Genomic DNA, 228,764 nt, shown 5'->3' on the forward strand with positions numbered 1-228,764 from the left:
AGAAACGTGAATTTTTTTTTTTTTTTCTGGTTGTCCATGAAGTTCTTTTAGCTTCTTTTTTTCAAATTCAATCTAAAAAGACTCCCTTTCCTTCACACAGTATAGTTTTTAAATTGTCAAGCATTATTTTCTCCCTTTGACATATCGTTGTTTTTGTTACTTTCTCTTCTCTAAATATGTTCAGTGAACTTTCTTACTATTTAATTCATTGCGTTCTAAATTGCTTTGTAACTAGTCTCTGGATAAGAAAAATGATTGAATACCACTTTTTTGTACTATAAAATTAAAAATGACTCACTTTAAAAGTATAATTGATATATCTTGTAATGTAAATATCACTGAAAGTACTGCCTTACTTGCATCATATGAAGAAATCAAATACCATACCTAAAACAAGTTATCACGTTACAATGGCACCTGCTAAGGGGTTGCATGTATTAGGCCTCAAATAAACTGTCAGTACTTGAAGGTTATTTGTTTGAAGGAGTAAAAATGGGGATGCGTATGGATCTCAGTGACTTTGACAAATGTCAGATTGTCATGGCTAGACGATTGGGTCAGAGCATCTCTAAAACATCAGGTGTTCCCAGTATGCAGAGGTTAGTACCTATTTAACATGGTCCATATAAGGACAAGTGGTGAACTGGTGTCAGGATCATGGGCACCAAGGCTCACTAATGTGTATGGGGTGCAGAGGCTACCTGTCTACTCTGATTCCATAGAAGAGGTACTGTTGCACAAATTGCTGAAAAATGTAATGCTGGCCATCAGAGAAAGATGTCAGATCACAGAATGGATATTAGCTTATTGTTTATAAGACTGTGTAGCCACAGACCAGGCAGCTTTCCCATGCTGAGCCCTGTCCACTGCCAAAAGTGCATAATGAGACGTGAGTCAAGTCAGAGGAGGCAGTGTGACGCTATGGACAATGTTCTCCTGGGAAACCTTGGGTCTTGGCATTCATTATTATTGCAGACCACATATACCCCATTCACAGCAATGGTATTCCATGATGGCAGTGGCTTTTTTTAGCAGGATAATGTGTCTTATCACACTGCAAAAATTGTTCCGTAATGGTCTCAAACAGTTCAAGGTATTGACTTGGCCTTGATTTCAATCTGATCCAGCATCTGTGGGTTGTGCTGAAAAAGCAAGTCCGATCCATGGATGACCCACCTCGCAACTTACAGGACTTAAAGGATCTGCTGCTAACGTCTTAGTACCAAATACCACAGAGGTTTGTCTTGTGGAGACCATGCCTCAACAAGTCACAGTTGTTTGGCAACACAATATTAGGCAGGTGGTTTAATGTTGTGGCTGATCAGTGTATATTGTATACTGTATGTAAATACTAAAGTCAAATAAAATAAGCATACTGCTGCCAACTATACTACCATATAATGGAATAATAACATGAATCAAATCAATTCTTCTTATTATTAAATAGTAATGGGTTTCAGACAAGCAAGGCAAATAATGTTTGACTACAACAATGCTTAGGCTTATTTTTAATGTTCCGGTAGTTTTCTAATCACTAGAGCTGCAGGCTGGCCATGCAACATCTACATGCTTACAAAGACCAAAAATAATAAAGTCATCCTAAAGGAATATCTCAAGATAAAGCACAACATTAAATGCTTTAATGTAAAATCATCATTACTCATTTAATCATTAATCATTTTTCTAAACCCAATAATACTTATACAGTGGATTCACAATGTATTCAGACACCTTCACTTTCTGCACACTTTATTATCTTGTAGATTTTATTTCAAATAGACTCAGTTTCCATTTTAGACCATAAATCAACACTTAATAACCAATAATGACAAAGTTTTCAGAAAGGTTTGCAAATTTATTAAAAATCAAAAACTGAATATCTCATTTATATAAGTATTCTGGCCCTTTGCAATGGCACTACAGGTTGTGGTCAGCGTTATCCTGTTTGCTTTAGTTATCTTTGAGATGTGTCTAGAACTTGATTGGAGTCCAGCCCTTGCAAATGTAATTGATTGGACATAATTTAGAAAGGCAGATACCTGCATATATAAAGTCCCACAATCAGCACTGCATATCAGTACAAAAATTCACCCACAAAGTCCAAGGAACTCACTGAAGACCTCCGTGATCAAATTCTGGTGAAACACAGATCAGGGTGAGGGTATAAAACTATGCCTAAAGCTTTGAGTGTTCCCAGAAGCCATATGGCCTTGATAGCTGTGAAATGGAAGCAGTCTGGAACAACCAAGACCCTTCCTAGTGTTGGCCATTCAGCCAAACTGAATAACAACAACAATTTCTTGCACAGCCCCAAATCACACAAGGAATGCCTCAATGGGCTTTAAGAAGACAAGAAAAAAAAAAATCACAAAAAAAATTTGTAGGGAAAAAAAATTGATAAAATCTTAGGGAGGGCAATTCAGAGACAGAGAACCTTTCCTATGTAGGTTGGGCAATGTGTGTCAAAAATTGGATAAATACAACACACAAAACAGAATGCAAGTAATACTCTTCACAGAGCTAGCTGGCCAATCAATGACTACCACCTCAGAAATGCAATATCATTGTAAAAAATACTTTGTTTTTGCACAGCGCTCCTCACCAAGTGCAAGCCTTGAAGGGCCTTGGTCAGGGAGGTGACCAAATACCCAGTCATCACTCTAACAGAGCTTCAGAAGTCCAATACTGAGATGGGAGCATCTGACGGTACATCTCAGCAGAACTCCATTAATCAGGTTCTGTAGTACAGTGGCTAGATGGAATCCATTACTGATTAAAAGGCATATGACAGCTCACTTGGAGTTTGTCAAATGGGATCATAAGAAAAGATTCTCTAGTAAGACAAAAATTCAAAACTTTAAGCAGAACTCCAAACATGATGCTCATCACTTGCCTAACACCATCCCTACAGTGAAGTTATGGAGATGCTTCTCAGTGGCAGGGACAGGGAGACTGGTCAGAATTGAGGGATGGATGAATGCCACCAAATATAGAGAGGCCCTTAAAGAAAACCTTCTTCGGAGTATATACAACCTCAGACCAAGATGACAGTTCTCCTTTCAACACGACAATGACCTGAAGCATACAGCCAAGACAACTCTGGGGTGGCTTTGAGACAAGTCACAGACAGTCTTTCAATGGCTTGGTCTAAACCCAGACATAAACCCCATAGAACATCTGTGAAGAGACCTAAAGTGTACAGAAACTTCCCTTCCAGTCTAATGCAGCATGAGAGGATCTGATAGGAAGAAAGGGATAAACTGTCCGAATACAGGTATGCGTCTGGTTTCTGGTATTCTGGAATCAGAATAAATGCAAGTTAAAGAAATATAATTTTCTACTATTAAATAAGGTTTGTAGTCTTGTTCAAAAAAGCTTCTACCTTCAACTCCAGAAAAGTGAAAATATCAGAATACCCCACCATTTCTAATATAAGCTAGGTTTCTATCTGGAGTGCTTATAGGAGACATTACTGCTCTCATTGGTTGGTAATTACTAATTCAGAGTATTGTAAATTATGATACTCACCCTCAAATTATATAGTATATGGCAAATAAGGGAGTTGCAAATGAAGATGTGTAAGAAAGATGTGTGTCAATACTGGGACCTTGTGAAACTCAACATAAAAGATGTGGGTATGAGACCTTTTTACTTCTGTGAGCATGAACTGGGGGGCCAGCAACTGAGAAATGCAGGATGACATGTTGCCTATAATGTGCAATAAAACTCCACTAAAAATGTATGGAATATGAACAAAAAAATTCACAACAATTCTGTTTTGTTTGTGTATTTGAAGTACAAATCCTAATGCTATTAATTTTAGAAAGTAATTTCTGAGCACCAGATATTGAAAGCATACTGAGAAACTGGAGCTGGAAAATGTGCAATGGACAATCAAAACTGGACAGTACAGTGCAGTAAAAAGACAGAGCAGGTTTTCACTGTCTTTAGATTCAGGTGAAGAAGAGCTAGACTTTCTGAAATATGATGCTTGCTCTCTGGTCAAAACAAATGATATTTCAGAGAGAAGCAAGACGTGTTTCCTGAAAGCATTAAGCAAGTAAAAATAAGAAATTGTGTTAAACTTGTGCGTGAAGACATTCATCCGTATAATTTTAGGTTGGTAATGGCTTTGTGCAGCTTGCTCAATACGTTATTGACAAGGCTACAAAATAGAGCAGATTTATTTTAATTGGGGCTACAAAATAGAGCAGATTTATTTTCATTAAAACCAAAATCATATGTTAACAGATTATAAATTATTTTGATTATTTGTTTATTTGGATGAGGGAAGAATGGATTGGTTCTTCAGAAACAGTTTGGTGAACAAGAGCAGTTGGGGTATCTGTGGGAATGGGATAAAAGACAGTCTCTCACCAAGCTCTGTCTAATGTGCGTATAATATACATAAACCCTGCAGCTGTACTGGCACTCCATGTCTCTCCAAAACTTTATCTGCATGATAACTAATACCATATGGCATCCACTGTGCAACCTTTACAATAAAGTATTGGTGCAGGAGCCAAAATACTTAAAACAAGTTTAAAGTAAATCAACATTTACAATTGGTAAATCAATATGTTTCTAGTAGTGTTAGCAACTAAAGAATCGAAAGACTTCGTATTTGGAGTTGTACTCTCAAAACATGAGTTTGTACGACTCCACAAAAAATATCTTTATGATTCTGACTGCACAGCCTTGTATTTAACACTGTGTAGTGTAAGAGAAATGGAGAAAAGCACTGAAGGAAAAATTAAGAACGAGTCTTAAAACTGACTCAATACATTACATTTCCAGTGAGTCACATATTATTTTAAGAATACTTGCTCTTATTCCATTTTCTGACTAAACACTGTACACGTTCTGTTAAAGATTAAACTTGTCCTATTTCATGTCTGAATCGTAAGTCAAATCTTTCCTTTGTTTTTTTGTTTTTTATACATAAGGTAATATGTGCTATTCAAGGGGTTTTCAAAGTTTTAAAGGGACAGAGGATGATTTGTGTTTTCTCTTTTCAAAATATGCAGTTCTTCTGAAAGATTTTTCTTCTCACCCTATTGAGGTGGGACAGATAATAGTGTGAGACAATAACTCAGTTACACCAGACCAAGGTTGGTTACAGAAAAACATTAGAACAATTTTAACCAGACAAGGCTATTCAGCTCAACAAAGTTCTAGTCAACTACTTTCTCTAAAATTACATCAGGTTTTGAAGGTCCACAAAGTCCTATTATCAACCATGCTACTTGATAACTTATTTCACGTGTCTTTGTGTAACAAAAAAAAAAATTCTAATGTTTGTTTGAAAATTTACCCTTAACAAGTTACCATCTGACTGCTGAAGTTCCTGCTTTAAAGTAATGTCAGGGTTCCACCGTACTGATGTTTTTCATAATTTTAAAAACTTCAGTCATGTTGTCTCTTAATTTCAGTTTGCTTCAGCTGAAAAGATTCAACGTTTCCAACCTCTTCTCATACTTCTCAGTCCTGGAATCAGCCTAGTCGCTCTCCTCTGGACTTTCTCTAGCACTGCTATGTCTTTTTTAGGAATATAGAAATAAAGGTGTACACAGTACTCTAGTTAAGGTCTCACTAGTGTGTTATCTAGCTTAAGTATAACCTCCTTTGAGTTCTACTTCATACGTTACGATATATAACTTAATCATTACCTTCCTAACCAATTCTGTACAATGATTAATGAGTTGCCACATTTTGTCAGCAGCATAGCATAACATTTCTAACACTACCATACCTTAAAAGTTGTTTGTGCCTTCAAAAAACAATCACCTTTAGTTGGTCTCTCAGAACACCTTTGTCAGAATGCACAGTCATCAGCTTTCTGCAATCCATAGTGTCACAGCTTGCCGGCCTTCATTTTTCCACCTTAGTACCTGGAGTGTGAAGGCTTTAGCAGGGTCTGGCTTGGTTTAACAGTTACAGCTACATGTCCTGTATTAAGCTGCCAAGACTCATAATTATTGTTGTATTAATTATTTATTTTGTTTGTGTCTTATTTACTGTGAATTAGCATTTTTCTGTGTGTTTTTAAGCTAACAGCTGCTGGCTCATATCATATTTCTGATAATTGTTTTTTTCATTGCTACCCATGTTGTTGTTTTACTTGCAGGAGTTAACTACTGTCATAGGTTTGCATTTCCAATCTTCTATAGGTCTAGTTTGGTAAAATACACTCTTATGGGTTTTTCTATTGATTGCGGCCAGGGTGCCTTTTTCTTTGATAACAGGGACCTACTAATGTTCAACAGCACCACTTCCCTCTTTTACGTCTTGTTAAGAGGCTTCTTATGCTCATCTCCAGAATGACATGGCTGCTCATCGTGTTATGATTGCTCTTAGCTGGGGTATAGGATAATGACAAACCTGTATGTCCCTACCTGAAATTGCGTTGCTTTTAAATTTTGAAATTTCATTGTGGATAAAGATGACAAAATCATAGTACTTACGTTTCCTGAAACATTCACAGTTTATTTAAGCATTAGGTCTTACTGAAAGATATTTAAGGGGCCATCCTGATTCAATATATTAAACGTATAATTTTGTTCCTCCTCCTCTCCAAATTATTTGATACACTCTTTATGAAAATACATCAGACAGCCTCAGATTTAAGTTGCATTATTTGATGTGTGAAGTAACAAATTACAACAATTTTTGAGAATAGGTATCTGACCAGTTTTCCTTGTGTTGGTAAAAAGGACTATTCATTTTCTGTCTTATTGTTTTTGAGAAGTAACAGTAAATAACACTTTATGGGCAACATTACTAGAAATACATAAGTCCAGGCTTTGGTGCATCACATACAAGCTACTGAGTCATGGGGGAAATAATTGCTTCTGCATTTTGTTTTCATTTTTAAAGAATGAATAATGACAAACTATATAAATCCACTTATGGTTTGGTTGTCATCTGAGATTACATTCATCTAATTTTAAGACTTGTAAAGGGAAGACTGTTGTTAGCCATGCCCTGATATATAAAACTATGAAGCTGAAAGAGGATCTACTTACATTTAATCATTACAATATAATAATACTGTGAAGGAGTACAAGGGTAACAAGATGTTATAAAATGTCAAGGGAATATCCAGAATGACAGGGTAAGGTCTTGCAGCAAACATCTATAAAACATGGTAAGCTGCACTGGTAAAAGATAAGGACCTTTATTTGTCATTGAAAGAAGTCAGAGATAGTAAACCCTACCATGCGTGATGCCTGAAACTGAAGCAGTCAGGAAAACAGAGAGAGAGAGATGTCATGGAAAAATGACGGGCGGCCACAAGACCTCCTCGTTTGGGAAAATTGTTGAGGCCAGGGAGGACTTGAAGTAGGCAAGCATACTCCTACTCAGCCATTATAGGACTACACACAGTTACTCACTTAGAGGAGTGATACTGTAATACTCCTTTAAGAGCATGAAAAGTCTCGGAGCTGTTTTAAAAAAATATGGGACCCACAATCCGAGCACACCAGACTCCGACTTTCTGATCGTGAAGAGGTTGCTCATGAATCGCATGCGGATTGACTACTGACCAATATCTGCTATTCTGCGAGTTCACATATCCTGCCAGATGGAACCAGGCTTCGTCACTCATGAAATACAGCAGCGGATCCATCAACCAGGCCCGTCGCGACAAGGCAGGCAAACCAAGCAATTGCTTGGGGCCCCGAGCTGGCCTGGGGCACCAAGACAACGACTGGTTAAGAATAAAATGCAGCGACAAACTGTGTGAGCGCCCCATTGATAGTGAATGCAGTAAAGTGCAATGACACTGTTATCGGGATCCCCCTCAAGGGGGCCCCCCTCGCTGACAGCAGCTAGCCAACCACGCGATCTCTGCTGCCGGCAAAATACAAAACTTCCTCGGCAGTGAATTTAAACTGTATGGCTATGCTGTGGTTCCTTTGCGTGCGTGCGTGCGGGGGGCCTCCATGTCCATTTTGCTTGCTGCCCCCAAATACCTTCAAACGGCCCTGCCATCAACCCAGTCGCAATTGTTTCAAATAGCCACGTGCAGTAATGCACACGTACACGCCACTTTCTCACCAACTGCTGTATTGCACGCTTTGCTGGGACACCAGCGGCAGGAAACTTTGTTGCAAAAATGTCCCGCGTTTCCTTAATGGCATCCGTGAGAACGTACGCCTCCACTATTGCGATTCTTTGTGGAATGTAATGCATGTCGCTCAGCTCGTACTCGCACGTTTGCACTACGTCTACACAGCTTTCGTGATGAGGGTAGTCAATCGGCGCGCCACTCTGGCAGGAAGGCGGGATACTTTTTCGTGGACCACCCTGTATAATACTCATTACGTTACCCATTACCACTATGGAGACACTTGTGAAGTCCTTCCTATGCGTTTTCTTGCCCATTCAGGTCTGCTAATGTCACCTCTGTGTGACATCAAACCACAACCCAGAATCTTTTCAAGTGTACAGTATGAGCTACCACCCTCCATCAGAACTACTGACTTCCTCAATGTGTTTAAGAAGATCCTCTTGTTCTGTGAAATTTTGCCTAATTTATAATGACTTTGATTGGATCTAGTAGTGAAATTCAATTGCATTTTGTTCTGAGCTCTTCCCTTGTGATCAATTGTTCTGTAACTCTTGCTCCTAAAAAGGCTCCCAGACTGGTGTTTACTTGATTATGTTGACCTCTTTTGTAAGTCACTTGTGTGTATACTAGTGTCTGCTAAGCAAATAGATGGGAACATAAATATAATATACTGCTCAACCTTGCACACGGGCTTATGTAGATTCCTCCAACTGCTGAGGTTTATCTTCAGTTTGACTCTCTATAACTTCTTCCACTCACCTGGGGGTCTTGTCACACAGGATCTTGTCCAAATTGGTACTGCACTAGAAGGCTCAGGGCAGGCTGTACTTGCTAGGGAGACTCAAGTCTTTTGATGTGTACAGCAAGCAGCTGAAAATGTTCTACCAGCCCATAACAGCGAGTTCCATGCTGCAGTTTTCTGGGGAAGCAACCTGACCTCAAAAGAGGCACAATGCCTGAACACACATATCAGGAATGCCTGCTCCATCACAGGGTTAACCCTGGATGCATTGGAAACTGTTATGATAAAGAGAATTTATGTTTCTGCTGCTGTATGCATCTGAATTCCCCCATGGGATTAATAAAGTTTATCTATCTATCTATCTATCTATCTATCTATCTATCTATCTATCTATCTATCTATCTATCTATCTATCTATCTACAGTGGTGTGAAAAACTATTTGCCTTCCTGATTTCTTATTCTTTTGCATGTTTGTCACACAAAATGTTTCTGATCATCAAACACATTTAACACATTGTAGGTTTGGATTTTTTTCTCCCTAAATAATAAAAACCATCATTTAAAAACTGCATTTTGTGTTCACTTGTGTTATATTTGACTAATGGTTAAATGTGTTTAATGATCAGAAACATTTTGTGTGACAAACATGCAAAAGAATAAGAAATCAGGAAGGGGGCAAATAGTTTTCACACCACTCTATCTATCTATCTATCTATCTATCTATCTATCTATCTATCTATCTATCTATCTATCTATCTATCTATCTATCTATCTATCTATCTATCTATCTATCTATCTATCTATCTATCTATCTATCTATCTATCTATCTATCTATCTATCTATCTATCTATCTATCTATCTATCTATCTATCTATCTATCTATCTAATCTAACTCAGTGTTGGGCTGCAAAACATTCCAGTTTAAATCCTCTAATAAGTTTTTCTGATCTGTACAATGATGTCATGCTTTGAAAAGGACAACATTACTCTAGAGCAGTGTTTCTCAACCCATGGGGGGTCTGTCACAAGTCACTGTTGATACAAGATCATCAATGTTAGTTTAAAACAAAAGTTCAGCATCTTGATTTCTCATGACTTGACCAAACTCCCACATACTTCTATTGGGACATTCCTTAAGTACTAAACATGTTTAAATGTGACGGGAAAATGTTGCCTAGGGTCATCACTAAAAAAAAATAAAATAAAAAAGATTAAAAGGCAGGCGGCATGGTGGCGCAGTGGTAGCGCTGCTGCCTCGCAGTTAGGAGATCCGGGTTCACTTCCCAGGTCCTCCCTGCGTGGAGTTTGCATGTTCTCCCCGTGTCTGTGTGGGTTTCCTCTGGGCACTCCGGTTTCCTCCCACAATCCAAAGACATGCAGGTTAGGTGGATTGGCGATTCTAAATTGGCCCTAGTGTGTGCTTGGTGTGTTTGTGTGTGTCCTGTGGTGGGTTGGCACCCTGCCCAGGATTGGTTCCTGCCTTGTGCCCTGTGTTGGCTGGGATTGGCTCCAGCAGACCCCCGTGACCCTGTGTTCGGATTCAGTGGGTTAGAAAATGGATGGATGGATTAAAAGGCTGAGAACCACTGCTCCATGTAGATCATTCCCAACTGGTCTGCAAGACCTGGCCACTGCTTTAAATTATTTCCAATCTGTACTTTATGGCTTTCCTTTCTTTTATCCTGTTCAAATTTACTCAATGCGGTACAGTTTCCTCTCATTATCAAATTCATTACAGTACTTACACTTTATCTAGTATTAATATATTAATGGTTTCCACCACATCTTCCACAATTATTTAATTTTTCACAATGCACCTACAATAATGACAGACCTTTACTTTAAATATTGAATCTTAAAACAACTAACTAATGCAAAGAACATGCCAGCTTTAAGTTGTAAATGCCTAGCAGCATCCTGTTTGGTAATATTACTAAATATTTCATTTTTCTTGTCAAAGTCGCTTTCCCTTTTCAAACATTTCCCATTTATTCTACATATAGCTCACTCGTCTTTGGATATACATATTGATAGACGCATAATTTGAGTACCTATTATAATTGAATGTATGCCTACTGCTAGAATTCCTTCCGTTTCTCGCGTAACCGTTGATAGCTCGACTTTCGCTTACGCAGGTCTTCGACAACACTCGGCAATCGTTTAACACGGTCTGAGTTTCCCGGCAGCCTTTGAATTCTAATCTGTGCGCGAGCGACGGCAACGAAACACTGACGGTTTACTAGTTCCCGTTAACGTCGTGTATCATTCAACTTCGGTCAGGTTTTTTATTTATTTTTTTGGTAGAATCTTCACCTTGCACATATAGGACAATGTCCACGGCTTTGGAGAGTTACATCAACCGTATCCTTTAATGGCTTTCGACATATTAAATAAAGGGAGATATAAAAGGAGAGCTAGGCATAAGCAGGCCTTGCCAGGAACGTACGCTTTCTGAATAAAGTCAGGGTGCGAGAATTAAAGCGCGTCATGTAGTAGTAGTGGTACTGTCGCGTGTATAGAGTACGTCGACATTTTTATTTGCATGTTGGTTGAATTTACCCATTAAGTTAAAAGTGTGCTGCTAAGATCAGGAGCTGCGGTAATAGCTATCTGTCTTGTCTATCAATGATGTAGTGCCTCTATCTATCTGATTTCCTAAATCCCATTTTACACGTGTAATTATTTTAAGTCATGTAATTCAGTATATTAGACCCTTTGGCATAACAAATACTAAAGTAAGTGATCCTTAATTATTTTCTTCGAGGCACTGTAGCAATTATCACGTCTGATGGCAGGATGATCGTGGTAAGTGTTTTGAACCTTTTTTAAATATATTCTATTCGGGGAGATGACCGGTAGAGAAATGACATTAGCTGTTTAGATTTAGTTGTAACCTCGATTGTAAAGTTGCCTTTCAGATGTACTGTATTCGTATATGCAAGTTAGTAGAATTATGTCTCTCCCATTGCCATCTGTTCAGCAATCTAATTGATTTGGTGTGTCGAGTGGGTTTTGTACAACTTGAACTGTGTGAAAAGGCGTTACATAATATATATCATATTATTAATCAGTGATAACTGGTCAAAACAATTCCTTGAATGCAAGATGTCTAAAAGTACATCTTGGAAAGCAGAACAGTTTGTTACACCGTTTTAACTAGTCTGGGATAAGAAAAAAACGACAACATTAAATGATCCTCTTTTATTATTACAGCAGTAGCTGTTTTACTTCGGTTCATTATTGCAGAAGTCAGTTCAGTTTTATTGTCCCAAGAAGAAATACTGATTTCTCAGCAGTGAGCCCACATTATAACAGAGTATAGCCATCAAACATAAACATACAGTATACCTGTACAAATATAACATTGAACAGGATACTTATAGTAAAAATGCTAACTGTTCATTTCACAATGTAAGCCTGTGAATGTTTATTAAAATTGAGCTTATTTAGAAGATTAATAGCAGTTCAAATGAAAGAGTATTTGGACAGGTTGCTTTTTTTTTTTTTTGAACCTGTGACCTTTATAGCAACTACTGGAATTGAGAATGTGGTAGAGGAGTCCTGTCGGACAAAATACACTCCGCTTTCTGTCATGCTTGCTTGTTGAACAGGCCTGCAAGATTGGACTGTCAAGACCTTGTTATTTTGTTTTTTTTTTTCCTTGTTGCTGTCTTTAAAATTTCCAAAGCCAGCCAGTAGAACGTAAGTAAAGACAGACTTGATACATGATTTATAGAAAAATGACGTAATGGAAGGACTCGCACTAAAAGACTGTGCTTCCTTAAACTGTATTTTCATTAAAAGTCTGTTTCGAGTCTGTGATTGTTAGATATTAATAACTGTCAACAATATCCATTGTCTGGACTTTGGTGATTGTTCCATGTGGGTATATGGTGATTCTTCTAAAACTGATAATTAGTTCCTAAATTTTGAAAATTTTAATTATAGAAAAGACCCCTGACACAAGTTAACAAAATTGTTTATCGCTGCTGTTTTGTTTTTTTTTTTCCTTTTTTCATTCATTGGGCATACAATAACGGAGTCATCAGCACATTTTAAGATTAACTGGTTTTCAAATTTACTGTGACAATCATTAGTGTAGAGGATGTACAAAAGAGGTGAAAGAACACAGCCTGGAGGGGAACCTGTGGATGATGACATTATGTCGGTCAAATAGCTGTTCATCAAATCCTGTCCATTAAAAAGTCAATTAGCCACCCTGCCAAACAGAATTAAAGCTTAAAATCTCTCTGCAAGAAGGTGGAGCTGGGTGGAGGTACTTTTCAGGTATAGTTTTACAACATGTAGCAGCTTGCTAGTCCTTTTGGTTTTATCTCTGCTATTCACTATGTGATGATGACCATTTTGTTTTCTTACCTATTTTTGAACCTGAAAGTAACATTCTCTTTTATTATATGCAGGGAACCCTAAAAGGCTTCGATCAGACAATTAATCTAATTCTAGATGAGAGCCATGAGCGGGTATTTAGCTCTACCCAAGGAGTTGAACAAGTGGTGTTGGGATTATATATAGTCAGAGGTGATAATGTGTAAGTACAGCTTACTAACTTGTTTAAATAGTTATCTTTTTGTGCACAGTAGCATAAAAATGAAATCCAAAGTAATTTTGTTTAAAATTAAAAAGGTTAAAAATACTAACACTAACAGGATGTAAGTTTATTAATTTTTGTTTTAGTATAATCAAGGCAAAACACAGAAATGCAATATCTTCATGCAGTATATTCATACCTTATTAGAGACTTTATGCTATTTTAGGTAAATGTTACTTTACCTTTTAACTTGTATTTCCTATGACACTTTTTGACCCAGTGGTTTGTGTGTGTGTGAATGTATATACTGTATATATGTTTTTGTATATATACTGTATATATATATATATATATAATATATATAATATATGTGTGTGTGTGAATTTTATTTTATATTCTATCAGCATATAAATATAGTGTATTTATATATTCTGTAAATGTAGTCTGTTTAGGATGGCTGACAATGTTACAAAATACACACTAAAAACAAGAAGTATAATTTAAACTTATTTTTATTAACTTTTTAGGGCAGTGATTGGGGAAATCGATGAGGAAACGGATTCTGCATTGGATCTGGGAAATATTCGTGCTGAGCCTCTCAATTCTGTAGTACACTGACAATCCTCATTAATCTGTAAATAAGGACTCCAGTGGCCAGTTTGTTCATACTGTTTTTTGTTTTGATAGCGTTGGTATTGGTGTGCAGCTTCTGAGGACCTATATTTTTCTGGATTGCAATTTTAATAGGATCTTCAAGTTTTCTGCTTTGATAATTATGAAGATATATGGGAATGAACTATGTAAAAGTCAAGTCTTTTTGCATGTAATTAATTTCTGTTACAACCATAAATCCATAGATGAATTATTCCAATTCCTGAACCCTCTCAATCCATTTCAGCGTTAGTGGGGGCCAGTTGTTTCTGGTGAACTGGATGCAACATAGGAGCCTGCACTATACCAGGAACTAGGCCCCTGCAGAGTTTTCTGATGGAAAAGGGGAGAAAAAGCACAAACTGAATACAGTGCCCGAGTGGGCTTGAATTAAAACCCAGGGCTGGTTAAACTGCAAATGCTACCCACTCTGCCACTCCTGTTCAGCAATTTTGTATTGCTCATTGCAGATTTTGCAAGATTTTAAACCAAGTGCACCATGCCTGTTACTTCTTACCCGAAATCCTTAAGTTTAGTCCTGGAGGTTCACAGAAGCGGAATCTTTTCGTTCCAACCCAGTTGTATAATTAGAAGTTAATCCAAAAGATTTGTGATTTGGAACAGATCAAGTCTTTGTCTTCTTTTATTCTCCTGTTTCTTTCTAAATACAGTGGAACCTCGGGTCACCAACGTCTCGAACCACGTACAAATCGGGTTACGACCAGAAAGTTCGCCAAACTTTTCCATCTCTTCACAACCACACACTCGGGTGACGAACAAACCAGTTTTCGTATGCACCATTGATTTCCGCACGTGGTTGTTTGGGGTGGGGGTGCATTGGGTTGGAGGAGGAGAGAGAAAGAGATAGAGGTTAAAGAATGCACCGGGCTTGTTGTTAGAGACTGCAAGGTTAGTAAGTTTTCTCAGTGTTATTCAGTGTTTTTACATTTAATTTACTATTACACTGTGCATTCTATGATATAATTAAGTATTTTTGTGCTTAACAATCTTTAAAAAATATATATATATTTACATACAGCTCGTATGGTCCGGAACAGATTAATTGTATTTACATACAATACTATGGGGGAAATTACTTGGGGTCACAACCAAATCGGGTTGTGACCAGAGTTTTGGAATGAATTACGGTTGTGACCTGAGGTTCCACTGTATTTTATTAAAACAGACAATTCATGGTGAACCTACACAGTCGTAAATAGGGCGAAATGAAATTTTGAGCTGCTGATTTTATTTTCTCCTCTCTAATTGGAAAGTGGCTAAAAACAGTGAGTGATGCCGTTTTAAAATACAATTTGGGTGAAATCCTAACAAGAAAACACACAAAATGTTATTTGAGCAATAACTACTACTCCTTTTCTTGGTTTTCATCAAGTTGTCTTTTGATTTGATCCTTAATCCTAATTATTCTTAGACTAATTTGCTTTGTATGTTGCAAAGTTGCCTTGGATACATTAATTTGCTTAATAAATAAGTAATAATAGTAACTGATTCCTCAGCAAAAAATGGCTTCTGGTCATGCAGATGGGTTGGGATTGAACAAAAACATGCAGTCACTGCAGCCCTCCAGTACTAAACTGTTCCTGAGCCTCAAGGTCCACGTAGGAAAGGGTCTGAAGTGCTTGCCAGATAGAAGTTCAAATAGACTGTGGCATGGGGGAGTGGAATCCATGCAGATGCTGGTGGCTTTCCTGAGGCAGCGTGTGCTATATATGCCCCACAGTGCTGGAAGTTGTATCTTCTGCAATCACGCCACAACCTGTGCAGCTGTAAAACCGCACACAAATACAATAAGCAGGTTAAATTACATGGTATTTGGATTAGTTTGGCCATTTCCTGCACCATTGTATTGTTTCAGAATGATTACAATGAAGTGTATTAAATTTGTAAATGATATGCAATTAATTTGTCATGGATGTGAATCTAAAAAACAGAAAAAGAGACTACAGAATGGCACTGCTTTGACACTAGGTGCTGCCAGTTTGCAACACAGCAGAAAATTGCATACATATGGTGCGAGGCTGCCGTGAAAATGTGTGGTTTTATCCCACATTTAATTTGTGTACATCTTGAAGTAAGCGTGGAAATGGGCATACACAACATTTTTGTGTGTACACAACGTTTATACATGAGGCCTCAAGTGTTGCGATTAATGGAATGTGTCACTTAAGAATACTGTTAAGTGCCTGGCAGTATATAAACTCGGCAAAAAAAAGAAATGTCCCTTTTTCAGGACGTTAAATGCTTTGTTGTGTATTTGATCTTCTATGTGCCTATGTGTGTGAATCACTACTTGCTTCTTAAACCGGCTCTCTTCCTCCAACTGGACACAGAATCCATTACATTCGTGATATTACAGCTCTCTGAATAACTAAAATACTGAGATGTATACGTGATATCATTTTCATGATGATAGGAGTTAAAGCACGTTATTAAACCTGTGTTTCACTTCGATGAAATAATTTATTGCAGCAGTACTCAGGGGCGGCTCTAGGCTTGTGGTGGCACTGGGCAGAGGAAGAATCGGTGGCTCCTTCATCTGCTAATGTCAGTAAGGTAGCTTATGCACGGTGGATGGCCACGTCCGTTGCAGACACTGCATGGCCGCCTCGTGCTCATGACACAAGCATTTAACTTTTGCCGAAATTTGTCGCTGCATTTTTAGCTGTGTTGTTATTTTCTCTTTCTGTGTTATATTCAATATATACTCCGCAAAAAAAGAAACATCCCTTTTTCAGGACTGTGTATTTCAACAATAATGTTTTAAAAATCCAAATAACTTTACAGATCTTCATTGTAAAGGGTTTAAACAATGTTTTCCATGCATGTTCAATTAACCATAATCAATTAATTAACATGCACCTGTGGAATGGTCGTTAAGACCTTAACAGCTTACAGAAAGTAGGCATTTAAGGTCACAGTTCTAAAAACACAGGACACTAAAGAGACTTGTCTACCAACTGTGAAAAACACCCAAAGAAAGATGCCCAGGGTCCCTGCTCATCTGCGTGAACGTGCATTAGGCATGCTGCAGGGAGGCATGAGGACTGCTGATGTGGCTAGGGCAATAAATTGCCATGTCCGCACTGAGAGACGCCTAAGACAGCGCTACAGGGAGACAGGAAGGACAGCTGATCATCCTCGCAGTGGAAGACCACGTGTAACAACACCTGCACAGGATCGGTACATCCGAATATCACACCTGCGTGACAGGTACAGGATGGCCACAACAACTGCCCGAGTCACACCAGGAACACACAATCCCTCCATCAGTGCTCAGACTGTCCACATTAGGCGGAGAGAGGCTGGACTGAGGGCTTGTAGGCCTGTTGTAAGGCAGGGCCTTACCAGACATCACCAGCAACAACGCCGCCTATGGGCACAAACCCACCTTCGCTGGACCAGACAAGAGTGGCAAAAAGTGCTCTTCACTGATGAGTCACGGTTTTGTCTCACCTGGGGTGATGGACGGATTCGTGTTTATCGTTGAAGGAATTGAGCACGTCTGGGACCTGTTGGATCGCAGGGTGAGGGCTAGGGCCATTCCCCCCAGAAATGTCCAGGAACTTGCAGGTGCCTTGGTGGAAGAGTGGGGTAACATCTCACAGCAAGAACTGACAAATCTGGTCCAGTCCATGAGGAGGAGATGCACTGCAGTACTTCAAGCAGCTGGTGGCCACACCAGATACTGACTGGTACTTTTGATTTTGAGCCTCCTTTCATTCAGGGACACATTATGAAACATTTTTAGTTTATGTCTTATGGTGTTGACTCTTTTAGTGTTCATACAAATATTTATACATTAAGTTTACTGAAAGTAAAAACAGTTGAAAGTCAGAGGATGTTTCTTTTTTTGCTGAGTATATTTGGGGTTTTCTAGCAATTAAATGTTTATTGTACTTTAGGGGATAGGAACCATTCAGTTGCACAACCTTTCCCTTTGTAATGTTTTTCCTTAAATATGAAAAGTCTAAATATTCTCAATAACAGAAATGTGTCATTCTTACCCTGTGATAGAGATCCATAGGGGACTAGACCCTAGTAAAGGGTCAAACATAATATCACATATTCATAATCACTGACCTTGAAATTGTGTAAAATGACACCCCACATACATATATTTGAAATTTGTCCATTTTAACTTTCTAGAAGAGGCTCTTGGAGAACTAGGAGCACAGGTAAAGAATCAAACAGCAACCATGAAATATCATAAAAGGACACTTAATATGCCTATATTACTGATCCCTATTTTTCTTTTGAAGTTTTATGAAAAGGAGTAACTTTGGCCCCACACATCTCATTAAGAGGTGAACCCCTGGGATTAGTTGATATGGCATGCACAACTTCTGTTAATTTTTTCTGAAGACACCTATTGTTTCCAGTTTATCATAACAATATTTCCTGCACAAATAAAATGATCAATAAATTGGCTAGAAATGAGGAGCTTTCAGGTGCAGAGGACCAAATATAGGAGAGAACCCCATAAATGTCAATGCCCTGCATAATAAGACACCAAGACAAGGTGGATAGTATATCATATGTTGGGGTTTTTTGTACCAGTGAATCAGGAGGCACTGGACAAAAACACCTAAAAAGCATTCAGAAGTCATATTTTGAAAAACTGAAGCCATCATGTGGAAGTGGAGACTGCAATTCACAAAACTTAGTGTGACTTTATGATATACACACTAAATAGTGTCATTGTCGACTCGTATCTTAGTAGTAAAATGTGATATCTAATTGTTATATATTTTAAATATGTTATATTTTACTAATGAAAGAGAGTAGACAACATGGACACGATTTAATTGAATGAAAACACTCTTGTGTATGTAAAATTGCCATTATTGCTTTTGATTGAGCTGTAGTGGGTTTATTGCAATATACACAAACAACTTTGAAATATGGTGGGCCAATTGACTAATATACATTGTGCACTGGTCTTCCTAAAGTATTAAACATGTTGCTTATTAAGGTATATGATGAAAACTCCAATATACAAAGCTCAGAAAAATTAAAGGAACACTTTTTTTATTGGGCCTGGCATGAAATCAATTAAACCTGTCTGATAATTTTCTGGTTGGTTAAGCAGCTGAGGTCATTGGTAATCACTTTCAGCTGTATTGGTGTTCATGGACTTAACGACAGGTGCACTAAAGTGGCAACAATTAGAAAACCCTCAAAACATGACTGGTTTTACATGTGGAGGTCATTTCAAGTTTCTCCCTCTTGATCTTTTGTGGCTGGTTTTCCACTCGTGCTAGTTTTGGCTTGAGTAATTATCTCTACTGGCAGTATGAGGCGATTCCTTAACCCTACAGAAGTTGCACAGGTTGTCCAACTTCTCCAGGATGGCACATCCACACGTGCTGCAGCAAAAAGGTTTAATGTGTCTCCCAGCACAATCTCCAGAACATGGAGGAGATTTCAGGAGACTGGCTGTTATTCTCGGAGAGCTGGACAGGGCCGTAGAAGGTCCTCAACCCATCAGCAGGACCGATACCTGCTCCTTTGTGCAAGGCGGAACAGGCTGAGCAATGCTCGTGCCCTACAGAATGACCTCCAGAGGGCCACTGGTGTGAATGTCTCTACCCAAACAATCAGGAACAGACTTCATGAAGATGGCCTGAGGGCCCGACGTCCTGTAGTGGGCCCTGTGCTCACTGAATTGGCAATTCCGCCACTGGCGCCCTGTACTTTTTACAGACGAGAGCAGGTTCACCCTGAGCAGCTGTGATAGACGTGAAAGAGTCTGGAGAAGACAAGGAGAACGATATGCTGCCTGCAACGTCGTTCAACAGGACAGGTTTGGTGGTGGGTCAGTGATGGTCTGGGGAGGCATATCCATGGAGGGACGCACAGACATCTACTGCGTAGGAAATGGTGCTCTGACTGCCATAAGGTATTGAGATGAAATCCTTGGACCCATTGTCAGACCCTACGCTGGTGCAGTAGGTCCTGGTTTCCTCCTAATGCACGACAATGCCCGGCCTCATGTGGCAAGAGTATGCAGGCAGTACCTGGAGGATGAAGGAATTGAAACAATTGAATGGCCTTCACGATCCCCTGACTTAAACCCAATAGAACATCTGTGGGACATTATGTTTTGGTCCATTAGGCACTGTCAGGTTGCTCCTCAGACTGTACAACAGCTCAGGGATGCCCTCATACAGATCTGGGAGGAAATGCCACAAGACACCATCCGTCGTCTCATTAGGAGCATGCCCCGACGTTGTCAAGCATGCATACAAGCTCGTGGGGGCCACACAAGATACTGAAAAGCATTTTGAGTAGCAGAAATTAAGTTTTTGAAAAAATGGACTAGCCTGCCACATCTTCATTTCACTCTGATTTTAGGGTGTCTACACAATTGAGCCCTCTGTAGGCAGAAAACTTTTATTGCCATTAAAAGACTTGGCATGCCTTTTGTTCTTAAGACATTGCCCTGTCGTTATTTGTATAGATATCTGTTGTGATGTAGGATTTTGCATATAGCTTGATAAATGTTTTGTATGTCTTTATTTATAATTTAGGCAAACCAAGTGGTGAGAGGTATTCATGTTTGCCTTCCCCCATCCCCCTTTTTACGACTGTCTCTTTGTAATTTTATGACAGGATTTGGGGGGATGTGTCTTAAACCAGTTTGATCTCCCACACAAAGCCAGGTTAGTGTAATATATGGTCTTGGGGTTGGGCAGGAGATAAGATGTTCTATTTCACCCATTGGTCTGAGGTATGGCTGTTTGGAATTGGCTTGTCTCAAAGGCCTTCAAGTACCATGATGTCCTATTGGTTCTAGGAATTGGAGAGAACATCTATAAATGTACTTGCTCAACCACATTCTCTCTCTCTGACCCACATATGAAGAAGCATCTCTCTTGCTAACCTGTGATGATGAAGACAACACAATGAAGAGCACAGCTCAGCAGCCATATTGAACAGACATGTGGCTGAAAGCTGAGCACCAATGATGCCTTAACTAGAGACATTTGAAGTAACTGCAAGTCTGTGTGCCACCTGAATTACACATCACCATTTTATCAGGTTGTATGGTTGCCAATATTCAAATGTACTTTACATTTTGTTATTATTTATGAATATTATCAGTAATACATTATTTTATGTGTAACTTAACTCCTGCTTGTCTTTTTACTACATCTAATTGCCTGAGGTTATAGATATAGAAGGGAAGGTGGGGATAAGTTATATAAAATATCTTCTATACAGTGGTAAGTCTGTGAGATTAGGCATTCTAAGGCTGCATATTAATAATACAATAGGGGAAAGTAGAGCAATACATATATTACTCTACCAAGATAAAACAATATCCAACTTCATATTGAGATCTGATGTATCTAATGTGTTTCTTTAAAGTGTTCCTTTAATTTTTGTGAGCAGTGTAGTTAACTTTCGCAGCCATGAACATGGAAAACTGAAGTCATCAATACCGTTTCTAATCAAGATTTAAAAGATTTTTCTTATGAATATACAAACCTAAATTAGCAGATGCTATCCAGGTGGCACGTTGGCATAGTGGTTAATGCTGCTGCTTCACAGCCCCAGTTCATCATCATCTGTCTGGATGGGTTTTCATTCCCAAAGCCATGCATACAGGACTGACTGACACCTCTCCAATGGCCCTATGATGGAATGGCACATCATCTACAGTTGTCCAGTACTGCCTTATTTTGTAATTTTTTACGGACACATTCTGTGTTGTGTATTCTGACTATCTGTGAAGTACTCCAAGGCTAACTGCCCCCAATGGTGCTACACATAAATAAACTGGAAATGCGCACACCTCTCCTTAGTTTCTCTTGATCACTATACACTAATAAGAACAGACAAAGCACTGAAAATTGTATTTCATTTTGTAATGGCATACAAATTTTAATTTTTCTTGGCAAAATATTCAATACAAAATGAATACTGTTGTTGGAGGCAGAAGAAACCAAGTAATACTAGTGAGTACCTCAGGAATGAGTTACAAATGACAAAGTAGACAAGATGTAAAAATGGATACAGTACTACATTACAACTGAACACAGCAGCATACATATCAAATATAGAATTACATAGGTAATGTACATAAAATATGAATACATATCAATACATTGATATAGCCTTAATTTAAAAATAGTTTTTTTGATTTTGATAGTATTACAACAAATAGCCAGCATTTCCCTGCCACATGTGAGCTGTACAAGATTTGGACACATATTTGTGATTGTTCTTCACTATTTAGTTACCTCAAAACATTACTCGACTTTTCTTTGGAGGCTTTTCATGAAGGTCATCACTGATGCTATGAAACAAAGCTTGTCTCACTGACGTAAACATTTAACACACCTTTGTACAATACCTGATTTCAGCAAATAGCTGTATTAGTGCTCACAATCCCATGGTTCATCAGATACATTAGATCTTTAGTGAAGTTATAACTATTAGTTTTAACAGTTATTTGATTGGTAAGGATGGGATTTTTGTAGTACCAGTATATACATTTGATAAATAAAAGGATTAAACACATTCAAAAAAATTCAGACCATGTAAGGAAAATATTAAAAAGAAACCGTTTTTATAGCCATGGACATTTACAAAATGCCCTTTTATCAAACCAAAAGTTAAAATTTTCTGGTTATCGTTAAACCACAACATGTATAATAAAACTTCCAACCTTTCAACAGGTCAATTTGGTATTTTTCCTTTGTAAAACCTGCTTTTCAGTTAAAACAAGATAAAATAAATACAAAAACATGATGTAATGAATAAAACTATTTGAAAGTCACATATTCAAGTTTTTTCTGTGACATGTTGGCGAGAAGCCACGGAGAAGTGTTAGACCTGATAAAATGTTGCACGATGAGCACATGTTATGTTCTACTAAAATGATTAAATTAATGGGGAAAATGACATTCATTACTATTAAGTTGATCTGACATTACATTGATATTAGCACAGTGTTCTGTGCAAACATTTGTGGTCTTTATATCATATAATTTTTCTTTAAAACCTCCAAGTATTGCTGTGTTGCTCGAGTTACTGGGTCCTTTTCAAAATGGCTACTTTTTGATCCAGCAGCTGATCCAACAGGAGACATTCGCATTGAACCGCCATTCAGCTCGGCCGTGGCTGGTAATGGACAGAAGAGAAGAAAAATGGTCACAAATCAAAAATACAAAAGCCAGTCATAAGTGTTGTTGCTCTCCTTTGGTTATTTTAGCAATAGTACGGTCAACTTAAATATTAAATGAGTGATTTAGATGGGTGGGGTTGATTTGTTTTGAACCAAAACTTGACTTATTTGTATGGAACGTTAGTTATTAAAATCAATAAAATAAATTGATTTATAACTAACAATAACATATTACCCAGTATGGAAATGTGTTAGTAAATGTTCAAAAGGTAATTATAATGCAAAACCTTTGCATACCTTGCTCTAATTCCTTAGTAATGCTTTTCTCTAGTTCACTCTGCATCTGAACAAAAACAAAACAAAACCAAAAAATTTATATATATATATGAGCAGAAACACCGGCATGAACTAAATGTCTTCAAGTACTTAAGAGTTCAAAGCAGCAAACATTTCACAATAAACAACACAAATTCATTCAATTTGAATTTAACCATTTAAAACAAAGCTATTTCCTTCTTGAAAGAAAAATCTAATATGTACTTGGTTATACTGAACGCGGCTGTACATGTCTGTGTTTGAAAGAATGAACACATACTTCCTGTTAATAAAAATATGCCATTATTTTTGTTTCCCTGAAATCATTGTAAAACCTTATGTTACCTAGTACTGTTTGTAATAAACAGTTTAAAATATATTCAAATATCTAGTCTGCATTTCTGCTAAACATTCAATATAAGGATGGAGTAAACGTAATAAACAAGATAGAGTGAATTGGTTCTTATTGTCAGCTAATATCCCAATTACCTCATCAATAAATTTAGGTACGTTTATATAGGACCCTTTATATGAAGATGTTTTTTCCACTCTGCACTGTTACCCACTTTCCTTTACGGTCCATCATGATTCACTATCTTCACTATCTTACTGAGAAACTTCTACTCACTCAACTTTAAAATTTCCACCAGGTGCCGATAAAGCCCTGGGCTGAATCCCAGAACACTGCAGTGCGTGGTTAGCATTGTTGCCTCAACGTTTCCTATAGTTTTGGATCCAACTGTGAGCCATGCTGCTGTCTGTCAGGTTTGCTCAGTCTCCTTATGCTCAAGCATGTCTAATTGACAGTCAACTCTAAATGGTCTCAGTGCCCTGTGATGGAATAGTGTTAAATTAATGGGGGATACCTGCCTCCAGATTGATGCTGCAGGAGTGGGAAAATGAATAAACATGTTAGTTTCAAAAGCAGTTGTCTTTTTTCAGGACTAAAGGGGTTTAATTCCCTTAGGCTGGTTAGAGTAGGACACACTCTTCAGTTCTGGATGCATTTACTTGCTCGGTTCTCTGCAGCTTCTGGAGCTGCTATGCAGGATAACGAGAGCCTCACACAACACCCAAGATATGGCCTCCATACTACATAATATGAAATCAATTAACAATATGCACCTCTCTTATATTTGAAAGTTTGACTGCCTGATGCTAGTAATCTTTTTAAATGATTTGCAACTACAAATTCCAACACTCATGGACATGAGAGAATCAAATGAAAAGGCATTAACAGAAATAATGTAAAATGTAAATGACATTTGAAGGACAAAAACATTTCAGCATCATTTTAACGTTGAGGACAGGTTAGGAAAAGAAAGACTCAACTACCAACAATATTGTTAAGCAATACAGAAATTATAGATCTAAACAATCATTAAGTGAACAATGAAGAAGGTAGAACCCTTGATTATATGGCCGATAGAATTTCAAAATTATCTTACAAAATAACATAGTTTTAATTTTCACTTCAAGTTTTTTTTAAGTCTATTTTAACTTTGATTCATCAAATTGTCCAGGCATCCACCACCATCATCCAACCCTGAATTCAGCGATGGGGTGAGCCGGAGTCCATTCTGACATCAGCAGATACAAGGTAAGGACCAGTACTGGATGAGGTGTACAGTAAGTGAGTAGACCCACACATGCACTCATTTATAGGATGAATGACAGGTTAACAATACCTGCATATCTGTGGGGTACAACGATGCATGAAGACAGTCCAGAGATTCAAAGATAGCTGCTACTAAGACCAATATGATTTTACCAAAAGGTTAATGACATCAGTTTCAACTGAAAGAAAGGCAAGACTTTTAAAGAGACAAATGTCATTTTGATAGGGCTCTTACATTTCACTCATTCACATCCACATTTTACATTCTCTTATGCCTATTTCATTTAAGTCCATGGGTTAATTGATACGTTTCTGGATGGCCCTGCATTCAGGTACATTCATTCTAAATTACACAACCATCTGATATACAAATGCTGAAATATCAAGATGCTAATTTACTTTGCTGTTTATACAACATCTGTTATATTTAAAGCTTATATATTTTTCGATGTAGGACGGAAGCTGCATTCTATCCTGGCATCATTAGGTGCAAGGCAGGAAACAGCCCTAGATAGTATTCTGGTCATTTGGGAAAAGTCACACACATACACACCCACAATCTTTCCTACAGGGTCAATGCATAGTCAACAATCATATATTGTGCGAAAGAACAGAAAGTAATCATCTGGAAATGTGCAAATGCTAAAAAAAAAGAATGCAGGCTGAGAAAGAGAACTGAACTGGGGTGCAGCTGCTGAGAGGCAATGTACAGCTTTATATGGTAATACCATCTTAATGATTTTTTAATGGATTGCATTATGAATAACCAAAAAGGAGGGCATTTTGAATAAACATTCACTGATCCTTAATTTTCAAATCAATGTCATGAGGAAGCTAAAGCCAATTACACTGGTTATAAAAGCTGTAAAATGGCGCCATCTTCTGAGGAAAAAAAAAAAAAAGTACCATGCTGCATGGACAACTAGTGAAATGGCTCTCTTTAAACATGAGCTTTGAATGTCAGAAAGTGGACAAAGAAAACTGATCAGATTTAATAAGCAAAAATGTACTTTTCTAACATTCTGAGACTGAGAAACAAGTGCAAATTGTGGCCAGATTTCCAAGTAGAAAGATGGCACAAATCTAGAACTTAAAACAACATAAAAACGAGATTTGGAAATGTGGAACTTGCAGTTTAAAAGCAGCAGATTTGCCCTTTTTTGTTGGCAATGTTTGTATCAACCCTACACAAGCAAATCTGGCTTTTCCACAAAGAAGTTGATCAAGAGCAGCCGGTATAAGCCACTCATCTAATGCAGTGTCTGAATGTTGTCCTGACATCGCGCACTCCCACATTCAGCAAGTTGGCATTGCTTAGTATCTAGACTGCTACTTAGGTAGATATAATGTTTAAACATTTTAACATTCATTCAAAGTGTGACTTAATGCATGTTAAACTATTCATAATCTCACCTGTATAAATCTGTCCTCGTGTTTTTTTTTCCCAAGTGTATCAGAGCTTTGAAACTAAAGGTGAGCAGGAGACATCCTTGCAAACAGATACAGAACTACTTTATTTTTGTGTTTTGGGTCTGTGCTAACATTTGTCAGAGAAGGACTACAACATTCTACATTAAAGTGAATCCTTCTGACCTTTTTCTCATCAACCACTTTTCATTTTAAGTGTTTAACTGCTACAGTCAGTGCTGTTATGCCATATCCAATTAAAGTGGCTATGGCCCGTAATACAGTATGAAAAGTAAATAGCTCAAAATTGGCTGGCTTTGCCAAAAAGGAAAAGCTTCTGAAAGCAAACACCAAATAGCAGACGATGACAACATTTAAAATATGATTATACATTATTTTATGTGACCCTGCTCCATAGGGTTAGGTTAGACAGACTTTATTATCCCATAGTGAAATTGTTTGAAGCAGGATAATATAAAAACATAAGACACTATTACAAAGAAAATAATGTGTTACCATCTGGAAAAGCACACCAAATTTCTACAAATAAGAATAATTACCTTTAATATTAAACAACAATAAAAATTCAGAATTCTGCCTGAGCCCTACAACTAATAGAATTCAAATTACGTATGCAAGTAGCTCTGGGAATAAAAGAGTTCTTAAATCTGTTGCTCTTTACTCTTGGGAACCTAAATTTGCAGCCTGATAACAACAACTGAAATTTAGGAAAAGATGATGGCTATTACCTAAAAAACTGGATTGGCCGTCTTTGGAATAGAGATAGGCGATACAGGTCTACGGCAAACCAACAACTTTACCCCTAATTTTACCAATGTTTTTAAGTTAAATTACATTCTTAATGTTGAGGTGTTCCAAACCAACAAATAAAAGCAAAGGTAGCAATCCATCTGACTAAAAGTATAAGTGTCTGTGTGACAGTGTATCTGCCCTGTTGCTATCTATGTCTCTGTCATTCCAAAAGATGACATATCACATACATTTTTAGCAATATAATGCATTGCACTTGTCATTCCAATAGATGGTGCATCTCAAACATTAACACTGCTTCTGCGAATTCTATACCAAATGGAATATAACAGAAATGTATGTATTGCATGGTGCCCTGTAAATGTTACAGTGTTGATTAGTTAGATTTCAACCAGTGTCTGATGGATAGCACAACTTGTAGATTCAATAAAAGACTTTAGTGTTGGTATGGTTTTGTCCACTTTTTGAACTGTTTTTTCAAAGAACACTTTAATTCTTAAAAATTTGTTCTGTGTTGAGATCAAAGTTTAGCCAGTTATCAACAATTGTCTGTAGATATTGATAGTGCTCCATCACCTCCATATGTGATGCACGGATTGGCCACAGCTGGTATCACCTCCTTGATATTGACGGTCCTATACTGAGATGAACTAGTGCAATAACGTTTCAAACAAGCAAAGTTTGGTACAAAAGGGCATAGTCCTTCTATTCACAAAACAGTGTCCAAACAATAAATAAAGTGTGGGATGTCCTTCTTTCTAATAATCCAATAAAAACAATGTTTATGTGGGGGTTAAAATCTATTAATAAATAATGCAACAGACAAGCTAAAATCAAGTTTTAAAACTAAGTCAGCATCAGTTCTTTCTAAAAATTCGAGTTCCAGTGCATACATCCATGTACATGTCTCCTCTGTTCATCACTATGGTCTGCTCAGCATCAGCAGAAACACACTGGCAAGCATGGTCAACTCACAATGGCTCATGTCTGCACCACCATCCTTCAGAGTTCATGAACACACCACAAGCCCTGCTCCACTATCCCACTACCATCCCTCAGCATCTGTGAGATCATCTCCGGAGTGATCAACCGCTCCTGCTCCTCTGCAATGTTCAACAAGAGTGACTGTACCTCCAGAATGCTGCTGTTCTTCACAGGACTTCTTCCTTGACTTTTATGCCTCCTCTACACTACACTGCAATGGCTCAGCTTTGCTCCTCACAATCTTCTTCACATCCTCTTGATTTCATCTCCATTCTCCCCTTGATCCTTTTCTCTCACTCTTTCTTTTGCTAGCAAACCCCTTTTATCCTCAGTGAGTACAAATGCATCAAAAGACCTACGGAGCCTCGATGAGGGACAGCTGCATTAACTGCTCTGCATGCACATTAAACGCAATTCCTTCATCAAGAATCACTGAGGCCACAAACCTACACTCACGAGGTCTAAGAGGACTCACTGTTTTTGAAAACTTGCACAGCCATGGGCCCTTAAGGGCTGGTTTATACTTCAAGCTCAGAATGCATACACGCACTATAATGGCTGCCTCGCACTCCTAGCGTTCATTTGATGCATCCTCCGAGCATGTCCTCAGAAATTAACGTGATGCATGCGCAAGCAAAAAAATCAGGGGGCGCAGTGTGTTCAAGTTGGAAGATGACGCCACTGTCTCTATTTACTATTAACATGTGACAACAAGCCGCTTTGAAGATTCTACAGGATATATGCATGCTTCGATATTTGATAAATGGTTTGATTCGATGACATACAAATGTATTTGTGATGCTTTTCTTTATCTATTTCTTGCACAGGCAATACAAGTGTTGCATATTCCCATCATAATAACTTAATCTTTTTTTTGGCACTTTTGCAACAGCATCAGAATGTATTTGAGCCACAGAGAAAAAAAAATCAGGAGCACAGTGAAGTAAAAAAAAAAGGTCTATTTCGTGATTAAAATGGAACATTTGACTTTAATCTCATAGTTTATTTTGTCATTAAAGTAGAAGGTCATAAACGTCATCTTAAGACTGACTCAGCTGTTAATCGTTATGTGCTTCTGTGGCTTCCTCCTGTGTGGACAACAGCGGAAGGCAGTGATTGCCACACAGAACACATTACATTTATGATATTCCAACTCTCTGCATATTTAGAATCCTTAGATTTATACTTGATACCACCTTCATGATGAAATGTGTTAAAGCATGTCTGTTACATTTTACAGATAAATTGTTAACTTCATTTAAATAATTAATACTGTTAATAATTACACATGTGGGGGTGGCACGGTGGCGAAGCGGTAATGCTGCTCCCTTGCATTTAAGGAGACACGTTCCTGGTGTTCCCTGTCTGGAGTTTACATGTTTTCCTGGTAGGTTTCCACATTTTACCGCCCAATTTCTAATCTTCCATTTATGACTAAGATATTAGAAAATGTTATCGCTGCTCAACTTAATGATTACTTAAATTTACATAACCTGCTTGAGCCTTTTCAATCTGGATTCAGAGCCCTACATAGCACTGAAACTGCTTTACTTAAGATAGCCAATGACTTACTGATAACCGCAGATTCTGGGATGGCCGCTGTTCTAGTTCTTCTTGACTTGAGTGCAGCGTTTGATACAGTTAACCATGACATTTTACTGTCCCAACTCTCAGCTATTGGTATCTCTGGTCCCGCTCTTTCTTGGTTCACATCATACCTCAGTGATCGCCAGTATTACGTCTTCATTAGGGAATCCCAATCTTCCACTACCTCATTCACACAGGGTATCCCTCAAGGGTCAGCTCTCAGTCCAATATTCTTTAACATCTATATGCTCCCATTAGGGGAGATTATCCGTCGGTATGGTCTGAGCTTCCACTGCTATGTTGATGACACACAACTTTATGTAAGCGTGGATGGAACTGGATCATCATCTGCATTCAGGAAATCAATCATTGGATGACAGATAATTTTTTTACAACTCAATCCTGATAAAACAGAAATCTTATTAGTTGGCACCAAATCTGTCCTGTCTAACCTTCGTGGGCTAAAAATTGACATTGATGGGATCCTGGTTCAACCCTCAGCATCAGTCTGTAATTTGGGTGTCCTCTTTGATCAGCTTCTTACTTTTCAATCTCACATCAGCTCAATAGTACAGACAGCCTTTTTTCATCTTCACAACATTGCTCATCTGCATTCTTTCCTCAGTGTGAAGGATACCGAGACACTCATTCACACTTTCATCACTACCCGTCTGGACTATTGCAATGCTTTGTTTTATGGCCTCCAGACTAAATATATCAACAGATTACAATATGTTCAGAATTCTGCTGCTCGTTTACTTACACACACTAAAAAATCTGCTCACATCACTCCTGTCCTCTATGAGTTACATTGGTTACCGGTTTCTTCAAGAATCAAATATAAAATTATCCTTTTCACTTTTAAGGCCCTTAATGGTTTAGCCCCTCATTATCTGTCTGAGCTGCTGCTTCCTTACACTCCTGCCCGTGCATTACGTTCATCGGACGCTAAGTTACTCACTGTACCTAAATACAGGTTAATAACTATGGGTGGCAGAGCTTCCAGAGTGATAGCCCCTAAAACTTGGAATTCTCTCCCTCTCAGCCTTCGCATGGAACAGTCTATTATTAATTTCAAACATCTGTTAAAATCTCATGTCTTAAATAAGTACTATTCTTCATGTATGTAATTTCTACTGTCTTCTATTGAATTGTAAAGTGTCCTTGAGTGTATGAAAGGTGCTACATAAATAAAAATTATTATTATTAGTGTGCTCCGGTTCCCTTCCAAAGGCATGCCGGATTGGGGATTTGATAATGCCAAAATGACGCTAGTGTATGTATGTGCTTGTATTCACCTTGTAATGAGCTAATGCCCTGTGCAGGGATTGTTTCTGCCTTGCGTCCCTGGATTGATGGATGTAATCATTGTGTAATCAAGGTGTCCTGGGAATTTAATTGATGTTTCTGTCAATTCACAACACAACAAAGCCGAATGTTGTTTTCTCACCGTGATGTTATCTCTGCCACCTGGTGGAATCCTCCATATTTACATAAAACATGTGTGCAAGTATAAACAGTACACTGCTAGCATAACAGTACAGTCCACAGGCGCATGCATTGTATGAAGTATAAACCTGGCCTAACATGCTCCATCGCACCACTGTCTCCCCTTTAATTATTGTTGTGAGAGTGGGAGGAGGGGAGCGCTTCAAATCTACAGCCATCTCCTTTGTCTTAGAGATATTTAGCTGTAAAAAGGAATAATCACACCAGTGAACCAGCTCATCAATAATGGGCATTTGGTAGTCCTCCTTAACTTGTAAGAGACTCAGAATGATAAGTCAGCTGTAAAATTTAAGACATGTTTGTCCTTGTGAACTCCTGCAGTCATTCTGGCACAACATAAACAGAAGTAGAGACAGACAACAGCCTTGAGATGTTTCAGTGGATGAGTTAAGACTATAAGGGAAACAGCCAGTAACACAAAATCAAAAGTGCTATTGTGGCATCCTCCACACCCCCTTAATTAACTTCTCAAAGGGTTTCATGATTTGACAAGTCACTTCATGTTTCTCAGTAGGTACTGTAGTTTTTGCTATTGGAATAACATTCGCCTGTTGCCAGATTCCAGACCCCTGCTCTAAATCCAGAGACATCTCAAATATGGAATGAAATATTGGAGAGAGTTGCTCTACTCAGCAGTGAATTAGGCATCCAATGTCTGAGCCAGGCTTTCTTTTATTACTAGTTTGCTGAAGGACTCCCCTTAGTCCGAGTCTGATCTTTTGATAAAAAGATTCAGAAACAAAATCTTGTGTCACAAACCTTAAACAGAATTTACTTCTGAGCAAACCGATAGTCAGTTCAAACAACCCTGCCAGTTCAACATGATTACTGATTTTTGTATGATTGATAGCCATTATCTTCATGCCATTTCACACTGAATCTAAACGGTATGTAGTCGATTCTCATTCCTTTTCTTATACTGTACTTAATTGTTGCCCACTTGATTTCATTTTTCACTTCCTTGTGTAGTTCTTTCATGTTCAGTTAATGTTTCATGTTACATGGTCTGTATGTTCTGCTTAGCAGTTATTTTAAATCTCTGGTAATCCATGTCTTGTTTTTAGGATATATTTCGATTGATTTAAGGGGGATTATGGAGTCCTTGAAGAATTGTATATAACTGTTTAAAGTGTTGTCATATCATCAGTGTCAGCACAGAATTCTTTAAACAACTTATGAACTTGAGTATGCCTATTAGAGGCACTTTACTGATATTTAGCAATATACACTTTAATTTTCAAAAGGTTTAAATGACCTTTTCTTATGCTGTGTTGAATTAAAAATAAATATATGGGTATAATGATTTTGTCAGCAAAACTGATAAGGTATGCATTGTTTGGCTCAGTATTTTCTGAAGTTTGGCTTTGGCAAAGAATTTTTATTTTGGTACACCACTGGTGTTGGGCTTAACATGTGTCAGTAATGACAAATGTGTTCTTAGGTTTTTCAAGGGAGGAAGAAGTTTCAAGGTAAAGTATTTCTACTCATGAATCAAGACACTGGAGACTGTACACATGACAATAATGTCCACATAAATAAAACATCTTATTACTATTTATGCAGTATTTAAAAATAAGGAATTACTGATACCATACACTGAGGCAAAGATGCACAGTAAACAGTATTAGATTTAACATATTATTTTTAAATACCTTGCCTGGTAATTGTTCTAGGTCTGCAAGCATTTTCAACAGGGTATTCCAATTTTTCTACCACATTCACAAAGTAGTAGCAATTCTAAATGGGCCAAATGTGACCAGTATGAGGGTGGGTCCTACAATGGGCCAGGGGTTTTTCCTGAATATGCCCAGTGCTGATAGGATAGACTCCAGTCCCCTTTGACCCTGGATTAATTTAAGAAGGTTTAAAAATGTAACTTCATGTTATGATAAAGTTCTGCAAATGATAGGGTGTGTTCTTGTAGCATCCTCAATATCCAGAATGCTGCCAGGCAAAGGGCAATACAATGAAAGCTTTAAGAGTGAACTAACCTCTTCTTTTCTCACCAGTCAGGTACTTGCCAGAGCCTCACCTCTCAACTCTGCATTTGAAAAATATCTAGGAAGGAGAGGCCTATTAATCTTAATCCGAAAGTTCTAGGGCATTCTTCATTGAGCGCTCCCCAGGGTCATGCACTCCAGACAGTGCTAGTGTGGTATGTACTCCATATTATGAATCAGGGGTCTAAACATACTATGTACTATGGGTTGTAGTATGACCTTCATAATATGCATCAGGGGTCTAAACATACTGCATAGGACTACCCTACTAGCACCTATGTATTTTGGGTTATCCTCTAACCTCTCTGCAATCTGAAATAACCCCACCCAGCACTCTCTCAGCACCGTCTGTTGGAGTTCACCTTTTTGAACTGGTGTAATAACCTACCTACAATTGTAGATCTCTGTCTATTTTATAGGATTATTCTCAGTCTTATCCACATTTTATACAGTGCCCTGCTTCCAGTATTTCACCTAAGCACTCCATGCCGGGCTTACAGTGGTAAAATTTGAAATGTGTGGAGAAACAGGCAAACCTTTTCATTAATTTATAACATGTATATTATGATGAAAAAACACAGGAAAAATCAAGGCATTAGTGTTAACTGACCACACACCTTGTTAGATGTCTGGCTGAAGAGAAGAGAGTTGAGAAACAGACTTTTGAGCTAGAAGCTGAAGGAGCAAGACACAGAAGTAGTTAAATGCAGTAAGTCTGAAAAGCAGAATCACAAATTCATGTTTAATAGACACAAAAGGTGGTCACAGCTTGAAAGGTATGAAGGAAAGAGAGGAAGTATTGATACAACTATAAACTAAGCTAGTTCATACATAGACAACTTTAGCAACCTACTTTTTCACTACATAAAGAGAAAAGTGTTTACTGAAAAGAGGCTTTGCATTATTTATATGCATAATGTTGAAATTACTTTCTTTGTAAAGTTATGAAAAACAAAATTAATAATACTTTTCAACAATCCTTTACCTTAACATATATGTTCAAAAAAGTTCCCAGAATATTATGTTCAGTAAAATATTACTCCCAGTCATGCATTAAAAAGTGTATTAAATAATTTCAGGCAATGCTGCGATGAAAGCTACACATCCTCTTTTGACAGTTCCAGCTGAAACAAATATTCTGGGATCTTTCTGATGGTATGAGTTAATCAATATCTGTCCCTTTGTACTTCATCCATCAACAATTAAACAAAACACAAAAAATCTACATGTGAACAAACAGTATTTTTTGTAAATATTCTCAACATGTATCCTGGCCATTAGTAACAAATCTGAACTACCTCTTTGAAATTTTATAATTTAAAATAAAATATATGTTTCGTGCATGTGCTTTATGGTAGGTAGGGCTCAGTGCTTCAACATTTGACCTCATTATTTACAAATTGATCCATCTTACCAGTTTGGGATGAACCTTATATCATTTGCAGTTCCTAAAACATAAACTGCTGACAAGGTTTACTGAACATAAGCATGGCATAAGGCCCTGCTTTCTCTTTGCATAATGTTTTTGTCATTGTCCTGTAAAATATCCTGCAGCTGACTGTATCATCACTTTCTCCTTCCTTTCCCTTGCTGACACTTCAAAACTTCAACAGTCCAAGTGTCGCTCTTTAACTGGTGCCTCTTCTAGCAACAGGCACTTTTGGCACTGGTAGAAAGCTTGTCCAACTCTGGATCAAAATGGGTAGCAATGCAATTCTTCTCAATCAGAATAGCCAAGTCAGCAATCAAAAGAGAGCATCTAGGGTACAACAACACATTGCACTTTATTATGGAAAAACTAGACATGTAGCCAGTGATACTCAGGTACATGGCATACCTGGAAAAAATTTCAATACTCAGAAATTAAATGGAGGAAGGATTTGGCACTAAAACCTGGTACGAGGTACTAGGTCTCTCAGAAGAAAAAAAGGCATGAATGATTGAAGCATTTGCTATATTCAGTCATTTCTATTTGACACAAATTATTTTTTTTTGCAGTTTACAGTAGTTTATGAACACAAAAAAATGTGCCAAATCTCTTTGTAGTTCATTGAGTTATATTGAATACAATTATGCTTACAGAAACAAAAATCTAAGAAGGTCCAAATATTCCAGTGCCTAAAAGAAATTATCACAGGGGTTGCGAGATTCACTGTACATTATAATAACCTTACTATTTATAACTGCACTAGTGACAAAAACATTACACAGATTATGATTTTCTCATTTCCAAAGAATACGTGCAGAAGAACTAAAAATACTTCTCATGCTTTATCAGGTTCTCTAACATCTGTTTTCAGATGTTGCATCAGGACAATTTTGCTGCAACAACAAGAAGTTAATTTTAAAGAGCATTATTTTTGATGCAAAGATCAGTGATCCATAGAATGGCCATGAGAAATGGAGTATCTCTTCACTAGGATCAAGAAAATAATAGATATAAGTATTGGATTTCAAGAAAAGGGTTTCAACAAAGTTTAGTCTATATAATTACAGTGTTAAACTGTTTGCTAGGTTTTACACTCAGAGGAAATCTTTAATAAAAGTTTATGCACTTCAGATTTACAATATCTGTATTTGAACCAGGGCTAATGTGGGTGTTACTAAGGAATGATAACACAGGCATGCTTAACCATGGTTGGTAAAATACACATATGGTAATTTATTTACTGTGCAAACATTTGACATATAGTGCAACAAGAGGGGTGTGTTCTGTGGCAAAAAGTAGCATCTCTAGCCATAGACATGAAGCACAATAAAGAGGATCATTTGCTAAATTCATTGGTTATACAAAAAAGGTCTGCTCAATATGCCAATCACAATTGAATTTCACTGCACAACCAATTTTAAATTCATATACTCCAAATGAAATTAAAACCACACAGAACAAAGTGTTGAACTTAAGGCATGGACTATAAAAAGGGCACCAAAGCACAGTTAGCTCTATAAAATAGGTACAACAACAGATAAAACTAGGAGAAGCACAAATAATAAATATAATGGAATATAATCTGAAAATTCAGACAACAGCTGCAAGAAAAAAACAAAAACAAAAACACTGATTTCATTATGCTTTCTAACACAGGTAAGGTTCAGCTCCAAGTTGCAAAATATATGACTATTCACTTGTACAAAATGATACAAATAGCAGAGTACCAAGAAAATGTTTGTGTGTCACATGTACTACTATTATTGGTTCTCTGACTGCCAGGAGAGGCAATGAATGTGAAGTTAATCCAAGCTTCCAGAACCATCAAATCGATAAAACTGTTTTTTTCATAAATATAGGGGCAATTTGAGATTCCAACAGCCATCCAGAAGTATATATTATTAATAAAATTCTTGCCAAAACATATCAGAAAAAAGCACCACGGTGACATGTGTGCAGCCAAAAAGAATCTGCCTATAAAATCACTACTACTTTATATGATGTAAAAAGATATGACCTATTTATTGCTTAAAATGATCTATCTACTTCTTCATTATCAACATAATAATTCTGAAATAGTTAAAATCTGCGGAAAGTATAGGAATTAGGTATACTTTATCATGTTTGATACATTATGTAGGGTATACTCTTTAACACATTATTTATAACAGCATAGGTTTTACGTCACTAACCTTAGCAATGTAGGCCTCCACCTTGCTGTTCTGTGATAAACCTTCTCCGACTGGGTTCAGAAAACTTCCTCCAAGGCCCAGACTTCGATTCAAAGGAGATGAGGTTCCACCAAAGTTACCCATACTTCCCTGCAACTGGTTCATATCAAGAGTAGGGCTTGCAGACAGGCTTCCATTAAGAAAGTTACTTGCAATTAAGGACTTGCTTCGTTGCCGTTCATTAAGTAACTTAGTGTTGGCTTCCGCCAGCCTTTCATTAGATCTGAAACACAAATACTGTAAATCATATATAGGAAAAATGCATGAAACATTTGGTAAGTTAATACAAATTTGACATTAAAAAACTGCTTTATCAGCAGTCAAGGCCTTAAAGAATAAAACTGTAAATTCAAAATAATGCCAAATTAGAGTTGTAGATGTTATTTCAGCTGGTGACTTTACTAAGCCCAACAGTTATGGATGATATGTGATGAACAGGAAAGATTATCAAGGCAGAAGAAGGTCTGTTCTCTAGATAGAGAGATTAAAATGGAGCATTATTTACCGATCAAGTTTAGCTGCCAAAGACTTTCGCAACTTGAGCTCTTCAGTATATAGTTCTTTATACCGTTCCAGTTCTGTCTGTGTTGAGTCCCGTTGATTCATATTCTCTTGATGTGTATTCTTTATTCGACTTAGTTCACTCTCAAGATCTTTTATTCGTTGTTCTAGCTGATTTCTTAAAGTTGCTTCATTAGTGGATTTAATTTGTTCCAATGCCTCTTGAGAGGCAGCTTGAGTCTTTAAAAAAAAAAAAAAACAAAAAGAGAAACTCCATACATCAATATAAAAAAATACAGTGTTCAGTACTTTTTGGAGTATGAGCAAAGGAAGAAATATTGATTATATTGCTCAATTACATTTATTAGGTTAATGGTAATTTTGTTCATATAGTATCTTAAAAAATCCATACCTTTACCTGTTTTAGACATATAAAAGCTGGATAAAATTAACAAGCGCTGAGGAGTATACTGTGGATTAGCAGAAGACCCAAAACTGTGTTCAAGCATACCTGAAAGTAAATGCATTAACTATGCAGTTAACAAAGATGACTGGGTCAACTGATGGAAATAAACACCAGGATCAATAGGAATCTGTTAGAGTGGCCACAGACAATAATGTATATGACGGGATTTAAAGAAAGTTCTGAGCCTGAGCTAGAAAAGGGTATTTTAACGGTGTACATTCTGATGTGGCCAAAGTTTAGCTCCTGTGCACTAATGTAAATTACATGTGTCTAAATTTGTGTTTTATAGTCTGGGTATGAATAGCAAACAACTACTAAAGGGAAGGACAGTAGTATATGTTTGCCAAACTGACACAGAAAAAAGATAACGTGGCTTCCAGCCTGTAATAGAGCATTGCTTTTATGTAAACATTTAAAAATGAATGATTGTGCACAAAATAGAAAATCTAATCAAACTATAAAATATATAACAAGGGTTTTTAAATATAACTGTTATAGACTATAAACATGGAGCATTTGAAAAGAGCCAAGATTAAATAAACACAATAATGTACAGTATATATTAAATTATACAATATACTAGTACTAACACTCAAACCACCAGTCATTGAAGAAAGGTGGTTCATACACCACTTGCAAAACACAGCACTCCAGGGACCCCATGAATAATACCTTGCGTAGAATCCACACTAAATATGGAGTACAGAGAAAACTAGAAATGTGCAATCACACACACAAAAAAAGCAAAAATCAGAGTAGGGAAAGTTCTATGCACTTTCCCTTTATAAATCCCAAACAATGTGAATTTTAATGCACAAGCATGATCCTACCCCAACTCTTCCCAGAATTACACCTATTTTTGCAATATTGAATATGCAATTCAACATAAATATCTTGTTCCGTTGAGTGTTTTGTTAAAAGATAATGACAAAAGCATGTGTAAAAAAAGAAGAATTTCAGTGAATGCGAAATGGGGGTCTGCTCAATGAAGTGGAAGCAAGAAAAGACAAAGCAGTGGTATAAGCAACAAAAGGAAATTGAAGGAGTGGTACAGCATGGCGGAGGAACCCAAAAGTTCAAGTTCAGAAAGTCACACAGTGCCCGAAATAAAAAAAAAAAAACAAAAAGTTGCCAAAGTTGATAAGAAAAGGCAAGTCGCAGCCTACCAATGAAATGTCAACACCACTGGAGGAGGTAACAAGATTCCATGGTTCACACCATTTGAGCAGTGAGCTGCTGCAATTATTGGGAAGACACCGATAACTGGCATTTTACCGCTGTCTGACCCTGAGAGTGGAAGTCATTACTGTATAACGTCACTCTAGTTCAGTCAGTGGTCTGGAGAACAGGGAGAGAAGCCACTACTGCATCATACAGATAACTTACATAAAGGGGGAATGTTAAATATCTTATCTTACTGAGAAGCCAGCCATCACACACAACAACATTTTCAAGTTTGTTTCCATCACTACTATTTCTCAGAATGAATGAATCATGAGTTGAGCCAGGTAATCTCACCACAACACTGAGGATGATTGAGAAACACCCCATCAGCCAGCCAGTTCATGGTGAAAAGCTCCTGTGACTAAAAAGCTGAAGGTGGACAAAACTTGCAAAGAAATAGGTAGAAAATAATTCCTCAAAGTCTGCATTTATAAAAATGGCCCCAGTTCAGCACACAGCTCTTAAATCTAAATCGACTCAGAAGCTAGTCATTATCATGGGACAAGAAATCAGTGTTATCTACACTACACCAGCCATGGCAGTTGGAATAGTTTGGCCACACTCAAATTCCTTCGGTATGTAAACAATATGCAATTAATTTCAGCATATTTTATAAAGCCCACATCATGAATGTGATTCTAAAAAAGGAAAACGGGTGCCATCCATTTACAAAACCGAGTAGTAACTTGCGTGCAAACACATGGTCTGAGGCTGCACTGAAAATGTGCATAGCGTTACATTAAGTTTAGGTTTATACAACTGGATGTTAGCAAGGAAAAAAGTGCAAGCAACACTGTTGTGCATATGTACTGTTTATACATGATACCCGTGGACATTCTGCTTAAGTTGCCACCACCTTTGTTGCGCCAATCAGTCAGCCTGTGCAATGACCTATATTGCCATTTGAAGCTGTCAAGGCTCTTTTCCTGACAGAAATGTCTTCTCACATCAGCCATATTGGGTGGCTGCACTGCCACCTGCTGTACAAATGACCCAAAGCCCAATAACATGGCAGATGAAGTCTGCACCTCCAGTTCTTTGGTCAATTATGACTTTCTGTTGTGCTCAGAGTATATGAATTGCATTTGCAAACAAAATTATCAATTGGCCTGTTCAAAGCCCATTGCAGTTAACTTCCCACCAAGAATGGCTCATGCCCACACTGTTGTTCTTTACTTGTCAGCCAGGGCATGCGGCCATTTCACAGATTTTTGCAAGAAGGACCCAATGCCCAATTACACCTCCAATTCTTGGGTTGCGTTATGTGCATTATATCATAAGCTTGATTAATACAAGGTCAAGATTCAACACTGAGTAGTTTGTGAGTTTTTGCATGACAATGTTTGCATTTTATATATATAAAAACTTGCTATAAGCATCAGGATTTCAAAGAAGTAAATTCGAGACTGTTAGAACCCAGATTCTAAGGCAACAGCTGCACTGTAGAAAAGAAGAATGAGTAACAATACCTGAAGGAACAGATTGACCTCTTCAAGTTTCTGGCGGATATCCTGTCTTGCTCTTTCTTCCACCTCCCTTTTATAGTGTTCCATTTGGCTCTGATCTGTCATATTCATTTCCAGATGATGCCGAAGGCTTAACACTTCTTCCTCAAGCTGTCTTTTGTTTTTCTCAAGCTTTTCGTGGCTTTTGTGTAGTGCTTTCATTGAAGAGAACTGCTCTTGTAGGTCACGGTTAGTTGATTCCAGTTTTCTACACTTCAGTGATTCATTTTCTAGTTGCTGGCTAAGTTCATCTATCTACAAAGAGAAAAATTATCTTAAACGGTTGCTCCATTGCCAGTCAAGTATATTGTCACAATAATTATATATATATATACGTGTGTAAATCATCGGCGCGTACGAACCAGAAGGGAAACTGGCTTGTTCGTCACCCGATTGTGTGGTCGTGAACAGATGCAAACGTTTGCCGAACTTTTTGGTCGTACCCCGATTTGTACGTGGTTCCGAGACATTTGTGACCCGAGGTTCCACTGTGTGTGTGTGTGTGTGTGTGTGTGTGTGTGTGTGTGTGTGTATATATATATATATATATATATATATATATATATATATATATATATATATATATAGTGGAAAAATAAAAATCAGTTATTGATCAAATCTGGTGTGCGTGACAAGGGCCACGAAAAGTCTGTCTTGCGACAAGTGCAGCTTCTGTTTTCTGTAACAAACAAGAAGTTACAAGTGCCCAACTGATGACCTTTAAAATTGTGTAACTACTGATCCAAACAAAATTATTGTAAAGATGTAATGTCTTGAAATTCTTGTGCAACTAAAGTCATAAGGTCAAATTTTGCTTAGCATTATAAAAGATTTAGGACACCGACTTCTCGTGCAGATGAAGGGCAGGTGTCCTAGGACTGTGCTTCTCTGTCATTCTTACCTTTGCCTGGTGTGTATTAATAAAATATTTTTACTAATTTTAATTATATCTCTCTGTCTTCAGTCACGAAAGCGACAATAGAAAAAGCGTCCACAATATATATATATATATATATATATATATATATATATATATATATATATAAACTGCTGAAAAAAATTAAAGGAACACTTTGAAAACACATCAGATCTCAATGGGAAAAATAAATCCTCCTGGATATCTATACTGATATAGACTGGGTAATGTGTTAGGAAAGAAAGGATGCCACATCGTTTGATGGAAATGAAAATGATCAACCTACAGAGCCCTGAATTCAAAGACGCCCCAAAAATCAGAGTGAAAAAATTATGTGGCAGGCTAGTCCATTTTGCCCAAAATTTAATTGCAGCAACTCAAAATTATGCAGCACTTTGTATGGCCCCTGTGTTCTTGTATACATGCCTGACAACATCGGTGCATGCTTCTAATGAGATGACAGATGGTGTTGTGGGGGATCTCCTCCCAGATCTGGACCAGGGCATCACTGAGCTCCTGGACAGTCTAAGGTGCAACCTGGTGGCATTGGATGGACCAAAACATAATGTCCCAGAGGTGTTCTATTGGATTTAGGTCAGGAAAGTGTGGTGGCCAGTCAATGGTATCAATTCCTTCATCCTCCAGGAACTGCCTGCATACTCTCACCACATGAGGCCAGGAATTGTCGTGCACCAGGAGCCACTGTACCAGCATAGGGTCTGACAATGGGTCTAAGGATTTCATCCTGATACCTAATGGCAGCCAAGGTGCCTTTGTCAAGCCTGTAGCAGTCTGTGTGACCCTCCATGGATATGCCTCCCCAGACAATCATTAACCCACCACCAAACTGCTCATGCTGAATGATGTTACAGGCAGCATAATGTTCTCCATGGCTTCTCCAGACCCTTTCACTTCTCACGCGCTCAGGGTGAACCTGCTCTCATCTGTAAAAAAGCACAGGGCACCAGTGGTGCATCTGCCAATTCTGGTATTCTATGGCGAATGCATGCTGCTGGGCAGTGAGCTCAGGGCCCATTAGAGGACATGTGGCCCTTGGGTCACCCTCATGAAGTCTTTCTGGTTGTTTGGTCAGAGACATTCACACCAGTGGCCTGCTGGAGATCATTTTGTAGGGCTCTGGCAGTGCTCATCCTATTCCTCCATGCCCAAAGGAGCAGATACTGGTCCTGCTGATGGGTTATGGACCTTCTATGGCCCTCTCCAGCTCTCCTAGAGTAACTGCTTGTCTCCTAGAATCTCCTCCATGCCCTTGAGACTGTGCAGGGAGACACAGCAAACCTTCTGGCAATGACACGTTATTGATGTGCCATCCTGGAGAAGTTGGACTACCTGTGCAACCTCTGTAGGGTCCAGGTATCGCCTCATGCTACCAGTAGTGACACTGACTGTAGCCAAATGCAAAACTAGTGAAGAAACAGTGAGAAAGATGAGGAGGAAAAATGTCAGTGGCCTCCACCTGTTAAACCATTCCTGTTTTGGGGGTCATCTCATTGTTGCCCCTCTAGTGCATCTGTTGTTAATTTCATTAACACCACAGTAGCTGAAACTGATTAACAACCCCCTCTGCTACTTAACTGACCAGATTAATATCCCATAAGTTTCATTGACTTTTATGCTATACTCTGATTAAAAAGTGTTCCTTTAATTCTTTTGAGCAGTGTATATATATATATATATATATATATATATATATATATATATATATATATATATATATATATATATATATATATATACACACACACATACATATACATACACACAGTAATCCCTCGCTATATCGCGCTTCGACTTTCGCGGCTTCATTCTATCGCTGATTTTAAATGTAAGCACATCTAAATATATATCACGGATGTTTCGCTGGTTCACGGATTTCTGCGGACAATGGGTCTTTTAATTTATGCTACACGCTTCCTCAGTTTGTTTGCCCAGTTGATTTCATACAAGGGAAGCTATTGGCGGATGGCTTAGAAGCTACCCAATCAGAGCATGTATTACATATTAACTAAAACTCCTCAATGATATACGATGTGCTTCCCGCGCGGTGCTTGAGATTGTTTGCTTCTCTCTATCTTTCTCACTCTCTCTGCCTGACGGTGGGGGTGTGAGCAGAGGGGCTGTTTGCACAGAGGACACGGATGCTCCTCTACAAAATGCAGCTTTATCGGTGCTTTTGTATACTTAAAAGCACGTACTGATTTTTGATTGTTTGCTTTTCTTAGTGAGCACTCTCTCTGACATTCTCTGCTCCTGATGGCGCTCCTTTGAAGATAAGATATGTTTGCATTCTTTTAATTGTGAGAAAGAACTGTCATCTCTGTCTTGTAATGGAGCACAGTTTAAATGTTTGACTAAAGGGTGTTATTTCATGTCTAGAGGGCTCTAATAATGTTAACAGGGTGGGAGAGTTTATAAGGGCTTAAAATATATAAAAATAACCATACAAACATATGGTTTCTACTTGGATTTTCACCTATGGCGGGGGTCTGGAGCAACCGCGATGACGAGGAGGATTACTATATATATATATATATATATATATATATATATATATATATATATATATATATATATATATGTGAGCTGGAGGGCTGATCGCACCCCAAATAGAGACAGACGCCCTGGGAAAACCACAAACCCTGAAACACTGACTACACATTGCTCCTTATCCTTGCACTATAGCGCGTAATACAAGCCTCAGCGGTACTCCGACTTATAAGCCTTGCAGCGCCTGTCAGTTTGGAATTGATTGTTTGCTTTTATCTCTCTCTGCTCCTAGCGGAACTGTTATATCTGACTTGTCATGGAGCACGTTTAAGCTCATGTGTTTGCGGTGTCTGAATAAAAATCCTTCTTTTTCTACGACCTTCTGTGTCTCTGTGCAAATCTGTGACCCAAGCGTGACAAGTGGTACCAGGAGTGGTTGCACAGATGGATGCCGCCGAAGACTTATTTCAGAAGTCTAAAACATTGCACTTAAAGACTGGAAACTAAACATGGATGACCCAATCCGTGCGCAAATTCAAGATTTGATACATAAAGTGCACTGTTGGTTTGAAGGAGGCGTGATGGAAACAGTTGTCGTGAATATATTACTGGCGGCATACCTGAAGTTCTTGAGATGAATTTCTACGCCATGATATTAAATCATTAACGATTATGTCCAGGCGATTAGAGGGTTCACAGTCCACTTGGAGAAAGAGCGGTGGATTTCGTGCTGCCGCAACCTGTGAGCGAGCGTCCAGGACATTTCTTGCCGATCGACAAGCTGCAGGACCTGAAAATCTAATGGGGTCAGGTAGGACCCGGAAATCCAGTCGTAGATGGGGCGCCTGTTTCTGGGGAGACAGCGGCAACAGCGGTCGACAGACCGTGGACACTACAGAGCGCGTCGGCGTGGGCGTCGCAGAGGATATTTCGAAGCGGAGCCGACCGTAGATGTTTCCGATGTGATCAGCTCGGCCATTTGGCAAGAGATGTCGCTTGTCTCCAGCTCATTCAATGGAGATTGGACTGGCGAGATTTGTTGCTCAACTATTACATATCCGGATGGAAAAGATGGCTTGTTGATCCGGTGAAATTGGGGACAGAGAAATCTCAGCATTGTTAGATTCGGAAGTGACCTTTGTATTGTGAGGCGAAACTGTCTTAATGAACAATGCCTTAGAGACTGTGAGACTGTAAAAATACGCTGTGTACATGGTGATGTTAAAGATTATCAGACTTTACTTCTTCCTTTAACTTATAGGGCGCCACTTTAAGGTTTGGTCTGCCGTTTGGACTCGTGCCCTTGGCCATTACTCATAGGGCGGAGAAATGCCCTTTTTCGAAACTGATTAATAAATGTAAGGGACCAGTAGTCCAGTCCACTAATGAACTTGTGGGGGAGAAGAAGAAGAAATCCAAGACGAAGAACTGGTAGCGGCGGGGAAAATCTAGAGCCCAACTTAGATATTGAACCCGATCTCTCCAGCGAGACGGAGGAGGTCACCCCGACAATCTTCCAGAATGGGCTGCTCCTTCTACATCTTCCCAGATTGCAAACGCCTCCAACACAAACCGAGTGTTAACGAACAATCAGATTTTGTGCGTTTGCAGCATACTGATAGCTCATTAGAATATGCATTTAAACAGGCTCGCCCTGCTAATGACTCTTATTACCAAGGCGTAATTCGGGGTGTGAAAAACCCACACTTTATAGAAAAGGACGGTTGCCTTTTCAGAGTGATCTCAGATCATTTGGAGGGAATTTATTGAACAACTGGTGGTACCTGAAGCACATAGGGAAACTGTTTTGCATCTGGCACATTCACACATCTTGGGGGGGCACCTCGGTGCCGACAAAACTAGAGACCGGTTATCAAAACGATTTTATTGGCTTAATATGGGAAAAGATGTTGAGCGATTTTGTACTTCATGTCCAGACTGCCAGATCGTCTCTGCTTATAAGCCTCCTCGGGCTCCCCTTTGTCCTATGCCCATATTGGAAGTTCCCTTTCAGCGTGTGGGATTAGATATTGTGGGACCATTACCTAAGACTAAGGATGGGTACCAATATTTGCTGGTGTTGGTTGATTATGCGACACGATATCCAGAAATGATTCGCTGAAAAGGCCAACTCTTGGCTGTAGCCAAAGCACTATGTGAAACTTTTACTCGTATTGGTATCCCTAGAGAAATCTTAACTGATCAGGGCACACCTTTCACTTCTCGCGTGATGAAACAATTGTGTGACAGCTTTGCTATTAAGAAATTGAGTACTACTGTTTACCATCCTCAAGCGAATGGTTTAACCGGCGATTTAACAAAACATTGAAACAGATGATCAGGCGAGTTGCTCATAATGATCCCACAACATGGAACACTGTCCTACCTTTGTTTTGTACGGTGCGAGAATCACCACAGGCGTCCACTGGCTTGAGTCCCTTGAGTTGTTATTCGGCAGGCGGCGCGAGGCATCCTGGATGTGGTGCGTGAGGAATGGATAGGAAGCGAGAGAGCAGCTAAGGTCCAAGCTTTGCAGATCGACTAATTTCGTTGCAAGACAGAATTTCTATGCTTTCCTCTATTGCTGTGGAACACCAACAACGAGAACAGGAAACTCAGAAGCGTCTTTACGATAGGCAGCAAGCTCCGCGAGTTCAAACCTGGCGATCGTGTTTTGGTACTGGTTCCCTCGGATCCACACAAATTCTTAGCTAAATGGCAGGGCCCGCCATTATTGAGGAGCGTATGAGTCCGTAAATTACAAGGTTAGAATACCGGCGGCGCAAACCATTCCAGATTTTACACATTAACCTCTTGAAGGAATGGCACGACCGACAAGAGGTTAACACTTCCTTGGCTGCTGTTTCTCAGACCGATGTTACCATTGGTAACGATCTTACTGACACGCAAAAGACAGAACTGTTATCTTTGATAGAACGGAACACTGATGTCTTTTCAGATTTACCAGGCAAGACTAACATTACAAAACATAAAATTACCACTGAACCTGATGTTCGCGTACAGATGCGGCCGTTCGGATACGGAAGCGCGAAATATTGTCTTGAAGAGGTAAAAATGCTGACACTGGGTGTAATTCGTGAAAGTAAAAGTGACTGGTGCAGCCCAGTCGTATTAGTCCCAAAGCAAGGCGGTTCGGTTCGGTTCTGTATCGATTTCAGGCGCTTGAATAAGGTCTCTAAATTCGATGCTTATCCCATGCCCGTGTCGATGAACTGTTGGAAAAACTGGGTCAGGCGAGCTATATCTCCACGCTAGATCTCACGAAGGCTATTGGCAGGTGCCTTTAGAGGCTAGCAGTTGTGAGAAAACGGCATTTGCGACTCCTGGCGGACTCTATGAATTTACAAGACTCCGTTTGGTCTTCACGGGGCACCTCTAACTTTTCAGCGTATGATGGATCAGATCCTACGTCCTCACTCTGAATATGCTGGGGCATACCTTGGCGATGTCGTGATTTTTAGCAATGATTGGAAAACACACTTAGAGCGGCTTCAAGCCGTTCTTGAAAGCTTGAGACAGGCTGGCCTTACTGCTAACCCTAAGAAATGTAAACTAGGCATGTCCGAGACTCATTACTTAGGCTATTCTATGGGCAAGGGTTTACTTAGGCCACAATTAAGGAAAATAGAAGAAATGCTTGTTTACCGAGACCTGAGACACAGAAACAAGTAGCGCTTTCTGGGACTCGCTGGTTACTACAGAAAATTCATTCCAAATTTTGCACATAGAGCTGCTCCTCTTACAGAACTTACTAGAGGCAGAAAAAACCGACCTATCTTGTGGACAGAAAATTGCGAACGTTCTTTCAACGATTTAAAAAGCATTGTCTTCTTACCCGGTTCTAAGGAACCCGGATTTCACAAAAGATTTTATCTTGCAAACAGACGCAAGTGCATTTGGTGTGGGCAGTCCTGTCACAAATTTTGATGGAGAAGAACATCCAATCACATATTTGAGTAGGAAATTACTTCCTAGGGAACGCAATTATTCTACAATTGAGAAAGAATGCTTAGGTGGGCTGTGGAAGCGCTTACTATTACTTGTGGGGACGAAACTTCACTTTGGTAACTGATCATGCTCCACTTCAGTGGTTGTACCGACAGAAAGATACAAACTCTCGTCTAATGAGATGGTTTCTGGGTTTACAACCTTACAGTTTCACAGTAAAGCACCGACCAGGTTCTGAACACGTCAACGCAGGCGTGTTATCACGATTAAATGAACCTAGTACAGAGAGTCGCTTGATTCACAGGAATGTGAATAAAGCTGAGGGGGAGGGTGTGAGCTGGAGGGCTGATCGCACCCCAAATAGAGACAGACGCCCCTGGGAAAACCACAAACCCTGAAACACTGACTACACATTGCTCCTTATCCTTGCACTATAACGCGTAATACAAGCCTCGCGGTACTCCGCCGACTTATAAGCCTTGCAGCGCCTGTCAGTTTGGAATTGATTGTTTGCTTTTATCTCTCTCTGCTCCTAGCGGAACTGTTATATCTGACTTGTCATGGAGCACGTTTAAGCTCATGTGTTTGCGGTGTCTGAATAAAAATCCTTCTTTTTTTCTACGACCTTCTGTGTCTCTGTGCAAATCTGTGACCCAAGCGTGACAAGATATATATTATGTATATATTATATATATGTTTATATTATATATATAATATATATATAAAATAAAATTGCAGACTTCATATGTATAGAGATAAAGTAATACAATATTTCATAAACGAAAGGGACTGTATAATACTATGGTTAGAAGATAAACAGACCCCATCACAACAGAAATTTTGCACTACATTATTGTTACACTATATCCTTAAATTATAAACTGAAATAACTATTACATATCTTTGACACATTCATTCACCTTTACTTTGTATTGGCACAAAATTTAGTACAATTTGACAAATAAATGCATTTTACATTATGAAACTGTATGTTTTATGATTTTTATCTTGCACCCCTTAGCTAGAAGAAATGAGCTACTCACCTTGTGTTTGCAGTAACATTTTTATTATTTCAGTTGACAACTCCCAAGAAACCATTAAAATTTGACATTTGCTCATTACTCAAAAATTGACTTTTTCATTTAGCCAATACATTATTCAAACCTTACTTTTAGTCTCACCAAACAATATCTAAGCATGTGTAGATGACAAATAGCTTGGCACTACAGAACTTGTTGACTTGATGTCATAAAATAACAAAAATTCATCAAATTTCAAATGAAGTGCTTAATATAAAATATCTAACAAGTTTCCATTTTTCTGCTAAGCAGTCTATTAAATGCAAGTACATATAAAAATATTTACAAGAAAATATAATTACTTTAGACTTCATCCTACCAACTGTAGATTCTGCCTCATGATGTCTAAAATTTAACTCTCCTCTGATACTGCTGATCTGAGAGGCAAATTCACCATTCTCCTGTTCTTTTAACTTTTTTTTAGCTGTTTTGGCAAGTGTTCTCATCCTTGAAATAAAAGAGAAATGTATTAAAATGTGTAAAAACAAAACAAAATTTATAATGATAGACAGAAATGTATGTATGTGCTTACATAAATAAAGGATGAAATAAATTGCATATTAAAAGTATACACTATATTGCATATTTAACTGTGTTCCATTTTCAAATACAAAAGTGTAAGATATTAAACATGATATAAAGCCATCATTTGTATGTTATACAATGTGTAATGTTATAGGAGAAAACCTGTTTAGCTCCTTTTGGAGTTCACTATTTCTCTTCATCTCCTGATCAAGTCTTGTCTCTACAGATCGCTTCATCTCTGATATCTTTTTAATTCTTTTCTTTTCTGTCTCTATCTGAATAAAAAAAAAGAATATAAAGAGTAAGATAAATAATTACTTTAATCATTGTAAATGTGGGAAAAAATGATTTAAACATGCACACACATACTTGGGTTAAGGCGAATAACTAAGTTATTATAGAAACCTGTTTTTTTTTAATAATCTGCATTTATATGTGCAAGTAATCGCCTGGAGTTCTCCTATGGTAAAAACTCCGACATCATTAAACTGCACCAAAAAAAGTTAAAGTCATCATCGGGCACCATGCATTCAAAAATAAGCATAACTCCGGTGGTAATTTTCTTGTGTTTTACAAATATGTTTAGTCAAACTGAAGCTTTACTTATAGGTTTCTGTTACCAGATTGCATGCAGCAAACTCTGTTTTGCTTGGCTGTGTGATTGAGCCCTTCAAAGGATGCAGCACATGTACGTCTAGCCTTACACCCAGTAATGCTGGAATAATAACCCAGGTATTTTTTTTACCTCAGTAAGATAAGTATTGCATTAGGTTACTCATTACTTTAAAAAGGTATGTTACTTTTACAAAAGGCATGTTACTTTCAAAGCGTTACTCTACTGCTCTCAAAATTGTGTTGCTCAGCTCAGTACTGTACTTTCAGCACATCAACATAAATTTAGCAATAACTGAAATATTGAGACAGATTATTTCAGCCAGGAGAAGGAATAATGTGATCACCCGAACATTTGCCTCTGGAAATTTATTTTGAGGATGTTTCTATCCGAGACTGCTGAAAGCTTATGCAATGTAAATAAACGCACAGACTGATAGTGTGCAACAGGCATGTGCAGACTACAAAATCCTTAACAGTAACCTGGTTATGGGTTTACATAGCCACACAATTAGATTATTGGAGAAGAAATCTACCTCAATTAATCAGGCCAATATCACAATTTTTCTAATTGGGAACAAGAGTTTAAATGCCATTTTAGAAATCAGTTTTCTATGAATAATTGGGTTACTGAAGTGCATGTAAACTTGCTAAATGACAGATCTATTTACCATAAAATAAAACATTAAAGTCTGTGTATCCAGTCCTTCTGAGCAATATAATTGGTTAGTTTGGCTGTGGGGATGCGACAAAAGAAGAAGTGCGAGTACGAGAAAAAGAAGAGAAATGGCATGAGTAGCATGTGGACAGTCATCTTCAAAGACAGCAAATATCAAAGTGGACAGGATGCGAGAAAGAAGCCTCAAAAATGATGACTGAGTCTGAGGAGCAGGCTTTATGGGAACATGCTTGAGAGAGGGAGCACCATTGAAGAAAAGTTCACGCACAGGCAAATACTGAGAAGAGTAGCTAAAACTGCACATTGGACAAGAGACAGAAAATATTTTTAATTATTCTATTACCTGTTTTCAACAGGTAGAGTGGCTAGATTATTAATAATCATCTAGCACTTTTTTTAAGGTGGACATTTATGAATTATTTGCCCATCTAAAATATCTGTCAAAAACCTAATCCTACATTATGCAGTATGCTTTTATAGTCTGTTTGTCAAGAGTACATATTTTTAGTTCCTTTTTATTACACTGGATGACCATTTGTTTATTGAAATCTAGGGAAAGATTAGACCTGTGCTCATATATCTGATCATTATGCATCTTAAAGCAGTTGGGGTTGCTGTATAAAATTCATTTCATGATCACGGCTAACTGGAAAACATTTAGGGCAGGCTAGGTCAAGTTTTATTCTTTTCACCTATTGATACTCAGTTCTACATAAGCAGATTAAGAAATGAGCATATTATTAAATGAAATAATGTAATTATTTATTATGAAATAATAAAATAAAATTAATTTTAAAAAGCTATTTTAAATCCTTCTCTGATGGAGTGCTGCAGCTTAAAAATGTGGGTATAAATTGTCAACAATGATTAAATGATAACACTGCCAAGACATTTAAGGCATTGACTGTGTGGTATAACCATATTTCTTTTTTTTTTTTTCTTCAAATGCACACACTTTGAAAAATGCATCAGCAAGCATATTAGATAGATAGATAGATACTTTATTAATCCCAATATTATTACCTGCCCCACCAGTTCACTCTTTTCTCTTTCCAGCTGAGTAAGCCGAATGCCCAGTTTGGACCTGGATTTAAGTTCTTCCTCCCACAACAAATGGGAGTCTTGTGCATTATGTGATAACATATTTTGTTTTTGAACCTGTAAAAAGAGTGGGAACAAGTTAAATGCCATTCATTTTGGCAACACACGGAGTTACCTCTCACTACTATTGGAACAGCAAAAATAAAAAATATAAATTAATTGAAGTCACTTTCATATTATAAATGCATCTACACATAAATAAAACTCATTAAAATGTTTCTTTGAACAACAAAAACCATAACTTTAAAAGAGGAAAATGCACACAGAAATGTAAAAGCAGTACATACAGTATATTTATATGATACATATTAGAGTGAAGAGAACAAAGCAGTGCTAGAATGTCCAAAAAAGGGCAGATATTAAAATAAGATATGTAAAAATGATAAATATGAAGATAATGATAACAATTTGTACTGATGTAGAACCTTACCAAATGCATTAGAACATTTTTAAAGTCAAAATGTTTTAAAAATAGCAGTTGTAAAATGTTTCTGCATAGTCCTGTCCTGCAATTTGACTCATCGTAAAAAGCATAATAGACTTGGTGATTTAACATTAATTTCATCAAACAGAAAACAATTCCACAACCCAACTACAGTGGAACCTCGGTTCACGAACATCTTGGAACACGTACAAATCGGTTTACGACCAAAAAGTTTGCTAAACTTTTGTATCTGTTCATGATCACACACTCGGTATACGAACAAGCCAGTTTCCCTTTCGGTTTGTGCGCACCGATGATTTCCGCATGTGTCCAGTCTCTCCCTGTGCAGCGAGCTAGTGAGAAGGAGACACACACACACACACACACACACACACACACACACACACACACACACACACACACACACACACACACACACACACACACACACACACACACACAGGCGCGCGAGAGACACACAGGCGCGCAAGAGACACACAGGCGCGCAAGAGACACACAGGCGCGCAAGAGACACACAGGCGCGCAAGAGACACACACACACAGGCACGCATGTGCATTGTTGCAATGTTACTTTTCTTGGTTGTTTATTAAATTACAGATTTTTCAAATGTTCATTTTTTTCCCCTGTGCTTAAAACTCATTAAAAAAAAAGTGTTTTTAGCTAGCGGTTCGTAGTGCTATAGCACAAACTCTTACAGTGTTAGTTTTCTCTGTTGTTCAAGGTTCTCTCAGTGTTATTCAATGTTTTTACCTTTAGTTTACTATTACGCTGTGCATTCTATGGTATAATTAACTATATTTGTGCTTAAAAAAATGTATATTTATATACAGTTCTTACGGTCTGGAATGGAGTAATTGTATATACATACAATCCTATGGGGGAAATTACTTCGGTTCACGACCAAATCAGGTTACGACCAGAGTTTTGAAACGAATTATGGTCGTGAACCGAGGTTCCAATGTATATGGTTGCTGGTGGACTAAATAAAATCTCACTAGCCCTTCACACTATCATCACCCTTCAATGACTATATTAATGGTGACATTTTTGCATCTGCAGTAACAATGAATAGTAAGTGTCTTCTAGGTTAGTGGGTATGTATGGTAACAGCAAACAAGCTGGTTGTTTTTTTCCCCTGAGTTTCCTTTGCCAAGGCAAGAAAGCAGACTGACATACCATCATACAGCAAAAACATCCATCATAATATAACTTCATGTACATTGGTATTGATTAATATATTCTTACAGTGGGTTGGTGGTATACTGAAATAAACTCTAACACCTATGCCACTTCTGTTTTTCAGCAATAACTAAAATAAACATTTAATTATAAGTGGCCAAAATATATGAAAGAAAAATAATACTCAAATTCGATTTCATCATTTGCTATTCAGCTTCCCTCTAAGGGTTTGTAGATTTTATCTAGCCATTGCCATTTTTTACAGGACAGAATAATTTAAAGATAGGAACAAACCTCTCGATTCAGTTGCTCTTCTAAACTGATTTTGCTTCCCTGCAAGTTTGTCACTACTTCTTCTAAACGATTTCTTACCTAATGAGAAATCAAATTAAATGTTAGTAAATTCAGACAAAAGCACAGTTTCACAAAACATAACATGAAAAAGCTAAGTACCACAGGACGTCAAAATAAAAATACCCATAAAAATAAAGAATTAAAATAAAAAGCATTCCATTTTTGTTCAATTTTATAAAAAGGATAATATTAATTATTATATGTACAGTATAAATATAGATAAGACCATGCTTCATGCATAGCTTTTATGAATATATTAAGAAATAAGGTCAATTCAGAATCTAGTAGCCACTTTGATAAACATTATAAATATATTGATTAATGTGCTGATTTTAAGGGCACATCTGTTCAGGCTTAAAAGGCTTTAATGAATTCACTGCACAGTTTGTCCCTAATCTGTTTCAGGCCAAATAATATTCTTTAAATGTTCCACTGGAAAAAAGAAAAAAGAAAAAAAAAAATCACGGTATGTGAACAACTTAACATGTCCTCAGTTATGCGACACATTTTCCAGGATGCTCTCCACTTTTTTTGCTCCTTCAATCTGCTCATAAAAATTCACATTGATGCTTGACATATTTCATAATACATTAAAAAAGCAACTATAATTTTCAGTCTGTAATGTCTGAGGGGAAATGCACAAATCTCTTAAAGCAAAAATCACTTTCATGTCACTTTGTTGCATATACAATATTAAATGTATACAACTATAACTAGGAACTAAACCAAATTTTCAGAATAAAAATAATATGGTCTAAAAACATATAGGAATTATTTTACCTTTCAGGTTCCTCTTTAGCATACAAAGCCAACCCCTTTTACTGCTTAAATGTATGCTTACTAAACAATATGTATATAATGTCAATCACTCAATGACAAGACAATATACAAGTTTGCCAATATGTGCCTGCTTGTGGAAGAATGTCTACTATAATAATGTGCCAGAAAAATTAAACAAGCTAATGTCAATTTAATAATTTGCCAAGGATAGTCTCCTGATTTTAGAAGTTCTTTTTGCTGCAAGCATCATACTGACTTTATAAGATTTAAAATGTGTCTGAGATTAAGGGAATTTACTACTGAAATATTTAGGGTGCAGATTTACACAGGTCAGTCAACATAAACAATCAATGTGAATTTTGGCTAAGCATTTAAACAGCCCAGAAGTCTTCAGGAAGGAAAAAACGGGACATAAGACACATAATGGCCTTAACAGTGGTCAATTTATATTATGACTTCTCATGCTGGTAAATTATACGCCACCTATCAAAAGTATTTTTCCAATATTATCCCAAGAAAACACCAAAAAGGGAAAGAAAACCCCACACCAAAAATAGAAAAGAAAAAAAATATATAGCTCAACTCATAGAAGTTAAAATCTCAGTATAAATACAAACCCTTATTTCAGGTTGGGCATCTGATATCTGGGAAAAGATTAAATTCTTCTGTAATAAATACTGTAAGTTAATAATATTCAATTATAAGTATATGAAATGAGTAAACCTGTCATTCAACTACTTTACCACCTTAATTTTCACATGTCACAGTGGGTGGATGAACAAAGGTAGCAGGCTCTCTTGTGTTAAAGAATAAGCTAGGTAATTTTCCCAAAGTCAAAATTATTTTTAAAGAATATGACATACATTTATTTGCCACAGGAAATTGTAGTCTTAAGTGAAGATTTTTTTATAAATAAAAACAGAAGAGTAGCTCTTATGTAGGGCAAAATGTAGTCCGTACTTCTGAGCTGGAATCTTGTACTGTGTCATTGTTTGTGTGGAAGTTGCACGCATGTGGTTTCCATCCATGTTACCAAAAATATAGAGTTTAAGTGAACTGGTGACGCAAAAACCTATGGTAAATGGGAGTATGAAGCTTTATAATCCACTGGTGAGGCCTCATCTGGAATACTATGTGCAGTTTTGGTCTCCAGGCTACAAAAAGGATGGAGCAGCACTAGAAAAAGTCCAGAGAAGAGCAACTAGGTGGATTCCAGGGCTACATGGAATGAATTATGAGAAGGTTTAAAAGAGCTGAGCTTTTTCAGTATAAGCAAAAGAAGATTAACGGGAGACATGACTGAAGTGTTTAAAATTATGAAGGGAATTAGTACAGTGGATCAAGACTGTTATTTTAAAATGAGTTCATGAAGAACACAGAGACACATTTGGAAACATGTTAAGGGTAAATTTAGCACAAAAATTGGGAAGTTTTACTTTATGAAGAGTTACCAAGCAGTGTAGACAGTAGGCCTTTAGGGGCTTTCAAAACTAGACTTGATGTTTTTTTAGAATTAAGTAGATAGGACTGGAGAGCTTTGCTGGGCTGAATGGCCCGTTCTTGTCTAGATTGTTCTAATGCATTCTGATGAAGAGTTTTACTGTATGCGTTCAAATCTTTCTCAAAACAGCAACAAGAAATGCAACATTTACTAAACAAGCCACATGAAGCCACAACTCAGTAAGGTGGAAGGTGGCCATTGAGGGAGACAGGAAATGAGGAGAAGACTAAATCCAGATTTCCTTCAAAATAACTGATCTCACAATTTTATCTCTATTTATTATAATAAAAAAAAATCCTGCGATGAGACAAGACTTTTTTGGAAGATTTTTTCAAGTCCCACAAGCCAAGACCTTGGCCATCAGATTTTTTTCCAGTCGTGCCCTCCTCTCAACCATTTTCAAAGCCAAACAGAATTAAATCTTATTACGCAACGAATAACTAACACAATATGAAACATAATTTATTTTCAAATTATTACATTTTACTCTTTTTTAATATGGTTAATTACTTTCTGTAATGTAAAATAGTTCTATTATGCATATGTAACAATTTTAATGAAAATAAAAATCTTTTTAAATTGTACAGCAGCATCCCCATACGCAAGCGACAGGTTTTCTGAAAAACGACTTGGCTTTGGTGTTTTAGATTTGTTTAGTCTCAAGACTATGACAGATACTTGAGAACATTCTTTAAGGGAAAATAGACATATTTGGTAAGTTTTAAAGCTTCTGTTTTCAGGATTGAACTGTAGATCCCATTTTAAACCACAGGAATAGGTTTAATCTTTTCTAAAATTAAATTACAAAAAAGCTTCTCCTATAAACACAATTTTCTATGGAAAATTCATGTATACCTTAATTGCAACAAAAATAAATTCAATTTGAAAAATACCAAACCTATGCTTTAAACAATAGGAGTTCTCCTACTCTCACTTCAAAAGCCATCTGAGTATCCTTTGTACATATTAATGCATTTTATTAAGCGAAATTGCAATTTTGTTAATCTGGAATGCAAAATAGCCACTTATTAAAAGGATAAGACTAAGCTGAGAATTTAATGATATCTGTAGTTTGAAGCTATGGAACGATTCAGAAAGAACTGGAACAGCACTTGCTTGGTTAGCCATGAAAAGAAAAACTTGTTCAAACTCCTCTCTATAACCTTGTGCTCCAGTCATTAATAACTATTGCCAATTTACTGGCAATCTAATGGAGCATATTTCTGTTAAGATATGTACCATTGGAAACATTAAAAAAAGCTTGGAGGCAGAGTTGTTGTGCACTGGTAGAGCACTGAATAATAATCATACCATATATTCCATTCTACTATAACATATAAAGTATTTAATTCATTGAAGTCTTAGGTATCTGGACCTTTACACATACCTGTTTAAACAATGAGCTTGCATCCTCTGAACAATTATGCCTCAAATATTAACTTGCATTTTCCATATGGAAGAAATGTTGTCAAATTCCCTAAACTTCCAAAGATATCTGTGCCTAATATATATATATATATATATATCTACCTAGTAATGATGACAATAATGGTATTATATCCACACCCTGTGAATTAATTTCAAGCTCTACACCCTTACAAAATCTTGGACAGACATGAGAAAGGGACCTCTCAATGAATTTCTCAGGTAGGAAACCAAATTAAATCTCACAAGATACATTCTTCCTGAATCTGTGCAAGGCATGGTGTAATCTACCTTAAGAGAAGAAAAGCTGTCTGTGTGCCATCCAGTTGCTATGTCTGTGTCACGCCAACAGAAAAAAGAAAATTACAATCCAAAAGAACATTAACATTAATGTATAATAACATTACCATCAGTGGTTTCCATTTCAACATTTTTTTTAATTTTGTCAGCATTACGCTTTATACTGTTCACTGTTGTTCTTCCTACTCCATAAATTGAATCAATACTTGCAGCGCTTTTGCAGTTTTGTAAATATTTAATAATATAATTGTTTTGTTACAATTCCAACACCATACGCATATGTTTAATTGGCCATAACAATATACTGTAGTTTAATTATAACAAAAGAGAAAAGCTACAAAACGCTATTAAAGCTGAAGGTATGTAACTGACACTGCGATTTCAAAATACAGCATGACGTGGTGCTGGGGAAAAACTAGCTTAGGGAGAGCTATTCCAATGTGCATAGCTCATAGTGTATTGTGCGGCAGCAGTAACAGGTAGACACTGGCATGCACAACTTTTTTTTTTTTTGCCCTGACAGTTAATAGAGTGACAGGTTTTACTGTATCTCAATATCATCTTATATCTGGAATAATGCAATGATTATATTCTTCATTAAAATGTATTTTTACTAATTGCAATGTGAAAAAAATGTTCATACAATAGATTAAATAGTCATATTCATAAGAAATATTTATATATAAAAAAAAAAAAGACCTGAAAGACTTTCTGCTATGACATGGAGGAATTTCGGCAATATAGAACTTTCAAAGAGATGGGGAACAGTATTAAAAACAGTAAGTGAAAATTAAGATAAACAAAAAGAAAAAAGTTTATATTTTTCTGAAGTGTTCTCCTATGAAGAATGGGAGTATCTTCCAAAAAATACAGGGAACAATGAACCACTAAATGATTTGGACATTACGTTGAAACAAGAACTACTTGAGTTAAAAAATACTGCATTCAAAATGAAATGCAGAGATTTGTTAACATTTACTTAACAGTGCTCATGGAACATCGTGATTACATTATTCCTTCATACATACTTTTCCGAAATTATTGCATTCTGGGAAAATTCCTAAAGACAAGAAACTAGCAAATGGTAATCAGTAACATGAGGAATGCCATCAGGTCAGTCCTAATAACGTTAGGCCAGTTATGTTTGCAACATATAGTAGGAAAATTAATGAAAAGGAGTTATTAGAAAGAAATTTCAGCAACACACATCAATGGTTGATATATTGGCTAAAAGACTTTGCATCGGGAGACTGTGTTTCAGAAAAGAACAAATGCATTTTATAACAGTGGTGCATACTGTACATTATTATTTATTTTAGTTTTTAAAACTCTTTTGGTAAGTTAACTTATGAGTAGCAAGTGATCCAAATGGAAGAAGTAGGAGTGTGTTGATGAATGCAAAATTAACTTAAAACAAAGGAAGTGATATGTTATGGTGCAAGAATTTTATATTGAATTATGCAATAAGTGCTGAGGCTGCTTTCCATCTATATTCATATAAATGATTTGGTTATTATTACCAAGTTGGTAAAGTTTGCAGGTGACTCTTAACTTGGGGGATTAATGTATACTTTACAGTCTGTAAAACCTTTACAAAATGGTCCTTAAAAGTAAGATTTTTGGAAAATATATTTTAAATTACATATATTGCAAATAAATGTATTGTTTTACATAAAGAAAGTAATGATACATACAGTACATAATGGAGGGTCTAAAAATTGAAAGTACATTATATTTAGAGCACTTGTCAGTCTTCACGTGCAGAAGTGATTAAAAAATAAGGATGCTTTATTACATAAACCTTACTTCCAAAGAAGACTCGGGTCTTTTGATATAAGCAGCAAGCTGCTGTAAATTTTCTATTATTCTGTAGCAGCCAGTGCATTGTTAACTGCTGTGATCTCCTGAGGAAGCACCTTGAGCGCAAAAGATACAAAATGCCTGAATAAACTTATTAAATAAGAAAGCCTGGTTCACCACAGGATTAACCCTAGCCACACTGAAATCTGTTTGTAAAGGAGGATACTGGCAAGACATGAAAAATTTACTTCTGTCTCTTTGTTTTTATGTTTCTGCTACTTCATGCATCTAAAACTTCCCCTTGGGGTTAACTATTGTTTATCTAAACTAACCTAATATACACATTAAAGGAAATTGTGCTTAAACACCCTTGTGATACCTCATCTGAAATACTGTGCTTCAGTTTTGGCCTCCATATAACAAAACACACATATCTGCTTGTCAAAAAGTCTACAGAAGATGTATTATACTAATTCCAGGGCTACAGGGAAACATAGCACAAATGAAGATTAAAACGTGACATGACAGTGTTTTAAATAATGTTTATTAGCTTAGCTACTTAAGGTATTTGACTAGAACAGATCACTTAGCCCAGCATAACTTATCAGCATGTCCTTTAAGAACATATTTTCGTAGGTTCTTTTGAAACATTTATAACCAATTTTAGAAAAGAATTTCTAATCTAACACATGCAATAAGGGATGCACAAGTTATTTTATCATGACATTTCAATGGTATCTCCTGTGATGACAAAAAAAAAGCTTTTGTATTACAACATTTGTCTAGATTCTCTGCATTGAGTACTAGCAGTGGTGGCAGTTTGGGGTTTGTGTAGCAGACCAGGAGTTGATGGAATGCATGCTTATGATCCCTCACAACCTGATGTACAGGCATGGATTTTATGGATTTACTGAACTATTTGCATTGTTTTATATACTTTTGCACATTCTACACACTATTAATTGTCACTGTTTTAATAAACTGTCATTGTTTTGAATGTAAAGTCTTGTTTTTCTGCTCACATGCCCGAGTCCATCCTTGGTTCATGACTATTAATGTCTGGGAAATGACAGTAATGCCCAAGGCTCCATTGATATCAACATTTAAATAAAGGCTGATGAGCTTCCTCTTTACTTTTGTGTCTTTGAACTGTCTTTTATGCATTGATGTTAACTGATTATCATGCATTATCTTTTATAGTTCAGGTCGGTCAAAACTCCATCCTTGCTTTTTATTGTACTTTTTAGTTTATCATTTTCGTGTTTTTTTCTGCAATATTAAAATGCCAAATTAATGATAGGTACGAGGGAAGTGTTATACAGTGTTGAGGTCTGCGGTAGGAGTGACGGGTGCATTTGACATGGAGGTGGGATACAAAAGGAATCAGCTCTGTACCCTTTCTTATTTGCAATGGTGATGGACAGGTTGACAAACGAGATTAGACGGGAGTCCCCATGGACTATGATGTTTGCTGATGACATAGTGATCTTTAGTGAGAGTAGGGAGCAGGTTGAGGAGACACTGGAGAGGTGGAGATAAGCTCTAGAGGAGAGGAATCAAGATCAGTAGGAATCAAGACAGAATATATGTGTGAGAATGAGAGGGAGGTCAGTGTAATGGTGAAGATGCAGGGAGTAGAGTTGGTGAAGGTGGATGAGTTTAAATACTTGGGATCAACAGTACAGAGTAATAAGGGCTTGTGTAAGAGAGGTGAAAAATAGAGAGCAGGCAGGGTGGAATGGGTGGAAAAGAGTGTCAGGAGTAATTTGTGACTGACGGGTATCAGCAAGACAGAAAGGGAAGGTCTATAGGACGGTTGTGAGACCAGGTATGTCATATGGGCTGGAGATGTTGGCATTGACCAGAAAGCAAGAGACAGAGCTGTAGGTGGCAGAGTTAAAAATGCTAAGATTTGCATTGGGTATAATGAGGATGGACAGGATTAGAAGTGATACATCAGAGGGTCAACTCAGGTTGGATGGTTGGGAGACAAAGTCTAAGAGGCGAGATTGCTTTGATTTGGACACGTGCAGAGGAGATAAGCTGTGTATATTGGGGGGATGTTAAGGATAGAGCTGCTAAGCAAAAGGATAAGATGAAGGCCAAAGAGAAGGTTGATGAATGTGGTGAGAGAGGACATGCAGGTGATGGGTGTAACAGAGCAAGATGCAGAGGACAGCAAGATATGGAAAAAGAGGATCCACTGTGGCAACCCCGACATGGAAAAAGCCAGAAGAAGATTAAATATCAAATGAAGGTGCAAACTAAAAAAAGGAAACTTTTTTTTTTATGGACTCAATGTAAAATTCATCTCAATACCCCAACCTGTTCAATATAGTTTAAATTTTTTTTACTCCAACATACTAAAAAGACAAAATGCTACGTTTTTCTTTTTAATTTTGTTTCAACAAAGTAACATAGTATACAATCCAGCAACTTATACAAAATCAATCTAGGAAAAAATGAGAATTGAGAAGAAGAAAAAAAAAAACCAGAATACAAAAAAAACAAACAAAAAAACATCCAATAAAACAAGAATTCTGCTCCTACCCAAGAGAAAAAGAAAGTGGTTAGAACCAAGAGGAGAGAAAAATGCTTAATTTAACGTTTTGTCACATTTTAAATAAGTTTTTAAACACCAGCCACTTACCAGCGCAAATCTGCAATAATATATTTAGCTGAACTAATTTTGTATCTCCAAAAAAAAAAAACAAAAACACAACAAAACAAACAAACAAAAAAAACACTGAACTTTGATGTAGAAGACTTTTGCCATGGCATATGCAGGTGATCAAGACAAAATTTACTTTAAATGCGTTTCAAGTGGTGTTGAAGGAAAGCTTAAGTTTATTAAATGTTTTTTTTTTACATTAGTAATTGCTTAATAAAGAACAAATAATAAATCAGTGATTCTTTGGCTTGTTAGTATCTCTCATTTGTGCTAAGAGACCCATGGAAGTGACTGCAACCATTTACTGGAGGTTTAAAATGAGATGACACAATGCTCGAGCACATATACGGAACACGCATTTTCATGAAAAAATGTCACAACTTTGTTCCGTTTGTAAGGTCTATCCCCAAATAAAATACAGTATATGTTGTAGTTAAAAATGACAACTTTCACTGTTATCTCTACAAAATATAACGGGAAACTAATTTATAGACACATAAGTTTGTCAATCAATTACTAAATAACATCACTTTCAACATATGAAAACTGGACAAAACAAACATTTTAAGAAGTTGAATAATGAATGTATTTATAAATTAATTTTCATCCTTGTATTACTCAATAAGTAAAAACACAAATACTTTACTACTCATATCAAAAACCAGAACCATAAAGCATAAGGATTTTAAGGTCTTCTGCATTACGTTTTAATTTTTAATCAATAGGCTAAAACAGTATGGCATTTTATTGAAGAAAATTTAAAGGTTTGTTTTAATTACTATTAAAGATTAAGTTGATATGTTACTAAACAGGTTTGAGAACTTTTGCACTGAATAAACAAAATGATAGCTGCCAAAATTATTTAATTACTTAAATATGTTTGTGTGTTTAATCTATTAATCTAACTTCTTGAGATGCAGCATAATCTAGGTGGAGAAAAAAAAAACTATAGAAATGTTAAAAAAACAAACACACACAAAAAAGATTCAAAATAAATCATCCTTACTGATATGGACTCTTGCAATTCTGTTTTAAGTGCATCTAGTTTTGTATTCTGTTGTTTGGTTGCTGCTTCCAGTCTGGCATTTTCAATTTCAAGTCTAAAATCACCAACAAAACAAATGTCAGGTTTTTATAATTAAAATTTCAACATTTAGTTCAACTACTACAATGGTTTTAAATCTTTTTTCTTTATATATTTACATTAGTGTTTCATAATATATACTCTTTGGGTAATTAAAATAGAAACATGTTTCAAAAAAGACCTCTGAGTGTGTTCTTCCAACTGCTTCAATGTCTTTGATGTTCCAGATGAGGATGAGATCATCTCCTGCAGTTTCTGAGATGATGCAATGACTTCTCTTTCTTTGTCCTCAAGTGCATTCTTCAAGTCATGACTTCTGCGCTCTGAATGAACATACTGATCTTCCATTTCCTGTAACTGAACCCAAAAAGAGACCGATGTAATAAAACAATTCCATTAAAAATTATAATTGATAAAAATTAATAAACGTCAAAAGCCAAATTACTAAATGTCACAAAATATCCACCCCAATAGCTAGACAATAAATAAAGGGCACATGTACATAATAAACTTTATTAACAGCAGGAACTAACTTTAAATAAAGAATTTACAGTAGTTTGAACAAAATCCTGCAGTGCAACACTCTTAATACAAGTGTTGTTGATAGAAAATGCGTAAAGATTCAAAATTCTTAAAAAACAAGAAAGAAAAGTAATGTTTTCAAGAAGATATAATGAGGCTTGACTTTTGGCATTATCTAATGAAACTGAAAATTTAATTTTGAGGAAGGTATAAAATATTACAACCCAAATTTCATTCTAAGTGAAGACAGTGTCAATATTCAAATGTCACAGTTTTATCTAAAGCCATAATAGCTTCCTGAGAGGATGTATTGAAAATGATCTTGAACTATGTCTAAGGATTCATAATACTCATAACATTCATGAGGCCACTTCAGTTTGGGAACATTATTGGTATATTATTTCACAGGCAGAAAGGTTTCTTAAAATTAATAAATATTACTATTGTGAAACACAATTACTAGACAAACAACTATGACCATAACTACATTATATTCTACAAACACTATAGTTATTCCATTACTTTAACTTAAAAACAAAAACACAAATGAAAAGAGGACGAGCATCATGGATTATCAAGAAATATTGTGATAGTAAAACACCTACAAGTATTCTAAAGAATGGTGGCATATTCAGAAGAAAAATATTTACAAATACAGTGCCCTTCACTATTATTGGCACCCCTTATAAAAATTTGTAAGAAGGGTTAGAAAAAAAATCAGTTTACTGAAAAACTGTCATCTTGCACTGAAAAAATGAGAAACATCTGACTTTTAATTGAAACAAGTTTATTCAAAGAAAAACAAAGCCTGCATCAATGTAACTGAAACATGTTTCCCAATTAAATTGGACACTGTTAAGTTGATTGCAGTGTATAGGAACTTTCCAGCTGAAACAATGACTTCCTGATTGACTGGGATATAAATGTGAAGAGACACTGAACCAAATTTCCTTAGCCAACCATCATCATGGCAAAGAAAAGTGAACACTAAATCTAAATGACGAAGAAGTGTGTTGCCCTTCATAACTCAGGGAATGGTTATAAAAAAAATAGCTACTTGCCTGAAAATGTCCGTTTCTAAAGTTAGGGCAATAATAAAAAAAAAAAATGATCATCAACAGGAACTGTGACAAACTTGCATGGAAGAGGACCCAAGTTTATTTTACCCCCTATGTACAGTGAGAAGGATGGTAAGAGAAGCAATAATATCTCAAAGAATCACTGTTAGGGAATTGCAAGAAAAAGTAAAATCCTGGGGCTATCAAGTCTCCAAAACCACCATCAGACGGCATCTCCATGCCAACAGATAATTTGGAAGGTATGCCAGAAAGAAGCCTTTTCTGTCAGTTATCCTCAAATGTAAGCACCCAGAGTTTGTAAAATGTTACTGCAACTTTGACTGGAACCATGTTCTATGGTCTGATGAAACAAAAATGCAACTTTATAGCAATAAACATGCAAAGTGTGTTTGGTGCAAAAACAAGGATGGCTATAATGAAATGAACCTTGTCCCAACTGCGAAATATGCTGGAGGTTCTGTGATATTGTAGGGCTGTTTTTCCTTCAAAGGCCCTGGAAACATTGTCAGGGTACATGGCATCATAGATTCCATCAGATTTTAAATCAAAGCCTAGCTACCTCCGACTGGAAATTAAAACTGTGTTGTCATTGGATCTTCCAGCAGGATAATGATGCAAAATACATGTCCAAATCAACCCTGCAATGGTTAATTGACCACAAAATCAAAGTTCTGCCATAGCTATCTCTGTCCCTTGACCTGAACCCTTTTGAAAACCTGTAGAGAGAGCTGAAGAGGAGCGTACACAGGAGAGGGCCTAGGACCCTGGATGATCTGGAGAAATTATGTAAAGAAGAATGGTCCCAGATGCTATGCTTTGTATTCTCTAATCTTATAAAAGGTTATAAGAGAAGACTCTGTGCTGTTATATTGGCAAAGGGAGGTTGTACAAAGTATTAAATGCAGGATGCTAACAATTGTGGCATATGTGTTTTTGTTAAAAATATTTATTTCTTGAAGAGGGCTTTGTTTTTATTTGATGAACTTGTTCCAATTAAAAGTCAGATGTTTCTCATTTTTTTAGTGCAAGATGATGGTTCTTCAGCAAACAGTGATTTTTTTCTAACACTTCTTAATAATTTTTACAATGGGTGCTAATAATAGTGGACAGCACTGTTTGTTTTGTTAAACAAGAATATTTTTCCAGCATTTAATATGCTGCTTTAAGATATATAAATGTATTTTATTAAAAAAACAAAACAACTGCATAATATAATAAGCTGCTATTGAGGATCCTGGTAAAGAGTCATGTTCTATATCCACTATTCTCTGGCAGGACTACCATCTTATCAAAATGAAGTATAATGTTTCCCCAGTGCAGAGCTTTGTACAAGCTAATTACAAAATCTACTTTATGTGTTAGAGAAAACTTGGATTGGAACATTACAAACAGAAATTAATTATTTACAGCAATTTCTTTTCATCAGAAAAACATTACTCTTATAAACTGGAATTTTCACATGCAATAAAAACATTTTGTTCTCTTTAAACGTTACTTTGTTTATGAATGAATGTACATGAATAAAGCAAGTGCTATATTTTTTAATAATACTACTTTCTATAAATACTAAAATGTCATCAAAATGAAAAATATTATACTTTATTGTATACTATTTATAGTCAAGTGAGTTATGATCAAATTTAATTGAATGGCAGACCTGAATTAAAAATGACTATCTTTAATTAAGGTATGTTTCATTAAGGTTACATTTGTAAATGAGCAGAGATCAGTCTATGCTATATTAACACAAACATTTCTATGTACAGTATATGTTCAGAGAAGTATACCTAAAATACAATTAATAGTTGCCTAATGTGGCCAGAAAGAAAAATTAAAAACAGATAAATTCTTTTACATTGAACATAATACATGGAGTGTACTTAAAATGGGAGGCTTAATGTAGAGGAGGGAGAGAGACAGAAAAAATGCAAATGGAAGTGAAATAGCTAAAAAAAAGTGTAGCAAAAACCTACTATTTGAGAACCTTCCACTTCCATCTCCATTTTTGTCTTTTATACATTCAGCTAGTATGAATTCGATTCAAAGCAAAAACAACCTGTTTACTACGTTATCATAAAAACCTAATGTTAAGTTGCTTATTACAGTTTGTATATTTTCTTTTGATAAATTATCATTGTAAACTGGGAAAATTCCTTATTGCTAAACATACCTTTCCTTTTAGTCTTTCGATATCTTTTTGCAGTCGTATTTTTTCTTCCTCTAAGTCACTGCGATACCGGATATTGACCTCAAGTGATGCCTCAGACATAGAAAGCTTTTTCAAGGCATCAGCGAGTTCCTGCTGAAGTTGTCTTAATGTAGTCTGGCCAAGAACAAAATGATAAAAAAAAACAGTCACTGCATTATTATCACTTTACTTTAGTGCTTTTTTTTAAATATACATTTTTTTCTTCTACTTCAGATTATGATGCTACTTTTTTTCAATCACCAGGGACCTCATATATAAACGGTGCGTACGCACAGAAATGTTGCATAAGAACTTTTCCACGTTCAAATCGCGATGTATAAAACCTACACTTGGCATAAAGCCACGCACTTTTCCATGGTACCTCATACCTTGTCGTACGCAAGTTCTCCGCTCGGTTTTGCAGACTGGCGGCACCCAGCGTCAAAGCAAAGCTACTGTTCCTGTGTGGTTACTCTTTTATTTTCCTGGCGCAGCTTTATAAATACACCGAAATTAACCGCATATTGTTTATTAGTGTAATGCATCTGATTGTAATTAACTTGTAACAATATAATGGTCCAGGGAATAGCCATAGTATTCCAAATACCATAACTGCTTTAGCGTTGTTACTCTCACTGCAGCTCCTTTTTCCTCTTCTTCTTCTTCTTTTAGCTGCTCCCGTTAGGAGTTGGCACAGTGAATCATCTTTTTCCATATTACTCTCACTGCACCACTTGGAGTATTTATATAACTATATCTGAGTGTGAATCACAGCAGAAGCTGATCGGAAAGAGAATTATCGGTATACAGCATCAAGCACACGCTACCTTAGCCATGGCAAAACATTTCAAAGCCTTTCCTGTACGGACCTCGCGGTTCAGAAACAGTTTCATCCCAAGATCTATAAACGCACTCAATCAATTGCTCCTTGTAGAACTGTTTGTACTTCTACAATATACAAGTACAATTACCTCACTGTAAACTTGAACTACAGTTATAATATTGCATAACCTGAGCCACTTTATAAAGTGCGTATCTACATATGACGACAATTATCATTTTTAAGATGAAATCCAGCAAAATATGTTTATTATATTATACAGGTAAAACTTTAACTTCATTTAAATAATCTATATTCTTCACTGGGACTGGCGTGAAGGATAGAATAATTAAACATGTACTACGAAGATAGTTCAATGTTCCTTAACTGTTTAGAAGAATCGGCGCTCTTAGCCAATTCTTAGAGATGGCTTAACATCTATTACAGAGCTGATTGTGGGGCGATCGGTTACTTGGAGAAAGAAAGGACTGCGGGGTGGCCACGCCAATATATATTGTATATAAAACAAAGAGAAAATAATGGCACAGCTAAAAACGCAGCAGCAAATTTCGACAAAAGTTAAACGCTTGTGTCATGAGTACGAGGTGGCTATGCAGTGTCTGCAACGGACGTGGCCATCCACCATGCATAAGATACCATATTGACATTGGCGGGCGAAGAAGCCACCAATTCTTTCTCTGCCCAGGACTGTCATGAGCCTAGAGCCGCCCATGAGTACTGCTGAAATAAATAATTTCATCGAAGGTCACGCACAATCACTGCGCCGTGAAACCCATGTTTAATAACGTGCTTTAACTCCTATCATCATGAAAATAATATCACGTATACGTCTGAGTATTTTAGTTATTCAGAGAGCTGTAATATCACAAATTTAATGGATTCTGTGTCCAGTCGGAGGCAGAGAGCCGGTTTAAGAAGCAAGTAGTGATTTACACATGTAGAGCACATAGAAGATCACATACAAAACAGAGCATTTAACGAGCTACTTTAATTACGATGTGATTTGAGAAACTGGTTAATTAAACGATTTGAAGATGACGTTTATGATGTTCTACTTTAATGACAAAATAAACTACATGATTAAAGTGGAAATTTCGAGATTGAAGTTGACATTTCGTGCTTTTTTTGCCCCACTGTGTACCTTTTTTTCTCTGTACCCTAATAAGGTTTTATATGACACTCAGACGGTGGGCTACGACTCGCCTTTTCACGGTGACTTTGATATCTGAGCTTTCAAGTTTCTCCAACACGCTATGTCACTTGATCAACTTCCTTTTGTTGATTATATCACGGTTTAATTAAACAAATAGTATGTTTTTCCTTTGCCTCCACTTGGTGTTCGCTGAAATTCTTATATTTTCCCCTGTTCTTTTCCCATTGTCTTTTCACAGAAGGCTGAGCTTAGGGGAGATTTATATTGATTTGCATATTCAAAGAGGCATAATTCTGGGAGAAGTTGGGGCGGGACATAAGGGACGTGCACGAGCGTTACTTTTCACGCTGACTGGGATTTATGTAGCGGAAGAACGTGGAAGTTGGAGTATGCACAGGTTCCTGCATCTGGATTTTTCTGTGCGTAAGCACATTTTGGCTTTTGTGCTTACGTCATGTTATAGTGTGAATTCTACGCATGGCGTAATGCATGAGGCCCCAGGTAATGTAAAATATATGAAAGAAAAAAATCATATAACCATGCATTTATTTTCAAGTGGGTATGATATTCTAAATTTTAAAGTTTAAATTTCTGACTAGATGTTTCATAGTTCAAGAATTACTGTATATGCATGTATCATGGAGAATGCTGGCTGTTCCAGGAAAAAAAGCCTGTATCAAGCCAAGTAAATTATTTTTTTCAGCACAAATTATGATTCTATATCTTTTCATTTTATTTATACTTTCTTTAATACTTATTTCTTTAATACTGGTTCTACTGTATTTCCTTTATCATGACTTAAATCATGATATTTTATGTGATATTTTAAATAAAATAAGAAAAAGTTGGCATAAAGCTCATATTAAAATTATATCTGGCTCCAATAGTGTATTTAATCCTGAATTCAGACTAATGCATAGCCAATAGTAGTCAGAATTGTTCATAATATACATTATGTGCCTTATTGAACTCCCAGTACTGACTTCTTTGTTTTTCATTACGCTCTTGAACTGATATTTTTTTTTTGCATATGTTCTGACATCAGAAAAAAACTGACATAAATTCAGTGTAGTAAAAGACATGTAATATAAAATTGAAAAGCAATGGTGTTGTCAACTCCCAACTCAATGTAATTTATACATTGCATAGTACACCATGCCCAATAAAGAATGTGCAAATTTAGCATTGCACTGTTGATAGTGAAATTGGTATTCAGTGCTAACTTGTAATATTTGTGGGTAAGTATTTTAAAGCACTTTATAAATACAAAATTATTTCTGTAGGCACTTCTTCAACCTCAGATGTTTTGGTTAATTTGTTAAATAGACTATCTTAATACCATTTAGCATAATGAAATAAACTTCAGCCTTCAATTTGTTGAACAGGATATAGTTTCCTCTGACTGCAGAGTTTTATATTTTAGTGAAAGACTGGTTTTAGGTTGCTAAGTGTATATGTACATATTGGATGAACTAAGCAAGCTTTAATTGCCTGAGTTTGATCCTTTCATACTATATAGATAGAAGTTTGTATATTCTCATTGTATTTGTGTGCATTTTCTCTGGGTGCAATGGCTTCCTTTCTCAATGAGAGAGAGAGAGAGAGAGAGAGAGTGTGTGTGCATGCATCCAGATACTGATCCTGCCTTGTGCCCGAAGACTGCTGGGATAGTCTACATCTGCCCAGCAACACTGGTCAGGATAAGTAGGTTAGGAAAATGGATGGATGAAGGATATACACACACATTTTCAAATACATACATATATACAGGCAGTCCCTGGGTTACGTACGAGAGAGGGACTGTAGGTTTGTATTTAAGTTGAATTTGTATGCAAATCGGAACAGGTACATTATTTTAATAAATCCATTGTTGACCAACTATAACCAAGTGCTCTGCCAATGAATGATGGAGTTTCACCTCTCTCGGACCTTTTTATTAATTCTACTTTATTTTAAATGGTGATGTTTTTTCTTTTCTTTACTGTATCGCCAGCACTTGCATCAGATTTATGTTTCAGAGACATTCTTGAAGGGTGATGACAAAAGGTTAAGATGAGCTATTCAGCACAGCACTGTACACGCTATCACAGCAGGAAGGCACCCATCGTCAACACGTCTGATGTACTGACAAGAGACAACTTCCTGCTATATTCGTAACAGTACAAGCAGGCTTGCTATTGAGAATGAATGGTGGTGGCGAGGGGTAGTTCAGCACCCGCCCATCACACAATCACCTCCACTACAGTATGCTGCCTGCAGTGTCTGCCCACCGAGAACAAACACGGTGCGGCCAATGGCAGGTAGTGAATCGCCCACCACCACCCCCATTCAACAGGCAGCCACTCGAGGCACACTACAATACTACTCTCCGCCACCCCGTTCACCATCAATGGCCTCCGTTCGGCCACAACTGGGTCACTGCTTGCAGCATTACCAGCCACCCACCGAGAACGAACGGGGCAGCCGTGTGTGGTGAGTAGGCAGTGAAACGCCCTACTCCGCTCCATCCAGGCTACGTCCAGTCAGGAGCAGTAGCTGCGGCGGAGTGGTGGGCGGGCAGCGAACTGCCCCATCAAGCCTCCATCCTGCACATGAGTGATAGCTGTGGACCCGGTGACTATGAACCACGAGTCACCGCTTGCCGCTGGGAGCCACCCAAGGGACACTCAACTGTGCGAGCAGCAAAATCGTCCCCCTCTAGCCTCCGTCTAGCCACTGCTTGCAGTATCCCCAGGCCGAAGATGACTGAGCGGCAGTTACTGAGGTGCATGCGTCGCAGCTGTGGCCCTGTTCATAAGTCGTAGGTCGGATGTCCGTCGGATGCACACACAGTATATAAATAATTAATAAGGCTACATTTTACCGAGATTCCTTATTTCAAACTTTTTAAACACAATATCTGAATTACTGTATTAATGGTACAAGTGTATCTTTATTGAAACTGTGTGTTATTGTTTGTTATGTTATCTTAATAAATAAAAAAAAAATTAAGTTATGACTTATGAAACTAGAACATACAAGCCAGTACTGTTGTGGATGGAAAAAAAATTACCCTTAAGAATGAGTTTCCTTGAATTTCAGCTTGTGACCATAACACTGAAGAATTAGTTTAACGAGTATAGTTTGAAATGAACAACCAACCCTTACCTCTCTCTCAACCTTTTCACTTTCATGCCTTTGAATTTTTTCATTTAATTCATTGTTTTTAGTTACAACTTCTTTATTCCTTTCTTCAATCATATGGACTCTGTCTTCAGTGTCTGCACGTAGTTTAGTCAGAATGTCATTGAAGCGGTCCTGAACATCATTCACTACCCTCTCTTTGATAAGTCCCTTGTTCTGAGCTTCGTCAAGCTGCTGTCGCAGTAGCATGTTTTCACTTTGTGCTTGAGCTAGCCTTTCTTGCATAGACTCCTGCCGAACCAATGATTTGCTTAATTGTTCCTTCTCAATTTGTAACAGGTTTTCAGTTTCTTTTAGACGAGACTGAACTTGTTCCTTTTCCCGCTGAGTACTCTCAAAGAGTAGGGTTTTTTCTGTGAGGGAGAGGGTAGCACGATGACACTCATTTTCTAAACAGTTTGCTTTTAGTTCTGCCTTGCCCAGTTGCTGAGATAAACTATTAATTGACTCCCGTAGCTTGGTCATTTCACTGTTGCTCTTTTCCTGAAGGCGGACTATTTCATCTTTTTCTTGTTGAAGGGCCCGCTCAACATTTGCCTTCCCCGAGTAGTTGCGCTCCAGCTCCTGAATTGCTGAAGCAAGTCTACTATGCAGAGACTCCACCTCAAGCTCTAGTTTGTCCTTTGCTTGTTTCTCATGCTCTAGTTTTGTGGTTAATAAAGTATTTTCAGTTTTAAGTGTACTAATCTGGCCAGTATACTGAAAAACCGTGTGTGCTAGGGCTTCCTCGTTTAATTTCAAATCTTGTTTCAGGTCTTCTACTTTCTCTTTCAGAGCTTCATTTTCATCAAGATATTTGGTTTCTCCAGCCTGGTTGTGAGTTTTCTCTTTTTCCAATTCTAACTTCAATATAGCTATTTCCTCCTGAAGCCTACTTGTCTGTTGAGTCAAATCCTTCTCCTTGTCACTTACTTCAGATAGGTGAGAAAAAACCTGTATAGAAAAAGGAAAATTTAAGGGTATTAGATTTTTATAAATCACATCTCATTTACATTATATGTGCAACCCATGTTTAAAAACTGCATTACCTCAGTACTCTTGGTTAAAGTGACTTTATTTTCTTGCTCAATTTCTTTTTGTCTTCGGAGGTGATTATTAAGTATTCCCTCTTGCATAGAACGAGTGCTGCGTTCCTGGGATAATAAACGTTGAGCTTCGTCTCGCTCATCTTCAAGCTACCAAAAAGAGGGCAGATCTTTAAATTATTTATGTCATTCACATTTGGGCTTTAAACATAGCTGCTGGAAGGCACACATTACATATTTTCATTCCAAAATATTATTAATTAGAAAACAGTTAATATAATGTGAAATTTAATTAGATTACTCCCTATGGTATGAGTTTTGATTAAAAAAAAAATTAATTGAAAAAAATTTCAAAACTGCAAAAAAAGATAATGTATATTAACAACACAATTTTCTTATTTTTTTATTTGATTGTTAACGAGAAGTCAAGAATTATTTGATTGTTAAAATTCAGAGCCTTTAAATTTCTTATTATTTTAAGAAGTTACTGGATAATGTGGCACCATCTCAAGCTACAGGAGCTCAACATTAAGAAAATCTAGAAAATAATAAAGATATAATTATGAAATACCGATCTACTTCTGTTCCTTAAACAATTCTCACTCAGAGTCTTACTTTTTACCATTCAAAGGATATTTAATTTAGGAGATAGAAAGCCACAGTGTATCACAATCTACTCAACATTAGTGCAATATCCTATTGTCACTGCACTGTCCTGTGGATGACACTCATCCACATACTGTACCAGCATGCTGCCACCACTGCACTAAAAAGTTTTTCTTTCTTAGAAATCAGGTTTATACTATGTTTACATTAGGTTTGCTCAAAATGGCCAATCTTCAACTCATTTGGCCACAAGACTGTTTCCAAAAATTAACCTTGTTCTCATTCATACCTTTTTACAAACACCTAACTGGCAATAAGACGATTCTTTCTGAGAAACAGATACTCTCTTGAAACTCTCCAATATACAAACTAATGTATATGCAAAGCTCAGTCACTGAACTCTGCAAACTTATGATTGTCAGTTTTGACTTCTACTTGCCTTCTTTAAAAAATCTCCTTTTTGCTTAGATGCAGATTTTTTTTGTCTGTAAGTGCATTAAATTACAATAGTTTCATAGCTTTTGAGCATAATGGGTATAACATTACAATGATATATAAACATTTTCATGCAAACACTTGTTACTAATATAATTTTTATGGTCCTCGAGTTAAAACGTTTTACATGGGTACTGAGAATTCACAATATTTAAACAAATTATGACTGGATAACCTCTAGTATTATGCACCTTCTATTGTATATTTCCTATGAGAGAAAGAATGTTGTGGTCTAATGAACTTTGTTCATGTCAAATAATAAATTGTTTACTTTATGAGTGTCTGTAAACAGCTATCAGACAATGAAACTTTGGGATTTAGGAGTTTGGGCTCATGCACAACAGTACAAAGCATATCATAAATAACAATCCTAAGAGAGGATAAACACACTAGAATCATGTATTCAGCATAAAATAACAAAAACACAAAAATAAAAAATTCCTTCAATCACTTTTTCCACTTAAATATTGTCCAATTTTAAGTTACTAATTATAAAATAATTTACCTCAAATTAATTTTGTTAAAACTAAATCATAGGCAATTTAACATTATACTATGAAATGTAATATGTGCATAGGCATTTCAGTATTGCCACTTGCTTTTGGAGTTAAGTAATACTTTGATGCTGAAACTTTCCTGACATCATTCAACTTGATGGTAAATCGGGAATTGATGTTTCAATACCTCTTTTTTTTTGTTGAGTAAAGCTTTCATTTCCATTTCCATATTCCTTAGGGTAAGCTCAAGCTGCTGTTTTCCCTCTACTTCTTTACAGTATTGCTCTTCTTTTTTTTTCACCTGTTCTCTGCTTTTTTCATAGAGCATTTGGGCATTTTTGTGCTTCTCTTGCTCCTGTTTCAGAACAAACCTAAAAGAAATTAAGGTGCTTTAGACAGCATTTAATAACTGACTATATACATATATAAATACATATTATATATACACATACTATATATATATATATATATATATATATATATATATATATATATATATATATATATATATATATATATATATATATATACATATATATATATATATATATATAAATACATATTATATATATATATATATAAAAATACAAATATATATCTACACACACACACACATATACATATATATATACTGCTCAAAAGAATTAAAGGAACACTTTTTAATCAGAGTATAGCATAAAGTCAATGAAACTTATGGGATATTAATCTGGTCAGTTAAGTAGCAGAGGGGGTTGTTAATCAGTTTCAGCTACTGTGGTGTTAATGAAATTAACAACAGATGCACTAGAGGGCAACAATGAGATGACTCCCAAAACAGGAATGGTTTAACAGGTGGAGGCCACTGACATTTTTCCCTCCTCATCTTTTGACTGTTTCTTCACTAGTTTTGCATTTGGCTACAGTCAGTGTCACTACTGGTAGCACGAGGTGATACCTGAACCCTACAGAGGTTTCACAGGTAGTCCAACTTCTCCAGGATGGCACATCAATACGTGTCATTGCCAGAAGGTTTGCTGTGTCTCCCTGCACAGTCTCAAGGGCATGGAGGAGATTCTAGGAGACAAGCAGTTACTCTAGGAGAGCTGTAGAGGGCCATAGAAGGTCCATAACCCATCAGCAGGACCAGTATCTGCTCCTTTGGGCAAGGAGGAACAGGATGAGCACTGCCAGAGACCTACAAAATGACCTCCAGCAGGCCACTGGTGTGAATGTCTCTGACCAAACAATCAGAAACAGACTTCATGAGGGTTGCCTGAGGGCCCAAATGTCTACTGTGCCCTGTGCTCACTGCACAGCACCGGGGAGCTCAATTGGTATTTGCCATAGAATACCAGAATTGGCAGGTCCACCACAGGCGTCCTGTGCTTTGCACAGATGAGAGCAGGTTAACCCTGAGTACAGTAATCCCTCGCTATATCGCTTCGACTTTCGCGGCTTCACTCTATCGCGGATTTTAAATGTAAGCACATCTAAATATATATCACGGATTTTACGCTGGTTCGCCGCTTTCTGCGGACAATGGGTCTTTTAATTTAGGTTACATGCTTCCTCAGTTTGATTGCCCAGTTGATTTCATACAAGGGACGCTATTGGCGGATGGCTTAGAAGCTACCCAATCAGAGCATGTATTACATATTAACTAAAACTCCTCAATGCTAAAAGATATGCTTCCCGCGTGGCGCTTGTTTTGTTTGCTTCTCTCTGTCTCTCTCACTCTCTCTGCCTGACGGAGGGGGTGTGAGCAGAGGGGGCTGTTTACACAGTGGCTGGTTGCCTAGAAGATAGGACGCTCCTCTACAAAATGCCGCTTTATCGCCGGTGCTTCTGTATACTTAAAAGTACGTATTGATTTTTTGATTGTTTGCTTTTCTTAGCGAGTGCTCTCTCTGACATTATCTGCTCTTCACGGTGCTCCTTTGAAGATAAGATATGTCTGCATTCTTTTAATTGTGAGAAAGATCTGCCATCTCTGTCTTGTAATGAAGCACAGTTTAAACGTTTGACTAAAGGGTGTTATTTCATGTCTAGAGGGCTCTGATAATGTTAACAGTGTGGGAGAGTTTATAAGGGCTTAAAATATATAAAAATAACCATACAAACATATGGTTTCTACTTCGCGGAAATTCATTTATCGCGGCAGAGTCTGGAACGGATTAACCGCGATAAACGAGGGTTGACTGTATATGTAAAAGACGTGAAAGGGTCAGGAGAAGCCGTGGAGAATAGTATGCTGCCTGTAACATCATTTAGCATGACTGGTTTGGTGGTGGGTCAGTTATGATCTTGGAGGCATATCCATGGAGCGACTCACAGACCTCTACAGGCTAGACAACGGCATCTTGACTGCCATTAGGTATCAGGATGAAATCCTTGGACCCATTGTCAGACCCTACGCTGGTGCAGTAGGTCCTGGTTTCCTCCTAATGCACGACAATGCCCGGCCTCATGTGGCAAGAGTATTCAGGCAGTACCTGGAGGATGAAGGAATTGAAACAATTGAATGGCCTTCACGATCCCCTGACTTAAACCCAATAGAACATCTGTGGGACATTATGTTTCGGTCCATTAGGCACCGCCAGGTTGCTCCTCAGACTGTACAACAGCTCAGGGATGCCCTCATAAAGATCTGGGAGAAAATGCCACAAGACACCATCCCTCGTCTCATTAGGAGCATGCCCCGACGTTGTCAAGCATGCATACAAGCTCGTGGGGGCCACACAAGATACTGAAAAGCATTTTGAGTAGCAGAAATTAAGTTTTTGAAAAAATGGACTAGCCTGCCACATCTTCATTTCACTCTGATCTTAGGGTGTCTACACAATTGAGCCCTCTGTAGGCAGAAAACTTTTATTTTTTATTTTTTTTATTTTTTTTTAGTTTCTTTAAAGTGTTCCTTTAATTTTTGTGAGCAGTGTATATATAGTGCATCCGGAAAGTATTCACAGCGCATCAGTTTTTCCACATTTTCTTCTGTTACAGCCTTATTCCAAAATGGATTAAATTCATTTTTTTCCTCAGAATTCTACACACAACACCCCAAAATGACAACGTGAAAAAAGTTTACTTGAGATTTTTGCAAATTTATCAAAAATAAAAAAATTGAGAAAGCACATGTACATAAGTATTCACAGCCTTTGCCATGAAGCTCAAAATTGAGCTCAGGTGCATCATGTTTCCCCTGATCATCCTTGAGATGTTTCTGCAGCTTAATTGGAGTTTACCTGTGGTAAATTCAGTTGATTGGACATGATTTGGAAAGGCACACACCTGTCTATATAAGGTCCCACAGCTGACAGTTCATGTCAGAGCACAAACCAAGCATGAAGTCAAAGGAACTGTCTGTAGACCTCTGAGACAGGATTGTCTCGAGGCACAAATCTGGGGAAGGTTACAGAAAAATTTCTGCTGCTTTGAAGGTCCCAATGAGCACAGTGGCCTCCATCATCCATAAGTGGAAGAAGTTCGAAACCACCAGGACTCTTCCTAGAGCTGGCCGGCCATCTAAACTGAGCGATCGGAGGAGAAGGGCCTCAGTCAGGGAGGTGACCAAGAACCCGATGGTCACTCTGTCAGAGCTCCAGAGGTCCTCTGTAGAGAGAGGAGAACCTTCCAGAAGGACAACCATCTCTGCAGCAATCCACCAATCAGGCCTGTATGGTAGAGTGGCCAGATGGAAGCCACTCCTTAGTAAAAGGCAAATGGCAGCCCGCCTGGAGTTTGCCAAAAGGCACCCGAAGGACTCGAAGACCACGAGAAACAAAATTCTCTGGTCTGATGAGACAAAGATTGAACTGTTTGGTGTGAATGTCAGGCATCACATTTGGAGCAAACCAGGCACTGCTCATCACCAGGCCAATACCATCCCTACAGTGAAGCATGGTGGTGGCAGTATCATGCTGTGGGGATGTTTTTCAGTGGCAGGAACTGGGAGACTAGTCAGGATAAAGGGAAAGATGACTGCAGCAATGTACAGAGACATCCTGGATGAAAACCTGCTCCAGAGCGTTCTTGACCTCAGACTGGGGTGACGGTTCATCTTTCAGCAGGACAACGACCCTAGGCACACAGCCAAGATATTAAAGGAGTGGCTTCAGGACAACTCTGTGAATGTCCTGATGATGATTTCTCAGTTTTTTTATTTTTAATAAATTTGCAAAATCCTCAAGTAAACTTTAATCACATGGTCATAATAGGGTGTTGTATGTAGAATTCTGAGGAAAAAAAATTAATTTAATCCATTTTGGAATAAGGCTGTAACATAACAAAATGTGGAAAAAGTGATGCACTGTGAATACTTTCCGGGTGCACTGTGTATATCTATCTATCTATCTATCTATCTATCTATATATATATATATATATATATATATATATATATATATATATATATATATATATATCTATCTATCTATATATATATCTATCTAAAAATGACTTTAGGTTAGACATTTGACAAACACAACTGTGATGATTAACGAATACTACAGTGGTCTACTAGGAAAACTGCAACAAGTTATCATAATTTATTGAAATACGTGACAGTAGCCACAATAACCATACTGTTGCATAATGCTTAAGAGTAATCAAGTTGTATGACTCACTGTTTTGGAAGACTACACAAAAAATTTTAACACGGTGGAAGAATAAATAACTACAACAATTTGACAAAATGCTCAAACTAAAATTTGAGAACAATTTTAACCCTAGGATATTTCATATTAAAAAGTAACTCATTGGTCTTACTTTAAATTATTTTGATCAGTCTCCCATTCAACTTTTTTATGTTCAAGCATTGATTTAATGTCCCTTGTCTCCTCCAATGATCTTTGGAGTATTTTATTTTCATTTTCAAGTTGCTTAACTTTGTCAGACTGTAAAGCATACCGCCCTTTTTCTCGTTCTATGGTACGTTCATACTCATGGAACATATTTTGAATCTTCACCAGAGCGACATGATCTAGAAACAGAAGAAGCAGGTAAATTATCTTAAGAAAAAAGACATACAATTCAACTGTATCTGAAAAATTATACATGGGGTTCTCGGGTTACGACATCTAGACATACGACTTTTCAAGTTTACAACGCTCACTCCCATAAAAACTTAAAAAAATTGTGACGTGAGTGTTTCTGCTTACACCGTTAGCGTCATACTTACAGACTACGTGGGCGAACTAGTTTGGTTGCGCACAGCAGAAGAATATGCAGTAATGCGGCGTATGAGTGAGGGACTTGGCGAACTAGTTTGGTTGCGTGTAGCGGAAGTACGCAACGTTTGAGTGAGGGAGTTGGCAAACTAGTTTGGTTGTGCGTGGCACAAGTATTCTGCTCCGAGGTTAGGGATCTGCACTGGCAATCGGAAGGTTGCCAGTTCGAATCCCATAAAATGCCAAAAGCGATTCTGCTTTGTTGGGCCCTTGAGCAAGGCCCTTAACCTGCAATTGCTGAGCATTTTAAGAAGTGAGAAAAGGGCTATATAAATGCAAAGAATTATTATTATTATATTATTGTTTGTATTGCCTTGTTTGACGACTTTTTGGCCCTTAACATGGCAGCTAAATGAAAATCTGAGTCTTCAGATGGTAGTGCTGAAGATGAAAGCTATCATGATGGAAGTGAAATTAAACATTGTAAAGAGATCAGAAGGAATAAAAGGTAAGGGATTTTGTTTTTACACTCATTTTTTATGTTACTACAGTATAGTGTACAGTATAATAAATTTATGTCCTTTTCCTTTTCTGTGGCTTAGTTGTGTTTTTATGTTCTATATTATGATTTTGCAAATGTGTTAGGATAGGTACTGTAAGTGACTTAGGCTAGGGTGTGTTTCGACTTACACCAAAATTCGCGTTACTTCACTGCTGTAGGAACGGAATTGTGTCATAACCGGAGGACCCCCTGTATTTAACATTTAATGGCAATCATGTTATTAAGTTCTGAATTTCTACATTTTGTTATCATTAATGTATGAAATAAAGATTACTCCTGCAAACAGAATATTCTGTTTCTGCTGTTTGTAAGGTTCAGCACAGAACAAACAAAATTGTCTGAAGAACATTTAAAAATGTTGATAATCCAATTCAGAGCCATTACGGACAAAGCCTATCCCACGGAGTGCAAGAACAAAGCCTCAGTTCACTGTATGGAAGATACCTACTGTATATGCAAACTCTCACACACAAATATACACATTCTCTTTCAATCAGTTATGCAGAGCCAATTTAGTCTAACAATTACTCTGAGCTGTGTTACAGAAATGGATAATGTATGTAGGCTGCACAGGCCCAGATTCAAACCTATACGTAGAAGAAAACTTTCTGTATTAAGGAGAAGCAATTTATTCTACATACTCAGCATACTGTGTGTTTTACACTAATCAACGCATTATTTTACTACACATCAACTTTAGAAATGTTTCAAAACCAACTGTTCATTTATTTATTTTTTTTTAAACAAAAATGTTTACATGCCATAATATACCTATAGAGCTGCTATCAAGCTGCTTAATCATCAAAGATGCATTTTTACATCCAGAGACAGGCATCTCTAGCTCTTCAGTAGCAGTATCAGAGGACTGGGTGAAGTCATCAAAATCATTTTCAACTTCTGTTGTTTTAGTATTCTATAAATAATAATACAGAACCAAGGTTTGTAAATGTTAAAAGCAATTTACGAATGGACATATGTACATTATGTGGTAGAGGAAAAAAGGCAAACCTATAAATTACCTTATTTTTCCTGCTAATTCGTGGGATTGGCCTGAAAATAGCAGAACAAACATATTTATTATGTTATATATTATTGTAAGCTAAAACAAATATACTGTATTACATATATCTGAATCATACAAAATGTGTGATATTTTTAATTGAAATAACCAGTAATGACTTGACAGTTTCACATAGTGTTGTAGACACTATATGTATGTAGACAGAAAATATATTTATTTTCCCCATGAGATAAAAAAAAGTCTGGATATGTAAAAATCACATTTAAAAATTCCTATGACCAACTTATCAGAACGAAGAATATTTCATTATTAAAAACTTGACTTATGAATATAAGTGGAGAAGAGTCAGACAGCATATAAAGATGTGTGGCAAAAAGTAAAAAGAGTGTTGATGTACTAAACTCAGGATATTTGGTATACCATGCATGTTAAGTCATTAAAATGATTACCAATCCATTTGAATATGTGATATGTGTCCTGTATATCCCACTAAACATACAGGAAACACATATCTTAATTTATGATAAGATATTCACAGACTAGAGTATTATGAAAATACAGTCCTACATTGTGAAGACAAAATGCATGCCTATACAAAAAAACACTTTAGCAAATTTCTATTTAACTTGTCTTCTGAAAGTTGCTCAAACAAAGCAAAATTGTAAATGAGATGAAAAAAATCCCAATTAGACTAAATAACTTCAAAACATCAAGCTAGGAATTTTCAAGGCTCAGAAAGACTTACATTCACACTTGAGACAACAGAGAAAAAGTGATTGCAGATTAGTACAGAGCTGACTGTACTTCCTTAGAAGACTGGTATCCTTCAACATCTGCAATAAGATGCTGCAGATGTTCTATCAGACGGTTGTGGCGAGTGCCCTCTTCTACGCGGTGGTGTGCTGGGGAGGCAGCATAAAGAAGGACACCTCACGCCTGGACAAACTGGTGAGGAAGGCAGGATCTATTGTAGGCATGGAGCTGAACAGTTTGACATCCGTGGCAGAGCGACGGGCACTGAAGCAGGCTCCTGTCAATCATGGAGAATCCACTGCATCCACTGAACAGTATCATCTCCAGACAGAGGAGCAGCTTCAGCAACTGCTGTCACTGTCCTGCTCCACTGACAGACTGAGGAGATTGTTCCTCCCCCACACTCTTTAATTCCACCCCTTTGGGGGGATAAACATTAACATTATGCAAAGTCTGTCTGTTTTACCTGCATTCTTTAATTTAATATATATTTTTTTTTTTATCAGTATGCTGCTGCTGGAGTATGTGAATTTCCCCTTAGGATTAGTAAAGTATCTGTCTATCTAGAATTTTTATAAATTACTGGTAACCATTATTCTATAGCAACCTTGTGTATTTCATATGCTAAACGAAATCCAGTATAAGCTGAACAACATAGAGTATAGATATATTCATCCATTTTAAGAATTATTTAAATTAATTGTGTCAACACATTTAAAGGACAAAAGACGCTGACGGACAGGTGTGAAGCAATTTAAGGTGGGACAGATATACAAGTTTTTTCGCAAGCTCTGGTAATTCTAGTGTTAACAGATTAGCATGATCACGATATAAACAGCCAGAAATGAGATCACACATTTAAAAATTTGTGATTAATATTATTTCACAAGTCCAGAAGATGTAGAATCTCACAAATTGCAATATCATGAGGATGATAAGTCCTGCTTTTCATATTTTTGCAAGTTCTAGAAATTTGAAAAAGTCTTTATGTGGGTAGAGTTATATGGGAATTATAGGACTGAGAAGAAGCCTGCTATACATCTCATAGCAACTGTGTGAATATAAGAACAATCCAGATCACCCAAAGAAAACAAACAAAAATAAGGAAAACATGACATCACTGGGAGTATTTAGTCATAGGCACTTTGAGCATGGAAAAGGTGGTATATAAATAAAATGCATTACTCTTACTATAAATCTGTGAATACTCCAATGAATACTCCAATGAGGAGTTGGTAATTATGCAAAATGATTAAATCCCACCTATTGAACTGCATTTTACTTTTATAAATTTTTACTGCCAACATCCACTACAAGCTCTTATTAAAGGCAGCGAAAGCTGAAATCGAACAGAGTACCCACTAACAAAAATTAATTTACATATACCTTCCTCCATCTTCTGACACTTCACTTAATGTGCTATCATCAAAAACAGATAGTGGCTCTCCATTAATAGGGTTAGTCTGTTGGGACTTGTGGGTCAATTTGCCAGCTTTATTTAGCTCATTCCTGGGCAGTTCTGGATGATCAATATCTTCCTCATCTGAGGCCAGGTTAATGCTAAAAAAAAAAAATGAAAAATTTTTATTAGAGCCAAAATATATATATAAATATTTACAGTAGTAAAAAAAATTATTGATTACTTTGTAATAAATAAAAGCATTTAAATTTATTTTATATCAGTCACTTTAATATAACTAATCCCAACATTCTCAATTTATCACAGATAACACCTCTTTTTAGTCAACCAATTTAAAAGGAAGAATGCCTTTAGTAAAATGAGGACTAAACATTCCTGTAGTATGAACCAAGAAGGGAATTTCACTTTCAGAATAGTTCTTCTGTACAACTGATGAAACACATCAGCCCAAAGAACATCTGGTCTATTGAGTGGTTGCTGAAGAAATAACTAGATGTAAAATGCATACAAAGCTATATGACAGAAAATACTTGGTCTTCTTTACCAATAACCCTATTTATTTAGAGCCCTTTGTTTTCTGAATCTGTGGTATCAATATATTTGCTTATTTGTTTTGTCTTTTTTAGTTAGTATATACAGCTCTGTAGTTTAACCAAAACAGTGTAATTAATGAAAATGCAGACAATACAATAGGAATATATTTATTGATAGGGTACATTTATTAATTCATTGATTTATTTAATTAGTTTTTTGTTTTGGAGTGACGTCATTCATTTATGCTTCAAGCTATAAATTAGTAACGTAATAATTCTTAAAATGTGATGCTTTTAGGCTAGTTGCTTTTGCAAAAACATTTTTGTGAAATTGCAATATTTTTCACTTCCTTATACACATGGAACAATCTCCAAGGATGAAGTTATTGGTGGACAACTGCTCATATCTAGATATCCATCCATTATCCAAACCGCTATATCCTAACTACAGGGTCACGGGGGTCTGCTGGAGCCAATCCCAGCCAACACAGGGCGCAAGGCAGGAGACAAACCCCAGGTAGGGCGCCAACCCACTGCAGCATATCTAGATATCAAGATGTAATAATTATTAGGTGTACACAACACCACTTATGATGATTAATGTGATTTAGATTGGGAAGACAGTGGAAACATCTTTGTGTAATCTGCACGTCTACACTGAATTAATTGTGAAAACAGTTGCATGGTAGCAAGAAGTTTGCAAAAGAAACCTGTAGTCAGTAATGGCCCACCAGTGAATGTATGATTACTCATTAGCATACTCATAATGTTTATTTCAAGGCAAAATGAATATTCAAAAACCCACTTAATCCAAATCCAATTCCAATTCATGATGGCCACAGCTAATTAAAGGCAAAATAATGTTTCTGAGAATACAATGGAAACTGTAGCATCCAGAATGAAACCCAAAGAGACAAATCCAGAATATATACTGACTCTAGGCAGAGAGGGCACAGAACACAAACACAGAATGCTGGATCTGTGAGGCAACAGTGCTGAATATATTGTGCTACTGGTTTGCCCACTTAAATTGTAAATACATTTAAAAAAAATCAATAGTTGATGCCTTACAAATGTTTTTTTTTTCTTTCTGTTTTTAATACCTATTGAAGTTGTGAGTGATTGGCAGATAGAAAAGTTGGTTTTGCTCTTCTGATTCTCAAATCAATTAAAGTACGAAACAAATACATTTGTCAATTAACAACATAGCAGATCATTGAAGGAGTTACAACATTTTACCTTTTTGGACATAAGAAAACCTGAAACTGATTTCCATGGTTTTAGTAGGACAAGGAAAAAAGTAACACTGAAAGATTATACTTGGGAATAGGTGATGGTTTAGGATAGTTTAGGATAAAAACAACTTAAATGCAGTTTTTTAGGGGTAGGGAAAGAAATTGGATCTCTGGGTTCAATATCTGGTGGCAGACATAATGTTATAATAATTCCGAAAATGTCTTTTGTTGCCCAGAAAATTAATTCTTTGCATAATCCACCAGATGATATTGTTTCGTCTACCGATATCTGAAAGCTTCCCTGCATGTACAGCCTGCTTTCAGACAGAAGAGATCATTTCACTAGGACCTGACTTCCTCATTGTAAAACCCCATTTTGTTTTAGAGCCATTTCATTTTAGATTTGCTCAAACTCACTGCTCTTTAGAAAAGGTGTCAAGTTTACCTTGGCTTTTTCTAGAAATGGTCTCACATTCGACTCGTATTTTCAGGTCATGAAGCAGCATCATATAGTGTGGCTCCCACAAAATGCTTTACTGCTGGCAACAGGTTCTTCTATTCCACCAGCAAATAAATGTATTTAGAATACTTTTTCAGCTTGAATGGTTATTTCAATTAACACTTTCATGTGTGTCTAACATTCTTGTTTTAAATAGAACCACTTGAGGAATTAACCAGCAACAGACTCTCTTGTCTAAAGCCATTTGTTAACCGTGGGATCCTTTATAATATGTGTGGTATGTTTTAATGACAAAGGTTTATGATCATAGGCAACTGATACAACTATTCTTCAGCTACACAATCAGATAACCAAAGGTAAGTTTTAATGCATTTCTATCAAGCATGATTCAATCTTACCGAGAATAAACCCAGTGACAGAGACAAGGAGCCATTTGAGGTGATTTGGGGCATTTGATTATGATTCCTCCTGGATGCCTCCCTCAGAGAGGTTTTAGGCATGTCCAACCAGGAGGCAGCCCAGGGGCAGACATAGGACATGCTGGAGAGATTATGCCATCTGAACTAGGAACACCTTGGTATCCCTCTGAAGAGTTAATGGAGGTAACGGGGAAAAGCAATGTCTATGCATCTTTTCTTAGACTGCTGCCCCCTCAACCCAGACCAGATGAGCAGTAGAAAATGGCTGGATTGACAGACAGACACATAGTGTGGTCTCAAATAATTTTCTGGGGTATGTCTTGAATTGAGCATTCTAAATAAAATCTAAAATTTTAAGAGGATTGGATCAGTTTGTTTTCTTCATCATTTTAAACAGTACACCATGCCTCCAAATAGTTGCCGAGTTTTGCTTATGTTATAATACAAATACTATTAGCACTACTGTAACCCTGCAACCAATAAAATAATTGAAAAAGTTAGCTATCATGTCTTATAAAGAAATTTTCACAGACTTACCCTTTAGGAATATGGCCATTGAGAGTCTTTGATTCACAATAGTCTTTAATAATGTTACATTTCTGTTCACCAGATAGTTTATTATTCTGTTTCCTTTCCACCTGAAACATGAATATGAAGTATTTACATAGTGATCCATAATATATATTTATGATGTCAACAAATAAAAACTGAAAAGGTGTTGCCAAAATACCAGTTATGGATATTGCAAATTAGCAAAAGGAAATTATTCTAAGCGAAGTACATTTTACTGTTCTAGCAATAATGGCAAAAATCAATAAAGTAACAATGGTGTCTGATTATAGGCAGAGGGGGAGTGTTATTAGAAGTCATAGTGTCTACAAGGAATAGCTTAAAACACAACTGAAAGATTAAGTATAAACGGAAGAAGAGGATAACTGTTAGAACTTAAGGATTTATTACTTGACAGAGTAGTGTTACTTGTTTCAAGATGCAATAGGTGCAATCATATAAAAAGTTCCAATATTAACTAAATTAGTTTTGGAAGGTAGAGTGAAATTACCTTATACAATTGCCTCTCTTGACACCAGTTTTAAAGAAACCTTAAAATATATGACAGGCACTTGAAAACATGCTCTCAACAATTATCACAACTGCTTTAAACCAGGAGTCCAAAAACCACGGCACTAGACTGTCACATTACCAGCCCTTTAACACTAGAATTACCAGAGCCTACGAAAAAACTCGTAATTCCGTCCCACCTTAAACTGCTTCTTAAATCCCTTCACACCTCTCTGTCAGCGCCCTTTGTCTTCTAAATGTGCTGATGAAGAGAAGCTTGGAGCAGCCGGCTATTCCATCCCCCCACCAATTTAGAACGTGCACAAACTTCTCCCAGCTCATGCCTTGATTGAGTATCTGGGAGTGAAGTGGAGTTTTAGAGTGGAAATAATAGATCGTTATTTGGAACACACGCATTTCATGTCTGTTCCGTTTCTACAGTAATCTGTGTCAACATTGTTAAAACAGAAACGTTTTTTATATTCTAGTAGTAGATGACAAAATGTAGACATAAACTATATAATGTATGAAGCCTGAAGTCCAAATAGCAAAGAAACATTTTCACAAGAATAACACAATTGCGCCTTTATTCAAAAATATTACTGCAGAAACAAAAAGCCGCCTTAACATGCGACATTGACACCAGTTTATTGTAACTGCCTCCGTGGTTCAATAGACTCAGCCCCCGCTTGGGAATCAAGGGGTCACGAGTTCGATCCTGCGCCCCTCCGTTTTGAGAAGTAAACTGCTCTTATTCTTACTGTTTTAGAATAAAAGCATACATTTGATTTCAGTCTGTAACAGCTGGAGCAATTTATGATCCTTGTAAAGGTTTTTTATTCACTTTTCATTCTCTCAGTCGCGTTCAGAATCAATCCATACAACCCCATCTGACACGGCTGTTTTCACTAAAGACGCGCTATAGCTCTGCAGTGTACCACGATGCATACTAACGCCACCCCCCGGGTTCTGACACACAAACGCTGGCGAAGCTGCCTTCTTCGTATCTCATCGTCACTTGCTTTTCTTTTTATTCAGTTTTATTGAGTGTTCCTGCCAGTCCCCGCATGTTGCTGTATGCTGTTTCTTTTGTACTCCAGGACATGCAGAGGAAAGAATGGTAAAGACCAGTAACTTCGGCGCTATATGCAATCATCAGACACTCCCCATCTGCCCGTGTCGTTCAAACACAGGAACATATATTGGTGTAAAAGTATAACAAAAGTGCACTTTTTCCATCGCCTTTTCCTGTAAGAAGCAATGTCTCTCTATGCTATGGTTTCTATTACATAGCTGCAGAGCTATAGCGCGTCTTTAGTGAAAACAGCCGTGTCAGATGGGGTTGTATGGATTGATTCTGAACGCGACTGAGAGAATGAAAAGTGAAGAAAAAAAAGCTAACCTTTACAAGGATCATAAATTGCACCGGCTGTCACAGACTGAAATCAAATGTATGCTTTTATTCTAAAACAGTAAGAATAAGAGCAGTTTACTTCTCAAAACGGAGGGGTGCAGGATCGAACTCGTGACCCCTTGATTCCCAAGCGGGGGCTGAGTCTATTGAACCACGGAGGCAGTTACAATAAACTGGTGTCAATGTCGCATGTTAAGGCGGCTTTTGTTTCTGCAGTAATATTTTGAATAAAAGCACAATTGTGTTATTCTTGTGAAAATGTTTCTTTGCTATTTGGACTTCAGGCTTCATACATTATATAGTTTATGCCTACATTTTGTCATCTACTACTAGAATATAAAAAACATTTCTGTTTTAACAATGTTGACACAGATTACTGTAGAAACTGAACAGACATGAAATGCGTGTGTTCCAAATAACGATCTATTATTTCCACTCTAAAACTCCACTTCACTCCCAGATACTCAATCAAGGCATGAGCTGAGAGAAGTTTGTGCACGTTCTAAATTGGTGGGGGGATGCTTCTCTTTATCAGCACATTTAGAAGACAAAGGGCGCTGGCGGAGAGGTGTGAAGGGATTTAAGAAGCAGTTTAAGGTGGGACGGAATTACGAGTTTTTTCGTAGGCTCTGGTAATTCTAGTGTTAAACAATAACTGCAATGTGTGTCACCTGGCCTACTCAACGTTAAATTCCCAAACATAGGCCTACATAAACCAAAGCAAATGTAATTTGGGCATCTGGAGCCACCACAGAAACATTAAAAATATACCCAGATAACCTCCCACAACTGTTACACCTTAACTCACTAAGTGAATCCTGAACTAGCCACATTAAATAATGTCAAAGAAAAGAAAAACTGATTCTGAGTGTAGGATATTCAACCAATAGTGGACCAATGACTATATTTTTGCTCAGTGCAAGGACAAAGCTGTTTGTCTTACATGTCAAGAGTTTATAGCTGTCTTCAAACAATACAACTTGAATCAGCACTATGGATTTTGACAAAAAAAAAAAATATGATTGTCTGACAGGGCACGTGAGATCAGAAAGAATATCAAAATTAAAAAATGGATTGATGATTCAGCAGAATGCATTTTTAAAACAAAAACAGATAAATACTCTGTTGGTTTTAAGTAACCAAGTTAATAGCTACCAGTGGTATACAGTACGATTCACACATGGACAGTTTATAAAGGAATGTCTGGTTTCTGTTGCTAAGAAGATCTGTTTAGAGAAGGCAAACTTATTCATTGTGATGTGTTTTTTCCGCATAAACAATTACATGTAAGGTTGAAGAAATGGGTGATAATTTGCTTATGCATTTGCAAAGGAAATCTAAGACATGCTATTTTTTGGTGGCACTTGATGAAAGCAATGATTTTCGTGATACAGCACAAACTTTGATATGTATCTGGGGAAGAATTTGCAGCACAGCAGAGCATCTGTGACAACACAATGGAAGAGGATATCTATGAAAACTCTTGATAATTTGGAGCTCAACTGGTTGAATTTAAGAAGTGTGACAACTGATGATGCCCAAGCATGGGGGTTCTGTGAAAAGAGTGGTTGCATGCATCAACGAAGAGATGGACGAATGCAGTCACTTACATCTGATTGCAATAATACACTTTTTGATCCACCAGTAAGCATTGTGTTCCAAAGTAGCTGCAGGGCATAGTGATCAAGAATGGAAATGGCACCTTGCTTTTATTAACATATACTGTAACAGAGCTTCTAAATCTGGGGTGCCCAACGCGTCGATCGCGATCGACCGGTAGATTGCAAAGGTAGTGCAGGTAGATCGTGTTGCATTGCAAAAAATTTTTTTTATAAACGTTAGTCTATCATAGATCCTCCCTATGGCATTTGCCACTTGATTGACATACAGGGCAGCCACTCTGAGATCTCTTTTCTTCTAAGACACTGGTCATCCCGCACGCACGATCAAACGCACGAACTACTGCAAAACTCCGGCTGTGATCTAGTTAGCCTTCCAATTTACATTAACTAAAAAAGGGATTTAAAAAAAAATTGTTTGGGGAGGGTATGGGCTGGATGTGGAATTGAAATAGGATTTTTTTTCTCACAATGTCACAATCAAAGTGCGTTTGTCTGATCTGTCAATCTATCATTGCTATTCCAAAAAAGAAAAATGTGGAAAGTCACTTTCAAACTGTTCATAAAAACTATGAAACCGACTTCCTTCCGAAAAGCGATCTGTGAAAGAAAAGGAGAGAGAACTAAAATCGCAGTTAAATCGGACTGCCGTCATTTTTCACTCGGCTGAATTCAAAAGCTCCTTGACTGCATTATTCGGCTCTACTTATTTATGCGAGTCATCCTTTTCCCACATGAAGATTGTTAAATCTAAATACTGTAGTGACCATAAATGTATTGAATTGTTATTGTGCCATAAAGGTTATTCAGTTATGCAAGGTATAACAACATATATTTTATGTATAAAGTATATACTCAGTATATTATATATACATACTGCTTATATATATATATATATATATATATATATATATATATATATATATATATATATATACTGCTCAAAAGAATTAAAGGAACACTTTTAATCAGAGTATAGCATAAAGTCAATGAAACTTATGGGATATTAATCTGGTCAGTTAAGTAGCAGAGGGGGTTGTTAATCAGTTTCAGCTGCTGTGGTGTTAATGAAATTAACAACAGATGCACTAGAGGAGCAACAATGAGATGACCCCCAAAACAGGAATGGTTTAACAGGTGGAGGCCTCTGACATTTTTCCCTCCTCATCTTTTCTGACTGTTTCTTCGCTAGTTTTGCATTTGGCTACAGTCAGTGTCACTACTGGTAGCATGAGGCGATACCTGGACCCTACAGAGGATGCACAGGTAGTCCAACTTCTCCAGGATGGCACATCAATACGTGTCATTGCCAGAAGGTTTGCTGTGTCTCCCTGCACAGTCTCAAGGGCATGGAGGAGATTCTAGGAGACAAGCAGTTACTCTAGGAGAGCTGGAGAGGGCCATAGAAGGTCCATAACCCATCAGCAGGACCAGTATCTGCTCCTTTGGGCAAGGAGGAACAGGATGAGCACTGCAAGAGCCCTACAAAATGACCTCCAGCAGGCCACTGGTGTGAATGTCTCTGACCAAACAACCAGAAAGACTTCATGAGGGTGACCCAAGGGCCCCATGTCCTCTAATGGGCCCTGAGCTCACTGCCCAGCAGCATGCAGCTCGATTGGCGTTTGCCATAGAATACCAGAATTGGCAGATGCACCACTGGTGCCCTGTGCTTTTTACAGATAAGAGCAGGTTCACCCTGAGCACGTGACAGAAGTGAAAGGGTCTGGAGAAGCCATGGAGAACATTATGCTGCCTGTAACATCATTCAGCATGAGCAGTTTGGTGGTGGGTTAATGATTGTCTGGGGAGGCATATCCATGGAGGGTCACACAGACCGCTACAGGCTTGACAAAGGCACCTTGGCTGCCATTAGGTATCAGGATGAAATCCTTGGACCCATTGTCAGACCCTATGCTGGTACAGTGGCTCCTGGTGCATGACAATTCCTGGCCTCATGTGGTGAGAGTATGCAGGCAGTTCCTGGAGGATGAAGGAATTGATACCATTGACTGGCCACCACACTTTCCTGACCTAAATCCAATAGAACACCTCTGGGACATTATGTTTTGGTCCATCCAATGCCACCAGGTTGCACCTCAGACTGTCCAGGAGCTCAGTGATGCCCTGGTCCAGATCTGGGAGGAGATCCCCCACAACGCCATCTGTCATCTCATTAGAAGCATGCACCGATGTTGTCAGGCATGTATACAAGAACACAGAGGCCATACAAAGTGCAGTGTACAATTTTGAGTTGCTGCAATTAAATTTTGGCAAAATGGACTAGCCTGCCACATCATTTTTTCACTCTGATTTTTGGGGCGTCTTTGAATTCAGGGCTCTGTAGGTTGATCATTTTCATTTCCATCAAACGATGTGGCATCCTTTCGTTCCTAACACATTACCCAGTCTATATCAGTATAGATATCCAGGAGGATTTCTTTTTCCCATTGAGATATGATGTGTTTATATATACACACACACACACACACACACACACACACACACATACATTTTTAATGTAGGTAGATCATTTTGACCTGGTCATTTTAAAGTAGCTTGCAAGCCGAAAAAGTGTGGGCACCCCTGTTCTAAATGGTTTAAACATGCAGTTTCAAGGGAAGGGGAAACTCATCAATGACATACACTCATATGTACGGGCATTTGAAGTAAAACTCAGCCTTCCATGTTAAACAAATAAAAAAACCAGTTGCATTCATTTTCATTTACCAGAATAGCAGAACTATGACAGTCTGAACGATGCATTCAAGTCTAGAAGCATAATTCATTTCTGTTCTTCTCTCCCATCTGGGGCCTTAATCTTAAAAAAAACATGCACTGAAAATGACAACAATTTTTGGAAGCACCTACATTTGTGAAAAAGCTTTTTCCAGATTAAAACGCATCAAATCTCCAAACAGATCCTGACTCACTGATGCACAACTGCATCACCTACTACAAATGGCAGTGACAAACATTGAAACTAACATAGACTTCCTTTTAAGCTAAAAACATACTCATAGCTCACAATTATTTAGTTAATTACTATGATTAAGTACTGTTGAGGATACCGGCTATACTGCAATTTCTTTATATTTCAAAGAACTTGTTAAACTTCATGAAAAACAAATTCTCTCGAATGTACCTAGATTTATGGCATTATAATCATATATTTTGTATTTCACCCCGACTCGCGTTTCCTCATGGTGTGAAAGAAAGTAAGTCGGCCTCTTGATTCAAGATTTAGGACCTAATTTAAAATAATTTGCTGCCGATATCAAGATGAATACTTTTTCTCTTATCAATACAAGAACAGGAAAAAAAGCAAATGAACAAGTGGGGGAAAAAAATCACATTAAAATGTGTTTTGTTTTTTGGGAGTGAAAAGGGTTAATAATATTTACATACTATTCTAAAACTGATACTAATAAAAATAAAAGATTTACTCAACAGTAGAACCATTACAATATTTAAGAAACCATAAATATTTATTGATTGTAGTCTAACAACATCATACTTATTATTGCTACCACAAAGAAAAGACCTGAAGAAACATGAAGTAAATATATTTGTGAAATGCTTAACTGAGCAATTCACCATTAAGAAATTATATCCACATTTTAGCTTATTAGTGTCACTGCATTTAAAAAAATGGCAGCTCTGAATATCAGCTTAAATGCTGCAAAACTGGGAATGGAAACAAAAATATTAATTGACTATATATTTAATAAAGTACCAAAACTTCCAGAATAAAATATGAAAAAATGCCTGAAATTAAGTTCAGGCAATATCTAAATTATCAAATATAAAATTATCTAATCTAAAATATCAAATATCTAAGCGCCTTGATCATGGGAAAGGTGGTATATAAATAAAATGTATTATTATTATTACTTTTATTAAATTAAGAATTTATATTTAATGCAGGATTCTAAATATTTTCTGGGTACTCTGTGAGATGGCTTGGAATAGTAAGCATTACACACAATACTCACCCAAGTTAAGTCTAGTACAAGTCAAAATATTGTACACTGAACAAGTTAAAATATTATATATGCATGCAAGGGTACAAGCCAAAAAGAAGAAAAAGTATACTCCAAAAACAAAACAATTCATTAAGATACAGATGCAAACCACACAACACGTTGACATATCTCAAATGCTGCTGAAAGATAGGCTCCAATGACAGCAAACCCCAACACAATAAATTGAAAAAACATTGACAAATGTACACATCAACATATACCGTACATGTACGCTAAAAACAAACAGACATACAAACATATATATTAACTAAAACTTGGGCTGTTTTGTTACTATTTCATTTCTAATATAATTAAAATACAAATTTCTCATGTCTACAGTTTTGGATTAATCAAAATGCTTTACAGTGATCCCCCGCTATATCGCGGGTCAGCTATTGTGCCCCCGCTATATCGCAGATTTATTATTATTATTATTATTACTACTAGAGAGCACCGACCCCTGCTCACTTCTCTCACCCACCCCCAGGTTTGGTTTACCGGATAAACAATTTAAAGGGATTGTTATTTTCATGGGAATTGTTATATATGCATTATTTTCATGTTTACTTTAAAACTTTTGTAAAAACAATATTTGTTCTTTATATTCTGCCCCGGGCATGGTTAAATCTCTTTCTCGCGGGACGTATAACTCTGCTCACGTTGTGAAGGGGGGGCCTGAACGCACGTTAAAGAGATGCGATTGGTTTGGCTGCTGTCTTGCTGTTGCTGCTGGCTAGCTGCGTGTTCTGCTTGTCGCAATTTGCGTCAATCATTTAAAAGCCTGTACAACAGCTGTCCTTTTGCCATTTCACATTCTGAAGTGGTGGGAGGGTTGAGGGCTGAATGCACACTAAGGAGAAGTGCTTGGATCATCTGCTGGCAAGCTGCATGTTCTACTAGTCATTATTTTAAGAGCTGGGAGCACCTGAAGTGCATCTGCCAAAAGCATTCCAACAACTGTTAGGTTAGAGGTCTGTGAACTTGTTTTAAATTGTTTGTAAATAGGACGTGACATGCAAAAGTCACTGTCTCACGGGTTTTGCTTCCTAAGGTTGTAATGTCTAGTCTCTTGTGTCTTCAAAGTGTGTCTCCGAGATGATCTGGTCTCGAACTCTTCGCTCAAACCCCTGGGAGGTGCGCTACGCGCTTGCCACTTCGCATCTCTCCCGCTTGCGTTGTGAAGGGGGGGGTTGGGGGGAAGGTTGCTGAATGCACGCTAAGGAGAAGTGGACAGATCAGCTACTGGCTTTGTGCTGCTTCTGCCAAGGTGCATCTTCTGCTTGTTGCTCTGCGTGTTGATCATTTAAAAGCCTGTACAACAGCTGTCCTTCCATCTCACTGCCTTGTCTCGCATGACGTTAAAATGTCTCCCGCAGGATGTCAAATTGTCTTTCGGGACGATTACGTCTCATCTTCCTGCCAAGATTTTTTTTTATACTTGAGAGATGTTACTCATTTCCTTGCCCGACATCCACATATCATGTGTGTTTACAAAGTGTGTTTAAATATGTTTACATGTGTGTAAAGTGTGTGGGAGGGGTATTTTAAGGCTTAAACTATAAAGAAAATGTTTACTTACATGGTTTTTCTATAGCGAAGATTTTCACTTATCGCTGATGGGTCTGGAACGTAACTTCCGCGATAGGTGGGGATCACTGTATGCAGCATTAAAAGAATTTTCAGAGTGATACTCTGTATTCGCACACCACTAATAGAGCCTATTCCTATGAGCTATTCTTACTTGATCGTAAAGCCCCAAGTTATCATTAAAACAGACATCCTTCTGTAGAATGAAAACAGCAGCTTTTCCTTTTCAGAAGGCCTTCTCCCATTCTAGTCTAAAGGAGAGCACATATTTGTCATATGCACAGTCTGAATTAAGCCAACCAGTATATACATTGTATTGCATGTGTTGTTCTGAATATGGCACACCATGAAAGAAATTTGGAGGAAAAAATGAGTTCTCTTGTGATTAGTCAAACAAAGTAAAACTCAGTTGTTATGTAATGACTATCAGTCTCTTCTATCATAAACTGTATTGCGATTTGACAGGCACGATAGCAGCTGATGAGGAAGGACAGCAGAGGGGTAAAAAAACTGAGCAATCATAAATGCACTATGAAGAAGTCTGTCTGCAAGAGGTGACTGGAACATTAATTTAGGGCTGCAATGTTCATGTGTTCTGCACATGAACGATAAGCACTTAATTCTTTCTGGCTGCTTTCTTCATTGTAGTGTGCAATTTATACCTGTGCCACAATGGTGGTTTGGGCTGCACAGGGTGTAACACACAATTTCTGCTATTGATCATTTAACATGGAACTTTATTTGGTACCGTGACGGAAACATTATTCAAAATATACAGTAATGCTTGCTTAACGTTAGTACCATGCTTATCAAAAGGTTTAATATAGAGTGTTGAACATGGAAGAATGGCGAGTCTAGGAGACTGATTCAGGATTACACAGAGAAGGAAATTGTGCAGTGGAATAATTTCTCATGCAGTTTCTGTTTCCTTATCTAGAACAGAGGAGTAGCACTTGCAAGAGAATGGTCATCACTTCTGCTCCTCCTCTGCCTTTACCCCTTCTAGTTAAGAATAAGAAGCTTGGTATATAGGGGGTCTCATGGCTGGATCCCCAATTCTTTAATATTTCTTTTTTCCTTTACCAACTGTGTATAGCGAAAATAAAAACAGCATGGTAATATTCTCATTGCTTGCATAATGAACCATGTAATATATTTCCTGAAACATTCGTTATGAGAATGAAAAAGGAAAAAAATAATGTAGTAAAGAGAAAGGAAATCCCAATTAGGATGAGTTAACTATGCCTTTCAAGGCTGAGCCAACAGACTCTGGATACATATGGTGATCTACTGTTAATAAAAAGGTGATGTTTACAGGTACATAAAACGGGAGATTACAAATAGAAAACAAATTCAGGGCACCTATATTTAAAGATTCTACAGAAAAATTGTGAAAGTAGAAAATGGAACACAGGGAAAATAATAACACAAAGAAACACATTTGAAAATTATAGGAGAATATTACAAGAAACAGGCAACAATAATCAAGTTGGAAAAAATTGCCTAAGTAGCCTTTAATTAAAGTAAATAAACAGACTTTTCCTTTCATAAGCAAATGAGTTATGTCAAATGCTGTAAACTATGAATACAACTAAGGAAATTGTCTACCTCTTTCTGCAGTTGAACTTTGTCTTTCTTCAAAGTTAGGAATACAACCTTCAGCATCCCTACCTCATTCTTAAATTTCTCCATAGATTCCTTAAGCTGCTCATCTGAGGGGTACTTAGAAGATGTAACATGTATAGGTTGTGAAATTGTGGTAACAACTTTCTTATCTTCATCTAATGGGTAAGGATTTTTTATTGCACCATCCACACAGTCCATATGTTCGCTATCCATTTCCTTGCTACTATTGTTTTTTGCATTATCTGTACATCCACTTTTCTTGTTGGTCAATTTCTCTTCCAGATCTTCAGATGAATTTGAATCCAAATCTGTATCATAGCCTGCAATCTCATTTTGAACTGAAGTTGGCTGTATTTCACTCTTAAATGTTGTGAAATTAGGCATTTGAGTCTTTTTAGAATTGTCAGATACTTCACCAAAATTCTGCAAAATGTAAAACTTTGTTTCTTCTATGTTACTGCAGCTATTATCCAGCTTAGAGGGAGATGGACCCATATTTGTGTTCTCTAAACTGGGTTTACTCAGTTCTAGAATATACTGCATTTTTGAGGTATCTGTCAACAATAGAATATTTTCAACATTTACTTTAGACTCAGTTTTCAAACTATGAACATGACGGTTATCATCATCCACTGATATTGTTGGAGATAAACAAATTGACACCTCAGGCTGTTTCAAGGCAATCTCGCCAAATTTTTCCTTAAGTTCAGCAGTCACATTCCTGTACTGAGATTTCACCTCTCTCTTTTCCTTTTCAACCCAGATTTTTTCATATCTCTCTTCCCAAAAAATATCCAAATCATTTTCATTCGGTAAATCTCGGTTATTTGTAACTTGGATGTAACTTCCTCCTTCTTCATCTTCCTCCTCATTTGGAGTCAGATGTTCTGCCCTTAGAAACCCCCTGACAGGTGAGATTTTTAAGGCTATCTTGTCAGTTTGCAAGAAATCATTTTCCTTTGGCAGCATAAGCAGATACATAAAGAGAGATTATTAAAGCATTTATTGTAAACTAAAGAGCTAATAATGTCATTAGACAGCTGTATTACTCACTCTCTCTCAAAGAATTAATCACACCCTTGGGTTAACACTGAATCACAGTTGATTTAAATTTGGCTTTTTTGACAGTGATCAACAGATCTCTGCAAAGTGGTCTAAATTAACTACAAATAAAAACACAAAATAACTGACTGCGCAAGTATTCACTCTTTCAAATAAGCATTTAGCAGATGTACCTTTGGCAGCCATTCCAAGCTTGAGTCTGTGTGAACAGGTCTCTTTGCACATTTGAACACTGCAACGTGTCCCCATTCTTATTTGCAAACCTGCTCAAGTTCTGTTGAATTGCATGAGGACCATGAGGGTAAAGCATTTTTCCAAGTCTAGTAATATAATTTCAATTGGATTGAGATCTGGACTCTGACTCGACTGCTGCTCAACATTATCATTGTTGTTTGTACGCCATTACAGAGTGGCTCTGCCTTTATGCTCAATGTCGTTGATTTGTTTTCTAAAATTTTTTTTCAGACTGCACCAGGTTTTCCTCCAGGAATGTCCTGTATTTTGCTATATTAATTACACCCTCTACTTTCATAAGCCTTCCAGGCTTGCTGCAGAGAAGCATCCCACCACCATGGTGCTACCACCTCCATGCTTCATTGTGGGGATGGGGTGTTTTTGATCATTTGTAGGGTTCTAGTTAAAACAAACCATGGTACACAGACAGATGGCTAAAAAAGCTCAAGTTTGATCTCATCAGACCACAGAACCTTATTCCAGCTGACTCCAGAATCTTCCATGTGCCTTCTGGAAAATACTAGCCGAGACGTCATAGGTTTGTTTTAACTTTGCCACTTTCCCATAAAGCTGTAACTAGAGAAGCATCCAGATAACAGTTGTTCTAATACAGTCTCTCCAATCTCTTTCACTGTAGCTTGTAACAGGCCCTTAAAATCTCTCCACTATTGCTTGTAACTAATTCAGGGTTATCATATTTTACACCTCTTGGAGACCTTCGCCACTAGTCTTCTTCTTTAACAGTTACTCAGGTTTTGTTGATGGCCTGCTGTAGACAGATTTACAGCCGTGGGATTCTCTTACCAACTCTTAGTGAAGAGAAAAGCCAAGCAAAATGACGCCTTTTATTGGCTAACTAAAAAGATTACAATATGCAAGCTGTCGAGGCAACTCAGGCCCCTTCTTCAGGCAAGATCTTGCCTAAGTTGCTTTCTTGCCTGAAGAAGGGGCCTGAGTTGCCTCGAAAGCTTGCATACTGTAATCTTTTTAGTTAGCCAATAAAAGGTGTCATTTTGCATGGCTTTTCTCTACATTCATAATGACTAACATGGTACAACACCCTAGTACTACAACTCTTAGTGATTAATTCAAATGTTCTCCAAGGGATATTCAGTGACTTAGACATTCTCATGTCTCCATCCCCTGACTTGTGCTTTTTTCAGAGTTTCTTGGAGTATTTTAGTCTTCACTGTGAAGATTAAGCCCCAATACTAGTTCACCACAAGCTGAACCTTCCAGATACAGGAACAGTTATAGTACAGTCAATTGAAACCCCTTGACTATATACATATGATCTCCATTTAATTAATCATATGACATTTAAAACCAACAGACTGTACCTGTGATGTTTTGGGTGTCTGAAGGAAAACAGTTATTTTATTATTATTTTGTGTTTTAGGACTTAGTTATTCATTTAAATCACTTTTCAGAGATCCATTTTCACAGTAAAATTAAAGGGTCTCTTTTAATCAGTATACAATATATTGATACACACGATCACATGCACCCCCACACACTGATTACATGTGTATATATATATACATACATACATACATACATACATACATACATACATACATACACTGGTGTGAAAAACTATTTGCCCCCTTCCTGATTTGTTATTCTTTTGCATGTTTGTCACACAAAATGTTTCTGATCATCAAACACATTTAACCATTAGTCAAATATAACACAAGTAAACACAAAATGCAGTTTTTAAATGATGGCTTTTATTATTTAGGGAGAAAAAAAATCCAAACCTACATGGCCCTGTGTGAAAAAGTAATTGCCCCCTTGTTAAAAAATAACCTAACTGTGGTGTATCACACCTGAGTTCAATTTCCGTAGCTACCCCCAGGCCTGATTACTGCCACACCTGTTTCAATCAAGAAATCACTTAAATAGGAGCTGCCTGACACAGAGAAGTAGACCAAAAGCACCTCAAAAGCTAGACATCATGCCAAGATCCAAAGAAATTCAGGAACAAATGAGAACAGAAGTAATTGAGATCTATCAGTCTGGTAAAGGTTATAAAGCCATTTCTAAAGCTTTGGGACTCCAGCGAACCACAGTGAGAGCCATTATCCACAAACGGCAAAAACATGGAACAGTGGTGAACCTTCCCAGGAGTGGCCGGCCGACCAAAATTACCCCAAGAGCGCAGAGACGACTCATCCGAGTGGTCACAAAAGACCCCAGGACAACGTCTAAAGAACTGCAGGCCTCACTTGCCTCAATTAAGGTCAGTGTTCACGACTCCACCATAAGAAAGAGACTGGGCAAAACGGCCTGCATGGCAGATTTCCAAGACGCAAACCACTGTTAAGCAAAAGAACATTAGGGCTTGTCTCAATTTTGCTAAGAAACATCTCAATGATTGCCAAGACTTTTGGGAAAATACCTTGTGGACTGATGAGACAAAAGTTGAACTTTTGGAAGGTAAATGTCCCGTTACATCTGGCGTAAAAGGAACACAGCATTTCAGAAAAGAACATCATACCAACAGTAAAATATGGTGGTGGTAGTGTGATGGTCTGGGGTTGTTTTGCTGCTTCAGGACCTGGAAGGCTTGCTGTGATAGATGGAACCATGAATTCTACTGTCTACCAAAAAACCTGAAGGAGAATGTCCGCCATCTGTTCGTCAACTCAAGCTGAAGCGATCTTGGGTGCTGCAACAGGACAATGACCCAAAACACACCAGCAAATACACCTCTGAATGGCTGAAGAAAAACAAAATGAAGACTTTGGAGTGGCCTAGTCAAAGTCCTGACCTGAATCCAATTGAGATGCTATGGCATGACCTTAAAAAGGCGGTTCATGGTAGAAAACCCTCAAATAAAGCTAGATTACAACAATTCTGCAAAGATGAGTGGGCCAAAATTCCTCCAGAGCGCTGTAAAAGACTCATTGCAAGTTATCGCAAAGCGCTTGATTGCAGTTATTGCTGCTAAGGGTGGCCCAACCAGTTATTGGGTTCAAGGGGCAATTACATTTTCACACAGGGCCATGTAGGTTTGGATTTTTTTTCTCCCTAAATAATAAAACCATCATTTAAAAACTGTATTTTGTGTTTACTTGTGTTATATTTGACTAATGGTTAAATGTGTTTGATGATCAGAAACATTTTGTGTGACAAACATGCAAAAGAATAAGAAATCAGGAAGGGGGCAAATAGTTTTTCACACCACTGTATATGTATATATATATATATATATATATATATATATATATATATATATATATATATATATATACACACACATATACAATACACACACAACTGTAGAGTTATTACAGTTCTAATAATTATATTTTTATATTTGTTTTTTTTCCAAAACTAACATTTACAAGAGTAAACATTTTGATTTAGTCATTTATATTTTAATTTCAAGAAAAACTGTGAATAATAAAGGAACTACTATCACTTTCATATATTGTACACCTGATCAAAGTGAATATACACTTGTACTTTTAACATTCACAAGTTGAAGTTTTAAAATGTGATATTGTTAAATTATAAAGTAAATAGATTTTCATTTAAAAGCTACCTGCTTCTCTTCCAGTTCAAGATGATCACTGCTACGGTTATCTTTTACACCATGGTGATTTTCACTGTTGTTTTCTGAAAGTAAAACAGTTATTCAAAATGCCTAAAAAGATTGTGAATAAAATGAAATAACTGCACATGAAATGTTACTCTTTAGAGTGCAAACATAAGACAGTTTAAAAAATAAAATGGACAAAAATAATTTAAATGTTAGTATGCAATATATAATTATGCTCTACTATTGGGCTTACACGTTACTGTAATACTTAAAACTTTTAATACCTTTCAGTCCACAAGATAAAGAAAATTGTACAAAGGGACAATTTAACAGATGTGTTCCTTTGGACATATAATACATAATAATGATGACTTAAGTTGCTGGATTAACTGCAAGGCAACATTTAATTGATAAACATTTTTGATAATTTTTCACTTATTTAATATTCTCAAAAAATATTTTTTTGCATTGACTTAAGACTTTCTTAAAGCAGGTAGTGATCTATGGCACAATATTGCATCAAACCTTAAGGAGCATGTGAGATATAATAGTGTTTTCATTAACTTTGTTGTTCTTAGAATTCAGGTATATTTCTTATTTTGTTATAATGACTTGAACTTATTTTCATATCATTTTTTGAGTGAACTCCTGATTTTTTAAAGCCTATATTGTACTAATATTGAAACTTTTTCTGTAGACTTTCTGATACTCAAGATTAATAAAAAAATGCAAAGTAGCATAAGTAGCAAATGTAGTATACAATATAAAAATAGACACAAGTAAATTTGAAAAATAAAGAGCAAATTAAAAGAATCTATTAAATCTCTAATGAAAAACAATAACTTTCATATACAGTACCTATCAACCCTTGAACATGTTTGTGTGTGTTTTCATACACAGGGGGTATGTAAAGCATCTAGTGTAGTAGTATGTTAGATGTTTGTAGTAGATTTTTGGCTATAGCTACTGCCATTGGCTAGCCCCAGTTGAGGATGGTGAAACGAGGAGCAGAGTACATTAGTTTCCTTATACTAGCTACATATGGCAACAAACAACATCATCAGGTATTTCAAACAAATAAAATATCTCTGTAAAACACTACTGTGCTCTAAATGTTAAATAAGCTTGGATGATGTTTACCATGAATACTTCCCTAGAAAGTAAACATGTTGAAAATAATAACTTATGCCATGTTCTATATTGGCACCAAAGAATGAAATACAAATTAAAATAAAACACAAATGACATAATTAAAATACAAATAAGGAAAATGCAAAATGAGGCATGAATATACACAGCTAAAATACGGTTATTTACCCTTTTCCACAAGTGATTCTTCATTTTCACCTACACTCTGAGTTTTAACATTGTGCATTGTTGATACAGCAGAAAATGAGATGATAGTTTTCACATCTTGACCAGGAGAATGAATTGGGACTTCATTTAGATTTTTGCTTGTTGTACTAACAGAATCCCAATCCGATGCATCTGAAATACAGAAATGAGAATTCATACAGGATAATTTGGGCTCTTACTTCATGTATTTTAAAAGCTAAAAGCTAGAATATTAAATACAGCAGAGTTGCAAAGTATGGAAATTTAGGGTACACACTCCATAGTTCATTCTTAGATGGATGTATCTTCTGAGAGAGGAATGAAAAAAGTGGAAATGATTTCCCCATAGACTGCTAGTTTGTCTGAAGCCAGGTTTCCACTGAATGCAATAAGCACAGTGCTCTTCATGCTATATTTCATGAAGAGGAAATAATAATACTCAGAAGCTTCCAATGTTAATGGAAATTTTATAATTTGTTCATTTAATGAAAACAAAGAAAAGGAACAATATATATGGATTTCCTACAATGTGCATTTATTGGGGACACAGATGAGACGAAAAATAAAATACGTATCAAAGTATCAATTTTTGCTTAACTTGATACATGGAATGTAACCCATAGCATACTTTGAGAACCAACTGTGAGGAAATTAAATGCAATAAAGCAAAAATCAGATTAACATTCTACATACTTAAAGTGTATCACATATAAGACTTTTATAAGGAAAAAAGAAATAAAGAACATCAAGAAAATCAACCATCTAATATGGTAAATGAATCAAACAAAAAATATCCCACCACAGCAAAGCTAGTTCAGGTTACTGACCTTGCGCACACTTGATTTGGTCTTAAAAATAAAAACAAAATATTTATGAGTATAAAAAATACAGCTTTTTTTTGTTGGACTAAAATATCTTAAATTATATTTTTGTGCTTTAAAGATAATTAAACATTTTATTAGATTAGACAAAATAAACTTTATTAATCCCAAGGGGAAATTAACCACATCTACCATATTTATACTAAAATAGCACAACTGTAATTACCTAATTTCATTCTTTTGCTTACTTTTTCTTAATTTGAACTTTTACTTAATCTGGAAAGCTAATTTAAAGCAATCAATATTTTAATTACATTTATTTATAGTCTTATTATATCATACATGGAAATAAGTAAAATTAGTTTACCAGGAAAAAGCAAAATCAGGGTACTCTTTACAAAAGGGGAAATACCTTCAATATCATCTGCATCATTTAACCCAAGTTCTTCAAAGACATCTGAAAAATTTAGAATTTAATATCAGATCAAACACATGGAGTAAGTGTAAGGCTAAATTAATGGATATGAAAGTTGAAGCATTTAAAAAAAAAAAAAAAGTTACTTTAAAAAGTTACTTTTTTTTTTTTAAAAGAGTTAAGTACCACATTTTTGACTATTCAATATTTTATTTACAATGAGTCATATTCAAAAATAACAGCAACAATAGAATGCAATTAAATGTGTTTGCATGAATTTCATGTAGTCTTCTATTTAAAAGAACTTTACGAACGTAGTGCAAATAGGCTTGAGGTGTCTCAAAAGTTTTCATAAACAGTAGATTTCAATTCTAGACATCTACTTATGTCCTACTGTTAGCTGTTATGGAGCACTGGTTTGAATTCATATTTCTTAAAAGTAACATTTTTGAAAGACGTATCCCTAATGGAGAGTTAAAAATCTTTGTTGAAATCTCAAGATAAAATTGTTGTCAGCTTCAAATCATTTTGGAGAACAAGTCTGGAGCTTTGTTGAGAACTTATAATATCTGAAAAATGATGAGCTGATAATTGTTCAATCCAGGATTACAGAGTGAGGTTTACATAATTTCTTTCATTTTACATTTATTTCTAAACTAGTGACCTTTTGCATTTAGAAAAATAAAAAAAAAAACTCTAATACCACAAAAATTAACCAGGTACAAGGCTTGCACAACTCTCCTGGCATTTGACCAATTTGTACTGGGGACATGTTTTGCTGCCGGAAGTGGCTGTCTGATGAGTAAAAATGGAAAAATATAAAATATAAAATATATACTACTTGAATTGTCCTCTGTCATTATAAACTTGAAAAATTAAACTATAAAAATGCAACAGTCTTATAGTATGCATGCATAAATTTCTGTGCATAGCAGGTACAGCTGTGTAATGTCATGCAGGCCTTACAAAACATCATGGGGCGCTGGGGAAAATGTTTGTCTAAGCCAACCTCAAGATGAATTTCTAGGAAAACATTCTGCAAACAAGGTCAACGGAAAATATAGCATATTTGATGCAAATAAAAGATTTTACTCATCAACACTAGTAAGCAGCTATCAACAGTATGAATTCTAAACAACATAAAACATGAAAAATGACAGTTTCATATCCTGAGAGTTATTAATTTCAATGAAAATATATTGTTGACAGTATCATTAATAAATGGTTCATAGACTGTTAATACAGAGTTTACTATATCTAAACTAAAGGGTGACCAGATTTTGTTAGTGAAATTTACCTCAGATGCACCATTTTTACCTAAAATTTATAGAGATGATTTTACCTTTTATCATAAAACCTATATAACAATCTTAGGACATGAACCTGAAGTGAATTTCAAATAAACCTAATTTGTAGATGGCTGCAGAAATTTTCTATCAATTGTGATGAAGTAATCTTTTTAGGAGACTGTTTGATTACAACTCGATAATTAATTTAAAATATGTCAGCAAGATTAGAACCAGGACTTAAACCAAGAACAAATGCCTCCTACTCTTAAACTGCTGCACTGGCTTCAGGTTATGTTTACAGCATAAATTAGAACCCTGCAAAGTTGCGGGTCACAGTTCGCGGCCTCAGTTATTAGCAGATTTTTCCTTAGAACCTAAGTAATAATTGTTAGCGGAAACCGCAAATATCCTCCGTAATTTTTATGGCTTTTTTCATGGCAATACTGTACTGTAGACAGAACAGGAAGCAACTGTAGTGAAAACCACGCCTTAGGATGGTGAAAGCAGCCAATAGAATTTGAAACTGCAACTCCCAGCAGTCCCTGCAGTGGCTCTGAATGGTCTTCTGCTGAGGGTGCTGGGGCTGTTGAGGTCAAAGGATGTCAGCGTGGCTTTTATAAAGGGGGCCGGTAACCAAAAGCAAGCAAAAAAATTTTTGTACTTTGTGTTTCAAGTTCCTGTCTGCCTTCTTTTGGGTTACCTGTACTTATTCATTTTGTCCTGGATCATTTCATGCGTCTGGATTGTCTGCAGTCTGCCTGTGTACATGAGGACTGTAAATGGACTCATGGCTATCCTAGATTAGATTAGATTAGATTAGATTGATAGATTGATGGATACTTTATTCATTCCAAGGGGAAATTCACAAAAGGAGCTCTCCTGAACCCGTCCATTCATCTTCATCATTACAGGAACTATCGGTAGGACTATCTGTACATTCCCATTCAACGTGCAGATCTCTGGACTATCTATTTTCATCATTACATTTCATCCATTGCCGTTTTTCATGAACTTTTTCATGATTTACTGTGTGTGTTTTGTTTGTGCTTTGATGTATTTAATATGTAATCACCGTAAGGGGAACAGGGGTGGTATTGTTGTTTTCTTATTTCATTTGTTTTCATTACATTCTTTATTTGCTGTTTGATTACCGGTTTGCTTTGTTATTGTCTCTGTTTGTGAGTGCGTGCGGTTCGGGTCAAGGCTGGATGCATCCCTGTAATCTCCACTATAAAAATAAATAAATCACCGTGAATCTTAGCGGCAGCCCCTTGTGAGCAGGGGTGCTGAATGCACTCCTCAAAGACACAGACGTGCCTCAAAAACCCCCTCTTAAAAAACTCTGATACATTACCTTCACATTGCTCCCTTACTTGCTGGGCTTACTTGTAGCTGCTCTGCTGCATGATATGCTTGTCCCACAAAATGGAAGCGACACTACAGTTGGTGTGATAATTGTGAAGTGTTAGCTTACTTAAAAGCCTGAACAGCACCGGTCTGTGAAGAGACAGCAAGAAAAGACACTTACTGGGGTTTAAGTGAGTAACAAGTCCACAAGTCATGCAATAATAGGACTAGTCACAATAGCTATAGTTTAAAAGGAAAGGTTTGTTCATTACTGCAGCAAATTTATATTCCAAGGGGTGGAAACTGAACAAACCAGTTAGGAATGCCAAAAATAAGGGGATTAATTTTGGGCTCATAAAGTATACATTCTGGGTATTAATTAATTAAGTGGGATAATTAATAATATTAAGGAAAATGTATACTAAGAAAATTGGTGAACTTTTTAGGAAAGCAGGTGCAGCTGATACATTTGCAAGACATATGGGCTGTTTAGGTATAGTCTAATTGGGAAAATGGAAGCCCTGCTGAGATTGTCGGCTGTGGTACAGGCACAGGACCAGTGGGCCAATTCTGAACTGAGGTGTTTAGCACAATGAGTATGCATATGGTGAGCAAACAACTCTAGGGGTGGCCTACGGGGAATGATGAGAGTTGCAAGCTTTGATGCAAATGTTGGTTTGTGAACAGTTTATGCAGTGGCACATGGCTGTCACTTGGGCAGAAGTGGTTGTACTGGCACCTGTGGCATGTTACCTTTCAAATTTTGATGTTAATTGTACATGCATATGCCAGGGGTCTAATTAGCAGTTAGACAGAGAACAAGTACAGATTAAAAATTCACACAATAGACTAAATTGTAGTGGGCTAGTTTAGTGGAAGGTGTGGACTTGTCTCATTTTGAACCACCAGATCTGATGACATATGAGACTGCAGCAAGCTGGAGCAGATACAAGTCATCGGAGCGCTTCCAAGTTCTTCAGATTGTCTTTGAAATAAAGAAGATATGTAATGGACAAATGGTCACGGACAACTTTTAACACTGGCTGATTTCTTTGTTTCTCTCTCTTCCCCTAGACATTCTCTACTCCTGTTTGGGGTCGTGTACCCCTATGATGTTTGTCTATTCTTTAATCGATAACTAACTGCATACTGAGCTCCTTTTACTTCTGAAAGAGACACATTTGTTTGAAGTTTTGAATAAAGTTCCTGTCTCTACAATCTCTTGTGTTTCTGTGCAACTCTGTGACCCAAGCAGGACACCCTGCAGTACTGCAGCCTCACTGCCCCTGGGATTGAGCCTCTGCACTAGACTAGCCTGCAAGCATCAGTGCTTACCTCTGTGTGCTTGCATGCAGCCAGTTCAAGCGTAGTTGGCTCAGTGATTTACTGAGTTTCATCCATGGCATCAGTTGCACTTTGTACATATTGTTCCAGTAGTTTTTTAAATAGTTTTTGCAGTTCATTAGCAGTGTGTAAAATGATCAGTGTTGCAGTAATTGTGATGCTCTTTGCATGAAAAAAATGTGTTCCATTAAAATTTCACTTTTTCTTTGTGAATTGTGACGCTTACTTAAAGTGCAGCAAAAAAGTATTTGGCGTCCAGGGATGCATTAACCACCAAGTATGTGGCAGTTTAAGGGTTCAAGCCCCAAGATGCCACCGAAACGAGCTGCACCATCTAAGGCTTCTGGCAATGAAAACGCGATTGCATGAATTACAGTACATATAGCGGTAACATCGGTATTTTACATTCTAGCTCTGCAGGAGACATAGCAGTACAATACACAAGTTTACATTTACATTCTTTACTGTTAGGTAATGTATTAAGCCGAGTTTGAAATGAAAGTGTTTTGGGGGAATATTTAGGGTTTAAACTATGAAATTAGGCATTTTTTAACCACATCCAAAATTCGCAGGTGCTCTAGGAACGTAACTCCTGGGAATTTTGGGGATGTACTGTATTTTCAAGTCTGACTTTTGAATTTAAAATCATAAATTAATTAACACCCTCTATGCTAGAGAAAACATTAATGGGTAAAATCAACATTATATTAGTTAACTTTCACCTTTCAAAAAACAATATGCAGTAGGCGTCCAGTATCATAACATACCTTCATTTTTCTCCTGAGTAGTTATAGTTTTCTTTGTATCTGGTTTAGTTAGAGGTGGTATTACAAGACCTCCTTTTGATCTTCTTGGGCTGTTGAAATCAGACTGCAAAGAGGATATAGAAACAGAAATTATTAAGGATGAATTAATTCCAAACAGTAACTATTGAACATAAATTTAAACAAATCTGACCTCCGAGTCCCATGGAGAATCATTATCATCTTCTGCTTCCAGCCTTGAACCTGACAATAAATCTGAAAAAAATAATTGTATATTAGTTATATGTTTTGTCAAACAAGTTTTTGCAAGGATTTACATAGGTACACAGAGAAATCAACACATTTTTGTTAAATTTCAGGGTGAAATCTGTATACAGTAGAATGTCTCGCCTAATCTCATAGAGTTCATTTAAAGTGTGCAAGTCTTCTTTACCCATTTTTATTTGTACTATATTGCTAATTTTCCTTTGCATGTTTGCAACAAGTTAAAATCTAAAAGATAAATTTAAGTCAGACCATATTTATGCAAGAAAAATTGTGCAAAAAACAAACTAACTATAAATTTTTTTGGTTTTACAGCAAGCCGTCAGCACACAACGATAGCTAACGTTAAAGTAGTCTTTGGAAGTTTCTTAAGAGGGTGCTACCTCTTTAGCACAGCAGGTATGAACATTGCAGACAATGTTAGTGTGTGTGAGAAACCAGAGCTGGTAAAATGATGTAGGTTGCGGTTTTCCAAACATCTTCTAGGAGTACCTCTGTATTATGGACTATTTTGGGACTGCAGGACAATATTAAAAGCAAGCTGTAATCTACCTTATTTACAAGTATGGGCAAATAAGGACACACACACACAAGCAAAAGTATTTTTTATTTTCCATTCAAACAAATCGATGAGCAAAAGTGTGCTGCAGCCTCAATAAATAATCCATGATAAAAACTGCTTATATGGAAGTTAAAATCACCATAAATAAATAATTTAAAAAACAGTTTAAAATCACGTTAAGGAATTCATGTCCTCATGTCCCCAGCATCATCCCTCACATCTGTATGGACCCCCACAAGCTTTGCTCACGTCTCCCACCACCGTCGTCAGCATCCGCAGGACTCCCGTAGTGGGTGGCCACTCCTGCTCCTTTGCATTGTTCAGCAGGAGTGATCCTACCTCCAGAGCACAAAGGCTCTATACAGGGCTTCTTCTTCTCCAACAACCATGCCTCCCCTAAAGTATACCAGCTCTCGCACAATACTGACTTTTCTCTTCTCCACTCCAATTTCAACATCACTTATTCTCTTCACTCTTTATGAATCGTTATTGAAATCTTTTGAACCCTCATTACTTGCCTCAAGCACCTTTTAAACTCTTGTTAATGGAGGAGCCTCAATTATGACCCATGTCATTTTTTTCCTTTTTTCACCAAGAAGACTATTTAATATCATACCCTAGGTTTATTGTATCTGGACAGTACTATCATAAGATATCTCAATTTTAATCCTCACCACACCACTGCTGGGGGTTTGTTATGTTTTCACCGTGCCCAAACTCTTGCCATGTTAGAGGAATGGAGCTCTGTAAAGTGTGGTCTAGCCTCACTTAAGGAGGCAAAATTGAGGTTTTGAGCTTGGGTGAAAAAAATTGAGCAAGTTGCTTCTTATTAATCTTTTTCACCCCCACAAGTGCCAACATAATAATGGACTCCTTAGCCATCATAATTGGTAATAATATGAAATCAGGTTTAAAGATAATTAATGAAACAACACGCTAATTTTACTTAAAATACAAAATGTCCTCAAAAGTTCAGAAGCAGTGTCTGTCACCAAACAGTGAACTTTGTAAGCAGGAATGTCAAAGATCTCAATCACAATCTAAAGAGAAAAAAAGTATTATTTCTCGCAACAGGCATAAATTTTAAGATAGTGTTTTTACAGGAGACTCACTTAATAAGTTAGGACCAGTTCTGATTGGAACGAACTTTGATTATATAGCTGGAGTGCAAAATTTGGCCAAAGAAACTAGAGGTTTGGGAATCTTAATAAAACATTTGTAGCATCAAATGGAGTATCTGATTCTGAAGGGTGATATGTCATGGTGATGGCTAACTTATTCAAATATAAAGTAATTTTGATAAATATCTCTGCACCTAATGTGTATGATGGACATTTTATCCAAAATGTGTTTGTACATATTCCCAATATGAACCCTCAGCTTAACACTCTGACTTCAACTAGGTCTTCAAGTACAGTGGTAATGTGTTTGTACATATTCCCAATATGAACCCTCAGCTTAACACTCTGACTTCAACTAGGTCAAGTACAGTGGAGATAACATCTAATACCACAAAAATAATCACACAGTTCGTAATGGATGTTAACCTATCAGACCCATGGAGATTCTTAAATTCAAACTCGAGAATATTCCCACTTCCCACTATAGTTATCCAATGATTGATTATTTCTTTATCAATAATTTACTGCCCACTATCAAATCTTGCAAGTGCAACAACAATGTTATCTCAGATCACACCTCTGATCTTGAAAATTAAATCACTATGCCCTACACACTCATTTAGTAGGTGACGTCTTAACCCCCTATTGTTAACAAATGTGAGCTGTATGGAATTCACCTTAAACAAATTGATTATTTTTACAGACAAACACATCCTCAGATGCCTCTGCAGGAATACTCTGGGAAACTCTGTCAGTTTTTTTAAGAGAATATATTATTTCATATCTTTACCATAAAAATAAACTGGAGACCAAGAAGACATCAGAGTTAATTATCGATATTACAAGAATAGATCAAGAATACACCAGTCTCCAAATGAGGCACTTTATAAAAAAAATAAATACAAGTTCTGCAATCAGAACTCAACCTCGTGGCAACTAAAGAAACAGAAAAACTAATTTTTAAATCAAGACACCATTACTATGAACACAGAGAGAAAGCCACAAACGGAGACAAAATCATTGACCTTAAAAAAATAATGCACACATTTATAGACTACTATAAGTCCTTATATTCTACTGATTTTAAAGTAGACAAAACACAACCTAATGCATTTATGGATGCATTACAGATACCACAACTAGATACCCTCAGTGCAGAGGAACTGGATAAACCTCTGCCACTATCAGAATAACTGGATGCTATAAACTCACTTCAGAGTATGAAAGCAGCAGGCCCTGATGGCTACCCTGACAAATTTTATTAAAAAAAAATTCTCAATTAAGCTAGCTGCCCTTTTATTAGCAACATTTACAGAAACTGAAGACAATAAAATTCTACCTTGAACTTTTCGTCAAGCTGTTATTACCGTCTTTCCTCAGCAAAAAAAGGACTTCTTACAATGTGCATCACACAGGCCAATCTCACTTTAGAATAACAATGTAAAGGTACTTTCCAAAGTCCTAGCTAGAAGTATTGAGAAAATGCTTCCTTCGGTAATATCACAAGACCAAGCTGAATCTTCGATGCCTGTTATACACTAGAATTACCAAAGCCTACGAAAAAACTGGAAAATAAGGCCCACCTTTAATCCCTTCGCACCTCTCCATCACAATCTTTTGTCTTGTAAATTTGTCAACCAACACAAGCAGCAAGCAGCCTGCTATACCAACCCATTCCAACCCACCCCACTGCTACAGAAAGGGCAAAAATTTCTCCCAACTTGAGCTGGAGTTTTAGAGGAGAAATAATAGATCGTTGTTTGGAACACATACATTTCATGTGTGTCCCGTGTGTACAGCAACCTATGTAAACACGTCTTTTTTTACCCGGTGTTGTGTTGATATCATGTACCAGAAGGCGTGAGCTTATTCAGTGCAAGCAAGAGCATGCGGGTGGCCAGTTGCTTGTGCTACAACAAGCTTCACCTGGCAGAGATCAACACACATATACTGTACAAGGCATGCACGAGTCCACTCATAAAATAAGAACGTTCTTGGTTCACCTTGCAGAGGAACTTCGTCATCACTTCTTACAAGAGAAGGAAAAGGTGATGGATAAAGCAAAAGAGGATGCAACATCAACAAGCCTCTGTTCCAAGACCACCTGCTTCCCCCAGGAAAGCAAATTCAGTCAGTGTCAAGCGCCCCTTCAGTGTAATATTAACCACAGCATAGAGAGAAGTGTGTAAATGGTCGTAAATGTAGGAAGGACGGTCTTTGGGTATGTGGAAACTGTTAACATTTGAATTTAAAGATTGTATATAGCGTGGAACTGACCCCTCTGTATTGTTCTTTCCTCTACATGTCCTGGAGTACAAAAGAAACACCACCATGCACCAAAATGTGGAGATTGGGCAAGATCGGAAAAAAAAAAAAACACGGTCACTGATTACAACCGCAAGAAGGTATGCGAATGAATAAGAATAACATGAATAATGTTGCATCTGTGCCACAATGGTTTTCGAAATGTACTATACAGGTCATAAAATGAGCTATTTCAAATATCATATATAACAATACTAGCAAAATACCCACGCTTCGCAGCAGAGAAGTAGTGTGTTAAAGAAGTTATGAAAAAGAAAAGGAAACATTTTAAAAATAACATAACCTGATTGTCAATGTAATTGTTTTGTCACTGTTATGAGTGTTGCTGTCATCAAGGATTTGATTATCATTATTTCTTTCAATCAGGTTCGCATTTGGAGGATGTGTTGTTATGAAGTTACATTCCATGTTTGTCAACCATTGTAAAGATAACAGGTTTCATTCATTGAAGTGTTCACTACGCAAATCGCTACTCGTGAATGTAAGATGTTTAACAGGCATTCCCGGTATTAACTTGTGCTAAACGTACCATGGTGTGACGTAAGGGGAGCTGACTGTAATCAGTAGTGCTCCGTCTGAATCAACCCACCCCATAAAAACGAATTTATGGTTATAAAAACCATCTTAATATGCAGAAATACAGTATAACGAGCCGCTGCATCGCAGATAGATAACTCCTGTAGCCACAATAAATGCCTTTATTGAATAGTCAAACCTACTAAACCTTCTACTGCAGCTACAGCCGCGAAACACATAAAAAACATCAATAACAACTCATAAACTTGCAATATTATTTAGGAAAATCTCAACATTTTACTCACCAAAAATTTGGATTATTTGTAAACAAAATCCATCCTCCTCTCTTTCCTCAAAAACAGTTCAATTACTCTGTCGTACGGATTATCCGTGCGCTTCAGTTCAATCAAAAAGTCCCTTTCTATCGCCATCGAAGCTAATGCTGAAAGTCTAACCTGCCCTGTCGTATTTCTGGCAAAAGTTTTAATTCGCTTTAGGGCTGAAAATGTCAGCTCGACAGAAGCAGTGTACATGGGAATGGTCACCACCAAATATACCAATGTGAACAGCTGCCCCATGCTCTCATTCAGATTTTTCTGATGAAGGAAGTCAAGGAGATCAGTGGGAGATTTTCCTGCAAAATCACAAAATCATCCATGGCATCATTACAGTCAGTTCTGTTTTTAGCCGAGACAGATCAAAAACCGCTCCGTGGCTCTTGTGTTAAACTGGAAAAGACTCCATGCGGAAAATTTTTCTTGTATTCCCGAAACTTCTGGGGGTCGAGGTGCATGACAAACATCAGGTTTTCGTGGTCTTGAAATCTGGTCTGTGTCTGGCAAATAATATTGTCCACAATCCTGCGATGGAGTTGGCCGTAGTGCGCACGAGGATCTTGCGCTCGGAGCGCCTGCGGTGCATTCAGTGGCCTCGTAGATTTCCTCATATCGGCTTCTATCCAATCAATGGGTCTGAATACGGGGACGTTGCCGAACGCCTGCTAGCGGGCCCTACTGACACCAACTCAAAATCTGATTGGTTGAAGCAACAGGTTAATTGACATTTATTCTGTGTTAGTGTGCCTGCACAATGGATTGTGAAGGCCTCTCTGCCTGGCAACAAATGATGGCTGAAATGTGATTGGTTAAATACTTTAATACGAAAATACATGTCTGGAAACAGCACAACCATCGGAAAAGCTATGAAAGGAAGCGGACAGACTATTTGGAATTATTTAATAAGTATTCATGGACAAAATATAATTACCATCAGTTTGTGATTCAGATATTTTTTTAGGCCAGCAGAGAAGGCATGACTTCGCCAGGTCTTTAGCATCAAGGCTTTATACCGTGCTTAGCTCAGACCCGGCACTTAAAATTTTCTCTCACACTTTCGCTGAGGGAGGGTTTCCGCAGTGGCTGCACTTATGAATATGCCAAGCACAGTCCTTCACCCGCGAAAATGTACCTTATGTGGGCAGGCACTCAATTACGTGGGAGGCGTGATGATGCGAGACGCAACTCCGCCTCACACAGCGACCGAGCAGCAGGCTATTACAGTATATGGACGAAAGCAGGTTCCAGTTATGACCGTTACGCGTAGAATTTCGAAATGAAACCTGCCCAACTTTTGTAAGTAAGCTATAAGGAATGAGCCTGCTAAATTTCAGCCTTCTACCTACACGTGAATTTGGAGAATTAGTGATGAGTGAGTCAGTCAGTGAGGGCTTTGCCTTTTATTAGTATAGATTTCTGTTTTTTGTCAGTGCAGCTTTGACATCATGGACCATAAGGTGCATACTAATTCAGCGTGAGCAGGAACACTCAATAAAACTGAATACAAAAAAAAAAAAAAATCAAGTGATGGTGAGATACGAAGAAGGCAGATTCACCAGCGTTTGTGTGTCAGCTTTTATCCCTCCAGAGGGCTGTTCCACGAAGCGAGCTTATAAAATCGAGGATTATTTGTAATAGCCTCGCTTGAGTTAGTCTAACAGTTCACTTCAGGCTCATTGAGTTCCACAAACAAAATTCAGGTGTATTTAATCTCCGCTAATTCAAGCCAAGCTTGATAAGCGAGGCTCGTGGCGGCCCACGCGATATAAAAGGCAGCCTTGTTAATCGATGCTGGATAAGTAAGAATGGAAACTAAGGAAAGAGCTGCGTTTTTTTCGCAGGCGGAGCAAGAATTATTATTACAAGCCTATGAGGACTACAAAGCTATAATAACTAGAAAGGGGAACACGAGCTGTATTATCAAAGCTCGTGTGGCTGCATGGCAGAAAATAGCTGACAAGTTAAATGCGTAAGAACATGATTTTAGTAACTTTTGTGTTAAGGATGTCAAACTATTTAACAACTAAATGAGAACAGTTTCAAGCCTTCAAAATGTATAGTCATTAAAATTTCCTTTTACATATGCATTTTGTTACCAGTTGTAAGGTACTTTAAGGTTATTTTAACACATTGATAAATAGGACAGCATGTTAATTATATGGGTTCATCTTGGATAAAAAGTGATATATAATTGTAATTATTAATATAATTATTAATAATGCTTGGTCTCAGGAGCAACATGAGTGGAACGAAAAGGTCCTGGCAGCAAGTGAAGAATGCGTCATTATTGGCATACGCTCCTGCTGCAGTATTGCCACATTATGCAAAACTGCACAGGCTACAACAATGTCACACGCTCTGTCTGGTGTAACTCTGAGATATCGCAGGCAGTTAAACCTGGATTTTAACTGTCCAAATGTCATTTCAATGCGTGCCCTTGTCTTACAATGGGCATGGTTGAAATGTCTTTCTGCTTGTGTTGCAGGATCTGTATATGGTGTGAGAAGAAACGGTAGACATGGGTATCCTCTGTCACCAAGCAGCACACCAGGAAAAATTCCTATAATGGAAAGTAGACACATTAGACTGTAGTATAATAAACTATAGTATATTTGTGAATTTTAGTTGACTTGCCTTGTCTGAGGCTTTGAGCCAGTGAAGACTCGCGAAAAATTCTGGCATTATGTACTGATCCTGGCCATTTTGCCACAATGTTTGAAATTAGATGTTCAGCAGTGCATACCATCTGAAACATTTTAGGAAATGGTAATGACATACATTGCTAATGTTGGACGACTACACTTTCACCTCTTGTATATAAATGTGAGATATTATCAGTACTTACCTGTACATTAATACTGTGATATGATTTGCGGTTTATGTAATCAGGCTCTGTTGGACCTGCTGGAGCCTTTATCCTCACGTGTGTACAGTCAATGGCTCCAATGACGTTAGGAAAGCCTGACAAATTAAATTCAGTTACTTATCAGGTAATGATTTATGTGCTGTAAATGAGTAGATGTTTAAAGATTAAGCACCATTAATTCCAAAGAAAGTTTCCTTAATGGCAAGAATTCCTCGGTGGCCAGGAAAGGTAATGAATATATTTAAAAAGGACTTTAATGCAACGCAAACCTTCCTGATTTCACGGCACACTGTAGCTTTGCTTAAATGTTCAGCCTCCCCCACACTGTACAGAAATGAACCACTGGCAAAATAACGCAGCGATACACAAAGACTGTGCAACCGTAAGGGCTTTAGAGCGACGTGTGTTTTTAGAAATGTAAGGTTCCAATAACTGACACAAATATGCAATACTGTGTCTACTAAATCTATAGCGCTCGTATAAATAATCATCTGCACAATGCAACGGATCTATCCTGGGTCGAAGTAATTGTGGAACCTGTTGCCTTAAAGCTCTACAAATGAGCCTCGCTCCCTCATCAACTGGATTATGAATAAATGGGCACGCCATGGTTATTCATGTAAAAGCCTTCAATGCACTCCTTGTCATTTTATGCTTTCTAAGTAATTAGAATCGCCTGCATGTAATCTGTAATAATTTTATATTGGAAGGTCGATGTGTGCGAAAGAGGGAGAGAACAGCATCAGAATAATCCCAGCCCCGCAGAATGTCGTGCTGTGACATCACATGGCTTGTCCAATCATATTCATCAAGCTAAGCTAAGCTTCACAACTAACCTGCCACGGAGCAGGCTTGTCCAAGAGCATATGTTGGCATAGTAATTAAGCGGAACTTCAGGTTAGCCTCGTTCGTGGAACCGAATTTGGAGAAATTAAACCGGGATTATCGAAATAAGCCTGGATTTTGAGGTTAGCGCGTTCGTGGAACAGCCCCCAGATCAGAGAATTTCCAGTTACATTGTCTCAAAACACCACTCACATCTACAGTTATTCCCAGTTTCAAATAAAAACTAACAGCGTCAGATCTGGGGTGGTGGTGGTATTGTATCATGATCATGACTACAAGTACTATAAATTTACTGTTACAGACACAAATCAAACGTATGTTTTTATTGTATAATATTAACAATAAGAGCAGCTCACTACCCAAAACTGTAAATTTGGGAGGCAATCAGAATCAAACCAGGGACCTCTTGATTACAAGTCCGCAATTCTTACCACTACATCAGCTGTCGCATTACACTTGCACCTTTTGTGAAAGTGTTTATTTGATATCTGGCCATCAGCCTTCATACATTATACAGTTCATGTATACATTTCATCATTTATTACTAAAACATGAAAAACTTTTCTGTTTTAACGATGTGTTTACAAAGATTGTTATAGACACAGAACACACATGAAATTATTTCCCCAGTAAAATTCCAGCACTTCACTCCCAGATAATCAAGGCTTGACCTGGAAGAAATCTTGCCCGTTCTGCAGCGGTGGGGGGGATGGTATAGCAGGCTGCTTGCACTTATTGACACAATTACAAGACAAAAGACACTGACGGAGAGGTGCAAAGGGATTTAAGATGGGCCGGATTTACGACTTTTTTCGTAGGCTCTGGTAATTCTAGTGAGAAATCATAAATCACAAGAACAGAACTCTGTGATAAAGAGACAATGGAAAAGGAGCTTGACATTTACCTGCTGGCAACAGATGCAGACAGTGAAATGGACCCCATGCAGCGGTGGAAAACCTATGGGAGAAACTTTCTACCATTTAAACCGCCTGGCAAAGCGCTATTTGCACATCAATGCAACCAGCACCCCCTCTGAGTGGGTTTTTAGCACGGGGGACAATACTGAATATTGTGAACTACTAGAGGGCAGCTTTAAAACATGAGCCAGTGGAGAGACTTGTCTTTTTTGCCCAAAATTTGTAGTAGGTGTAAAAGACTCAACAAGAGACAACATAAAGGTTTGGGGTTTCCGGCCCCGTATATTGCAGAAAAATCCACACTGCAAATCAGGTCAAAAGATATAAACAAAACAGTTCATATGCGCGACCCCATTAGAGGCGTCAGCGGCCATTTTATAAGGGAGGAGCCGGAAGTGGAGGAATGCTGGGAAGGAACCGTGAGGGAGGATGGGACTGATGACGTCAGGAAAGATGGCGGAGGAATGGTGGAAGTAAACGTACTGCGGGAAGGCTTATGATGGCGGAGCGTCTTTTTCCTGGAAGAAATCAAAGGAGAAAGGTTAGTACCCCGCCCCGCCACTCCCGTAACGCGTCTTCAAGCGGTTTAAGGTCCGTCCGCGGTCTCCTAATCGCGCATGCCTGACACGACCCCCCCCCTTAGCCCAAGACCGTCAGGTCGGGCGGACCTAACCGAGAGGTCGTGGAGGCGAGAGAGGGCATCGGCATTGGCCTGAAGGTTGCCACGACGATAAGTGACTGTGAACTTATAGGGTTGCAGGTCCAGAAACCACCTGGTGACCCGTGGATTCGACTCTTTGTGCAGGGACATCCACTGAAGCGCAGAGTGATCAGTCACTAGAGTGAACTCGTGACCCAACAGGTAGTACCGGAGATGAGTCACCACCCACTTAATGGCCAAGGCTTCTCTCTCCACTGCCGCATACCTGGTCTCTCGGTCCAGCAGTTTCTGGCTTAAGTACATCACGGGGTGTTCGACACCATCGACGCTTTGGCTCAACACGGCGCCCAGGCCTGTGTCCGAAGCGTCGGTCTGGAGGATAAAAGGAAGCCCAAAATCAGGGGTCCTTAATACAGGTGCCGACGTTAGGGCCTTTTTTAGGTCACTGAATGCATGTTCCGCCCTTGTCGCTCCATACCACGCATAGGAGCGCCTTCTTTGTTAAATTGGTCAAGGGTGCTGCCCTTTCGGAGAAACGGGGTACGAACCGGCGGTAGTACCCGCCAACCCCAAGAAAGCCTGCACCTGTCTCTTGGTATTTGGACAGGGCCATTCCAGGATGTCTTTGACTTTGGAACACTGGGGTCTCACCTGTCCTTGTCCCACAAGGTAGCCTAAATATTTGGCCTCCTTTAAGCCAAAAAAAACATTTACGGGGGTTAATGCGGAGGCCGGCTTTAGCGAGTGTTGCAAGGACAGCAGAGGCCTGCAATAGATGCTCCTCCCGGTGCCGGAATAGATGACGATGTCATCCAGGTAAGCGCACTATAGGACTGGTGGGCTTCAGCACTCTATCCACCAGACGTTGAAATGTCGCTGGGGCCCCGTGCAGCCCAAATGGGAGGACCTTGTATTGCCAATGTCCACTAGGGGTGCTAAAGGTCGTTTTTTTCTTTTGCAGATGCTGTTAAGGGAATTTGCCAATACGGCTTTCCTCAACAATGTCCATATCCCACATCCGTTGCACCTCCAGTTCCACTTCTGCGCGCTTTGCCTCCGGGAGTCTATAGGGCCTCCCGGACGACTACTCCAGGGTCCGTGACTATATCGCGCGCGAATCAGCGAGGTCCGCCCGGTGGCTCGCTCACTACTCGGTGACGGCCTGGATTGCCTGGGTTAACTCCTGCCACTGAAAGGGTGTCAGCTCGTCACCGAGGTTAAGGGCAGACATGCTAGCGAATAGGGAGAGGGATCTACGAGTGTCGGGAGACTCCTCCATGTCCTTCCAAGGTTTTAACAAATTGACATGATAGATCCTCTCGCTCAGCCGACGATTAGGTTGTTTAACTAAATAGTCGACAAGCCCCTTTCTTTCCTTAACCTCATATGGCCCCTGCCAGTGAGCTAGCAACTTGGAATGGGAGGTAGGAACGAGCACCATCACTCGATCCCGGGCGGAACTCTCGGAGGACGGAGTTGCGGTTGTAACACCTGGCCTGTGCTGCCTGCGCACGCAGTCACGTGGTCGCTTAGGAGTGGCCTGATTTTAGCTAGTCTGTCGCGCAGTTGCCACATATCCCAATATATTGGAGGAGGGAAGGGCCTCAGCCTCCCAGCCCTCTTTTAGTATGTAAAAAAGTCCTCGAGGTTGTCGCCTGTACAATAATTCAAAAGGGGAGAAGCCCGTAGAGGCCTGGGGCACTTCCCGGTAAGCAAAAAGCACAAGCGGTAGGAGCTGGTCCCAATTCCTGCCATCGGCGTTGACTACCTTGTGGAGCATCTGTTTAAGCTGCCTGATTAAACCGCTCCACCAGCCCGCCTGTTTGAGGGTGGTAGACAGACGTCTTCAGGTGCTTTATTCGCAGTAATCTGGCAACCTCCCTGAACGTATCTGAGGTGAAGGGTGTACCCTGGTCCGTGAGGACTTCTTTGGGGATACCCACTCTAGAAAACAGGTTGACTAATTCCCGTGCGATATTTTGTGTGTTAGCGGAGCGCAGGGGAACCGACTCTGGGTATCGGAAGCGTAATCCACCATGACCAATATGTACTTATGGCCACGGTTTGAGGGTTACAGGGGGCCTACTAAGTCCACCCCTATTCTATCAAAAGGGATGTCTATCAGGGGTATTGGGACGAGAGGAGCGGTCCCTCCTAGGAATCTGGCGAATCTGACATTCGACAGGATTGACAGAAGCGCCGGACCTCCTTGTTGATCCCGGGCCAGTAAAAGCGGAGTTTGATCATCTCCAAAGTTTTTTCAGCCCCGAGGTGGGCCCCTAGGAGGTGAGCGTGAGCTAGTTCACATACCTCCCGCCGGAAGGTACGCGGCACTGGCAACAATTTCCACACCTCGCCCTCGTGGGTTGCCACCCGATACAGCAGATCATTCTCCAGAACAAAGAAGGGCTCGTGGCATGGAACCGTCCAGCTTGTGAGCTGCCTGGAAGAACAATCACATTCTGGGCAAACCGCAGGGAATCGTCATTCCACTGCTCCCTTTTAAATGAGGCAGGCATGGACCGAAACTGATGGTCCAAGTTGCTCAGGGGGTCTTGTGAGCGAGTTAGCGGAAGCGTTCCCTGGCTCGTCCCTTCTCCGGCGGATACTTCTGGGTCAGGGTCTGTCGCCGAGGAAGCGTCTCCTGATGTGCCTGCGCCAGTACGGCCTGCCCCAGAGCACGGCGTGGAGACCGCGGGAAGGGCGCCTCGTCCCCTCATAGCCAGACCCAGTGAGGCCCCGGGAGCAGTGTGTGTCTTACCGCAGTTTGTGTGTGACCAGTCTTGTCCCAAAATCACTGGATAGGGGGGTTCGGGCAACACCGCGACCACCAAATTAGACAATTGCCCCTTCCAGGTGATGTAACAGCAAGCGGAACGGTATGACTTGGTCTCCTCATGCACACAAGTGACTTGCAAATGTTGCTTAAGCCACTGTCGCGGTAATACATAACGGCGAGCGACAATGGTAATGTTGCTGCCGGAGTCAAACAGAGCCACCACCGAGTGCCCATTCAATAACACCACTCCCGTGTTTGGACTTGCCAGCGGGTGCGACGGAGTACAGTACCTTTCCGTGGTGGCCCAGGTGCAGTCCATCAGCTCCGAGGTGGTGTTGAGGGACAGGTCGGTAGGTGGCGGTCTCACCGCACTTGTAACAGCGGGAGGCCCGCCTTTTTGGTCTTTGTGGCGCTTCCAGAGCGCCGAGAGGGCTCGGGGGGGCCGCCCGTCCCTGTCAGTTCCCACGAGCTTGCCATTCCAACCCCCTGGCTCGGAAGACCACGAGCTGACGCTCCAGGACTTCCAGGAGTCCTGGCATGTCCTTGTAAGGATGGCGCCAGACCTGCTGGGCGAGGGAGCTAGGCAAAGCGTTTACGAGGCCCTCACAGGCCACCTGCTCTACTACCTTCCAGGCTTGGGGACCCTCGGGCCGTAGCCAGCGTCCCATTTTACCCCAGAAGTCAAAGGCCTGGGCTCGGGCCGGTTTTTCTGGGTCAAACTGCCAGCTCTGCCATTCTTTCACCTGCTCGCCCGGCGTAATGCCATAGCGTGCCAGGTTCTCCTGTTTTAGGAGGTCATAACTCGCGGCCTCCTCCTCGGGGAGTTTGTAGTAAGTGCGCTGTGCGGGTCCCTTCAGGTAGGGCGCCAGAATGGACGCCCACTCGGACCGCTGCCACTCGTTCCGGGTGGCCATCTGTTCAAATATGCCGAGTGCGACTCGACGTCGCCAGCCTCTGTCATAGGCACCAGAGGCGGAGGCGTTGGACGAGGCGGATCGGGTCTTACCCTCCGGCTTCTGCCAACCTGGCCTTCGCTTCCTCCAACTCATAGGGACATAGGGAAACTAAAAACATTCTTCAAAAAAAGAGGGAGAGAACAGCATCAGAATAATCCCAGCCCGCAGAATGTCGTGCTGTGACATCACATGGCTTGTCCAATCATATTCATCAAGCTAAGCTAAGCTTCACAACTAACCTGCCACGGAGCAGGCTTGTCCAAGAGCATATGTTGGCATAGTAATTAAGCGGAACTTCAGGTTAGCCTCGTTCGTGGAACCGAATTTGGAGAAATTAAACCGGGATTATCGAAATAAGACTGGATTTTGAGGTTAGCGCGCTTCGTGGAACAGCCCCCAGATCAGAGAATTTCCAGTTACATTGTCTCAAAACACCACTCACATCTACAGTTATTCCCAGTTTCAAATAAAAACTAACAACGTCAGATCTGGGGTGGTGGTGGTGTTGTATCATGATCATGACTACAAGTACTATAAATTTACTGTTACAGACACAAATCAAACGCATGTTTTTATTGTATAATATTAACAATAAGAGCAGCTCACTACCCAAAACTGTAAATTTGGGAGGCAATCAGAATCAAACCAGGGACCTCTTGATTACAAGTCCGCAATTCTTACCACTACATCAGCTGTCGCATTACACTTGCACCTTTTGTGAAAGTGTTTATTTGATATCTGGCCATCAGCCTTCATACATTATACAGTTCATGTATACATTTCATCATTTATTACTAAAACATGAAAAACTTTTCTGTTTTAACGATGTGTTTACAAAGATTGTTATAGACACAGAACACACATGAAATTATTTCCCCAGTAAAATTCCAGCACTTCACTCCCAGATAATCAAGGCTTGACCTGGAAGAAATCTTGCCCGTTCTGCAGCGGTGGGGGGGATGGTATAGCAGGCTGCTTGCACTTATTGACACAATTACAAGACAAAAGACACTGACGGAGAGGTGCAAAGGGATTTAAGATGGGCCGGATTTACGACTTTTTTCGTAGGCTCTGGTAATTCTAGTGAGAAATCATAAATCACAAGAACAGAACTCTGTGATAAAGAGACAATGGAAAAGGAGCTTGACATTTACCTGCTGGCAACAGATGCAGACAGTGAAATGGACCCCATGCAGCGGTGGAAAACCTATGGGAGAAACTTTCTACGATTAAACCGCCTGGCAAAGCGCTATTTGCACATCAATGCAACCAGCACCCCCTCTGAGTGGGTTTTTAGCACGGGGGACAATACTGAATATTGTGAACTACTAGAGGGCAGCTTTAAAACATGAGCCAGTGGAGAGACTTGTCTTTTTTGCCCAAAATTTGTAGTAGGTGTAAAAGACTCAACAAGAGACAACATAAAGGTTTGGGGTTTCCGGCCCCGTATATTGCAGAAAAATCCACACTGCAAATCAGGTCAAAAGATATAAACAAAACAGTTCATATGCGCGACCCCATTAGAGGCGTCAGCGGCCATTTTATAAGGGAGGAGCCGGAAGTGGAGGAATGCTGGGAAGGAACCGTGAGGGAGGATGGGACTGATGACGTCAGGAATGATGGCGGAGGAATGGTGGAAGTAAACGTACTGCGGGAAGGCTTATGATGGCGGAGCGTCTTTTTTCCTGGAAGAAATCAAAGGAGAAAGGTTAGTACCCCGCCACTCCTGCCGGGCGTAACGCCTTTCAAGCGGTTTAAGGTCCGTCCCATGTCTCCTAATCGCAAGATGCCTGACACGCACCCCCTTAGCCCAAGACCGCCAGGTCGGGCGGACCTAACCGAGAGGTCGTGGAGGCGAGAGAGGGCATCGGCATTGGCCTGAAGGTTGCCACGACGATAAGTGACTGTGAACTTATAGGGTTGCAGGTCCAGAAACCACCTGGTGACCCGTGGATTCGACTCTTTGTGCAGGGACATCCACTGAAGCGCAGAGTGATCAGTCACTAGAGTGAACTCGTGACCCAACAGGTAGTACCGGAGATGAGTCACCACCCACTTAATGGCCAAGGCTTCTCTCTCCACTGCCGCATACCTGGTCTCTCGGTCCAGCAGTTTCTGGCTTAAGTACATCACGGGGTGTTCGACACCATCGACGCTTTGGCTCAACACGGCGCCCAGGCCTGTGTCCGAAGCGTCGGTCTGGAGGATAAAAGGAAGCCCAAAATCAGGGGTCCTTAATACAGGTGCCGACGTTAGGGCCTTTTTAGGTCACTGAATGCATGTTCCGCCTTGTCGTTCCATACCACGCATAGGGGAGCGCCTTCTTTGTTAAATTGGTCAAGGGTGCTGCCCTTTCGAAGAAACGGGGTACGAACCGGCGGTAGTACCCTGCCAACCCAAGAAAGCCTGCACCTGTCTCTTGGTATTTGGACAGGGCCATTCCAGGATGTCTTTGACTTTGGAACACTGGGGTCTCACCTGTCCTTGTCCCACAAGGTAGCCTAAATATTTGGCCTCCTTTAAGCCAAAAAAAACATTTACGGGGGTTAATGCGGAGGCCGGCTTTAGCGAGTGTTGCAAGGACAGCAGAGGCCTGCAATAGATGCTCCTCCCGGGTGCCGGAATAGATGACGATGTCATCCAGGTAGGCGGCACTATAGGACTGGTGGGGCTTCAGCACTCTATCCACCAGACGTTGAAATGTCGCTGGGGCCCGTGCAGCCCAAATGGGAGGACCTTGTATTGCCAATGTCCACTAGGGGTGCTAAAGGTCGTTTTTTTCTTTTGCAGATGCTGTTAAGGGAATTTGCCAATACGGCTTTCCTCAACAATGTCCATATCCCACATCCGTTGCACCTCCAGTTCCACTTCTGCGCGTTTTGCCTCCGGGAGTCTATAGGGCCTCTCCCGGACGACTACTCCAGGGTCCGTGACTATATCGTGCGCAATCAGCGAGGTCCGGCCCGGTGGCTCGCTCACTACTTCGGTGACGGCCTGGATTGCCTGGGTTAACTCCTGCCACTGAAAGGGTGTCAGCTCGTCACCGAGGTTAAGGGCAGACATGCTAGCGAATAGGGAGAGGGATCTACGAGTGTCGGGAGACTCCTCCATGTCCTTCCAAGGTTTTAACAAATTGACATGATAGATCCTCTCGCTCAGCCGACGATTAGGTTGTTTAACTAAATAGTCGACAAGCCCCTTTCTTTCCTTAACCTCATATGGCCCCTGCCAGTGAGCTAGCAACTTGGAATGGGAGGTAGGAACGAGCACCATCACTCGATCCCCCGGGCGGAACTCTCGGAGGACGGAGTTGCGGTTGTAACACCTGGCCTGTGCTGCCTGCGCACGAGTCACGTGGTCGTTTAGGAGTGGCCTGATTTTAGCTAGTCTGTCGCGCAGTTGCGCCACATATCCCAATATATTGGAGGAGGGAAGGGCCTCAGCCTCCCAGCCCTCTTTTAGTATGTAAAAAAGTCCTCGAGGTTGTCGCCCGTACAATAATTCAAAAGGGGAGAAGCCCGTAGAGGCCTGGGGCACTTCCCGGTAAGCAAAAAGCACAAGCGGTAGGAGCTGGTCCCAATTCCTGCCATCGGCGTTGACTACCTTGTGGAGCATCTGTTTAAGCGTCTGATTAAACCGCTCCACCAGCCCGTCTGTTTGAGGGTGGTAGACAGACGTCTTCAGGTGCTTTATTCGCAGTAATCTGGCAACCTCCCTGAACGTATCTGAGGTGAAGGGTGTACCCTGGTCCGTGAGGACTTCTTTGGGGATACCCACTCTAGAAAACAGGTTGACTAATTCCCGTGCGATATTTTTTGTGTTAGCGGAGCGCAGGGGAACCGACTCTGGGTATCGGAAGCGTAATCCACCATGACCAATATGTACTTATGGCCACGGTTTGAGGGTTACAGGGGGCCTACTAAGTCCACCCCTATTCTATCAAAAGGGATGTCTATCAGGGGTATTGGGACGAGAGGAGCGCGGTCCCTCCTAGGAATCTGGCGAATCTGACATTCCGGACAGGATTGACAGAAGCGCCGGACCTCCTTGTTGATCCCGGGCCAGTAAAAGCGGAGTTTGATCATCTCCAAAGTTTTTTCAGCCCTGAGGTGGGCCCCTAGGAGGTGAGCGTGAGCTAGTTCACATACCTCCCGCCGGAAGGTACGCGGCACTGGCAACAATTTCCACACCTCGCCCTCGTGGGTTGCCACCCGATACAGCAGATCATTCTCCAGAACAAAGAAGGGCTCGCGTGGCATGGAACCGTCAGCTTGTGAGCTGCCTGGAAGAACAATCACATTCTGGGCAAACCGCAGGGAATCGTCATTCCACTGCTCCCTTTTAAATGAGGCAGGCATGGACCGAAACTGATGGTCCAAGTTGCTCAGGGGGTCTTGTGAGCGAGTTAGCGGAAGCGTTCCCTGGCTCGTCCCTTCTCCGGCGGATACTTCCGGGTCAGGGTCCGTCGCCGAGGAAGCGTCTCCTGATGTGCCTGCGCCAGTACGGCCTGCCCCAGAGCATGGCGTGGAGACGCGGGAAGGGCGCTCGTCCCCTCATAGCCAGACCCAGTGAGGCCCCGGGAGCAGTGTGTGTCTTACCGCAGTTTGTGTGTGACCAGTCTTGTCCCAAAATCACTGGATAGGGGGGTTCGGGCAACACCGCGACCACCAAATTAGACAATTGCCCCTTCCAGGTGATGTAACAGCGAGCGGAACGGTATGACTTGGTCTCCTCATGCACACAAGTGACTTGCAAATGTTGCTTAAGCCACTGTCGCGGTAATACATAACGGCGAGCGACAATGGTAATGTTGCTGCCGGAGTCAAACAGAGCCACCACCGAGTGCCCATTCAATAACACCACTCCCGTGTTTGGACTTGCCAGCGGGTGCGACGGAGTACAGTACCTTTCCGTGGTGGCCCAGGTGCAGTCCATCGGCTCCGAGGTGGTGTTGAGGGACAGGTCGGCAGTAGGTGGCCGGTCTCACCGCACTTGTAACAGCGCGGGGAGGCCGGCCTTTTTTTGGGTCTTTGTGGCGCTTCCGCAGCGCGTCGAGAGGGCTCGGGGGGGCCGCCCGTCCCTGTCAGTTCCCACGAGCTTGCCATTCCAACCCCCTGGCTCGGAAGACCACGAGCTGACGCTCCAGGACTTCCAGGAGTCCTGGCATGTCCTTGTAAGGATGGCGCCAGACCTGCTGGGCGAGGGAGCTAGGCAAAGCGTTTACGAGGCCCTCACAGGCCACCTGCTCTACTACCTTCCAGGCTTGGGGACCCTCGGGCCGTAGCCAGCGTCCCATTTTACCCCAGAAGTCAAAGGCCTGGGCTCGGGCCGGTTTTTCTGGGTCAAACTGCCAGCTCCGCCATTCTTTCACCTGCTCGCCCGGCGTAATGCCATAGCGTGCCAGGTTCTCCTGTTTTAGGAGGTCATAACTCGCGGCCTCCTCCTCGGGGAGTTTGTAGTAAGTGCGCTGTGCGGGTCCCTTCAGGTAGGGCGCCAGAATGGACGCCCACTCGGACCGCTGCCACTCGTTCCGGGTGGCCATCTGTTCAAATATGCCGAGGTACGACTCAACGTCGTCAGCCTCTGTCATAGGCACCAGAGGCGGAGGCATTGGACGAGGCGGATCGGGTCTTACCCTCCGGCTTCTGCCAACCTGGCCTTCGTTTCCTCCAACTCATAGGGACATAGGGAAACTAAAAAACATTCTTCAAAACATTAACAGCACTGTGAGACAGTACTGAACTAACAGGGATTTCTTGTGCCTTTTTTTTTTTTGCCTTGGAGCATAAGCTGACAAGAATTGAGTAAATATGTCAGTTTTATTTATGTTCTCCTTTGTTTACATTAAGATTTTAGTTTATTATATATACCTATTTCATTTATTTGAAACACAAATTGTATAATGTTCTGCATTCCAATGTTCATGTTCAACTTCTGACAAAAAATAAGTAAACTCATATTAACCTCATGATATCTTCACAACTCACTTAGGAGTAAAAAGAAACATTTAAGCTTCACAAAAATTGTGATTTGATTTGTACTGTGCTATATATTGATATCGACCAATATGAAAAAAAATTATTTTGTTAAGATTTTTTTTCCATATTGCCCAGCCCTATCGAGGGGAAACTACAAGTAAATATAAAGATTTTTTAACAAAATATTGCTATCAGCATGGAAAAAACAAAATCTGAACACGATATGCACAAGATGGTCTACTCTCACATTAGCATGGACAATCAATACTTTCAAGATGAACATCCTTCCTAAGCTGCTTCTTCTATTTCTGAGCATCCCAGTGTAAATTAAAAATTGTTCTTTAAAACATTAGACTCAATTATAACCTCATTTATTTGAAAAATCAAGACATTCGTGCATTCAAAAGGTGACTCTACAAAGACCTAAAGCAGAAGATGGCATGGCACTACCTAACTTTCAATTTTATTACTGGGCAGAAAATATAAAAGCTAAAGACCTGGACATTGACACAAATTGATGAATATACAAAAGCCTGGTCTGCAATAGAAATAAAATCTTGCTGTACTTCTTAACATGTCCTGCTTTGTGCTCCAGTAAATACAAATTATAATCAGTATACCAATAATCTAATTGTGCAATGTGCATCAATCATTCAGAATATGTAACATATGAAAGAAGTACTTCAAGGCAGAGAAGTTTTATCTGTTGCACTTCTGCATGATAATCACCTTTTTCCACACTCTCAAATATACAAGTCAGGTCAGGTTAGGGAGCAGGCACTTGTACAGTGTTTTGCCGCACCCACCACATGACAAAACAGCTTGGGATCCTTTTTGGCAACCCCTTAAGCAAACACACAGTCCAGTCCCACCCTCCAGAAATTACCCTCTATGTGCCACAGCCAGGTATTACATGGGTGTCCCCTTGGCCTGGTCCAGCCACTCGGGTCCTCAGCAATGAGGATTCTGCAAGCCAGATCACCCTAGGGGAATCGTGCCACCTAGCCATAGAGCCGTAACTGATGGTCCCTCACAATATGCCTCATTCAGGACTCCATACGCAACCACTCATTCAATACAAAGTCAAACCAGTGGTACCCACAGTACCAAAGGAGTCCAGTCTCCATCTCAGGTCACCAGACAGCTTCCATGTCTTGCAACCATATAGAAAGTCAGGAAGCAACAGGACACTAAAGACTTGGACCTTCGTCCTTATGCATAGATATCAGGAGTGCCTCACTCCACACCCCCTTTCCAGCGACCTCATGACCCCCTTGCTCTCCCAATCCACATACTGACTTTATAGAAGGAGTCACCAGAGACATGAATGTCACTGCCGAGGTAAGTAACCCTCTCGACATGGTCGACACTCTATCCGCAGACGACACACTGCTGATGGCTGTGCACAAGAGGTCATTAAAAGCCTGGATTTTGTTTTTTATCCAGGATACTCACAAGCCCAGACACTAAGACTCCTTGCTCAGTCTCTCGAGAGTCCCGATCAGAGCCTCCATTAACTCCACAAACGTCACAGAATCATTGGCAAAGTCAAGATCAGTGAATCTTTCTTCGGCAACAGATGCCCCAGGGCTAATGGACCACACAACCTTGCCCAACACCCACTCCATGCAAGCATTGAACAATGTAGGAGGAAGAACACGCCTCCAACAAATCCCAGAATCAACTGGGAAAAATGCAGAGGTTCTGCCTCCACTCTGCACTGCACTCACAGTACCAGTGTACAGGCCATGATATTCAAACCCACCTGGGTTTGGTTGTCCTCTCATCCTTCTTCACACTCACACAGTCGTCCCTCAGATCCCTGAAGAGGATGCCACCTGGATCACTCCCACTCCACTGCAAAATCAGTGGGGACTATCCGTCCCAAGAGTGCTGATCCTTTGCTCCATTGCGGGACCAGTGCTGCCTTACTTTCCTCTCCCTCTAGCCAGCTGGCTTGTTCTCTCTCTTCACCCCCAATGCCGCACTCTCTCTCTACATGTCTTGCTCTACATACCTCTATTAGTTGTTCTCTCTATTCCTGTGCTGGTCTGAACTTATGAGGCCCCGTGCGCACTTCTTCTCAATCATGCACCGCAGGAAGCCATGACATGCCTATGGAGACTGACATGGCCAACGGATTATTTAATAAAATAGCCATTCTTTCAGAGCCGCGGACCTGCTATACCACAGGGGTCGAATTCTATTTTGTTAAGCTCAACTTTATTGTATGTAATATTATCTTTTTCGTGTATAAGGAAGAGAAAAAAAAAAGAAGAAAGAAAAAGAATAAAGCCGGGCTGATTGCATTAATGAATTCTCATTAACAATGCCAGGGCCACGCAGTTTCACATCTGCAAGCACTTATTCCCATTGTACCCAAGCACATTGGTTTTATTTAAAAACTCGCATTGCCGCGTAAATCTTAATATGCACTACCACATGCATGTTGTGAGTGATTTAATTAATAGATACAGAGAACCTGGGGTGGGAAGACAGTCCAACTTTTTAACCCACAAGTTTAGTACATTGAGGAAAGAGTTCCCCAACAGAGGACCTAATGGTTGGAAGTGCTGCATTGTGTGGGGAATGCAAGACCTTTTGTCCCACTGAGTTAGCAGGCTGAGGAGAGATGTTCCCAACAGAGGACCTCAGTGTTGCAGTGTTAGTTCGTAAGCGCCATTAAACAAGGTGTAGCAGCCTCCATGTGTCTAGGTAATTCTCAGGGGTCCAAGGTGTGTCAGCCTTTAGGAATAGTTTATACCACGGGATACTGTGAAGGTGTTTCAGCCTTTACGTGTCTGTGTTATTCTTGGGAACTAAAGCATATCAGCCTTAAAGTTTAGTTTATATTCAGGAACACCCATGTGTTGTTCATGTTAAACTAGAGAGTCCCTTTGTGGGAGTATTGAAGAGTGATTGGTTGTGTAGGTATCACCTATCAATTGATAAGGTCTGTGTTTGTGTCTTTTGGTATATATTTTAAACTTAGGGTGCTAAAGTAGGTCAATCCATAATGGACTTGGTTAACTTTCACTAACGCCCTGATAATACACCCTGTAACTCCAGGACTGTCTGCTAGTTTTCCTCAAACCAATTACTCAGGGGCGAGTTCCTGCTTTGAATTAAAATTCTCTCTCTCTCTGTAATGTATCAGTTTGTTGTTTCACCTTTTTTTCTTACAATCATTCCTTTTCTTTTTCAAGTAATTTATTAAGACATGCATGTTTTATATGCCTGCCATTAACTCTATATAACAATAACTCTATATTAACAATATTTCCTAGTCTAATGCCCTTGTGAACAATTTCAACATTGTTGAAAGTTTATATATTGTGTACATCTCTATACTGTGCAGCACACTATGGAATATGATAGTTTGGCAATTTATTAATAAATTATTAGAGTATGAAATAATAAATCTAATAATAGAAAGAAGATGATATATGAAGTACTATTAACTATGAGATTAAACTGAATCTTTAAAACTGTGGCAAATACTACAAATAACCTTCCTAAATTGGATTATATTAAATTGCTTTAAATATGTTATGTTCTGTGTAAACTGTGAAAAATAAACAAGGATCTCCTTGGTCAGATGCATAACTAAAAATTATGTAGAAAATACAAACCCAACTTTAACAAAAATAAAATGTTTACCCTTTTTCTGTTTTTCTACCATTTCCTTTGATACTGGTGGACTTCGAACATCAGATACTTCTTTGGATGACATCTAAAAAGAGAGGAAAGTAAATTTTCCTAAGTTTATAATATCTGATGATATTCTATAATAATTACTTATAGGAAAAACATTTTAAGTTACCTGATTTGTTTCTCGCAGCTTTTCGCTTCTATCTGTATATTAAAGTAATAAACAAAAAAGTAAAAACAGAGAACCAAGAAGCAATCACGTTTTCAGTTAGCCAATAAAAGGTGTCATTTTGCTTGGCTTTTCGATAGAATATATATAAATTAAATATTTAAAAAATCTCAGGGCAATATGGTTAAAGTTATCTGTTCAAGCTTATCAATTAACAATTATCCATGCATCTTCCAACCAGCTTAATTTAACATTGCAGGGACTATGCATCAACTAGACTAGAATCAACACTTTCAAGAACAGGAAAGAGTGTTATGATGGATTACTACTTCATAAAAGAAAAAAATACAGTATTCCAATACTCCTGAACATAATAAATATTGTTTAATGGTATACAGTATATGCAGAATGAAATTGTTCATTTACTGGTGAACACAAACTGTAACTTTAAAAAAAAAATTTTTTTTCCAGTTCTTAAATAAATTGCTATTACTGCATTAATAAATATATTCATGGCCAAATCACTGCCCAAAGAAAAAGACTATGATTGGCAAAATTAAATTCAAGATTAGTAAATGGACAAGGTCCTTAAATTTTAAACATGAATATTTAATTATATTTAGCATTATTCCAAAAATAAAAAAAGTCCAGTAAAAACAATGTACTTTTCCAAATGATATACTGTACTTTGTTTATATTATTATTTAGTTTGCTTGATTATGTGTAATTATCATTACCTTCATTTGACTCCTCAGCAATCATGCTCATCACTGCTTGTGACTTAGCTACAGTTGGGATTTTTCTTGGACTATCTGAAGCAGACTAATCAAACAAAACCAGAAATTTTTTAAATTTAGCTTAATAAATAATCCAATGAAAACAATGGATAAAAAATTATTTTAAAACTCACTTCAGAGTCCCATGGAGAATCATCGTCATCATCATCTTCATGTTCTGGTACTTCCAGACCCAATTCAGACAAAAAATCTGTTTCACAAAGTGCAATTATCATTGGATAAAAGTTTTCACATCCATGTAAGAGGGTATATGTAATTTATTTTTAATTTAGTTCTCTAGCTATAAAGGACTATCTTAAAATTGTGTACAAAGAAAACTACAGGCACCTGGTTGAGGAAGCAGAGAACTTACTTGGCTTTGTTTTTATTAATCAATATAACATAAATGAAATGATGTTGAAATTGATCAGACTGCCACAATTCATTTTATTTCACAGTCCTCCTGTATGCAACCTATTTTTAACAATCAATGATTAGTACAGTGGAACATCGGTTCACGAACGTCTCTGAACACGTATAAATCGGGTTATGACCTACATTACTCAGGAAGAGAAGGCTATGCCCGGCCATAAACCAATGAAGGAGAGGTTAACTGTTTTGCTGTGTGCTAACACTAGTGGCGACGTAAAAATCAAGCCGCTACTCGTTTACCAATCTGAAAACCCTCGTGCTTTCAAGAAGCACAATGTAACAAAGCCAGACTGCCCGTGATGTGGAGGGCAAACACGAAGGGTTGGGTCACAAGGACCTTGTTTTCAGAATGGCTGCACAAGGCTTTTGCTCCCGCCGTGAAGCGATATCTTGAAGGGAATAATCTGCCTGAAAAATGCCTTCTTCTGATGTACAATGCACCGGCACACCCTCCAAATTTGGTTGACGATATGGTTGAGGAGTACGACTTTATTAAGGTTGTGTTTCTTCCCCCCAACACGACTCCTCTTCTGCAGCCCATGGACCAGAAGGTTATTTCAAATTTTAAGAAACTGTACACCAAAGGATTATTCGCCAGGTATTTCAATGTGACCAAGGAGACGTCTTTGACCCTGAAAGAGTTCTGGAAGAACCATTTTAATATCGTTCATTGAATCAACCTCATTGATAAAGCCTGGGAAGACGTCACATACCGGACCTTGAACTCGGCCTGGAAAAAACTTTGGCCTGAATGCGTTCCTGAAAAAGATTTAGAAAGCTTTGAGCCTCCTGTTGTGGATAAGATTGTGTCCATGGGCAAGAGCACGGGTTTTGAAGTGGACAATGAGGACATCAAGGAGCTGGTCCTGGATCACAAGGAGGAGCTGACGACGGAGGAACACGCTGAACTCCAGAAGGAGCAGCATAGGTTGCTCACGGAGGAGCAGTCCACAGGGGAAGAAGAGGAAAGGGCGGTTATAAAAAGTGATGGGATAAAAGCCACCATGGAAAAATGGAACAAGTGCCAGGTATTTTTCGAGAAGAACCACCCTGACAAAGCGGTTACGAACAGAGTGATAAACATGATGAACGACAATGCTGTCTCGCATTTCCGAAAAGAAGTCTAATCCTACAGCTAAACAGCTAAAAACGCCAGAAACCCAAGAAATCACAAGAGAGAAAACACCTGAAGGAGAACATCTCTCCACCGCTGAGCTGGACTCTCCCTCAAAACTGCAACCTCCTCTTCACCCAGTTCCTCCTCACTTCCTTCATGCCAGAACTCGACTCATGCAAGGTTAGTTTTCTTGGTTGTTTATGGTTAGTTTTTGTATAAATTACGGATTTTTCAAATGTTCATTTTTTTCCCTGTGCTTAAAACTCAATAAAAAAAGTGTTTACAGCAAGTGGTTCGTAAGGCCATAGTGTGAATTCTTGCAATGTTACTTTTCTCTGTTCAAGGTTTTCTAAGTGTTATTCAATGTTTTTACATTTACTATTACACTGTGCATTCTATGGTATAATTAACTATTTTTGTGCGTAAAAATCTATAAAAAAATATATTTACATACAGTTTGTACGGTCTGGAATGGATTAATTGTATTTACTCACAATCCTAAGGTGGAAATTACTTTGGGTTACGAGTATATCAGGTTGTGACCAGTGTTTTGGAACGAATTACGGTCTTGACCTGAGGTTCCACTGTATAAGTACATGAGTAAATATTCAAATAGGATTAGGAACCAATAATAAATTGCCAATGCACAAAAATTAAACAAAACCATATAATTTAGATTATAATTTAGAATGTTAGTACAGTTTTATTTGGAATAGGCCATTCAGCCCAATGTGCTTGCCAATCATATTTACCTAATTTTTTAAATAAAATCAAGCTGACAACTGAAGTTCTCTAAAAACCCTACTGACTACTACACTACTTGCTGCTTTTTTTACACATGTCTATGTTACTTTGGGCAAATTAGTGCGTCGGGGCCCCTGTTTTGATAACAAAACAGAAACATACAAAGGCATCAGAAACACTGTGGTCCCCTAAGCTCCTGGGGTCCCCGACTAGTGCCTGTTGTGTCCATACATTAAGACAGCCCTGGAAATACTTTCTGACATTTGTGTGAAATTTGCCATTAACAGGTTTTCATCTGTGTCCACAAGTTCTTTATTGGAAAATTTATTTTAAAACAGCAGAGATCCACTGTACTCATTCCCATCAACTGCTAATATCTGTATGCTTAAACTGAAAAAGGTTCAGCTCTTTCAATCACTCCTCATAGCTCACACCACTCAGTCCTGGAATCAGCGTAGTCGTTTTTCTATGGAATTTTTATCTAACACTGCTATCTATCTTATAATATGGAGAACAAATCTTTACATAGTACACAAGATTATTCCTCACCAGTATGTTGTACAGCTCAAGCATAACCTAGCTTGACTAGTACTGTACACATTGTGCTATATAACCCAATACCCTATTAATCTTATTCACTGCCTCCATACATATTCTATATGTAGACAGTGACTGGTCCACTGTAACTTCTAGGTCCTTCTTATAAGCTGTATTTTCAAGTTTCAAACGTTTCAAACATTTTTACATCCCATGTTTAATACTTTACATTACATTAAAATGTCCTATGCCATAAATCAGTACACACCTGTATATTTTTTTAAGCAAGTCTATAATGATTCTGCTGATTCTACAGATTGCTACAGATCCATTCCTTTCTCACTATGTCCACATCATAAACAGGTAGTCCTTGATTGGATGCCTTAACCAGTCACAGACAATTCTTACTCGTTTTCATTCAAAAAGTACATGTTTTGCTTTTAAATTCAATCAGCCATATTTTCCTGTAATCTGTCCTTGTAAAGACAACAGAAAAAAATGTGTCCTTTTCCTAATCACTGATAGGTTACTTGCTTGGTCAGGAATGAAGGGGATGGATCTTTCATCCAACAGAATATCTGAATATAATGACTGACCATTTTTTCTGCTTTAAAACATTGCACTGGTTAATGTTTAATGCAGCAGCATTATATCAAATGCACTATATCAAATATCATAACTAAAAAGAGAATCAGGTTGTCTGATCAAGTCACTGTTTGAATATCACAGACATAAGCGCACACACTACTGGATTTACTGAGGTTCTTCTATGGTATATTTTTTATCTAAGATAAGAAATAGCCATGTAATTTGATATAAATTAAGACTGAATATAGACAAAGCATTGTCAATTACAATTATAGTTGAAACGGTTATTGGATTAATACATTTTTTTATTATAAATAGAAACTGTCACTGTAGTTTTAATTAATTTACAATAGCAACTGAGCACTAAACAGAATTTTCTTATTGATATTTGGCTTTACTCTGTTTCTTTTTTACATTTAACTGTTTTTTGATTAGCATTACTTTCAGGTGTCATTACCAAGTGCCCTTTCATTTCTTATGACTATTGCCTTTGTGTTTATTTTGTTTGGATTAATTTTTATCTGAAGATAATTTAATGTAATATACTAAAGATATACTTTAAAGGCAGAAAATGGGGAAAGGGAATCCTTATCTTAATATTTATCAAAAATAATGCACCATATATAGGGTGTTCCAGATCTAATTATGCAATTTTTATTATGCTATAACTTATTAAGTTTATTACATAGAAAATCACCCGAAAAATCCTGGGCCATTGAGAAGTGTGTGAACTGATGACATGAATTGTTTTTGCACCGAACTGGAATCGTTCCCGCATAAATCAAAGTCATCCAGACGATCTGGATCTGCATCATTAAATCTGGACCACTCTGTATTTTATTTTTGATATTTGATGTACATTTTTCCAGATGCTCCTATCCTCATTATATTTCTATTTGGGGGTTTGGGACACAACTGACAGTAAAATGCATAATGGAGTTTTTGTAATATGCATTAAATGTAGCATATATTGTGTTATTTTACATGAATAGCACAATTTATTCATCATGTGTTGACATCCATAAATGTAAACATATGGGATGTATTATGATAAAAGGGCAAGCATTTTAAATGAGGAATACTAAAAGTTAAGGTGGTTTAATTTAAAAAAGCAAGAGTAGAGTGGAAAAGTTATATTTCTACTGCAACCTGAAGTAATGAAGGTATACATAAGTCATAAGATCTCTCAACAAAATGATAAATGAGTAACAATAAAAAGACAAACAACCGAAAAAATTAACGTGTTGAAACCAAAAACGGAAATTATAAACAAATTAATAACATAATACTGACAACATGCAGACAGGCTACAAGCAGCACAGATCCAAAAGTGGGGGTTAAACTTAGTAGAGAATTTACTTTCAATTTAAGTTTTAACTTAAGACACTTTGGATGGGTTATACATGTTCAATAACGCTGAATTAATTTTTTCTGGTGTTCTGAATCTTGACAAAAGTTACTAACCATTTAGAAATTACTACCCACCTGCTGCTATTGTATAAACACCACCTCCAAGCCTTCGTCAAATTGCCAGTGTACTGATAATTGTTTATACTGGCATATACCTACTACCAATTTACTTAAATTTTCAGAGCATCTAAAAAATGTTTCCATCGTCTTAAAATATATCCTCCTAATACTCTAACAATGAGTGCAGATTTTTTATGTCATTTAGTTGTCAGTAATTTTTTTCCCCAGGGAGTGCCTTTTGTCGTAACACTGTCAGGGGAATCTTTGTTAGTATTAATTAATCTGTTGCTGGTTACACATTAAAATTCATGAAATAAGAAAAATGTAATTTAAGAACTGGTTATTATTTTATTTTATTTAGGAGTGGTAAAGATAAGCAAGGCTTACTTGAAGTTAGTGAGATAATAAGTCAAGAGTCAAAAGAGAGTTCTGATACAATTTCTAAAGTAAATTTTAATGAAAACACAAACACTAACCAAATCATGGAGTTTAATGGTACTTCTAAATCATAGTAAAAATCTTTCATTTTCTTGATTTGCTTTAGTACTACTCTCTTGGGAGTCTTCTCCAAGAATTCTCAAGGTTTAGACGGTTGTTTAATGCACATCACATGTGCATTACATGGTTAGCAACATCATAGTGTGCAGACAAACAAAACAGCAAAGATCATAAAAAATGAAATGCACAAAATGACAATGAGAAGACATCACTGCATAAGTGATAAAAATGTTAACCACAAAAACAACAGTGAAATTAAATAAAATTGCTTCTAATGAATTCTGAAATTATTAATTTTTGGAAAAAAAAAATACCTCTTTTACTATCTTCTCTTGTCCTGCCTTGTAGTTGAGCATCTTTTGGAGATGGTGAAGAAGGAGATACAGAAACGTCTTTTAAAACTTTATCTTTATCATCATCCTCCTCCTCATCATCCTCCTCCTCCTCATCCACTACTGTGGCCTCTTTCTAAGTATAAAAATCACAAATTAGATTCTAATAGTTATACCCAGAAAAATAATAAAGCATACAGAGCCCAAATAACCAATGATATTTATGCATACTTATACTCTTTATATAACAGAACAATAAAATAATAATATCAATTATGTGTTATACCAAAGAAAGTGCAAATTATCTTTTATTGATAAAAAGTCTCCAAAAAATAGTTTAATCATGCGGCCTTCCTTTATCGACCATAACACTTTATTTTTAGCTTCAGTAATCACAATGGATAAATAAAATCCCATAAAATAATGTCCTGAAATTTGAGCAAGATTTTAACTAATCCAGATAAATATATATATATATATTTTTTTTTTTCAAACTATTTAATTAAACAGCAATATTGTTCTTTATTTCAATATTAAGACCATCAACTCTTGATAAATCACCCGAGTCTGTGCTCCCAGCAAGCTCATCAGGCTCAGTGTAGCTCAAATTGTACCGATTTCCAAATCTTCCTCTGGCTTTTCCTGCTCAAAGAATTTCTGCTTTATGCTGGACTCCACTGTCTCTGTCAGTGTATTTAATAGTTTGTCCTAGTTTCAGTACAAACTGCGAGTTTACTGAAGGTCACTAAACATCCTATTTCCTCATTAAATATTCTGTGTCACCACTGATATCCTCTGTTTGATTATCTATGTCTGTTTCATTGTCTTTGTTAACAAAATCGTTTTCTGTCTTTTCTTTAACATTCTCTGTGGAATTCAGCCCAGTGAGGAAATCCTTCCTTATAAATCTTGAGTGACACACATATACACAAATACCTCTGTGTCTTACGAAGACTACCATACCATCCAGCCCAATGACAACTCCAGGACCTATCCATTCTGCACAATCAACTCATTTATAGTATACTGTACATTGTCTTCAGTCTTGTACTTTTCATCTATAGAGTGTAGCGGTTTTCAAAGACCTCTGCATATTCTGTCAAAACATTCAGCTTCTGCATATGTTTTATGAGCTGCATTCAACTATGTAATATGCTGTTCAACCCAAACACTCATTGTGGTTCCTTCAAGGGCTGATGGCTTGTCAATTAGTATAGAAAGCAAAGTTGGTTTTTTCCCAAACACAATTTGATATGGTCTATTGCCATGTACAATCTGCAATGTATTCTTCACCATGAGTGACCACTCTAATGCAGTTTGCCAGCCACGTGCATTACCTTTTTTAACCTCTGAAAGGATTTCTGTTAGTGTTTTGTTCTGGCTTTCAGAAAGCCTATTACTCCATGGACTTATGCTACTGTGGTCTTTATTACATATTAAAATTTTCAGCCATCTCTTTCATTCCTTCACAGTTAAATTCTCTTGCTTTGCCACTAAAGTATCTATCTATCTATATATATTTTTTGTGGTGGTCTGTGAATACTTATCCATGAGTAGATGAAATGTTTCACCATTTCAGAAGGTTTCTTTGAAAGTCAAAAAAAGCCAGTTTTAATAAATAATCACCGCACTCGCGGCTTTATGAGGGGGCGTGGTGGTGTGTGACCGAAGTTGCTCCTTAGGAGTTCGTGATGTGGGTGTTTCTCATCTAAGTGCACAGGTGAGAAGTGGTCCGCATCCGTAATTGTTCCCAGGAGCTGCTGATTGTCACGACTACCACGTCCTCTTCATAAATAGAAGCACGAGTTGGCTAAAGGGAAAAAGAAGAGAACAGGAAAGAACGGACGTTGCAGGAGAAGGCAGGAAGCAGGAGGAGAAAGCCGGTGCTGGAGACAGAGAGAGAGAAAGAAAGAGAGAGAGAGCGCGAGCGCAGGCTCACGTGCAGCTGAGAGCGAGCGAGCGTACACAGGCTTACGTACAGCTGAGCAGGGAGCCTGGGCGTTTGTCTCACTGAAATTCAATGTTTTTACATTTAGTTTACTATTACACTGTGCATTCTATGGGATAATTAACTATTTTTGTGCTTAAAAATATTTAAAGAAAATATATTTACATACAGTTTGTATGGTCTAGAACAGATCAATTGTATTTACATACAATCCTATAGGGGAAGTTATGACCAGAGTTTTGGAACGAATTACGGTCGTGACCCAAGGTTTCACTGTATCTTTAGATCTCAAAATATGCCAATCCAATCTCTCTCATTCTTTCCTAGGGCACAAAGCAGAAGCGGAAACAGTAGCAGACAATGGCCGACAGTCAGCTGAATCGCGTTGCTGTCATCGACAAACAGATCCAGAAACTCCTGTCCAGACGAAGGTACATTAGAGATTTGAAGGCTCGGCTGCTAGAAAAACCATCCTCGCCATCTGAAATCGATGTTACACGTGGGGCTTCAGTAACATCAACCCTAATCGGAAATCTTTTGTTTCTTGTTTTCCCGGTGCTCGTGTCCAAGATGTGATGAGATGTGTGCCGACAGTCTACGAGAAGCACAAGAACAGGGCAGTGGGATCCATTGTATTACACGTCGGGGTAAATGACGTGAGGCACCGACAGTCAGAGATTCTCAAGGCTGACTTCATAGCACTAATTAAAGACACGAAGGAGAGGACCCCGTCGGCAAGGATCTTCATCTCGGGTCCACTACCTCTCGCTAGACGATCAAATGAATACTACAGTCGCCTGCTGGGATTAAACAACTGGCTTCTACAATAATCAAGACATCGGGTTCATCGACAACTGGGACCTCTTCTGGGAAAGACCGTGTTTCTTCAAGCGGGATGGCCTGCATCGATTCGGCACCCGGGTCCTCTCCGAAAACATTGCTAAGGTAATTCATCGCTCTTGACTGTCTATTTCTACTCTTAACCCCTTCCATAATACTAAAGCTTTGCTAGGACATAATAATTGCTTAACAAAGTCTTCTGTAAAAGTGCACAACATTAATACTCTAATAACCAATCTCAATGCATGTAAAAAATCTAGGCAGTGCGTCATAAACACTAATAATTTAATTACAATTACTACTTTAGATGAACAATGTAATAAAACTATAAACACAGATTATAGATTAAATAAAAAATACACACAGAGCGGCGCTAACAAAAATAACTTGGTTTCTGCTCCAAATACCAATAACGCACATAGAATTCAGCTCTGCTCCCCCGAAATTTTAAATATGAGACTATTAAATGTTAGAGCATTAATTAACAAGATGTTTTTTATCAATGATCTTATTAGTGATAGAAAAATTAATTTTATTGCACTAAGTGAAACGTGGCTTAGCTCAGATGGCGCAGCTGTTTTAATCGAATCTGCGCCTCCGAATTGCAGTTTTATTCATGAGGATCACCAAGGAAAGAGAGGCGGCGGTCTAGCAAACGTTTACTCGAGCCGGTTAAAGTGTAAAGATGTCAGTTTTGGTAAATTCAAGTCTTTTGAGTATCTTGCTGTTATTATTCATGGAGATTCTCACTTTCTAGTATTATCCATGAATTGACCTCCTAAATTTAATGCGTCTTTCCTTAAGGAATTCTCAGACTTAATGTCAATTTTAATTACGAACTATGACACACTCTTAATAGTCGGCGACTTTAACTTTCATATTGATAATCAGTGTGACCAAAAAGTAAAAGAATTCATGAACCTCCTGGACTCTTGATTTGAGACAGCTCGTTAATCAGCCTACACATAAAGCAGGTCATACGTTAGACTTAGTAATTACCAAAGGTCTAAAAGTTGATGTAAAGCAGGTCATTGATATTGATATGGTCTATCAGACCATTTTCTTTTACTATTTAATATAGAAATAATGATAGAAAACATTCATGAGAAGCATATTGTTAAAAAAACACTTCTTTGATTCAGCAGCAGCTTTAAAACTTACAAACATTCTAAGCAATCAGTCCATTTATAGTGCTAACTATAATAGCGAGGATAATGTAAATAGTAAGGTGGAAAAATTTAATACTAAGGTGAGAGCTGCTGTTGACATAGTTGCACCTGAAAAGACAGTTAAAAAATCTTCTAGCATTGTTATACCATGGAAGACCCAAAGAGTGTCTGACTTAAACAGAACATGTCATAGAGCTGAGCGTAAGTGGAGGAAAACTAAACTAACTATCCACTATGAAATATTGAAGGTTAAAATAACAGAATACAATAACACAGTCCATCTTGGGAGGTGCTGCTATTTCTCCAAGATTATAAACAACAATGCTAGTAATCCCAGAATCTTATTCTCTACAATTGATCGTCTGCTAAACCCAGGTAACACAAAGGAATGCCTCCAAAATACTTCCAGTGAAACCTGTGAGGGTATTGCTGTATTTTTCAATCAAAAAATTAATGATATTAGAAATAATATAGTATATCTCCCCAACACTGTGGATCCCCCTAAGCCCCAGTACTCCGTTATAAACAAATTAAATTCTTTCACAAGGATAGATTTACCTGATTTACATAAAATAATTTCTCAACTGAGACCCTCCACTTGCGTCCTTGACCCAATACCAACAAGTTTTTTTCAAAGTAGTATCGGGCATGCTAATATTCTTGACATAGTAAACTTGTCATTAGATATGGGGGTCTTCCCAGACTGTCTTAAGAATGCTGTAGTTAAACCCCTACTCAAGAAAAATAATCTTGACCCCTCTGCTTTTGGAAATTTTAGACCTATTTCTAACCTGCCTTTCTTAAGTAAAATTCTAGAGAAGGCAGTCATTATGCAGCTAAATGACCACCTCAATAAACATGCTATTCTTGTTAAATTTCAGTCAGGTTTTAGAACAAATCACAGCACAGAAACTGCACTCTTTAAAGTAGTAAATGACTTGCGGGTAAATGCAGACAGAGGCCATTTATCTGTTCTCATCCTCTTAGATCTGAGTGCCACATTTGACACCATTGATCACAACATTCTTAGAAATCGCCTTAGTCAATGGGTGGGCCTCTCTGGCAGTGTCTTAAATTGGTTTGAATCCTACCTGGCAGGTAGAAAATTCTTTGTTAGTTGTGGTAATTACAACTCAAAGACAAATGATATTCTATATGGTGCTAATCAAGGCTCTATCCTGGGTCAACTGCGGTTTTCGATCTACATGCTTCCATTAGGTCAGATTATCTCGGGGCACAACTTGAGCTACCACAGCTATGCTGATGACACACAGCTGTATTTATCAATTGCACCTGATGATCCAGATGCTGTTATTTCACTAACATAATGTCTTACTTGTGTTTCTAACTGGATACATTTTCTCAAGCTAAATAAAGAGAAAACAGAAATTTTAGTGAATGGCAATAATGGATACAATGAAATTAGAAATAAACTTGATGCATTAGGATTAAACGTCAAGATGGAGGCAAAGAATTTAGGGGTAACTGTTGACTGTAACCTGAATTTTAAATTGCATATTAATCAGACCACTAGGACAGCATTTTTTCACTTAAGAAACATAGCAAAAGGTAGACCTCTTATATCATTGAAAGATGCTGAAAAATTAGTTCACACTTTTGTTTTCAGTCATCTAGATTACTGTAACGCACTCCTCTCAGGACTACCCAAAAATGACATAAATTGTTTGCAACTAGTGCAGAATGAAGCCGCTAGAAACCTAACTAGGAAAAAGAACTCCAAGCACATTTCTCCAGTTTTGATGTCACTACACTGGTTACCTGTGTCATTCAGAACTGACTTTAAAATACTGCTTATGGTTTACAAAGCCTTAAATAATCTCGCTCTATCTTATATATCGGAATGTTGGACACGTTACACATTTCAAATCATAACCTTAGATCTTCAAATGACTGTCTGCTTAGAATTCCAAGAGCAAAACTTAAAAGAAATGGTGAGATGGCCTTCTGCTGTTATGCACCTAAAATCTGGAATAGCCTGCCAATAGGTATACGCCAGGCTAATACAATGGAGCACTTTAAAAAATCTGCTGAAAACACATTACTTTAACATGGCTTTCTCATAACTTCATTTAATCTTGATATTCTGTATATTCAATTCATTATAATAACTATTCATGGTGGCTCTAAAATCCGTACTAACCCCTACTCTCTCTTCTGTTTTTATTCCCGGTTTTCTGTGGTGGCGATCTGCGCCACCACCACCTAATCAAAGCACCATGATGTTCCTACTTTGATGGATTAAAAGCCAGAAGTCTACATGGCCATCATCATCTAGTCCTTCCATGAGAACCTTAAATACAAAGTGGACTGTTGTGGATTGTTTCATTTATGTTAGGTAGAATACCCAGAGGTTGCTAAGCGGTCTCATGGTCTGGAACCCCTGCACATTTTATTTTTTCCTCTCCAGCCGTCTGGAGTTTTTTTTGTTTTTTCTGTCCTCCCTGGCCATCGGACCTTACTCTTATTCTATGTTAATTAGTGTTGTCTTATTTTAATTCTTACTTTGTCATTTGTTTATCTTTTCTTCATCATGTAAAGCACTTTGAGCTACATTATTTGTATGAAAATGTGCTATATAAATAAATGTTGTTGTTGTTTAAGAAGTAAAGCAGAAGTGGTCCAAGACAAGCCTGGATGAACAGTGTCAGTTTAAACTTAACGGGTCCCCTACAAGCTACTCCATTGTAATATACAGTACATTCACATCTATGGAGTTTGAAATAAGACCCACAACCCAACCTCTGAAATCATTTACATGTGCATCTGCTTACTTTGAACAGGGATGCCTCATTCCTCACACTCTCCAAGAGTGTTTCTTTACATATACACTCACATCTGAGAACCACATACAAAAAAAAAATACTTGCGAGAAAAATGTAAACAAATGAAAATAATAAATATCTAATAATAACAACAAATACTCAAATTTCACACTCTTCTTACTGATTTCTTATTTCAGTTCAAAGGAAAACACTTTCCTGTAAAACTGTGTTTTGCAATGACCATCAACAAAATCCAAATCACGAGGAATAGCAAAAATTTATATTATGCTTTACTTCTGAGCAATTGCAAGTAGCATGTTCAAGAATAAGCAGCATTAGTGGACTAATAGTACTATTATTACTACTTATTATTTGACTGACTCCTTTATCCAAGGTGACTTAAAACATCCTTCCATATAAATGCGGTCGGGATTGTCCTTCCGTCTCATGAGTGCTACACAGGAGCGGAGTTTCACACACACACACACCGTCCAATTTTGCAATGCACGATGGGATTTGTAGTTTCGTTTTTCCAGGTAAACGATGATTTTCTACTCCAGACTGTGCGATATCTTCTTCTTCTTTATTACTATATAAAAGCGGTCGGGATTGTCCTTCCATCCCATGAGTGGAAAGCGTAGCGGTATTCCGCCTATCACAGACTTACTACTTGCAGCTTGCGGTACGAAGCGACATGATGTAAGCAGGGTTCTGGTGCTCCCATCGTTCCCTTGCTTTTGTGCGCGATGCGCTGGAAAAATTGACAAAATTATGTCTCTGGAAATAATTAATGTTGATGGAGTACAAATGCCTCATCGCGTAGTAAATATCAGGGGAGGGGGGTTTAAAAGGGCGACCTCAATATAGAAAAAGTTTAAATTTCATCACAAAAATAACAGAAACTATGAGTATTAAAGTAATACCGCTCAAATGCAATATAACCAAATTAATGAGTTTGTATAAAATATCAAATTGATCTACATATTGAATTGCCTTAAGAAGTGGTCAACTTAAAAGTCGGTCGCCTTAAAAGGCGGGTCAGCCTAGTTTGATAATACAATTGGTTACATTTCTTTTGTTTTTTCAGTTTACGTATACGCAGGTAACGTGACTTGCTCATGGTCACACAGCATCATTACCAGCATTTGAATTATACAACCCTACCACCAAACCCTAAACCACTACACCATACTGCCTGCCAATAATATTACTCCTTCATTTAAAAAAAAAAAATCTATCAATATCAATACAGTGTAACAATGACACTATAAATGACGCCCAGTGTCTTACAAAATATCCTGGGTGAAGCCAGGTAACATTGCTTGTAGTCTAGTAAGTAATAATAATTATAAATACTGATATAAACAGCTATTATTTCTACTTAAAAATTTAAGAGTTATACTCTGTTATACCCTAAATTTCATATTCATTGAATTATGTATAATAGTTTATTTCTTTTGAATTTTAATTATCACGTACATATATATGCGCATATGTATGCATGTGTAAAACTTGGTAAGTTATTTATTCATTATTGTTTAAATTATTTTTATACAAATTTATGTCTAAAATTTGCTTTGAAGCTTTGTGACCTATTACTTCTTGCTGCCACAATAGGCTCAGCCTTCCCATGAGTAAGTATTAGAAATCCTGAATGTTTATTATTGCTATTATTGACACTATTACTTTTATAAATGGATTATCTTTTTTATGTTGACTATTCTTTATATCATTTATAATAACACTACTACTTTTAATCACTGTCATTATCTCTTTTCTTAGTACTGCTACAATATATGTATTACTTACCCTGTTTACACTGTGTGCACAATTATTAGGCAAGTGAGTATTTTGACCATATCATCATTTTTAATGCGTATATTCCAACTCCAAGCTGTATTAACTTGAATGCTTATTGGATTTAAGCTTGTCAGGTGATGTGTATTTGTGTAATGAGGGAGGGTGTGGCCTAAGGAGATCAACACCCTATATCAAGGTGTGCAGAATTATTAGGCAGCTAGTTTTCCTCAGGCAAAATGGGCCAAAAAAGAGATTTAACTGACTCTGAAAAGTCAAAAATTGTAAAAAGTCTTTCAGAGGGATGCAGCACTTTTGGAATTGCTAAGATATTGGTGTGTGATCACAGAACCATCAAACATTTTGTTGCAAATAGTCAACAGGGTCGCAAGAAACGTGTTGAGAACAAAAGACGCAAATTAGCTGCCAAAGATTTGAGAAGAATCAAACGTGAAGCTACCAGGAACCCATTATCCTCCAGTACTTTCATATTCCAGAGCTGCAACCTACCTGGAGTGCCCAGAAGTACAAGGTGTTCAGTGCTCAAAGACATGGCCAAGGTAAGGAGGGCTGAAACCCAACCACCACTGAACAAGAAACATAAGTTGAAAGCGTCAAAACTGGGCCAAGAAATATCTGAAGACAGATTTTTTCAAAGGTTTTATGGACCGATGAGATGAGAGTGACTCTTGATGGACCAGATGGATGGACCTGTGGATCAGTAATGGGCACAGAGCTCCACTCCAACGTGGAGGTAGGGTACTGGTATGAGCTGGTATTTTTAAAGATGAGCTAGTTGGACCTTTTTGCATTGAAGATGAACTCAAAATCAACTCCCAAACCTACTGCCAGTTTTTCGAAGACACTTTCTTCAAACAGTGATACAGGAAAAAGACCATGATTTTTATGCAGGCCAATGCTCCATCACTTGCATCGAAGTTCTCACTCGTGGCCAGCCAGTAAAGGCCTTAAAGATGAAGGAATAATGACATGGCCCCCTTCCTCATCTGACCTAAACCCTATCGAGAACTTGTGGGCACTTCTTAAACGCTAGATTTACGGGGAGAAAAACAATACACCTCTCTGAAGAGTGTCTGGGAGGCTGTAGTCACTGCTCCACAAAAAGCTGATCGTCAACAGATCAAGAAACTGACAGACTCCATGAATGGAAAGGCTTATGACTGTTATTGGAAAGAAGGGTGGCTATATTGGTCATTGATTGATTGATTTATTTTTTTTGAAATGTCAGAGATGTTTATTTGTAAATTTTGAGGTGTTTGTTTATTATTCTCACTATAACAGATCAAAATAAACAAGTGAGATGGGAAAATTTTCATTTTTCCTTTAGTTGCATAATAAATCTGCACACTAATAGTTGCCTAATAATTGTCTACATATGTATTCCCCTGATGATGTTCACACTCACATTTCCGTTGTGAAACATTCAGGTTTCAGGTTTATTAACATTTTGGATTGACTGATAGCACTGTGTTTGTTCCATATTAAAATTAATCCTCAAAAATACAACTTGCCTAATAATTCTGCACTCCCTGTAGTATGCCTAAATCTTTAAGTTATTACTTTAATTTAACTTAATAATTTACTTTAAGAACACAGAAAGTAGACTTGAAATAAGACAATTCAATGGAAATGTCTATAATGCTACTTCAGTTATGGCTATTGGAACAATTTTGAAGATTCCAAAAGCCACATGCTATGCTGGAGTACTGGGAAGAAGGGAGGGAGGTTTGGATCAATCGTCATTATTTATTTTAAACTTTACTGGCTGGAAACGTATATGCACAAAATCTGTTGAGATGAATGTTATTTATTCTTCTTGCTTCTTGTACAAGCTGTGTTCTACATTCCATCTTCAGTAATTTGGTTATATAAGGGAGATACACTTTTAATGCATTTTATGATTAACGGGAGCATGCATAATACACTTAAGTATTACTTATAAATATAGCTACCAGAAATTTAAAAAAAGTCAGCCATAACGTCTGATTACTAAACTTTGGTTTTTGCTTCACACTTCTCATATTCAAAAAAATTTGCTCAGAACCATGATGCTACCACAGATGCTATGAGTCTTTTTAAGGAGAAGCACTGTGTATAAAGTTGCTTGATGCAGTTTATATTTGTATTATGACACACACTGTGGCTCAGGACAGTCTTCATCAGCTGCCATTTTGTGCTCCTTTTCTATGGATACTTCCATCATAACTAGCCACTCATGCAGCCTACAGGTACAATTACATTGTAATCTAGGTCTGAGAATTTCTGTGAAACTGGAAGCAACAAGTAATTCAGTGAAAAAAATTGCTGTTGTTTTTATATAACTTTAAAAAAAAAAAAACTAATTTTATTTGCCGAGTTAAATTACAATCACAACAGCTCTAGATTTAAGTACTTTCATGAGAGGAGACAGTTAACGGTTTTCATTTTGTCTTTTCTATGATTGTTCTTTGACAATTTCTGACTTCTATATTAGCACAGAAGCATCACATTGTATAGTATGGATCATGGCATAATCAATGCCAAAGAGAATACTTGCGACAATGTGATGTTTCACTATATGTTTTCAATTTGTCATTCTGAGATATTAAGTGTTCTTTAATGAGGAAAAAATGCATTTAATAATTTTAGCATAAAGCTGCACCATAACAAATTGTGTAAAACGTGAAGTGGTCTGAATACTTTCTGAAGGCAATATAATTGACAAAATGTAGACATGAAGCATATAATGTGTGACGCCCAAGGTCCAAATATCAAATAAACACTTTTCAAAAGGTACAAGTATAAAAAAACAAGTGCGCTTTTCTTCAAGAATATAACAAACCCACATTAGGGTGCAGCATTGACACGTCTTTAACACGACTGCTTTGGTGGCGTAACGGTAAGAACTTCTGACTGGTAACCAAAGTGTCACAAGTTCAATCCCACACGACTAAGGTTTGAGAAGTGAATTGCTCTTATTCTTACTATTTTAGAATAAAAACATAAATTTGATTTGAGTCTGTATCAGCCGGTGTACATGTATGGTACTTGTAAAGGTTAGCATTGTGTTTTATTCTCCCAGTTACCGTCACACTGCCCCCATCTGACACCGTTGTTTTCACATAAAGATGCGCTACAGTAGAAGTGAACTCAGATGATGAAGAGGGTTCTACATCGGAGAAAGAATGCACGTCATTTTCTGACTCACTTTGAGTCTGAATCCCTACTATCACTGTTATTATAAACTGACTAAAGCATTATAAAAATCTCTTTGGTTTTGTTTTTTGATAAAAATCAGTAACAATGCAAGGTTTGTCTCTAATGTGGCTGTTAACCCACAGAGTATGTACTTCATTAACTACTTCAATTTCCTGTAAGCCACCATGAAGTTCAGAATATTTACAACTAATATTTTCACTAAACACGTTCTTTTGGAGGCCACAGTCTTCAGCTACAGCATCCCTTTCAATGACATACTTAATTACTCTTTGTTCTTCATGTTTGCTATATTTGACTATATCTTGACTATTGCTATCTGAAACATCAACTGTTTGTCCTAGGTGTAGAATTGGTTCCTCCCTTCCACTAATTTTGCTGTAGTCTGTTTTAATCTGGTAGGTATAGAGTATATTATTTAAAATATTTCCTTTCAATATGCTCTGCACAATAACCATTCTGAATATTATACTTCTCTTCATTATCCCCTTTACTCACTTCTTCATTATTAAAATCGTCTTTTTCATTTTCAGATTGCTCATTAAATTCTTCATCCCCTTCAACTACATCATCTTCCCCATCCTGATCTTCAGACTCTTCACTATCTGGACCATCTAATTTCTCACTTTCACATTCTTCAAATTCAGAATTGCTCTCCTTGAAATTCTCAAATTCCTCAGTGCATTCATCTTTTTTCATTACACATCCCAAGAGGAGACAGTCAAAATAAGAAAGAAAGAAAATAATTTAGATGACAAATACAGAAATAAATAAATAGCAGTGTTTACCTTTTTGGGTTCTTTGACAGGAGCAGAATTGGTCATAGGATGTTTGGACATGGGAGCATTGGAAGGGACTGCTGGGTGAACAGGAGAAGCAGAGAAGGAAAAGGCCTTGGGAAGGGAATAATCTGTATCATCTTCATACTTCTGCTTAGAGTCTTCTTTAGATTTTAACTTACTGGGTTCTGGTTGCTCTATAGGTCGGGGATTTCTAGTAACAGCATTTTCAAAAACTACATAAGAAAGAATATAATTAAAATATAAATAACAAAATATTGCTTTATTTTAGCAAAGCGGCATCTTAAAGTAACTCTTTATCTAAAAAAGGAAATAAAACATGCCTTACTTACCCAATGTAGTTTGTAGTGGTAGCAGTGTAAAAATTTTAATCCCACATTTTCGTGGAGAAAGGACATAATGTTTGTGATAAAACTGGACCAATACTGGACAACAGCAAACAATATAAAAATGTCCATTAAAAATCTCATATTATTTATGACACATAAATCCACACATCAGGGGCCTCACGCATATAACAGTGCATTCTCCCGTTTCCACGCTCAAATAATAAAAACTAAACTTGGTGTAAAGTCAGGCACATTCTCACACCAGCTTTACCCTGTACATATGCAAGTTTCCACTCAATTTTGCAAACTGGCAGCACCCACCGTCAAAGCAGTGCTACTGCTACTGTTCCTGTGTGGTTTCCCATCCTTTTAGATTCACATCCCCGATGCAGCTTTATCAAACACACTTAAGTGAACTGCGTATCATTTATAAATTTAAGGCATTTGATTGTTATCAACCTGTATCACGGAATGGCCAAACTATTCCAAATACCTAGGTGCTTTAGCATTGTTACTCTCAGGGCACCAATCAGAGTATTTTAACCCACTGTATCTGAGCATGGAATCAGCTGTACAGCAGCTGATTGGCAAGCTCTATGGCGGGTTGTGTCGAGAGCGCAGATGATTATTATCGGGATATAGCATTTACCCTGGAGAGCATTTATAACACATAATGCCTCACCCATGCACACAATCTATTTGAACTTTTCCCGTTCGACAAACGTTTCAGAGCCTTTCCTGCATGTACCTTGAGGTTCAGAAACAGCTTCATTCCAGGAGCTATAAACTCACTCAATCAGTCCATCAAGCACTCCCGGTAGAACTGTTTGTACTTAGAATTACAATTGCCTCACTGTAAACTTCCACTACAGTTGTTATATTCTACAACGTGAGCCCACCTTATGAACTATTTGCACTATCTCCATTATATGTACATCTATATTGTACTTATGCTTTCGTATTGTATATTTTTATTATTATGGAGGGTTTGCATATTGAATCTCATCATACCATACAATAACAATAAAGGAATTCAATTCAGTTCAATAGAAGAGAGCATGTATTTACAGATAATGACAACTGGCTTTTAAGTCGATTTAGATTTCCAACAGCTATTGTCTTGGAGCTCTTCGTATCATTTTTAAGATGAAATGCATTAAAGTATGAATATTACATTATACTGATATATTTTTAACTTAATTTAAATAATGTACACTTTTAATAATTAAATGTGTGGGCATAGTGGCACAGCACAAGCAATGAGCTGGCGCCCCATCCAGGGATTGGTCCTTCCTCATGCTATATGCTTGCTGGGACTAGATGAATAGATAGATGGAAGTGCGAAGCTTACAGATGGTGTGACATATTTTAAAGCTGCTTATTGTGTGGTGATTGGTTACATAGTGAAAGAAAAGAAAGGACAGGAATTGGGGGTTGGTACATTTGAGAGTGACAGTACTGCTGCATTAAATTATTACATTGAGGGTCGTACACCTTCCATCAAGCATCTTGTAGAAGGCAGGAACAATACCTGGACAGGACACCAGCTCATTGCTACTACTGTGCCCCCATATTTGATACATGCTTTAAATCATTTCATCATGAAAATGATATCAAATATACATCTTAGTATTTAATTTGTAGAGAGAGCTGTAATATCATGAATGTAATGTATTCTGAATCATGTCGGTGTAAGAGAAAGCCTGTTTAAAAAGTACATAGTGATTCACACATACGGAACACATACAATACAAAGCATATAACATGCTATTTTAGTTACGATGGGATCGAAGAAACTCTATTAAATTTAACATTGATTTTAAGATAAAGTTTACAATGGCTATGCCTCGACTTTGATATCTGACCACTTCTTTTTTATTTCAGGCACTGTGCAACTTTCTGAACTTGAACTTCCGCATTTCACCATCACTCTGTATCACTCAATCAACTTCCTTTTGTTTTTTATACCACTGCTTAAGCCAAAAAATGGCACATTTTTCCTTGCCTCCACTTTCATTCGCTGAAATTCTTTTAATTTTATGTGCTTTTGCAATTCTCTTTTAACCAAACACTGAACGGTGAAGGGGATGTTTACATTTATTTGCATATTAAAATATGGAAAATTCTAGGAGGAGTTCGGGTGGGATGGCAGGCGCGTGCACGTGCATTACTTTTCATGCTGAATGGGATTTATGGAACTGAAGTGTGCATTGATACACCATGTTTTAGTGGGAGTTCTACACACAGCGTTATGCATGAGGCCTCATGTCATCCAGTGTTCAAAACGTGCATATATTTTTTGCTAAAACACTGCTAATTAAATAACTCCGGAAAAAGAAAGTAGTTCACAAACAGGAAGGCTCTTCACATAGGGTCACACTCTTGAATTGAAGATCGCTTCTTCCCCTCTTTCATGGTCAAGAGCTCTGTTCTCAATTCAAAATCGTGACCCCATGTGAAGAGTATTCCTGTTTCTGCACTACTTACATTTTCTAGTCATTTATTAATAATGTTTTAGCAGAAAAATAAATGCATTTTGAATGTTCTGACTATGCAAGTGGATAACCTGAGCTGTGTAGATTAGGCAGCTCAAATAACAAAAGATTTTTTTCATGAACATTTTATTCTCTCCAGCACTGGTCACCATTCTATAAAAATTTACTACAGTAGAGTCTCACTTATCCAACATAAACGGGCCGGCAGAACGTCGGATAAGGAAAAATGTTGGATAATGGGAGGTTTTAAGAAAAAGCCTATTAAACATCAAGCTATGTTAAAAATTTGCACATTACGAACCTAATAATCATGTTTTACAACAATTAACTGACAAAATGAACTTAGTTACAGAATTGTCTGAAGTTAAATACAGTATGTAATGTACTTAAAACATTCAGTCCTGTGATGATTTAAAGACATTTTTGACTGTAGTCTGCTTTCCTGACAAGTGCTGTTTCTTCGCTGCCAAGTCTCACCATCTTTGCAGCATCATTATGTCGATTCCTGTAGCTTCTTCTTGTTGCTCAATGTAATTATTTGCAGTTTCTAGAGCCTTAACTCCGTCACTCATATAGTCAACATCCGTACGAGCGTATACTGTTTACTACAGCATTGTGACTGCATGTGTGTGTTTGTGCTGTGACGCGCAAGTTCCTGTCTTGCACCCGAAAACATGAAGCTGAGTCTCAGTACTTTAGCAACACCAGCTTTATTCAGCTTGAAACAGGAACAGCACGGTTATTTATTGTAGCGGGATCTGCCACTCTCCTATACACATACACAGCAGTCAGGTAGGGTCAGGGGAAAGTAATATTGTGCCCTGTGCATTTATAATGTTCCTTGTATCACCCATCGACGGCAGGCACTTATAGCATGTCCGCAATCTTTTCGGATTCGCTTTTATGGCGAACTGCTACAGCGCTGGGAGACTGTAATTACTTCGGGATGCTCTTCCACATGTCGTCCCGTTAGGTGGCATCCCACAAGAGTTTAGAAACTCACTCACACCAGCCATAATTCTTTTCAAAAGGTAAAGTGCAGGTTAATTTGCTTTATGTATTTTTACTTTATATTTTGTATGAATCATTTTTATATTAATAGTTTTGGGTTGTGGAATGAATCATCTGAGTTTCCATTATTTCTTATGGGGAAATTCACATTGATATACTGTACGAGTGCTTTGGACTGCAAGCACGTTTCTGGAACGAATTATGCTAGCAAACCGAGGTTCCACTGTAATAAGCTACAGTAGAGTCGGGAGCAAGAAAAAATAGACTACGCTCACGCTCACAACTTGCAGTTCTTGTTTTTTTTTTTTTTCGGTGGGACGTCGGATAATACGGAATGTTGGATAAGCAAAGGTAGGATAAGCAAGACTCTACTGTATGTCATTTTTTCATGAAAGCATCAGATTAAAATTCTTTCTTGGCCACCACTACAAACTACATGAGGTAACAACTTATACATTGTCCCAGTTAAATGTATGTCCTGTTGATTTACTGGGACAATGTACAAGTAAGATTTAAGGCCAGTACTAAAAGTGCCAGAGAGCTGGCTATATCTTGGCTATCAAACGAGAACGCCATCAACAGACATTTGGACATAAACCCAGCATATGCAAACTTAAGAACATGTTCATAATAAATAAAACTTTATAACAACTACCCCCCACGTAATGTTTGCTATATATTGCCTTTGATTCTTGTAAATCTAAGCATTATCCTCTGATAAAGGCCCCTGGCAAGGGCTGAAAGCTCAGGAATAAAAACTACTTTATGATACGTGATTCATTTTCTCTCTTTGTAAATCTCCAGCTGCAAATATATATATAGTCATGTACGTGTCCATGGGAGGCAGTCTAAGAGCTTAACTGGGAATAAAATACAGAGCCGGGGTTGAACAACAGTACTAATGCCTGTTCTCCCTCTTCCACAGACCACCAGAAGGAAAACCTAGCTAAGACTCCAACCACTTTCTCTGCTACATCATGCCCTTCTGGAGACCTCATTTCCACTTGAGATCCCTCCCCATCCTGTCCTCCACCTATAAAAACCTAAGCCTTCACCCTTTTAGACAGTCTATGTTTGACTCAGTCTAGAATTACAAGTCGTTATTTTGGCTGTTACTATATTATACATAATTTGGGTGCTGTATTTCTTTAAAGAATAATATGGTATGCATTTCTCTGTTAAGTACATGGTTAGGTGTAAAAAGTGCCACATCATACCACAGATATGACCAATTAAAACATTAATTTAATAAATAACAAAGGAAACTGCAAGGCAAAAACTATAAAATTACCATTTTTCTTGTCTTTTTGTGATGAATTCATTAGTTTAGTCAAGTTTGGCCTCTGTGGTTTCTAGAAGTAATAAAATAAAAAAAATAAAAAGTCCAAGTGAACATTAAAAGTAAAAGTATCCATTATAATGAGAACTTTTTGCACCTGTTCTCTCAGAAACAAACAAAAAAAAAATATATATAGTGCGTTATTTCTTCAAATATATATCTTTCTCAGACCCACGTATTCCATTTCAGGGATTAGGGCTACTAGGCTTATATCTTATACAAGCAGCACTTAGCCTAAGGCTGAAAACAGCCCTAACCAAGAACTGTTCTATCGCAGGGCCCACTCACATATACTTACAAAGTCACTAAGGTGCAAGTCTGGCATCACTGATTAACCTAATCCATATTTCTTTGTTGATATGAGAGGGAAAACAAATTAGTATGCCAAGGAAAAACCCCATACATTCAGAAGGAGAGAATGTAAACTGGATACTGATAACGACTAAGAACAAAACTCGAAGCCTAAAACACTGGATCCAGCAATCAGCAGCACTGAAGTCTCTGTTTCCACTACACACTACACAAGGAGTTACATGAACAAAATAAATATATAACAGATGACTGTAATGTTTCAATATAACAAACTAAACAGAGTATAGAAAAGCCTTGCTAGCACCTGTTAACAAGAACTGATTTATAAAATACTGTCAGGAGTGCGATTATTCAGCTCAGCTTATGGAGACTAAAAATGAGACACAGGTAGGCAAGAGAGGTATGACTATGAATGCCAGAAGAATAATGTATCTCTGTTCTCTCCACAACTCAATGGAAAAATTATTCTGGCTGAATTACTCTCACTAACCTACTTATCGAATGTCCATATTATAAGATCTCCAAACCAGAAATAGGCTATATGCACACAGTAAAGTTGGCATACTTCCTGTGAAATCTCGGCTAGCTCAATTACTGTTGTTCTGTTCTGCAGTTGTGATTTTTGTGTAGTGGCGAGAATGTCCAAGAAAAAGAAGTTTCAGCATACAGATAGCTCTACAGCTGAGCATTGTGTTGTACCTTTACGTTCAGCTACCAGCAAGTACAATTAAGGTACTTTGTTTTCATACATTTCCATCTGATGTTGAAGGCAGAAGACAGTGTGCATATTGCCTATTCACTATTTCTGACCAGATGGCGGTATGTCTCTATAATTCTCTGTGCAACAGTAATCACTATAACCTCAAAAACAAACAGGACTATCCTACAATATAATATTTTTAATATTAATAATTAGGTCATTGAAAATGGGCTCAGCAAAATGACATTTTTGTTATACTCTGGGTTAGACCAAATAAAAACTACTTTCTACCAGAGGAGTGAGGAAAGCATATCAAATTTAATGTATATTATTTTCATATCTTTCAGTCCCTCTATTTTATATATATTAATGTTATATATATATGTATATATTTATATACTGTATATAAACATTAACTGTGAGGCAGCAGTGCCTGACAATGAGCACCACCTCGTTGGATGAGAAATGTTACATCAGTGGTAATTCTGGGGGCAGTCAATGGTATCAATTCCTTAATCCCCCAGGAACTGCCTGCATGCTCTCTCTACATGATGCTGGGCATTGTCGTGCACCAGGAGGAACCCAGGACCCACTGCACCATTATAGGGTCTGACAATGGGTCCAAGGATTTCATCCCAATACTCAATGGCAGTCAAGGTGCTGGTGTCTACCCTCCACGGATGTCTCCTCAGACCATCACAGATTCACCACCAAACCGGTCATGCTGAACGATGTTACAGGCAGCATAACATTCTCCATGGCTTCTCCAGACCCTTTCACGTCTGTCACATGTGCTCAGGGTGAACCTGCTCTCATCTGTGAAAAGCAAAGGGCAAATGCTAATCGAGCTCCACAGTGCCGGGCAGTGAGCACAGGGCCCACTAGAGGAAGTCGGGCCCTCAGGCCACCCTCATGAAGGCTGTTTGGTCAGAGACATTCACACCAGTGGCCTGCTGGAGGTCATTTTGTAGGGCTCTGATAGTGCTCATCAAGTTCCTCTTTGCCCAAAGGAGCAGATACCAGTCGTGCTGATGGGTTAAGGACCTTCTACGGCCCTGTCTACCTCTCCTAGAGTAACTGCCTGTCTCCTGGAATCTTTTCCATGCCCTTGAGACTGTGCTGGGAGACACAGCAAACCTTCTGGCAATGGCATGTATTGATGTGCCATCCTGTACAAGTTGAACTACCTGTGCAACCTCTGTAGGGTCCAGGTATCACGTCATGCTACCAGTAGTGAAACTGACCGTAGCCAAATGCAAAACTAGTGAAAAAACAGCCAGAAAAGATGAGGAGGGAAAAATATCCGTGGCCTCCACCTATTAAACGATTCCTGTTATGGGGGAAGTCTCATTGTTGCCCCTCTGGTGTACCCGTTGTTAATGTCATTAACACCAAAGCAGCTAAAACTGATTAACAACCCCCGTGTACTACTTAACTAACCAGATCAATATCCCAGACATTTCATTGACTTGATGCTATACTCCGATTAAAAAGTGTTCCTTTAATATTTTTGAACAGTGTGTATGTGTATTATATATTATACTGTATATAAATATATTTTTGATTTAAATTGAATCCTCAATGAATGCTAATAACTAAATGTAACAATCTAAAATTCACATCCTTTTCTGCATTTAGAGAATGTTATGTTACATTCCTATGATTAAAACAACAAAATGTTCTGATAAAAAAACATTTAAAATACCTACATTTATACAAAAACCTTAGATTTGATAGTGTTTAACAGAAAAAGTAAGGAAAGCATTAACAAAATTATTTAAACCTATTTATTAGTTATGAATAATTTTGAGTGAGAGTTGCATAGTAGGAAAGCTCTGTATTAAAGTAACTGCAAAATTATTTCTTAAGGCAAAATACCTTGGGGCTAAAGTCAAAGTCCTCATCTTCATCAGATGAAGCCCAAGAGTCTCCAGCTCTATTGGATGCCCTAGGCATAAGAAATCATATCAGTCAGTCTAGTATGTCATGAAACCACTGAGACAAATAAGGAACTATTTTTCCTTACCGACTAATAGATTCAGCTTGGGAATCATCATCTGCACCTACAGAAAAAAAACAAATACAAAAGGTATAGTTATTAATGAAAAATATAAATATTACTATACGAGTCAACAGAGAAGGCTGCATTGAATTAGTATTTAAACCTATAACTAACAAGATCTTACTGATGTTTAATTTTGAATTTGATTCTTATACTGGAATGTGTAAAAACATATTGTCCAAGAAAAACACATGCTTAGCCACAAACAGAAAAATTATTAGATATCTTGTATACAGTCTAATAAATTATGTTAACTGCAAATACCTTATATGATATTATATGAAATGTTTGTATGAAAAACTATATTTGTATTCACTAGGACCAATATTAAACTGTAATCTTCAGATACCTTTCCCTGAATCACCTGCTTCTGCTGCCTGCTCTGGAGCTTGCTGCATTTCTACATCCATTCAAAAGGAAAGGCATGAAGACAGATGAAACAATGTAATCAGGAAAATGTGAACAAACTTGTACGAGAAAATAAAATCTTTAATGTAACACAGTAATGGCTTCAAGTTTGTGTACCTGATACCAGGAATCAGAAATTTTAAAAGCTCACAACTTGAACTACTCATAAATATGAGCAGGAACACATACAGTAGAAATTATGTAGGGAATATTAATACATTACTTTTTATGTCTATGTCAGAGTATAGCTATCCATCCATTAATTTTCCAAACAGCCAATATTCCAGTAATTAATAAGTCTACTAATAATAGCACCTGGTCCATATATAATCACTATGTTTATACAAAAAAAATGCATCTAAACAAAAAGTGAAGAAAACAAAAAAACACATGAAATGCTGATGGCTTCAGTCAGGGATACTTTACTAAAACATAATTATTTCAACTGTTATACTGTTATAGTTGGTATACCGTCTTTATCTGTAGCTGGTTCTCCCAAAGTGAAACCTGACTCTGGGCTTCGAATTGGGCTAGAGAAGAAGGATGCACCTTTTCCTTTGATGCTGTCACCATAAGAGACTGGTTGCTGTGATCTTTTACTGGTACCATGCTCAATTATTAAATGTGAGCATCTATATAAAAAAAAAAAAGCATACATTAAAATTACAACAAGCAAAAAAAACGAATAACATGGATCAACGACCTACATATAGTATCTCAGTTTTGTCAGAATTAGATTAATCAGAATTTTAGTAATATCACTTCCCAGGAATGAAAGTTAAAGAATGGAAGGGTTTATTAAATGTATATTCATATTCTTGTTTTTAAATCTTAAAGGCAGGAATCAGAGCTCTGCAATTGTCTATTTTAATATAATGTAGATCATTTGAAGGCAGTATGCTCTTACATACTGTATTTTACAAGAAACCAAAATAAGTCTGCTTAATTACACAAAATATTATCTCAGTAGTATGACAGAAGAGAAGGAACAACATAAACTACATAACATTTTTTGAACAGCTACTGATCACTTCTTTGCTCACGAACTTTGTACAAATTACCATAAGACTTTAACAGTTCACATCTAGCTTCAACATATAGGTGAGCTCTAACCACAAAATGGGCTTGCCTTACGGTAAATAAATTAGCAGTACAGCACTGTGACATGGAGACAGAAGTTTATTTCATTTGCTACTATGGTCTGGGTACACCTTAGCCATTTCCTTGTCCAGAAGGCACAAGATTGAATTTTCTGCAACCTGGCTTACTTAAAACATCCCACCTGTTCTAAGATTTTACAAATAAAGATTGCAGACCAAAATAGACTGAGACCCATGCTTAAATGAAGAAAGTTTACCGAAATCAGTACCTTCCACAGCATGTTTCCTGTGTTAATTAAGCAACTTTTTCAGCAGGTGTAGGACTATGTATAAAATTACTTGAAAAACTTTTCTACTTATAATTCTGGCTAGCTTGTGGAATGATGCAACCACAGTGACTCTGAGAGAGGCATGACTAATTGCTGTGTATTTATCATGAGCTTCAAAACGAAAAACAACTGACAATGCTGACGATTCATGAGAAACACTTTTCAGTGTCACGTCAAAATGCACACCAGGCAACAGCGACAAAGAACAACTATAATTACATACTCCTGGATTTTAAGGACTATGCATTAAATTTAAGATGCAGTGAAATAACAATTTTAACTCACATCACTACAAATTCTAGCAAAAGATAAGAGTGGTTTTAACAAAAAAGGTTGGAGCTTCTCCAGACTAAAAGTATTAGCACATAAACTGCAAGTAGTAATAAATGTGTGTGGGTATGCTGGTGCAAAAGCATGAACAATGGAACAACTACCAATCAACGACAAAATGATGAGAGGCCTACTTGGAATAAAGGTTGCAACATCATGAAGCTCATTTTTACCGACAGGGTTCAATCATGCTCATTTTACTAATAAACAAGGAAAATGCTAATTTCCATATCATGGCCCTAAATGATCATTTCCATCATACCTCTCATTCAAAGGTAGTAATCTATCACTTAACATACACTCACCTAAAGGATTATTAGGAACAACATACTAATACGGTGTTTGACCCCCTTTCGCCTTCAGAACTGCCTTAATTCTATGTGGCATTGATTCAACAATGTGCTGAAAGCATTCTTTAGAAATGATAGGATAGCATCTTGCAGTTGATGGAGATTTGTGGGATGCACATCCAGGGCACGAAGCTCCCGTTCCACCACATCCCAAACATGCTCTATTGGGTTGAGATCTGGTGCCTGTGGGGGCCATTTTATTACAGTGAACTCATTGTCATGTTCAAAAAAAACAATTTGAAATGATTCGAGCTTTGTGACATGGTGCATTATCCTGCTGGAAGTAGCCATCAGAGGATGGGTACATGGTGGTCATGAAGGGATGGACATGGTCAGAAACAATGCTCAGGTAGCCCGTGGCATTTAAACAATGCACAATTGGCACTAATGGGCCTAAAGTGTGCCAAGAAAACATCCCCCACACCATTACACCAGCCTGCACAGTGGTAACAAGGCATGATGGATCCATGTTCTCATTCTGTTTACGCCAAATTCTGACTCTACCATTTGAATGTCTCAACAGAAATCGAGACTCATCAGACCAGGCAACATTTTTCCAGTCTTCAACTGTCCAATTTTGGTGAGCTTGTGCAAATTGTAGCCTCTTTTCCAATTTGTAGTGGAGATGAGTGGTACCGGTGGGGTCTTCTGCTGTTGTAGCCCATCCGCCTCAAGGTTATGCGTGTTGTGGCTTCACAAATGCTTTCCTGCATACCTCGGTTATAGCAGTGGTTATTTCAGTCAAAGTTGCTCTTCTATCAGCTTGAATCAGTGCCCATTCTCCTCTGACCTCTAGCATCAACAAGGCATTTTCGCCCACATGACTGCCGCATACTGGATGTTTTTCCCTTTTCACACCATTCTTTGTAAACCCTAGAAATGGTTGTGCGTGAAAATCCCAGTAACTGAGCAGATTGTGAAATACTCAGACCGGCCCGTCTGGCACCAATAACCATGCCATGCTCAAAATTGCTTAAATCACCTTTCTTTCCCATTCTGACATTCAGTTTGGAGTTCAGGAGATTGTCTTGACCAGGACCACACCCCTAAATGCATTGAAGCAACTGCCATGTGATTGGTTGATTAGATAATTGCATTAATGAGAAATTGAACAGGTGTTCCTAATAATCCTTTAGGTGAGTGTATAACTTATCTTTAATATATATTTTTTAATCTGCCACAATTTTTAATAAATGTAGCACTGACATACTTTATTTTCTATATAATTAGGTTGCATCTCTTTGCTACGATATTGCTGAAGGAAATGCCATTAAATCCTCTAGTGTCAATATCTGTTGCATTGAGCTGATTACTATACAGACAAGTTAAGAAAATATTCAGTACCCTAACATTTGCATACAGTATAATCACAGAATATCAAAATACCTAGTATCTGTATAAAATGTATAATATTTTAGCCACCAATCCTGCTTCACACAAATTAAAATATGATATATGATATGATATGAGGAACAAGGAAGGAGGTTGGTGTATTCAAGCCACCCACCAATTCAGTTCCTCAAATTGCTTTTATCGATCACAGGGTTGCTAAGAGAAGTTTCAACATATAGAATCGAACAAAAGCAATTTTAAAAGAAACTCCCTGTGAAGAGATTTTTCTTGCAAAAACCAAAGATATGATTTTAAGCACAATACTTGAACAAATTTATCAGGAAAGCCTGCTCCTTCAAAAGGTGAAACCTGGACACACTGAAAACTTCTTGTGGAAAAGAGGATGATGGCAAAATTGGATGCCATCTTGAAAAATCCTCTCCTGGACAGGAAAATCTCTCTTGAAGCATTTTTAAATGACTGATTGGCTGTATTGTCTGTCCTGTGCATCCATATTATTGTTTTTATTAATCTGCTGCTGTATGAATCTGAATTTCGCTATGGGAATAATAAGGTTTATCTAATCTAATTTGATAACTGACTTGTATTCAAAGGAATAAATCCTTAACCAGATTTTCAAAATCAAATGGATGAACTCATCACTAGTCAATACTGTAATTCATCTTCTTAATCTGTAAAAATGTATCAACATAAAGGTAAACAATACTGTAATTGCAAAACCACTAGTGGTGTGTTCCCCATTTCCTACCTGCAATTAGAATTTGCTGAAAAGGGTGTTAACAAATTTTGTGCTTGCTTAAAGAAATAAGGTGGTTCACACCCACTCTAGCCAGGTTATCAACATATAATCACATCAAATGTACACAAGGTGAAAGACAGTATGGCCAGGACAAAAATAAGCAGAAAGCCAACAAAAGTCAGAAAAAAGCTTCCTAAATGTACTGTCAAAACTGTCATTTTATAAAGAATATGAACGGTGGAGAAATGGTATCTGTGATCATAAAATTCACCCCTGGAAAGGTATATTATTGCATTGTAAAGTGAAGCTTAGCAATATATGAAGGACTAGGATATACAAAATTACAATGCAGTTATTATATTTTACAGATACCTAAAACCTCATTTTACAAAAACGATATGCAAACTAAACATAAAATTATTTTAAATTTCTAAAAAAGTGAGTACATTTCTTTTATTACACTGTTAAAAAGTAAAACAGGCCTAACTTACGCATGATGTCCATTCATAACTGCATAATCTTCAGCAGTCCATCCTTTATCTTCTTTTATAGATATATCAGCATTATACCGAAGCAGTAAACGAACCATATTTATCTGACCATTATTAGCAGCAAACATTAAAGCTGTCCTAAAATAAAAACATCATTTAAAAACAGTTTTAGTTCTCTTAGTATTTACTAAGCTCATTATCATTTTCTATTGATAATTTATTTCCTCTAACCAATTTTGCAGTAATAAAGCCATTGTTATTTCTGATCTTGATTCTCTTATTTTTGAAATCAAAATATTAAGCGTTACTACTTTAACTCTCAATTGACATGACAGTCCATTAATATTAGCTAAACCCAATTCATTAACATCTTCATAGAGATTAACATCTCCATAGATACACTCTAGGGAACATTAAAAACATACAATAATTGAGAGGACCAATAATCACATATGACTTTCATAAAAATAAATTGCAAACAAGAAAAGCATCAGAATTACATTAATTTCAAAAACTAACCAATAATCTCCAAGATCACTTAGTGCTGCGCTGTCTAAAAAGAGAACTGAATGTTTGATTATATCATCATTAACAAAGAGAAAAGGCTGATGAGGTTTTATCATAACACACAAGAAAAGAAATTTGGAAGAAAATTGCACAGCTTACTACACTGGAACTAAGATTACTGAACACTGAGAAATAACTTATTTGTTTAAGGAATATAATAAGATTTTATACACTATGGAGTATAATGAATATGAGGCTTTGGGCAAAAATTTCAGTAAAACAAAAATATGTGTACAAAGATTGTGTAGGAAGAAACAGGATAAAACATGGAGGCTTTCTGAATCCAAGGTGTAGTTAATTCCTTAGAAAAAGGAAAGGCCACATGTCCAGATGGCTACTCATCCCAATATAAAATAAAAACAAAAAAACAAACAAAACACTATCAAATCCACCAAAAGCTAAAAGTTGTAATTGTTGTTTTCCTAATTAAGACACTATGAACTTCAATATTTTACTATTAACTGATCACCTTTTACATTTCTGTTTTCTCTCTATTATAAAAAAAAACCCTCGGAGGGAGACTAGGAAAATGAGACTTGATGTTCTCGGAAGACAATCTGACGTCCCACAAGAGACACTTGAATGTCACGTGAGACAAGGCAGTGAGACAACATTTAAAACAAGTTCACGGACATCTAACCAAGCAGTTGTTGGAATGCTTTTGGCAGACAGACATCATGTGCTCCCAGCTCTTAAAACAACGACAAGCAACAAGCAGAACACACAGCTTGCCAGCAGCAGCGGGAAGCCAGCATATGATCCGACCACTTCTCCTTAGCCTGCGTTCACCCTCCGCTTTATAACGCAAGCGGCAGAGACACGAAGTGGCAAAAGGACAGCTGTTGTACAGGCTTTACAATAATCGACGCAAAGCACAACAAGCAGAAAATGCAACACGCCACCAGATGATCCCACTGCAACTCCTTAGCGTGCGTTCAGCCCCCACCACCCCCAATTCACAATGCGAGTGGCAGAGACACAAAGTGGCAAAAAGGACAGCTGCTGTACAGGCCTTTAAATGAAAGACAAGCAGCACGACAAAAAAAGCATGCTGTGCTCATCTGCAGTGAGCTGCGTGTCTTGCTTGTCACTTGTCATTGTTTTAAGAGCTAGGAGAAAGTTAAATTGCCTGTCGTGGGTAATCGGATATACAATTTTAAAAGCTTTTTTTTCCCTTTGGAATTGTTTCAATTTCATTATTTGCACTTTTACTTTAAAGTTTCATCTATACTAATAAAAGGCAAAGCCCTCACTCACTCACTCACTCACTCATCACTAATTCTCCAACTTCCCGTGTGGGTGGAAGGCTGAAATTTGGCAGGTTCATTCCTTACAGCTTCCTTACAAAAGTTGGGCAGGTTTTATTTCGAAATTCTACGCGTAATGGTCATAACTGGAAGCTGTTTTCTCCATTTACTGTAATGGAGATGAGCTTGAACGCCGTGGGGGCGGAGTTTCGTGTGACATCATCACGCCTCCCACGTAATCACGCAGTACATAGAAAACCAGGAAGACCTCAAAAAGCGCTGAAGAAAACATGCATTATATAATTGAGAAGGCAGCGAAGCAATAAGAAGCGGCAGTGACATATACAACCATATTCATGAGTTCTGCTACTTCGGAAACAAAGCACGATGTAAACCTACACTTTAAATTAAGTTCATAGACAGGCTGCCGCTGGCGTTTGTAATTTAGTGCCTGCCCATATAAGGCCGTCCGTTAGCGGCAATCCAATAGCAAACTCCACTAAATATTCACGGGTAGCACGAAGGACTGTGCTTATGCAGAGGAAGATGAGATGGTCAGGGTGGTGTTTGCAGTGCACAAACTCAACAGAAACTGCAAAAGAGAAAGTTTTAAGTGCCAGGACTAAGGTAACATTAAATACAGCCATGGACATAGCTACGAGATGGCACCAGCACAGCTGGGAAAAAGTCGATGCATGTGCTCGTGAACTGAAGCAGTGCACAGATAAAAGCAACAGTTCCAAAAGCTGAACAAAACAGAATTACACAATTGAAAAGGCAGCAAAAATATGAAGCGTCTGATACATACAAGCATATTCATAAATCCAGCTACTGCGGAAACAAAGCACACGTGGAAAAAGTCAATGTCCGCTAAAGGAAGACAGTGTAAAAAACCCGTGCATGCAGTGTGTCAGGTCTCAGATAAAGAAGAAGGCGAGCTGTTTATTGATGCAGTAAGAAGCGAATCGATGAATGAAACCTGTCATCTTTACAGCGATTGACAAACACGGAATGTAACTTGAACACAACACATCCTACAAATACGAACCTGATTGAAAGAAATAATGATAATCAAATCCTTGATGACAGCAACACTCAGTAACACTCACAAAACAAATACTGTATATTGACAGTCATGTTACGTTATTTTTAAAATGTTCCCTTTTCTTTTCTAGCTTTTTAACACACTACTTCTCCGCTGCGATCGCGGGTATATATATATGTATATATATATCCCGATCTACATACTCGAATAATGGATACTTTATTAGCCATCAATGATTGTTTTGGTAAAGCCATACTCAGTGTATTCATTAGATGAGCGGTAAAAAGTAAGAGCGAGGGAGGATGACTTATTGAGGCATGCAGGCTGTAGTGCGTCAACTCTATCTGAATTGCGATCACATTTAAAAAATATATCTTTTCAAGTTCTATTTAGTCCATATGTGTCAAACTCAAGGGCGCGGGCCACATCCGGCCCAGTGTAATTATATCCGGCCCGAGATCATTTTATATACTGTATTATTGTTATTAATGACACGGGTATATGAAGCGCTGGTAACACAATAAACTACAGATCCCATAATGCAGCGCTTCAGCTGCCTTGCCGAACACTTACCGCGTTAATCAAGTCTACCTTATGATGCTGCAAGTTATTGCGAAGCTAGCTCACACGATGCTGAAGAGAAAAGTTGATTCTGAAAATAGAGCCTTTAAAACCGATGGGAGGCTGAGTATATGTTTACTGAACCCGTGTGTCTCATTTGTGGAGCTAATGTGGCTGTAATTACAGAATTTAATCTAAGGCGGCACTATGAGACAAAACATCAGGGTAACCTGAATGCAATGCAGAAGATACAGAAAGCAGAAGAATTAAATAAGAATCTGACACTTCAGCGGACGTTTTACCCGTGCACAATCACAAAGTGATTTCAAGTGAAGCTGCTTTTATGGGAGACACAAATGCACCAGTGCAATTTGCCCCACTTTCCCTGTTGCCAAGTAATGTTAAACCAAGTCGTCACTACGGTGTTCCCAAATACGCACTTTGCTGATAAACTGGCGCACTGAGTTTGCACGGCGCTTTGGTGACTTTGAAGAACAAAAAGTCCGTCTACATGCGCTCGAACCTTGTGCATGTTTGGTAGCACATATCTGTGTGAGAAGCTCTTCTCAGTGATAAAGACTAACAAAACAGCACACAGGAGTCGCCTCACTGATGAGCACCTGCAATCCATCCTGAGAATCTCCACAACACAGAACCTCACACCAAACAGAAGCGAACTTGTGCCAAAAAAGATGCCAGGCGTCCAGCTCTAAAATGACATATGAGCAAAGACAACTGAATGATTTGATTTGTTATTGCTGAAAGGAACACATTTTATTTATATTTCCAGGTTTTGTTATGCAGCATGTTCATATTTGAATTTGTATAATTTTGACAGGATATATTTTTATGGAGAGCAAAATCTTTTGGGATATTTAAAATCTAAGTTTATTTTTATATAAAATTACATAAGAGTAAAGAAATTTGAATGTTTGTTCTTTTAACGTTTACTTTATTTCTAACTTGTATAATTTAGACAGGATATATTTTTATGGAGAGCAAAATATTATAAGTTGTTTAAGGTTTGAGTTGATTTATTCACGAATAATATTCCTGTCTGTTTTACCATTCCTACCAAAGATATTTCTGTCGACTAAATAAAAATTCCTTCTATTTAAAATTTAAATAGAACTTGAACAAATCGATAGTTCATAATATCCACGCAGACTTGCGTAAGAGCGGGAGTTATCCGTTTTAACAAGCAGCGTATTGCACTGATCTGAAATAGCTGTGTGTGTATATATGTAGATATGTATGTATATGTATATATATGTTTATATATGTGTGTGTGTATGTATATATATATATTGTGTGTATATATGTGTGTGTATGTATGTATGTGTGTATGTATAGATATGTATATATATATATATATATATATATAGTTTATGTGTGTGTGTAAATATATATAACAGCAACACTCATCACTCACAACAGTGACAAAACAATTACATTGACAATCATGTTACGTTATTTTCAAAATGTTTCCTTTTCTTTTTCATTGCTTCTTTAACACACTACTTCCGCTGCTGGCTTGGTATTTGCTAGTTTAAAACAATATTTGGAATTACCTTTTCTTCAAGAGCGCATTGAATTTTGATTCCGTTTTTGGAGATACATTGTGACAATGCAACGTATAACTGCCCGTGAGTAAATATTGTTTCCGTTTCTCTAATAAATAATCTGACTTTTTCTAATGTTTGTCCATGTGATTTGTTAATTGTTATAGCAAAAGCTATTCTTACGGGAAACTGTAAACATTTTAATACGAATGGCATATCAAGATCTTCTTTGGTATCTAATGTTATGCGCGGAATATATACATTACCTTTCTTGTCGCCTGTTAAAATTTGCATCGCTTCCCTGTGATCATAAATATACAAATGACCGAATTGTGCTTTCTTTGAAATTAAACTTGTCGTTGCTTTAAGTGTTGCGGGACCACAGATTCTCATAGTGTATGGTCCATTATTCTGTAAATTTACATTTTGTGCATTGAATGATGCGAAGGCGAAAAGACTTTTGTTTTCTGCTCTTTGCCTTTTATTTCGGACCTTACTTTGTCCTGCTATTTTTTCCAATTACACCTGGTCCTGATGATTAATTTCCTTTTGTTTGCGCTAATGCGATCTTTACTATGTTTTTTCTGATACTGTAGCGACTGATGTAATAAAGTGTCACAAAAGTTTTACTTGAACAATCGTCAACTTCGTAACCCCAAACAACTTTCTAGCACCCTCTTCAACCCCTCATCCCCCAGGTCTCCCCCCCCCTCCTTTACCGCATCAATCAATACCCCGCTATCAGTCTTCCATGCTGTACTCCGCCCTCCCTCAATCGGACCCAACAGTCACTTAAAACAAAAAAGGCTTCAACCTGGCTGGGACGCTACAATACTTTAGAATTTTACTGCTTTCATATTCTTTACCTTTCTCTGCATGTGTATTGCGCCATCGTTTGTTTGAGCCTTTCAAATTCCACTGCTTTCATAATCTCTTATCTGCCTTTTCTTCTCTCCAACGCTTTTGGGTCTCTTTTCTCCATGCTGCTCTTTCTTCTTTGTTAAGCCGTTGATGTTTCATCTAGAACGTATTGTCTTTATATGCTTTATATGTGTTGAGAGCACAGGATCTGTGTGTGCTATGTGCCTTTACAAGACTGAGTGCTTTGCTGGCCGTGCTCTTATTTAATATTGTTTGCGTCTCACGGGTCTTGCAAGTGTCTTCCCGAGAACTTCTGAGAAGTTCACGTCTCATCGCCCTGCTTTTCCTTTCCAGGATTTTTTTTAATAATACAGTGATTAAAAATAAGAGCAGCTCACTACTCAAAACGGTAAATTTGCGAAACACCCAGGATCAATCCCACTGGATTACATGGCAGCAGTTCTTACTGCTGCACCATGGAAGCAATTGTATTGCACTTGCACCTTTTGTGAAAGTGTTCATTTGATATTTGGATTGCAGCCTTCACACATTATACAGTTCATGATGACATTTTGTCATTTATTACTAAAACATGAAAACAATTTTCGATTTTAACGATGTGTTAACATAGATTGTTGTAGACATGGACCACACATGAAATGCATATGTTCCAAATAACGATCTATAATTTCCCCTCTAAAACTCCAGCACTTCACTCCAAGATAATCAAGGCTCAAGTTGGGAGAATTTTTTGCCCTTTCTGCGGCAATGGGGGGGATGGTATAACAGGCTGTTTGCTGCTTGTTTTGATCGACACATTTATAAGACAAAAGACACTGACGGAGTGGTGCGAAGGGATTTAAGCTGAGTCGGGTTTTTCGTAGACTTTGGTAATTCTAGTGTTAAACAATCCCAAGACAAGATACCACAGGTATATTATATAACCACAAAGAAAAATGTATAAAACAAATATTTCATGCATTAGTGTTGACCTCCAGACTCAAGAAAAGTCATGCAAGGCTTTTTTCAGGTTTTCTTAAAGTAATTTAGGTAAATGTACCAAATTAAAATGAATGTTTTTAAATCTAAGGGACAACAAAGAAGGTATCTATCTAGATAGATATTTTAATTAAACCACCACCTGGTGTAACATCTCCCCAAACCCTGAGATACAGTCAGATAGCACAGTACTGGGTTCAAACATAAGAGGTTCATCATACACAATACCAGGCACCCAAATCCTCTTGAAAATTATTAAAAAACACTTTTGATCATCATTTCCTTCTTCCACGTGTAGTTTCATCCACCTCATCCCAAAGCAAACTACTGATTCATGAAAACCGGCCTATGCCAGACCCGGGAATATTCTTGGTGCCACAACTTTGCCCTTTGGAAGGACTTCTGGGTCAGGCCACTCTGACAGTTAAGAAGAGCGACAGGGCTGTCCTGAAGGACTGCAATTCTCAGTCTGTCCTGCAGGTATCCATATTGGAGTTGCACCAATTACAGTGATCCCTCCTTGATCGCAGGAGTTGCGTTCCAGAACCCCCCGCGAAAAGTAAATATCCGCAAAGTAAAAACCATACGTTTATATTGTTATTTTTATATTGACACGCTTGGGTCACAGATTTGCACAGAAACACAGGAGGTTATAGAGACAGGGACTTTAAAACACTGCAAACAAACATTTGTCTCTTTTTCAAAAGTTTAAACTGTGCTCCATGACAAGACAGAAATGACAGTTCTGTCTCATAATTAAAAGAATGCAAACATATCTTCCTCTTCAAAAGGAATGCGTGTCAGGAGCAGAGAATGTCAGAGAGAGAGAGAGAGAGAGACAGACAGAGAGAGAGAGAGAGACAGAAAAGCAAACAATCAAAAATCAATAGGTGTTGTTCGGGCTTTTAAGTATATTTAAGTATTTTAAGCAAGGAAGGGAGCAATCTGAAGGTAGTCTTTCAGCATTTTTTACAGAAGCGTCCGTATCCTCTAGGCCAGTGTGCGAACAGCCCCTCTGCTCACACCCACTCCATCAGGAGCTGAGAATGTCACAGAGAGTGAGAGAGACAGAGAAAAGCAAACAATCAAAAATCAATATGTGCTGTTCAGGCATTTAAGTATGAGAAGCACCGCACGGTAAGCATATCGTATAACACTGAGGAGTTTCATTTAATACGTAATACGTGCTCTGATTGGGTAGCTTCTCAGCCATCCACCAATAGTGTCCTTGTATGAAATCAACTAGGCAAACCAACTAAGGAAGCATGTACCATAAATTAAACAGACCCATTGTCCACAGAAATCCGCAAACCAGCAAAAAATCTGTGATATATATTTAGTAATAATAATACATTTTATTTATACAAGGCGCCTTTCAGAGAACTCAAGGACACCGAACAAACAGATAAATAAATAAATAAATACAAAACACAATTATAAACAACTTAAAACATCAGAAAATCTAAAAATTAAAACCAAACAAAACCACTATAATTAGGAGGAAGAAGAAAAAGCCATTTTAAACAAATGTGTTTTAAGTTTACATTTGAAAGATGAATATGATTTGATATTTCGGAGATCCGCAGGTAATGAGTTCCAGTGCTTGGGAGCAGAACGGCTGAAAGCTCTGCTCCCCATGGTGGTTAGACGGGAGGGAGGAACGGTCAGATGGGTGGAGGAAGAGGATCTAAGGTTACGGGATGGAATGGCAACATGTAGAAGGTCAGACAGATATGGAGGTGCGAGGTTATGGATGGCCTTAAAAGTTAGTAGCAGAATCTTAAAATCAATACGAAACTTGATCGGGAGCCAATGAAGCTGCTGCAAGACCGGAGTAATATGGTGAAAAGATGGGATTCCAGTGATGATACGTGCTGCAGAATTCTGGACTAACTGAAGCTTGTGAAGAGATTTATTAGGGAGACCAAAGAGGAGTGAATTGCAGTAGTCCAGCCGAAGTGACAAGACTATGAACAAGAATGGCAGTAGTATGAGGAGTGAGGGAGGGCGAATGCGATTAATATTACGTAAGTGGAAGTAAGCAGACCGGGTGATGTTATTAATGTGACATTGGAAAGATAGAGTACTGTCGAGGATGACACCCAGACTCTTGACCTGAGATGATGGGGAAACAACAGAGTTATCAATAATAAAAGAAAGATTATTGGTTTTGGATAATGATGATTTTGAACCAATGAGGAGAACCTCAGTTTTGTCACTGTTTAATTTAAGAAAATTTGAAGAGAACCAGGATTTAATTTCAGAAATGCAATCAATAAGTGAGGGTGGTGGAAAAGAGGAGGTGGGTTTACCAGCAAGGTAGAGCTGGGTGTCATCAGCATAACAGTGAAAATTAATGTTATATTTGCGAAAAATATTGCCAAGGGAAGAAGGTAAATAATAAAGAAGAGGCCCCAGGACAGAGCCTTGGGGCACACCAGAAGTAACAGCGGTGGGTTGGGATGTGAAAGTTTTAAGCTGTATGAACTGAGTGCGGCCTGAAAGGTAAGATCTAAACCAATCAAGTGGAGTGTGAGTAATGCCAATCAAAGATAATCTATTAAGGAGAGTGGTATGACAAATAGTATCAAAGGCCGCACTCAGATCAAGAAGGATGAGAATAGTGATTAGACCAGAATCAGCAGCCATAAGGAGGTCATTAGTAATTTTAACAAGTGCTGTTTCTGTACTATGAAGGGGGCGAAAACCAGACTGGAACTTCTCATATAGATTATTGTGAGACAAGTGGGTGTGAAGTTGGATAGCTACTATTTTTCAAGAATTTTGGAGATAAAGGGCAAGTTAGAAATGGGGCGAAAATTATTGAAATTAGTAGGATCACAACCAGGTTTTTAATATTGGGGTTATAGCAGCAGTTTTGAAAGATGAGGGAATAATACCAGTAGTAAGAGAAGAGTGAATGATGGCAGAAATAAGAGGGACTAGAGAGGGAGGCAGGCTTTAACCAAAACTGTAGGCAGGGGGTCCAGCTGACAAGTAGATGACTTGGATTTGCAGATGAGATCTGAGATTTCAGAGGAAGTGGGAAGCTGGAAAGAAGAGAAAGAGTGAATAGGTGAGTGTAGTTCAGAAGAAATACAGAAAGGATCTGGACCAAGGTGCTGATGTATCTTTTGGATTTTCTCATTGAAAAAGACATAAGAGAATTACAGAAGGCAGTTGAGTGAAGGTGAGATGGTAAAGAGTCTGGAGGTTGTGTAACATTATTAAGTAAAGAAAACAAAGACTTGGTGTTACCTGTATTACTAGTAATTAACTGAGTGTAATAATTAGATTTGGTTTGAGCTATACAATCCTTGTAGTAGAGTAGATGATTTTATACATCTCTTTGTGGACAAAGAGTCTGTTTTTAAACAACCTTTCAAGTTGCCTGCCTTTAGCTTTCAGAAGCGAAGTTCAGGCGTAAACCAGGGGCAGAAAAGGAAAAGAAACAGATCTGGTTTTAGCGAGCCAGAGAATTAAGAATACCATTAAGACAAGTGTCATAATATGAGACCAGTTCTATGGGAGAGGATAAATTATAAAAGTCCATTTGCGAATCAATTCTAGAAGACAGCAAATTCAAGTTGATATTCTTAATGTTACGAAAGGCTATGAGGTGTGGAAGCTTAGGAACAGAAAAGGTAAGTTTAGCGTTGAATGAGAGGAGAAAGTGGTCGGTTATAGTGAGTTCATCTGCTGTAAGATCAAAAGGAACAACACCAGAGCAGCAAATCAGGTCCAAGATATGTCCTTTACAATGGGTAGGAACATCAGTGTGCTGCTGGTATCCAAAACTCTCAGGCAAGATAAAAAGTCTCTAGTGAGAGGGATATTGATATTGTCCAGATGTATATTAAAATCCCCCAGCAGAATTATATTTGGAGTAATTACAGATAGATTGGTAAGGAAGGTAGCAAGATCGTTCAAAAATTGTTGTTAGACTTAGGAGGACGGTAGACAGTTGCAATGATGGTTGGAACTGGCCCAGACAGTTGACACACAGTCGATTCAAAAGAGCTAACAGCAGGAGCAGGCAACGGCAGGACTTTCCACTTCTCGCGATAAATTATCGCGACACCTCCTCCACGGCCAGATGCACGGGGTTGACAAGTGTAAACAAACCCCGGGGGGGTGCATTCATTAAGTTGTGAAAAGTCTTGAGGTTGCTGCCAAGTCTCAGTTAAACAGAGAAAGTCAAACTTACGGTCAATGAGGAGATCCTGAATGAGATGTCCCTTGCTCGTAAGTGAGCGGATGTTCAATAGACCAAAGCTGACAATGTTGCTGTCGCATTTGACAGTGGTGTTAGTCGACCGAGCTAAGCTGGCCAACACGCTATGGTCAGCGTTCCTATCTGTGTTATGTGGAGGGTGCCGAAAATCAGACCAAAAAGAGTTAATTCCTTCGAGGCGTCCGTTGGAATCTCCGGCGGGACCCACGATGGATGTATCTCCGACGAGGGAGAAGTATGACGTCCGGGTGAAATATAGCACCGACAGCAAAGGCACAGACTGGAGAAGACGCAGTCGAAGCAGCTCAGCAGCTGGGTACTGGAGGAGGCCAGTCGCAGGTTGAATAACGTGCGACAGAAGACTCCAAACAAACAACCAAGCAAAAATCCTACCAGTCCACATTGTAGGCGAGGAGGCCACAAGCAGCTCAGACGTGAAGAGAATAAACGGTAAGTTTCAAACGAAACGGAGGTTAGGCTGAAGCTAAATGCAGACACAGCATATAGTATATAGCATATAGCCACGCAGAGATGTCAGCAATATGGCAAAAGAAATACCATCAAAATCACTAGTCTTAGCAAAATCAATATTCTAGTTACCGGCGAGCAGCGGCGACCAGTCACTCAACCGAAGTCAAATATCACTCAATTATTATAGTCAAATATTATTATTATATTATTATAATATAATATATATTATTATTATTATTATTATATATATTTAGATATGCTTACATTTAAAATCCGCGATGGAGTGAAGCCGCGAAAGTAGAAGCACGATATAGCGAGGGATCAATGTAGGCCATTGTGGGGGGGAGGGGTTTGGGGGAGAAATAGCCTTAGGAGGTAGCCCCCTACTGTCCTTCTGAGCAGGCCTCCTGTCCTGGTTAATTCCTGTTGGGATGACAGTCCACCCTCGTCCTTCCATTATGACCCCCTCCCCCAGGCAGCAGGAAACCATCCTCAATCTTGGTCAGGATGCCAAGATTGGCAACCTTAATTATATATTAATTGCACACACACACACATACATACATACATACATATTCACACACACACACACACACAGACAGACAAGAGGTGAAAAATTTTACAACAACTCAGTTAACTGCCAGAGGTTTAAATGTAAAATGGTAATGGGCTTAATTAGATTACACACACCCAAATTATATATATCAAAAACATAAATACCTTTTTAAACTGTCTGTTGAGTCTACATTGGCACCTTCTTTCAATAAAAACTCTGCCATCTCTTGGTGATTTTTTGCAACAGCTAAAATTAGGGGAGTGAAGCCTTCCTAATGGTACAGAAAAAAACGAGACATCTAATTAATAATCTGATACAAAAGGTAGGACCACATTTTAACAAAAAAGGGTTAAGTGGGTATGTTGTAATTACAGAGGAGTTAAATTCCTCAACTTCACTGGAAAAGAATCTCCAGCTTAAAATGGGACCTTAGATTTCAGGGAACCAATGTGAACTCAACCTTGGCCATGGGACAGTATGAAGTCTACCAGGTCCTTGTTCTTGCACACAAAATTCAGTAATGCAAGAAGATGCAAGCCATTTCTATTTTGAAAGAGATGATGGGAAAGTATTGGTGTTCCAGGGTCACTTTTGCCTGCTATTGGCTTCCCAGGTTTACAGAACGACATCTGTATTTCAATACTTGGCTCTAAGCACAACCTTTTTAAAAAAGGTGTTGGACTCAAAATGTGTCCCGTTTAGTCTGCTATTTAGGATAGCTCACAGTATATCTGATACAAGGACCTGAAAGTTAAATATTTGCATTTCACAGGTGTATTGGGAGGAGACATTGGATAGATTCGCTTTCATTTGGTTGCTGGATGAAGAAAATGTGAACTGATCAACTCAGCCTACTGCCTCCACAATACCATTCAGTAAAAGCAGACAGAAACCTTGAAAAGGAAAAAAAGTATATACTATTCAGATACCTTTAGCTATAAAACATCAACTGTCTATCTACCTATGTGATCAAAATGTCCAGCTGCATAACCTGTTTTGGACTTTTACCTAATACATTTTTGGGCTGCTTGTTTTTTTTGTTTGCCACGATCCATTTTTAAGACAAATGCAGCTCAGGTAAGTGGATTTATTGCTCAGGCTTGGGTATTGAAATTTCATCTTTTTTTTTTTTGTTTTTAAATACTTGCAAAAATCATAGGCACTATACAAAATATGATTACAAAAAAGAAAAAAGCAGAATGTTAATGTCTATACATTATGAAGTAGAATAAAGAGGAAAATAAAGCCAATTTGCGGGTTCCATAAAATCTACACTACAGAAGAAATTGCTTATACTGTATAATAATATGAGGGAAAAAATCATGCATTTAGTTGTATGTATGTGTTCACACATAGCTGAGCAATTTTAAAGTGAAACAGATACAAATGAGATGAAAATGGGCTGGTGAACAATTATCTGTTTCAATTACACTTTCAACATTATGTTCTATGTTTTTAACATAATGAATGAACAGCTGGACAGGATTTCTACATTACCTAAGAACAACACATCTGAAATGAAACATATTTTGAGGATACACTTAATATATACCTTGTTTGAAGCATTAACATGTGCATCATGTTCCAGCAAATGTGTTGCCAGAGACAGGTCAGGAATCATGGCAGCTAAGTGGAGTGCAGTGTTTCCATCAGTATCTACAAGATTGGGGTCTGCATTCACCTCCAAAAGATAAACTGCACATCGTTCCTGTTGGCACTGGACAGCCTATACAAAGCAAAAACGAAAAAATTGAGCTAGATAAGTTTACATAATTCAATAGATACAATTGAAAATATAAAAAATATAAATTATTGGTTTAGAGTTTTTAAACCATTTGATAACTCAGTGAGCATAATATCAGTTAGGCTTTTCAAAAAGTTTTTTTTTTGTTTTATTATTAGCTACTGGCAATGTTGCTTGACTTTATATAATATATTACATCCATTATATTATGCATTACACAAAATGTGCTGCTATTTCTGTGGCTGACATAAATTGGGAGCTCTGCAACTGTACACAATTTCTACTTGTGTGATACCGGCCCATTCAAAATTAGTATTTTTTTGCTGCCGATTTTAATAGTGGAAAGAAAAATTAAAGTTAACTATTTAGACACAAGCTTCTGATTTTTTTCAGGTTTCCTAGGATTAAAAAAATTTTATTAATTTCTGTAAGTGGTAAAAGTTAGGATTCTTCACTTGGATAAATATGTTTTAATATTACAATTACAATTTGAAGAAAAAAAAAAAAAAAAAAAATGAAATTTTAATTTTTTCTGGTGGATTACCAACCTAGTTGTTACAAATTCCACCATTTTTACCCCTCTAAAATATAGACCACTTTTATCCAATTACAGTGCAATTTGCAATGCTTAAGTATTCTACAGTGGGAGCAACTAAAAAGTAAAGAGAAGTTTCAAACTATGTAACGTTTTCTACCATTAAAGTAATCTACACTAGTTATTAAATTAGCTGCTCTACATGCCATGTTTACACCAAAATAAAATGTAAAGCTTATGTTCTAAAACATTCACGTGAGCCATACACATGGGTTGCTCAAACGTAATGAGAAAGTACAAGGGGAAGGGTATTTTTTAGTGCTGTGTAAGTGGTCAAAGATTAACATTGTGTATTAAAATAGATAGATAGATAGATAGATAGATAGATAGATAGATAGATACAATACAGTGATCCCCTGCTGTATTGCAGTCCAGCTATCACACCCCCACTATATCATGGAAAAATTCAATAAGTACATCCTACCTGTAGTGTACTTTGCAGCCAATTCATAACAAAGCATGCGGTGTTATTCAGTCACTACGGTAGACAAAGAGTTTCACATTACAGTACCCAGATGATTTCTTACAAGGCTCATTATTGGCTGAAAGAGGAGACTCAACCAATCAGAGCAGGATTTTCATTCTCTTGGGCTCCGATTGGCTGCTGCTAACGTGGTGTAATCTCGCAAGAACAGCGCATCTCAGTTCTCTGCGTATCGCGTACCTTGCTTGTGGTCCGATTGTTGTGGGCAAACTTTTTGCGAACTTTTCTTTTTGTTTTAAGCCCTACGATGGCTCCCAAGCGTCCTGCATCTTCTAAGGCTTCTGGTAGTAGTGAGTCCAAGCACCAGAGAAAGACCTTGACCATTCAAGAAAAGGTAAAACTCTTGGATATGCTTCGGGAAGGAAAGCATTATACGGACGTCGCTCGCCATTAGAGGTTTACATGTGTTCAACACTAGAATTACCAAAGCTTATAAGAAAACTCGTAAATCTGGCCCACATTAAATCCACTCGCACGTCTCCATTCAACGTCTTTTGTCTTGTAAACGCATCAATAATCCCAATCAGCCTGCTATACCATCCCCCCCACCGCCGGAGAAACTGCAAAAACCTCTCCCAAATGAAGCCTTGTTTCAGTGAATGAGGTACCTAGGCTAAAAAAATATATTGTTATTCGGAACACATGCATTTCACATGTGTTCCGTGTCCATAAAGATCTGTGTAAGTGTAGGATGACTTGATGAAATGTTGAACACATACCTAAAAGACAAACTTTTTCCATGTTTTAGTACTAACGACAAAATGTAGACATGTAGTGTATATTGTGTGAAGACTGAAGTCTAAATATCAAATAAGCACTTTCACAAAAGATACAAGTACAACAGAACAAATGCACTATTTTTCCCCAAGGCTGTAACCGAAGAAAAAGAAATCAGGTTAGTGTTGCTGGTTGTCCTGACATCTCGGGTAGTATACTGGTTAGAGCTGCTGACTACAATGCTGAAGGTTCTGGGTTCAACTCTTAACGTGTCCAAAAATAAATGTTTTGAGTAGTGAGCTGTTCTTATTACTATTATACAATAAAAGCATACACTTGATTTGAGTCTGTAACAGACGGTGTAAAATGTATGGTACTTGTAAAGGTTAGCATTTTTTTTTATTCAATTTTATTCTCTCAGTTGCATTCACGCTAGCCCTGATCTGACACTGCTGTATTTAAATAAAGACGCACTATAACAGAGGTGAACTCAGATCAGAGAAAGAGAACAGAAGCTCTCCCCGCAAGAAACGTCCACTCACATACAGTGGTGTGAAAAACTATTTGCCCCCTTCCTGATTTCTTATTCTTTTGCATGTTTGTCACACAAAATGATTCTGATCATCAAACACATTTAACCATTAGTCAAATATAACACAAGAAAACACAAAATGCAGTTTTTAAATGATGGTTTTATTATTTAGGGAGAAAAAAATCCAAACCTACATGGCCCTGTGTGAAAAAGTAATTGCCCCCTTGTTAAAAAATAACCTAACTGTGGTGTATCACATCCGAGTTCAATTTCCGTAGCCACCCCCAGGCCTGATTACTGCCACACCTGTTTCAATCAAGAAATCACTTAAATAGGAGCTGCCTGACATAGAGAAGTAGACCAAAAGCACCTCAAAAGCTAGACATCATGCCAAGATCCAAAGAAATTCAGGAACAAATGAGAACAGAAGTAATTGAGATCTATCAGTCTGGTAAAGGTTATAAAGCCATTTCTAAAGCTTTGGGACTCCAGCGAACCACAGTGAGAGCCATTATCCACAAATGGCAAAAACATGGAACAGTGGTGAACCTTCCCAGGAGTGGCCGGCTGACCAAAATTACCCCAAGAGCGCAGAGCGACTCATCCGAGAGGTCACAAAAGACCCCAGGACAACGTCTAAAGAACTGCAGGCCTCACTTGCCTCAATTAAAGGTCAGTGTGCACGACTCCACCATAAGAAAGAGACTGGGCAAAAACGGCCTGCATGGCAGATTTCCAAGACGCAAACCACTTTTAAGCAAAAAGAACATTAGGGCTCATCTCAATTTTGCTAAGAAACATCTCAATGATTGCCAAGACTTTTGGGAAAAAACCTTGTGGACTGACGAGACAAAAGTTGAACTTTTGGAAGGCAAATGTCCCGTTACATCTGGCGTAAAAGGAACACAGCATTTCAGAAAAAGAACATCATACCAACAGTAAAATATGGTGGTGGTAGTGTGATGGTCTGGGGTTGTTTTGCTGCTTCAGGACCTGGAAGGCTTGCTGTGATAGATGGAACCATGAATTCTACTGTCTACCAAAAAATCCTGAAGGAGAATGTCTGGCCATCTGTTCGTCAACTCAAGCTGAAGCGATCTTGGGTGCTGCAAAAGGACAATGACCCAAAACACACCAGCAAATCCACCTCTGAATGGCTGAAGAAAAACAAAATGAAGACTTTGGAGTGGCCTAGTCAAAGTCCTGACCTGAATCCAATTGAGATGCTATGGCATGACCTTAAAAAGGCAGTTCATGCTAGAAAACCCTCAAATAAAGCTGAATTACAACAATTCTGCAAAGATGAGTGGGCCAAAATTCCTCCAGAGCGCTGTAAAAGAGTAATTGCAAGTTATCGCAAACGCTTGATTGCAGTTATTGCTGCTAAGGGTGGCCCAACCAGTTATTAGGTTCAGGGGGCAATTACTTTTTTACACAGGGCCATGTAGGTTTGGATTCTTTTTCTCCCTAAATAATAAAAACCATCATTTAAAAACTGCATTTTGTGTTTACTTGTGTTATATTTGACTAATGGTTAAATGTGTTTGATGATCAGAAACATTTTGTGTGACAAACATGCAAAAGAATAAGAAATCAGGAAGGGGGCAAATAGTTTTTCACACCACTGTATAAGAACAATGCAGCTGTACCAGGCGCAAAGGCAAATGATGGCACCGTTTGGATACAGGATGAAGTCCGGCGTCATCCTGCCAATCACCTGTGCTTCAAAGAAACAGCACGGGAGAGCATGAACATGACTGAGAGAATAAAACTGAATAAAAAAACACTAACTTTGACAAGCACTATAAATTTACAGCGGCTGTTACAGACGCAAATCAAATGTATGTTTTTATCGTATAGTATTAACAATAATAGCAGCTCTCTACTCAAAACGGTAAACTTGAGAAGCTGCCAGCATCAAACCCAGAACCTCTTGATTGGGAGTCAGTAGTTCTTAGAATTGCACCACGCAAGCTGTCGCATCAACCGCCTACCGTAACCTGCTTTCCTTTTTTCTTTGGTTAAATTCTTGAATAAAAGTGCACTTGGACTTCACGCTTCACACCTTATATATTTCATGTCTAAATTTTTTAAATTATTACTAAAACATGAAAAACGTTTCTGTGTTAACAACGATTTTACAGAGATTGTTGATGACACTGAACACACATCAAAATGTATATATTACAAATGATGATGTACTATTTTACCCTATAAAGCTCCAGCACTTCACTCTAAGATAAACACTGAGCACTGAGAAACTTCTTTGCGAAAAGAACTGCAGCAGTGGGCGGGGGGGATGGGATACCAGGCTGCTTGCTGCTTTTTGACAAATTTACAGGACAAAACACACTGACGGAGAGGTGGGAATGGATTTAAGGTGGGCCGGATTTACGAGCTTTCTTGTAAGCTTTGGTAATTCTAGTGTTAAAGCGTGTGGGAGAGGTATTTTAAGGCTTAAACAATAAAAATAAATATTTATATGGTCTTTCTATATCACGGATTTTCACCTATTGCTGATGGGTCTGGAATGTAACTTCCGCAATAGGCGGGGAATCACTGTATGAGAATTTAACAATTCTGTCATTTGTGGTTGTTACAGTGTCTGTTTTGTCTTTCACAATCAAGCAAACATGGACATTTCTCTATTATAAAAGAAAATCTTGGAATTAGACAAGGAGACAAGACTTTATTTTCTCGCCCCACGAGAAAGAGATTTAACTACGTCCAGGACTGGAAATAAAAGGACAAAGAGTAGATGACAAAGTAGAATGTCGTAAAGAATTCAAAAATGTTGGCATGGTACACATGCTGAGCAGGTCAGAGATAATGAAATTATAGTAAAGGATAGTAAATATAGCATTAGCGCAAACAAAAGGAAATTATTACTCGGTGAAATAACGGAACAGCGAAAAGAGATTAAACACTGTATATTGTTCAGATTTAAACTAAGTCAGAGACTTGTAGATCGTCTAATTCGTGTTGCCAGCAAGAATTAAAAGATTCTTGAAACGTTGATGCGATATGAAGTCCAGTGAGACTGAGACTTTTAACATGAGATTCTTTCAAGTTACACCCTACTTACAACTATTTTCAAACAAGACCATGGTCATCTAACCTCAGTTGTGTGAATGCTTTTGGCAGACACATTTCCTGCACTCTCAATCAATCAACATTTATTTATATAGCACATATTCATACAAAAAAATGTAGCTCAAAGTGCTTTACAAAATGAATAGAAAAATAGAAGACACAATAAAAAATAAACATAAGTCAACATTAATTAACATATAATAAGTAAGGTCCGATGGCCAGGGTGGACAGAAAAAACAAAAAAAAAACTCCAAAGCTGGAGAAAAAAAAATAACATCTGTAGGGGTTCCAGACCACAAGACCGCCCAGTCCATTCTGGGCAATCTACCTAACATAAGTCAAACAGTCCTTTATGTATTTAAGGTTTTCATGGAAGGACCTGATGATGATCTCAGCACATAAATTTTATCAGGACAATAATTTTAAACATTCTAGATGACACGTCAACGACAAAGCGAAGAAGAAGGAGCATGGACAAACATTTGAAAAAAGTTGTTTTATTTATTAGAGAGAAAGAAACGATAGGCACTCACAGGCAGTTATACGTTACGGTTTCACGATGTAAGTCCAAACACAGAATCAAAATATGACGCGATCTTGAAGAAAAGTTAATTCCAAATATTGTTTTTACTAAAGTTTTAAAGTAAAAGTGAAAAGATTTTATATATAACAATTCCCATGAACATAACAATCTCTTTAAATTGTATATCCAGTAAACCAAACCCGGGGGTGGATGAGCGAAGCAAGCAGAGGTCACAGCCCCTAGTTAAAACTATAAAATCAAGATTATGCTCTTATTTATTCTAATATCAGAGAACAAAAAGCCTTTGGAAATTGATCTGTTGGCTGTGGCATATGAACTGCCAGTGATAGACATACGAACAGAAGAAAATGTTAGTATCATGGAGCAAATAATAAAGACAAAATGAAGAATGATGATGTGTAAAACAGTAGACATTATAGGGGTTAATTATGGATCAGCTGAATCGTTTCTTCAGGACCAGTTAGACATCAGCAAGGTCTGTGGAACACTGATTATTTAGAAATTGGACACTTAAAATGAACCAATGCTAGTTCTTCAAGGAGATTCAGAAACTGCATCACCAAGACCAAAAGTCCAAGCAGCAAATGGCACAAATGAGGCATGGCGATACACCATTAACAAAAAAATTAAATATTCAAGCCAGTGCCTAGCAAGATCATCTGCACGATTTTTTTATGATGTTAAGAGTGTAACCCCCCTTTAATGTACATACTTCAAACATCCAACTTAACTGGTCATATTCTGCTATTTTGCATTGCAGCAGTCAAACAGAAAAAGTGGAAAGAAACCCTGTTGACCATCTACTTTGGCTTCATGATGATGCTTCTGTTAATAATAATAATAATAATTCTTTGCATTTATATAGCTCTTTTCTCTCTACTCAAAGAGCTCAGCAATTGCAGGTTAAGGGCCTTGCTCAAGGGCCCAACAGAGCAGAGTCACTATTGGCATTTACGGGATTCGAACCAACAACCTTCCGATTGCCAGTGCCCTAGTCTCAGAACCACCACTCCGCCTTTTGCAAAGCTGTGTATTCAAAGTGATGCAACACCTACCCTATTCTCTAGGCACAGTTCAAAGTGACTACCACCTATTTAACAATCTAAATTGGTAATTATATGGGACATGCTATACTAAACAAAGAATACATAAAGTCAGCTACAGAACAGTGGCTACACAAGCAAGACAAACAATTTTCTGAAAGTGGCAAGAGCATTAGTGCTTTATAGGGATTATGTTGAAAAATAAAATTTGTTTAGTGTAACTGGTGTTTCTCCTAATAGATCAGGCTGAAATCATTTTCATTTCATTACCCATCATGTAGATACAGTATATACAGCACTACGCAAAAGTCTTAACCCAGCCAAGGAAAATATATTTAAAAGTTAGTTATCTGGTCAGTAAGTGTTTAAACTGCCTGTGAAAGCACTATGTAACTTTAGAATAAACACAAATAAATATTAAAACAATAAAAAGTAGCAAAAAAGCCTGATGTCATTAAAACAGGTTCATATTTTATTTAGCTTTCATTAGAATGTGAAGTTTAGGAAATTCATTTTGGTATACTGCTGCACAATTTTTTGAAGTAATCATCTTAGTAACTGCATGGAACAGTTTGTGCTTCTGTAGACAGCCGGGTGTTTATCTTTAAAACATGCAAAATTTAATGAAAGCCTATATTTGAATAGTATGCAAGCAAAGAAAATGTAGTAATTACTAAGGTTAATTCTAGTCCTGGACTGACTTCCTAATGTACCAAAATCTTCCTACTAATTAATAACAAATGTCTAATCACTTAGGAGTGATACAACAGAAGGATAAAAAACAAATTCTGATTCTACAGGTACTTAAAATATTAAATATATGAGAATTGCCTTTACTAAATAGCATTTCCTGATTGTAGAAATTTAAGTATAATATCTCACTAGCAAATGTCATTTTCCTTACAGATTGACTTTTGAGACAAACATGAGTACCAAAGTATCATAAAGGCAGCTTTAAAGTGGTGATATAAATTAAAGTACCCGACTAATTTCAATATTTATTGATATATGTTACACTGATTCATGATATGTGTATTTTGACTGCATTGATAAATTTTGTTCATTTTTCCCATTACTGAAAACAGAAGGTCATTTAATATAAAATGCATAAATCAGAATAAATTAATCTATGATGCTCATATACTACACCCTTCTTTCTAAGGCATACATTGAATTAATCCTTACTCCCAACCTACAGGTGCCAGTCATAAAATTAGAATATCATGACAAAGTTGATTTATTTCAGTAATTCCATTCAAAAAGTGAAAATTGTATATTAGATTCATTCATTACACACAGACTGATGTATTTCAAATGTTTATTTCTTTTAATTTTGATGATTATAAATGACAACTAATGAAAATCCCAAATTCAGTATCTCGGAAAATTAGAATATCAATTAAGACCAATGTAAAAAATGGATTATTAGAAATGTTGGCCAACTGAAAGGTATGAACATGAAAAGTATGAGCATGTACAGCACTCAATATTTAGTTGGGGCACCTTTGGCCTGGATTACTGCAGCAATGCGGCGTGGCATGGAGTCGATCATTCTGTGGCACTGATCAGGTGTTATGAGAGCCCATGTTGCTCTGATAGTGGCCTTCAGCTCTTCTGAATTGTTGGGTCTTCCATATTGCATCTTCCTCTTCACAATAAGTTAAGGTCAGGCGAGTTTGCTGGCCAATCAAGAACAGGGATACCATGGTCCTTAAACCACGTACTGGTAGTTTTGGCACTGTGTGCAGGTGCCAGGTCCTGTTGGAAAATGAAATCTGCATCTCCATAAAGTTCATCAGCAGCAGGAAGCATGAAGTGCTCTAAAACTTCCTGGTAGACGGCTGCGTTGACCTTGGACCTCAGAAAACACAATGGACCAACACCAGCAGATGACATGGCACCCCAAACCATCACTGACTGTGGAAACTTTACACTGGACCTCAAGCAACGTGGATTTTGTGCCTCTCCTCTCTTCCTCCAGACTCTGGGACCTTAATTTCCAAAGGAAATGCAAAATTTACTTTCATCAGAGAAAATAACTTTGGAACACTCAGCAGCAGTTTTGTCTTTAGCCCAGGCGAGATGCTTCTGACGCTGTCTTTTGTTCAAGAGTGGCTTGACACAAGGAACGCGACAGCTGAAACCCATGTCTTGCATACTGTGCTTGGTGGTTCTTGAAGCACTGACTCCAGCTGCAGTCCACTCTTTGTGAATCTCCCCCACAGTTTTGAATGGGTTTTGTTTCACAATCCTTTCCAGGGTTATCCCTATTGCTTGTACACTTTTTTCTACCACAGCTTGTCCTTCCCTTCACCTCTCTATTAATGTGCTTGGACACAGAGCTCTGTGAACAGCCAGCCTCTTTAGCAATAACCTTTTGTGTCTTGCCCTCCTTGTGCAAGGTGTCTATGGTCGTCTTTTGGACAACTGTCAAGTCAGCAGTCTTCCCCACGATTGTATAGCCTACAGAACTAGACGGAGAGACCATTTAAAGGCTTTTGCAGGTGTTTTTTGTTAATTAGCTGATTAGAGTGTGGCACGAGGAGTCTTCAATATTGAACCTTTTCACAATATTCTAATTTTCCAAGATACTAAATTTGGGACTTTCATTAGTTGTCAGTTATAATCATCAAAATTAGCAGAAATAAACATTTGAAATACATCAGTCTGTGTGTAATGAATGAATCGAATATATAAGTTTCATTTTTTGAATGGAATTACTGAAATAAATCAACTTTGTCATGATATTCAAATTTTATGACTGGCGCCTGTATATCATTGGCACATAAGGGGGAACCACATTATTCCAAACCTTACTAAGGAAAATCAAGGTCATTAGCAAGAGAAAGTTGGTAAGTAAAAATCACACATATTCATCTTTTTAAATATGGGGGTTGACTCATCCCAAACCACCCAGCAGACAAAGTTTATGCTAGCCAAACGAGGACACTGTGTTTAAAAGCCAGAGGCTGCAGCCAAGGTGAAGGAGGAAAAGAACTGCTAAACAAGGAAAGGAAATCATACTGAAAATCCTCTAATGTAGAAAGCTGACCAGGAAAGCCTACACCAAACCATAACTACAACTGCTTTGATTCCAAGAACTATTAAATTCAACTTAATAGTTTAGGATAAACATAATTTATTTATATTATGGTAATGGTATTACTTTAACTAAAAAGTAATAACCTTTGTGAAGGATTGGTCTTTAGCTGTTAGCAAATTTCTTAACTAATCCAGTTAGATAGCATATTCTCACACAAACTGTGCACACACAGAAAAGGTGCGCAGTTTGCTTACAGTAACTTCAGTGTAGACTAGCTATGAGTAAATGCACACCACAATGTACAGCCTAGATACTTAATAACCAGCTTAAAAAAAAGGTATGTATCCATCTTGACTTCATTAATTCTTAAGTTATATGCTTTTTCCTATAGGAGAGAAAATTAAGGTATTGTAATTTTATGTTTTGTGTTATTGTCCTTCCTCTTTATATACAGGGTGAACCAAAAAGAAGTAACACATTTCAAAAGTTTATTCTACAAAAATAATACAAGATAAAATAAATTTCATTACAACACAAGCAAGGGTATACCAAATATATTTTTTCCCAGTGTGTTTTAAAAATTATGTCTCCAAGTTGATGGTCATCATTAGTGATACACTCTTTGAGATGATTTCTGAGTCCACGTGACTCGTTTGGCCACTTCAAGGGGAATAGTGGTGATTTTGTAGCCAATAGCGTCCTTGAGGGCTGCAAGGCTTTGAGGTCAGTGTGTGTATAACTTCGACTTGAGATAGCCCCACAAAAAGAAATCACAAGGAGCGAGATTATGTGAAAAGTGAAACCTAACATTGCCACACAGGGAAATCAGCTTCCCTGGAAAAATCTCCAACAAAACTTGCATGGATCTTTGCGTCATATGAGCTATTGCTCCATCCTGTTGAAACCAGGCATTCACCACATCCATTTCTTCCAGTTGGGGCCGCAAAAAGTTCTCTAGTATTACAATGTAACGTTTTGAATTGACAGTGACCGTTGCTCCCCTCTCCTCAAAAAAGTAAGGGGCTACAATACCAAATTCTTCAACGGAGCACCAAAATATAGCATGGTCACTGTGCAGGGGTCCCTGATGAAGTTCATGAGGGTTGATTTCAGCTGAAAAGCGAAAGTTTTGCTTATTTACGCATCTATTCAAATGGAAATGTGCCTAGTCGCTGCACTTGATGATAGCCACTGGATGAAGGGTTCGCAGAATGTTTGTGCACAACTCTAGATCTAAAGTTCTCCCAGTCTCTCTCAGCAAGTTCCTGCACTACCATCATTTTGTATGGATGGAAATTAAGGTCCTCATTCAAAATCCTACTCAAAGATATGTTGGAAATGTCTAAGGCAGAAGCATGTTTGCATGCTGAACATCTAGAAGACTGCAAAATTGATGCCCTTACAGCTTGGATGATTTCAAGCATTTGTACAGTCCGAGGATGGTCTGGAGATTTTCTGCTCAATGTTTTACCCGTCTGTCTAAATTTAGCCACCCACTAAAGAATTGTTTTCCCGATTAGGGACATCACTGTTAGGAGGAATGCTGAAGTGCATTTAGAAGGCGCGTTGCAGACTGAAAACTACAAGGGATCGCCTATCAAGGGACCCCCACCCCAACCCACTCAGCTACCTCTACATCACACAATGACCTTAAGAAAGGTGGTACTTCATTTTGGCTCACCCTGTACATATATACATTTATATCTTCTGTTTGCCTTATGTTATGAATAAATTGTATTATTTGGTTAATTGCAGCAAGCAGTTCTGGGTTATTTGCTACAAAATAGTCTCCATATCTGGGCCACAACAATTACAAGTTACTTAATGTAGATTTTCACCAATTTATGACCTTTATTCTTAGATTATATAGATTTCTTCATATTTCTGGCAAACAGAGCTCCTCGGGTGGGTAGAAATTATAACCTTCAAACAAACAAATATGACATCACTGAGTCTTACTAATTTAAACTGAATGACACAAATCAATCAATTCTTATTCTCACACAAAACACAGTTACATTAAACATGTTCCCTGTCTAGTTAAGAAAAAAGAACACTTTTTTTCTGTCTTCAAACATGATGGATGACAGTGCTATACGTTTTTCAATATGCGTTTGGAATTGTGTAAAGTGGGGAAAAAAAAAAAAGACAATAACCACACACACACACAGTTCCACAATATTACATTTACTATAGCGATATAAACCATTTTCTTTAAACTAATTTTATGAACTAAATTGATATTTGAGTCTTATTTTATTTACTTACTAGGATATTATGGATTTTATTTCAAGAAAATTGAGCTCAAGTCCTTGGACAGTTAACACTTATTGAATTTTTACTAGGTAGTATGGTTTTCCTCCTACACCCCGAAAATGTGTTTAGGTAATATATAACTTAACATTGGTTTGGCATGCAAAAATATAGGTGAAAGTGTGCACTACAAAAGGTCTGGACCTCCATTCAGGTTGGGTTCCTGTCTTAAATCAGATGCTGTTAAATATACTCCAGCTTCCCATAACCCAAAACTCAAATAAGTGGGCTATGAAAATGGATGGTTGAATTTTACATAAAGACAGTTACTTTTGTTTTCATTCCAACACTGTTTAGCAGATGCTTTTACATATGGCAAATTAAAAAAATGAATATGTATACAATTTATTTGAGTGACTATTAAGAGATATATATCTATATATATCTATAGATAGATAGATATATCTAAGTTGGAACAGGTACATAAATTTAATAAATGCTATTGTTGCCCGAGTGTAACCAAGTGCTCTGCTAATGAATGATGCAGTTTCACCTCTCTCTGACCTTTTTATTTTTTCTAGTGTAGTGTCCCTCGGGCGGCTCCCGGTGGCAAGCAGTTTCAATGCCCACCCACCACACACAGCTGCCTCGTTTGTTCTCAGTGGGCGGCTGGTAATGCTGCAAGCAGTGACCCAGTTATGGCTGAACGGAGGCCATTGAGGGTGAACAGGGTGGCAGGGGGTAGCATTGTAGTATGCATCGGATGGCTGCCTATTGAATGGGGGTGATTCACTACCCACCTTTGGCCGCACCATGTTCATTCACAGTGGACGGATGCTGCAGGAAGCATACTGTAGTGGAGGTGACTGTGAGGTGGGCTGGTGATGAACCACCCATTGATGCCCCCATTCATTCTCAATAGCAAGCCTGCTTGTACTGTTATACACATAGCAGGAAGTTGTCTCTTGTCATAACATCAAAAGTGTTGACGACGGGTGCCTTCCTGCTATGGTAGCGTGTACAGTGCTGTACAGAAGAGCTCATCTTAATCTTAAAAAATGTCTCTGAAACACAAATCTGATGCAAGTGCTGGTGATACAGTAAAGAAGAGAAGAACCATCACCATTGAAAATAAAGTAGAAATAATAAAAAGGTCAGAGAGAGGTGAAACTACATCATTTATTGGGAGAGCACTTGGTTACAGTCGGTCAACAATAGCATTTATTAATTTTATGTAACAGTTCCGACTTACATACAAGTTCAACTTAATTACAAACCTACAGTCCCTATCTCGTACGTAACCAGGGGACTGCCTGTACATATAGATAGAGATCAATCGATTAAGTAGGGCACAAAATGCTTACTGCTGCAGTTAATCCCAAGGCTAGATGAAAGCTAGCAATATAACTGATTTTAAACACACTTGGTTTAGACAGAAGTCTGTGCCCAGACTATTTCTCCTCATTGATATGGGTTAATGTTCCACTATGCTTCTCTTTCTAAATTTTAGAAACACTTTGGATAGATTAACCTGAACAAACCAAGTTCCACACCATTAAATTATCATATGGGCTTTCATGCCATTTTAGTTGTTGTTCAGAGGTTGATTGGTATATGACTGATGGATATAGTCTCAGCATATGCTCAGGACGGTGGTAGAAGACACAGGAAGAAAGATGAGAAATGTAGATGAACCTGTCCCAAAACTAATCTTTCTCAAATTTTTTTTGGCATTAATTCATTTTGAAAGAATTAGAAATTCTAACTACTGTTATAATACCAGAAATCACAACTGGATGGAAACATTCTTGACTACAAAATAAAAAGACCATGGACTGTGCAATGAACATTTTAATTGTTTGACAAACATTATTCTAATACTCTTGTATTTGTACTGTTAGTGAGCTTTTAGCAAAATCTGTAGTTTGGCAGGACATATCATGAACATATACTGTAAACTGTCTAAAGGTTCAAGCAGAATAAACCAAAAATATTAGTAATAGTTACAGTTAACCCATACCTTCATTAATGGTGTACGATAATCATTATCACATAGGTTAAGCTTTGCCTTGTTATCCAACAATAAACGGACAACTTCAGCATGTCCTTGAGCACATGCAAGATGTAACGGAGTTCTAAAAGAACAAGAACAAAAAAAAAAAAAAAAAAGAAAACCAGCTTATAAAATGAAAAAATACAACAATCAGAAAATAAAGAACTAGAGATTTTATATAGCTTATAACATGCAGAGACTTGGAAGAAACTGTAAACTACACTACTAGAGTGCCTAATTCTACACTCAAATCTAGGACTCTGGAGTTTTGAGGTGGCTGTGCCAAGCACTGTACCACATTACCATCACCAAGATAATTCTGCATATTTTGTCTGAAGCATTCAGTCAGTTACATGGAATTCTGACTGATCCACACAGCAGTAATTACTCATTCAACAATATCACTTAATTGTTAAATCAATTTGACAAACATGTTAATAAAGTCAGCAATTCTTTTCCCTCCAGCAACTATAATATTTTTGATTTAGAGTTCATCTTTAAACAAAATTTTAGTTTTAAGCACATTTTGTTCATACTATTTGCATTAAATTCTATCTAAACAAATATGTTAAAAGTCAATTTTCTTTCATTCAAATATTAAAAAACAAACAGTTGTAAAATAAAAAAATCTGTCACTCTGAAATGTGCATATTTGTATAAAGCTTAAGCAATATATATTACACGGCTATTTAATATTAACAAAATACATCCTTTAGTTAGATAATAAGTCATAAAAAAAGCACAAAACATATCTGCAGATCCACAAAGATATTCATTAAATTGAATAACATAGTAACGGCATAACGCAATACACATAAAAAGATGTATTTGTTAAACATTTTGAAGATTAGTTTTCTTAATCATATTTATTTTGATCCACCTTTTAGGATGAAATGTAATGGCCAAGTTGTCTTAATAAAAAACAAAAGCTTCATTCTGCTTGTTATGAATCCTTACGAAAGGTTCAAATAACACAATTCCAATGACTTATAAATGTATATTTTATTCCTGTATGGTATCTTCATACATACCTTGGTCATCAGTAACAGAATTAAAAAAAATACAATTATATTTACAGAATCAAAAGTTACTGCAGTGCTACTATATGTTTAAATACTGTTATGATAATGTAATGTCCAGTATGCATTTTTAAATGCTTCAAATTAACCAATTTGAAAATCCATTTCTCTAATCATTCCTAAGATATGTACAGCTTACCTTCTACTAAGTGCTGCTATGGACAGCCAGAATTAAGTGACTTGCTTAAAAGGAGACAATGTGCCTGTAGTAAGAGACTGCTTTAGCTTTACAGATATGTTTGAATATTGATCATGATCAAAAAGCATTTTCCATGATTATTCTAGAGCATATGAACCACAAAATATGCACAATCAGTGATGACTATAATTTGCCAGCTACAGTGGTGTGAAAAACTATTTGCCCCCTTCCTGATTTCTTATTCTTTTGCATGTTTGTCACACAAAATGTTTCTGATCATCAAACACATTTAACCATTAGTCAAATATAACACAAGTAAACACAAAATGCAGTTTTTAAATGATGGTTTTTATTATTTAGGGAGAAAAAAAATCCAAACCTGCATGGCCCTGTGTGAAAAAATAATTGCCCCCTTGTTAAAAAATAACCTAACTGTGGTGTATCACACCTGAGTTCAATTTCTGTAGCCACCCCCAGGCCTGATTACTGCCACACCTGTTTCAATCAAGAAATCACTTAAATAGGAGCTGCCTGACACAGAGAAGTAGACCAAAAGCAACTCAAAAGCTAGACATCATGCCAAGATCCAAAGAAATTCAGGAACAAATGAGAACAGAAGTAATTGAGATCTATCAGTCTGGTAAAGGTTATAAAGCCATTTCTAAAGCTTTGGGACTCCAGCGAACCACAGTGAGAGCCATTATCCACAAATGGCAAAAACATGGAACAGTGGTGAACCTTCTCAGGAGTGGCCGGCCGACCAAAATTACCCCAAGAGTGCAGAGACGACTCATCCGAGAGGTCACAAAAGACCCCAGGACAACGTCTAAAGAACTGCAGGCCTCACTTGCCTCAATTAAGGTCAGTGTTCACGACTCCACCATAAGAAAGAGACTGGGCAAAAATGGCCTGCATGGCAGATTTCCAAGACGCAAACCACTGTAAAGTAAAAAGAACATTAGGGCTCATCTCAATTTTGCTAAGAAACATTTCAATGATTGCCAAGACTTTTGGGAAAATACCTTGTGGACTGATGAGACAAAAGTTGAACTTTTTGGAAGGCAAACGTCCCGTTACATCTGGCGTAAAAGGAACACAGCATTTCAGAAAAAGAACATCATACCAACAGTAAAATATGGTGGTGGTAGTGTGATGGTCTGGGGTTGTTTTGCTGCTTCAGGACCTGGAAGGCTTGCTGTGATAGATGGAACCATGAATTCTACTGTCTACCAAAAAATCCTGAAGGAGAATGTCCGCCATCTGTTCGTCAACTCAAGCTGAAGCGATCTTGGGTGCTGCAACAGGACAATGACCCAAAACACACCAGCAAATCCACCTCTGAATGGCTGAAGAAAAACAAAATGAAGACTTTGGAGTGGCCTAGTCAAAGTCCTGACCTGAATCCAATTGAGATGCTATGGCATGACCTTAAAAAGGCAGTTAATGCTAAAAAATCCTCAAATAAAGCTGAATTACAACAATTCTGCAAAGATGAGTGGGCCAAAATTCCTCCAGAGCTGTAAAAGACTCATTGCAAGTTATCAAACGCTTGATTGCAGTTATTGCTGCTAAGGGTGGCCCAACCAGTTATTAGGTTCAGGGGGCAATTACTTTTTCACACAGGGCCATGTAGGTTTGGATTTTTTCTCCCTAAATAATAAAAACCATCATTTTAAAACTGCATTTTGTGTTTACTTGTGTTATATTTGACTAATGGTTAAATGTGTTTGATGATCAGAAACATTTTGTGTGACAAACATGCAAAAGAATAAGAAATCAGGAAGGGGGCAAATAGTTTTTCACACCACTGTATATCCAAATTACCAGTTAAATGATAAAAGAAACAATCAGTTACAAGAAACGAATGTTAAGAACTTAAAAGGATGTCATGTATGCTTCCTAGAAAACATCACATAGTAATATAATCTGTTAGATATGTTGATTTAAAAGCTCTTTGGACATTACAATTCATAACACAGCATTTTAGACATTACTTTTTCCAGAGATGTCATGCCCTGATAGTTCAATAACATTTGTCAGTGCAATCTATATTTAGTTTAAGCCAAATCAGGCTAACCTATTATTCTGTAACACAAAAATATTATTCTGTAAAACAAAAATATCAGTCTGTCAAAATAAATGCACTGTGCGTGATTTACTGATAACATCTTAATTGTGATTTTTTTCTTTGCTCTGTATCTGAACTGTGATGTGTTCTGTGCTCTGTACCTCTAAACTGAACCAAAGCACATGTAGGAGACCAAACGAAAAATGAAGAAATTTAATATGTCTGGATTTAAATACCTCAGATATTATCAGCCCACCCCCCTATTGTGTAAAGAATGTTGAGTCTGTTTTAGTTGCCGAGAAACCTGTGCGAATAGCATCAACAGTCTTTTAAAAATGAAAACAAAGGCAAATGTAAAAATTAGGCAATACTTTGAGCCTAGATTTATGATGAATTACTAAGCAAGTTACCTTAGTGAATTCTTCCCTTCATTAAATTTAAATCCATAAAGATCAAAACATATCAATGTTGTTAAGAGAGTATTGTGATACTTAAAAAAAAATGTCTGCAAGTTGCACAAATATGTAATTTGTTGAGAAAATTATAAAAATTAAAATTCTCTGTCTGTATTGTGTATAATACACAGAAATATTTTGTATAAAGAAATAAGTAAATAATAAACAAATTAAATGTATATTAATTCACACTGAATCAAATACTTCCATAGTTTGTGGTGTTCATGTAAAGTATGCATGTGAAGTTTTGAGTGATGGCTAACTAATCCAAACACTGTTGATTATGCATTTTAAAAATTAATTTAGTATTATTAAAAAATTGATGCAGGATACATTGGGCTTTAGCTTTTTTGAATGATGAGGAGAAGTATACTTAACTACTACTTCTGGTTACAAAAAAAAAAAATCCCTAGTCTTGTACCATTAATTTAGATTCCACATGTAAGAAATAATTTTTAAAAATTACATTTTTCTTTTTAAAAAAGAATTGTAATACTACTAAAATAGTCAAATAAATTTACTTCAATATCAAACAAGTTTGCATAAAATTATTGTATGATATTGTCAAATAAACTATAGTGCTTACATCTTTTATTAATTTATGACAGTATTCTATATTGACTATCAAAATATAATTAAACTAGTGATTACTAAATGTATAACTCTATTAACATAAGTAATATGAATGTGGTGTGAAAGGAATACAACTATACAAATAAATATCAACTTATGAACTAGCAATACAGAAAATTCTGACCAAATATAGTTATCAAGTTTCATCTTAAATGGTTGATACCGAGTTAATGAAGCCAATCAGTAGTAAAAAGCATCCTTAAAGAAGAAAGGAATAATTTCAGTACAGCTCCATAAGTTAAAATAATATCCAGTGAATACTTGAATAAATACCAGTCAATGTAAAAATGACATTTTGCACAATGAGTTTTCAGTTTCACCTTGTATGGAAAAATGAATACCGAGGATTCATGATTTGTGTCTGACAAACTGTAAATATTAAATCAAAACAAGTTATTATGGAACTATTCTATAGTCTAAAAGTTCAGTCTTTACTTGCCACACTACAATAAAACTTACTAGCCTGCTCAAATTTCCTATGATGCAAATGTGAAGACTACAAATCGTTAATGAATTAATAAAATGAAAACAAGATAAATTAATAAAGATGCAGGTTATTGCATACAGTACACGAGGTGAAATTATACCATAAGGTTTCTTACCGGTTTTCTTTATCCAGCTGATTGATGTCATTTTTCTTTATCAGCTGTTTCAGCTTTGCCAGATCTCCTCCAACGGCTGCTTTGTGCAGTTTTCCCAAATCTTTTTCCTTCAGATCGTAACCCACTGACAAAACACTGCCAGAGTCTGAAGCATTAGAAGATGGACCTTTCTTTTTCTTCACAAAGCCAAATATTTTTTTCATGGTGATCTGCTAAAGCCCGAGTTGCACACGAGAAGCATGCCTTGATAGCGTCTGGCTGAAAAGTCTGTCTCTTTCTCTCACTCCGTACAATCAATCCAGGTCTTAGCAAATTGTCTCAGTCGTTCCTAGACCAAAAATAAAACCAAATCCGATAAGACTAATAAAGCCAGGTGCACAAGGGCAGTAAGGTTATTTTTCTACCACTAATCAGTTAGACAAAAAAACGTACATAGGTACCTAAGCTAATTATGATAACTCTCTTTTTTTGTTAAGAGACAAATCGTACTACATGCCACTGTAGGCACTACATGTGCAAGAGATGCAGGCGGACCTGCTTCATAGTTGCTCCTGATCAATACTTTATGATGCTGGACACATTTACGCGTGAGCTCCCGGCTCAATTTTCAGAGTATGTCACCCAGGCAACCGAGTCTCCAGCTGCAAACAATAAGTATCAGTGCGCACAAAGACCAATCTCTGTAACCAGTTTGTGCTTTGCCACTGTAGTGTAGTTCACCACCCAACGAACATCGGGTTATGCAGTAAATGCACTTTTATTTAAAATTAGTCTTCCAACTATAAACTTTACAAAGTGTAATGATGATTTCAGTAAATGAAAATAAATTATGAAAAGTTAAAGTGTCGACTTGAATGCATTATACAGTTCACTTAGCGTGTATACTTGTCTTTAATCAATTAAAATGAGTAGTTCACTCTTAGATAATAGCAAAATAGCGTTTAAGGACTGTGTACAAGGCATGCGAAATCTGCAATCTTGGGAAAATAAAACCACATTGTACATGGCCAACCGAAAAAAAACACCCCATTACATTCAAAAGCCGGCTCTTACACTGCACAGCATATTAAGCGTTTGCATCCACTTTTAAAGTGCGATTACAAAGGAAACGCTTACCTTGAACTATCGACCAGGTGTCATTTTTGAAGGACCTGGATATTTTGGGTAGTAGCCAAACTTCCCAAAAATATCGAGCATCGTATATTTCTGGCTGTAATGCCACAACCAAGCACATCTAAACAATTTCGCCAGCTTTCATTTTGCAGCTTTACTTGAGTGTGACCAATCCACATTCGATTCGAGGAAATTCTGCTAGCATGTTTGCTTTGATTGGCGTTTTCGCTAGCCATTCAGAAGACAAGAGACGGGCGTTGCGTATTCGGTCTAGCTAATGAGCTTCTTAAAAGAGGGATAGGCGGAGTCCGTAGTCAAGGTTAGGTGAGTAAACACAATAGCATCCGTTAGCCAAAGAAGTGACTAATGGAGAATCAACAGGTATTTTTCGGGATGAATTTGCAAAAGTAGCTCAGTTACTAGGGACGTGAGCCTTATTGCCAACTGGACCGACTGCCTTCGGTGATAGCCTGTGTTACCGGGGACGCACACACCACACTTCTTGAAATCTTAAACGCCCACGAGACTATGCCAAGAGAATAAGGACATTTTTGAAGGTTTACGTCATTTAGTGGTTTAACCCCTAGTAAACGCGATACATTTTGGAGACGAAAGTAAAATTTGAAACTCAAAAGAGATGGTTCAATACATAGAAACATTTATATTATTCACGTTATATAAGCTTACAACGAGCTTGTATGGTTCATTGTGAACTGATGTTTTTTTTTTTTCTCTCATTCTTTGGTTTATTCCCAAGTGGTGTATAATGGCTTTGGAAATGACAACACATTGAATGAGGTGGGAGGGGGCACGTGTACATTTAATATTCAGTTAAGTTTTTACCTCCCTGGCATTTGCATGTATTTCCAGTTGTTGGTTTTGTGAATTTCTAATTAAGCCAAAAATCTTTAAGAAATCAGTTTTGAATCATTGACTGGTTATTCTCACCTAAGAAATTTCTTTCTACCCTTTTTGCTTTTGGGTTTTTCTCCCGTGCGTAGTTGTAAACTTAGAATTGTCGTGTGCGCTGTGATCTAGTACTCCATACTGATATGGATCCTACTATGTGCCCTATACTACAAACACAGGCTCTTCCTAACTGCACTCCTACAGTTTGATTCAACCAAATCAGTGTATGAATGCATGCATCTATGGATTGCTGATAGCACAAAAAAAAAAAACATTAAAAGGGGATAAACCATAAATACATGCACTCCCATATTTAGATCCTTTGATAATTACACTGTTACGATAGTATGTGAGGGATGTTCTTGAAACTAAATATTTTTTGGTTTATATGCAACTACGTCTACTCCGACACATCACTTGGCCCAGTTATTAATGTTAACCACAATAGTCATAGTTTAATTCTTTGACAAATATATACATTGTAATACTGCATTCATAGTTATCCATATATACATATATATCTATGTATAAATGACAGACACAGGAAACTTCCAGTTTATAAATCGTAACAAGTGACAATTGGTACAATATATTTGGTAAGCTGAAGCTCTGTCACTGGAGATAGTGAATACAAGTGCGCAAAGGGAATGGGGAACTCCCTCAAGAATTACACTGGGTAGCAGAGTGTGATTGTAGGGTTGTTTACTCTCTAATTTTAAATCCTAAATTGCATTTTAAATGAAGGAGAGGGCTCTTTAAATATATGGGGAAGACATGTGTGTGTTTAATTTATGCTTGTGTTGTTTACCTTAATATGTTATGGGCATTGTATTTTAAAATTAGTATTGTGTTTTAACCAGGCTCAAATGTGAAAAATAAATTATCAGCAGATAATAATCTACCTTTATTTGCACCAGAACAAATGATTTAATCAGCTGAGTTCCATAAGTAGAAATGCATACAGAATCACATTAGATAAACATTATAAAGTTGTAGTAGATTGGAGTTGTACTTAATAAGGAAGTTTCTACTTAAATAAAGAGTTGGTTTTTACAGTTTATGTGTCTTTTTACATAAAGGCAGTCTTAATTTGAAGATGTATAAATGCTCAGAGTTGCATTTTTGTCAATAGAAGAATATATTAAATTATATCCTTCTGTTTTCTTATCCAATAAAATATCTTAGAAATTATAACATATTAAAACATTTATGAATTAGCTTTTATATAATATACATAACTACAAACTATTTGTATGTCTGTTTTTTACTTTAGTTCCACTGGAACTGTTTCTCATTTTCCATTGTTATTTAGTGAGTCAAAAGGGTTCAGCAACTGCTTTTATGTTTACAGCCTCATGAATACTCCCATCCATACAGTATCTCGAACTATTTATTCCTTTACAGGGTTTCTGGTTCCTAGATTCTGTTCCAGCAGAATTAGACTCAAGGCAGGAATCGGCTCTGAACAAGACAAGCACTCCATCCCTGTGAAGAATACTAATTGATCACAGCACTCTCTGACTCACACATACACACACACTTAGTCACAGTAGGACTAGAAACTGGAGTAGCTACAGGAAACCAAAAATGACACAATAAAAACATCCACTAGCCTGGAATTAAAATCCAAGACCAAGGAGCTGTGAGAAAGTACCACTGTGTACTCCAATACTATCTGCCAGACTCCATAAATAATACCAACCCTGGTTTTGTGCTGCTTTGCCGTTGCTTTCTGCTTTCTGTATATCAAGTAAATTTCTTCCTGTGAATTGTATTAACTTAGTTATATAGTTGGTGTGATTACCTGTACTGTTTAAATCTACTCCTTTGAGTATATGATGCTTTATCTAATGTATCAGCCACTGCAAATTTAATGTCTTTGTGATAATGTTTTTAGTTAAAAGGTGTTGTAAAAATTCTAATATTTGTCAAAAGATAGTCTGTCTCGTAGATGGAGAAGAATTTTATGACGTTTCTGTTTATGTAAATGAAACATTTCTTTAAATGTTTCTATAGGTGGTCCCATTGTTAATGCATCAACTGTAAAAACAAAATTTAAATTGCTAATACACTATTCATTACTTAATAGATTTACATAAACCACAAAAGTGCAGTGTAAGTATTTTACAAACAGGAGAATATATAATGATAAACATTATTGGATGCAAATAATTTTATTAACAACCTTTTAAAAATGATTTACCTGAACAATCTGTTTCTAACCTAATTAGCCTGTCAGTTCCAAAGCATAATATTATAAAATATATATATTTTAAATTGTAATGAAGGTTAGTTCCATTAGACTGGGTTTAAATCTGGCCACAGTTACTATGAGTATTTTGCATGTAGGTGTTTTTAGGTACCCCAGTTTTTCTGCCATATATATTAGTCACACGCATGCGCTTAGGAAGCAGTCGATGGGCTTGACTAAGGGTGTGGTAGACTCAGTCCTAAAAGATTGTTCTGTTGCACTGCAACCTTCCTTTGTGTCAGGTATATGGGGTAGATCCACAAATCTTTTTTTGTGTTTTCTTGTTGTTCTTGCAATATACACAGTGGTATGCAAAAGTTTGGCCACTTTTAACATTTTAAGCAAGATTGCATTTTTATTTTCACCAGTCACAGGTACAAAATACCAAAAAAAATTAAAAGGGCCAGAAGCAAAAGACTGGGCACCCGACCTGGTTAGTATTTAGTAACACCCCCTTTGGCAAGTATCACAGCTTGTAAATGCCTTTTGAAGCAAGCTAAACATCTTTCATTTGTTACATGGAGTATTTTTGCCCATTTGTCCTTGCAAAAGGCTTCTAATTCTGCAAGATTCTTGGGCTGCCTTGTATGCACTGCTCTTTTGAGATCTATCCACAGATTTTCAAAGATATTTAGGTCAGGGAACTGTGAGGGCCATGGCAAAACCATCAACTTGCACTGCTTGAGGTATTCCATTGTAGATTTTGAGGTGTGTTTCGGATCATTATCGTGTTGTAGGGCCCATCCTCTTTTTAACTTTTTTTGTCAGACGGTGTGATATTTGCTTCCAGAATTTGCTGGTATTTTTTTTTAATCAATTTTTCCCTCTACCAATGACATGTTCACTGTGGTACCGGTTGCAACACAAGCCCATAGCATGATCAATCCAACCCCATGCTAAATAGTTGTAGAGGCATACCTTTGCATAAATATGGCAAAAAAAGTTATATTTTGACTTCATCAGTCCACAGGACTTGTTTCCAAAATGCATCAGACTTTTTTAGATGTTCATTTTCAAACTTCGGGTGCTGAATTTTGAGGGTAGAATGCAGTAAAGGTTTTATTCTGCAGACTCCACTATGAAAGTCATTTTCATTCAAGTGTTGCTGCACAGTAGAACAGTGCATCACTTCTCCAGAGTCTTCTAAACCTTTTTGAAGGTCTTTTGTATTCAAAAATGGGGGGGTTATTTTTTTGCCTTTGCAGCAATCTAGTGAGCAGTTCTTTCAGAAACTTTTCTTGGTCTTTCAGATCTCAACTTCACCTCCACCATTCCACCCACCATTAACTGACATTACGGACTAAGGAAACAGCTACCTGAAAACGCTTTGCTATCTTCTTGTAGCCTTCTCCTGTTTTGTGAGCATCAATTACAGTACACCCCCAAAATTCGTGGGGGTTACGTTCCTAGAGCATCCGCAAATTGTGAAAAACCGCAAATTTTAGATGTAATTAAAAAAATGTCTATTTTCATAGTTTAAACCCTAAATATGCCTCCAAAACACTTTAATTTCAAACTCAGCTTAATACATTACATAAAAGTAAACAATGTAAAGGCAAAACCTGTATACTTTACTGCTATGTCTCCCGCAATGCTAGAATGTAAAATACCAATGTTATTGCTATATGTACTGTAATTCATGCAAGCATGTTTTCATTGCCAGAAGCCTTAGATGATGCAGCTCGTTTCAGTGGCATTTTGGGGCTTTAACCCTTAAACTGCCACATACTTGGGGTTAATGCATCCCTGGATGGCAAATACTTTTTTGCTGCATTTTAAGTAAACGTCACAATTAACAAAGAAAAAGTGAAATTTTAATGGAAAACTTTTTTCATGCAAAGAGCATCACAATTACTGCAACACTAATCATTTTACACACTGCTAATAAAGTGTAAAAACTTTTAAAAACTACTGGAACAATATGTACAAAGTGCAACGCTTGGGTCACAGAATTGCACAGAAACACAGGAGATTGTAGAGACAGGAACTTTATTCAAACACTTCAAACAAACATGTCTCTTTCAGAAGTAAAAGGAGCTCAGTATGGAGTTAGTTATCAATTAAAGAATAGACAAACATCATAGGGGAGCACAACCCCCAACAGGATCAGAGAATGTCTGGGGGAGGAGAGTGAAACAAAGCAATCAGCCAAAAATGACAGGCACTGTTCAGGGTTTTTAAGTAACCATATAGTGACACAAGAAGCCACAATCGAGAAGACATTAATTTATTTATTTTTATGGTGGAGATTCCAGGGACGCATCCAGCCTTGACCCAACCCGCATGCACTCACAAACAGAGACAAAAACAAAGGAAACCGGTAATCAAACAGCTGTGGTATATGGCCGGCTTGTCATCCCGGCCAATACCCCCATGCCGCCAGATGGAGCCCTTCCTGAAGTATGGAGGTGCCCCAAAGACCAGCAGGGAATCATGGACTATGTAGTTTTTATACACGACCCTACTGGATACCACAGGGGCCGCAAGAGGGAGCTGCAGGGAGGACCGAAGAATCATTTGTGCCCTCTAACCCGGAAGTGCGTCATAGGAAGAGCGACAACAGAAGTGACATGCTTCTGGGGTAAAGAAAAGGACTTGTACCTGGCCCGGAAGTGATAAGCATCGCATGGACTGGGGATTGGGAACACTTCCGGGTCAGGGTGTATAAAAGGACTGTGGGAGCTCCCAGACGGCGAGCTGAGCTGGGTGGATGGGTGGCAATGCGTCTGGGAGTGGAGGATTGTTTATTGTATTTGTGATTATTGATTTATATGAGTATAGTGGAGGAGAGGGTGCTTTGTGCACTGTGGAAGATTAATAAAGTCAACTATTGGACTTTTATCTGGTGTCTGGAGTCTTGGACAGGGGTTCAGGGAAGCGATAGCGCCCCCTATCTGTCACACAGCAAATAGAGAATGTAATGAAAACAAATGAAATAAGGAAACAACAATACTACCCCTGTTCCCCTTACGGCGATTACACATTAAATACAACAAAGCTCAAACAAAACATACATAGTAAATCATGAAAATCGGCAACAGATGAAATGTAATGATGAAAATAGATAGTCCAGAGATCTGCACATTGAATGGGAATGTACAGATAGTCCTTCCGCTAGTTCCTGAAATGATGAAGACAGGTGGACGGGTTCAGGAGTGCTCCTTTCTTTGCAGGATGGCCATGAATCCACTTACAGTCCTCATGTACACAGGCAGATAGCAGACAATCCAGACGCACGAAACAATCCAGAAAAAAATGAATAAATACAGGTAACCCAACAGATGGCAGACAGACAGGAACTTGAAACACAAATTACAAAAACTTTTTTTTGCTTTTGGTCACCGGCTCACTTTTTAAAAGCCACTGCAGGGACTGCTGGGAATTGCAGTTTCAAATTCGATTGGCTACTTTCACCATCCCAACTTGCGGTTTTCTGTACAGCTGCTTTCTGTTCTCTCTACAGTACAGTATTGCCACAAAAAAGCCATAAAAATTTTGTAGGATATTTGTGGTTTCCACTGACAATTATTAGTTTGGTTCTAACGAAAAATCCGCAAATGACTGAGGCCGCGAACTCTGAACCGCGACTTCGGGTCTACTGTATTTTTATTTTTCAGAGTGCTAGACAGATGTTTAGAGGTGCCCATGACTGTTGATTGTTGGGACAAGGTTTGAAAAGTAAGAGACTTTATACAGCTTTACAATCTGCATCGTCTCAGGTTTTCTAATGATGACTGTAAACAAGCCATAGTCCTAAAGAGCAAATGAAGATCTGAAACCTCAAATACCTTGGGGTGCCCAAACATTTGCTTGGTGCACATTTCCTTTTTTAAATGTACAATTTTATAAAACAAAAACAATACACTAATCTTGAATAAATGTGTCATCTTTAACTTTATGCCTTTTGGAGATCAGTTCATCTTCTGCTGACTTAACTATTCACAGTAACAGACATTTTAAGCAAAGGGATGAGACGAGACTTTTTAGCCTGGGACGAGACGTGACTTTTTCAGAGACATACTTTCATGTCCCACAAGACGAGATTTAACCACGCCCAGGGCCGGAAATAAAAGAAAATAGTAGAAGACAAGGTAAAATGTCGTAAAGAATTCAAAAATGTTGGTGTGATACACATACAGTGCAGCTTAGAGATAATGAAAGTACTAAAATTTGAAAGTCTCAAAAAAATGATAGTAAAGATCGCATTAGTGCAGACAAACGGAAATTATTACTCGGTGACATAACGGAACCGCGAAAAGAGATCAAATATATTGTTTGGAATTAAACTTTAAGTCAAAGACTTGCAGATCCTCTAATTTGTGTTGCCATCACGGAAAAGTAGTGTTTCTTCCCAATGAAGAGGCGTGGCGTATCTGCGAGAATTTAAAGATTTGTTGTTTGGTGAAAGTGAAATTCATATACGCGAAGTGGCTGACGTGTAGCACAGGCCGGGGGGGTTGGCAAGCGAAGTGAGCAGGGGGCAAAGCCCCCTAATATATATATATATAGTGTGTTTTTATATATATATATATAGTGTGTATATATATATATATATATATATATATATATATATATATATATATATATATATTGCTCAAAAGAATTAAAGGAACACTTTTTAATCAGAGTATAGCATAAAGTCAATGAAACTTATGGGATATTAATCTGGTCAGTAAAGTAGCAGAGGGAGTTGTTTATCAGTTTCAGCTGCTGTGGTGTTAATGAAATTAACAACAGATGCACGAGAGGGGCAACAATAAGATGACCCCCAAAACAGGAATGGTTTAACAGGTGGAGGCCACTGACATTTTTCCCTCCTCATCTTTTCTGACTGTTTCTTCACTAGTTTTGCATTTGGCTACAGTCAGTGTCACTACTGGTAGCATGAGGCGATATCTGGACCCTACAGAGGTTGCACAGGTAGTCCAACTTCTCTAGGATGGCACATCAATACGTGTCATTGCCAGAAGGTTTGCTGTGTCTCCTGCACAGTCTCAAGGGCATGGAGGAGATTCTAGGAGACAAGCAGTTACTCTAGGAGAGCTGGAGAGGGCCATAGAAGGTCCATAACCCATCAGCAGGACCAGTATCTGCTCCTTTGTGCAAGGAGGAACAGGATGAGCACTGCCAGAGCCCTACAAAATGACCTCCAGCAGGCCACTGGTGTGAATGTCTCTGACCAAACAACCAGAAAGACTTCATGAGGGTGACCCAAGGGCCCCATGTCCTCTAATGGGCCCTGAGCTCACTGCCCAGCAGCATGCAGCTCGATTGGCATTCGCCATAGAATACCAGAATTGGCAGATGCACCACTGGTGCCCTGTGCTTTTTACAGATGAGAGCAGGTTCACCCTGAGCACGTGACAGAAGTGAAAGGGTCTGGAGAAGCCATGGAGAACATTATGCTGCCTGTAACATCATTCAGCATGAGCAGTTTGGTGGTGGGTTAATGATTGTCTGGGGAGGCATATCCATGGAGGGTCACACAGACCGCTACAGGCTTGACAAAGGCACCTTGGCTGCCATTAGGTATCAAGATGAAATCCTTGGACCCATTGTCAGACCCTATGCTGGTACAGTGGCTCCTGGTGCACGACAATTCCTGGCCTCATGTGGTGAGAGTATGCAGGCAGTTCCTGGAGGATTAAGGAATTGATACCATTGACTGGCCACCACACTTTCCTGACCTAAATCCAATAGAACACCTCTGGGACATTATGTTTTGGTCCATCCAATGCCACCAGGTTGCACCTCAGACTGTCCAGGAGCTCAGTGATGCCCTGGTCCAGATCTGGGAGGAGATCCCCCACAACACCATCTGTCATCTCATTAGGAGCATGCACCGATGTTGTCAGGCATGTATACAAGAACACAGGGGCCATACAAAGTGCTGCGTACAATTTTGAGTTACTGCAATTAAATTTTGGCAAAATGGACTAGCCTGCCACATAATTTTTTCACTCTGATTTTTGGGGCGTCTTTGAATTCAGGGCTCTGTAGGTTGATCATTTTCATTTCCATCAAACGATGTGGCATCCTTTCGTTCCTAACACATTACCCAGTCTATATCAGTATAGATATCCAGGAGGATTTCTTTTTCCCATTGAGATCTGATGTGTTTTCAAAGTGTTCCTTTAATTTTTTTGAGCAGTTTATATATATATATTTATATAACCAAAAGTATTGGAACCCCCCTCCAAATCATTGAATTCAGATGTTACAATCACTTCCAAGGCCACAGGTGTATAAAATCAAGCACCAAGGCATGCAGACTGCTTCTACAAGCATTTGTGAAAGAGTGGGTCACTGTCAGGCGCTCAGTGAATTCAAGTGCTGTACCGTGATAGGATGCCACCTGTGTAGTAAGTCCATTAGTTAAATTTCCTCGCTACTAAATATTCCACGGTCAACTGTTAGTGATATTATAACAAAGTGGAAGCAATTGGGAACAACAGCAACTCAGCCACGAAGTGGTAGACCACGTAAAATCACAGAGTGGGGACATCGCATGCTGAGGTGCACATTGTGCAGAAGTCGCCAACTTTCTGCAGAGTCAATAGCTACAGACCTCCAAAATTCGTGTGGCCTCCAGATTAACTCAAAAACAGTGCGTAGAGAGCTTCATGGAATGTGTTTCCATGGCCAAGCAGCTGCATCTCCATTATCACTTTACATCACCAAATGCAATGCAAAGCGTCAGATGAAGTGGTGTAAAGCACACCGCCACTGGACTGTAAAGCAGTTGAGACATGCCCTCTGGAGTGACAAATCATGCTTCTCCATCTGGCAGTCCAATGGATGAGTCTGGGATTGGCGGTTACAAGGAGAACGGTACTTGTTTGACTGCATTGTGCCAAGTGTAAAGTTTGGTGGAAGGTGGATTATGGTGTGGGGTTTTTTTTTCATTGGTTGCGCTTGGCCCCTTAGTTCCAGTGAAAGGAACTCTTAATGCTCCAGCATACAAAACCATTTTGGATAATTTCAAGCTTCCAACTTTGTGGGAACAGTTTGGGGATGGCTCCTTCCTGTTCCCACATGACTGCGCACCAGTGCACAAAGCAAGGACTATAAAGAAATGGTTGAGCAAGTTTGGTGTGGAGGAACTTGACTAGCATGCACAAAGCCCTGACCTCAACCCAATAGAACACCGTTGGGATGAATTAGAATGGAAACTGCAAGCCCAGCCTTCTCGTCCAACATCAGTGCCTGGCCTCACAAATGCTCTCCTTAAGAATGGTCAAAAATTCCCATAGACACACTCACTACACAATCATTATTACATCTTGCCTAAAGAAGAGCCCTGAGTTGCCTCAAAAGCTTGCATATTGTAATCTTTTTAGTTAGCCAATAAAAGGTGCCATTTTGCTTGTCTTCTCACTACATTCATAATGACTAACATGGTACAACACCCTAGTACCATAAACACATTCCTAAACCTTGTGGAAAGCCTTCCCAAAAGAGTTAAGGCTGTTATAGCTGCAAAGGGTGGGTCAACTAAATATTAAAGCCTATGTATTATGAATGGGATGTCATTAAAGTTCATGTGTGTGTAAAGGCAGGCGTCCCAATACTTTTGGCAATATACAGTGCATCCAGAAAATATTCACAGCGCATCACTTTTTCCACATTTTGTTATGTTACAGCCTTATTCCAAAATGAATTAAATTCATTTTTTTCCTCAGAATTCTACACACAACACCCCATAATGACAATGTGAAAAAAGTTTGAGGTTTTTGCAAATTTATTAAAAATAAAAAAACTGAGAAATCACATGTACATTAGTATTCACAGCCTTTGCTCAATACTTTGTCGATGCACCTTTGGCAGCAATTACAGCCTCAAGTCTTTTTGAATATGATGCCACAAGCTTGGCACACCTATCCTTGGCCAGTTTCGCATATTCCTCTTTGCAGCACCTCTCAAGCTCCATCAGGTTGAATGGGAAGCGTCGGTGCACAGCCATTTTATGATCTCTGCAGAGATGTTCAATCGGATTCAAGTCTTGGCTCTGGCTGGGCCACTCAAGGACATTCACAGAGTTGTCCTGAAGCCACTCCTTTGATATCTTGGCTGTGTCCTTAGGGTCGTTGTCCTGCTGAAAGATGAGCCGTCGCCCCAGTCTAAGGTCAAAAGCGCTCTGGAGCAGGTTTTCATCCAGGATGTCTCTACATTGCTGCAGTCATCTTTCCCTTTATCCTGACTAGTCTCCCAGTTCGTGCTGCTGAAAAACATCCCCACAGCATGATGCTGCCACCACCATGCTTCACTGTAGGGACGGTATTGGCCTGGTGATGAGCGGTGCCTGGTTTCCTCCAAACGTGAAGCCTGGCATTCACACCAAAGAGTTCAATCTTTGTCTCATCAGACCAGAGAATTTTGTTTCTCGTGGTCTGAGAGTCATTCAGGTGCCTTTTGGAAAACTCCAGGTGGGCTGCCAAGTGCCTTTTACTAAGGAGTGGCTTCCAGCTGGCCACTCTACCATACAGGCTTGATTGATGGATTGCTGCAGAGATGGTTGTCCTTCTGGAAGGTTCTCCTCTCTCCACAGAGGACCTCTGGAGCTCTGACAGAGTGACCATCGGGTTCTTGGTCACCTCCCTGACTAATGCCCTTCTCGCCCGATCGCTCAGTTTAGATGGCCGGCCAGCTCTAGGAAGAGTCCTGGTGGTTTTGAACTTCTTCCACGTACAGATGATGGAGGCCACTGTGCTCATTGGGACCTTCAAAGCAGCAGAAATTTTTCTGTAACCTTCCCCAGATTTGTGCCTCGAGACAATCCTGTCTCGGAGGTCTACAGACAATTCCTTTGATTTCATGCTTGGTTTGTGCTCTGATATGAACTGTCAACTGTGGGACCTTATATAGACAGGTGTGTGCCTTTCCAAATCATGTCCAATCAACTGAATTTACCACAGGTGGACTCCAATTAAGCTGCAGAAACATCTCAAGGATGATCAGGGGAAACAGGATGCACCTGAGCTCAATTTTGAGCTTCATGGTAAAGGCTGTAAATTCTTATGTACATGTGCTTTCTCAAATTTTAAATTTTTTAAAAAATTGCAAAAATCTCAAGTAAACTTTTTTCACGTTGTCATTATGGGGTGTTGTGTGTAGAATTCTGAGGAAAAAAAATGAATTTAATGCATTTTGGAATAAGGCTGTAACATAACAAAATGTGTAAAAAGTGATGCGCTGTGAATACTTTCCGGATGCACTGTACTGTATGCATATATATATATATATATATATATATATATATATATATATATATATATATATATATATATATAATCCAAAATCTGTATGTCTCTCTCTCTATGTGATTGTTTTGTTTAATCCTTTTATTGGGCACCTTCTGCAGAGGCAGATGTTTTAGCATTAGTGTGTATATACAGTATACTGTAATAATGACATACAATATATGTATTAATATACGATAGTGGCATACAAGAGATAAATGGAATCAGACTAAAACATCAAAACACATGAGGCTTTGTGTTTGAAAAACAACGCCAAGGAAAGGTTCATTTAAACAAAATTAAACAAAGCAGTGGTAATGTATTTAAAATAATATCAATAAATTCCAGAAAGAGGGAGCCCAAAATTAATTGCATCAAGACTTACAGAATGCAAGATGTATGGTTACTAGTCAAAAGGTAATGGAAGTAATTCATGTGGAAAATGTAAAGAAAAACTGATTAATAACAACATCTATGTAAAACTGAAACATCCCTCAAAAGTTTCTTTTCACTTTAACGGATTCTACTGAACTCTAAATCTTTAACTGTAATGTTAAAAACATTTCAAAGAGTGTAAGAAAGTGTACTAGTACACAAACAAAAATAAAAAATGCAGTAGCTTGCATTAATATTTTACTATTGATAATGCACATCATTGTTAAATAAACGTGATGTGTCTTGTAACTAATTATGTACTTAGTTTGGCGACATATTGAATGGATACAATACGTCATGCCACGTCATGTGTTGTTCTTGTGGAGACTGTGCATTCTCCCCGTGTCTGCTTAGATGGTCCAGAATCTGAACTGGTTTAAATGTGTGTGCGTGTGAACAACAGGCTTCTGCCGTGAGTCTAATATGGCTGTGACACTTTGCTCGATATACTGTGGGGTATTAAGAGCAGTAGTCGTCCAACTTCCTTCTTTTAGTTATGAACCAAGTTACAATAGTCTCAACTAGATCTGAAGCAATAACAGAACGATTTTAAAAGCCTCACATTTGCAGTAGTTATTTCTGATATAAATGAATAAAATTAGCTTTCTTTATATCTTGTATATTGCAAAAAGGAAAAAAAGACATTACAGTATACGATTCATATATAAAACTAATGATAGCGCGAGTGCAAGTCACCCAGCTGTCCTTGAACAAGATGCGGATGCGGAGGGCGCTGGATAATTTCGAAAACTGATTTGCTGAAGCTTGGCCACGTGACAAGCAACACATCTCTTCCAGAACAGTGTGATTGGGCGCATGCGTGAGGACCTCGTGACCGTCAGAAGGGAAGTGACAGTGGATGAGCTTATTACAGTTGTGTGTTTCAGGTGTTGCTTAGTTCTCCCGTAGCTGGTCAGTTGTTTGTGGTTTTGTTATTGTTTTTGGATATGGCAGGTCGTGGGAAGCTGATAGCGGTGATCGGTGATGAGGATACCTGTACGGGTTTTCTGCTCGGTGGGGTTGGTGAGTTGAACAAGAACCGCAAGCCAAATTTTTTGGTGGTGGAGAAGGACACAAGCATCACCGAAATAGAGGAGACTTTCAAGTGAGTGTTTCTCAGTATGAGCAAGAAAATCATTAGTAAATATGCGTTGCATAATGATATTAATTCTCTTATAGTATTATTTATTTTGTGTAAATGGGAAGCTGACTGAGGCATGAAAAAAACGTTTTCATCTTGTGTTTTACCACATTTTAGATTTCTGCTGAAAATTATATCTAAATCAGGAAAGTAAAGGTGCCATAAACCTTGAACTATATATTATTTAATAAAGCATGTTACTTTGTTGTTCTTGTTCACTTGAAAAGATGATGTGTGATGGACAATTTAACTACAGTATAAACGCGTTTTGCGGTTTTAAAAGTATTTGTTTAACCGATCCTACGAGTTAAGTCCTGTATTCATTAATGTATAATACAGAATGAAAATTATTGAGTTTAGGAAAAATGCGTTAATAAACACACTTGAAAAGTAAGGGTAACGTTTTAGAATACGTGTTTGATCCTTTAGAATGCAGTTATTTAAAGGGTATTAATCTATATATAATGCACTTGTTTGTTTTTGTTTAGATAAGTCTGTATTAGATGAAAACATCGTGTCTTTTATTGTTAACAGACTCCCCCACCTTACAAGTGTGTAGGTTATGAAATTCATATGCTGAAATATTCTCCTTGAAAACCGCATGCTGAAAAAATTCTATCTTTAAAAATGGAGTCCCCAAAAAGAACCCAAGTAAACGTATTCTGTGTTATTGTATAAACAGTATAGGTTGGGTTTCATTGTGTACTGTACTTGTTTAAACTGGCTTTACTATAAACAAGCTCCTAAGATCTGGTTAACATCAGTTTTGTTTGGATAGTTTGGCCTTGTTGCTTTCTGGTGGCAGTTAATTTCTGTAGCTTCTAACTTCTGCTTTGTTTCATTTTTTCCATGTAGATTTCAGCCATCTTTTATTTGGGTGGGTAGTGGAATTTGGTGAAGTTCTGTACCATTTTTTTTTTTTCTTTTTTAAAAAAAAAATCTAAAAACATTGTTTTGATATTAAAGTGTTGTTATCTTGAGTCGTTGAAAAGCAACATAATCAAGTCCAGGGTGGCAGGGAACTGAAGCTTATATGAGAGGCATTAGATAGACAGACAGACAGGCAGTAAGGAGCCTATGTCTGATCATTGTGTCACACTGTCCCAGGACACACACTCTCTCTCTCTCTCTCTCTCTCTCTCTCTCTCTCTCTCTCTCTCTCTGTCATTGGGGCCAATTTAGGGAGATAATTTTCAAGGGTTGTAAGTTAATAAGACATACATTGAACTATTACTAATACCTGGTGTTTTTCAATAAAACTACGTAATAACCTTGTTTCATCATATTTTTTGGTATTTCTAGGAGCTTTTTGTCCCGTGATGACATTGGAATAATCTTGATAAACCAGTTCATTGCAGAAATGATTCGACATGCCATTGATGCTCATATGCTGTCCATTCCTGCTGTTTTGGAGATTCCGTCAAAAGAACACCCATACGATGCCTCTAAGGACTCCATTTTACGTAGAGCTAAGGGCATGTTCTCTGCAGAGGACTTCCGGTAAATACCTCAGAAAGAGGTTTTAAAAACAGACAGTAATGTGCTGCAGGAGATCAAAGTCACAGCAGAATACTGATATACAACAAACATGAGTCGTAAATCCAAGGTTCACTTTAAAAGCTCATTCCGTACAGTGTGCATATAAAGTCTGGAGTGTTCTGTGTAAAATGTTGTGTATTCCTATATCATTGTTCTGTTTTGTAATTATGTATTTGATTATGGCAGTTTAGATACTATTGGCTCAGAGCCCAACTAATGTCAGTATCTGCAATATTGTTTAATTTATTTTTAAGTGTCTTCAACTAATTAAAAACTTCATCCTGCCTTCAAAATATTATGGTTGTTGGTCTTTCTTTATTTTAATTAACTTAGAATTTTAATTATCTTACCTGATGATTTAATGTGAATTTCAGCAAGCAACTGATTAGAATGAAGAAGGAAGAGAAATCGAACTTGCACAAATGGATGATCGTTGTCTGCTTATGTTAAATATCATCTGCAAATGCTGTGTAATGTTTTTACTAATAGTTATGATCAGAAGTTTACAGAGGCATAGCAGGTGCATCAAATGAAGTGGGCATTTTCTGTTATTCCATTTTAACTAGATTTCACTTTCTCTAATTTACCCCCTAAATTCTGCCAACAATTTTATTTGGCAAGTTAGCCAATTTAATCATTACTAATATAATAAACAATTGTATTTCCTTTGTCAGTTTAAGATTTTGCTCTTTTATTTCTTGCACAAGGTCTGTCATTAACACAGCCTACTGAGGATGAGAACGCAGGTGTGAATTAATAGCTCTACATATTATACATTCATCTTTTTTGTTACTTTCAGTTTTAAATAAAGATTATTTAAGAGCAGCACCAAGATCAAGTTTACAAAATAATGCCTATGTAGAAAGTCTACCCTTGTTTGTTTTCTGTTATTTAATGGAAGTATTTCTCTCCTCAGTTATTGTTACCTTAATTACTTGTTTTTTATTTAGTCAGGTATTCATTTAAAATTATATATATATATATATATACACACATACATATACATATATATACATATACATATACAGGAGTGGGCAAAATGAGTCTTTTCATTGTTCATACAGGTTATTATTACAATAGATGTATTAACTCAGTAGCTTTATTCAAAAGAATGTCAGAATGTGAAATTACAATCTTGTAACTGCTCAGATTACCTAAAAGATATCTGTTTTGCATGCTCACAACTGTAAACCTACTTTTGCCAATGTGTGTATGTATGTATGTATGTAATGTAACAATAACTGAAATACTAATGGGTGAATGGCCTTGTACTACATGCTGAGGTTTAAATGTGCAGAATTGTGGTTTAGATTTTATTCCTTCTGCCTTAGCCACATCACTGCACCAGTCTTTAAAACTTCAGTTTATTTTTTCACAAAAGCATTGCATATCTCAAAACGTTACTGTACAGGGTGAGATTATTTCTTCATGTCCTGTGCCTTAGAAATGCAGGTAGAAAAGAGTGAGTATTGTCTTCTGATCTGCTGAAAATTAGGACATGGGCAACTTAAGAACAGTGCTGCCTGGTTAAATTGTGGTGCAAATTTACCTTGTTTTTCTTTTGGATAATTTTTCCACATTTTCTTTTCGTAAAACCAATGTTGCACTGTTTTCACATCTGTTCTGTTTTGCTTAAAGGACACACACAACAAGTGGTTGTGAATGCTACCTGGCAACAATGAGGGCAAAGCAGAAGTGAACCTTGGAGGAAATGCCAGTCCATCAAAATACATATTCCTACCTGCACCTACACCTCAATCACGCAGGACTCATTTAAGAGTTTTACTCCGCTAGATGTTCCTATATTTGGCTATGTTGGGAAAGAACTGTAGACCAATACAACACCATCTCAAGGGAAACATATCAGAAATAATTCCATCTGAATGGTGCTGAGATTAAGAAGTGAAAGAATGCAGTTGTATCAGTTCTGTAAGTGGCACCGTTGATTATCCATTAATTAATTCTCCCAAACTGTTTCTCCTGGTAAGGGTCTTGGTAGTATTTGCTGTTATGTTTGCCGAATTCTATAATCCTTTGTTATTTGATTTCTGTACTCGGATTGCTACTGACAGAAGCACCATTTCATTACATCGGTTTTAAATTTTAAAGCAAATACAAGTTCTTGAGCTGTACTTCTTTGAAAGTTGTAATGCAAAATATCTGTTGTGCATGAGGCTGGTGAAACGATGCCAGCATTCTTCTGCTTTTTACCTAATAAGTAGGTTTCCATTTCAAAGAATATATATATATTTTACTTTGTAATTATAACCTGTCTGACACCTAACTCTTTATTCTAGTTTCTGTTTGCAGGGATTGAAGAAAACCAAACAAAGCTATGCTTTTCAATAGCATATTGCTAATTGGCAATGACATTTGTTTCCAAGACAATCACTTGGCAGCTGCTAAACCCTTCCTTAAAGGCTTATTTGCATGTCATGTCACAATAGCGTTTGGCAGTCTTTTATTTTTAAGTTAAAATTGTGACTGCATCAAGAAGATATATCTATTATATATAAATCTTTTTGATTTGATAAGATTATATTCATTGACCATAGATGGTTTTGACTGTCAATGTGACATGTTTTGTATGCATATATAAATGTGAGGTACTCACAATGTTTAATCTTTCTCTTGAATGGTCTGGGTAGGTATTTAAAAACTTGTAGTTCTAATTTAACTTCCACTCTGTCCTATTTTAATTGCGCACTGTTTTCTTATAAAATCATTTTTACACTATTATTATTAATACTGTAGGTGAATAAGGTCCTTATTATCACATGTACAGAGTACGGTGAGATTCTTTCTTGTATGTGCTAATCAACTTTACTGCTCTTTGGCGTCATGATTAAGAGTATTTTTTATCTTTCCTTGGAACTTTGGTCTTCCTTACCTTAAATAACTACATTACCTCAAAAATCTCAAAGAATCATTTTTTTTTTATTTCTTATAGGTGTAGTATAGTACTATAATTATCTTAAGGTCTTATAATAAACCAAATTAAGAAATCACTGTTCACAAGTATAAATGATTTTCTCAGCACTAAACTGAAAGTCCATTCTTTTTATTAGAAATTAGATTCAGGGGTTACAAAGATGAAGACATATGAAAAAGTAAGTACACCATCTTGAAATAAATATGGTTTTGCATATTCTCTAGTCTGCAAGGTCTAGATTTTGTTGAATTTAAATTTGGAGTTAAGCAAATCATAACAGATTTTACTTTGTCATTTTTCATTAAACAAGACATAAACCAGTGTTAAGATGGCAATGTATGAAGAAATAAGTACACCCTTTAAGGGTTATTTAGAGCCAGCTACTGCAAACCCAAAGTGTTTGATCAGGATGTTTCACCCACCTCTGTAGCACCTACAGTATGGCTGTTCAGTTTGAAGTATTCATGTGTGCTGTAAGGCCATACCAGAGACAGATATCATCAACTGTGATCTCAGAGAAGCAATTTTTGCATCTCATCAGTCTTGGAGGAAGCTATTTGAAGTTATATTCTGAAATGAAAAGACGTATAACTGAAGTGTGTTTAATTTGTTTTTCATTTTACTGTAAACAACTGTGTAATATAATGTGTTAGAGAGCTGTAAGGAGGCCTTTACAGGTAACTCATCTTGAACAGTGGTACAAGGCACCTAAAAGCAAGTAATGGTTTTTTTTTCTTTGCAATATACTGAATACTGTAAACCAACGTGTTCAGTTATGAGTTAGCTAGAACAAGCACATTATTTATGGCTCCACCATCTGCTAGGATTCTAGCCAACATTCATGGTTTTGGTGTGCTTGCCTAACTATATTGTATTTTGTCTTCTCTATTATTTATGCAAAGATCCTTCAATAATATCAAGTGCGGTAGGCATGTCTGTATAGTGAATGACCAGGAGAGGGCATCGGAGTATACTTTTTTTTTTTATCCCTCTTTTAGTCCAATCATATACTGTATATATTGTCTTGACAGTCTTTTTCTCATAGTGACAGAAAAATTGTACAATTGTTATATTTAGAAAATTATTTTGTTTTATCATTACTTTTTTTTTTTAAAAACTGAAAGTTACTAATGAATGTATGAAAAAAATTATGCTTGGTGATCTAGCTAGAATTGTTTTGTGGACTAAAGGATCTGGACTGAGTTCAAGACACTGAGAATTCTACTACTGCTGATCACGATTGATATGTATAGCCAACAGAAAATATAATAAACACATCAATATATCTTGTACTAATTTATAAGAACTGACTATCATACCACATCTGTTAACAAATTAACGTTCAGCATGTCTGCGTGGGTTTCCTCCGGGCGCTTCGGTTTCCTCCCACAGTCCAAAGACATGCAGGTTAGGTGGATTGGTGATTCTAAATCGGCCCTAGTGTGTGCTCGTTTTGTGGGTGTGTTTGTGTGTGTCCTGCGGTGGGTTGGCACCCTGCCCGGGATTGGTTCCTGCCTTGTGCCCTGTGTTGGCTGGGATTGGCTCCAGCAGACCCCCATGACCCTGTGTTCGGATTCAGCGGGTTGGATAATGGATGGATGGATTGTTGTTGTTGTGGCAAATAAAATGTAAATGTAAAATAAACAGGGCACATGCAGATGTCCAGACCAGTGGAGACCAGTATAATGCTGTTGAGCAACAAAAAGATTGGCACTGCTGTTTCATGATTTGAAAACTTGGGTTCAGTTATTGACACTGTCAGTGTTTAGTTGCACCTTGTCTTTTCCCCCTTATTCTGATGACATGATACTTGATTGATTGATGACTAAACCAAACTGCTGTGACTGAATGATATTTAGTGTGGCTTGACCCTTTTTGTTTAATTAATATTCATTTAGATTTTGCTTTGGATAAGCCAGTAGTTTATGAAACTTTCAGTAGGTCTTATACAATATTTTTTTTTATGTGTTTCCCTTTGGATTAGGGTTCTGGGGGTTAGACTTAAATTAAAGTAAATTATCCAAATTTACTTTAGGAAACAGTAACAGAATTATTTGATAAGCACAAGCACCACTTAAATATAACAGGACAGAGTGTTAGACATATAAGCGAAAGGACTCTGTGTGTGTGTGTGTGTATGGAGCAATCCGCTCTACTCGTGATCAACATCAGCCACTAGATGCTGCATTTATGCACTTTTACATTTTTTTGGTGATTGCAGGCACCTCACTTGTCATTCAACCTAAACAGACAAACTCAGCTTTGTGGTACACACATGCTGTACGTTCACACAACGAGCTACCATACATTTCCCTGAGACAGAATCCAGCCTGTCCCGCTCAATTTGTCCCACAACTACACTCGAGTACACGTCCATCTTGGTCAAGATATGGCCTGTCCCTGGCCCATTTAGTTGACGCCTCTGTAATTTCAACAGTATATTAAAACTGCTAGGGAGTCTTTGAGTTATTTTTTTGTCCTGAAGACAACATGCAGCTAGTAACAACATAAATGTTTCTCCAGATGATCAGAAAAGTTTAGTCCAAACTGCCTCTGAAAGCAACATCAACACAAAAAACTTTGTGTCTGGAGCTTCATGAAATGGGAAACAAAGGAATATAGAGATTATATGAAAAACTAGAAACTGAAGCCAAAAGTTGAGAGTTTCAGATCAACACCACCAGTGATTCAAAGAATAGATTGAAAGGGAAGGATGATCATGAACAATCCTGTTTCCTTTCTGGCTGGCGAAGGCATGACAGACAGAGGAATTAGCTGAAATGAAAAATGAAGGGGGTAAGTGTAATGTTTTAAGTAACCAAGTATCCTTCTGTTTATGACCTGTCAGAAAGGCCTTTTCAGAACAATGCTCCTGAGCTACTGTACCATGAGTTGTGGCTGAGTCAAAAGCATGCAGGAAAGTCTCATTATTGTCTGCTGCTAGGTGGTGGTGAAAAACAGTTAGTTTGGTGGGAATGGGTTAATTTATTAAAGTTTTCAAATTTCATAATGCATCCAGCCCTGCAAGCAGGTCCTCCAACTTACAGAGAAAACTTGGGTCTTGGTGGCAGGATTGGCACTCCTGCCACCATAAAACAAAAAAAACTCACACTGTTCCTGGGTGGTGCTGAGGTGTCACCTACTGCACTCAGGTCCCATTCCAGATGGTTCATCATGTGTTAGGTGTGGCAACGCACTTTCAGCGCATGTTCCCATCCTTTGTTAATTAATGTAATCACTGCCATTTTGATTCTGGGATTGAAATGTCCTGGGGCCTCATGTATAATGCCATGCGTAGAACTCACACTATAACATGGCGTATGCACAAAAGTGGGAATGTGCGTACACACAGAAAAATCCAGATGCATAAATCTGTGCATTCGCCAAGTTCCACGTTCTTCTGCTACATAAATCCCGATCAGTGTGAAAAGTAATGCACACGCCTGCTGCCCCACCCCAACTCCTCCCACAATTACGCCTCTTTGAATATGCAAATCAATATAAATAGCCCTTAAGCTTAGTGGTCAGTGAAAAGACAATGACAAAAGCAAGAGGGAAAATGGCAAAATTTCACCGAATACTAAGTGGAGGCAAAGAAAAACATACTATTTGTTGGTTTAAACAGTGGTATAAACAACAAAAGGAAGTTGATCGAGTGACATAGCATGTCGGAGAAACTCAAAAGCTCAAGTTCACAAAGTCGCACAGTGCCTGACATAAAAAAGAAGTTGTCAGATATTAAAGTCGCCGTGAAAAGGCAAGCCATAGCCCACTGTCTGAGTGTCATATAAAAGCTTATTAGGGTACAGAGAAAAACAAAAAGCATACAGTGGGAAAAAAGCACGAAATGTCAACTTTAATCTCGAAATTTCCACTTTAATCACGTAGTTTATTTTGTCATTAAAGTAGAATATCATAAACTTCATCTTAAAATCGTTTAATTTACTAGTTTCTCAAACCCCATTGTAACTAAAGTAGTACGTTAAATGCTTTGTTTTGTATTTGATCTTCTATGTGCTCTATGTGTGTGAATCACTACGTGCTTCCGTTCTTTCTCTTCCTCCGACAGGACACAGAATCCATTACATTTGTGATATTACAGCTCTCTGAATAATTAAAATACTGAGATGTATATGTGATATAATTTTCATGATGATAGGAGTTGAAGCATGTTATTAAACATGGGAACACAGTGGTGCAGTGATTGTTCATGTCTCACGCAAGATGCTTGCTGTGCCATGCGCGACCTTCGATGAAATACTTTATTATAGAAGTACTGACCTCCAATTCCTGTCCTTACTTTTCTTTCTCCAAATACCCAATCACCATCCGATCAGCTCTGTAATAGACGTTAAGCCATCTATAAGCTTAGAACGCAGATTCTTCAAAACGTTTTAAGAAACATTGAAATATCTTCATAGTACGTGTTTAATTATTCTATCCATCTATCCTTCCAGTGTTGCATCAGCACCAGCAAGAATACGGCGCGAGGCAGGAACAATCTGTGAATGGAATGCCAGTGACTCGCTAGCACTGGCACCGTTTAATCACATGTTTAATTATTAACAATATAGATTATTTAAATGAAGTTAAAGTTTTATCTGTATAATAAACATATTTTGCTGCATTTCATCATAACAATGATATCATCATCATATGTAAATACGCGCTTTATAAAGTGGCTCAGGTTGTGCAATATTATAACTGTAGTACAAGTTTACAGTGAGGTGATTGTACTTATAAGTACAAAGCGTTCTACAAGGAGCACTTGATGGACTGATTGAGTGCGTTTATAGTTCTTGGGATGAAACTGTTTCTGAACCATGAGGTCTGTACAGGAAAGGCTCTGAAGCATTTGCAGTATGAGAGCAGTTCAACAGAAAGCATGGCTGAGGCAGCATGTGCTTGATGCTGTATACCGATAATTCTCTTTCTGATCAGCTGCTGTACAGCTGTGATTCACACTCAGATACAGTGATATAAATACACCGAGTGGTGAGAGTAATATGGAAAAAGATGATCCGCTGTGGCAACCCTTAACGGGAGCAGCTGAAAGAAGAAGAAGGTGCAGTGAGAGTAACAACGCTAAAGCAGCTATGGTATTTGGAATAGTTTGACCATTCTGTGGACCATTATATTGTTACAGGTTACTTACAATCAGATGCATTAAACTAATAAACAAGATGTGGTTAATTTCAGTGTATTTACAGTATAAAGCCACATCAGGGATGTGGATCTAAAAAAGAAAGGTAACCACACAGGAACAGTAGCACTGCTTTGACACTTGGTGCCGCCAGTCTGCAATACCGAGCGCAGAACTTGCATACGACAAGGTATGAGCTACCATGGAAATGTGCATGGCTTTACGCCAAGTTTAGGTTTTATACATCGCGATTTGAACGTGGAAATGTTCTTACGCAAGATTTTTCTGCATATGCACCGTTTATACATGAGGCCCCTGATGAGGTGGCCAATTTCTTCCAAAATTAAAAAAAATAAAATAAACCAGGAGGAAGACCATATACAGTAGCTTCCTTAAAACAATGGAGTCCAAAGCAGACTTTTTCCTGTGTGAGACATGGGAGAGCAGTAGGTCACAAAATGTCTTTTACATTGGAAAGGCAGATACTGGGAACTTTAGAAAGCAACAATTATTATTAAACAACAAATAATTATTATTTAATAATTATAATTATTATTATTAAACAATAATTATTGACAATTGAGTAGTTTGAGGATCCATAGTAAGGTGAGCCAGAAAAACACTATGGATTTGAAATTCTGTGTTCTGAATGAATTAAGAGCTGAGCTCTATTCAAATGTTTCCAACGCAAAGTTTACAGTGCTCATTCACCACTAGAGGGCACAATAATTCCATGAGAGACCGTTTTGATTTCAATTTGATGACAGCACAGTGTTAACTTAAGCTACAGATGAAAAATGTTTAACCAGCTCCTTGGTTACAATATAACCATCAACTCAGACCTGATTAAATGCAAGAAATTCATCTTTAGCCTGGACAATAGTCACAGAAAAGCTTAAAGTAAAAGAAGGGAAATTATATGTTCAGCAGGAGGAAAGTCAACCTGAAATGATTGCAAAAGGAAGACCATATAATCAGAGAAAGAAAGGAAAATAATGCATTAAAATAATGAGAAGAGTGTGAGAAGTAAACATTTAATCAGTACAAGATATTGTAATTGTGAAAGGTCATTCAAAGAGCAGTGGGGTTAGTAGCATAGAAGATTAGTGTTTACCAATCTGAGCCAAGTAAGCAAATTTGGCATCATCAAAATATCTTAAATAGGATCATTGAGTGTGGCTGCATTGTGGTAGGCTAATAATAATAATAATAAATCATCCTGAGACTAGGGAATTTGAAGGGGTACTTAAGAATATTATTGTCACGTGAAACAATTTTTTAAAGTGCCAGGAATGTTCCATTATTAATTTTTAAAACCAAAGTAGGAAATGAGGATATAGCTTTTTAATTTAACAATGCTATTTGTGTTTTTTAAATGGGCAACAGTTCTCAGAATGTTTCTTCTGCTTTTATGATAGCTGACATAAGGGAATGCTGCTGGAAGCATCAAGCTTCCTGTCCAAAGAAAAGAGGCTGTTGCCCACTAATTTGCCACCTTTAAAAGTGAGTTTCAGGCCGTATGAATGTCCTTCAGGTTAAGAATGAAGCTGTGAATGCTTTTCCTGGCAGGGAATGGTACTCAGTAAGGGGACATCACCGAGAAGTACTTTCTTGGTTCATTTGAAAAAAATACCTGGTGGTCATCAAGTTCTAGGGATTTGCTGGAACTGGAGGAACTGAAGAGAAGATGAATAACTCAATCAAGCAGAGAATGCAGAGGATGATATATGTCACATAAGGCGAAATGTGTTCTTGCTTTAATTCTTCATTCCTATATTAGTATTGAGACGGAGCTGAAACGTGCATTTTTATTGGAGTAATAAGACTGTGCTTTGCTGATGGACCATTATATACTGAAAACAGACTGGCTGAAGATTTTGCACCATTGAGAAAGAGGTACAGGAAGAGCCTCTGATGTCCACGAATGGAAAGATCTGAAAGCCTTAGTAAGTACAAAGCAATACTATTACATTGCTTCAGTCTAAAGTTGAATATTATAATGAGCACTGAAAGACCAAGACCAAAGACCAAGGCACACATCAAATGAAAGTTAAGCCCCATAAGGAATGATTCAAAGTGGTACTCCTAGCAGAATCACCTGTCAAATCTGTGTGCAGTTCCTTGTAAAGATGACAGTTACCTTAACCTGCCGGGGCTATTTCACTCTTTCAGTGTCAGTGATCGTCGTCCACCATGATGGGCCGTGTTCCTGTCAGTGATCCCTCCTTATTTTCTGTGGAGCTCTATTTATTCAATACCCCATGACATTATTATTTGATTTGACATTATTCAATATGCTGTGAATATTTCACTGTCAATCACCCCATCCATCCCTGTCTGTCTTTAGGGTAACATGCTGGCTACTACAATATCCTTCTGCTTTACTATCTGCCTAAGCTGTTGAATGGCCCATCAAAAGTAGTCTATGCAAAGAGTAGTTTGAGTCTAGAAGAAATAAGCAATGTGATAACATGAAAGAAGTGCTTTTTACTTTTTGCAAAGCTTTGCTGGTTTGTTCATAATGATTCATTTCACTTGTCCTGTTAAACTGGCAGAAACAATGCTTAAAATACGTTTTCATACTGAAAGTAGAAAAATTTAAAAAAAAGGCCAGGCAATTAGGACATCCACCATTATGGAAGCTGTCAGTAAATTCAAGAAAATGCTAAATTACAACTGTGGGGCTGAAAAATAGGTGCTACAGATTAAAGTTAAAAATGTAAGAGTTAAAATGGGCGGCCTTGTAGCACAGTGGTTAGTGCTGCTGACTCACAATTCTAGAGATCCATCTTTGTGTTTGTACACTTCTCCTGTATTTGGATTTCTGGCTGCACCCCATGGACAAACAGGTTAATTGCTGATTCTAAATTAGCTCATTTTGAATGTGCTGGAAAAGGAGGATCTAAACAATACATCAACAGCACAATTGTACAGATACAATTGTGCAGAAGATGTTTAATAATTCTGTATGCAAGAAAAGGAACCAACTAGAGATGCTTTCTACTTTAAACCCACCTTACAATCCTGGAAAGGAAAATGTATTAGAGTGGCAGAGTTTTAGACTGCAGTGGCTATTTTGATCTTCTGCATAGGATTGTATGTAAAATATCGATATATTTGTAGAATGTAATATATTTGATACAAGTATCTATCTTACATTGCAAAAATTATATTCATATATCCAGTACAAATGACCAGTTTCCATAGCAAATGTCTGGCATATACAGTATGCCAAATATTCAGCTTAAATGGCAATACCTCATTGACTGTACGGTATGAGTCATATATCCAAGTTTTGAGGTAAGATGGTTCTACTTACTAATCATGCGTTACATGTTGATTAGCTAATAAGAATTTTACTGCATTCTGTACACATGACAATAATGACTCTGTAAACTTGCACAGAAGATGAGATCAAGTGAGTACACTATATGCTATAAAGTTCAATAGCACACTAACATTTTAGTGAAGTGCAAAATCTTGCAATAGATGTTCTAATAAATTACACAGGTTTTACTTGGTAATTGTACATTAAACTTCAGGGCAGATGGACTCTACAAACAGAACTCTGGAACAAATGCACACATTTTAAGTGGAGTTGTGGTCAGACAACTGTGTGGACCTTAAGGAGTTCTTCCTATGTCTGTATAGGCCGTCTTCTGGTTCTTTTACTATTTTAATCTCCTCCATTGTCAACTGGCCATAGTTCATCAGTTAATTATTGGACCGATATTGTTGGTTTACATTTATGTAAATCTTGATCTTTGTGTGTTTTAAAAAAATCTGCATCTATTTGTGTACCATTTCTGTATTTAGTATGTAGTAGTTTTAACTGAGAAATGCTCACTGTGCTGTGCCTGCACTCAGTGAAGAGAGCCATGCAAAAAAATAAGTTGCATTGTATTGTATTGAACTCCCATTTCTTCAAGTATCCCAAAAACATGTGTGTTATGCTAAACCAGCAAACCTAAACTAACCTATTTTTCTCTGCATATAAGTGTGTACCTGAGTACCTTTACCTGTAGTGGACTGGCATTCTTTCTAGCACTGGTGTTGAGGTAGGCCCTGGATCCTGAAACAGTGTTGGTACTTAACAACGAAGACTCACTACATGTATGGATGAGTTGAGTAATTATTTATAAGAAGGCCAAAGAGCCAACAATTTAATAATTACTGTTGAGTGATAAAGAAAAGTCATGTAATCCAAAATAGCAGTAAGAAGAAATAAGATCTAATGGAATGAAAGGAGTCTGTTGTCAGTATGTATATG

At 37.8% G+C, this 228,764-nt stretch overlaps 3 protein-coding genes across 8 annotated transcripts; 2 read left to right on the plus strand and 1 right to left on the minus strand.

The window, feature by feature from the left end:
- Positions 1–10,984: 10,984 nt before the first annotated feature.
- On the plus strand, positions 10,985–14,362 carry lsm8 (LSM8 homolog, U6 small nuclear RNA associated). Its single transcript, XM_039761404.1, has 4 exons — positions 10,985–11,179; positions 11,583–11,623; positions 13,240–13,367; positions 13,895–14,362. Exons 1-4 carry the CDS (start codon positions 11,149–11,151, stop codon positions 13,983–13,985), a joined length of 291 nt encoding a protein of 96 aa, XP_039617338.1. The 5' UTR covers positions 10,985–11,148; the 3' UTR covers positions 13,986–14,362.
- Positions 14,363–21,398: 7,036 nt separating this feature from the next.
- Positions 21,399–201,087, minus strand: si:ch211-272n13.3 (ankyrin repeat domain-containing protein 26). Of its 6 annotated transcripts, XR_005634684.1 has the most exons (46): positions 200,909–201,087; positions 199,793–200,120; positions 194,784–194,898; positions 180,268–180,441; positions 178,880–178,986; positions 166,613–166,750; positions 162,392–162,552; positions 161,862–161,912; positions 161,477–161,513; positions 161,329–161,398; positions 158,391–158,451; positions 153,426–153,479; positions 152,963–153,153; positions 140,694–140,847; positions 135,128–135,204; positions 134,955–135,039; positions 134,221–134,252; positions 134,058–134,130; positions 110,465–110,526; positions 110,275–110,377; positions 105,525–105,569; positions 104,274–104,444; positions 102,960–103,033; positions 98,159–99,070; positions 87,321–87,421; positions 84,103–84,276; positions 81,962–81,992; positions 81,714–81,855; positions 79,980–80,193; positions 75,425–75,608; positions 73,643–73,789; positions 72,579–73,547; positions 67,420–67,572; positions 63,830–64,005; positions 63,571–63,664; positions 55,485–55,511; positions 54,028–54,105; positions 52,031–52,165; positions 49,879–49,991; positions 49,494–49,638; positions 40,684–40,974; positions 37,529–37,764; positions 36,985–37,246; positions 33,981–34,038; positions 23,470–23,515; positions 23,130–23,168 (listed from the first exon to the last, which is right to left on the minus strand). XR_005634684.1 is itself a non-coding variant. In XM_039761406.1 (45 exons), the coding sequence occupies exons 2-45, from the start codon at positions 199,993–199,995 to the stop codon at positions 23,023–23,025; spliced, it is 7,014 nt and encodes a 2,337-aa protein (XP_039617340.1). In that variant the 5' UTR covers positions 199,996–200,120; positions 200,909–201,087; the 3' UTR covers positions 21,399–23,022. The 6 variants fall into 6 exon arrangements, 5 of the variants coding, with proteins under 5 accessions (XP_039617340.1, XP_039617343.1, XP_039617342.1 ...); XM_039761406.1 differs by lacking the exon at positions 33,981–34,038 and having other exon boundaries at positions 21,399–23,168; XM_039761409.1 differs by lacking the exons at positions 33,981–34,038; positions 161,862–161,912 and having other exon boundaries at positions 21,399–23,168; positions 200,909–201,086.
- Positions 201,088–214,558: 13,471 nt separating this feature from the next.
- Positions 214,559–216,715, plus strand: atp6v1f (ATPase H+ transporting V1 subunit F). Its single transcript, XM_039761411.1, has 2 exons — positions 214,559–214,844; positions 216,183–216,715. Exons 1-2 carry the CDS (start codon positions 214,687–214,689, stop codon positions 216,382–216,384), a joined length of 360 nt encoding a protein of 119 aa, XP_039617345.1. The 5' UTR covers positions 214,559–214,686; the 3' UTR covers positions 216,385–216,715.
- Positions 216,716–228,764: the final 12,049 nt, after the last annotated feature.

The sequence above is a fragment of the Polypterus senegalus genome, chromosome 8 (genome assembly GCF_016835505.1).
Source record: "Polypterus senegalus isolate Bchr_013 chromosome 8, ASM1683550v1, whole genome shotgun sequence".
NCBI lineage: Eukaryota > Metazoa > Chordata > Cladistia > Polypteriformes > Polypteridae > Polypterus > Polypterus senegalus.

What these genes read in the sequence shown, in the direction of transcription:
- lsm8 (XM_039761404.1), top strand. Translation starts at nt 11,149, where the DNA reads ATGTCCACGGCTTTGGAGAGTTACATCAACC. An exon ending in TTTGGAGAGTTACATCAACC is followed by an intron (nt 11,180 to 11,582) that starts GTATCCTTTAAT and finishes ATTTTCTTCGAG; the next exon opens with GCACTGTAGCAATTATCACG. An exon ending in CTGATGGCAGGATGATCGTG is followed by an intron (nt 11,624 to 13,239) that starts GTAAGTGTTTTG and finishes TATTATATGCAG; the next exon opens with GGAACCCTAAAAGGCTTCGA.
- si:ch211-272n13.3 (XM_039761406.1), bottom strand. Translation starts at nt 199,995, where the DNA reads ATGAAAAAAATATTTGGCTTTGTGAAGAAAAAGAAAGGTCCATCTTCT. An exon ending in ACAAAAAGACAAGAAAAATG is followed by an intron (nt 153,480 to 158,390) that starts GTAATTTTATAG and finishes TTTCTTATGTAG; the next exon opens with TTTTTGAAAATGCTGTTACT. An exon ending in TGGAGAAATTTAAGAATGAG is followed by an intron (nt 87,422 to 98,158) that starts GTAGGGATGCTG and finishes TTCATGTTTCAG; the next exon opens with GTGGAAAGGAAACAGAATAA.
- atp6v1f (XM_039761411.1), top strand. Translation starts at nt 214,687, where the DNA reads ATGGCAGGTCGTGGGAAGCTGATAGCGGTGATCGGTGATGAGGATACC. An exon ending in GAAATAGAGGAGACTTTCAA is followed by an intron (nt 214,845 to 216,182) that starts GTGAGTGTTTCT and finishes TGGTATTTCTAG; the next exon opens with GAGCTTTTTGTCCCGTGATG.